We start from the raw sequence: 288,358 nt of genomic DNA, 5'->3' as shown, positions 1-288,358 counted from the left end.
GTTCAATAAACATGACTTCCTGTCCTCAGTCAATGGTGAAAGCTTTAGAGTCAGTTGTTACAGAAGAAAGAGAATTCTTTCAACATTCTGATTCTGTCTTTTGTATAAAGGTTTTGTGTATGTAGCAGGAAGAACAACAGGTCAAGAGTTGCAGCTTAAAATGGGTCCTTCCTCTTAGAGCCCTACAGCTCAGCCTTGCAAGTCTTTAGGTTATTGATCTGATAATAAATAATTTTACTTTCATGGATCTTCTTGTGCTATTTTTTAATTCTGCCTGACTGGAACCTAGGTGCGGAGTCCATAAAGTCAAGAACAGGGAGACAACCTGACATTCTTTCTAACATCAGAAAATTTATTTTTCAGATTCACTCATATAAAGTCTATGGAATTTCATTTTGCAGAAAATATTAGCAGCTCAAGTATTTGTTCTGATGAAAATAAAAACATTCTGTCAATAACTTTCATTTCAAGCATGAAATGAATGAAGCTAAGTTTGCAAATACATTATCTATTTACTGCTGGGCACAAATCACAGGAATAGGTGTAAGGAGTTAATCATGGTATTAATCACATTTAGATCCATTTGCTATACAGTTCTTGAGAAAGACCATGAGAAAGAGATCAGGTCTTTGTTGTCTGGAGTTACTCAAATCTCAAACTAATGAATACCTGTTAGGACTGTTTGAATTAAAGGTTACGATGTTCAGCTGCTGGGTTTTAATCATGTTGTTGTTTGTGGAGAAATCACATAAAATTATCTAAAGAGAATAAAGTAATTTTGCAGAAAGATGATCTCCTGTAAACTTAAGTGTATCTAGGATTATTAATTAGTAGACCCTTACATGAAAAACTGAGATCTAATCTGTTTTGCCTTTTTGGTTTTTTTTGCATGCTTTTTTAGAGCTAAGTGAGTATCAACTGGGTCCTCTACAGAGCAACAGACTACATATATTGCAGTTCTCCATACATCTGTTGACCTGCAGCAGCTACTCATGAACTTCTAAAGGTAAAGACTTCTATTTACTACAGAAATAGGCAGTGTATGTTTTCAGCACAAATGCAAAAGACACATTGACCTAATACAACTGAAGACCAGCCTCTCAAAATGAGGTCGTTATTCCAGATAATTATTTGTTTAATCATAATTATAAAACTCAGCTTCTCAAAAATATTGGAGATCCATTCATTTGTTATTAAAACAAACTGTAAAAACCAGCATTCCATCTTTGATATTGACATTGACTATCAAGGCAAAATAAAGTTAGCAAATATAGTTCTGAAATAAGGCTTTATAATGCTTTTCAAGTTATCCATTACTTATTTATTTGTTTTATTTGGATTCTTCCTTCTACTTCTGTTACTTATTACAAATTATAACAAAATGTATAAGAATTTAACCAATAAATTTTAAGCAAACAATGTTTTCCAAGCCAATCCTGTCAGTCATAAGGAAGCTCTGTTAACTGGGTAATACTGTGCTTAGGATTGAGAATTTTGTATTCTCCACTGAACATTTACATGAAGATCGCTGGCACATAACATGGATTCAATAAATTATATATGTTCACAGCTATCTTTACATACATGATTACTTCTGTTGAAATAAAGAGATGAATCCCTTTAATGTTAAGTGTGCGTTTTATTATCTTTCTGAATGAGGAAATCTGAAGAAAGAAAATTAAGAAAATGAAGAAGAAAAAGTCCCTGAATTGTAAAATATATTGTTGTTACAAATGAGTGAGAAATCTTTGTTATGGTTGATATAAACAGGCACAGCAAACTTTGTTTTTTCAAAATCAACCATCATTTCAGTTTACATAAGATGTTTCAATTAACATGTTTTTTTTGTTTATTTTCATAACTATTTATAGAAAACATTTTTACAAACATATTTTGAGCTATTGATTATTCATTACTGTTTCTTTTAGTAATTAACTATTCTGTTATATATTTTACCTCTTGTAAAGTACAATTCCTTTCACCATAAATGGGAAAGGAAAAATCCACATAAACTTCAAGACAGCTGACAAATACTTCCAAAATAAACTCATAAAAGCATTATTTCCATTACTACATGTAATAAATTGTCTATGAAATCTACAAGCAAAATTAAAAAACAAGCAAATTTAATAACATGGGAAATAATTTCTTATTTCAGGCAAGGGCTTCAATTATATAAATAAATTATATTTACTATATACATAGTGATATGTGTACATGTGTTTACAAACAATAAAGTTCTCTACCTTTTCTTTTTGTTGGATTGAACAACTGTAATTTGGCTAAAAACGGAATTTTTATGGAATATCTGATTACACTGGAATCCTTCCCATGAGTGTAAGGCTGCTACACCTGTGCTGTTGTTCATTTGAAGATGCCATTCAAAATACTGCCTTTGGCTCTGTAAAACACCATTTGGTTTTAGGTCTATCTCCTTCAGTTCTACTATGATTCTCTCTCTAAATCTTTATTCTCTAGGACTATAAAATAACAGGTATAATCAAAAGCGTTTTAGACTGCGTTCTAACAAACATAATGATTTTACATATTCATTACTGTTCAAAATGCTGCTTTTAGACTTTGCCAACTTTGAAAATATGTTTGAAACAAACACTTTTTAAAACAGGTATAGTGTAATAGTTGTGTATACAGTGTTAATAGATTTCATATAAATATCCAGTAATTTTAGCTTATTTTCCATAGTCCTTTTGCAGTCTGCTTTTAAACCTGATACATTCTTAATAAGCAATATTATGGACTGACGATAAGCAAAACCCAGGATGTCAAATAGACAGAGCCTACTGTTAGTTTGTACTGTAAAGTAATATAAGTATACCTTAGACAATTTCCTCAACATTACTTACTCAGTATATGCTATATTATAATATGTAGCTTCAAAAAAGATTAAATCTGGTTTGAGTATCTTTTTGTTTGGCCCTGTCAAGTAACTAATAATGCCATTTACCATTATTGCATTTATAAACCATTATCAATATATTTTAATACATGGTATGTACAGAATTCATAGAAGTGTATAGGAAGTCATAATCCCAATAGAATAATATGTTTTCTATATTGAATATAATATAAAATAAGCAGATAACTGTACAGATATCATTAAATAAAATGCTTGCAAATGTATTTATTTCTTAAAAAATATAATTACTTAATTACCAGATAAGAAATCAAAATTCTAAGCTAAGAAATATATGAAACAAAACAATATTAGGATAACATGTATGTTCTACTGAAATTAATTTTCTAATGAAAAAACAACTTAGTATGGTGATAATTATGTGTATTGATTTGGAAAAGACTCACCCTTTGCTATTATTTAATTGTATTAATGTAAATAGAAAAAAAATCTTGGTGGAGTCAACGGCATTAGAGACTGTTTTGTTAGAGAAAAAAATATTATAAATAATTATTGCAGTGCATTACAAATATACTTAGCCTTAAAGATAATAACTTTCCTGTGGCAATAATCTCTCCCCATTCCCGTATGTTTTGCCATTTCACCACTGAGGAAAGCTTCTTATTTATTATAGCTGAAAGCATTTTTAAATGGACAGAAAATAAGTTGGTCAGAACTCCTTGGAGGAAGAATACAGCAATATCTTGAGCTTACGGTTGTTTGTGGCAAAGTGCCTATAAACTACTGTGAAATCTCCAAGTCACTAATCTGCAAAAAACTAGAGCCAGTGGCTCCATTTTATTTACTTAGAAATTATATTAGGCAAATAAGAGAAATTTTATAAGGCAAAAGTTTAATTTGTAATTTATTTTCTCCCTAATAGAATATTCATTGACTTTTTTACCAATTTCCTGAAGAATTTTCATATAAACATCTCTGTTGAAAAAATAAATTAGTGATGGCACATCCCCTCAACCATAGGTTGATAACCTTAGGAGAGGCAGATGTTTGGGTGTTTCCAACTGGGACTCATGCTCTCAGCAAAAACATATGCTGTTCATTCATGATCTTTTGGTTTCTACACTCTCAACCATCTGCTAAAATGGCACCTTGCCTGTTAACAAGCTAGTTATATTGTTCTAAAAAGATATGGAAGTCAAGTAAATATAGGGTGAGAATACCTGAATAAACATCAAATATGGCTGTTTCCACTAAAAGTCTCTCTGTTTAAACCATATTGTGTCATATTCTTCTTTAACTCTCTAAAATCCTTGAAAAAAATAGTAATTGAGTAAAACAACCCTCTTTGTAGTCTTTATTTTATTGAAAAACTATGCTATCATGTTTGTTATTTTATTTATATATTGCATTTTCAAACAGCATTTATAATGTATAATCTCTTCAGCCAATATCAGTAGCTTTCTGGTATAAATCACTGTCTTCAGTGGAGCTTGTGCATTTCATACCAGCTAAGTACTATATTTAAAATATTGTTTGTATTTCAACTTATGGAATCTTATGAAGCTTTACATTTCAAAATTCAAATCACATTATTCTCTAGCTTTTTTAATTTTAAAGAAAGAAAGAAAAAAATTAATAATAGCCTTTTCAGCCAATTTCTGATAAGACAGTACTTCCTCTCTGTGAGATTCAGATTTAACAATGTTAAAATGCACATACAGATTATTAAATTACCAAAATATTTTTTCCTTTGTTTGTTTAGTTGCTGTTTGGTTGGGGTTTTTTAAATTATTATTTTATTATTATATATATGCAGGAAACCCAGCTGATACATTCATTTATCCATTCCTGGCAGGATTCCTTTTGCTGATTTGATTCTACAGAAAATGGATTCCTGAGAATGATAAGAATTATGTGTGCCTTTAGTCCTTGAGATCCAGATTATTGCACTTACATTTTCTTTCTTGTCTTATCCCTCTCCCTATCACTTGCTAGGGAATTTATCCTATTGCTCTAGATGTGTCTGGTTAATGTCAGTGAGAAAGTCGAAGTCCATTACTTTGTATTAAATTGATATAATTGCCCTGTTGGCCTGTACTAATCTGTAATGAGTGTCTTGTCTCCCCCAATCCCAGGCACCACAGTTTTAGACTGATAATCTAAGAGAAAACACATTGTGCCTTAGCTTTCCACACAGTCTTTCTGTCTGTTTCCCTGTCTTATGAGGGTTGATAGAACCTGAGAAGGTGGCTCTATGGCTTCAGTCTTTTTGCAAAATGGAGTTGTAGCAGATAAAATAAATGTTGGTCATGCTGAGGAAAATGAGGAGAGAGAACCGTGCAGAGAAGAAAGGGCAGAAGGAAGGGCTTATAGGAATGTAAGGCTGAACAGGTCAGGCCAGAAGTGCAATGAAGACCTATATACTCAAAATATAGTTTATCTGGTGCAAAAGGAAACTGGTTAAATAACAAGGGAAAGTGTAATCACAACTATAGAGCAGTTGGTCCACATGAAATATTTGTTTATCTAGAGAGCAGGCTTACCTGTCTTCAAAGGAACTAGTCTAGAGAAGAACTACCTGTGGATATCCTCATCAGTCATGGGAAAATCAGAAAACAATAACTGTTGATTTTCACAGAATCACAGAATCGCAGGTTGGAAGGGACCTCAGGGATCATCTAGTCCAACCTTTCTAGGAAGAGCAGAGTCTAAACAAGATGGCCCAGCACCCTGTCCAGCTGCATCTTAAAAGTGTCCAATGTGGCGGAGTCAACCACTTCCCTGGGGAGATTATTCCAAGGGTTGACTGTTCGCACTGCAAAAAATTTCAGGGAAATTTTTGAGGAGTTCTGTTCAAGGTTACAGCTTATCTCTATGGTAAGATGAACAAAATTATTTTCCAAAGATTGTGACAGCATTCTCTGGATCTAACAAAACCTGTAGCCAAACAGCTGTTCACACATCCTTCTTTTGTTATTTTTTTTGACATTTACACTCTCGTTACAAAGACTGAAGGTAATACTAATACTGCTATCATCACTCAAGTAGCTACTGTACAGGATTTGTTCAGCTCCTGGTGTTTTCTTCTCTTACTGTGGTGGGTAAAAGCCATGATACCCCTCATAAATTACTGTGCTTCCTAAAGGCAGAAATCAGCCAGAAGCAGGCAACAGTTTGCCAGTCTTGGGCAAAAGAAGTAGTTAGACATGGAAGAAGGAGTAATTTTGTGAAGCGTGACAAAAAGACAGGGTATCTGACCTATAACCTACTGAGTTCCAACACAGCCCCTTACGATGAGGATTGAATTAGTCATCCACTATACTGGAAAGAAACATTCTGTGTAGCATTTAAGTAGGTTTTTAACACTAAATTTTTCTTTGGTTAGGGATTGACTTAAATGAATGCTAAGTGTTTTCCGGAATTGTGTCCCTAGACCTACAAACAAAACTATGCAGGATATGTTAGGAAAACAAGCATGTTAGAATATATTCAAATAATGTATAATATTTTTCATCACCTTTTCAGATGGATATCTTTTGAATAGAGTTCTAATATAAATCACTGTCTCTGTTAATAAAACATAAATACATACCTCATATTTAAAAGATAGAGTGAAGGACTGACCTGCTGGAAAGAATTATCATAACTGTATGTTTGAGTATGTGCCACCAGTAAAAAACCTAGAAAAATTAATGTACATATTATATACCACCTTAAAATAAGTGATTGACAACCTTTTATGTTGTTTGCTTTTTCAAGTTTCTGACAAAGTCATTACGTTATTTCTTCTGTATGGTACGCACATCTCCCACCTCAGTGAAAGCTTGTTATACACATACAGTGACTACCTATTGAAACCCTTCTACTCTAAAATACATGTTTATAAAACTTCTATTTTTCTTGTGTTTTAACAAGATAAATTAGAAAAAATACAAATAATATATGTCAGTATCACTCAATTAACTGTTTGTTTTCTCAAATTTTTCAAAATTTTTCAATCCTTTTCAAAATAGTAAGAGAGGATTTACAATTGGGTTTTTTTTCCAATTTTTCTTTTTAGGCAATGCATAAGAAAGGGTAATGATGTGACTGACTAATCCACTGGAATAACTTCCGAATTCTTTACTCCACTCTATTTCAGTAGTAATTCTCACTGCAAAGGGTAAGCAAAATACACTCTGTCATGCATTTTGCACTCCATAAACCTCCTCAAATCACAGAACAACTAATCAGTGAAAACCTTCCAGAGGCTTTATGAGTTCCACTCTTGAGAAATTTAGATGTTCATCCACTTTTCTTATTTGAAAATGGGGTTTTTTTGAGGGGAGGGGATCAACCTGTATTTTGAAAGCTGTTTGCATCATAATAACAGTTTCTCAACAGTAATCTCATATTCTCTTATTGCTTTCTAATTACTACTTAGCAAGCAGATTAAGTTCCATTGTGTTCCAAAGTAGCTTTAACTTGCTGTATTGCTTATCAATATAACCAGCTGTTCAGTGGTAGATTCAGTGATGACGGCATTTTCAATGGCTTTTTTCGTTTGGCTAAGTAAGTTCAGATGGTCACTAATTAGTTCTGTCATGCTGAGGTAGTTTTGTTATGAACAATGCAATCAGTGTTTCATTGAAAAGACAACTTTCCCGAGATCAACACTGCTTAATTATCCCTAGGAATTCGTCCTCAGTTTTGTTATTTGTTATTGCTGTCATGAGTAAGGTGACATGAATTAAACTGAACTGCCACTTAAAAGAAAGCTTCTACTAGTGCACATAATGATTTCTCATTTTCCTCTACTCAAAAGCAATAATTGAAACAGTCATAAAGACTTATTCTTTATTAAGGTCTATGTCTTGCTTTAGGGCAGCCCAAGTTACTTCAAAATTATAAGGCATTGAAACAATTTATGATATTCACACTTGTGTCTGTGTTTCTCTCACATAAAACATCACGAGATGACTAGCTTTTTCTCAGGTATTTTAATCTCATTCTATGGAAGGAAATAGTCTTCCTTAAATACCAGAAAGAAGCAGTAATAACACTTTCCTTCCAGATGGATAGAAAGAAATAAAAAATGAGAAAATGCCACTAAAATTAATTATTATTAGTTATTTTTTCAGGGTTTGCTTTTATTAAAAATCCATTGCTAATTTTCTTTTTCAAAAAGCTCATTCGTAGTTGGGGACAAAAGCATCAAAAGAACTCCTTACAGAAGTTTTCCTTAGGGTTTTTTAAATAACTGGGTTTTTTATCTCTTCATTAGAGATCATCTTTGCCAGATATAATGCCTATTGATTATAAAAGCAAATGCATATTGATTGAATCATTACTAAAGAGACACTAGTGAAATATGGCAGTGGCACAGATATGTAAAACTTTCTGGGAATCACCTCTGGAACACTAAGAAACTATATAAAACTGACACTATAAAACTCAGCATTTGTGTAGTAAGGAATTTTTTAGTTAATTTCTTCATTCCTTGCCTTTTGTGTAGCTTTTAGTGTGGAATAGTATCTCCTGACATTCTCACAAACCCATATCTGTTTCAGTTCTATGTTTTTAGCGTAAATATGTGAGAATACCAAATGGTATTTTGATGAGACAGTTTATGCTCTTGGGCTACCAATGACTGTTTCAGCTGGCTGTGGGATCAAATCTCTAGAGGATTTTTGAAGGCAGATGTGAAATAAAAAAATCAAGCTAGAAATTATATCTTGCAGGAATATAGGTTGTAAGGAAGGCTGGGAAAAATATGTTATCTTGATCTGCCTGGGGAATATTCAGCTGCAGATATTCATTTGGGGTTCATCATGTCATGGAAACTCCTTAACAGTAATTTCCATCTGAAGAGCCAGATGTGGAGGTAGAACAGAAAACAAAGTAATGATTATGCAGCACTAAAGAGTGACTCCTCAGGTAGCCCACAAAACTAGGTTTATAGCAACTTGGTGAGAAGAAGGTAGTGACTCCATCAGGTCCAAAGCATTATTAAAATGTCAGTCAATGACGGAGAATTTCTCACTTTCTATGAACTTCAGTTTATAGCCAAAAACTATTGAAATCCATTTTATAATTAAATATATAATGCATTTTTGCTTGTGGAAGTGATCAAAAAGGTCTTAACATTTGTTCCATATAAATATTTGATCACCCAACGTTTTTATGATTGTACAATAATTGTTCCCGGTGGACAAAAAATGATGGAAGTATAAATCAGGCGTATCAATAAAAAATAGAGGTAGCAGGAGTAGAAATATGGTAAACATATTCTGAACTCAGTTCTTGTCAAAATACTATTTTATATACATGAAAAGAAATAGAGAAAGTGAGTTTCACATAAAGTATTTATATATTCAGACCAGGAAATAAGTGAAAATTAAATTACCCTGATACTTCAGAATCAGTAAGGATTTACTCTGACCTAGTAGAATGCTAAAACTCAGAATACATCTTTAAGTACTATGAGACTGGGATGCTTTGCCTTTGTGAGGATGGTCAAATGGCAAAATGCCGAATAGTCCTCTGAATAATCTTCTGAATAATGTTAAATTTTAGGTTTACCTTAGTTAGTATACAGCTTCTTTGTGATCTGAGTTTGTTATAGGTTGAGTGAACTGTGATTTTTCTAAAATAATAACCCAGACATTATTTTTACTTTGAAAAAAGATATATAATCTAACAATAGAAATCTTACATTCCTACATTACAGTTTAAGATCACAATACCAGCCTTATAAGTGTTCTTATTTCATGTTACTCTGTTACACACAAAAATCATTATGGGCAAAAAAGAAAGCACACCTTTGCGAAGCCAAGAGTTTATTTTTAATGTGATGGAAATCGTAACAGTCTAATAAAAAATATTTATTAGTCAACATCAAATTATTGGAAAAAAAAAAAGAAAAAAAGGGAAAACAGAAAGGAAAAAAGGGAAAAGAGAAAAAAAGGCTGCTATTAAACAGAAAGAAAATCTTAAAACCAATAATATAGTTCAAATTTTTATATACAGGCTTCTTACTATCTAATCCTTTTTCCTGGAACTATGCTCACCTTTTCACAGCTGCTTGGAGTCCTAACATGGATAGCTTCAGTACATGTGTTGTGGGAGTTGGGAGGAAGGTGGTACCATGAGTCCTCAGTATACCAAGTACGTCACCAGAAGGAGTATGATGCTGATGGATTCTTCTCCTCACAGTGGGATATGCTTGGAGTCTTTTTTATGTTTGCTAACCTGCATTTACACTTTGTTATTTCTCCATTGATCTGCAAGTCCGCATTACATTTGATTTTACCACGTACTGTATGTTTTACATACATTTGATCATATTACTTTATGCTCTGTGTTAGCTGTAAAACATTTTTGTCCAGCTCTTTTGTCTTCAGCTGATGTCTGGGGAGCTATTTTTACCCATGGTGTCTCTGGGGTCTGCTTGAGCCCCATCTCTTACCATCCCATGCCTGTAGTCCTGCACACTGTATCCTCTGTCCCCACTTCTAGAGGTCCCTACTGTCATACCAGGGCTGCATCATTGTACTTGCATCATTAGTGTAGAGTAACGTACTTGTACTGTATCATTACTGTAGAGTCAAAACCATCTTATTCTACACATAACAACTATTTGTTGCTACTAACTATATAAAAATAGATGGTTTTACCATACTAAAGTAAGTAAAAGTAAAACAAATTAGCCAAACCTAGGAAAAATGCAGTTGCAGATGAACCAAGTGAAAATAAAGCTCCAGGCAGGTCAAGACAAGTTCAGACTGAGCAAATCTAATATGTCTCCGTCCTAAGACCTTGCAAACTCAGTGCAAAGCCTGGGGCTTCTTACTAGCTATGGCAGAAATGTATTACTGGGCTACAGGGCTATATTTATGTGATGTAAAGGCATGGGGTCAATGGCAGCCCAGTATCATCAGATGAATTTGTATCATTGTAGGGAAAATAATGCAAGATGCACTGTGACAGTAGGAATAGGATTCTTGGCTGCTTTATAGCAAGAAAAATATCTGCAGGATAATTAAATCTCAGTTCCTGTCCCCAGAGTTATTTACTCTGGTTTTCTTTCTTCTAGGATGAGTAGTTACAGCATCTTCTCAAGAGGTAGGAGGTATAGGATTGAAATCCTTGCCTATGTTCAGTAGTACCTTGATGGCTCTAGGACTTCTAATGATAATAATAATGCCTTTAGAATTCAAGCTTTCAAATGAATGTTTAGGTGGGAATCTTAAGTATCAAAATTTTAAAATCTGCATCAGCCCTACTTTAAGCACCTTTCTTTTGAGAAAGACATGAAAATAAGGCAGTATTTTCTGTACATTTCACTACATAAATCCAACATTCCAGGATAATTTCAGATGCTAGAAGCTATATCTACATAACTGTAATTTATCTTTGACAGTGATTTGGTCACATGATGGAAGTGACAGAAGTGGCCAAATTATCATTATATATCCTGCTATGATCCAGGTTGTTAGCTATTTATTAAAAGAAACATCAGGAAAAACTTTATGTTCATTGTGTCTGGATGTCAACACTTAAGTGATTTGTAAAATGTATTGATTTTTTAAAACACTATTTTCACAGTATATTAAACAATAATGTAAAATATTTTAAAATGTTAAAAGCTTTTTACATCAATCTTCATGATGCTCCAGCCTACAAATTTTTCTGAGCTGTAACTGAATGTATAGAACAGTATAGAAGCTGAGAACTGACACCATCCACTGGGAAAAAATGCACAGACTACTATGAGGATGTTAGAGATGGATATAAAAATGGTTACTCAATATCAAAATCTTCCAAATATATTTAATCAGCTTATATCACCTTCCCTACAAAAAAGACTTGACATTTCAATAACAATTGTGACAGTGTAAGAAAATGGTTTTATTGTATTGCATTGATGAAATATCTTTTGAACTGTGTGAGAAAATATGCTAGTGATGAACCCCCAAGCTGTAGATGGAAATACAACTTATTTTCTGCACTACCCACTGCAAGCTTGACAGTACTGCTTTTTAATGTGTACTACTTTTTGGGTACTTCAGAGCAAAAGCACATGACAAACCACGATAAATTAATATCTTTTAAAACGCTTCTTGAACCCCAAGAACCGATTGTTCCCATAAATGGAACTGAATTATTGCTGCTGTAGGAACTGAATGTAATAGTCACCCTAGAGGCTTATTCCATATTTACCTCCATGAACACTGAATCCGCAAATTTTGACGCCTTAAGTACATTTTCCATTCATTTGTTACACTTTCACTTTCTATAATGATTACTTTCTGAACATAAAGCAAGGTGCTTTGGACAGACACCACACTGTTTTCACATTTTGATATTTCAGACAGGCTGGGGGATAGCCAGACAAGGCACCCCCAAGATCAGGCCTGGTGAGGTGAACCAGAGTCAGACACAGCCCTGAGGCGGCTAGGCATTGCCTTGGGGATGGGCTTAGGCTAGGCTGGGACTAGGCCCACAGGTGGGGCCTGGCTTGGCAGGGCTCATGGCCAGTCTGGGCAGGGCTGTGGTGTTGCTGGGACAGGGACTGATGACCATGTGTGGTGAGGGAAGGGCTGAATTGGGGTCCTGAGCTGTGGGCAGGGTGGGGGAGGCCCTAGGGTGGTGCACAGGGACGGTCAGGCCTGGTGGTGCCCTCAGAGCCCTGTCAACCATTTTACCTCACCTACCTCATCTGCTTCAGCCAAAACTGTGTGAACCCCTCCTGTGGTAAAGGTCTGATCAGAAGAGGAGGTCACTGTGCAACAGGTGCCCTTCTGTCAGCTGAAACTGGGGGAGGATCTTGTGTAACTTCTGAACTTTAGCTGTGAACCAGTGCGAAGGAAGCATTTTATACATTAGAAAATGTATTAAAAAAACCCCAAGCAAACCTCCAGACTGAAGAGAAAGACATGAGGGATACTGGTGACTTATCAGAAAGCCCTTTCTCCCTCCTTCCATGAAGAATGAAGGACGCAGGAAGACTTTGGAAGGGGGAGTAAAATGCCAGAAAAGAGAGAGCTATACTAAAAAGTTTTGTAGACTAGTTTTAACTCGTTTATAAAAGGGCTTTTCTTTATTGATTGGGTAGTTTGGACAATAGTGTTAGTATTATAACTAGGCTAATAAAAGGGGTTTTTAAAATATTTTTATTTGATAATATATTAGATTATTATTTGATTGCTAAAATTATATTATCATTTGGTTGATAAAATAAAAGATTTTGAGTATAACACTGCCCAAGAATTTTACAAGCTCAGGATAGGTCTTTCCAGGTAACGTTATATCCAGATAAATTAGGAAATACTAAAGAATATGTTAAAAGCTAACAAAACGTATAATTTTTGCTAACAAAAATAAAATAGGATGACCTAGCTAGTTTTAAGAGCTTAGTATAATTAAAGAAAATCAATGAAAAAAAGATGGGAAAAATTATTCTGAATTCAATTATTTAAATTTAAAATCAGTATTATTTTCTACTGGCATGGTTTATGAAGACAGAAAGAAAAAATCCCCAGGTTTTGGCAAGAAATCATATTTATTTGATTGTTAAGATTACTCTCCAAGTGTAATTTACATGGATTTTGCTAGGCGTTTGGTTCTACATTTTCTGCTTAAAGGTGGCATAGTATTATAAGATATTTGGTTATATGGCAGGTTTTCTAAACAGCAGGTTCTAGAGGTTAGATAAAGGAAGTAGTTATTGCATAAAAATGTATTTAATATGTGTCCAATGGGATTAATGTTAAATTAATTGAAATAAATCCATAATAGTTGCTGTTAAAATCTACCAATGATACAAAGATAAACTGAAACCCCATAAATAAGAGTAAGAACAGAAACAACATATAAAGCAGTCTGTCTGTGTAAACTGGATCTATACAGGCAAAGGTTTGAGTGAAACTTTAACTGAAGTTAATAGGAAAGGTGTATGCATAGAAACAAGGAACATAGTTTAATTGTCTTGATTTATTATATTGCTTGATTATTGCCACTACTGCATCTTAGAATGAGTAGTGCACATAGCATAACACAGTCCTGCCCAAGAGTCTCATAGAACTCTTCAACTTCCTCTTGTTCACAGAAGCTTTCATTGTATTTTTATTAGAAATGAATAGTAAAGCAATCATTAGAACATAATTTTCTGCCAATATTCTGCCTTATAATACTACATATATGAACATTCACCCTTATACTTGAAATTTTGAACATTTTAATGATTTTAAACTCACATTGCACAAGTTTCCATTTAATTTTCTAGTAAAAAAATAATCTTCTCTGTGACTTATTTTAATATATTTTTATTTTTTTATTAGTTTCTCTTGCAAACAATGCAAGATAGTCCCTTCACTGTGCCTATATTAGGAAAACAACAAGTTGATAACATTAAAATGAATGTAAAAAAAGCATAAGAGAATTATTGATAGGATATAATATAACAAATTACATTAAAAACAATTTTATAAATCACTTGTTCCTAGAGCTATGCATCAAAATGTATTTCTTAGAGAACTAGTTAAGCTGCTTGTGTAAAGTCCTGTTTCCAAAGGGAAATCTGATTTCAAGGCTACAAACATTCTACATTGAAATGTTTGCTTTGTGTCTTAATACCAACTAAATGCATTCTAGATCTTTTTTTATTTAAGATAAACATGCCATAAATGAGCATTTCTACTTAAAGAAAGAAAGAAAATAGTAATAGTGATTAGTGATTAGAAAATTGCTAAAACCCCTTTTCAAAGGAAGTCCTCCAAAAAGAAAACCTCTCAAACAGAATACCTGTAAATGTAAGTAAAGTATTTTTGAAGGATGATTCTTATGACAAAAGCTGACTAAGTAAAACGCCTCTTGGTAAAATGCTTGAGAGAAGCTCTTTAGACTATCCCCTGCTAGTTCTGTCTCTTTAAGACATCAGGCAGAATCTAAAGAGCTAAAGTACTCCCACATATAGCGTCATCCAAACGAGGTCAAACACATTTCCATATTAAATTGCACACAGCTGCTCCCTCATTTCCTTCATCTTATGAGTGGCTGCTCTTCCACACTGCAATGGATAATTTCCTAGTGTAGGCAAAGCATCATTCTGAGGCCTGGCTGAAAACTGATGGTTTGCATTCAATTTACCTGTAGTAAATGGCTTCGTATTTTCTGTGAAGTACTCTTATGCAGTGACATTATTAATTCTATCACACACTAAGTTCTGTTGTTGAAGCCATCAGTAATTTCGTGGTGTTAAAATGAAGCCTCTTATCCAGTGGAAGGAGAATATACAAAGAGCAAAGTCCGTGCCTTTCTTTTTCACATAGAGCTGAAAGCTGCCACAAACCCAATACATTTTGTCTAGCAGAAGATTCTCATGGTGCAGCCTTAGTTACATTGCTCATTATTTAGCTTTGCAGGTATGTGTAATAAACACTGTTCTGCAGAAGGAAATAAGAGAGGATCCTTTCCACAACATTTTATTAACAAGTTTATTAATGACACACAGAGAATGAACTTGGGCTAAGGAAAGAACAAATTTAACAGCAGTGTTTGAGTAAGGTTTTTCTTCTTACAGTTCACCTTACTGGAGGTTCTTTACATGCGTGATAATTTTTTTAGGTTATACACTAAGGAAGTGTTTGAAGAACTGTAATTATCATTATCAGCTGTGCATGGACATACATAGGAGGCTAGTGTAATATCATGAGTGGAATATGTTAAACTAGGAATAGGCACACAAGATATTCCTCCTGACATGCAAAATAGGGCTACTTCACCATTGGTTATGCATATGTCATCATGTACTGTGGTGATCTGGTTTATTCCGAGATTCCATTTCAGTGAAAATCAGATATACCACAGAGTGCTGGATCTGCAAGCCATTTCATACTAGAATACAAGATTTCCTCCAAAAGTGAACATCCTACATACACAGATAAATCTGCCTTTACACACACATATATGTGCATATAGTTAGCATGTATGTGAATGTGTCTTCACTGAATTTGCTTCTAGCCATTTGGTTTAATGAGATTGCGGATGAAAATAGTAAAGCTCCTCAAATACCCCAACACAAAATCAAAGTAGACATGGTTGATAATACCTGTTTCATTACATAAACCTGCTTTCCCTTCTTTTTGTATTTGAGATTAGTGAAATTTAAGTGTTGACATTTAGACTGTCAACGCTCAGTACTCTGTGCTGCACATCATCAGCTGTTGAGACTACCCTAGCAATTAAAACTTTCTAATTACTATGGGGTGGGGTGGGGTTAAAAAGATAGAGATAATTGTACCACCATGGGAGAAAGGAATCCCTCAGTAACTGAACTTTATTACATCTAAACCACTCTGACTTCTGTCTTCAGCTTGCCATTCCTTGAAGATCTCTGTAGCACAGCTAGGAAAAGTCTTTCTGCTCTGGTGGAGAGGGTGAGGTGAGAAAGGGAGAGGTGGCGCAGGGCTCCTCCTGGATCTCAATAAGAAAAGCTTGACAACAAATAGCTTAGTAGAATCTCTTTTTTAATAGGACAGAACAAGAAGAAGAATACAGATAATGAGTAAATCTTAGGTCCCTTCAGATGCTGGGAACTCCTCTATTTTATAGCATCAGATTGACCTGAGACAGATTTTTCCCATGACACGCTGCACAGATCCCATCCATGGAGAGGTTCCTCCTTCCTTGCATTCCATGGTGCCCTTTATTTTGTGTAACAAACAGAATCATATAGCTTCTCCTGACAGGCTGGAACATTATCTCTGTCATAATGTCCACCAGTGCACAGCACAGGCTGGCACAGGGAACTTTCAACAGGTTCCCATGTAGCGGCTATTCATGCAAGCCTCTCCTAACATAGAGGCCTCCCAAGCTCAAAGTACAAAGCCCAACAGAGCAGACAAGGCTTTGTCAAGATCACTAACTCCATGAATACAATGTCTTCTGCAAGGCTCCCAATAGAGTGTCCTAACTTTTCCTGGGCTGATAGCATTCTTATAGACATAGGTGCCAAGAAAATCTTGATTAGCTATAACCTAAACAATGCTAGAATGTTCCTCACCAAGGTCTTACGCTCAAAATGTACTAGTTACAAAAATGACAGATTTCTCACTGATATATTTTGGGGCCCAGCATTACCTGTGTACATGAAGTTGAATGGTGTTAAGAAAGAAAAAACAAGAACAACCAATCCTTCATGCATTCCAGTTTAAGTTAAGCGCTAGTCTCCATTACAACTGCTTAGTTATAGAGTGAACACATGGATTTCTAAATCTGGATAACTGTAGTCACACAAATTACTATTGTCTATTATAAGCAGTAGATTATTCTGTAACTGACACTCTCAAAGGTTGTCATTGGAAGAAGGGCAGGATGTATATTATATTTTCTTGAAGTACTTATTAAACTTAAATATGATTTTAAAAAGAAAAAACATCTTGGGAAATCTATCCATTGAGAAAAAAAATCCATGCAGTGACTGACCAGTATCAGGAACTATAGTTAATGAATTACAGTATACCTTTTATTACCTTCAAAACACACTACATAGCCTGAAAAAGTAATTCATTCTTGCTACTCTTTGCATGTCACTGTCTGAATTGTGTTTGAATAACTTCTATAATGTATTTTAGCTTGTATTTTATTTAGTTTGAGAATATGAAAAAAACTGTCCTTACAACATTACCACTTACCAATTCTTCTGCTTTTTAAGAACATTTTGAGAAGGTAAAACTTTGTTGATTTAACAGAGATAGGTGTTTTGTAGTACTATATTTTGATTTGTCTGCTCTCTATTGAAATACCAAATAATTGTAATATGTACAGATTATGAAACAGCAGTTGAAATAACTGTGATATAATGAGTGCTCAACAAAATTTTCAGTACCAATTCTTTTTGCAGTCTTTCTCTATTTTTGTTATATATCTATTTTTAAAGCTACTGACAAATTTGTTTACAAGAATTTCTCCCATGAGATAAGACTTGGGTGCAGTGAACTGATATTGTATAAACATGAGGTAATGCTTATTATGAGCTTGATACCAAATCATAAATCAAAAGTAGATGGTAGGATCTTTTGATCTCTCAGCATTATTCATCATATTGTTTTGGTAAGCAAATGAAAAAGAGTAACTTAATTGAAGTAAAAATTATTTCAATGCCATCAGAGTGTGAACAGGTGAGAAGTTTGACTGATATGCTTGAAAGTGTTTTTTTGCTGTGTTTGTAATGCTCTATTCATTTTTTTATAGGTATAGTTAATTGCCTGTCCAAGCAAATTACTTTCTCCAGAGACATAAATCCAGGCACTGTAATGTTTTCTGTATTGAGAGAATGCGTGTATCTTTAATATAGATATATCTGGTACAGAATTAAGATAGAAAGCACGAAAATAATATCGGCAACAATGACAAAACCTTCATTGATTCTGCTGGTTCTAGCCAATTTCCCTGTTTTCTGAAGACACCATCTGATCTTATTGCTACAGTGGCTACAATTGTTACAGTTGTTATAATAGTTTCTTCAAAATTTTCATGGACTTGTTTCTATTTATTCCCACTTGACTGGCAGTATATAGTTGGCAGCAAATATCCTGATTTCACAGACAAATTAAAAATGTTATTGGTATGGATTGGAATGATATGAAATGGTCACACAACATTAAAATCTCACTATCTTTGCCTTGAACGATATTCTTAAATTCCATAAGTCAACAAAACTATTAATTCATATTTATTTATGCATACATTTTAATTTAAATATCAATTCTTTGATTTCTTGTCAGAATATTGTCAAGGCAGAGAAGAAGCTAGGCTGCCTGTCTATTCAGAAAAGCAGTCTCCTATGACCAAATCTTCAGCATGAAAGATAAAAAATTTACCTATTTAAGTTATTTTGTTTTAGGTTGTTAAGAGGACAAATTCAGTCTAAGATAATTTTAATCATTGACATGATTTTCAGAATTCTGACAATAAAAAGACAAAATATGTAGTCTTAATTTCAGCCTTCTTTTCCAAAAGCCTAATCTCCATACTTTGTATTAAAACCATTCAAAGTGTTAAATCCATTGAAGACTTTTAAATAAAAGATAATGCCAGTGGCTTAAGAAATCCCTGAACTGTTAACCACTGGAGAGTGAAGAGTTTTCTGAGGAAATGCCATAATATGCTTATTCTCTTTTTCTAGTTTTACCTAAGCTTTCCTTGATTATTCGGGAAATAATTATCAAAACACTGTGGAGCTACAGATTGATGCACGCATTCATTTTGTTGAACGTATATTTAAATTTGAAGGTCATATAAAGGAGGAAGAAAAATCTATTCTGCAAAAGAGAAATACCATATTCCACTTGTGAAGATTTTAATGACATGATGTCACACTTGTACTAGGTGATTACAGGCAACGACTATGTTCTGTTCCTCAAAGCAGATGGTAGATAGAAGCTATACTAAATCATTAATTAGTCATGTGGCATCAGAGCCATCCAAGTATGAAAGCTTATAGTTTCAGATATCTGTCAATAGTGAGCTAGCATAACATGTTCATATGATGAAACGATAGAATCATAGAATTGTTAAGGTTGGAAAAGACCCTTAAGGTCATCGAGTCCAACCACTAACCTGTCACTGCCAAGTCCACCACTAAACCTTATCCTCAGGCATGACATCTACCCTTCTTTTAAATACCTCCAGGGATGGAGACTCAACCACCTCCCTGGGCAGCCTGTTCCAATGCCTGACAACCCTTTCGGTGAAGAATTTTTTCCTAATATCCAACCTAAACTTCCCCTGGCGCAGCTTGAGGCCATTTCCTCTCGTCCTATCACTTGTTACTAGGGAGAAGAGACCGACCCTCACCTCATTATAACCTCCTTTCAGGTAGTTGTAGATAGCGATAAGGTCTCCCCTCAGTTTCCTCTTCTCCAGGCTAAACAACCCCAGCTCCCTCAGCTGCTCTTCGTAAGACTTGTTCTCTAAAATCAAACTGTTAAAATTTAAATTAATGATCAAACCATTACTGAGGTTAAGCAATGGATCTTTTACAATTGAATGCACAGGAGGGAGGTTCATTGTTATTAAAATAAGGGCCAGAAGCTGAGCACTTCCTTACAAAGAATGTAAACCTCTCCATGCTCCAGCAAGAGAAACTCTTGCTCTAATAGAATACATTTCTCCTATATATGTTTCCCCTTTTCTCTAACATATGTCATGATTTACCTGCTATGACTTCTGTGCTGAGATAAAGGAGGAGACAAAGTTGTATAAAAGCAGCTATAAGAAAATTAAAGCCATTTCAAAGAAATTGTATTAAAGAAACTTATTGGATTAATTGCAACCTTTTTTGTAGGCCTCTCAGTCCTCAAAATTGTTTGCTTTCCATGTGTTCTTTGTTTTGTAGTTTATTTTTAATTCTCTGTCTTTTCAGTGATTTCTCATTTGTTCTCCTTGTTGTGTTTCAGCATATACAATCCTTAACGAAAGTAAAATAATCACTTATTGTTTCCATAGCCTCTATTGTTTCTTCTAGGTCTTTTTGCAATATTGTCTCTGTTGTAGAGCTTTTATTTTGGTTATTTCTAGTCATTTACACTCTCAGGTAAAAAAGGAATAGAAATTCAAATGCAATCCATATATCCTATTGCCCCAAAGTAAAACATACTTTACCATTATTTGTTTCTAGAAATAAAGCTTAAAACAAACAAAAAAATGAAAACATAAAGTTGAGACCTGTTAGGACTTACCAAAGCAGTTAGTAAACCAGTTTAGGTACAACAGCTAAATGAATTAAATATCCAAACATTTAACTATTTGCAGTAAGAAGCAGCTATCCCATATCAATCTTTTTTTCTTTCAGACACCCTATACAACTTTGGCATGTATAATTTTTAGCCTTTTTATTGTTTTCAAAATCTTTTAAATATATGCAGCAAAATATCCCCTTACTTTTCTTAAATATACTGTTTGTATTTTCAGAAATTGTCACTTTCCCTAAGGAAGAGCAAATCTTCAGCTGCTGAGGAACTCAGTAACTCACAAGTCAATATGTTGGAATGGATTATCAAGGGTCTTTTAGGTAAAACTAACTCTTGTGAGTTTCCAACCAAAGAGGTAATGGATGCAAGTTATTCAGAGAACCTGATGGGAAAGCTACTCTCTCTGGCCTGGGCAGAAGTCATGATACTAGTGCACTGACAAACCAAGTTTTGACGGCTCCAGGTTTTCTTCCCTATTACTAATTTTCATGCTTCTTTTATTCTTTTTTTCAAGCTTCTTTGTTTCAAAGTCTCTTTATAATTCCCAATTACTGTTTAATCTGACCAACACGATCAGTTTTAAGCAAATGTTCCCCAGGCTGTTCTGTGTAGTTTATATACATTCTCATAATTTGCACTCTCATGTTTGTTTTCACAGGTATTTTTATCGGGGCCATTCACAAAAGGTAGGCTGTGCAGGTGTCCCCACAATAAGCCAAAAGGTCTACATTTCTTTTTACTTCTTAGAAGCTCTCTCTCTGGGTGGCAGGAGGTGTTAATAGACAGGAAGCTGAGTATGAGTCTAGTTTTAAGCCCCCAGTTCAAGAAAAAAAAAATTATAAAGTGGAGCAAGTTCCTGAGGGCCATCAAGCTGGCCAGCAGATAGAGCACTTGTTTTATACAGAGCAGATGAGGGAGCTGGACTTGTTCAGGCCAGAAAAGTGAAAGCTTTGAGGGTCCTACCAGCAGCCCACCAACATCCATGAGAAGTGAAATGCCATTGAGAAGACAGAGCCAGGCTCTTCCCAGTGGTACATTGTGGGAGGACGAGAGACAATGGACATAAGCTGAAACAAGAGAGGATCCAAAGAAAAACTTATTCCCCATGAAGATGGTCAGGTGGTGGAATAGGCTGCACAGAGAAACTGTACAGTGTACATCCTCGGGGATTTTCAAGACCTGACTGAATCAAGTCCTGAGCAAACTGGTTTGACCTCGTAGCTGGGCCTATTTTGAGCAGTATGATAGATAAGAGACCTCCTAAGGTACTCTACTATCTCAATTTTCCTGTTATCCTATAAAGGAAATGCTTTGATATGCAGAGATTTTGTGTGTACATGTTCAGAAGTACTGTCCTTTTTCTATATAGCTACTGGGAAAAATAGTATTTAATTTCATTTGTCATCCATACAGTAAATCCCACTGGTATTAATTTCACCCAGTATACATCTATTTTGAAATTGAAAACCCTAATTTTATTGTACTTTTCTTTGGCCTGTGCCAGCACCTACACTTTAAAGACTCATGTTTTCATGATAGGTCCAGAAATTTACACCTACAAAATTTCTATTTTGTCAGAAATGAATGGACAGTTTCTACCTGTAAATAGTATGCTCACAAGCATATTCCTGCAATGAAATAACAAACCTTATAAGTGCACAAACCAAGATATCCTAGCTTATTTGCAAGAAATAGGTTTCCCATCCTTTTGTTTAAGTGTAACTTGAAAAATACTGTATTTGCTTTCATGATACATAAAATACATTTTTGTTCAGACTTCCTACTTTCTATAACATCTGTGTTCCAGCATTCCTGCAAAGCTGCAAACTGATAGTCAGTCAAAAGACTATGAGCCACAAAATCTCTCCAAGCAATAAGGAATATCACTTTAAATAAATTAAGTTATAATTGTATAATTTTGCTGTCATATGCAGGAGGAAACAACACGGAAATGCTTGCTTCTTGGGAAAAAAAGACAAATTACTCATAAACGTATAATTGCTTTCCCAGCACCAAGAGCAGATACAAACAACTATTAACTGTATTTGCATTGTAGGTGGTTACTCTTTTTTCTGTTTGCAAATCAAGAGAGTTTTCAAGCAAACTGTTCTGTTGTTATTAGTAGTTCCCAGTACACTGTGAAATTGAGTTGGAAATGGTCATGAGGCTAAAACACAGAAATTCTGCACTTCTGGTCTTATAGGAGTCATGACATTTTTTTTTTTTCTCTTTTCCTAGTACCTATCCTGCATAACTTTCTTTACGAGCCTGCTGCTTTGTAATACTCTGAAAGCAGGGCTATTTAAGATTTAGGCATGACAACAATATTCAGTGCAATCAGAGAGTCACTAAGTTTGAGCACATCAATAGGTATACTGAGCAAGACACATCTTTCAGCCCTAATAATAACATAGAACAAATGAGAGCTAAGCTTGTAGGCTATCACTCAAGTCTGATGCAGCCAAACTTCTTCACTTAACAGAGCTTGTTTGTCCAGCAATGGTAATGGAGGGAACCAAAATCACTACCAGTATATTATCTCTTCCAGAAACACTGGAGATATTAATATATAAATATTAACACATACCTATCATACCTGATATCTATATATATGTGAACTCATATGCATATGTATCCATACATATATTATACATACGTTTAAACACACATTCTTACACATGCCATGGTTTAAGCCTAGCGAGCAGCTAAACACAACACTTGTTTACTCTGTCCCCGCAGTGGGATGGGGGAAAGAATTAGAAGAGTAAAAGAGACAAAACTTGTGGGCTGAGTTAAAGACAGTTTAATAAGTTTAAAAATAAACAAACAAAAACATAAAAGGAAGATAAACCCAAGAAAAACAGGTAATGCAAAACCCCACGATTACTCACCACCAGCCAACCAATGCCCAGCTAGTCCCCAAGCAATGGCAACCCCAGCAAAATCCATGCCACCACTTTTTTTACTGCTGAGGCAACATGATATGGTATAGCATATCCCTTTGGTCAGTTGAGGCCAGCTGTCCCGCCTGTGTTCCTGCCCAAATTCTAGCCCACCCCTAGTCTACTTGCTGCAGGGCAGTGTGAGAAACAGAGAAGACATTGACACTGTTCAAGAACTCTTCAGCAATAGCTAAAACATCAGTGTGTTATCAACACCATTTTCATCACAAATCAAAACTGTAACATCCTACAAGCTACTATGAAGAAAATTAGCTCTATCCTAGCCAAAACCAGTACAAAATACTTTTTAAAAAAATCTTTATACACAATTATATCAGTATTTTGTTGTTCAGTTACCTAAAGAGTAACTTTGATTATTTTGCTGTTAAAACAGCTGGTGCTCTACTCATTTGAACCAGTGAGCCTTTCACAGAGGAAATTAATAAAGCAAAGGGAGTAATACCTACAAACTAGGTTACCTTAGGAATTTGGGGAAAAAGCGTTAAGTGCATCAGGCATGATAATTGTTATGTATGTTTTCCAGTATCCAGGAACTAGCATTTGCAATGTGATGGGGAAGGGAACACAATGATACAGGCTTTATATATAAGATAGGTATTACAAATGGCAAAAAAACAAAAGGAGGCTGACAGTCATTACAGAGGTCTTATCTTTATCGTAATAATGCTAAATAATGCTGATAGGGTAATGAAACAAAAAGGGATCTGTTGTTTAAGGGGATTGAACTAGTCCTGTAGATAACCTTGTTTATACTCTGAGTTCAAAATGGCTTTCAAGTCAGGCTACTCCTAGGCAGAGAAAGAATGTATTGGCCAAACCTTCAATCAAGATACTACATAAGGGATTTCTGTAACTATGCAAATATAAGTGCAAGAGATAACTTTGTAGCAAAGAATAAACATATAATATAAAGTATTGGAGTGAATTTTGGATTTTTCTTAAAAAGGTAGAGTGTAAAACTAGAGATTTTATTTTCTGCACAGTTAAATCCCACATGGGTTTACCTCATTGTCAACATTCCAGTGTTGTGCCACTTTCTGCCTGCTACATTTCTTGAATAAAGGAAATTTGAATGACAGTTCTGTTATTGAGTTCCTGAGTACAGACTACCAGATTTCTTGGCTGACAGAGGTGCAATGTATGTGTTGAGCTCGGATTTCCTTATGTCCATTGTTCAGCCAGGCCAAATCTGCTGAAACCTGCAGTATTTTCAGTGACAATTTGGGACAGCATTTTAATAACTCTATTCACAGAAGTAACTACAGCACCACTGCAGATATTTTATTTAGACAGTAAAGACATATTGGACATGTCTGTACAGAACCATTTTAGACCTTCCAAATAACATCTATAATATGGCAAAAGGTGTTATTCAGAGGCACCATCTTGGATCGTAAAAGCATAACAGCATGGTTCTGAGTTTGGGATAATTAGCACTAGCTCTTAGCAAGGCTAATTAACTCAGGTTGAGCACCACGCTAAAACATCTGTACTAGTCATTCTGGTACTGGTCTGGGTTCTCTACATGGCATTGTACTCTGAGGAATAAATACATCCTTATATTTCTTTGCCATCTCAAAAGGTCCTAGGAGTTGAGGTTATACTCTTCTTTCTATTTATTTGACAAATAAACACTTTTAAAACTCACTTTTTAGGATTTTGCCTCTGGAATTTGAACACCCTCCCATCTCCCACCCCACACCTCCCCCGAGTAAGCCAAACTGAGCCAAGCAACATCAATATGAAGCAAAAAAATGCATTCTTGCAGTGTCTATACTTGTTCAGCATTTTAAAAAATCTATTATGTTTGCTTTTTTGGGCAATAACCAAGACCAGGACAACACTGTAATAAATAACAGGAAAAAATAATTATGTGCAGAACTTGACTGCCCACAATCTAAAGAGAATTGTTCCTAGTTTCAGATGAGTATACAGAAGCAGAAGACTGGAAAGACCTCAGGCTCCACAGATGATAACCTTATAATGCAGTGGTCACTCACAGGAAAAATTCTCAGCATTCTATGACAAATGTATAATATTTGGTTCAAAAAGCCCAGAGCTAGTTATTACTTTTAGCCTGCTTTCTTCAGATCCTAGAGGTAGTTGGAGAAAAAAGAGTATATAGCATAGCCTTCCCTATGACACTTCCCTTCCTCTATGGCAAATAGAGAACTACTGAATTTACTGCAGGTACAGAAGAGCTATTTTTGTGTCCACAGTTGATGTGCTTTTTATTACAAATACCAGCTTTAGATGTGCCAACCAGGAAGGAGGCACTGCTGGACTTGCTGTTCACAAACCGAGAAAGCCTGCTTTGTAATATCTCGGTTAGTGATAGCCTTGGCTGCAGTGACCACAATATAGTGGAGTTCGGGTTCCTGCTGAGTGTGCTGAAGGTCAGCTCTAAGACAAGGGTTCTGGATTTTAGAAGAGCAAACTTCAGTGCACTCAGGGCTCATTTGGGAGGGATTCCATGGGATGCATCCATGAAAGACAAAGGAGCTAGTGAGTGCTGAGAGTTCTTCAAGAACTCTCTATTGGAAGCACAAAGCCAATTTATCCCCTACAAAGGAAAGGGAAGTAAGCGGAGCAAAAGGCCCCCATGGCTCAACCATGACATCCTGGGTCTACTCAAATCCAAAAGGGAAGCATACCAGAGATGGAGAAGTGGAAGATTACCCATTGAGAACTACAAGGGCATAGCCAGAGAGTGCAGAGACGCAGTTAGAAAAGCAAAAGCCCAGCTCGAATTGAAACAGGCTGGAGACATGAAAAATAACAAGAAAGGGTTCTTCAGACATGTCAACCACAAGCAGAAAAAGAAGGGAAACATAGGCCCACTGTTAAACGGAAAAGGAGAGTCAAACACCAATGATGCAGAAAAGGGAGAGGTCCTCAACACCTTCTTCACCTCTGTCTTTACCAGTACCGTTGGGTCCCAGGCTTTGGGAACAAAATTGCCGGTTGATCCAAACACCGACCCACCATCAGCGAAGGAAGAGTTAGTACATGAATTATTGACCCCTACAAATCAATGGGCCCTGTCGACATCCATTCGAGGGTGTTGAGAGAGCTGGCTGATGTCATCGTGAGGCCACTCTCCATAATCTTTGACAAGTCGTGGAGGACGGGGGATGTCCTAGAGGACTGGAGGAAGGCAAATGTTACCCCTATCTACAAGAAAGGCTCGAGGGAGGATCCGGGTAACTATAGGCCCATCAGCCTTACTTCAATCCCTGGGAAAGTTATTGAACGAATCCTCCTGGGGACCATCACAAGTCAATTAAAGCATGTGATTGGGAAAAGCCAACATGGCTTCACTAAGGGCAGATCGTGCTTGACAAACCTGGCTACCTTCTATGACAAAGTGACTTGCCTGGTTGACATAGCAGTGGACATTGTTTACCTGGACTTCTCCAAGGCCTATGATATGGTCCCCCATAGTCTCCTCCTGGAGAAATTAATGCGTTATGGCCTAGACAAGTGGTCTGTGCAGTGGGTGGGGAACTGGCTGACAGGCTGCGCCCAAAAGGTGGTGGTAAGTAGCTCTTTCTCAAACTGGCAACCTGTCACTAGTGGAGTCCCCCAGGGATCAATATTGGGCCCAATGTTATTCAACATCTTTATAAGTGATCTGGATAACAGGATCAAGTGTAGCCTGATGATGTTTGCTGATGACACCAAGTTGAGTGGGGAAGTAGATACTCCAGAAGGGAGAGCTACTCTGCAGGGAGATCTGGATAGGCTGGACGAGTGGGCCAGCAAGAACCTTATGAAGTTCAACAAGGACAAGTGTAAGGTCATGCACCTGGGAAAACATAATCCAGGAGTGCAACACAGACTGGGATGCACCTGGCTGGAGAGCAGCTCTGTGCAAAGGGACCTGGGGGTCCTGGTGGACAGGGAGCTCAACATGAGCGAACAGTGTGCTGCTGTGGCCAAGGCGGCCAACAGGATGCTGTGTTGCATCAAAAAGGGCATCACCAGCAGAGAGAAAGAAGTCATTATCCCACTCTACTCAGCGCTTGTCAGGCCACACCTGGAGTACTGTGTACAGTTCTGGTCCCCGCTCTACAAAAAGGATGTGGACAGGCTGGAAGGGGTCCAGAGAAGGGCCACAAAGATGATCAAAGGACTGGGAAGCCTGTCATACGAGGACCGGCTGGGAGAGCTGGGTTTGTTCAGCCTTGAGAAAAGGAGGCTCAGAGGGGATCTCATCACTGTGTACCAGTACTTAAGGGATGGCTACAAAGAAGACGGAGACTCCCTTTTTTCATGGAGTCCCATGGAGAGGACAAGGGGGAATGGACACAAGTTGCTCTTGGGGAGATTCCGGTTGGACAGGAGACGAAAATTTTTCACACTGAGGACAGTCAACCCTTGGAATAATCTCCCCAGGGAAGTGGTTGACTCGGCCACGTTGGACACTTTTAAGATTCAGCTGGACAGGGTGCTGGGCCACCTTGTCTAGCCTGTGCTCTTCCTAGAAAGGTTGGACTAGATGATCCCTGAGGTCCCTTCCAACCTGCGATTCTGTGATTCTGTGATTCTTGAAAAAAACATTGGAGTAATTCCTATACATTAATTGGGAACCATGGTAAATCACCAGGTTTCATTATATATAAATGAATCCTGGTAGGTTCCAGAGAGAGGATTTTAAATAAAGCCACAGCAATATGGATTGTACTGGGCCACATCACCACCTTATGCTCTAAAGAAGTGAAATTAAGACAGTCCCTTGGCAACTGAAGATCCTGGTAATTTGCTAGATAAATGTATCTAGAGAACTCAAACTGGAATGTACTCAGCATTCCATAATTTCATCAGATAAAATATGTAGCTGAATTTCTTAGCCAGATTCCTTATACTCCACTCCTCCTTTAGAAGGTATTTTATGTCATGGCCAAAATTGTGAAGTAGCTTCACAGCATTACAAACTGTTTTGGCTGTTGGTACTTGATTCTTAATAAAGTTGGTATATTTTGATGAATTATTCAACTTATTAAATGCCATAACATGTAATTCTGAAAAAAAAGTGTACATCATAAAAGTTTATATAGAGATTTCCACATTATTGTGCTGGGTTTTGTTTAGAGTATTTTTCAATATTTTAGACCAGATTTTGCAACAATTACCTACAAATATTTAGTAAGATTTTGAAAACTGCCTGAGCAGACCAAACATTCGATATTCCTAGTTATGTCCATATTGTTAGCAAGTTAGTGTTGCTAAGTGGCAATGGATTAACCACTAAAAAGAAGTAAGAATTGGAAAGTTTATTTTCCATATGAAAAGGAAAAAAAATCAATATATATTCGGATTCTATTTGTGAAGCAAAGTGCTTTGTCTGATAAATAGATCTTGTTTCAAGTCATGTATCAATATATAATCAACCTCTCAAGACAGCCCTAGGACTGAACTAAGATGCCAACAAGCATTAGCAAAGTCAATGAAAAACAGAATAACAGTTCTCCATAAGAAAAATTATGCATTAGTAATAAAATCCAAGATGATTAATATACACATTGCTCACTCTTAATAAGAGTGGTGTAATAAAGTAACAATACTTTTAATTAGAAAAAATTATCAAAATTGTCAAGTAAGAGTAGGTTTACATTAAAATTAAATGAGAACAAAATTGTCAATCTAATTTTCCCCTGGTGTTTAACTGCACATTAAATTTTATTATCTGCCTCTAATTAGTTTCTGTTTTCATAAATTGATAATTTATATTAGTTTTCTTCTTCTTTATTGGACAAATTCTGAAAACTTAAAAGTAATTAAGACAACTTGGATATTTATTATTTTGTTAGAGTGCAAATTTCTTTACCTAATACTCAACTAAGCACCAAAAAGATATTATACAGGCCAGATTAAACCTCACTAAAACTTGGAAGATTTTTATATTCGGGGAAAAAAAAGGGTAAGAAAATTAAGAGTAAATTTTACAACTTTAACGGAACAATAAAGTGTATATTTCGTAGTTACGTTTTTAAAATCAAATTCTATCTAATCAGCTGGGACTTCAGAATTCTTTAAAGAGGTACTTTGCCTGTTTGGCAAAAATGTTTTTCTTCCTATTCCCAATCTGGAAATCTGGCCATAATTAGATGTATTCATGGAATTTTGTTAAGGTTAGTGTGCTTAGGCTCTTTTTGGTAGCAAAAGTTACAGCATTTGAGCTACAGTATTTGCATGATCACAAAAGTACTAGCATTTTCTTTATGTAATGAAAAAATGCTATTCTTTCTATGAAAGAACACTGCTTCCTCACACTTTCTTAATAGTTATTTTTTCTGTCTTGACTGTTTATAAGCACTTTCTACATGCTACTTATATTTGAGATACTCTGCTCATATGTGGGGAATGGGACATGCTGGGTAATTATATGCATAAAGTGATATAAATAATTCAAAAATTGGCCTAAAACCAATAACTAGATAAGTACTTCATTTTCTGAATTATAATGTGTGGTTTAGATAAATTTTGCAAGATAGTGGTGTCAACAATGTTTTGAACATGATCCTATGACAATATTAAGTCAAGGTGAGGCCAGAAAACTCTTAATACGTAAGGAAGGTGCTCTGTGGGAGGGCTTAAGCAAACAAATTCAAGAAGAAAATCCAGAAAAAAGCTAGCTTTTTTATTTGAGATGTTATGGTACCCTTGCAAGAATCTTTCCATAACATAAAGAGCCAAGCTGCTCTTTGACTGAAAAAAAATTAGCTTTGTTAAGTTGAACCTTGATGAAGACAAGAATTAAATTGTACCTCTAAAAAGAGGAACAGCGAAGGAAGAAGCTTCATCACTCTCAGCTAAAACAAAGCAGACCTCAGACCTTAGGTGCTGCAGTGCAGATGATTCCTTTAGTAGGTCTGATTTATGACACATATCCAGTGCTTTAAAAAAATAATAAACAAGCTTCAAAGTATGATTCTGAATAGATGTGTACTACTAATAGTGGTATTTCCTAGAAATTACTTCAGTCTGAACAGTTGAATGTCTTCTACTGATTATTCAGAATCAATATATATAATTACTAGTAAGATACAAAGATGACAAAAAGTTTAGGGGGATAACATACTGAGAAGACAAGATACAGGTGCAGGTTCATCTGGTCGTTGATACATGTCTGCAAGTTAATAATATGCCTTGCAATAAGAGTAAAATCAGGACTTGTACACATAAACATATTATTGCAAGATAATACATTGCCACATTGTCAGGTTCTCACTGGCAGTTTGTATGCATGCTTTTCCAGTGTGGTACTCTCTGTGTAATTAAAAAGTAATTTGAAATAGTATGTTCTTCTATCTTTGAAAGTATAAACTTTACATTTATAAATATGTGTCAATACTGTTCAATGGAGTTATCATAGGCAGATGAACACATGGTAACTTCTAATACATGGCAATTTTCTGTTTTACATTCCTTAGATACTAGTGAGTAAGAGTACAGGCCATACTTGGAAAACGGTTTTATGTTTTGATGAACTAGGAGATTTTCTTCTATACAGTGGATAAAATACTAAAGATGAAACTACAGATAGTTACTGTGAGTGAACAGAAACCAATACACAAAAGTTGCAATAGAGTAATTGCATTATTTACACCAGACTGTTAGCTCCTATGACACTTTCTCCTGTTATTCAGTCAACAGTTGAAGAGCAGAGGGTTGAGAACTATAACAAACTGAATGAATTAAGGTCTTACCTTTCATTAAGAAACATAATGAGCTCCACCTGTACAGTTTATTTAAGAAATTCTTACACAGATCATAGCTATCCACCTGCATATTCATGTGGACAAACAGGAATTCAACAGTATACAAGAAAGCTTGGTAGTGCTTGGTATTGGAGAAATTCTGACTTTGTACAAGATATTTGTCCTGTGACGAGCATGGAGTTGGACTTGATGATTCTTATGGGTCCCTTCCAATCTGAGATATTCTATGATTCTATGAGATACTTTTTTAGCATTGAAGTTAGTTAATGAGTGAAAGAAATAATCCAAAATGTGTAATTTTATTGTAAAAGCTGGAAGGTTCAGAGATGAATTTTTTTTTCTTTACAAAATCTCGTTGATTTAATAGGAATTAGGAATTATAAATTCATTAACTTCTAAGAAACTTGTGATTTTTGCAGGAGGTCAGGCTATATCATCACAAAGATGCTTTGTGGGCCTGTAATTTGCATATATAAAAGGAATAAATATTAATATGTATAATATTAAAATCATGCTTCATGAGCTTTAATGCTCTTACAAATCATAAAACATTTATCAATCTAGCTATGAAAGTAGCTGTCAATTCCCGAAGCATGAGTAAACCCTAGATTTGTCCTCCTTAAATCATGAGAAAATCTTGGTATTAGGGTTGTGTTACCTGTCCAATGAGGAACAGGATTGTTTCAAATGTCTGTCTTTCACACTTTCCAATATTTAGCTGCTTCAACATTCCATTAGAATGACAGGAAAAGACCCACAGCAGTACGTAATACAGACTTTGTATGTGAAATTCACTGCAGATTGATTCTGGAAAGAGCTATGTAGACAAATATATTGGGCAGAGAGGCAATTTACTCTTGCCCTAAAATCTAAATTTAAGAATCCTGTGGTTCAAAGGGCTGATATGCTACTTTGTCCTACATTTAATCTTGGTATGACACCAAATATCAATGATGCTGCTTCTAAATGTCTGTTGGCAGTGTACCACAATATCTGAATAAAAAATTCCAGCCCCCTGCTACATTTCCTGACATACATCTTGGCATGTTTCTGCTAATTAGGCTGCAATGGCATTTGAACAAAATCACTTCAAACCAAATTAAGTTATGGATAAGCATTTGCTTATTTTGCAAAGAAAGTGAATTCAAGAGAGAATGGGAGGTGTATTTATTTATTATGCATGATCTAGTTCTCAAAATTAAAAATCATACCCTTTGAGAATTTGAAACTTACAAACTACTAACTGTAAATGTGCGATGAACTGTTACTGTATATACCTAGCAACAGAAATGGACTTTTAAGGTCCAGAAAACATAGTCATATTTAATGCACCAGTTGTCAGCAATAATTAAGAATTATTGCACAAGGAACTGTGAAATACTTTGTATGAAAAATTGCTGAAATGTAGGAGGTTAACTTTGTGGCATAAAATATTTTACAGCATACATAGTTACTGTATGTTAGTAGTATACGGCACTTATCTTTTACAATAGTATATTCATTCTTACCTGGACATAGTACAGGATGCTGCTGATAGTCTATTCATGTTTTCTTTCCAGACTCATATATAAATTTTCCATTTTGTATCTAAAATTATTGAAATACATACATTAGTAATAGGACTGTGGTGGGTTGACCTTGGCTGGCATCCAGGTGCCCACTAAGCTGCTCTCCCCCTCCCCCTCCTCAACAGGACAGGAGTAGAAAATAAGATTGAAAACTCATGGGTTGAGATAAAGGCAGTTAAATATAGAAGAGTAAAGGCCACACAGAGAAGCAAAAGAAAACAAAAAGATTTATTCTCTACTTCCCATCAGTAGGTGGTGTCCAGCCACTTTCTGGGAAGTAGGGCCTCAGTACGTATAGCGGTTACTTCAGGAGACAAATAGCTTAATAACAAGTACTCTCTTCCTTCTCCTTTCTCTTAGCTATTATTGCTGAGCATAACATCATATGGTATGGAATATCCCTTCGGTCAGTTTCAGTCAACTATGGCTATGTCTTCTCCTAAGTTCTTGCCCACTCCCAGACTACTAGCCTTTGGAGGAGGATCTGCACGGAGCACTGGAGGGACGGCCTTGATGCTGTGCAGACACTGCTCAGCAGTAGCTAAAACACTGGTGTGTTAGCAACACTGTCCTAGCTACAAAGCACAGCAGTATGACGGCTGCTTTTATATATAAATATGGGACATCCTTTAGGAAAGCAAAAGAAATATATTCTTAAATTTTCAATCTTTTTAATAAATTCAACACGATAATCACTGGGTACCTAATATTAACTACTATAGAAGATTACCTTACTTGGGGGAAGAACTATTCAATTTTATTTTTAATTTTCATTATTATTTTGAAATTGAAGCATTGCATTTTGCATAGCTGTAAAGTCACAACTACAAAGAAAACAGATATTTTGTTGTCTTCAGTCGTGCCATTCCTGTGATCGACTATAATTGTCCTCCAACATTCTTTCAATTATCTATCTATCTATCTATCTGCATCATCGTTTATTCTGAGCAGTTCTCTTGACAGGTAAGCTCAGTCTGAAAAGTCACTGCTTGTGGAAATAAATCAGCAATGATAGACAGCTCATTACCATGATATTGATTTCAAATGAGTGTTTGTCTTGTCAGTGTTCTTTTAATTGGAATTAACATCATTACGATCCTAATCAATTTCTGTATTTTGATTTCAAATTCTGTTCTCTCTAATCTGCCCAATTACTGTAAAAGGGTGTTTTGTTTTGTTTTTCTAAATCTTAGAAGCTAAATTGGAACAGATGCTTGGTTTCTAGAAAATAAGCCATCAGACACAGAGGGCCAAATTTTGAATATGTGTTATTTCAAGTATTGAAATCAGTTCTATCATATTGCATCACATTTTGTCATGCCTTGATATTTAGTAGGAATAATTGAAAATAGTTTTTAGATATGTAGAAGTCCAAGATTTATATAGTATGCAATTTATTATTTGTATTTAGTTGCATTCTTGATGGCTACTGCAAGCACTACACAGGATTTGGGATCATTGAAAAAGATTATCAAGAAACAGAACAGGAGGTGTCCTGTAGAATCTCCATCAGTACTTTTATCATTTGAGGAACCATGCATTCAGTAGATCCCCATGAAGCAGTTTATTCTTTAGAGCTCTGAGTCACACTGCATCCAGGATGTTTTCCATACAACAAGAAATGTATATTGTTGAGGAATATACATTTTAATTTATAGGGTTACAGTAGCATCATGACAACTTGACACATTTTCAAGATTTACTTTTCCATTTCTCTCCATTTACATAATTTTAAATATTAATATTTTCTGTGCAAAATCTATAATTTAGGTAAAGTTTGATGAAACTAAGAATAAAATATATCTGGAAAAACATTATTTTACATACCAAATAAATGACTTTCCCCTCAAAAGACACAAATTGTGAAAAAAATGTTACATTGCAAAATATATATACGTTATGACACATACATCAAAAGCATCACTGTTTTTCAGCTGACAGGATTATATTTAACATTATCCAGTTCAAAATGTCAATCAACAAGTGTTTTTGCAAATGTGAAAATATAATAGTTGCGTGTTATGTTCTAGAAGCTGGACATAATTTCTAAGGCTGTTTAATAGAGCATTAATGTTTTAATTTCATTAGTTATAGTAGTATTATTGTGGTCAGGAATCATGAGTGAGGATTATTTGCAAAAAATAGCAAGATAAGTTTTAATCATTGAATTCAATAATCACTAAATTTCTTTGTAAAATATCCTGTCATTCAGGAGACTTTTTAAAAACAAATTCTAACCTATTTAAAATATGCTGGTCCTTCCATGGTTTAAAAAGTAATATTTATGTAAATATATGCATAAATACATAAATAATTTAGTTAAATAGTGTATTAATATAGACTTAATTTTATGAATTTAAGGAGCTAAAGTTTCATCTAAATGAGTAAATTGTTACTATGGAGACAATTCTGCATGTAAGTGGTTGTTTTGAAAGCTACAATTTTCAATTAAAAATTTTATATCTTACCTATTCCATCACAGCTCCATGGCTTGTTATACAGGATTTACCAGAGTGGTTAGTCTTCCAAAAATACCATAATTATCCACTGCAACAACAGCAATCAGATGGTTTTGGTTTTTAACATGGCATACCATTTGACTGGTAGTTCATAGAACAGACACATAAGGATCAGGGTGAGTCGCTCAACACAACAAGTCTTTTCTTTCTCTTCTGACATATTTCACATTTTAAGTTTAGGAGTTTTAGGGAAGACAGTCAGTGGAGGAACAAAATTAAAAATTTTAGAATTCACAGAACCACATTTAAAGCTGTACTTTCAAATTTGTACTGTCTTCTGGAAGGGATTCTGTAACCTGTTTTCATTCCATGAACATTTTTTCTCTACCAGTCAAGGAGATATCAGAGCATTTGAACTGATGCTATAAAACAAGTTCCAATCTATTTTCCTTCCTTTTTGACTTCTCTTCACAACCTGTCATTTGCATTTTGAGTCTACTTCAGATATCCTAGTTTTGGCAAATACAACCTCAGAACTAATGAAACCAACAAAGGTAGTGTATGTATTGTGAACATCTTATGTCCCCTTGAATTCACTTTTGTGAAAGTAAAGGTATTTTTCAAATATGGATCTTGAAGTGAAAACTGGTGATTTCAGACAACTTTCTTAACACAGCAAAGATAAAACATTTGAAGCACATCCAGCTTCAAGAAGAAATTATTAATATACTAGAATTTCCCTTGACACAATTGAAGATCTAGAATGTTGAAGGTTAAACAATTCTCAGTGGAGTTTGGGGGTGTGCGTATTATAATTTCTCTACTTTTTCTAATGATTCTATTCAAGAAGAATAAGCACAGTGGGTTAATACAAAAGAAAAAAAAATATAGCTCAAACAACTTTAAGTTTTGCCAGAAAAAAGACAGATTAACCAATGTGGAAACATGGGGGTTTTTATAAGTTGGTTAGGATGTATGTTGCAAAAATGTGCAGAAAGCATATATACAGCATTATGAAAAAAATTCAGACAGTATAGTTTCTCTTGACAGCTATGCGGATCACAGAAAGCAGATAAAAGTATATGTAGCAGAGCATGGCTTTTGTGTGTGTGTATGTATGCAGATATCAAAAATAAGTGGTACCATTTGCCGTGGTGAAGCTAGGATATTTATGTTTGCAACTTATATACATGGAAATATGTACAGTCTCTAAATGTGTCTTGGTATTATTTACACAATAGTTCAAAGAGGCTCAAACATCAAGTTTTGAGCCTTATGGTATCCTGTATTTGGCATTGCACAGACTTTGGACTGATCTGGAAAGATTTTTAACTCTTTACTTAAGTTTGGTTCAATATTATTTTGAGCACATAGCTACATCCTCTACAGCCAAGGAATAGCCGCTGAGATTTAAGAGGGTTGTTTCGGGGATGCTAAGGCATTAACTATACCAAATAAGCCATACAGTCTCCTCAAGAGAAAATAAATCACCTGCTATGAGGCAGATGGGAGGAAACACTTATATTTGTTTCTTAGTTTGTTTCATTCCATCACTTAAAGATACAGAGAACTTTAAAATGCTACCAGAGCCATTCCATTTGAACTAGACAGTTAATCAAACACTCAGATATCCTGATAAGAAGTGAAGTGCTTTTCTGATTAGAAGTGTTAAGATGCTCTACTTCCAGTGCAGGGAAGAATCACTCACAACTTTAATATGTTTCCACTAAGAAACAAAAATCTTCTATGGTTTGTATCTGTGCTTTTGATATTGTTTGCATACAAGCCCAACAGAATAACTTTTAGTTTCATATTTTGTTAAGATCTCCTTACTTCTCCTTACTGTACACACTGTAAAATGTCATCAAACTTTTTTTAAATCATCCCTTGATTATTGCCATAACAAAGTTAATATCCCAGGGAAAAAAACCCAAAACACTCAGATTTGCTTGGTCAGCATACACAGTTATTCTGGTTGTGGCTAAATGGCAGGATATTTGCATTCTTGTAAACTCAGTGATGGAAGAACATAGCCTGAATGAGTATCAGTACTGCCAAATTTGTAAATTAATTCACAGAATGCTTTTTGCCTATGCCCTGTATTGGATGTTGAATATGTACTATTCAACCTGCCTTAGACATAACTGGGGAGGTGGGGAGAGAAAAGACAATCCATAGTCCAGGGATTATTTCCAGTGAGTTGTATGGGCAAGGTAAAGCCATTTTGGCATTTTGCTTCTGTCGGGGTTCGCTAGTACCGTCTGTGAATACTCGTGATCTGACCTGGTAGTGCCAAGAGTGTCCTTGTGTCTTACTATACAGATTCTGTTCTAGAGGATGGATGGGTAAGGATTTCTACAAGGTAATAATCTTATTACTACCCAGGAGCCACAATCTTAAAGTTTGGGTTCACAGTGAGGAGGAAGTTATGTCACTCATTAAAGGCTGCAATGAGCTGTAGAAGCAAAGGGGTATTATCTCCAGTCAAATCTCCATTGCTACTGTGGTCTATTCTGGTCCCAGAGACCAGTTCTGGTGGTCCAGAACTCCAAAGGGGCTCTCCACAAAGCACTTTATGGTCCTTTAGCTGGAACTAGCATTTTGCTGCCTACATGTTTGGGACCTTTATCCTTCAATCAACAAACATTTTTTGTTAAACAAGAGCTAGGAATTTTCTTGTGGAAAAAAAAAAAAAGAGACCTTAAAATACATTACTTCTTTGAAGGTTTAGGAACTGACTCTAGTTTAGATCCTTCAAATAGAGAAAAAAGTCCTTGTTTTACTTTTTTTAATATGAAAATTTCCTTTCTGCGATCATTTGGTCTGTCAGTTAAACAGTTGTGAAAACATGACTCAAAATTTCAAAATATTATGTGAAATAATGGAAAATAACTTAACATGGATGATATGAAAATAGAAATTAACCTCAGAATGGGTTTCCACAACATTTTCAGGTTAAAGAGCTAGTGAAACTTTCATGATTTCTCTTTTTAATTACTTTTCATTCACCCAGACACTCATGTGCCTGATAGCAAGCACAGAGGGTATACAACCTCAGCCCCTGAGATGTCAACATCTTGAAAAGTGGAGGGACTTTCACATAAAAACAGCTTCAGGCTTTAGAGCAGTAGCACATAACATTTACAAAGAAAGCACTGACTTCTGTGCAAGTTCAAATCTAAGTGTCATAAGATGATGTTTGCTATTTGTATGATCTGTAGGTGTTTTGAAAACTCAAGAAAGGGACCAATATAAAAATACCCATAACTGTAGAATTTTTTTTTTTTTCATCCTTTTAAAAAAGTATGCAGAACATTTTAGGTAGGCAGAGCTAATACTGCTCCAAAGACTGCAGAGGATTCTAAAAAGGATCACTGTGTCCACATTTAAGGTCTCAGTTCCTTTCTATTAAGTTTGCAGTCGGGATAAGTCCATTATCCAAATACCTTTAATAGATATTCTATTTCCAATAAAGAAGCAAGTGTAAAATCTATTTAGTGCAGTAATCAAGGAGCCCGCTAATTATATTAATGAGCTATATACAGTATATTCTTCCTCATGATGTTCCTTTCAACAGTTTACTTTCCTAAATTCTAAAAGTTTAAGATTTTTCTTAAGATTCACGACCAGAAAATATTTAATTCTATTGATAATATGCAGGATGTTTTTACTGTTGAAAAATCTTACAAATCTGTCTTTCTTCTTGAGGAATACATTTCATATTTGAGTCATTAATGTTTCTCTTTTAATCTAATATATGAGTTTTAGGGTCATTCTAGCTGTTTAATGTGTTACATTGTAAACTTTGTACTATGATACAACTTAGTAGAGGCTGTATGTTTTCAAGCAGAAAGAGTGTTCTCTAAGATGTGGTCTTCAAGTGTGGGTACTGTAAAAATCTAATGTAATCTTTAGAAATGGCTGCACGCAGCAGATACAAGAGCATATACCTTCGCATATCTATATATGTATATATTTTGCTAGTCTATTTCCCATTTCTTTTATACTAGTTCACTTTCTGATTACCTTTTCTATTTTCTTTATTTTTATTGAAGTTTATTTATCTTATTTTTCAACAACTTATTTTCTGGTTTATTAATTTCCTGTATACATATTATTTAAGCAAGTATCCATGGCTGAAACAACAGACATATAAGAAGGAACTGTGTCAAGTATTTAGACTAACTGCTAATTTGTAAATTCTGCAGCCAGATCGATATGTATTTTGTTTGTATTTATAAATGAAATTGTAATAGTGAAAATTAAAAAATTACCTGGAATCATCCTATTTTTTCCTTCCATTTTTCTACCAGTGCTCATACACACAGTACTCATTCAGAGAATCAAACTCCTATTATCAAATCTTAGCGAATTCTAAAAGGAAAAAAAAAATCAAAATTATTTCTTAATTAATTTAATACACTTTAAAATTCGATCCTTTAGAATAAATTTTGGAAGGTAATGATAGTTTCTGGAGAGTGTGAAATACTCTTCATAGCCGAAAATTGAGACATGCTAAAGATGATACTATGCAAAGTTCAATGTTCTTCGTTTATCTCTGTGTTTCCTTTGTAATTTTCATTGTCTTATATAAGGTATAAGAACTTAAATATTTAACATACTTTTTTTTTTTGATGGAGGACCCAACTTATGTCCGTGAACTTAAAATTGATATAATTCTGCCAGTATTTGTATTAAGATACAGTATAGTAATTTGAAAAAATGAACTGATTTTAGACAATTAAATGTAGAAATCTTGTTTGCTTTTAAACATACTGAAATAGCAGATTTATTTTGGCTATGTTGCTGACATGCTGAAGTGTTCTCCTACATTTTGCTGCTGAGAGTTTCATGCTTGTCTTACAGAAAAAAATAAAAATGTTTCAGTAACATACACACAAAATAGTTAAGAGAAGGAACTCTTAAAGAATGATACTTCAGAAGACTCTGCATCAGACCTTTGACAAGATAGAGGTAGAAACCTGCATAGACAGTGAAATAGTTCTCAAATGAGAGAATACTGTCTTTATATTATATATGATTAATATTATAGACACATAATATTCAGATTATTTAAGGAAAAAATTAGATATCAGATGTTCTATGGCATGCCTTACATGATCTTGTCCTTGGAAGACAGCACTGTCTACTGGTCATGAAAGCTCATAATGGTTAAATTAGATGACTAGTGGTGAACCCCAGATACCACCTGAAGTAAGTGTACAGATAATTAACATTAGCAATAGCTGATGTAGTAAACGTGAGTACGCCTTGCAAGTGTAGAAAGGAAATTAATCACCCCATCTAACCTCAGACATTTAGCAAAGGTATCCAATTTAGGAGAACAGTTATCAAGACTCTCTACAGATGAGGGAAAACCCTAGGTGTCTCCAAGTGGTGATTCAGCTCAGTTAAGGTCTGAATAGAGTTGATTGCAGAAAGCAGGGATTCTGTAAGGAAACAGCACTTTGTTGTATTATAGACTGAAGGAAATGATGATCAATGAAACACATCTGAAGACATTTTAATAATAGTTGACAAATACAAACAAAACATTGTGTGCATTTTGATAATCATCCCTTCTTATAGCAAAACGCTGTTGCAAGTTGATATTTCCCACAGTAAGTATTACTTAAAGCTAAGAAGTAAACTATGACTGCTCTGAACCTAAGGCAGAATATAAGCTTATTGCTTCTTGGAAAGTAGAGATTTCTTTAACATTTTGTCCGCAGCTCTTAACTTCAAGACTGGCTCTAAGTTATGCTGTGGTCATGTTGCTATTAGAGGTTGCACATATGTTTTGAAAATGTAAAAAGGTCAAAGATATCTCAAGACTAAGTAGGGAAAAAATAAACTTATCATCAGACTGTGAAAATAACATAAAAATCCAAGTAAGAAGAAGGAGTAGTTTGGTTATAATTGTCATAGAAAACCCTCCTATGGTATGCTGTATCTCTGTCAGATACAATGTTTTCTTTTTGTTAAAATGTTTTCTTTATAGTTTTTGACTAATACAAAGATCTGAATTTGGGTTCTGCTGTGTCTGTCCTGAATAAAAACAACTGCAATTATTGTGTTATGTGTTGTGAAAGAAAAGAACTTGTACTTTATTTCTAATCCAGAAGCAATTAAAAAGATAGATAGGGAGAATTATTGCCTGACATGCTGTGGGAAAAAATAGTAATAATTCAGCATTACTGTTATGGATAAAGGACACACAAAAATGTAATGTAAAAAGAAAATGTAAAAAGAAAATGGCTATCACTATGAAAAAACTCGTTAAGTAGTTTTCATTAGTTTGCATGAAAAAATCACAATACAGTAACTCAGTCTCCTCATATTATTTTTCTCACAGAAGATAGCAAGCCTAATACTGTCAGATAATTGTGTTAAAAATATGAACTGGGCAACAAGGCTTCCTTCAAAGAGAGCTAAGGCATAAGGTTACTGAAGCCAGTGACACTCTCCCTCAACAGTTGCATTTTTGTTCAGTAGAAGTAAAAACAGCACGCTATTTTTACACACCTAATATTTTTAGCCTAATACTAATAAATTGGTTTTGGCAACAAAGACTTGCCCCAAGAGCATGAGAGAGTGTAAGTACAGAATGTGTTTATTATTTCTGCATAACAAGTATGTTCATTTCTCTGATTCAAACTCAAAACCAATACCCTATGTACTGTTTAAAATGTATAATTTTTTTAATTAGATATTGGTTGGCATTAGTATTTATTCAAAATCAATTTAGACATAAGCATAGTTTTGTGACTAGAAATACTTGGAGTGGAACATATTTAGTGCTTCACTAACAGTATGCAGGGTTTTTTCTCTTTTCTGTTATAGTACCTTTAAAAGCTGCCAGACTATTTGAAAAGTGTCTATGTCTATAAGTGTTTCATATCCCTACTACTGCAGAAACATCTCTGTAAAAGACATTTCATCCACTTTCATTATTTTCAAATATTTCTTTTATTTCTAAGGAGATTAATATATGCACAAAAATCAGGGCTTAAAAAACAACTATTGTATCCTCTTATCTGGCAGACATCAGGCTTAAGGATATATTTATTTATATAAATGTATTTATTTGTTTTAAGACAACAGAATTTTAGGATAGATTGTGGTCATATATTATTTTAGTACTGTAGCATTTTAAAAAAATTCTTTTATGAGAGTGAGATATCATAAATGATAAATAACCATGTACATTTCCTTAATTATGTTCTATAAGATTTGAACTATAAACAGTAAGTAGAATAATCTGCATATGTTCTTGTGTCATACAGTATCTCAGAGATTACTTTGTAAGAAAAACATCCTGAAACATTAAATTAATTTTAAAGTGTTGGAATGTTGATAGAGATGGAAAAATAATACATTTTTTGGTATTTATAATGTATTGCAATTATGCATGATTTTTGAGAGGGGACCAAAAATGTGAGCAGAGGTCATTATTTTATTCCTATTCATGGGATAGCAGCATTTGGTTTTGCCAGCACTGCCAATAAATCATGAGCTAGTTTTTCCCAAACATATTTTATATACGTTATAAATTGTTTTCCATTATATCATAGCACAACAGTTATTGAAATACTGCACAATAGTAAATGTCAGAGGTAGGAAACAAGATAATTAGAAAAATTTCAAGTCCATATTAGTTTCTTAGCACTGCATTAGTCCTTATTTGTTAATTCCAAAATTCTAAAAATAAAAAAAAATACTTTTTCTAAGAGTACTAAAAAGCTAGTTACAAAAGACTTCAAAAATATACCATCTCTTAAGACTTCGCTGAGTGGAGTACTTTGTGCATACAGACTAACAGCGTTCTGGTGTGTGGTGCCATGCTCAGTCAAGCCAGAAGGAAATAAATTTAATAGGAAAATGGGATTAGATCATAAACATTTGCTGATCTTAACTTAAATCAATAAGAGATATATGTCAACGTCAATGACTATTGGATCACACCTGCTAAGTCATGAAGGTGCTTTTTTTGTACACTGAATGTCTGCTGAAATAACTGGAAGTGTTTAAATTTAGCCAGCTTCATAGGATTTTGAGTCAGGATGTAATTTTCACTAGTAATAATCAGATCTGGGTGTCTGGTGTTGATTTAAGCAAAATCAACACTACCAATATTTTCTGTAGGCACAATTTCTAATTATTAATTTAGGTTTTCTATATAACAACTTGTTCCATGTTATTTTTTATGTTTAAAACAGTTTTGTTTTAGATTTAAATTGTGCTGATTTAAGTTACAAATATGTAACTAAATATACCTGATTTCACATTTTCATCTTCAATTCACAGAAATATGAAAAATAACTGATATGTGAAGCAAAAGTAAAGCACTCTTAGTGTCTATTGTTGCTTTTTTAATAAACTACAGTTTTTTGAAACTTGATAGAAAAAGATGAAGAAGGGAAAAGATAACAAATACATGGTCTTCCAGTGTTTCTTCAGAGAAGTAAAGATTTCTAGTTTTGCTTGTCTACTTTGTGATATACTGACATTAAGTTTTATTACCTTTTTTTTCTTCTCGTAATTTGATGTGTTTCTGTCATTTTAGAGAAGGTTATATTGCTGAAGGTTAAGAAACTGGCATCATGTTTTCTGTTTAACATTTTTTCCCTGACATAATGAACATCTTCTCTCCACTTCTGCTACAGTCAGCACTGACCGGGATCTAATAAAGCAAGGTCTTTAACAGCTTAAAGTCGCCCCTGACATTATCTTGTCAGTTGTATCAGACCTTGAATGATACAGACTATGAAAATCTTTCAAGAACATTTTGATAGAGTGGCAGAGTATTTATAAAACCAGCAAGAATTTTCAATCATTTTCAGAGACATAAAGTAGCATAAAAGTACATGCCCAGAGCCAAATTTTTGGATCATATGTTCTACAATTTTTTTTTCCAAGGTTAAAGCTTGATGACTTTGCAGCATAATGTGCATTGACAGTATAGGTTCATTCCTGTACGTTCAAAAGCTTAAATAATATCCCATAGCATGTTTTAGATCAGCAGCTTTTTGTATGCTTTTTGAGTAATAAAGCGTATGGGATATATTCTTATATTCATGAGCATAGAATTTGTCAGCTAAGTTCTATAAAGCGTAAGGATGTGTATAAATTTAAGAGCACTGAGATGAGAGCAGCTTTTGGAAAGTGCCACAGAAAAAGTGTATGAAATATATTTCTAGTCAGTGTTGGGGGGAAGGATTGTTTTTTCAAGAGTGCAATTAAAACTAAGCATGCACAAAAATTTCAACAGAAATTATTATGATGAAGACCACAGCAGAAAAGGCAGAATTTCCATATTGTTCAAAGAAATATCACTAAATTGTTCATGTTCTAAGGACATAATATCAGTTTGTGTAAATTAAACACTGAAATCAGTAACATCATATCAACTTACATCAGTGGACTTTCATGATTTTACTTCCTCACTTTATGTACATGTTGATTTGAACGTTTGTCAGAGAGAGAAATCCACTCACAGATCTCATTCTGCAATGATAATTTCTTTTGCTATTGGAAACAGAGCCTACAACAAAGGACAGCAGAGAAAATAAGTTGCACACAGAAAGATTTGCGTATACAAAAGTTTGCTAAGTTAAATCGTTTTTATAAAAAGGAAAGCTGAAAAATATGTATCTCAGCTTGCTTTTGAATTTTTGCAGGAATATTATCATGTATGAAGAAGCGAAGAGATACAGTTAACAATAATAATAAAAAAAATTGTTTTAAGAAAACCTAAGGTGACAGTAGCCATAACCACCATCATCCCAATCAAAGTAGGGAAATAAAGGATTCCTGATCCTTCATTCTAGAAGGTTGCTTAGACTTTTATGCAGGCAAATTATTCCCTAAGTTAGTTGAAATCATAGTTTCAAAGGAGCACATATTATCAGAAGTCTAAAGGAAGCAATACAATGTTCAGAATGTGCCCGACACACTCAGGTGCAGGTCTAAACAAAATATTGACACAGGGGATATTACGTCATTTCGTCTCCAATAATAGGATACTTTTAATAGAAGGAAAAGAAGAGGCAAAAATTTTATTCTTTTATTCTAATTGGTCACATTCCTTGTCTCTAACTTCCAATTATACTTGAAAATATAATGGACCCCAGCATCACAACCAGACTCCTGTAGAAAGATATGCTGGATTTTTAAATTTTTTTTTTTTTTGCAAGTTTTATCTGTAGTTGGAACATAAAAGAGCAGAATTTCTTATCCGTTCCCTAAAGGCCACCATCATTTCCTTCAGTTCAATTTAAAATGGAAGTAGACCTGATATAACAAAATTTATTTTGTTAAATTCTATTAAAGATATCCTTTAAATATCCCTTTCCATTGCCTACAAATTGACTTTTCACTTATGTAAAACTGAATTTACTTTTTTTTTAAAGAAAGATTAAATATTTCTTAAAAATAAGTAAAATAAAATAATTTTCTTCATCAGTCATGGAAACATTTTATTAATTTTAGGAATTTTATCTAACCAAAACCAGGATTAAGAATGATACATTCCCATAGCTGTATTCCTATACCCTCAGGACAGACAACCATCTGGTACTTCCTGGCTAAACCTGTGCCCTTCACAAACACATTTTGTGATTATAGATGTTCTCTTAGATATTTGTACTCATGCCCATCTGTTCATATGGCATTATGCCTACATGTAAGTCAGTCTTTTCACTAATTCACTGGTGCTGGACATCAGTGAGTTCAGCTTGGCTGTATGGATGAAATTGCAGTTGTCATATTTTTTAGCTGCACATGCAATTCTGCCTCAGTGACATCAGTTTTATGCTGGACTGACATGCCACTTCACATATAATTGCAGTGACGAAATTACACCTTCAGACCTTCAGATGAGTAGATGAATACTCAGAAAATTCTTCTAAGAGACAGTAACATGTCTCTAAAACAGACATCTGGTGACAAAAAAATATCAGTTTCTCCTATAATTGACTCAACACCATACATATTATTAGCTGCAATCAGGCCTAAGCCTAATAAGAAATATTTTGAAAGAATGCTTCCACTAGGTCTGTCTGGGATGGAGTTATGTTTCTTCACAGCAGCCCATATAGTGCTGCATTTTGCATTTGATGCTGAAACAGCATTGGTAACACACCGGTGTTTTGGCTGCTGCTAAACAGTGCTTGCAGAGTGTTGAAGCTTTGCCTCTCTTTCTCCCCACCCTCCCTCAAAGTGAGTATGTTCGGCAAGAGGTTAGAAGGGGTCACAACTGGGACAGTTGACCCGAACTGACCAAAGGGATGTGCATGAACATATACCATATGACATCATACTCAGCAATAAAAACTCAGGGGAAAAAGGAGGAAGAGGAGGTGTTTGTTGTTATGGTGGTTGTGTTCCCAAGTAACTGTTGTGCCTTGCTTCCTAGAATGTGAGATGAATTCCTGCTGACGGGAAGTAGTGAATGGATTTCTAGTCTTGCTTTGCTTGCACATGCAGTTTTTGCTTTTCTTATTAAACTGCTTTTATCTTGATCCATGAGTCTTTTCACCTTCTATTTTTTCTCCCCATCGCCTGGGAGAAGGGAGGGAGCAAAATTCAGGGTGTTTTTTTCACAGCTGGCCAGGGTCAACCCAACACAATTCTTAAACGGACATTTATAAACATAAATTTTCTTTGGAAGATCTAAACTTGAAGACTGTTAGAATCCACACACGTCAGCTGATCATGTTCAATTCAGAAAAGTTTACATGTCCAATAAAACATTGTATATTTCAGTTAATAACCAATTTTTTATTTGCAAGGACTTTGGTTTTCAGCAGCAGAAAAAAAATAATGAATACAAAGTATGAGAACTGTTAATGCAGAATTGCTGTATTTTTTAACTACCTAACTGAAGAATGAAGATATTTATGTCTTGATGTACAGTGATGGCATTATATAATATATATATTATATATTATATATTATATATTATATATTAATATAATATATAATCTTGGAGGTGTGGTTGAATCAGATATACTTCTAAATTTTAGGAACTGTTCAAACACTTGTTATGAATGCTATACTAGTACCAATTTCTTTCATCCATTTGTAGTAAAATTCTGAAGTGATGCTTTAGAATTTAAGTGAGAAAGAAATTTTTTCATGCTATTCTTGCCTCTGTTTTAATTCAGACACAGAAGTAGTGCTGGCATAACTAGATGCAGCTTTACATATAACAGAAAATTCTTGATCTGAGAAAAAAAAAAAAAAAAAACAAACAAAGAAAAACATCAGAACCACGTATGTAATCACAAAATCTACAAATACATATTGGAATTCATTAACCACTGTGAAAAAGTCTTTATAAGCTTATTATGTGACAGTTCAGTGGGATTAAGTTCAAGTTTTAAGTAAATCCAGTCAATGTAAATATATGCATGTGTAAGAATTGCAAAGATTTGTAGAGAAGAGGTAGTACTCTACATGCAAACATATGTATAAGAGTTATAGTCTGCAACTGGACTTTAGACCTACACAGAACTGCTGAGAAATGTAATAGAATAAACTTCACAACTGTCAAATAAAGAGCTGGAAATATTAATAAGGCTAAATGTGTTATGGAAATACAGTAAATCGGTTATGTCAGCGATGGAGTTGACATATGCAACTATACCTTTGTTGTTTGAGACTAAAGTGATACTGAGCTTAATAATGAGCCAGAAAAAAAAAAAAAAAGAAAAAGAAAGAAAGAAAGAAAGAAAGAAAGAAAGAAAGAAAGAAAGAAAGAAAGAAAGAAAGAAGAAAGAAAGAAAGAAAAGAAAGAAAGAAAGAAAGAAAGAAAGAAAGAAAGAAAGAAAGAAAAGAAAGAAAGAAAGAAAGAAAGAAAGAAAGAAAGAAAGAAGAAGAAAGAAAGAAAGAAAGAAAGAAAAGAAAGAAAGAAAGAAAGAAAGAAAGAAAGAAAGAAAGAAAGAAAGAAAGAAAGAAAGAAAGAAAGAAAGAAAGAAAGAAAGAAAGAAAGAAAGAAAGAAAGAAAGAAAGAAAGCAAAGAAAGAAAGAAAGAAAGAAAGAAGATCATTAGTTGAAAAGGTAGGCTGTCTAATATATTGTCTAACAAAAGAGCTGCGATATATACAATGTATGCAATATGGAAAGTAAAACAATGTATTGTTAACCACTTTTTTTCTTGAAGATTCCTACAGATCGACAGAAGTAAAAAGAAAGAAGAATTTGACTTTATAGTCAATGAACTGCAGTTAATCATTCAGAAAAATGAATCATTTAAGAAAATAATTGAAAGTATTTCAATTTAGAAGAGGGCAATTTTAAAGGTCTTTTAAAAATATTTATCATATTATGGAGTTAATATACACAGTTTTTTCTTTTCAGCATCCCAGGTAACAAGGAAATATTTGATGAGAGACTGTTTAATTGTTGGAACCAGAGGCTGGGATCAAAATCAAGACAAAATAACCATTTATTTACATGTGCATTGTATCATGTTTTTTGCAGAAGAAATGTCATTTACATACTCTTAAGTTGTTTTCTAATGCAGATCTGTTGTCCCATAAATAATGACTCAAAGAAGTTTAAGAACAACATTTTAAAGCTATTAAATAACAAGTTGAATTACCGCATAAAAGTCTCACTTTTAAAGGACTTATAAGGGAAGCTTATTCTGAGAAGAGACTTTTTAGCTGTACATCACTGGAGAGTTGCAGTATTTCAAGTCTTTATATTCTTTCTTAGTAGCATATATTTTAGTAACGAAACATGGCTTACCCCAGCAACAACATACAAAGCTGGCTAAAGCCAGATTTAAGTCACGTTTGTGTGTTTGGATACACAAAGTATCTTTACGCCTTAACACCACTCCTTAGAAAAAGAAGGACCTACAATAACTTTATTTTGTGAATAGAAATGTAATATTTGCAAAGCATCTAACGGGACTTGGTGTAATTCTTCTAAAGGCAAGAATTCTAAGAAAATAGTGTTTAAAACACCCATGAGGGACACTGAGCATAGTTCTTTAAACCTCAGTCTCTTATGTAGTAAGAAATGAGGTCATAGAATAATCCATAAAACATTTGCTATATTTTGTCTCTACTCCACCAGCAGACACAAAGCAGAGATCATCTCCCAAGTCCTGTGATAAATGTACAGGTGTCTGTTCTAAAGCAGGTTATTTGATAAAACAATCAACCAAAGGAGAAAAATGCCTATAGTAATATGGTTTCTTCAGTGTGGAAAATACTTTTGTATCTATGAAGACTGCCCCACTGAATTTTGAAATAGGATTTTTGGTTGCAAACAAGTATAGCTCCATAATCAGAGTTAAAATATCTAATACCTAGCAGCAGCAGTACTACTCAGAAGCCTATTATAATCCATCGCTTTCCGAACAAAATAGTATCAATAGACTAGGTATCCAGCAAGCCCCTTTCAACTCTGCTTTGAACTAAGCTAGGCAGCAGTACTTCAGCAGTTCCATCAACTGGTGATGCAGCACTTCAGTAGCAGTTTGCTCACTTTATCACATTCTAGAAACATTCTTGCAAATCCTAGGAGTGTTTCAGAAGCACATCCTCACTGCCCATAAAAACTTAGTTAATCAGTTTCCAAACTTCAAGCAGTCTAGCTATAACATGGATACATTTGCAGCCATAGTAGGTTTCGGTTGTACCTCATCTGGAAACTATTTGAGAAATATTCAAAGAAAGCAGTGAGTCTATAAAATACAAAACTGCAGTCAGTTTTGAATCTCCTAAACCAATGTAATATTCTCAATGGAATTGGCTTTGTAATTTATTTATTCTTAATGTGCAAGGAACAGATACTTGTTATATACAGAACAAAACACAAACAAAAAACCCCACAAAGAAACAAGCAATGTCCCATAATGTTGCTGGCCATCATTCATCCCTATGTCCAACAGAGAGCATGAACTGCGTAGTATTAGAATTTCTGTATTTCTTGCTTCTCTGATTCCTTACTCATGTTCTCACGAACACTCCTAGCTATACAGGTGGGAGTAGTCAAAGCATATATAAAATTAGAAGAATTAAGAGTAGATTACATGCATCCTATTACCAAGCAATTCAAAATAAGGTGCTGATTCAATAACTGTCCTGTGCAACCTCTGTAAGAAAAACTGTGCTTTACATGACTCAGAGGTTTGACTAGTTCATTCAGTTTAACTTAATAGAAAGCAATTTAAGTTTGGGCTGTAAAACCGGACCTAAGTGGAACAAGTGTTCCCCATTAGTGTGGCACAGTGGTTCATCTTGCTGCATACCAGTTCTCTGAATGAGACTCAGAAGCTGAAAGTAATTGAAACGCAAAATGTAAATATATAAAACCATATGTATATATCAGGGAATATAGAGAAAAATGAGTACTCCTTTTTTGTACATGATAGGGAATTCTGACACTAAATACAAATATTTTAGTTAGCATCTCTTTTCTGCTTCAGTTCTGTAGATAATTTCAATAGAGTTGAAAAAGAGGTATAAACCTGAGTCATTTATAGTTTCATTAGTATTTTAGTGAATGAATTCCATGACTTTGCTGAATTCCATGAGTTTCCATGGAATTAAGTCCTTGCAGTTCTATTCTTTTAGACTCTTTTACAACAAGATTGTTCTTGTTTGAAAGTAATTTTAAGAAATATATTAAAGATGGACATTAAAATATACCAGGAAGAAGTTTGAAACACATGTGAAAGAAAGGAAGAAGGAGGTTATAATAGAGTGTCTGCTACACTGTGAATGGACTTTACAAGACACTCCTGATAGATATTATTCTTCCAATTTTCTTTAAATAAGTAACTTCTAATATATGTTTTTAAAAATAACATTTTATGACAGAGGAAAACATGAATTTACCTAGAGAATAAATGAGTTGTAAGAAGGATTCTGAGGTAAATGGTGGCAGATCTTTATTGAAAATAAATATTCAGTGCAAAAAATGTATTTGGAAAATGGCTTGTTGGATTAAGGGTTAGTAGATATTAGCTTCTATTAAAGTGGGGTAAGACAGAAAACATAAAAGTTTTGTAATGTTCTGAATAAAGAGGTATATCCAGAAGGTTGAAGCATGCTTAATATGTCAGTAGTAGAACATGTCACAGCAGTAATAAACCTTGACTAAGAACATGCATCATGCTGCAAAAAGGATCTGTCTTTTCAAGCATTCAGAGGACTCCATTAACCTTCAAATTTGCAGATGCCTTCAGGTGTCCTTAAATTAATTTATTTTTCTGGCAAAGATGAAAAATGCAAACATATCCAAGGTTTACCTGCATGGAAATTATGTAGTGTTGTCAAGTTATGACTTCAGTGACAGGTGATTTTTTGGCAGAAGATAGTTTGTGCCCAAGAATTCTGCAAGCATATAAATGATTTTCAAAATTTGCTCGATGCCCAGAATGATAGGTCAGCAAATAAACTTTCTAGCTAGAGAAGGAATTTAACATAGGTTCATTAAGGAAGGCAATGCAAGGCCAGAAGTAAGTAAAGAAATGGTGCCAAAGGAGAAAATACACATAAGCGAAGGTTGCAAGGGGATTTTGGCATGCCTACTTAGAAATGTAGGCATTTAAGGACTTACCTTGACTGTCTGTATACTAATGCACAGAACTTGGATGATGAACAAGAACTGAAATTGCAAGGCTATGACATTGTCAGAAAAACAAAGACCTGGTGAGATAACGCACATGAATGAAGCATTGTCATAGGTGATTAAAAGTCCTGTACACTCATGTCCTGTATGCTAAGGAGACCTTTGGCTGCACAGGCTTTCAGTATGAAACCAGAACATGCTTGTCAATCTCTGTGGGTCAAGACCAAAGGGAACTTTGGGGATACTGTCATGAGAGTCTTACCGCATTACAGACTGCTTCACCAAGCAGATGGAAGTGCATAAAGCTTTATAACAAAAATCTCCATGTTACACACCCTGTTCTTCATGAGGGATTTCAACCATCCAAACACCTTCTGGGAGGGCAACACAGTATTATACAAGTTTCTTGACTACATTTGTAGTAATTTCCTGACTCAAAAGATAGACTGGCAAATAGAGACAGTGCTCTACTTGACTTATTGCTCACTAACAGTCAAGAAGTGGTGGCAAAAGTCCTCACTGATGGCGGTTTGTGTTGGAGGGTTAACCGTGAGAAAACTGAGTCCAGCATTTAGAGGAAGTCTGGGAAGGTGAGCAGAAGAGAACTCTGAACTTCAGAACAGAGTAGATTAATAAGTGTGATGCAGGAGTGAAAGAAAATGTCTGAATTATAATTAAGGACTCTAAATTCTTTCAGGTTAAAAGAGAAAAGTATCTGATCTATAAGTCTCTGTCCCAGTAGGATGACCACTACTGAGGAATGAAGATTATGGAGCAGCAGCCTGTTGTCTGAGTGCACCACGGGGTTCAGTCATGTGTCTTGTCTAGGAGATGGAGTTGACCAAGTAGGGGAAAGTACAAGGAGCTGCTGTAGCAGCACCCATTCTCAACTCTCAATTGAAAAACAACCTAAAAAGCCTCTTCCACTCTCCCAGACTGCCTTTCAATACTTAAAGGGGGCTTATAAGAAAGATGGAGAGAGACTTTTACCAAGGCCTGTAGTGAGAACACAAGGGACTGTGGTTTAGATTGGATATAATGAAGAAATGTTTTACAATGAGTGTGGTGAGACGCTGCACTAGGTTGCCCAAAGTAATCATGGATACTTCATCACTGGAAGTGTTTGATGGGACTTTGAGCAACCTGGTCTAGTAGAAGATGGGGGTTGGAACTAGATGATCTTTGAAGGTCCCTTCCAGTCCAAACCATTCTATGATTCTATGATTGTCTTTGTTTCCCCTTTTTTCTCTCCATTCCTTCAGCGCTCTGCTGAACAGATTCAGGTTTGCTTTTGCTCTTGAAGAAAACTGAAGGCATCACTGGACAGCCTTGTGTGATAGATTTAGAGTGTTTCTGGTGCTTCCCTGCCTTGCCTCGGCTTTCCAAAGTACCTCCCTGAAAAGTGGAGAATATCTTTCAAAAGAACAATTAGATTAACATTGTCTATGCTACTGGTTTATATTATGCATTCAGAAGTGCTAGTAGGGTTTCTGTGACTGTTATGTGTTGCATGAATCAGTACAGAACTATCCAGTGTCTACAGCAATATGAACAAATATGCCTTTGTGCTAAATGTGAAGGTATGCATGAACGGTTGTGAATGCCCTGTTTAAACAGAAGTCCAGAACCTTGGGAAGTATTTGAATTGATGGACATCAATTCAATGTCTCTTCTACATCTGTGTCTGACAATCAAACTGAGATTGGCTGGCTGTGAATGAGGGGCTTCTGGAGGGCAGCCAGGACATAACTATCTCCATGGAAAGGGAAAAAAATGCTTGCTATTTTGGGTGTTTTTCTGGCATTAGCTCAGAAGTGTGTTTCAGAGCCATGCAGGTGGGGTGAGAAGTTTCTGGGATATATTTCACTTGATGATTGCTTATTGTTTCCAAAAGTAAACAAACTTTATTGTGTGGTGCTATGACACACAGTGATAGGTTGGTGAAAGTGTTACTCTGTTCTCTGATGACGGCAAGATGTCATTACCTTGTCCACCTGTGGTTGCTTGCCAGGTCCAGCGTGTTCGAGAGCTGAACCTCTATACTGTGCTGGCTGCAAAGTGTTGCAGGGGATGGAGCTAAGCCTTGCTGCCTCTCTGCTGTGCAGATGTACTCTTCAGCTGTTGCCGTTGCTTTGTCTACTGTAGTTGCCACTGACCATCACAGTTTAAAGTGAAAAATTGTATTTGTGTTTTCATGGGTTAACATTGTCCTCAAAACCAGAATTTTCTTGTGATTACCCTATAGAATTCTAAATACTATAAGTCTACTTTGATGATTATGACAACTGTGATAATTATTCTAACTAAAGACTGAAAATATGTTGATAAGATAAAACTGAACAGGGGACTACTTCTGTAAAAGGACACAGGCAGATATGAATGACCTTGAACAAATTAAAATATGTGGAATTAATCATACCTTAGCCAGTAAAACTCTCTTACATTTTCAGTTTCAACATATTTACTGTAAAAAAATTATTTCAGATTTTTCTATTCATAGTTAAAAAGATCTCCGTTTTTGAAAACTGTAATTTAGTATTATGACTATATTTACATGTCTGTATTCCAGAAACATTTTGTCAAATAAAGATTACTCGAAACATTTCATTTTCAGTGTTATAATCAAAAGCATCTAATTCTTAAGGAAGCATCATCTGAAGCAATTCAAAACATTACTATATTGTAAAGCTTGGGCAGGAGAAACTGTAAATTATTTTTATCAGGTCTCAGAAAAATGATGTAATGAATAATAATTTTAAAGAAGTGGCAAAAAATAAACATCACAATTTTAAGGCAAATATAGCTCCTATGAAGCTAAGAAATGCGAGATAAGAAAAAATTACTTTCCTATTCTTCATTAGAATTTCCAGGACTTTTTTTAGGCATTTAAAAGTAATATAAAATTATAGGTGAAATAATGTAATGGCAGACTAAACAATGATACTTTCTCAGTTGAATCACAGCTGTGTCCAATTGTGTTTCATGATGTATGAAATATATAGTAAAAATAAAAAAATTTAGGGCAATGTAAGATTTACGTATCATAAAAGAGTCAGGAACAAAGATTATTTATGCCTGAAAAGGAAAGAGCTGAAGAAAACTGAATGAAACGTTTGAGAGTATATATAATGAAAAATAATGAGATCTTTTCTGCTTTATCCAGTTAAAAGGGTGGGGTATGGCAAATGCTTGTAACACAGTGTTAGTAAAGATAGAATTCAGATAATCAGAGGGTCTATAGAATAGAAGGGGTGGGTTTGTTGTGTAGAGCATTCTTCATGGGGTTCAGAAGAAAGCTTACGGACTTGTACTGATGAGCTGTATGAGGTTATCAGGTAGGTCTTAGATGTTTTTTGTAAATTTAGCTATTATGAGTAAACCAGACAACTTCAAACATAAAAGCCAATATTTTTGACTGAATATAAAATTAAAATATGAAATATATGATGTATCGATGACTTTGGATTGGAGGGGTTCTTTGTTCATTGTTTTGAATTTTAGCAGAAGTTTTAAACAGTAAAGATATAAAATTACTTCAATCGCATTGCTTCTTGAATTATTTCAGAAATTTGCCATTGCACACGTCACAAGCTGATGTCTGGACTGAATTAAGAATACCACTTTTAAGAGCAAAATTATTCCATTGAGTCATTACTAGGTAACAAAAGTCAGCACGGTCTTTAAGAATATGTTCTGACACTGAGAATAATGGAAACCAGGTTAATTCTGATGTGTACTCTTTTCTGTAGATGATAAAGTAGGCTGGATTTCTTGTCTGCACAGTCCTAGAATACAGTGGAGGTCACTGTTATTTATATTTGGTCATTGTTCCATTGAATGGTCACAACAGATTTGAGAAGTATGGGTGGCACAGTGATGTGTTTAGTTTGCAGAAGTCCACCATGTAAAACATGACTTTGAATCATTTCATGCAGTTTTTCATGCATGCACTCTTAGTACTGAGATATTTGCTAGAAAATTATAGTTTAAATCGTGCATATTGACATACAAAGACTCATGAACCTTGCTCTAAGAGATGACTAGTGGAAAAATGCAAATATGATTACTGATAAAAAGCTATGTTTCTTGAATGCTACTGGTAGCAATCATTTTACCTGAAAAGTTTAATTATTTACAAGCTTAACACAAATAGATATTAGCCTGCATTTTTTGCATTTCTGTGAAAATATGCACCCATTGCAAAATTATGTAAGTCCAGAAGACTGATGTCCCAGAAAGGAGGAGGTGTTGAAACATAGAATTAACACAAAAATACATATTAAAAAAAAGGCAAAAAACCCAAACCACAAATAACCTTTTTTTCCTTTATACCAGAACAAGTGTATTAATTTCAACATATTTGATACCTGCATAAAATAACAAAAAGAAGTTATCCTACATTTTTCCTGAATTAATAAAAGGTAACTTAAGGATGATAATGAAAATTCTTGTGTTCTTTTTCTTCTCTCTTCCATTCCAAAACTTCTGTTTGAAGGATAAACTCATACACCATTTTGCAGAAAGTAAGCTTTTACTGATAAAAATCAGTAATCTAAGCAGAACTCCTATTAAAATAATAATTTCCGTAACTATTCTCCTGTGGGGTTCTTATAGACTTTTGTTTTGCTATAGCACATGGCAAAATAAAGTTGGAAATACAATACTTAGCTTCAACTAGAGACACTTTTCTTACATATCCCTTTTGTGCGTATCAAACTTTCTCAGACTCAGTGATATTAATATAGAAGCTGTCAGATCATGGGTTTTGCTTTCCTGTAATCCTCCTTTTCTCAACATATTTGAATGGTAAGGGCAAACCTGTGTGTATGGAGAAAACTCTTCCTAAATACCATGAAGGTGCTACACAGTTACTCCAAGTCAAGGATGAAATTCATATTCCCTAACTTAGTCACAGCCATTTCTAGAAAGCGATTTATTCAGGTTAATCTTCCTTCTAATCATCATGGGAATTTCAAGCTAAATCAGCTTAGTTTAGAATTTTAGATTAGCTGTCAAATATCCATACAGCTAAAACTGAGGGTCATGAATCAAAGTCCAAGGAGGTGTAAAATGCAGAAACAAGACTTTTCTGCCCAGATATGGGCAAAAGGCCCAGATATGTAAAAAGCAGATACTTACAAAAAGTTAGGCAGGCTGCACAGTTAAATATTGTTCACTCTTTTCATCATCCTTTCAATCCATACTTCATCCAAGTGTTGCTTTTCCCAGGATAAAATCTAGTACACTGAAGTAAGTAGAAACTCTCTCGGTAGGGCGGAAATTAATTTGTGATGTTTTATTTCCTTCAAGTATTTAAAACAGATGAAATGATTTCCACTGAATTAAAACATTCCCAGTTAGGTATATTATTTTCCACAGTGCTGCAGCAAAGTCATTGGACAGCTTTCTACTGCTGTGAATAGGTTTTGGAGGTAATACCAAGGACCTGATCATCTAGGACATTTCACACATGAAAGCATATTGTTTTCAAGGAGAGTTCTGCATACAGAAATATTTCAGGATTGAGTTTGGAGATGAAAAATTACTTTGGATTTCTAAAATATTCTTTTTAATACAATGTTTTGCTGCTCCTAATCATACAGGTTTCCCCTAGGACTACTATTCTTTGCAGTAAAAGATAATATACCTGTGTGGTTTCCACAGATATGAAGAGAGCTTTTCATATATACTTACAGCTTATTCATCTAAACTCCCAATGCCTTAGTTACAAATAACTCTATATAGAAAATACTGTTTACCATCTTCTATTCCAAACATAAATAACCTATGTTTTATTTATAACTTTAAAAATATTTTTATATTCATACCAATTTTACTAATTTTTATGCATTTATTGACAAGCAGTTACTTCAGTGAAACAAATAAGATTGGTTAAAAAGTATAACACAGGTTAAAATAATTACTCTGACCCAAAGTTGGCAATTTCTTTTTCAAAGGAATGTTAAGTATCAAACCACTAGGTGATAAAACACTATTTGCCTTATTCATGTTGTCTTCTATGAAAACAGAGAAGTAAGTGTCTAAGAAAAAATTAACTGCAATTTAATTTTTTAAACTGTGATCAATTTTGTCATATTCTGAGTGGGAAGAGGAATCTAAGCAAAGAATTTACTTTTAGTCCAAAGAATAATTTAGTGGTCTAATAGTCCAAACTATTAATATAGAAAATTAATGCCATCAATACAGAAAATCAGCACTAATAATGCAGTTAAAATGGTTATGTAAAAGCTTCCTGGTATCTGTGTTTTTACACTCTTTCAGTGTTCCTCTGGGCAGACACCCGAGCATTCTTCAAGAAGAGTAGGGTGGGGGCAAGTTTCCAATTAGCCATCAGTGTCCTGGGATCTTTGCTAGAAGAAGGATGACGTTCACAGTGGTTGTGATGGTGGAGGGGACCTTCCTGCACAGCCTTGGGTACACCTGGAAACAACTTTTTGTTTTCTCATTCTGCTTCCTTCTCACAGTTTCCAGCTTAAGTTAGAAAGTTACACAAAAGCCAGCTCCAATCTCAGTTGATATAAAGGACTGTTTATTACTACCTCAGTTTTCCATAGGTGGCATTCACAAAGCTTTGGCTAAAACAGGTGAGGCAGTGGTCACCCTTGTGGTGCAATTTATCTTCTGCTGATTAATTAGGGATAGGTCATGCTCATGAGGGAAGAAGATGTGTGTATAATTTCTAATCAAACATTATGAAGAATTGTAATTTTTTAAATAACTGTAAGAATGTGTCTATGAAAGACAAAATTTATAATGGGAGAATTAGGAATACAACATGCAAAGTAGTCTGTGTTCTACTTCTTATTTCAACATCTTAGAAATACCACAGGGGAAAATCTTATCACATCTCAACCAATACTGCTATCCCAGCATTATCAGCAAAACAAAACAAAACAAGAAGCAAATCTGACTTTGCTAAATAAGGCTAATTGTCAGCAGCTCAGCTGACCTACACTGCTAGGACTGACTTTAGACATGATCTGTTCAAAAGGTAGCTTGCTGCAATTGTATGCGATGTTTTTCCAGTCTATTACTTTAATTCAAACTTTTTGTAACCGTAGGTTCTTTATAGACATCTTGGAAGAACTTAATAATCAAACTCTTTCATCTTGGAATTTGGTTTTGAATAATAACCATCTTGAAATTGGTTTGGAATAATAAAAGATTTGGAGAAAATATTCATACTTACAGGTCGTCTTAGAAGAAATGCATAACTTTAAAAGAGACATGAGCTGTGTTTTAGAAGTAATAAAAATATGTTTTCTTGTGAGTGAAAAGGGGTAGTATGTAAGCTTCCAATCTTAAAATGTTTCAGCAAAAACGGAAGATGTTTCATTTTCAGGGGAAATAAAGCAGTAGTGTGCTGATCACTGTATTTACAAATGTCAACCTTCTTGTTTTCTGTCCAGCAAATATTTTTAGAAAATTCTTCTTTGTTTTGTTCATTCTTTATATGTTACACCTTTTTCTATCACAGCATTTGAGTAGAATAAATATTTAAAGATATAATATTCAAAATTCTTCATTACTTCATTTTTACATAAGGCTACACCACAGAGTCTGCAGATGATTTGCAAGACTTTCCATGTTAGGTCCTGCATAAAGTCATCACAGGAGTTTCTTGTCCTTACAATATAAACTAAGAGAAAATAAAAACAGGAGCATGAGAAAACAAGTTTGGTGTTCAAGGTCGCTAAAGCACATACCAGGGTCAATAAAAGAAGCTAGGTTTCCTGCGGCTCAGCTTAATGCTCTGTCATTAAATCATAATGTTTTTGTTTATTACAGTTTTGTTTTTAAATGTTTGCAATACAGTATAAATAATTTTGTTTACAAAAGCAGTATTTTCACCCTGTCACAACATCAACATGAAGACTATTCAGACCCTCTGCACCCTGACATTTCAATGAAACAATAAAAGAAAATGCATAAACCATTGGAAAGAATGTCCCTAATGCAGTTACACAGCTGTCAAACCTTTTCCTTTTCCTGGAGAAAAAGCTCATGTCTTCAAACCTTGGCTGTCTTCAGAGGACTTGAGAATGATGTCAGTGTCCCAGTGGAGTACATGACATCTTTTTCCAATGACTTAAAGCCAACTAGTCACTGAATCAAACATTCCAAGACACTTTATGGATGCTGTCTTCTTGGGACTCAGTTTTGCAAATCTGAGTAGACTGGCCCCAGTGCAGCAAAACTCTTATTCATTTAAGTAGCCTTATTGTTTTCTAAATTTTTTTTATTTTAGTTTGAAGGCTGTTGCAAGCACAGTTGGCAGCATCCTAAAACGACTTTTTTCTAATGTTTTGTTCACATCCTCATCCTGCTTTGCTTTGCAAACCAAAGTTTCTAAGGGACGTTCTGAACCTTTAAAGTGGGTATCCTTGAAAATCTCTTCAAGTTCCTCAGAATTTATTTTTAATTTTCCTTCTTTTTTTTAGACCTATGTTCAGTGATTCATCCTGTATAAACAACTCAATTATCCTTGTTAATTACTTGGAATCAGAGAAATTATTATACATTACAGTTGTCTATTATTGACCTTTCATCAGACTTCAATTTTCAATGTGAATTGTTAGAAATGCAGTAAGTATTTTTGTGAGTGGGACTGTAAAACCACTTTCAAGACTGGAAAACAGTGCCCGGACCCTGATTTGGTAGAAAAGAAACAAGAAGAAGAAGAAAAAAATCCCACAACAACAAAACCAAAATGCCCCCAGTCATTTCAATGGTTTAAAAGCTAGAGTAATCATCAGAGTAACTGGAGCAGGAGCTCTAACACCTACTAAATGTGTTTGAATTTGATTTTTATTTTAGATATTCATGAGCATATTCAGTTATTGATCCAAAGACACCAAAACAAAGTAAAAGAAAAAAGTTTGTTCTTCATAAATACTAATGGCTAGATGTGACTCTTAATGACTGGAAATGCTTTACAGGTCTGCGTTATGAAGGTCTCTACTATTTTATTTCTCTATAGATGTGTGATTAGGAAGAGTGGAAACTCATGGAAGAATGTTAATTAAAATCAATAAAGAAAGAAAATAACAAACTGGAAAAGATGGCAAACAAGAAAATTTAGAAACATTGATAAAGTGTCAACACTAATCAACATCAACATTGAGTCTTCACAAAGTTACAGTGTCCTTATTTTGTTTGATTTAGGTTAAATCCATTTGGGATTAACCCAAAGACATTTTGACTCAATTGACTTAAATTGATTCAAAGGCAAACATTGAATGAGTTTTAGTCTGATATCTTTATCCCCATAAAGAGCTGCAGTATCATTTGAGTAAAAAAGAAAGTTTTCAAAAATATTATGCATACTTTTGGAAAGGATTTTAGAACTATGATTCTAATTCCTACTAGTTTTCTATAGTAGTCAAGAACCTCTCTTTTCAAGTTCTTTAAACAATATCTTTATTACCATTCAATTAGCTGCAGCATTATGATCTTGAATACTGTAAGTTTATTGTCTTAAATATACTATAATTTTAAGTGATTTTGCTACTGATTTTAAGCCACAGTTTGTTCATGCTGTCCCTTGAAATAAGTTAATAAAATTGTTCAAAGAGATAAGGACAGAAAAGATAAAAAAGTCCAACATTATTTTAATTTTAAAAAACCCCCAGTTGGCTAATCAGTGAAAATCCCATAAATATATTTGTGAAACTTTTAACAACTTTATATCTATTCTTCACAGTTGTCCTTGAGCATTATGACAATTATTACAAAAGTGACATTATAATAATCTCTATTACTGCACTGTAATGTATGCACTTATTTCAAATAATCACAAAAAGGTAGACTTAAATATTTAATTCATTGTGCTAAGAAAAGACAGTTCGTAAGTCTGTATAACACACACACACAAAATAACATAACAAATAAAGTAACAGTAACAATGTAACAATTAAGTTTGCACTTAGGACTCTTCTTTTACTGGAATTTACTCTTCTACAATATAACAAAAAAGTTTTGAAACCTTATTTCTCTTGCCCTGTTTCCTGTACTCCCTGACCACAAACCTACAGGATACACTGAGGCTTTGTAAATCTTTCAGGATCTCCTCTAATAGCTACCTTATTTTATGAAATTTAACAGACTTAAGATTTTCAAAGGAATCATAAGCATTTCTTTTTCCCAGCCACTGGGATATAGAATCACACACACTGTAGCTCTGTCTTAGTATCTAAATAAATATAAACCAGAGGATGACAGCAGGAAGGACTAAGAGAACATCAGCTCAGAAAAACTAGAGTCTAAAGGTTAGAAAACTTTTTTGAAAAATAGTAAGCTGAAACTCAAATTTCTGTCCAAAAACAAGAAAGGTTTTTTGAGTACTCCACATTCAAGCAAAAATTTCAGCCAAAAGGGTTAGAGGTGGGCTTATTTGTGGTTTAGCCCAAGTCAGCAACAAAGCACCACGCAGCCGCTCGCTCACTCCCCCTTTAGTGGGTTGGAGGAGAGAAGCAGAAAAGTGAGAAAACTCTTGGCTTGAGATAAAGGCAGTTTAATAAGTAAAGGAAAAACTGCACACACAAGCAAAGCAAAACAAGGAATTTATTCACTACTTCCCACGGGCAGGCAGGTGTTCAGCCATCGCCAGGAAAGCAGGGCTCCATCACATGTAACAGTTACTTGGGAAGACAAACACCATCGCTCTGAATGCCCCTCCATCCCCCTTCTCCTACTTCCGCCAGCTTTATGTGCTGAGCATGATGTCATATGGTATGGAATATGTCTTTGGTCAGTTGGGGTCAGCTGTCCCAGCCGTGTCCTGTCCCAGCTTCTTGTGAACCCAGCAGAGCACGGGGAGCTGAAAAAGTCCTTGACTTGTTTAAGCACTACTTATCAACAACTAAAACATCTCTTCATTTTCAACACTGTTTTTAGCACAAATCCAACACATAGCCCATACTAGCTACTGTGAAGAAAATTAACTCTATCTCAGCTGAAACCAGGACAATACTAAAACAGGGTGAAAAGGGAAAAGCAGAAATATTAAAAAAAATAGTAGAAAAGATGTTTAATATGCAGACCTACTCCAGAAGAGTATAAACCTTAATAAATAAATAGTTTTAACAATTTTCGATGATAAAACCACACATGATATATGCAACACTTACTTTTGGATAATTGTCTCCCTACATGGTTTCTTATTTTCTCAAGAGACACAAAAATATTTGCTTCCTTTCAGTAGCTGTTGAGTATTGGTGGTTTCTGTTAAATTACTGAAACTCTACTTCAGTTGAGCAGTTCATCCTGGCTAATATATTTCACAGAATCACAGGTTGGAAGGGACCTCAGGGATCATCTAGTCCAACCTTTCCAGTAAGAGCACCCGCTAGACAAGGTGGCCCAGCACCCTGTCCAGACAACTCTTAAAGGTGTCCAATGTGGCGGAGTCAACCACTTCCCTGGAGAGATTATTCCAAGGGTTGACTGTCCTCACTGTCAAAAATTTCCCTCTGGTGTCCAATCAGAATCTCCCCAAGAGCAACTTGTGTCCATTCCCCCTTGTCCTCTCCATGTGACTCTGTGTAAAAAGGGAGTCTCCATCTTCTTTGTAGCTACCCCTTAACTATTGGTACACGGTGATGAGGTCCCCTCTAAGCCTGCCTTTCTCAAGGCTGAACAAACCCAGTTCTCCCAGCCTATCCTCATATGGCAGGCTTCCCAGTCCTTTGATCATCTTGGTGGCCCTTCTCTGGACCCCTTCCAGCCTGTCCACATCCTTTTTGTAGAGCGGGGACCAGAACTGTACACAGTCCTCCAGGTGTGGCCTGACAAGCTCTTGTGAGTCACCAGGGTCCACAGTGCCTCATTCTCGGTGGTGTCTGCCACAGGAACATGATTCTGAAGCCACCTGTCTATCTCTGCCTCAGCTCCTCTAATACTGCACAGCCTCTTAACCGTTTCCTGCAGTTCAGCCACCTGACGTAACAGGTCATCAACCTGTGCACACCTCATGCAGGTACTTACCTTTTCATCAGGAGGGGTGTTTGGGCATTTGCCGCAACCCACAGCCTGTACTGATGTGTCCTTTCTTACCAGACCCGTCTGGGTGGATGAGTCTGACATCTCGGGGGCTTTCGCTGAACGAACAGTGGTTTTAGCTCTGAGGCGAGTGCTCACCATTTTGCCCAAGGCCGAAGCACTTGCCTGAGCTGTAGACCTACAACCGGGCTGTGGCGTCCCTCCTGCTCGCCCTGCCAGCGCGAACTGCCGTGCAAACTGCTGCGCCACGCCCTTCTGACATGCCACGCCCTTCTGACACGCCACACCCTTCTGACACACCACGCCCTTCTGACGCGCCACGCCCTGTTTGCCCGTCCTGTTCGCCGCGCTCCCTAGGAGCCGTTTAAATCTCCCGCCGCTGCTTCTGGCAACGCCCCAGCCGCGTCAGCTACATGTCAGCCTGGCTCGCGAGAGCTGCCGGCTCCTGACGGGTCCCTCTGCTCATCCCCGGGTTTCTCGGGTACTGCTTTGCCTGCCCCGATCTAGCGCTGAGCCGCGGGATTCTCCCTTGCCTCCGCTGAGCTCCTCGCTGACTGATTAAAGAAGACAGATTAAAGAAGAGCTAAAACCCCCAAATTAAAGTACTTTGTATTATTTTTTTCCTATAGATAGATGGAAACTGATGGCTAATATGGAACCAGGGTCTCCACGTGACTTAATTAAAAAAAAGTCTCTCTAGACATCAAGGTTCTATCTTCTGAATTTTCATGCTTTGCTGTATTTCAGGGAGACCAGGTGAAGAGTAAAGTCAGGACCCTGAATTTTATGAAGGCCAACTTTCAGTTTAAGAAATTTATGGGTGGCACACCCTGGAAAACCGTCCTCAGGGGATAAAGGAGCAGAAGAGAGCTGACAGCTTTTTAAGGTAATTTTTCTTAGAGAGCAAGAGCTCTTGATTCCCATTTGTAGGAAATCAGGCAAGGACGGCAGGCAACCAGCATGTCAGAGTAATGACCTGGTCTCACTAAAGTGTAAGAAGGAAGTGGACAGGCAGTGGAACCAGGGACAAATATCCTAGGAAGAACATAGGGATGCCGCCTGGATGTGTAGTGATGGAATCAGGAAAGCTAAGGCACAGTTGGTGCTGAAGTTGGCAAGGAATGTGAAGAATAATAGGAAGAGCTTCTAAAGGTATGTTGCTCAGAAAAGGAAGATTAAAGATAATAGATGCACACACACAACCCCTCAACAAGTAAGACAGGAGAACTGGTCACAACCAAAATGGAAAAGGCTGAGGTATACTCAACAGGATTTTTTTTCCTCATTTTTAATTGGTAATCACTTTTCCCACATCTCTCAAGTCCCTGAAACTCATTGAAGTCCCTCCCACTGTAAAAGAAGATTAGGTTCAAAACCGCCCAACGAACTTGAACATAAACAAGTCCATAGGACCTGACAAGATGAATCCCAGGGTCCTGAGGGAATTGCCTGATGTAGTTGCTAAGCCACTCTCCATCATATTTAAAAGATTATGGCAGTAAGGTGAAGTCCCCAGTGACAGGAGAAAAGGCAATATCACACCCCTATGTATATACACCTTAAATCCCACCCAGAAAAATAAATACAATGTCACATGAGGACCCTGGGAACTTCCAACCAGTCAGCCTCACCTCTGCACCTGCTAAGATCATGGAAGAAGACATGCTGAAACCTATGCAGGACAGGGAGATGGCTGGAGACAGCCAGCACCGCTTCACAAAAGGCAAATTGTGCCTGACTAATCTGGTGGCCTTCTACAACTGCGTGACTGCATCAGCAGACAAAGGAAGAGTTATGGATGTCATCTACCTGGACTTTTGTAAGGCCTATGACATGGTCCCCTGCAACATTCTTGCTGCTAAAGTGGAGAGATATGGTTTTGATGGATGGACTACTAGATGGATAAGGAGATGGCTGAATGGCCACATCCAAAGAATTACAATCAATGGCTCAATGTCCAAGTGGAAACCAGTAACAGCTGGTGTCCCTGAAAGATCTGTACCTGGACCAATAGTGTTTAATATCTTGTCGTGGTTTAGCCAGCAGCTCAGCCCCACACAGCCACTTGCTCACTCCCCCACCGGTAGATGGGGGAGAGAATCGGAAGGGTAACGCTCGTGGGTTGAGATAAGAACAGTTTAATAATTAAAATTAAAAAAAAATCAACAACATAAATGCAGTGGAAAGGAAAACAATATCCTTATTGTGACATTTCAATACTTAAAGGGGGCTCATACGAAAGATGGAGAAAGGCTTTTTACCAAGGCCTGTAGTGGTAGGACAAGGGGCAACAGTTTTAAACTGAAAGACGGTAGATTTAGACTGGATATAATGAAGAACTTTTTTATGATGGATTTGGTGAAACACTGGAACAGGTTGCCCAGAGAAGTTGTGGATGTCCTTTCATTGGAAGTGTTCAAGGCCAGGTTGGATGGGGCTTTGAGAAACTTGACCTAGTGGAAGACGGGGTTGAAACTAGATAATCTTTGAAGGTCCCTTCCAATCCAAACAATTCTATTGTTCTATGATTCTATATTTACATGTTTTTAACACAGGGTATACTAGTCCTCACACATCCTACAAAAAATTATTTCCAAGTAAATAAAAATGCCAGTCAGTCTAAACACAGATCTTCTTGTTGTTGGACCCATAGCTTCCTTGCACTATATTTATTTCTTTATACAGGCTATTGAAGCCAATCTACAGCTGTCTGAAGTCCTAAAAGCCTAGTGTTACTTAAAGTGACATAGAAAATGAAAACAATTTGCTGTCCAGGCCTTTAATCCCTAGAGGAACAGAGAGGATTTTTCCTGTTTCTTCTTGATCTGGTAATAGTTTTGCTGGTAAATAAAAGCTGGTGGGTTGTTGTGGGGTTTTGTTTTGTTTTGTTTGGTTGGGTTTTTTAAGCCTATGGGATAATTGTTCCGTGCTGTTAATTTTTAATAGCTGTTCTTTTCTTGGGCTTCTTATAGATTTGTTTGAACCCTAGCTTGATCTTAATTTTTTTTTTGTCTTGAGAGATTTCTCATTTATTTCTTGAAATCATGATGTTTGGATTTAAAAAAAAAAAAAGAAGAAATAGAGTCAGGGATAAGCATTGCAAAATGGCTCAGTTTAATAGAGGCAACTTTCCTATTTATAGACTGAATAATCAGCTTTGTACTTTTTAATCATACTTCATAGGTAGATCAATTACTCCATTACTACTTCTAGAGACAAGAAAGTAAATATATTTAAAGGAAAAACAAAGCACCACAATAAAAATCCCTTCTAAATAACCTCATTTCTATTTGCTAACATAGCATGAAAATGAACATGAAAAGCAAACTAGATTAACTTCAAAGGAAAATAATTCTTTTTTATTCTTTTGAATAAATTAATTTATGTATCTAGTTACTGCAAACCCAACTCACTCAATTCTTACATAAGACAAAAACCATACAGCTCAAGCTTTCTTCATCTCATATGACACTGTATGTTAGGTAGAGTTCTCCACATCAAATGTCAGATTATGTTCATCCCCTCATGCTGTCTTTCTCCTTCTTTTCCTTTAGGCATATAAAGCTGTAGACGCAAGCTGGATCAAGGGGATAATACACCAAACTATTCTGCCCCAAGCGCCAGGCATAGATACGTTACATTTCATACCACTATTGTTCAAAGGCACATCTGAGTCATATAATGATTTTAATATCTGCTCTTTTCAGATCTGAGTATTAATTGCCCTATTTGCAATATTTTCCCCTCATTTTTCTCTGTTGGTTCCTGCTTCTATGTTGGCTGTGTGAGCATGAAGTTCTGACCCTGTTAAAGTGAGTGTGAACTTCTTTAAATACTGCTTAGATTTATATTCAACATATTTCCAAGGATATGTCACGTCCCACCAGAAAAGGGTGGAGGAGTGACTAAGATCCCCTCCGTGTGCAATAAGCTGAAATATCACTCAAGGTCTGTACATAAACATCAACTATAGAACAGGCATTCTGTACACATTGGCTCTCTCTCACAATTATATCTAGCTAAGCTATGTGACTTTATGGGAAATCAAGGTAAGCCCTGTGTTACTTAAATTTGGGAGGGTGGGGGAGCACATCAGTCCTGGATCCAGCGTCATACCTGCCAACAGGGGTGTTCAGTACAGAGAAAGCCCACCAAGAGCAAGCCAGAGCCCCTATTTACGGCCACCACACAGGCACTTCTAGCATTTCCGCTGCTTTGGCTTCTTGGAGTGTTTGAGGCATCAGTCAGGTAAAAGGAATGACACTAGGCCCCTCCCCACGACTTACACTTTCTCTCTGACACTGTTCACAGTACAGCCACTTGGCACTCATTCTTTACAGGATAGCAGCCTTTTTGCTGTGTACTTTTGTGTTAAAAATCAATAGAAAACCAAAGAGGAAAAGTGAAGCAAGTGGTATTGGTGTTCAAAGAGCAGCACTCCCACCTCATGGGTAAAACAGAGGGGCAGAGCAAAAAGGGAAGATTTAAAAAAAACCACAAAACCAAAAAAACAACACAGGAGGCTTGGAGAGGCTAGTATATGGTGAATATTTTTAAAACATCAAAAAGGGTGAAAAGAAAGACAAGAAAGGTTATAAAAAAGAATATGTGGTAATGGGAGAGAAACACATTATTTGTACTACATGCTACTCATTCCACAGTTTGAGATTTCATGTTTCAGCACAGTTTCATGGACATTTCTGAAGTGTACCACTTGAAAGATCCGCTTCCCTGCCTTCTTTTATTTCTGTTTAATGCTGAAGTTCTAGAGGAGCCTTAAGCCCTGAAATGCAGATTATTACCAATGCTACTACTTTTGCAGGTCCAATGTTTATTAGGAAACTAAAAGGTCTTTACTCACCTGCAGTCAGGGGAAAAAATGGATAGAGTGGTATCTATGCTTTCATGCAAGTATAAATAGAATTCAGACATCACACATTAGCACATTTTCCCTCGTTAAAGCATAATGTTCTCTCAGTTTGACCAGAGAGCCATTCTCAGCCTGCCGTCTGAAGGGCAGCTGCTTTAATAATTACTCTTTGAATGTAAGTTCAGAACTTAAAACAAAGTTCATTAGCTAAGTTTGAACTAGATACACAGGCCATTTTTAACATCTCGAAATAGTTTATGCAGATATTGTTTCCTTTCGTGTTTATCTGAGACTCTGAAGTGCTGGTCTCTTTTGTTAAGGGTTAATTGAATAGACCATATGGGAAATGACTGAATTAGAGATCCATTAAAATTGTTAATTGTGCAGAAGTTAATTGTTCAAAGTTATGACTTTGTTTTGACATCAAGTTTTCAACATTTTACATTAGGTCAAATTACTATTACTTGTCTCACGGGACCTGCTATTTATGGTATTCTCCTGTGGCTGAAAACAGAACTGGTGCTAAAAAGAAAACAACTCTGCATTCAGAGTATAAGTTCAGATTATTTTTTTTTATGTGTAACAAGGATAAATTTTATACAACCTGGGAATATACTCAGAGAACTTAAAATTATCTTAGTGGGATAATTTTCCTGTCCTTGGGATATAGAAGATAGGAGGGTATGAGAAAAACCAGAAGATAACAAACGGCTGACAAAACAAAGCTACACATTCCCCTCCCCCCCCCCCCCCCCCCCCAGGTATTTACCCTTAAGGCATGAATTTCATCAAGTACTGAACTCCAAGTGAGTAGCCAGGAGCATTATCCTCAGGGATGAATGTAGTAGGGGAAAAAAAATGTTTAGGATTTTCAGATCTGATATGAATATGCAGCAGATAAATGACAACATAACCATGGAGGAAAAAGCAGTAGAATTTTAAGGGTAAGAACTGAAATTGATCGACACAAACCAGGAGGATATTTCATCCATTAATTGGTAAAGTGAGATTAGAAAAAACTACAATATTCATATACTAGTTTGAGAAGCCTTGGAAATAAAATGGAGAATTAGCAATTCTGATCCAAGACATGAAATTAGACTTTACAGAAAATGCTAACAGCAGCAGTTACACTTGGACCAGAGTTACTGAAAGCTCAACTGTTTAGGAAGAAGAGAAATAGGGGGAAAAGTAGTTGCATAATACCATGCCTAAAAGAAGTGTTTCATCATTAAAGAAAAAAAAAAGTAACAATAATAGAATAGAAACTGTTTGAAGCATCTACTACATGATAGTAAAAATGTATCATTTACAAGTCAGAAAATCTGCTCTAGTTCTCCAGCATTGGCTGCAAATAATAATATCTAGGGGAGAAAGAAACAAAAATAGAAAATACATGACAATAGGATATATCTATTTCCTAGATATAAACTGAAAAACAATTAACAGCTTTTTCTACAAAATAACCCATAGATCAACTGTAAGAGTTACTATTTTAATCTTAGCAGTAAGTATCCTATCAAAGCACAAGTCACATATACCAAAGTTGAAAAAAGTTGTAGTTGTGATCATATTGAACTCCTCATTTTAGTCCAAAATAAATCTATAATATATTGCTTACATTAATAAACTTGTAGAAAGGAAACTTATATTGTCTGAGGAAACATGTAGTAAAACTGATTAATAGGATCCCCTTTGGAAAGGGTAGAACAGGTCAAATTAGGCTTCAAAAATTGTTGCTCTTTCTCAGTTTAAAGGAGTTCTGGTCTTTGAGTATTTGATGCATTACACATTAATCATACTTTTTTTTAATTATTCTGTCAAATTCTTTCAGTTGTTTTTTTCTGTCTTAATCCTTTCAAAATGCATATCTACTTCCTCTGACATATGACATAGTTTAAGCCCAGCCGGCAAGTAAGCCCCACACAGCCACTCACTCACTTCCTCCACCCTCCATGGGATGGGGGAGAAAATCAGAAGAGTAAAAGTGAGAAAACTCACAGGCTGAGATAAAGACAGTTTAATGGGTAAAGCAAAGCCGTGCTCACAAGCAAAGCAAAACAAGGAATTAATTCACTACTTCCCACGGGCAGGCAGGTGTTCAGCCATCGCCAGGAAAGCAGGGCTCCATCACACGTAACAGTTACTTGGGACGACAAAACACCATCTCACCAACTTCCTTCCTCTTCCCCAGCTTTATATGTTGAGCATGATGTCATACAGTATGGAATATCCCTTTGGTTGGTTGGGGTCAGCTGCCCCAGCTGTGTCCCCTCCCAACCCCTTGTGCACCCCCAGCCCACTCGCTGGTGGGGTGGGGTGAGGAGCAGAAAAGGCCTTGACTCTGTGCAAGCCCTGCTAAACAGTAACTAAAACATCTCTGCATTATCAACACTGTTTTTAGCACAAGTACAAAACATAGCCCCACACTAGCTACTATGAAGAAAATTAACTCTATCCCAGACAAAACCAGCACACATATCATGGTATTTCAGTATAAAGGAAAAAGGACAAATTGTTTCTTTGTATCACTAAAAATCTTGTTCAGGAGTTTGGTGATAAATCTTCCTTCAGTTTTCATCAGTTATAAATGTCAGAAAGAACTATAAATTTTCTATACCTTAGATTAGATAAAATTACTATAGTATAAAAATAAAAGTAGAATTAAAAAAAAAAAAAAACGGATAAGAAAAGTAGATTTTTTTACTTTCTAGCATCCTTCAGATACATTTAGGAAATTCCCTATAAATTTAGAATACTAAAACATAATTAGGTTGGGGGTTTTTAAAATCTTTTGTCTTTAAAGAGTCTCCTTGTGGCTTATAGTTATGGATAGTCTGTGATCTTTTATGTTACATAGGTTAAAAACTATTAGCTATTTGCTTGTGATTTCACAAAACTTGGTTTCATAACCCAGATGGCCTCTGTCAATCTCATGTTGTACACTCAAAAAAATGTAATCTGTTGAAAAAAACACACAAACCACAGTTCTCAAAAAATGCACTGTTTTGAAACAAAAGTTACACTTTATGTTTAAAAGTAATTTATTAGTTACACTAAAAATTCCTGACTTTAAGTCATCAGTAGATATAAAAGAAATTAATCTAAGAAAGAATAGCTGGCAATTGAATTCAGGTGTTTACTTTATTGTATCTTGAGGTGTTATTTTAAAATTATTTGACAGAAAGGCCAGGAAAACATCCTGTCTCAGATGAAGTCCAAACGCTGCCAAGTAATTGTTCACCCAATAGCATCAAAATGTAGCTAACATTGAAAGGTGACTTATGAAAATGCAGAGCAATTTTATTTTAGAACTTAAAAAGAGTGCCAGGCATGCATAAACCATGATTCTTATAAAGTATTTAAATATTAAAGAGTCAAAATCCTTCATTTGACAGTGTCTGACCTTTAAGCTTATCTGCTCCTAAAATACATCTTACCTATCAACCAAAACTTTAATCATTTTCTCATTTCAGATATTGAAAGAAAGATTCCATTTAAATCAAGCAAAGGTCATCTTTCTTTGAAATATAGATTACTCACCTCCACTTTTTAAAGAAGTGAAGACTGGAGAACAAACTCAGGAGAAGCAGCTCTCTCTCTGCACAGGCAAAGTACTGAGTCAGCAGTGGAAAGAATTAAAAATAATTATGCATAAATCCCAGAGACTGTAAGGTCCAGCCCAGAAATAATATGCAATTCAGTTCCAAAATGTATGAACTTCATATAGTGAAAAAAAGAGAAAAGTTCTATTCTTCAGTCTTTCTGAACTACTTCTTAAACTTCATTTAGGTTAAAATGGCACCAGAAGCATCAAGAGATAAAAACAAATGGGTCTTATTTGTCTGAGACCACCTGAGATTAAGATGAAGTTTTCCAACCTCTGTCTGATTACTTACATACTAAGTAAATGATCAGCTTTTCTTAACTCTTATATACACATTTGTTTTACTAACATAGTGTATTACATTTTAATGCTTGGCCCCAAATATCAGCAAAATTCCAAGGTTTCAGATATATTCACGATATGATTTCTAGGAATCTCTGAATGACTGAACACTTCATAGAGAAAAAACTGCTTCCGCTATCTAGTCTTCTAACATAAAATGTAGCAGAACAGCTACCTCTAGTATTTACTTGCATCTGAGAATCTAGAGATTTTAGTTTATCTGAACTCATATATGTGAATATGAAGTTATTTTGAATAACACATAAAACTCTCATATTAACCTATTTAGAATTATAATATCTTTGAAACAGTAATCTGCTTTTGCTTTACTTTTGCACTGTAAAAGCTATGGAACACAGCACAAGAAGGCATGGTGGAGGTAATTGACTTATCCAGCTTGAAAGAAGGTTCTCTATACTGCCTATGTTGCCTACAATGAATGTTCTACAGTGATGGGTAGCAAAGAGTCATACCCCACACGTGCTTGATCAATGCAGTATGATTGCAACTCCAACTTGAGGGAATGTTGAACTTTTTAAAGTTGGGTACTGATGCACAAGACAATGTGTTAGTCCAAAATTAGGAACACTAAATAAAAGTGCCTTACACAGCTCTTACAGAAGCATTTTTTTTTTTTCCCCCACTGTATTGCCCCTGTCCTCACTCAGCACCGTGATAAAGACTTGGAATATCACCTCTTTTTACCTGATTCTTATTTATAATTTGTTTCCAGCTTTCTTGAATGTACAATATGGAGTCATAGAAGCCTTTGCTTCTAACAATCCAAGGAAATGGTAAGATATGGCAATGCAAGATCTAAGAAGTTTACAAAATTTACTACGCAACTCAGTTTGGAAATAACTATATCATCTTACTTCAAAATTTGCAAAAAATTAATCCAACAGGAGTTATTGATTTCAAACATTTCATAAACTACTATCTCAATGAGAAGAAACATGAATTAGACAGGATTTTTTAAAGATATTTTTTCTATAGGACAAATTGCAGTCTCCTGTATTTTTCTTAAATATGAATCCTAGAATGTGTTTGTGGCAGTACATCTAATAAGAAATACGTTTTGTAGTTCTAAAGTATAATAACTTTTCTTAGAAAAAGACATATTTCTGACAGAGTTTACAACTGATAACATTCACAATTTTTTAGATTAGATTAGATTATTATAATGTTGAGGCACATAAAAAACCAATCCATCTTCATATGTGTAGGTTTTGGTATTTCCAATAAAAGATTATCTCTTTCCTGAATTCCAGGAGAAGACATGTGTGTTACTACCTTGCACACTGAAAAAAGCTCTAGCATTACATACTGGTTCTGGCAGCATGATTACAACTTCTGTAAAAGATCATATACAAAGTAGAAATTACAATAATAATTTTTTTAAAAAAGTTGAAAGATAGAAACCTTAAATGACATTTTGACATTTTTATTATTTGTTTCCTGATGTTGTTGTCCTCATTTCTATAATTGTTAATGAAAGTATAAATTACATTTTAGGCTTTGAGTCAGCACAGGTAATTCAGTAAAATTCATTAAATAAAATATACCTGTGTACTATGAAACTCTCCAAGTACCACAAGTAAAAAAAAAGATCAGTGCAGAAATATCTTTAAAATTACTAAAGCCATCAGCAATAGATTATTAATACAAGAATGGACATTTTTAACAGCCATTTTTGCATTAGTATGAAAGTTTCCCAAACCATGAGCAATACAAAACAATATTACCTTGGTCTAACTTTCATAGACTAAATCAGTACCAATAAAACCTTTCTCAGTTTTCAAGGGATGGTTTAACTGAAAAAAACTCACCAAAAGCTGTATTTCCAGAGAAAAGTTTCTCTCTTCTATGGTGATTAATATTTAGCTTTGGCTACCATTGCCCTCCACTAAGGTTGACTTGAAATTTATGCTACTTATGAGTTAGAGTCAATCCTTTTCTATCTAAGCGTATTGGCATTATTTTTGTATTGCTATCTAACATTTATCAGATCAAATATCAATTTAGAGTCCATGGCCATAAATTAGTCTCATCACACTTCAGCACTGAGGATGATCTAAGCAGTGAATATATATATCCCTAGTAAATCTGAACACTTTAAAGTTTCCCAGACTCAGTCCAAATTATTTGATCACATGTTAATACAGGATTTTGATCGAGTATGACTCTGCTTTTAGGGATCAGATGCCGTGCATATGAGCACAGGGTTTTAGCAGTAAGGACTGAATATTATATTCCATTATTTGAGTACCAATAGCTTGTCATTTAATTAAGGACTAGTCATGAAGACAATGACTTAAAGTTAGTTTATGTAACCTCAATTTTGCCATTTTATGTCTTCTGAATGTCAAGCTATACAAGCTTATTGCTTTTTTAGTGCATTGCTTTAATAACATATGTAAATAAGGAAAAATGTAAATGTTGGATGCATGTATTATTTTCAGCTTGCAAATTGTCCAATTTTTCATCATCCAAAATGCATAAGAAATATGCAAATATTTAGTAAATAGAACCATTAAATTAAGGGAAAACAGATCTTTATCACACCATGGAGCTCATGAAGTTCGCAGTATGTAGCATTCCTCTGTTAATACTGATACATTTTAGGATACTAATACCTCTGGTACAGGGGGATTTTAGTCAATCACAGCAGGTGAACCAAAAAATATTTTGCAATTATATTGGTGAGGTTTCTTTCTAATGACTTTACCAGCTTATTATCCTTTTCTTTAACTTTAAAGAACAGAATTATTTTAAAATAAGAAATCATAGAATAATAGAATCATAGACTAATAGAATCATAGAATCTTAGAATGGTTTAGGTTGGAAGGGACTTCTGGAGGTCATCTTGTCCAACCTCCCTGCAGTGAGCAGGGACATCTTCAACTAGATCAGGTTGCTCAAAGCCCCATCCAACCTGACCTTGAAAGTTTATAGCGATGGGGCATCGACCACCTCTCTGGGCAATCTGTTCCAGTGTTTGACCACCCTCATTGTAAAAATTTTTTTCCTTAAATCTACCCTCCTTTAGTTTAAAGCCATTACCCTTTGTCCTGTCACAACAGGCCTTGCTAAAGAGATTGTTCCCATCCTTCCCTTTTAAGTAGTGGTAGGCCGCAATAAGGTCTCCCCACAGCCTTCTCTTCTGAAGGCTGAACAACCCCAACTCTCTCAGCCTGTCCTCACAGGAGAGGTGCTCCAGCCTTCTGATAATTGTTGTGGCCCTCCTCTGGACCCACTCCAGCAGGTCCGTGTCTTTCCTGTGCTGAGGGCTCCAGAGCTGGATGCAGCACTCCAAGTGGGGTCTCACCAGAATAGAATAGAGGGGTGGAATCACCTCCCTCGAACTGCTGGCCATGTTTCTTTTGATGCATTTGCCTTTCTCAGCAAGACATGAAACTTCTGAAGAGTTTCCTGTAGTTAAAGTACATAAAGTATTCTGATTTTTAAAAAGTATATGATCTACTCTAAGTAGCTACTTTAAGAAGTTTATAAGAGAAAAACATGTAAGAGAAAATATGAGGGAGGCAAGAAGGCTCATGGATGGAGATAAAGACAGTTTAATAAAAAAAGCAAAAGCTGTATGCACAAGCAATGCAAAAAGAGGAATTCCTTCATTACTTCCCATGAGCAGGCAGATGTGCCACTTCCTGGAAAGCAGGGCCATGGCATGCATAGCAGTTTCTTGGGAAGACAAACGCCGTAACCATGAATGTACTTCCTTCCTCCTTCTTCTCCTGAGTTTTTATTGCTGAGCACAATGTCATGTAGTATGGAATATCCCTTTGGTCAATTTGGATCAGTTCTTCTGGCTGTGTTTCTTCCCAACTTTTTGCCTGCCTCCAGTGGTGGTGGTGGAAAGCCAACACTGGGCAAGCAGTCTTCAGCAATGGCCAAAGCACTGGTTTATTATCAACACTATTTTAGCCACAGATCCAAAGCACAGCACCTTAAGGGCAGCTGTGAAGAAAGTCAACTCCATCCCAGACAGACCCAGTACACTAGTGAGTGAGGTAGGAATGGGCAAAAATATTTTTTCCTGTATGCTTCAAGTTAATGTTCTGTGTCAAGGTTCAAGGGAGTTTAACTAAAAAGGATGGACCTTCAGAACTATCTTTGTCTTTGTTTAGTCTCAGCCTAAGCCTCAGCTAATATACAAATTACTTACACAGGGCTCTAGCTATTTCAATCTGTCAGTCAGCACTGGCTATCAGGTGAGTAATGCTGAGTACATGATGCTCCAGTCATGGCCCAAATGTAAAGAATGGTGAAGTAGCTGGCTTCGTAAGTTCTTTACCAGGCAGAGGTACAGAATGTCAGCAAAATGTATTATATAGGCATCTCAAATAGACTGATCAAAAGTAAACAATCTATTCCCATTACTAATTCGAAACTGTTAGTAATATGCTTAAGAGTCAGGAAATCTGAGTTCTGATTATACTGATGTTAACATTTTAAGACTAATTTTTCTGTATCTTTGGCCAAGGCATTCAGTTCTCTCAGAACCTAAATTCCTGGAATATCTCATGAAGCGTTTAACCTCATAGTAAGAAAGTTATGACTTATGGAAGTAAAAATCATAATTATCCAATGTAGCATTTTTATATTCTACTAATATTTTTGTCATATTAAAATTTGTCTTGCTTGGATAATTTATATAGATAGATAAGAGATACAATATATTATATATTATACATATTAGATATAATATAAAAAATATAAATATATAAATAGTATATATAATATATTTATATAATTTATCATATATAATAAAAAAATATAATTTACTTAATATATAAATTACTTATATTCATTGGGCTATCAGGTATTTTATATATAAGTATAAATCAAATATATATTTGATCTGTGCTTGATAAGATTACCAGTGAATTCAGACACAGTCTTACTTTCTAAGGACTGTTATACTCAACCTAAGGTATCCTATGAAGAAAACGAAAAAGCATCCTTGAATAGTTCTGAAATACACACCCACCTTTCCCTTTTTCCATTTGCACACACGGGCATCTCTAAGTTTTGTTTTATTACAATTTTATATTTGTAATTCCTTTTATATTTTATTTGGTTGCATTTTGGTTTTTCTTTTGTATTATTGTTTATACTAGTATTTAAATGTAAAATTAATATCCTAATGTAATAAAAGATTATATAAAAGTTCCAATAGACAATGTGCTTCCATACTATTCTATTAGTTCATATAATGTTACATCAGTGAAGATGTAAATAGGATAAATTTCTACATCTGTAAAAGAGATTACAAACCACTTAGACTATACGTTCTTATGAAAAAAAAAACTGTAATAAACAAAGAAGTGCATTTGATTCTTTACAAAATTATTGTGAATCCTATAACAGGAATAGAGAGGAAATTATAAGATGGATGAAGCTGTGCTCAGTAATTACATTTATTCAACATGCCCTCTTCCATACTTTTTTCCACCCTGTGAAATACAGTGTGAAAACCAGCCTCAGTTCATGGAGTTTCCATTAATTTAATTTATTGCCAGTTAGCAAATTTTAATTTGAGTATTGTAGGGAAAAAGAAGTCATTTAAACAAAATCTTAGGGAGACGCCTTTCTTCCCCTTCCCCCAGGCTTAGCTCAGTGCAACACATCTCCTCCTCCCTTCATAGTCTGAACTGCCCCAGTTTTCATCACATCTTTGTTCAGTGCCTCCCAGCAATTTGTTGAACAATGGGAGGTGCAGAAGGTTGATATCAGACTCCAGTGGTTTCTTTCTGCTGCTCCCTACTTCTTACTTGTTTTCCTCAACTGCTACTTGCTTCTTACTGCTCCTCGGCTCTGGCTTGGGTCTCCCATGGGCTGCAGTCCCTCATCAGGAAGAAAAAGTATGTGAGACCTTCTTCAAACAACTGGGAAAAACCTCATGTTCACAGGCTCTGGTAATCATAAGGGACTTTAACAACCCTGATTTCTGCTGAAAGGACAACATAGCAGGGTACAAACGATCTCGGAAATTTATGGAGTATATGTCACAGTACTCTGACCATAACATCCTGACAGATATGACTGAGGATCCAACAAGGAAAGGTGTTTTGTTGGACTGAATACTAATAAGGAAAAACTGGATATGGATGTGAAAGTCAGGGACAGCTTTGGATATAGTTAGCATGGAATTCAAGATCTTGAAAGCAGGGCGCAGGGCAAAAAGCTGGACAACAGTGCTGGATTTCACGAGAGCAGAATTTAACCACTTCAAATATCTGTTTGGAAGATTTCCATTGGAAACTTCTCAGAAGCTGAAGGCAGGGAAATTAAAAATCCTGGACCCGGGGAGGAATAATGCCAGGCACTAGTACACATTGGGGCAAACTGGCTGAAAGCAACTTTGCTCAGAAGGACCTGTGCGTCCTGGTGGACACCATATTTAACATGAACAAGCAATTTAGCCTTGTAGAAAAGAAGATTGACCAGATCCTGGGCTTTATTAGGAAAAGCACTGCCAACAATGCAAGGGAGGTGATCCTTCCCCTTTAGTCATCACTGGTGAGGCCACATCTAGAGTACTGTGTCCAGTTCTCAGCTCACCAGTACAGGAAAAATATAGACTTCCTGAAACAAATCCAGTGCAAGGCCACAAAGATCATGAAGGGAATACAGCACCTCACATGTGAGGAAAGGCTGAGAGAGCTGGGATTGTTTAGCCTGGAGAAGAGAAGGCTTAGGAGGGATCTTATCAACGCAAAGAAGATGGAGCCAGGCTCATTTCAGTGGTGCCCAGTGACAGGACAAGAGGCAGTGGGCACCAAAAGAAAGACAGGATTTTCCATCTGAACATCAGGAAACCCTTTTTTACTGTGAGAGTAACTGAGCACTGGCAGAGGTTTATGAGGGCGGTTGTGGAGTCTCTATCCTTGAAGGTATTGGAGCCATCTGGACATGGTCCTGGACAACCTACTATAGCTGACCTTGAGCAGGGACATTGGACCAAATGACCTCTAAAGGTCCCTTTAAGTCTAAACCATTCTGTGATTCTGTGAAATAGTCCCATTTAACATTGTTTATGAGGCTATGTGAAAAATTTCAATAACATTAAATCAATCCACTATTTCACTACACAAAATATTCCTCTTTTCATTTGCTTTATTTCTTATTGAAATAAATATGGTAATAAAAATTTGTTAATGGGAAGTTATTTAGGACGGAGCTTCAGTTAACAAAAAAGATAAAAATATCTTATTCTTTTGTCATTTAAAGTCTGAGTTATTAAGAATGTTAAAATACACATTAAATAATTTTAGACAAAAAATTATTTGCAATTTTGTAGTAAAGTGTAACCTTCAGGAATTAAGTCTCATTCTAAAGGAATGTTTGTAGATTCAAATATGGAGGATCTTACTGTCCTGCTTTTCTTCTTCATTTTTCTGAGATAACAGAGCTTATGAAGTGGCAGTATATTATTACAGCAAGTGGCCTTGAGCCATGAGAAAAATGGGATATATGAAGTGGCTGCTCATTAGATTACCTTTACAAGCAGCTTGTAACAGAGCTTTTGGAAATTAATTACACCAATCCCAATAAAAAGAACAGGAAGAAAAGAATAATAGTACCACATACCGGTAAGCTAGCATCAATTTCAAATAATACAATATATGAAGACTGCAAAAAGTCGTAACAATTATTTTGTCTAGGCAGCAAGTATCTCAGTAGTGTTCTTCCTTCTTGTTTGTAAAAAACAGTCTGTATTTTGCTGTAATATTTATGATTATAATGTAATTTCATAGTAGTTGCTTAGGACACACATGATTTTCCATATTATCAAGCAATAGTGTGAAACTAGCTTTGTAAAAATGCAAAAACATAAATGGGCATCAATGTCAGAGCTCTGCTGAATTGAATGTGCAACTATGGCAATTTACATAAAAGAAAGATTTCTCCTAAGAGCCAAAGGTCCCTAATTCAGCAAAATCATTAAAAACAGCCAGGTGTGAAGTGAATGAAAAGTGTAAGAATTTAGTGAATATGTATCTGAAAGAAGTACAAGCGTTTACAAAATACTGTAAGAAAAACAGAGAATTGTGACAGAACTACTACTGAATGAGGTGGAAATGTTCACCAAATAGACGTATTCTCCAACAGATATTTCCCTCAGAGATGTTTATTTTTTTCCCTACAGATAAGTGTAATCTAAAAATCCAGTATTCATAAATAGATCTTGAAGAATATCTCAAGGTATAGAAAAAATGTACAGAAATTGACAAATAGAAAAACTAATATCACAAGTGAGGTCATCAGTATGTACTGGGCTTATTGATTTGCTTAGGAGAAGTTATTGGTTGTAAAAAAAAATCTGTTATATGATATATATTTTTAACAGTATTAAAATTATACATTACAATGTACAACCATGTAGTTCTCAACACATATTAAAAAAATCAAGAAATGGCATGCAATAGATAACTCTGTATTCAAGCTTCCCGGCAGGATTCTAACAAATTTATTATATACCAGCTATCTTTTTCTTATTGTGAACCTTCCCACCAGGTAAATAAGGTAGCATTTAAATTATAAAATAGATTTCATGAGTCAAAAATACACACTGAAGACTAATTCAAAATTGGGATGGACTTTTCTTTCATGGCCAAATCCTTCATCCTCTGATTCTGTGATCTTGGTTAATATACTAAGAGTTTGTCCTTTTTCTTAAGTCATGTTAAAGGTTTTGTCGACTATCCAACAAAATAGAACCCATTTTAAAGACAGAGCAAAATTATTAGATCTAACTTCTCAGTTCTCAACATTTTGGAAGGTGAAATCTCAATTTCTCATTTAGAAAATTCCATATTCTCATTTAGAATTTTATGTTTCATTTAAAAACACTTCACACAGAATCACAGAACAACAGAGTCACATGTTGGAAGGGACCTCAGGGATCATCCAGTCCAACCTTTCTAGGAAGAGCAGAGTCTAAACAAGATGGCCCAGCACCCTGTCCAGACGACTCCTGAAAGTGTTCAAAGTGGCCGAGTCAACCACTTCCCTGGGGAGATTATTCCAAGGGTTGACTGTCCTCAGTGTGAAAAATTTTCGTCTCCTGTCCAACCGGAATCTCCCCAAGAGCAATTTGTGTCCATTCCCCCTTGTCCGCTCCATGGGACTCCTTGTAAAAAGGGAGTCTCCATCTTCTTTGTAGCTACCCCTTAAGTACTGGTACATGGTGATGAGATCCCCTCTAAGCCTCCTTTTCTCAAGGCTGAACAAACCCAGCTCTCCCAGCCTATCCTCATATGGCAGGCTTCCCAATCCTTTGATCATCTTGGTGGCCCTTCTCTGGACCCCTTCCAGCCTGTCCACATCCTTTTTGTAGAGCGGGGACCAGAACTGTACACAGTACTCCAGGTGTGGCCTGACAAGCGCTGAGTAGAGTGGGATAATGACTTCTTTCCCTCTGCTGGTGGTGCCCTTTTTGATGCAACACAGCATCCTGTTGGCTGCCTTGGCCACAGCAGCACACTGTTCGCTCGTGTTGAGCTCCCTGTCCACCAGGACCCCCAGGTCCCTTTCCACAGAGCTGCTCTCTCCAGCCAGGTGCATCCCAGTCTGTGCTGCACTCCCGGATTATGTTTTCCCAGGTGCAAGACCTTACACTTGTCCTTGTTGAACTTCATAAGGTTCTTGCTGGCCCACTCTTCCAGCCTATCCAGATCTCCCTGCAGAGCAGCTCTCCCTTCTGGAGTGTCTACTTCCCCACTCAACTTGGTGTCATCAGCAAACATCATCAGGCTACACTTGATCCTGTTATCCAGATCTCTTAATGGTATGTTGAATAACATAGGGCCCAATATTGATCCCTGGGGGACTCCACTAGTGACAGGTTGCCAGTTTGAGAAAGAGCTATTTACCACCACCCTTTGGGCGCAGCCTGTCAGCCAGTTCCCCACCCACTGCACAGACCACTTGTCTAGGTCATAACACATCATTTTCTCCAGGAGGACACTATGGGGGACCATATCAAAGGCCTTGGAGAAGTCCAGGTAAGCAATGTCCACCACCTGCCCCATGTCAACCAGGCAAGCCACTTTGTCATAGAAGGCCACCACGTTTTTCAACCACAATCTGCCCTTAGTGAAGCCATGTTGGCTTTTCCCAATCATGGGCTTCATTTGACTTGTGAAGGCCCCCAGGAGGATTCGTTCAATAACTTTCCCAGGGATTGAAGTAAGGCTGATGGGCCTATAGTTACCCAGATCCTCCCTCGAGCCTTTCTTGTAGATAGGAGTAATACTTATGTCACTGTAATCTCTTTTATAGGTGGTCTTTAGCTCCCTATCAAAATATGTTCTTAATAAGTTCCTTAAAAAGATCAGGAACCAAGCAATTAGTTGTATTTTCATGTTTTCATTTGTCAGCAAGTATTGAAATACTACCTTTGTTGAACTTTTCAATACTTTCCATAAGATATTTTTCCTTACTGGATTTCTGACGAAGGGTATAAAATAATGACTGTATTTTTTCTACTCTCTCTGTCAAATAGCATGTTTACTCCAGCAGATAACTGAATATTACAATCTATAGTCATTGAGATAAAAGTCATTCTCAGATATTCCAGGCTTGAATATTTCCATAGCAGAATATTATTTTAAAAGATCAACATATATCTAACAATTTATTGTACACATATAAGACATTCTAAGATTGACCTTCTCAGGGAATCCCATAGAGGTGGTAGGAAAAAACCAATATATTTTCCGTTGGATCATCTTTTTCTTGCTCTGTCCCTTATAGACCCATGCATCTAAACCCATACTTTAGCTCATTTCTCTCTTTCTAGCACACACATCAACTGATTCCCCCGCCCTTCTTCCACCCTGAGAAATAGTATATATAGTATAGTATATAGTATGTAATATAGATATCATATATAGTGTATGTTATATAATACATAAAATATATATATTAGTATATGCTACCCTCTCGAGAGTAGTGTGTTGTTGGTTTCCATATGAAATATGAGGTGAATTACTTTCCTTGCACATTCTAAAGATGGCAGTGTAGCTCCCATTTTGAGATATAACACACACAGATGTTATATATGGTGTGTCTGCATGAGAGAGAGACACCTTGAAGCCAGAGACTGTATTTGGTATTCTGACTCACTCAGTAGCTTTAAGAATGAGCGAGATTAAAACGTGCTGAAATCTTTAGCTATGGAATGAAAAGATTCCCAAGAGCATATCATTACAATGAGCTGTCTTGATTCTTTGATATTAGTTTGATCTTGTGAGAAAACTCAATGTACGTTATTCTAAAACTAGAAACTACAGTATTTATTTTTTGCTGTAAGTTTAGGTGACTATATATAGATATGACTATATCAGTACTTTGTCCACCTTTGCAGGTGGATATTGCACTGTAGTCTTAAAATAGCCTGAAGTATGAACTGCTTGGAATGGAGTCTCTCTGTCTTCCACTTCCATCAGGGTTATTTACCATTATTCCTTTTTTTTTTTTCTTTTTTTTTTAAATTACTTTATGTTAGAATCATAGAATCATAGAATGGTTTGGGCTGGAAGGGACCTTAAAGATCATCTAGTTCCAACCCACATGTTCACAAATATTTAATAGAAATCTGAAAATAATATTAGCGGTACAGTTAATAAGAACATAAAAAAAAATCATCAATTGCTTTTTAATCCGTTATTTCAAAAAGCAGTCCATCCAATATTGTATTTGTCACAGCCATTGCTTTTTTTCCTGTCTTAGCAACTGATGACTGCACAGTCAATGACAGTTTCAGAATACAGACTGAAGAATGGTTCTGCTACAAGTGAAATAATTTACTCTGCTAGCAAATACAGAGGTCTTTATCAATGAGCATGTTCACATTAAAAAATGTTTACCTTTCCAAATTGAATTTGTTGTCTAACATCTGAAAGAAATAGCCAACCTAATTATAAGTTTAGCTACATAACCCTAGTTTTCTTAGGTCAAAATCAAGATAAATAACAAATGAACATAATTGGCAGCTTTGGGTGGGGTGGGGTGGTGGGGTGTCTTTTCTATTTTTTAATATTCCATCTAAACTACTTTTGCTTTCAGGAATACATAACCTTGTTGCGGGACCTTTTCTATTGCCTGTATCTTTTTCACACTGTTTCCAAAATAGAAAGTTTCTCAGTTTCATTATTCAAAGTACTGGGGATACAAATCTCTCTGTTTCACAAGCCACATACTTTAATATTTATTATAAAACCAGCTAAGAGTCTCAGAAAAACATAACTGGAAGCAAATTAAGATCTGCAGACAAGTTTCTAAAGACCTACAAACTGAAGGGCAGACCAGTCAAAACATGTGTGGGCAGAGCTCCCATCCAAAAGCACCTAGGTAGGCTGGAGGAATGAACCACCAGGACTGGAAGCTGGGCATGAGCCAGCATTTGGCCCAGGCAATAAGGAAGGCCGAGAGCAACCCAGGCTGCAGTAATAAGAACATAGGCAGTAAATCAAGGGGAGCGGTCATTCCTCTCTCCTCAGCGCTTGTGAGATCATATTTAGACTCCTGCATCCAGTTCTGTGGGCCCCTCATAGAGAAAAGATGCTGATGAACATGGGTGAATTCAGTGGAGGGCCACTAAGCTGATCAGGGACTGGAGCACTTGGCTGTGAGAGGCCAATGGAGCTTGGTTTGTTCACCCTGGAGGAAAGATAGTTTTAGGTGGATCTAACAGCAGCCCTTCAGCTGGGGAAGACCTTCTAAAGAAGACAGAGAGAGTCTTTCTATGTTGGTGTGTGGTGAGAAGATGAGAAATAACACTCATAAATGGAAATGAGAGAAATTGAGACTGGGTACAAAGAGGAACTTTTTCTCTCGGAGGAGAGTCAGGCTTCCAAAACATTTGTGCACTCTTCATCTTTGGAGCTTTTTGAGACCCAGCCAGATCAAATCCTAAGCAGTCTGATCTGACCTCACAGATAACTGTGTTTTGGGAATCCTGAGGTCCCATCCAACTTGAATGTTCCTGTGAGCCTATGGTTTTTCCAGTATTTTGCCTTAGAATGCATTGAAGGAGCAGACCCTCCTAGTACTATGTTAGCAGGAAAAGGAAGCAGGATTGAAAACGACTGTGTGCTTCCTTTCAGTGAGATGAATTGCATTATCACTGCAGAATAAACTGTGGTAGTTCTTTATGTTCCTGAGGTCCTAGATTGTATGACAGACCTTTCTTCCTTCTGACTGGTTGAAATAAAGTAGAGATGACTCTGAACCACAAAGCCTGGATAAAATTCTAGCACACTGAAAGGTAATGGTATCCCCCCACTGACTTCAGTGGAATAATTTTTTACTTTCCACATTTAAATGGTCATAATTCAGGTGGAGTCCAACTGAGAAACCTAGATAGGAAAACAATTCTAACTGGTATTTCCCCACAGTCTATGTATGCGTAATGCTAGAGTTCATTGCAAATGACCTTATAGGTTAAGAAGATCATATTCTTAATGGAAGCAGAACTTTAGAACAGCAATTACATAAATACAGGTTTGTTGAGTGTGTAAACAGGTCACTTCCTTCACTCATGTCTTCCCATTAAATTACAGAAGTGTTCTCTCTTCTGTTTTTATAAAAAATACCACAAATAACACACAGAGAAAATCTTCTAAGTCTCATTCTTGAAATCAAGTAATCTGAGAAAGTCTGTGTAAGATTTTAGGCATTATATTTGTTGAAGATAACTTAAAATTGTGGGTTTGTAAATTCCCAAATCTCCCAATATTTCCAAGGTATTAAAAAAAAAAATTAGAGTACTTTTATGACTTTGAAGCTTGTACAATGATTTTAGGATATAAATAATATCTTGGATGATTGCTATAGCAAGTGGTTATTTTCAGAAGCTTATCAGTGAGAACATGGATTGTCTGAACTGTCCGGCAACAGTTCCAGATTTCTTTTCACACCTTCAAGCTCCAATTTATCTGCAGTTGTGTTTTTGACAAGTGCATTACTGAATATCTAATATGATATTTAAAAACCTATGCATCTGAATAAATCTAAAAGCTGATAATATTTTTTTTATTCCTGTTTCTGCTTTGTTTTGATTGAGAAGGATAATAGCAGGCATTTTCAAAAAATACCTAAATGCCGTTAAAAAATATTTAGAAACAATAAACAAATAACTAACCCCCAGGTCACCAGTATCTCCAAAGTTGAAACCAGTTAACCCCATTAAAAGGTGCTATATTGTCAAGGACATTATCATCACTGCTTTTTAAAGACAAGAGTATGGTGCCATGGGATAGGATGATTATTTCAGATTACTCTGGACATCAAGGAAAGTTCTTCCTCAAAGCTAAAAGGACATATTTTACCAAATATACATGAATATATAAATACTTTTAATGTAAAAAGATTCAGGGTATACATTAGTTCCATAAATTACAACATGTAATTTCAAAGAATTTCGGAGAACATGCTATAATACTGTTCAAGATGCAAACACTGAAGTTTTCTCTTGACTTTTTCACCCCTTCCCCATTCACCCAGCTGTCTCTACTGCCTTTCTGTCCTTACTCATTCACTCATTCACTTGGGAGATCAAGGAGGGATTTACAAGCCCCCCAGATCAGTTGGGGATGATGGAGAAGAGAGACTGAACATGCTAAGTGTTGCTGGGTATAAGAAAATGAGTGTCTTACTCTCACACTAGTGTTTTCTCAGATGACAATGAGACGTTTAGACCAAAGCATACCTATAAATATTAGTTCAGCAGCATACTCTGGATTTTTGTGACTTTATACTGTTTTTTTTCTAAAGAAGGACTTCACTCCGAAGATGGATCCTTTACCCTCTATTATTTCTCAAGTGTATATCATATTCATAGTCAAATTTTTGTTCAGCAAACCTTTGTTACATGACTGAATATCCTTCTTTGAGCAGCAGGTTAGGCTGCAATACCTCCTGGAGTCCCTCACAAACTGAATTATTTCATGATTCTAAGACTGATTAATTTTTAGTATTTTTAAGGAGATATGGAGCCAGTGCTCCAGAGTGATAACATGGCCAAATTTCCTGCACTGTGTAACTAAGTTATGTTTCTCTATGACTGTTTCTCATGTATGTATACACACACACAGAGTGTGTATGCATTACTATGCATACATATGTGTATGCAGGTATCTAAAATATGTGAATAAGAGTACATACTATACAAAATTACACCTCATAAAAAATGAGTATTATATTGTAAAATTATTATTAATTATGGACTTGTTAAGAAAAATGCCTACAATGCTTTTAAACTCTAGTTATGACAGAGTATATATTTATTTCTGATTTTTGAAAATTATATTTCCTCAACTTGTATACACCATAACTTGAAAATTGTGAATAAAGTCACGCTAAGACAATCCCCAAATTCTTTGTTAAGTAGTTTTGGAAGAAAAAAAAAAAACCAAAACCAACAAACAACAAAAATTTCAGCTATCTCTCCCTTATCCTCTCCTTGCACATGTTTACATTTTTATTTGCTGTCTGATATCATCATCGGAACCCAATGATCCAATTCCTGATACCAGCAAAAAAGGTACAAAAAAGTGTAAGTCTCCTTTTGTGCCCATCAGTAGAGTGAATGTTCCTGTATTAAATGATGCATTTGCTAGCTATGCAGCACCTTCATTCAGATCAATGTTGCATCTGTCCCTAGATGTAGCAGACTGAATTATTTTTGCTTTACATCATTTTGTGACATACACATAATAAAAATCGTTATTTCTGATAGCAGTTCTTCTAGATATTGTGATACTACAAATACCCTGTAATTCAAATACACATCATCACAGTTCACTAAAATCACATCAAAGCTTTCTGTGAATGTACAGTAGAAAGATACCATAAGAGAAAAAAAGATAAATGCACTCCCCTCCACCCCCACCCCCTTCCTAGAAACACAAAATTGAAAACCACACTGGTTGACTTTGGTAGTTCTTACCTTGAAAATCTGCAGGGTATTCTTCATCTCTTTCCTTTTTATGAATCTTTTGCCCAGCACTCTACCAGGTAATTATGACCCAGAGGACTGATGTTATTTTAGGACTCATTCTTAAGAAAGCATTCTAAGGATTTATGGATCTTTAAACAGCAGTAGGGTACAGATAAGATACCTGATTCATAAAGAAGAAAAGCATAAACCTAACCAAATGCTTTTGATCTCCTGGAAGGGCCTTCAGAGATAAAAACTGAGAATAAAAAACCTCCCAAATAATGAAAATATTCTTTATTAGTACAACAGTTTTAGACCATTGCTATTAAGTATTACATATATTTATGTTCTTGTAAAGAATTATAGAAATATGCACCATTCTTATGGATTTTTTAAAAAAATCTGTACTATTTACAAGTCCATAAGCCTTAAACTGATAACAAAAACTGTGTGAACAAAAATAAAGAAAAGCATACACCAAGGTATGATCCACTCTAGCAGTCTAACAGTCCAAGTCAGCCAAGCCTGTGGGCAACCAGCTGTGACCATCCTGTGGTTCAGTTTTTGTCTGTATTTGGTGGGAAAAGGAGTGAAGAAAGGTGAATATGCTCTCAAACAGCTGTCTCAGCTTCCTGAGATATATATCTTAGGATATGATAAATGATGTAAAAATTGTATTTTTTATCCTGATGCAATTCATATCCAACATACATACACAAACACACAGAGTTCAGCGTTCCATTTCTAATGCTAGGAAAGCTTCTGTTTCATAGCTGAAGACTGGCAGCATATGCAGAAATCATATGCTTTCCTTTTCTCTTACATATATGACATACATAGGCTTTTAGCTGTAAAAAGATATTTTCCATAGATGCCCTTACATTGTAATTTCTAGATGTATCAGGTACAAAACCACACATATTCAAACAGATCTCTCCATTGACCCCCAGACCAAGAGTCTGACTTGCACCTCCTGGCCACTCCAGCAGCCAGCTCCCATACTCTGTCCTCTCCAGTATCCAGCCCAGATTTACAGCCACTTCAATACAATGGCTCCTAAGCCTCTTATCCTACTTTCCAGCTACCCCAGCTTGATTTTTGCGAGTGATTACACACTAATATCTACCTATACAGTATGCACGTACTCTGGTGTCTGGCACCACAGACACGCAGGCCCTCTGGCATGCGGTCTGACTCCTGTCACTGGCACTCAGACTTCCATACATGCATGCGCATACACAAAAGAGATCCCCTCATCCAGGAAAACTGTTAATAATGGAGGACAGACTGTGATGAAATGTGCATGCACAGCCTGACAAGCATTCTGATCAGCAACATTTACATGAAACACAGCCCCTTTTATCTGCTAATCTATCCATTTTACCATGCATGTTCTTCCCCAAACCACTTTGATCCCTCCTTTTCCGCGCCTTTGGTTTGTCCTCTAAACATCCCATAGTAAGTCTTGTGCAATCCCAGGAAGCTCTTTCCTTGCATCTCATAAAAATTTCCACACCACCAGGCAGTGACCCCCACTCAGTTTGAAAGGAGATCTTGAGAGCTGCTCCCCTTGATTCACGCTGTGGGTCTCTATCCCAGCCCGTGGGGCTCATAGATCCAGTGTGACACCCCGATTGCTCTCATTAGGTTTTTGGGTTTCTCCCACCTGCTATTGTTCTTTTGCACATTTGGGTTTTTTTTTTTTTTGTGGGTTTGGGGTTTGGGGTTTTTTTGTTCATGTATACAAGTCTTTAATCACATAACCAAACAGAAACATTTTATTTCATAAACTTTTTTTAATAAGCATATTGAGGTAGCTTTCTTTGTAAGCCATTAAGTTTTGATCACAAGTGTCATACATATATGCTTTTCAATGTAAATAAGACAATCTGAGTGAAAGACAAACACCTCTCTGGAGGTGTATTATGGTTTCTTTGTTCTTACTTTTTATTGTTGAAATGAAAAAACAAGCAAATAAACAAATATTTCAGATGCTGAGCCACAGAATAATAGTTACACAAATTACAACATGAAAACACTAACCGTATACAGTAGACATAGGCATATAAATAGTCACATGGATTTCAGTAGTACTTATTAATAAATTTTAATAAAGTGCATGCATCATCTCGTGCATTCTTCTAGTGTATTACTGATTTTTTTTTCCAATGTGTCATATCACATGTAATTTCTGTACTGGTCATATAGATTCATAAATCTCTGAAAGGTTAAACAGCAAGATTGGCTCCCACATATTTTAGATCATTAATATACAAAACATTGTAAGTATTATATGCTATAACTACAGAAGATAATGTCCTTTACAGTCACATCTGATACCCACACAGAACTCGCAAAAAAACTTAATTATGAACAAAGAAGGCCACTTATGTCAAAGACCATTCAAATGATATTTCATCTTCTTTTTTTTAAGGCTTTTATCTGACTTCTTTCATCAATGCAAGAGAAAATTAAAATTTGACCGATATGTTTTCCTCTTTTTCCTAGTCATCTTCAAGGAATCAAAAAACAGCTCTAACAATGCAGAAAAGAAAACAATATTGACAACACACAGGCACAACAGAGGTCACTGTACCCATTGCAATATTAGCTAAATTAAACAGAAACTGACACATCAATTTTAAGACAGTAATGAGTAAACTAGTACATTTCATACTGTTGATTGTGTTTTTTATTCCATATTGAGTCATACTTACTTGAAATCCCTTTTCATTTGCACACTTTGTTCCATGCTCTATATTTTGATCCCTACCTGATCCTGAAGTTAATGTGAAGCGACTGCTCTCTTTGGTGTAAGGCTGGTTCTGGTGTAGCCCAGGGAACCTGATTTTTGCCACTACTGGTAAAAGCCAGAGGCTTTGCAGTGACCTAATAGTGTCTGCAGAAAGACTGAAGGACCAGAGAGACATTCGCAAGAATGATTCCAATACAGAGTGTAAGAATCATAGAATCATAGAATCATAGAACCGTTAAGGTTGGAAAAGACTCTCAAGATCATCAAGTCAAACCACTAACCTATCACTGCCAAGTCCACCACTAAACCATATCCTCAAGCACCATGTCTAGCCTTCATTTAAATACCTCCAGGGATGGAGACTCAACCACCTCCCTGGGCAGCCTGTTCCAATGTTTGACAGCCCTTTCAGTGAAGAAGTTTTTCCTAATATCTTGAGGCCATTTCCTCTCGTCCTATCGCTTGTTACTAGGGATAAGCGACCAACAACCACCTTGTTGCAACCTCCTTTCAAGTAGTTGTAGAGAACGATAAGGTCTCCCCTCAGTTTCCTCTTCTCCAGACTAAACAACCCCAGCTCACTCAGCCGCTCCTCATAAGACTTGTTCTCTAGACCCTTCACCAACTTTGTTGCCCTTCTCTGGACACGCTCCAGCACCTCAATGTCCTTCTTGTAGTGAGGGGCCCAAAACAGAACACAGTACTCAAGGTGCGGCCTCACCAGTGCCGAGTACAGGGGCACGATCACCTCCCTGCTGCTGCTGGCCACACTATTCATGATACAAGCCAGGATACCATTGGCCTTCTTGGCCACCTGAGCACACTGCTGGCTCATGTTCAGCTGGTTGTCAACCAACACCCCCAGGTCCTTTTCCTCCAGGCAGCTCTCCAGCCACTCCTCCCCAAGCCTGAAACATTGCGTGGGGTTGTTGTGACCGAAGTGCAGGACCCGGCACTTGGCCTTGTTGAATCTCATACCGTTGGCTCCAGCCCAACAATCCAGCCTGTCCAGATCCCTCTGTAGGGTCTTCCTGCCCTCCAGCAGATTGACACTTCCACCCAGCTTGGTGTCATTTGCAAACTTACTGAGGGTGCACTCAATTCCCTCATCCATATCATCAGTGAAGGTGTTGAACAGGACCGGCCCCAACACTGAGCCATGGGCAACACCAGTTGTGACCAGCCGCCAGCCGGATTTGACTCCACTCACCACCACTCTCTGGGCTCGGCTGTCCAGCCAGTTTTTAACCCAGCACAGAGTGCACTTTTCTAAGCCGTGAGCAGCCAGCTTGTCCAGGAGAATGCTGTGGAAGGCAGTGTCAAAGCCCTTACTAAATTCCAAGTAGACAACATCCACAGCCTTCCCCTCATCCACTAAGTGGATCTCCTTGTCATAGAAGGAGACCAGGTTAGTGAGGCAGGACCTCCCTTTCATAAACCCATGCTGGCTGAGCCCGATCCCCTGGGTGTCCCACATGTCCTGTGTAATGGCATTCGAGATGATCTGCTCCATGACCTTTCCCAGCACTAAGGTCAGGCTGACAGGCCTGTAGTTCCCCAGATCCTCCTTCTGACCCTTTAGAAGCTTTAGTATAACCATTTTGATGTTAGTATTAATGGTGGCTTTCTGTATTAATGAGATAGGCTCGTAGACTGTTAGAACATTATCTAGACTACCAGTATATTCTTTGCTTTATGTATATGGTGTGTTCTCTTTTGCCTGTAGAATGGTTTTGAATGTAACACAATGTAGTGAGCCTAAACCACATGAGAATTCTCAAGCCTAGGAGACATTAAAAGATTGATGAAATAAAGATGGTGTAAAAAAAAGACAACAATATTTTTTATGTGGAGGGCCAGAGACTACAGGACAGTAAGTTTCAAAGCAAGCTGTGTGACTGCTGAGAGTACTTAGAAGAATCCTTAGCCAATCCAGTCACCTTTAAATAAATTCTACTCTCTTAGTGTGCTTTTTTAATTTCTCATGTATGACAGCACTAGATAAAGTTACTTTCTGTTAATTTAAATAAATTTAAATAATTTAAGTGTTGGGGCATCTATATCTTTCAACAGCAGGTCTGGAATACTGACAGCAGTCAGGAGAAACTTCCATGAATGGACTATGAGAAAATACAGAGAAGATTCCGTGGCTGTGGTCCAGTGTGCACTGTAAATACAAAGTAACACTGAGTCAACAGCAAAGGAGAAAGCAGCTCAGTACCATGGTTTTCTGTTCATTTGTTTTGCATTAGGAGTTAGTGAATGACTTAACAATGTGTTCTACAGAAACACACTTAGAGAGAATAAGTAAGCACAAGAACAGCTTATAAATTTGAGCACAGTCTAGACTGTCGACTGCAAGACAAAGCCACAACGCATCATTGGAACACAGGCATATCTGTCTGAGGCTTTGAGAGTAAAGCCACACAGTCTAGGAAACTATTCTGTGACTAAAAGGTAGTCAGCCAATTTGGAGATCTAGGTGCTCAGGAGAAATAAATAAATATTTTTCCATTAGAAATTTTGGGTGCCACGCACAGAAATTCCAAAACTCCAGAGCATCTATCAAGTGGATGTGTCAAAAATCAAGTTGCAGAATAAATTTCCCTCCTTACTGATTTTAACTAGCAGTTAACTAGCACTTTCCTGATGTTTCTTGCAGGCATGGCTGAGTATCTGTATCCATCTCATTCACCTTTTCTTTCCTCCTTTGGAATTACCACTGCTATTTTTCCATTCTTTTAGTCACAGAACTATAACCAAAGCATTCCTCCACTTTGCAACCTGCACATTAGGGGAGGTTTTGAATCTGAAGACTCATATATGAGTTTATATTTGGGCCATGCTTTTCCATTTTATAGCTATCTCAAAAACAAAACCAAAAACAAAGCACCACAAAACCAAAACCCAGAAAAAATCAAAACAACAACAAAAAAACCCCAAACCAACAAAACAACAGCTTTTTAAAATTTTCTGTTCATTCATTTAATCTTGATGAAAAGCATTAAAAATGGACAATACCCTTCTATGAGATGACTGTTTTTCAACTTCCAGCACAGCAATAAAGTCTTTAATTGGCAGGAGGAAAGTATATCAGCATAAGTATTAGTGCCACTTAAAAATATCAGACCAGTCTGAGAAATGAGCACAGCTGTAGAAATCAGTTTTTTTAATGGTTAGAAAAATGCAGGTTTTAGAGTTGTTTTTACCAAAAGACCCCTTTTTACTCAGAGCTCCAACACAGTTATAGGCTAGTGTGTAAATGGTAAGATAATTGGTAAGGTAAGTGTTAAGATAATTTGGGAAGGCTGCATGAACAAACATCAATATATGTCTAGTAAAATCTTTCTATTCCTTCTCAACTTGTTTTATTTGTTATTTATATTCCAGGAAAAATTAACTGTTTTTAAAAAGGTGTTTTCTTGTTTGCTAGCTCCTGAGTTACAAATTTGCTACCAGCTTTTATCATCTTTGCTATCTTTTTGCAGCAAGGTACTATATATTTTTCCCTCAGCAGACCTACCAACAATGTCTGTGGCAGAGAATTACAAAAATTTACCTATGACCTCACTTTGTAGAAAAAGGCAGTAAGCGGTCAAATGACAGTTGTTGAGGAGGGAACAGCTTAAAAGGTGCACTGAGACAGAATTTTCCTACAGCAGCATGTAGTTCAGAATCTCTTTTATAGAATACTACACAGAACAGAAAATGATTTTCTTTTCCCATTGATCAGAATGCCACATGCAGCATTTCAAATGCAGTGGACCTCAATAGTTCAGGAAACTTCAAGCTGGTATTAAGTGGTTGAATCCGGTCCAAGACTAGGTCTCTTCACTGTTGACCTCAGTCATTGAACTATGCAAAACTGAAGTATTTCATCTGTCCAGTGGGAACATTTGTGAGTGCTTTTCTATCCTGAAGGAACAAATGTAAAATGTAATTGACTCCAAAAGCAAATTGCAAAATAACTCAGCAAACAGTTTTAGAACATAAATGTGATATACAGTTCAAAGGGTAGTTTTATTTTTTTTTCCCGTTGTGGTTTTGTTTTGTTGCTAGTAGAAGACCTAAAAAATTATGGATTTTCTTGGTTGAAGTTCTGTTATTTCTGTGAAACAACAAATGTAGCACAGCACTAATATGTCTTAAAAACTAAAATGTGAAGTAAAATGTATCATTAGCAGATGTTATTCACAGTCTTTATAAAAAACCAACAGCATATACTAGCTTATACCTTAAAAACTATTTACTTAGCAAGGTTATCTGCCAGTAGCTATTATATTCTGAATGATTGAGGTCTATAATAATAGAAGATGACATGTCACAGTTTTGTCAGTACAGCTGTTATTTTGTTTCCTCCATTTGCATAACTACTAGGTTTGTAAGGAAAGAAAAAACCTAACAGAGAAACAGCTAATTGTTTCTAACAGAAAGTTGCTTGTAGACATAGATAATTTCAGAAACAGAAGCAGTCCTTGACCGGAGTCATGTAATGCTTTCTTATAAAAGGTAAAGCATACAGTGAAGACAGATGTGCTATGAAGGGAAAAGCAAAACAAAACCAAAGAAAGAAACAAACAAATCCCAAACAAACAAACAAAAGAAGTAAAGGAAAATAAAGATTTAAGTTCTGAGATGTAAAGTGGCACACTGGAATTGCAGATTTACTCTGCTAATCTTGAAGTACTGTGTTTATCATATCCATATACTATATGAAAAGGATAGTTATTATTCTGTGTATTAATAGTCTACAAAACTTTGGAGAGCATGACTACTGAGAATGCTTAGTGATTGCTGATCACTTTGCAGTAGTTTTTCATTATCTCAGTACAGGTGGCTTGGAAGGACCTGCTTATCAGAAATAATGAGGACACTTTTTGATATTAAACATTAGCCAAAAACTGAGGCACTTTACAATATCAATCATTAGCTATTTACATATATTTACGTATTGATCATATTGATACTTTAGAAGTTACAGTATCAGTTAGTTTTGAAAAAAAAATTCTTTTTATGTCCTAAATATAACCTAGACATAGCTACATTGTTCCAATCCCTAACTCTTTGAAGTATTTTTACATAAACTTTCTTTAATTCTTCCTTGTGTATTGTCCTAAATTAGAGGTCTTTTCTTATCTTTTTTTAAGCACTCTGTTATGCCTATGACTTCTATCCCAGTGTCTCCTTTTTATTCAAAAGAAAATTTCTATGCATTGATGTTTTATTTGCGGTTTTGTTCTGTTTTGTTTTTTAATATTTGTGGGGTAAGTGGATTACACAAAGATAAATAGTCAGATAGGTTTTCCAGTACCTGGATGGAAAATCTTTCAGATTGTTTTTATCGTTACTCATTTGACTCCTGAATACCAGTTTTCCCCTTTCAAAACTTTCTGCAAATTGTCAGACCTATTGACCACACGGCTGGATATGACACCTCTGCAAAACAGAAAACAAATTTGATTCCTGACTTTCAGAGCTTTTCATTGCTTTCTTATTTATATATTCTGTAGCTCCTTCCTTGGAGAAAATAAAAAATATTTTGAAAGTAGTTAAGATAAGTTCAGGAAAGCTTATTGTTTTCAGAGTGATGCATCAGAATAAGTTAAGATGGGTTTTAAACCACTGTAAGTTTAAGCCACTGATTTGAGGGATCATGTGGACCCCATATTTCAGTATATATTAATTGGCTATACGTCTGAAACAATAAGAAAATAAACCTACTCAAATGAAAACTATCTACCTAGGGAGCTGAACTTGATGAACCAAACTTGTTTTAAGCAGATACAAGTTAACATTATGTAATTTCTCAATACAAACAACATTGAAACTGCTTCAACAGCATTAAGAAGTCTTAAGCTGATGCCGCACATTCAGAACTCCTATGACAAGCTGCAACTCAGGTAATTTAGTTATATTGTTTTAAGGCATCCTATCCATTTTCACAGCTCCTGTGCATATTCCACATTATTTCATCATTTGCAGTTGTAATATATAAATGTTTAAGCTGTTGTAGACCGTGACTGGGCTTGTGTCTTATAGGAAATACACTACCAAGATCCACTCAGACCAAATGAGGATGAATCATAGAATCCTAGAATGTCCTGAGTTGGAAGGGACCCACAAGGATCATCAAGTCCAACTCCTGTTCCTACACAGAACAACCCCAAAATCCACACCATGTCTCTGAGGGCATTGTCCAAGTGCTGTTTTAATAGCATCAGGTTGGTGCCATGACTACCTCCCTGGGGAGCCTCTTCCAGTGCTGCACCACCCTCTGGGTGAAGAACCTTTTCCTAAGTACATCTCCTCAGTACATCTTCCTGTCATTCCCTCGGGTCCTATCATTGGTTACCAGATGAGCCTTGCAAGACACCAGGCAACTGTAGCGATGACACAACCTGAGCTGTCTTTGGTACCTAACAGCTCAGCACAGTATGACAGATGGAGCCCAAGTCATGGACTAAGTGAACTCAGTAGACTTGTATAGACATGTGACGGACATTCATTTGATGGGGGTAGCCCACAGACAAGGGGAATACCACATCGAAGGACAGGGATGGAAGTGGTGGTTCATTTATTGGATAGCACAGGACCTGAGAATGACACAAATAGTGTGGAATAAAGGGTGGAGATTGTACTGGCTCTAACTGGGATGGTGTTAGCTTTCTTCTTAGCAGCCCATATGGTGCTGTATTTTGGATTTGCTAGTAAAAGTGGTGACAACAAATCAATGTTCTGTTGATCGTTGAGCAGTGTTTTCATAATGTAAATGCTTTTTCTCACACTTTGCTCCCCAACCTGCCCTCCCCACCAGTAAGTAGGCTGGAGGTGAGCAAGAACTGGGAGGAGAAACAGCCAGGACAGCTGACCTGAACTAACCAAAAGGATATTTCATATAATATCATATGTTTTTCTCAGCAGTAAAAGCTTGAGGAAGCGAGGAGTAAGTAGAGACGTTCACAGTTATCACATTTGTCTTCCAAAGTAACTGTTACACATACTGAGGCCCTGCTTTCCAGGACATGGCTAAGATCTGTCTGCTGATGGGAAATGGTGAATAAATTCCTTTTTTGCTTTGCTAGCACATGTAGCTTTTGCTTCACCTTTTAAACTGCCTTTATGTTGATCCATGAGTTTTCTTGCCTTCTTTCCATTTTCTTTTCAACCCATAGGAGATGGGAGTGAGTGAGTCATTCTGTGGATGCTTGGCTGATGGCTGAAGATGATCCACCACAGCAATTTAGTAGTAAAAGTAGCAATTACTTTAAATATAGGAATATGGGATTTTATAAATTGCATTTTCTAGTATAGAGAGAATTGAACGTGAGAAAGTAAAGGGAGAAATGAGCACTTTTTGCACTTATTCATGCAAAAGTCCCATTTAAATATTGCTGAACACTAGTCTTTGCAAGAACTGAATGAACACCATTGGCTCCTCTAGGCACCTCTGCAGCAATGATATGTCAAATCATTAAAAGAGTTCTAAACTACATCCCTAATAGAGTTCCAGGACAAGGCAGGATAGCAAGCTACTGCAGGCAAAGTTTTTAACAAGTCAGACTCTGTAATTGCTTTCTGTCCTCAAGAAAACAGGACACTTTTTATATTATTACATTCTTTTTAAGGTTGATTAGGTTTTCTATCAGAAAAAAAATAGCTAAGGAAACTTTTTCATGTTTCTAATAATAGTCTAGATAAGATTGGACTGTACTATCCTAGTGAAAGAATAACCTTGTAAAAGTTCTACTGTGGTCATACTGAAAAGCTGTGTGACCCAGGTAATAGGAGACCTTTTCTTCCTGTCTTCAGATTATTTTTCATGTATTAATCTATGTAAGCCATGTGTCATTGTGCTACCAGTAATATTACATGATCCAATTGTATTTTGGTCTTGAAGTACAAAACTGAATGAGAAGTTGAAGCACTTAGCAGAAAGCTAGTCTTTAAGGAAACTTTGGTTATTGTTATGTTTTGAGATTCATGAATCCTTATCTGACTGTAGCTGGTTTTGGAGCAGACCTTGAAAGCTTTCTTTATGATCGCTTTTCTTCAATATAATAAAGTCAGAGAAAATATAATCAAGTTTAAAATACCAAAATAATATCCAGATACTCAATGGTGTTTTTTTTTTAGTGAACACTTAAAACAATTAGTCTAACATAAATCTGTGTTATTTTCTTCTATCAAAGCAGTGTGAGTGAATTGTAAATGTCCAGATATTCAGATTCAAAATGCAGATAAAATTTAGAAAAGTAACTATCTGGATACTTTTTTTTAACTTCACTGCTCATGAACATAGAGGAAAACTAAACAGTTTCTTAATGAAAAAAAAGAAAAGGAGGAAGGGCATTTGTTCTGTTTAGCAGCTCAAATAAAGGAAAGCATATTAGCAAAGCTCAGACATACAAATTAAAAAAATCACGTAAGCCAAAGGTAACTGGTCTGATAGATTTTACATACAGTCTCTGTACTACAATATAAATTTATATTAAATTAATAGATAACTTAAACAATATTGCATAAAATGATTTCTTTTAAATTAGTATTAAATCTAATTGTGAAGTTCCTTTAGAACACATTTTGAAATTACATGAAATTGCTGTTGATTGCTAATTGCAGTAATGCTTATTAATGCTCAGCCATTAGTGACCACTTTCCACAGTAGCAGAACATTTTCAGGCTTTAGGTGAAGATACAAAGTGTCTGATATAGGTTAGTTAGAAGATCAATAGATGAAATATTTTGTTTATGAGGACACAGAACACAAATTATCTTCATGAGGCATGTTCACATGAAAAAACAGGAAGAGAAATATTCAATGTCACTTCTGAGTAGGAAATGAGATGTTAAAAGTACCCTTGTAGAACAAAGAAATTCCTTATTTCAGTTTTGCATTATTTTAACAAGGTAAATTGCAAAGTTCTGTACCTGGAGTGAAATAACCACATGCATCAGTACAACTTGGGACAACCTGATTGAATAATAACCCTGATGAAAATGAGTGAAGGCACCATAAGCCAGCACTGCATTTTCACTGCAAATACATTAAAATGCCCCAACTGCCCCAAACTGAACTACATTAGAAAACATGTACCCAGCAAATGAGGGATATTATTACCCCTTCTGCACTGTAAGGTGAGGCCACACCTGGAAAAGTTTTGAACCTCTACTTTACGAGGAATTTCAAGATGCTTGAGAGTGGCCAGTGGAGGGCTACCGGGGTAGGCAGGGGTGTTGATTCATTCATTCTAATTCAAAGTGTTAAGAGTTCAAGAAATGCTCTGAACCAATGACCCTAATATATATGTGATAAACATTTGTAAGGGCCAAAAAAGGCAAAAAGAAGGAACAAAAAAAAGGTAAAGTTCATATCTGAATGGTCAGCGCCTTTCAGCACATCACTTAAAATCAGAGATTGAGAGTGCTGGCCTTGCTTAATCAGGAGGAGATGAGGTTAATGGGTACAGTGTTAGCAGCCTACAGCTACGTGAGGAGGAATTACAAACACAGCACAGTTTTAGCAAGGAGCAGTGGCCACACGTTGCAGGCTGGGAGGCTCAGGTTACCTCTTAGGAAAAGATGTATTTTTACTGGGATGGTAGTCTGGCCCTGGGAACGGGTTGACACAGGGTAGCATAGAATCTGCACCCTTTGAGGCTTTTAAGACTCAGGTAGCCAAAGTCACAGTGATCAGATCTCATTTTGGCAACAATCCTCTTTCAGGCTGGGCATTGGATCAGGTGACTTCTGAGATTTCTTCCAAACAGTATTGCTGAGAGTTGTATGAAGTGAAGGAAACCAAACCAAACCAAACCAAACCAGCCACATATGGACATCTTAGATGTAAACCAAACAGAGCACACCTCTGTCCTTGTGCTGACCTGACAGTGCAGGGTCTCAGGGCTGGTCTGGGCTTGCCTTGGTCTGAGCTGATTTTACATGTTTGAACATCTGGCTGGTCTGGCCAAGTGACCAGTGAGGCCTCACCTTCTTCAGCTGAAGCTCTGTGAGTGCCATCCACAGCAGAGGTTTGACCAACCTTTATATCAGTCTACCTGAGACATGGTGAGAAGGAAGCAGACTGATGAGAAATCATATAAAATAGCTTCAGGTGGACCCCAGGACTAATGACACAGAAACCTGGTCCATAAACATTATCTTCCTCTTCACATGAATAATGCAGGAGTGTTCATGAAAATTTGTTGTAACTGGAAGAAAGCAGCAAAGGCTGGCTACTCTGCAAGGGAAGGTGAACTGACTGCCAAGAGTCACAGGAAGACAGGACAGAGAAGTGGCCTCACCTGTAAGAATCCAGGATGAAGAGCCAAGAAGTCAGATCAGGTCTGGCAAAAGTATTCATAAATTCCTGATCCTGACCAAACACAAAGATGTCTGCCATTATCTGTACTTTTGTATAAATGTTTTTTTAATTGTTTGGGTTTTAAGTTATTAAACTTACTTTCATTTTAATATGTCATGATAATAATTACAAGTACTAATTATGCGGCTATATACCTATAAATTCGTAACATTTTAATTCAGATGCAGAAGTGTTCCATACTCGGATTTTTATGATAGAGTGCCTAAACACTGCAAACATTGGAATGGATCATTTATCATTTAATTATGCATATATGGTTTGTTCACCTTGGCTGTATGCCAGGTGCCATCTAAAGCCACTCTATCACTCCCCCTCTTCAGCTGGACAGGGAAGAGAAAAATACAATGAAAGGCTCATGGGTTGGGATAAGGACAGGGAGAGATCATTCACCAGTTACCTTCATGGGCAAAATGGACTCAACTTGGGAAAAATTAATCTAATTTATTATCAATCCAATCAGAGTAGGATAATGAGAAATAAACCCAAATGTTAGAACACCTTCCCCCCACCCCTCCTTTCTTCCCAGGCTCAGCGTTACTCCCACTTTCTCTACCTATCCTTCCTGAGTTGCACAGGGGGATGGGGAGAAGCCAATACTCCAAAAGTAGAAAGACAAAGTGATAAGAAACTTATCCAAACATCAGCATTCTGAAAACTCTTTATAATCTTAGTTTTATGGGTCTTTATGGATATTATGGATCCTCAGAATTAACAGTGTGGAATTTATGCACTAATGATGAGTTAACATCACTGTTGTAGTAAGAGTGACCAGATGAACTACATCCAAATCCTAAAATTCTGGATTACAGAAGCACACCTAGTATCAGAATTCTTGTTCTCTTTGTAGGTAACTACATTTTGTTGGTCCTGTGGTTCTGAATAATTCCAAGAACATTTGAAATAAAATTAATTCTGAGATGATATTACTTAACATTTTATTTGATCTTGCAAAATTAAACTTCTTAGGGATATTTTTCTTAGGGAAAGCATGATAAAAGGTATGCAAGTAAAAAAGCAAGTCAAATGACATATGAGAGTTCTGCAGTTTTAATAGTATCTGTGTTGAGAGAGTTTTAATAGATTTCTATAGTTATTAACTACAAGTGACATTAATTTTGGGTTTTTAATTTGAAGGATTTATGTTTGCATATTTATATAATTCCTAAGAACATTTAAGAATATATGCAGCTATTACCTCCAACACTGAAAAGCAGCAGTCCATGAGCCTGAAAGTTTCCTAACATTCACTTTGCAAATACAAAGCTACAATAAAATCTAAAACAAAATCTTTCCTGAGTCCATAGACGCAAGGAGTATCCTCACTGAAAATGAGATTCAGAATATCATGCTCCACTCATTGCTGCAGGAAATTTTTATTTTTAGAAATCCAGGACTTGAAAACATTCATTTTAAAGCAGTTTTTAAGAAAAAAAAATCTCTGACAAATGAACAAATATTTCCCTCTACCTTTTTTCATATGAAATTTTGATACAACTTATTGCTTTTTCTTTTTTTTCCACTGATGTATTCTGCCAACTCCTTACTATTAATCAATAAATACTTTTAGCAGTGCCAACTCTGCAAGGAGTGTAATCAGTCTTGATAACAGTTTCATTTACTGTGCCACTGTAAAATAACAAGCAGACATTACAGTACTGCAATTCAAAACAATATCTAAATAATGTTTTCTTTTTATTTTTGAGGGATTTTAGCAAACATTGATTAATCATTAATCCAGTAGTATGTTGTGTGGCACTTTTGAAATGTCATGTTATTAAACTTTTGTGAACTGCTGCAGAGTACTGTACAAAATCCTGAAGAGCTAAATCTACAGCTATTACATTTTCATTTGACGTACATATATCATATTGCAACACAATAAGGGAATTAAATTAAATTTGCTGCAGAATGTTAGCTTTCATGATATGTTATTCTCATAAGAATGCCAATTGATAACAAATTAGGAACCTGATGACTAAGAATAGGAAAATTCTACAAAATGAAGCCCATATGTAAAGTTTTCTGGAACCTCTTTACAACGTATGATATCTAAGAGTTCCCTACTAATATTTACTGGTTGTAACTTCTCATATAGTCCTCGTGTGATTTGGTATAGCTCCTAATTCTTTAAATGTAACTGTTGTTACAACATTTACTGAATCTTGCATGATACTAATTTCAGTATGTTATAGTCACCATTATAAGAAATCATCTGTGACTTCATGTCCCTAAAATCTTCTATATGTATGCTGGACAGTTTTATCCAAGGAGCAGATTTCTGCTGAGACAACAGCTTTGCCTCTTCCTATTCTTAAAGAGGAAGTCTTTGGGGTTGTTTTTTTTTTTGTTTGGTTGGTTTGGGTTTTATTTTTTGTTTTTATTTTGGATTGGGTTTTTTTTTAATAAAATAAAGGCAGAGGGAGAGGATTCTAGACCCATATTTTTGTGATACAGGGCCTAAATACAGCAACCATTTGGATGAGCCACTTAGAGTTCCCTTACCTATAGTAGCAGTTGGTGAGGAAAATTTCAACCCCTGAAAAATAAGGGAAATGAAAGCTTAAGTATACATCAACATCTGGGCAACTACCAAATACAGTGTTTATTAGTAGTGTTTTGTGTGTTTTGCACTGGAATTGTAAATCAGAAGAAGATAACTACAGGAAGTCAGAGGCAATTTCAATACCATGTATCCACGAGGTATAATTTTTCTGGACTATATACAAACTTCGGTAGTAAAATTAAATTCAGATATTTTCAGGTAATGAGGTTACAATGAAGATTCAAAATTTTATCTGTAGAAGAGATGCTACTTAGTTGTTTTTTATTGGATGGTAAAATATAAAATTTCCTAACACTGCATAAAAATATTCCATAAATTTTAAGCTATGTGATATCATGATTTTATAATGATATCTTGCAGAAAAAAAGAGTACATTTATTGTAAGCATTATGAGCTCATACAAGCAGAGGATAACAATTGTAAATAAGCTTTGTTGTTACAGCTGAAAAACATCTGCTAATTTCTTCAAGGAGAAAAGACACATTCCATGGTTAAAGGTGCGATATATCTGACTTAATTAATGAAAACCAAAAGTTATTAAACATCATAAACTTGCTGAAAATAAACTTCAGAGAAGTAGAAATTTTCTGAGTAAGGAAATTATCAGCAACAGAACCTTACAAAATACTCAGCCAAAAAATGAATACTGTATATTTAAAAAAAATTTTCTCACAGTTGAGCTACTAAAATCTTATTTTACATGGACCTATGAAAATAACAAAAAAAATATTGTGTTATAATTTGAATTTTATAATCGACATCTAGATTACACTTCGTTGGAGATTAAATGGCTACAGACAAATGGCTTCTTTAATGTGTGATCTTGCCCCAAATGCCTGTAAGCATCAGAACAGAAGCTTACAAATGCATTTACTTCATGAACTGTATTCTATGAACCTACTTAGAATCCTTTTGACATTACACTGACTGTTTACATAGCCCATTCATTATATTCTGCTCAGTGGTTCCCAGATTAGAACCTTGATGTTCTCTAGGCAAATAAGTGTGAGTTTTAAAGGGTATTTTTTTTCTGTAATCTACTAAATATTCCTATATGTATATTATCACAATTGAGTAATCTCTAAGAATTTCATTATAAAATATTAATTACAAGGTTCTTTTCATTCTTAGTAATTCACTTACTGGGCTTCCTTTTTCCGCACAAACTGAATTTTTATCTGTGCAAACCCATTACTGAACACACAGAAATTGTATTTTACTTAACTTTAAATTTTGAAGTGTGAGCAGCGGTAGTGACAGAGTGATGTCTGCTACTCAATATAGTATCTGAAGTTTGTACTCCCAGTAAACCACTTTCATGAATAAAAAACAGGAAGAAAACTATCTTCCTTCCTCACTCTCCTGAGTACTTTCTACTGTTTTCAGTAGATAATCAATGCAGATGTCAAAGGTATATGAAAAGCCTTTAATTATTGTCATTTTTCTCCCTTAGATTGCCAATGATTTCACAATTACTTTGGTTTATTGCCACAAAAGGTGACCTTTATCATGTAACCTGTATCTGGTGAAGCATGAAAACTCCATTGTCTCATTTATTCTTCCAATTCAAGATTACTAAATTGACCTTTTGCCTTCATTAAAAATGGACTCTTGAAATAAGCTTTAGAATGAAATTCTAACCATTGAATATCAATTATTTCTAGATTAGGAATGAATTTATTTAGACCACCAGGGAAACTGATCCTGTACATCTGATCCAAATCAGTAAAATCTCAACATTTATCTCATTTAAAGTAGATGAGGATTTGGCTAGACAGCTTGCCTTTATTACTGTATCTCTAGAATTGTTAATTATGTATGATATATTTTATGTGGTGTTTGTTCTAGTATATTCTTTATTGTGATTATTCACTACAGGCATCTAAACAAAGACAGATTCATCATTCTTATTTCTTTCTAACTTTATACAACATATTTAATTCATTTCTTTTTCACTTCTGCCACAAAATACTTTGATCGGTTGAATGATAAGCATTGATGAGGATCTGTAAGTATCACGATATTACTGGAAAATATAACAATAATTATATCCTTTGAAAATATAATTGATTGCAATTCAGTACAGTATGTTCTAATTCAGCTCCTTTCATTTGAGAGTTCGCTACATAAAAATATCCGTTAGGAATTATTGGACTGGAGAAAGGCAGTAGAAGGATCTTGGGAGGAAGAATCCCATGCATGGAGACATGCTGGGTGCTGACTGGCTGGAAAACAGCTTCACTCAGAAGGACCTGTGGGTTGTGGTGGATGCCAAATTGGACATGAGCCACCAATGTGTCCTTGTGGCAAAGGTGGCCAACAGCCTCCCAGGCTTCATTAGGAGGAGTGTTGCCAGCAGGTGAAGGCAGCAGGTGATCCTTCCCCTCTACTCAGTACTGGTGAGGCCACACCTGGAGTACTGTGTCCAGTTCTGGGCTCCCCAGTACAAGTGAGACGTGGCCGTACTGGAGAGAGTCCAGCACAGGGCCACTAAGATGATGAAGGGCCTGGAGCACCTCTTATATGAGGAAAGGCTGAGAAAGCTGGGGCTGTTTAGCCTAGAGAAGAGAAGGCTTGAGGGGGGATCTTATAAATGTGTACAAATACCTGATGGGAGGGAGTAAGGAAGGTGGAGCCAGACCATTCTGAATGGCATTCAGTGGCAGCTCAAGAGGCAACATGCACAAACTGAAACACATTAAATTCCCCTTAAATGTCAAAAAAACCTTTTTCACTTTAAGGTTGATCAAACACTGGCTCAGGTTTCCCAGGAAGGATGTGGAGTCTCCATCTGTGGAGTTATTAAAAACCCAGCTGGACTTGGTCCTCACCAGCCTGTGCTAGATGAACATCCTTTGAGCTGGGGGCTTGTACTATATGATCTCCAGAGGTCCCTTCCTACCTCAGCTATTCTCTGATATTATAATTCTATGATCCAATATGATCTACCATGATCATAATTAATTTTTGATAGTTCCAAGTAATTTTCTACCAAATTAAGTTTACCAAAAATGATTAAAAATATATCTTTTTTATTCTTGATGGCTATAATACTCATTTGAAGTGATAAAACTTTGGGAGGGAATTTTCAAGAATTTAAGGATATTTACTTCATAATTCCTGTTAAACTTATGAAGTAAAAAAAACTTGTGTTAAGCCTTCTTTCTTGGGAAGGAAATCTCAAAATACAAAAATATTTTTAGTAATTCATTATGGTTTTAAATAATAGCATGTCCTGATGGCATGTTTTCTAGAACTGATGTACACTGAAATTGAGTAATCTTGGATCAAACCTTAAGTTTAATTTCCTGAACAGGCATCCTTTTTTTTTTTTTTTGATTTAAGGTAGGCCTCATGTGATCTTAGAAACCCACAGGATACCTGTGTAACCCAGTGAAAAGCCACTAACAACTCCTCTTTCTAGCTCTAAAATCTTTTTCTAATGTCATTGTTGTATATACTTTCCTCCAAGAACATTTCATCCATCTAAGTGAAAACCATGTTTGGGGAGTAAGGATGAACCACCATAGAGGACATAAGAGGAAAGTTCCTATACACTGTACACATGTAGGAAGCTAACCCGATTCTCATGCTTTTACAACAGCTGGTCTGTCATGGTAGCATTGGGTTGACAGCTGGACTTGATGATCCTAGAGGTCTTTTCCAACCTTAATAATTCTATGATTGTGTATCTATATAGTACAATATAGTCACTTTGCTGTCTGATGTTTACTAATGGTGTACGTCTTAAAGTGTAGATATGGTGCAAAAGCTGAATCCAGGTAAGCAAAGAATGCAAAACCTTAGTATTTTCAGCTACTTTGAAAAACCACAAACAAATGTCATTAGCTATTTCCTCCAAGTCATGAAAAGAAACAGTTCCACCAGGAAAATATTCTTTGATATGGCACTTCCACAGTCTTGTAAAATATCATTAAAAAGTGTACAAGGAAGGACTTTCAGGAACATATCCACCTAATTCAAACTTCTAATTGTACCCAAATTTCTATTAAAAGTTCTTTTAAAAATTTTTATTCCTCACTACTTAGGTTAAAAATCTGTTAAAATGAATTTATTTTTGGCTTCGGAGATTAGTTGTTTTCAATACATTTGTACTTATATGTCTTACTCACCAACCTAGCATGCTTATGCAAATAAATGTGCTTCTTTTTGCAGCACTCGTATATATTAATTTCTCATTTACCTCAGGATTCTTCACAGGGCTAATAAATTTTACTTTATAGTTTCCATGTTCAATAACACTGGCAGTCGAGCTCTCAAGCTGATTCATTCTTATCCTAGCAAAAGAAGCTAGTAAGAAGCTTTGAATCTTTTGGTAATGCTGCAGGAAAATTTCTAGCCCAGAATTTGCCCCCTACCTCTTTCTCATCACCCATTATTTTCTGTCATAATGCATCATTACAGACTGATGTTTGCTTCTGTACAAGTCAGCAAAAAAGAAACTGCATAGCCTATATTGGCCTCCTTTCTTTACATTAACTCTGTCAGTTTTGATTTGTTATTTTTCAGAATGTTTCAAGTACTGCCAGATTGAAGGAATTAATCTTTTTAAAAAATATGTTCTTTAATTTGGCGGTGGTATTAAATTTTTATTGTTACTTCCACACAAGTGAAAAAAACAGATTAATATTGCAATATTGATCTTTATCATGAACTTTTTATACAAGATGCTGTGAGCTACCACGTCCTGTGTTTTGACATGAGTCTTTCATGAGTCTATATTCAACTTATTATTACTAGAATAGCTTAAGACAGGAGCGTCTCAGTTTGTTTTCAAATAAATATTGGAATTTACTTACATGGAATGTTAGCTGACTGAAATATATTTAGTAATAAAAAGAACCCCCTGAGATATATAGTACATACATATGAAATATTTTGTTTCAGTTTTATTAATAAATCTGGCTGTGATAGAGTTAAATTTCTTCATAGTAGCTTGTATGGGGCTGTTTTTTGAATTTCTGCTGAAAACAGTGTAGATAACACAGGGATGTTTTAGTTCTGCTGAGCAGGGCTTACACACTGTTAAGGCCTTTTCTGCTTCTCACAATGCCCCACCAGTGAGTAATCTGAGTGTGCACAAGAAGCACAGCCAGGACAGCTGACATGTGATGTGCTCCACAATAAAACCTGGGGAAGAAGGAGAAAGGGGGTAACATTCAGAGTTCACAGAATCACAGAACCACAGAATCACATGTTGGAAGGGACCTCAGGGATCATCCAGTCCAACCTTTCTAGGAAGAGCAGAGTCTAAACAAGATGGCCCAGCACCCTGTCCAGACGACTCCTGAAAGTGTTCAAAGTGGCCGAGTCAACCACTTCCCTGGGGAGATTATTCCAAGGGTTGACTGTTCTCAGTGTGAAAAATCTCCCTCTGGTGTCCAATCGGATTCTCCCCAAGAGCAATTTGTGTCCATTTCCCCTTGTCCTCCCCATGGGACTCCTTGTAAAAAGGGAGTCTCCATCTTCTTTGTAGCTACCCCTTAACTACTGGTACCTGGTGATGAGATCCCCTCTAAGCCTCCTTTTCTCAAGGCTGAACAAACCCAGATCTCCCAGCCTATCCTCATATGACAAGCTTCCCAATCCTTTGATCATCTTGGTGGCCCTTCTCTGGACCCTTCCAGCCTGTCCACATCCTTTTTGTAGAGCGGGGACCAGAACTGTACACAGTACTCCAGGTGTGGCCTGACAAGCGCTGAGTAGAGTGGGATAATGACTTCTTTCTCTCTGCTGGTGATGCCCTTTTTGATGGGACCCAGCATCCTGTTGGCCTTCTTGGCCACAGCAGCACACTGTTCGCTCATGTTGAGCTTTCTGTCCACCAGGACCCCCAGGTCCCTTTCCACAGAGCTGCTCTCCAGACAGGTGGAGCCCAGTCTATGCTGCACTCTCAGATTATGTTTTCCCAGGTGCAAGACCTTATACTTGTCCTTGTTGAACTACATAAGGCTCTTGCTGGCCCACTCGTCCAGCCTATCCAGATCTCCCTGCAGAGTAGCTCTCCCTTCTGGAGTATCTACTTCCCCACTCAACTTGGTGTCATCAACAAACATCATCAGGCTACACTTGATCCTGTTATCCAGATCACTTATAAAGATGTTGAATAACATTGGGCCCAATATTGATCCCTGGGGGACTCCACTAGTGACAGGTTGCCAGTTTGAGAAAGAGCTATTTACCACCACCCTTTGGGCGCAGCCTTTCAGCCAGTTCCCCACCCACTGCACAGACCACTAGTCTAGGCCATAACGCATCAATTTCTCCAGGAGGAGACTATGGGGGACTGTATCAAAGGAGAAGTCCAGGTAAGCAATGTCCACCACCTGCCCCATGTCAACCAGGCGAGCCACTTTGTCACAGAAGCCACCAGGTTTCTCAAGCACGACTCCTAGAATCATAGAATCATTTAGGTTGGAAAAGACTCTTAAGATCATCTTTAATCTAACACTGCCAACTCCACGACTAAACCATGTCCCTAAGCATGTTAGGGCATTTGTGTCCCCAAGTGACTGCTGCATATGATGGAGCCCTGCTTTCCTGGAGATGGCTGAACACCTGCATGCCCATGGGAACTATTGAATGAATTCCTTATTTTGCTTTGCTTCCGTGTGCAGCTTTTGCTTTACCTATTAAACTGTCTTTATCTCAACCCACAAATTTTCTCACTTTTACCCTTCCAATTTTCTCCCCCTGAGAATACTAAAGTTCTCCTTGAAAAGCAATATTCATGTAAGTTCATAGTTAGCTTACAGCTACTCAGACTGTGGAGGTCTTTTCCAGTTTATGCTATGCTTTCTTTCCTCTTAATAGGATCAAACAAGGTCCTGTCTAGAATTCATATTCATCCAGAAAATTTATCTGCATTCTTCACTGTTAGAATCAAAGTTACCATCTTCTGGCAATGAGATTTGATCATAGTGCTTCAATACTCATCTTTTCATAATGAGTAAGGGGAGAACTAAAAAGTGCCTGTCTCTTAATGTCTCCATTTCATGTCAATTCAATTTTAGTCAAAAATCCCAATTTCTCTTATGAACCAGATTTGCAGTGAAAGCTTATAAAGAGGCTTCCCACCCACCTGTTTTTTCCCCTCTAATTATATTGACCATTGTCCCCTATTTCTTGGTTGTGGTTGTGGTTGTGATGACATGATAAATTATTTCAGTAAGAATGCAGCAAAGACAGGTTGGAATTTCAGGGTGACACTCTTTCAAAGAGATATGAAATATGGGGTGGGGGGGAATCCAACTTTGCTGAACTAATCAGACAAGTCATTAGTAGTGCTTTGAAAGACAGAATGAGTTTACAGAGAGAAGTGTCCAACACCTCATGTTCATTAGCACTTTCTTAGCTGTCAGTACTTCCTAACGACTATTGCTTGAGGGGTATGTTAATGGTTATTTTATGAGCACGTATAAAGCTTCTTGTCACTAAACATATACTACCTGAATGTACCTCAATACACTTTCTCAAGTTTTTATCCTTTCCCTATTGAAAATTGTCAAATATGCATAGCATCTTTGCCATGTATTTTGGAGTTGCTAAATGATGAGAAATATTTTGGTGAGAGAAGCATCTTCTAACAGCAAATAAAAGTGATAGAATCTCCTGATTTGATCTGTAAGCTGATTCAGGTGTCTAATCATTCTTTGATTTTGGGGCACCATGACAGTATTTGAGCAAGGTGTTCAATAAACTTGCTCAGCTGAATTTTACTCAGTATTTCTGACAATCCAGACTTTTGCTATAGATAGAAATGGCACCTCTATGACTGTGTAAAGCTTTTCAGTCTTTCAGTTTGGTGGCTCACATCAAAAGATATCTAATCACTTTATTATTCACAGCAGCAGTTGAATGGAAACATTTATTTCTTGATGTCAGTTCCCTCATTTCATGCTTGAAGTACTCTATACTTTTATCTTTGAAATGATGGTGCTATTCTTGGCAGAAACAACACAGGCTGAGTGGATTTAAAGTCACTGATTAAGACTTTTGTTTATGTATATATTTAAAAATTTTAGTTATTGCCTAATGCAGTACAAAGGAAGTCCACCTGGATCTAAATCAGGTATAAGTGCTGTTACAAGGTTCACTTTTTGTTTCTGGCCAGATGGACAGGCTACATAGTCACTTTTTACCAACCACTTCTGCTGAGCTCATTTTGAGACTCTGTTCATTCAAATGAACAATTTTGTCACATAATAGTTTGAACTGAGACTTCATGTTTCCTACCCAAGGCCGTTGACCCATGGTTGAACAGAGAGCAAACAAGATCCTCAGTAAGTAGGAGAGGGAGTAGAAAATGTAATAATAACAATGCTTTTCTTACCTTTGTAATGATTAACCTAGTAGAGCAAGAATCAGGACTGAGGGGATGCAACGATTGGTGTTAAATTGCCAGGAAAATTGAAATTCATTAAAATCCAAAGATAATCCTGGTGGATTTTACAGCAGTTAATAATTTTAATGATAGTGCTAAACCACTATGCATTCTTTAACTGACAGTATAGAAGGGACAGCAGGTGTCTGAAAATCAATGCCTACAGCCCAGCACAAATACAGAATAGATACTTGTCATGGTTTCAGCTGGGATAGAGTTAATATTCTTCACTGTAGCTGGTATAGTGCGGTTACTGCTTTTCTCCATCACCTATTTGGGATTTGAAAGAAATAGTCCAAGGACCTTAGAGATTTACAGATCACATGTAGAAAATGCTGGCCTCACTGATAACTTGGCCACCAGCCGCCTGTTCAAACAATGTAAAACCAGCTCAGACAAAAGCAAGCCCAGACCAGCCCTGAGACCCTGCACTGTCAGGTCAGCACAAGGTCTGTGGACTTTTACTAGTAATGGCCAAAATCATATTTACAGAGCTGCATTCTTATCAATGTTAGTGACATCTAGAATTTGTTCCTGAAATTCCTTCTGGGCCAGGAGCTGTGGAGTGGAAGAGGGCAATGCAGGGAATCAGGTGTCCTTTGTTTTGATTTACATCTAAGATGTCCATAGGTGGCTGGTTTGGTTTGGTTTGGTTTCTTTTATTTTAGTTTCGGTTTCCTTCACTTCATAGACCCTCAGCAATACTGTTTGGAAGAAATCTCAGAAGTCACCTGATCCAATGCCCAGCCTGAAAGAGGATTGTTGCCAAAATGAGATCTGATCACTGTGACTTTGGCTACCTGAGTCTTAAAAGCCTCAAAGGGTGCAGATTCTACGCTACCCTGTGTCAACCCGTTCCCAGGGCCAGACTACCATCCCAGTAAAAATACATCTTTTCCTAAGAGGTAACCTGAGCCTCCCAGCCTGCAACGTGTGGCCACTGCTCCTTGCTAAAACTGTGCTGTGTTTGTAATTCCTCCTCACGTAGCTGTAGGCTGCTAACACTGTACCCATTAACCTCATCTCCTCCTGATTAAGCAAGGCCAGCACTCTCAATCTCTGATTTTAAGTGATGTGCTGAAAGGCGCTGACCATTCAGATATGAACTTTACCTTTTTTTTGTTCCTTCTTTTTGCCTTTTTTGGCCCTTACAAATGTTTATCACATATATATTAGGGTCATTGGTTCAGAGCAGTTCTTGAACTCTAACACTTTGAACTAGGCCTGAGTGCTAGTGAAAAGTTGTTTCTTCCCTCAGGGCCTCTCTAATATTTCTCACTTGAAATTAGGATACCTAGAATTGTAGTCTTTGCATTTTTATCCTCTTTGATAGCTACCCAGTCTGTCAAATTGTCTAACAGCCTATCAGTTTAAAGATTTTAAGCAAAGCAACTAAAAAAAAGAATTTCAAATCCCCTTAAAAATTAAAAATACTCAGAATAGATCTCAGACTACAGGTATTGCTATTCCTGAAGTCCCAAAAGGAATCTAGCACTGAAGCTTTGAATACTGACACTTAATTCCACATTTCAGTGTGGAGAATGGAGTGTAACCTCACAATGGTTGTTCAGATCGTTAAGAATTAATTTGTATGAAGTGTAGGAGATTTTTACATTTTAAAAATTAAAGTCAGCTTGCTTCACAAACATCAGTTTTCTGCCGTTCAGAACCATTTCATATATTTATTTCCTTTGAATATGCTATTTGCACTGCATATCAGTTTTGACCAAATTTAAGAAATTTTATAAATTGAAAAATATGTAATTAACTCTAACCATCTTAAGCTTTTAAGACTGAAAAATTTTAACACTATATTTCAAAATAATGTGAATTGAAAGACAATCCAGTGGAACTGAAAAATTTTAGAAAAATATATGCCCAAGTGTAATACTAATTGTTTTGATATATGATAGAACAAAGTATTTTCAGATTTTTCTTCTTTGTTGTAATACAAATGGAAAAATAATATTTTGTGTATAAATCCTGTTAAAATAGTCTTTCTTACCTTTCTGCTATAATAATATAGTTGTCAAAATAAATTATGTATCAAAGTCTTTCACTTCTCAGCATAGCTTTTGCTTTTTCTTTTTGCTCTCTACACAAAAACTAAAATGGAATAACATACTTTAATGAACTCTATCTTAAATGACTGCCCTAGGCAAAATGCAATTTAAGTACAAAGAATAAAATGAAACCTTAATATGTGTCACTAATCAAGAATGTACAAATGAATACTGATTTTTGACAAGAGCTGGTACAAACAGCCTGTTGCCTCAGGAAGATAGCATTCCAACCTAAATTATTATAGATAATTCTAGTGTCATCAGCATGACAATTTTATATCATATGCATTTTCCTTCTGAACTCTAGAGGCTCAGTTCAGCAAAATGTTATACTGTCGCATTCTCTATATTTTTCCCCCCCCAGATTACTGGAGAAAAAAAAGAAGTGGAAACATTATACTCAAGTATGCTTACACACATGTTTATTATCACTTTTGCCCTCTCAGTGTATTGCAGTTTATTTTCTCTTCTTTTACATGAGAACAATTCAGTTTGGTAGAAGAAATTCCAGGGAAGGAAAAAAAGAGAAAGCTGCTCGCTCCTTCTAATCTGATGATAAAGATAAAAACAGACTAGCTTTGCTTTTCTAATACAGCATTACCAAATTACCCACTATGTGAATTGGTACTTAGCTACTGACCAAATGAGTATCAACTTGCCAGTATCCAGTGGGCCTTCATATCCAGACAGTTAGTGGTAAAACTATATTTTTTTCCTTTTTTTTTTTTTATAAATATCTTGAGTTCCAAGAAGTTCATCCTCTTATGGAAAGCTGAGAATAAAACCATACTGATATTCCATACTTTGTGTAGGTTATCAGAGAAACATAGTAAAATTGTTTATTTTTTCCTCTAAAGATAATATACCTTATACTTTATTGTATTATTAAAATGAGTAAATAGTCAGGTTTTTGTTAAATGACAGACAAATTAACCACTGATATACATTCTTTTCTGTACTCTTTTGCATTCCAAACTCTACTGTTATGAGTTAAAAGGTGTTTTAGTAGTATGAATACCACATTGAATTATTTGCTTTTACAGAATGTCCTGGTTTTGGCTGGGATACAGTTAATTTCCTTCACTGTAGCTGGTATAGTGTGTTTTGGATTTGGTATGAGAACAGTGCTGATGGCACACTGTTTTAGCCGTTGTTAAGCAGGTGCTAAGTGTTGCTAAACAGCACCTACACTAGTCAAGGACTTCTCCAACTTCCCAGGCTCTGCCAGGGGCACAAGAAGTTGGGAGGGGAGGGGGCACAGCCAAGGCAGCTGACTCAAACTGGCTGAAGGGATATTCCATACCATATGAAGTCATGCTCAGTATATAAAGCTGGGGGGGAGAAGAAGGAAGGGGGGGATGTCTGGAGTGATGGTGTTTGTCTTCCCAAGTAACTGCTATGCATGATGGAGCCCTGTTTTCCTGGCGATGGCTGAACACCTGCCTGCCCATGGGAAGTAGTGAATGGATTCCTTGTTTTGCTTTGCCTGTGTGCGCTTTTGCTTTACCTATTAAACTGTCTTTATCTCAACCCAGGAGTTGCCTCACTTTTACTCTTCCAATTCTCTCCCTTATCCCACCGTGGGGGAGTGAGCGAGCGGCTGCGTGGTGCTTGGTTGCTCACTGGGGCTAAACCAGGACACAGAATTAGTCTCTACATGACTTGTTTTTTATATATCAAAATTGATGTATCAGTGATTATACAAGAAATCCAAACATTCTTTCTGTGAAAGGAGGAATCCTTCTGTGAAAGGAAGAATCCTCTTGCTCAAATGTCAGATAATTATCTGCAAATGAGGTTTAGTTGCCTGATTTCATTCTACAGATAGAGTTACTGTTGCTCTTACAGAACTAGATGATGGCCCAGTCTGTTTATCTCTCTATTGTCTTTAGAGTTGCCGTGGAAGGAGAGTGTGTTACAGTGTGCAGATTTTTTATTTCACTTGTTAAGTTTACTAAAAAGTATGAGTGACATACGTGAAAAGCACACGAGACGTACTTACAGACTGACTGGAATGGTGCTGCAGCTGTCTCTACCCGCAAGAGAATTGCTAACGGAAGGGTGTATTTCTGTGAAGGTCCAAGTCACAGACCATACATAGCAAGACTGCATCATCACATATTCAGGGATCATGGCAAATTTACAGTTAAAGTAAAATTCAAAAAAGAACTTTATTTTTGTAAGTTTTAACTCATATTTTTTAAGTTATATTTTACTTTCTTAATTTTAGTGGGTTTGTTTACATTTTCATACTATGGCTTCTATTTGCCTCCAATAAGAAAACAACAATGAAAAACATTTCCAGAAATAAAATTTTATAAAATGTTTATAGACTTTCTTTTATTTTTAACTATAGGTTCATATTCTTTTTAAGCAATTCTACATATTTTTACCCCCCTTACGCTACTTCTAGTAGCCTAAAAGTAATAACCTGGAGTTTAAAGTGGTAAACTTTAACAGAAGCCTTTGAGTTTTATGTGAATCAACAAGAACAAATGTAAAAAGTGACTCCCAACCACACGAATGTGTCCTTTAAGTTAAATGGATCCGGGGGTTTAATTACTCTCAAAGTCTGAGTATTATAGGGGTTTAGGTGTCTTACCCTTATAAACTATAAAATGTAGCCTACATATGGTTAAATATTCAACCTTTTTCTGCTATGCTTATGCCCTACATATGCTATATTGTCATCTATTAAATTAGTTTTTATCAAGTAAAAGAGAAATATCCTGAAGTATGAAACAGGATTAATACTTAGAGAAAGTAGGGGAACTCCAACAACCATAATACACTAAACAAAGAGAAAATAATGTCATGCTGCTCTCCACCAAACAGTAGAAATAGTGTCCTTATTCTTTAACAGGAAAACATTGAAAAAGTATCTGAATGACTGAATGCCCAACAACATGAAATTTCTGAAACTTTGCCATTGGCAGAGTTATTTCAGAACTGTTTGGTATATCTCCCATCTCAACATTTATCATTCACAAAATAGAGTTTACTGAGACTTGAATTATTTCTGTTAGTTAGTGGGTAATGTTTACTCTGTATTATTGACAAAAATACCTAAAGGCATTATAATGATGAAGAATGTAAATGTTGGTCCAATTCATGTAGTCAAATGTGTAGCTTGTTATGCATTTTATGCTAAAACAACTTCTCAGAAAACATGATACTAAACAACGTTCAACAAATATTTAATTATTATCTTCCTTACAGGCTTACAGAAAACATAAGTGAAACATATTGAGCTCTCAAGGAGATTATGTATGAAATATATATTTCACATGTTGAAACACAACAGGTTGAATGTCCTGAACAAAGATGAGATACACTGTATAACTACATACTTAGTTTCAAATATCTATTTGAAGATCTCCTTGGAACTAAATCTCTGTCAAAATACCATGTACCTCCAAAATCAGTCATGGATACAGCTATGGATTCATTGATTGCCTTGAGTTTAGGATAGAGTTATATTTTGAAGTGAGGTAATGGCTCTATATTTTGATTCCCTTTTTTTCTTAATGAGGTATCATTGAATCACAGAATGGTTGCAGTAGGAAGGGACCTCTGGAGATGTCCATCTAACCCATGGCAGGATCAGGTAGAACCGGCTGCTGAAGGCCAAGTCCGATTGGGTTTTGAATATCGCCACAGATGGAGACTTCACATCCTCTCCGGGAAACCTGTTTCAGTGTTTGACGAACCCTACAGTGAAAAAGTTCTTTTATGTTTAAGTGTAATTTCTGTGTTTCAGTTTGCACTTGTTGCCTCTTGTCCTGCCACTGAACATCATTGATAAGTCTGGCTTCATCTTCCTTACTCCCTCCCATCACGGAGTCAACAGTCTGAAATACTTTTACGTTGCTTAGCAGTGTAGCACGAATAGTATAAAATGTGAGTAGCAGAATTTAGCCTTGAGAAAGCTATGTACTTATTTTATGCTTATTTTACTAATTTTTTACTCCTTCAGAAGTTAAATGCCTGTTCATACAGTATATTATATTCTATGTCTTTTTCTTTTTTTCACTTCATTTTCTTGGTATTCTGTGTAGATAGAATAGCTCTTGACATTTTTTATTGTTGTAGAGGACTGCTGCACATTACTGGAGAGTATTAAAGATGTAAATTGCTTAAGGATGCTCAATCACAGACAACAGACTGCTTACCATTTTGGATTATGTGGAGGAGTGCTTGTATTTCGGTTACTGACTTTTACCTAGCTTTATGTATATATTTAGACTTGAAAACATTTCTTAAGACTTTCTCTTATTCACAGTTCTGTAATTTAATAATTATTCTGTAAGAGTACTTACATAGCTTAGCTGCTGGTAAGTCAATAAATGCATTCACCTGACCTAAATGACCTGGCCTAGTTATCATCACTTCTTGCAAAATTTGAACAAAAGTTTTAAATGTACTGTAGCTGGTATTAGAAAAGGAACTAACTTCACCATAAAGTTCAGATTGTTAATTTATCCCAAAAAAAGACTGCTATCTGTTTTCAATCCACACATATAGCTGCATTTGTCAACAAAAGTTCTACTACAGGCTGGAGTTTGATAATATGCCAAAAATGTTTGGAAAATGTTTGGAATCATAACTGAAATATGTGCTAAATGAGCTGTTAGTTTTCTTGAAAAGGATCAATAGAATTAAAACAAAAATATGCAGAAGCCAGTGTCCCTGACATAGTATTTGTCTAAGATTCATGCAGACATCTGAGCATAAGTTTTTGAATAGACTCATTTAAAAATAGATCAAGACTAGAGGGAGATGCCACAGGGCAGGATTAAAAAGCTTGGTGAGGGGAAGAAAAGATCGCTAGTTTTTGTGAAAAAAATGGCTTTGTTCCCTGAAAAAGAAATAGAAGTGAGGCTAGCGAGGCCTGAGAATGTACTGGATTCTTGTTCAAGAGCCCTGTCTCTGCAGAAGAGACTTTAAAGAGTTGAAATCTCAGCTATCATAAGGAAGAAAAAGCCCAGCACCCAGGGTTTGTTTTTTTTCCTGGATTTGGTCTAAAAAAGTGCTATTTGAAGGCACTGATGGATGGCATTTGAGAGCTAATCAGCACTTTGGTTTTGAGAAGCAAAGGAAATATTGTTAATCTCAAAGATTCAACTTTGTTAAAACAGTATTATACAGCTGATAAGAGTTTTGATATAATATCAAGAAAAACAGAAGAGGTTGAAAGAGAAAGAAAGAAAGGAGAAAAAAAGAAAAAGAATATCCAGGAATAATTCTGTCCCTATGAGCATAGCAGAGGGGAAGATGCATTAGAGTACTCAGACATTTTAATTGAAGAGAAATTGCCACTATATTATATTAGCAAAAACAATACTGTTTTGTTATGTTTATAATCTTCTTGTTGCTTTTTAAACAGCTTCTTGACACTACAGAATAATTCTTATCTCAGATAAACACCCAAAAGGTCACACATAATATGAACATTTTATGCTTAATTAAAATATCCAAAGCCCAAGAAAATTGTGTTGACACAGACCGAATACATTGTATAACATGTCAACAAGGTCTACCAGTTAATTTATTCTAAAAATATCTTTCTGCCAGTTCATCTAATGATCATTTCTCATGTCCTAGTTCACAGAGAAAAATAATTTTAAAGTAAGAATGGACGTTATTCCTACAAATAATACTTCTCAATCAGCACTTTTTGTTAATAAGATCATTATGGACAAATTGTTCTCATATCCTTGACTTTGAAAAGGAATATCTTTCAGGAATATCAACAAATTATTATTTGAAATGTGATCTGTGTAAAATACTTGCTTCCACCCTTCAGCTTGATAATTTTAAAGAAACATAAGATAAAATGTTATTAAAAAAAACCACAAAATGTATCTCAGGATTCCATTTCCAGGTAAATGTAAATAATATATATATGTAAATAATATATAGAAGACATTTCCTGAGATATATTTTGATAATGAATATACAGAATTCAACAAAGGTACATGTAAAGTATGTTAATCTGCGATGGACTAATCCTTTGAAACAGTGTAGGCCTGGAGAATAATAGCTAGAAAGCAGCTTTGCAGAAAAAGGTCTGAAGATTGTTGTGAACATGCTGAATATGAATCAGTAGCATACCCCTGCAGCAAGAAAGGCCAATTACATAATGTGTTTTAGAAAGAGTGTATTCATCTATGTTCATCCCTTGTGAAACTGTATGCAGAGTGCTGTGTCCAGTTTTGGCATCCCCAGTAGAGCAAAGACATGAACATACTGGAACAAGTTCAGTGGAGGACCACCAAGGTGGTCAGAGGCCCAGAGCACAGGGTGAACAAGCCTAGAAGCTAGGCTCGGAACATAAGAAAATCTGGAGAAAAAAAAGAAAATCTGCTGTGGTAATGGTCACACATGGGAACAGGTTTCCTGGAGAGGTTTTTATCTCCATCCTTGGAGATTTTCAGAACTGAACTGGGCATTACTCTGAGCAACCTGTTCTAACTGGATGTGTGTTGTGCTGGAGGTAAAACTAAATAACTGCTGGGTTTCCTTTCTAAACTGCATGATTCTATGATTCAATCTGGTAGGAATCAGACCTGGAAGGTCAGATTTACCCCTGGTGCCACTGCATTTACAAAATCATTGAAATGAATTTGAGAAGAGGTATTTAGGTAAATTACAGGCTTACACATATTTAAAGAGCTACCTCGAAGCAAACTCCAAATGTGCTTCATCAGGTAAGCCCCCCCACCATGAGGACTTTAACTTCTGCTGTACTGTAGTTTATTGGATCTGTTGCTTTCTTTAGAAGAGACACAATGTGGCAAATGTGTTTCATAAGTATGGATTGTATTAGTTTGCTTCCCTTTAAAGAAACCCTGTAGAAACTGGAAGAGTTTAATGGTTAATTTACACAATTTGGGATAAGTAAAATGAATGAGAAAATCCTTATACTAAAATGAACTAGTTCTCAGTATGCTGCAGGTAACTTAAAAAAATCTCCCAACAAAATGATGTTTTCTTAGATCTAAAAGGAATAACTTTCAAAGTTTCTATTGGCCTTAGGCTCTGTAGAATTAAATCAGCAGTAAGTCTTCAAATCCATTTTCCTTACTACTTCATGCAATGATTAATATCACTTTTTTTTCCCATCTTTTCATAAAAATATTTGCCTTGCTGCAGGTTAGATCTTACAATGGCCCTATCAGAAGAGTGAAGAAATAGCTTCAGTTCAGTCAGTGAGGTTATGCTGTGGACCAGTGCTCAGGCACAGCAAGCTTCATTAAATAATTTGCACAAGCTCCAAAACTTTAGGTTCCACTCTCCAGCAGTCAAATGCATCTTATGCTAAGGCTTGTTCCTGGGCTTTCCCAGTTGCCATTAGCCAGTATCACCAACACTGACACTTCTAATGTTCCAGAGAAAGTAATTTACCTTGCAATATAATGCATTTGTGATCTTCCTATAATTATATAAAGGAAAAAAAAAAGGAGGGGAGGGAACTCACCTAAAATATTGGGTTGCCTCAACTTACTGAACCTACTCAGAAGTCAATGACACTGTGGGTGATACTGGACAGAGAGTGTTGAAGTTATTGCCTTAAACCTACAAGGTTAATGACCCAAGTGAATAGACTCGATGCATCTGTTTAGGTGAAAACCAATTAAAAGCTTCTAATTAGAACCAGTTAAAATAAGGGCTTTTATTTTTCTTGGGTGCCAGCCAGAAAAAAAATAAATTAACCTCTTTGTAGGGGCACCCAGTATATTTCAGGGTCTTTTTCTTTCTTTTTGGAATTTAGACATTTCTTTATGCTTACTGCAAGTCTTATGATTACTACTGTCCTGGTTTTGGCTGGGATAAAGATAATGTTCTTCCTAGTAACTGGTATAGTGCTGTGTTTTGGATTTACTATAAGAATAATGTTCATAGCACCCCGATGTTTTAGTTGTTGCTAAGTAGTCGGGGACTACTTACTGTTGCTAAGGGAGTCAGAGAAGGAGATTGACTGGTGGAATAGTACTCCACCATTCCTCTCTCAGAGGGACCTGCAGCAGCCAACCACAGCACAAGTGACAAAGGACCCCCTACAACCTGATCACCAGGCAGAAGGGGGTAACCCAGGAGATGGGGATAATGGAAGCAGGTTACTGCTCGGAGCGGTAGGTGAATCCACTCTCAGGCTGCCTCACCTTCTGTGGTGCCTGTACACAATAGGTATGAGACCCTGGAATTGGAAGGGCAGACAATGGATGATGAGGATGAAGGCCTTTCTGGGATGGAGCGGTCATCTAGACAGCCTAGCAGCCTATCCTCTGCGTCACAACCACTCATGTTAAGAAAAAAAGAAGGGTAGTTGTCGTAGGTGACTCCCTTCTGAGGGGAACGGAGGGTCCAGTACACCAACCGGACCCAACCCACAGGGAGGTCTGCTGCCTCCCTGGAGCGAGGGTAAGAGATGCTGCTAGGAAACTACCTAGTCTGGTAAGGTCCTCAGACTAGTACCCACTATTGGTTCCCCATGTTGGCAGAGAAGAGGTAGCAAGGAGAAGCCCAAAGGCTGTCAAAAGTGATTTCAGAGCCTTTCAGCTTGCTACATGAGGCAACTGGCACAAGGACCCACACCTGAAGTGTCTCTACACAAATGTGTGCAGCATGAGGAACCAGCAAGAGGAGCTGGAAGCCTTGGCCCAGTCCCAGAGGTATGACATCAATAGCATAAATGAAACCTGGTGGGACGAGTCCTGAGACTAGTGTGCATGATGGATGGTTACAAGGTCTTTAGGAGAGACAGGCAGGGCAGGAGAGGCAGGGGGGTGACATCGTATATAGCGGAGGAGCTGGAATGCACAGAGCTTGCAGCTGGTGATGGCACAGTTGAGAACCTCTGGGTAAGGATTAAAGGACAGACAAATAAAGCTGATGTTGTTGTGGCAGTCTACTATAGGCCACCCAGCCAAGAGGATGACACCAAGGAGTTATTCTTTAAGGAACTAAGGGATGCCTCTAAGTCATCCTCCCTTGTCCTTATGGGAGACTTCAATTTGCTAGATGACAACTGGGAATATCACATGGCCAGGACAAACAGGTCCAGAGGTTCCTAAACTGTCTGTATGACAACTTCTTGGTACAGGTACTAAAGGAACCAACCAGAAAGGGTGCCTTTCTTGACTTGCTGCTTATTAATAGAGAGGTCCTCTTGGGGGAAGTGGAGATCAGGGGCCGCCTTGGCCACAGTGACCATGAAACAGTCAAGTTTAAAATCTATGATGACAGGAGGAAAGCTGCCTGCAAGACTGCAACTCTGGACACGAGGCGAGCAGACTTCAGGTTGCTCAGGGAATATTTAGTAAGGTCCCCTGGGAAAAAGATTTTGAGGGTGCTGGGGTTCATCAGTGCTGGTCACTGTTTAAGTACCAGCTCCTAAAAGCACAGGAGCAGGCAATCCCAAAGTGTAGGAAGTCAAGCAGTTGAGGCAAAAGGCCAGCTTGGCTGACCAGGGATATTCTTCTTGAAATAAGGAGTAAAAAGAAAGTGTATGGCCAGTGGAAGCAAGGTCAGGCGACATGGGAGCAAACATATGCGGCCAAAGCTCAATTAGTTGAATCTGGCCAGTACCGTGAAGGACAATAAGAAGGGCTTTTTAAAATACATTAATGGCAAAAGGCAGGCTAGAAATAATATTGCCTCGTTGCTTGATGAGAATGGTCACCTCACAAGCAGGGACATAGATCAGGCAGAGAAGGCAGAGAAGTTTAATGCTTTCTTCACCTCGGTCTTCAACACTGATGGTGGGCTCAGGGACCCCAGAGCCCTGGGCTAGAGAACCATGACTGTGGGAAAGAGAAACTAATAAACCCTGAACTTCTGCAGGACTTGCTGCTCCATCTAGATCCCTGTAAGTCAATGAGGCCTGATGGGACTCATCCAATACTTATCCAATACTTAAAAAGCTGGCTTGTGTCATAGGGAGATATGTCTCAATTTTTCAATGCTCTTGGGAATCTGGAGAGGTCCCAGTTGACTGGAAGCTGGCAAACATTGTCCCAGTCTTCAAGAAGGGCAACAGGGATGACCCTGATAACTACAGGCCCGTCAGCCTCACTTCTGTGCCTGGCAAAATTATGGAGAAGATTATTCTGCGATCTAATGAAAAACACCTGAAAGACAATGCAGTCATTGGTCCCAGCCAGCACAGGTTCATGAGGGGAAAGTCCTGCCTAACAAATTTGATTTCCTTCTATGATCATGTTACCCACCTAGCTGACCAAGGAAAGCCAGTCGATGTGACCTTTTTGGATCTCAGTAAAGCTTTCGATGTTCTCTCTCACAGTATCCTCCTGGACAGAATGTCCAACATGCAGTTGGATAAACACCTAATGCAGTGGGTGAGCAATTGGCTGATGGGTCGGGCTAAAAAGGGTCATAGTAAATGGGGTTACACTGGTCTGGCAGCCAGGCACTAGTGGGGTTCCACAGGGTTCTATCTTGGGGCTGGTAGTTTTTAATCTCTTTGTTAATGCTTGGATGCAGGACTTGAAGGAATACTAATTAAGTTTGCTGACGACATAAAATTGGGAGGAGCTGTTGACACTCTTGAGGGAAAAGAGGCCCTGCAGATGGATCAGGACAGGCTGGAGAGGTGGGCAATCACCAACAATATGAACTTTAACAAGAACAAGTGCTGGATTTTACACCTGGGGCACAGCAACCCTGGATGTACACGTAGACTGGGGAACAAGAGGCTGGAGAGCAGCCCTGTGGAGAGGGATCTGGGGGTTCTGGTCGATGGCAAGTTGAACATGAGCCAACAGTGTGCCCTGGCAGCCAAGAGGGCCAACCGTGCCCTGGGGTGCATCAAGCCCTGCATTGCAGCCGGTCAAGGGAGGTGATTGTCCTGCTCTGATCTGTGCTGGTGCGGCATCACCTCGAGTACTGTGTGCAGTTTTGGGTGCCACAGTACATTAAGGATATAAAGCTACTAGAGAGTGTCCAGAGGAGGGCAATGAATTTGGTGAAGGGTTTAGAGGGGAAACTGTATGAGGAGCAGCTAAAGTCACTTGGTTTGTTTAGCCTGGAGAAGAGGAGACTGAGGGGAGACCTCATCGCGGTCTACAGCTTCCTCACAAGGGGAGGAGGAGGGGCAGGCGCTGATCTCTTCTCTCTGGTGGCCAATGATAGGACCCAAGGGAATGGCAGGAAGATGTACCGGGGAGGTTTATGTTGGATATTAGGAAAAGGCTCTTCACCCAGAGGGTGGTGCAGCACTGGAACAGTCTCCCCAGGGAGGTAGTCATGGCACCAACCTGACACTATTCAAGAAGCACTTGGACAACACCCTCAGAGACATGGTGTGGATTTTGGGGTTGTCCTGTGTAGGAACAGAAGTTGGACTTGATGATCCTTGTGGGTCCCTTCCAACTCAGGACATTCTATGATTCTATGATTCTAGTACTTACACTAGTCAAGGACTTTTTCAGCTCCCCATGCTCTGCCAGGTGCTCAACAAGCTGGGAGAGGACACAGCCAAGACAGCTGACCCCAGCTGACCAAAGGGATACCACATAAAATATGACATCATGCTCAGTATATAAAACTGGGGGAAGAATAAGCAAAGGGGGTGATGTTTGTCTTCCCAAGTAACTATTACGCGTGATGGAGCCCCAGTTTCCTGGAGATGGCTGAACACCTGCCTGCTGATGAGTAGTGAATAAATTCCTTGTTTTGCTCTACTTATTAAACTGTCTTTATCATAACCCACGAATTTCCTGACTTTTACTATTCTGCTTCTCTCCCCCAACCCACTGTGGGGGAGTGAGCAAGTAGCTGTGGGTTGCTTGGTTGCTGACTGGGGCTAAACCACAACTACTACAATGGCTGAAGTTCTGCAAATAATTAAAATTCTTGCACTTAAATTTTATTTTCAGTCAACTGAAATTAAGCACATGAAGAGAAAGTACTATGTCACTTTATGAAAAATGTAATTATTTATTTATTAGTATGGATTTTACTATAATGTACCTAGTTCATCATTCTGAAAATATTTTCACTGGCTAAATAATGTTTCTTATAGAAGAACAGCTGTCAGTACCATCACATATTTAAGCTCCAGTTATGGATCTGGAAGTGAAGGAAGGATAAAGCAGATACATGCCAGGAAATACATGAGGAAAAAAGGATGAAGAATACAAGGAATGTAGGACTGCTACATAAAAATAATTTTTAAAAAAGATAAAACATCACTAGAATAATAGTTTACTAATTTAAAGCAATACCACATATTTTCATTTTGAAAAAGCTATTAAGACATACCAGGAAAATAGAGTCTCAAAAGGGTAAAAACATGAGGAAAAGAAAAAGGCTGAGGTCAGACTCTTTTCAGTGGTGCCCAACAACAGGACATGGGCACAAATTGGAACATAGGAAGTTCTACCTCAATATGAGGAAAAACTACTTTCCTGTGAGGGTGCCAGAGCAGTGGAACAGGCTGCCCAGGGAGGCTGTGGAGTCCCTTCCCTGGAGACATTCAAACCCCACCAGATGTGTTCCTGTGCCCCCTGCTCTAGGTGTACCTACTCAAGCAGGGGGTTGGACGAGATGATCTCCAGAGGTCCCTTCCAACCCCTACCATCCTGTGATTCTGTTTTCTCTTGCCACCTATGTGAGTCATTTCTTTCTAGGGAAGCAGACTCAGCTACTTCTCTCCATGAATAAGGACAGAGATAGTTATCTTGGACTCTCATAATACCTAAGAATACTCTTCTGATCTAATTTTATGAAGTTATAAGTGGTTTATAGTGCCTCTTATTTTGAGCTGTATTTATGGAATTACTTTAATTTGCAGAGACTATCCTAGATAGAGGTTAGCCAAAATCACCAGTCACCTTCTGTACTCCATATGGAAAAGGTATAGGTCAGTGACAAAACTCAGCTTAAGACTCTAGTTTCTCAGCACAGGCAGAATTAATGTATTGTTTTAATTCTGGAGATTGCCACATCTAGTTCTAAAGATCTTAGCCACCAGTAGGGTAACTGAAACATTTAACAGATTTAATTTCTCTGAATATTAATTGGCAATAAATGAAGTTATTTTTCTCCAAGTCAAGTCTGTTTTGCCCACCACAGTAACTGGTAAACGATCTCCCTGTCTTTATCTCAGTCCTCAAGCTTTCTCAAGGTCAGGGGAACGAGCAAGCGGCGGGGTGAGTGCTTGGCTGCCAGACAGGATCAATCCACTGTGGTACTGTTCTGCACGTTCAGCTCCCTCCAAAGAGGGGATAATGTGGAAAGCTATGAAATTCACAATGCCACTAGTAAGTAAAAAATGCTTATAGGAAAAGTCACTAAATTATGAGAAGTGGTAGTTTACAAAGGAAGAAATGCTAATCATAACTACTTCAGCAGCTGTTCATCTATGATTTCAATACTATGCATCGAGAAAGGTTTATCACAAGACTCTGAAGAATGACAACTTAGAACCATAGTTATCAAATATGCTTAACAAAAACAATTTTTAAAAACATTTCTTTCCTGGAGCTAATAGGTTTTTACTACACATAAAGTAGTCAGTACTTAGGGCAGCACTTGAAAATTAATTTTGTTGCCCATGGACACAATTTAGCCATGAATTTGTTTTCATATAAAGCAAACTCACTGACTTCAATGAAATTACTCCCAGTTTACAGTCATGTGAAAATCAGACCCTTACTATTTTTTTTAAGTCACATCCATCAGTAGTATATTGAGGGTCATTTAGCACATCAACATTATTGATGTAAGTATAGTCATGTGCTTTGAAAATGACAGAATGTGGTCTTGGCTGAACATGAGCCAGCAGTGTGCCCAGGTGGCCAAGAAGGCCAACAGCATCCTGGCTTGTATCAGCAATAGTGTGGCCAGCATAAGAAGGGAAGTGATGGTGTCCCCTGTACTTGGCACTCGTGAGGATGCACCTCGAATACTGTGTTCAGTTTTGGGACCCTCAGTACAAGAAATGCATTGAGGTGCTGGATTGTGTCCAGAGAAGGGCAACAAAGCCAGTGAAGGGTCTAGAGAACAAGTCTTATGAGGAGAGGTTGAGGGAACTGGGGATGTTTAGCCTGGAGAAAAGGAGGGTGAGGGGAGACCTTATCACTCTCTACAGCTACCTGAAAGGAGGTTGCAACAAGGTGGGTGTTGGTCTCTTTTTCCAAGTAACAAGTGATAGGCCAAGAGGAAATGGCCTCAAGCTGCACCAGGTGAGGTTTAGATTGGATATTTGGAAAAATTTCTTCACTGAAAGGGTTATCAAGCATTGGAACAGGCTTCCCAGGGAAGTGATTGACTCACCATCCTTGGAGGTATTTAAAAGACATGAGGATGTGCTGCTTAGGGACATGGTTTAGTGGTGGACTTGGCAGTGCTCGGTTTGACTTGATGATCTTAAAGGTCTTTTCCAACCAAAACTACTCTATGATTCTATCATTTATCCCTAGTAAGTGACTTTTTGAGACTGTAACTGTAAGCGTGGGGCAGAAAAATACATTTGATACTCTTTTAAGGTACAATTCTCTTGATGGTCAGAGACTGAATTAATAGATGCATTCCTTTATCAGGAAGATAGTTAAAACTAGAGAACATATCTGGGTAGAAATATAGTGCATTCTTTGCTGTTGCTGGAAAGACAATATATTTACTGCAAAGAGGAATCCATTTTTTTCAATAAGCAATGCATCTAATCTCAGAGTCATATATAAAATAGCGAATATGTCTATATCAAAGAAGTGAAGCACCTGTTTCAACAAGCAATGCTTCTAATTTGGTAAGAAATTACTTTGGTTTTCTAGTTGATACATGGTATCTGTCTCAAGATAAAATCTTTCTTATTTGCAAGCTTGAGCAGATGATGTCTGTAATATATGTTCTGATAGTCAGCACATGTGTTTCAATAAGAAATGTAAGTGATTCAAGTACAATGTATCTGATTCAAGAGGAAGACCGCGTCATGTGATGGATAATTTATTAATGTCTTTCAAAAGGTGATATATCTATGTCCTACATCAAGTTTACTGAACATTGCATTCTTTCATTACGTATTGTGTAAGATTTTCTTGATCTCAGTAATTCAGGTTTTATGTTCCTGCTAGTGTTCTTACATATCCATATCACTTGTACTTTTGCAAGTGAACAAAAATTAGATGTTATAAGAAATGAAACCCAATACATCTGCAATAAATTCTATCTCAGTTCCATTTCCAAAGTAACTGTGATACTCCAATCTCTCAATTAACACCACAGCGTTGTACTACCTGAGTAAAAGCACACTTAGTATTTTTTCACCTTAAATACTTTATAAACATTTTACTATATTTTTAAGGTACAGATCACATTAACAAATTATTTAGAAAAATAAGGAAAATAGTGTTCCTAAAAATATACATACTTGCATTAAAACTACTCAATCCAAAATACTTTTGTTCAAGTTTTCAAAGGAGCCTTAGGCAGGTAAAGGTCTTTCTACATTAAACTTGACATTTCACAAGGTTATCATTGATTTGATTATTTTTTGAATTTGCAAAATTCAAATTAATTAAGTTTGATCTTATTCCCACTGTTGTGCATATCTACATATGTATTTTTTCCCCTCTCTTTTCTGATATATCCTGTATGTTTCTCAGGAAAACTTATCTAAGGAGCAGCTGAGTGAGCTGGGGTTGTTTAGTCTGGAGAAGAGGAGCCTGAGGGGAGACCTTATCGCTCTCTACAACTACCTGAAAGGAGATTGTAGCGAGGCGGGGGTTGGTCTCTTCTCCCTAGTAACAAGTGATAGGATGAGAGGAAATGGCCTCAAGCTGTGCCAGGGGAAGTTTAGGTTGGATATTAGGAAAAAACTCTTCACCGAAAGGGTTGTCAGGCATTGGAACAGGCTGCCCAGGGAGGTGTTTGAGTCTCCATCCCTGGAGGTATTTAAAAGAAGGGTAGATGTCATGCCTGAGGATAAGGTTTAGTGGCAGACTTGGCAGTGATAGGTTAGAGGTTGGACTCGATGATCTTAAGGGTCTTTTCCAAACTTAATGATTCTATGATTCTATGATACTAAGTTTGTGGTGCTTAGTACAGTAAATAAACCCTCATTTTTATTTCAGTTTTAACTGATGTATTGCAGCAAATTAAACAGTACTTATTTTTGGTAGAAAGTTGAATTTTCTTTTTCTACATGTAACAGTGATAGAAACACATTAGGAATTCTGGTAAATTGTACTTCTGTAATATTCTAACTTCAGTTTGGAAAAAAAAAAAAGAGTAACGTTATGTAAAAGTGAGAAACTTCCCACTGTAATTCAAGTAACTATATGTGTTATTTCCTATTCATATTGTGAGGAGCATTTCAACTATTGCCGTGGAGATAAATATTTTAAAGTATGCTTTTATGTTTATGTAAGAAATGGCTTACTGTTTAATGAGACCTGAAATAATTTGGCCAATTTAGTCAACAGGTCAACTCATTGATCGCGTTACAGTCTGCACGATTATCATTTGTAGTTATGTGGCATAGGAAGAACCATGCAAAAAACTAGAGAAGATGTTACATAGTGTCAAATACATCATATTTCTTGCCTGTTATTCTGCCTGCGATGGTGGCAGATGCTCTTTAGGAAGAATGTACAATCCTGTCCACCAACTGAGGTCTGTTCCCCTCATCACCACTCCCTCTCCACTCCCTCCCAGACAGTGCACAATAGCTGAATTAGAGCAATTTCCCTTTCTTATCTTCTTCTAGATCTTTTGTCTATAAAATTGTATTTTTGTGCCTGCAGATATTATCTGCTTCCAGTCTCCTGCAGCAATGGATTAAAAAAAAATATGAACTGCTATGTAAAAATGTGTTATCTTGACTATTTTAAACTGATCTTGTGTTACTTTAATGACTGCCTCCTAGCTCCAGTATTGTGGGATTGTCTTCTAAACTCCGGTTGTCTATCACTTGTTTGATTCTGTTGACCTCAGCCATATCCTCACCTTATCTTTCTCCTCCTTGCACTGAATAGTTACAAGCCTGTTAGTGGCTCCGTATAGAGCAGCTATTGCATTCACTTTTTCAATTGCCTTTCTCTGTATAGTCTTGAATTCTACTTCTTTCTTCAGATGCAGGGACCAGAACATTTTATAATAATTGAGGATGTGAGTGCACCAAGCTTTTCTACAGAAAAATGTGTTTTTCCTTGTTCTGAATTTCCTTCCCAATGATGCTCAATATTTTGCTGGCTTTTTTTTTTTGGCGCATGCTAGGTACAGAACTGACATTTTTAGGTATATGTAAACAATGACACGGAGTTTTATTTCCTGATGTGTTCCCACCAGTTCCCCGTTCATCATCACACGTAAATGGTTTCTATTATTTTTCTGGATGCATTAATTTACATTTAGCTACTTTGAAGCTTGCTTGCCACAGTTTTGCCCACTGATTGAAGACTGGCAGGTCTTGTGAGAACTCCTTATCATTGGCATCATATTTGACCATACAAAAAAGCTTAGTTTCATCATAAACTTAGAAATTTCAGTGTACGCTCCCTTCCCCAGGTAATCAAGTGTTCTCCAACTTCTGTACAAACACGTTTGTCTATCCAGAAAGATGCATGGGCCTGGTTTAGCACCGTACAGAGTCAGGGAAAATGTTACAATGCAATTTAAAAGGGGGTTTCAGAGGAAACCAGATACTAGGCTGTTATCAAACTCTTTGGAACCCATTAACTGAACCGTGAAAGCAACTGAAGAAACACATTCCAAATTTGAAATTCTTAAACTGTCTTGTATCCGAACAATGTCTTAAAAGTGGTTCAGCACATTACAGGAAATTTAAGATTAAACTTATAAGAAAGATGGTTTTGGTTCTTCTTCTTTTTTTTTTTTTTTTTTTTTTTTTTTAATTTCATTTTTGGGTTTTGGGTTTTGGGTTTTGGTTTGGTTTTGTTTTGTTTTTTATTGCCAGAATTAGAGAACTCAGCATACTGTGAGATTTTTGGCAGCCTGCGATGGACCTTTTACAGTTTTGGAGTACTTATTGCTCAGAGCCAAATCTGAAATTTAGGAGTCTAATGTTTCTGTTTATACAATCTAAAGCAGATTTCATTTAAGTTTTTCAGATGGTTTGTGATATAGATATTACCTTAAGGAAAGCCATGGATCATTTCTATAAGGAAACTTTTTTCTATATATTAAATTAAAAAAATTATATATATAACATGTAATACTGATACTTTATGGTTCATGAAGATTATTTATTTCAGTAATACTGTTATTTTTAAATAAATTGTCAACAATGTGTAAAAGAGTAGACAGTAAAGCTTTAAATTCTTAATGAGCATTCTCCTTCTTTAAAAGAGTACCAATACTTTCTGATTTACTACCGTCTAAGGGAATTGAAATAAAATGCAGAGAACCATTATCATTTTGCATTGAAACTAAGCCTTATCTTTCTAGAAAGAGATGAACCACTTTCTATCACATCTCCTTTACATAAATGTACACAAATTGAAAACAATTTGTCCACTCAAGGAGGGGAGGTGTATCGCCAAACTAAACTTCGATTCAGAGCAAAGCTTTTTTAATAATTCATGTAACAGATTTTATGATCCCACATATTAGAACAATGGTATTAATCAGTAATTTTAAACTTTGTCTTGGATAATATTAACTTGATATTTATAGGAATATTTTAACTCTAAAGTTAAAGAAGATGATCTCCAACCCTTGGGTGTTTTTCACCTCACTTACATTGAACTGAAATAACAGTTTTACTCCCACTGAGGTTGGGTGCAATGACAGGAAGTTCTGGTACTGCATTTGACTGACAGATAATTTCTGGTGATGTTTGAGAAGATCCTTAGCATGTAGATTCAGTCTGCACAAACACTGTGTTATCAGAAACTGTCAGGGCACTATTCACAGTTTTACACTTAGAGCAAAAGGCAGACACGGATTTTCACAGTCACAGTTTGCATAGAACAGCCCCAATTTTAAGGAAAACTGATCAGTCACAGAGGGTACAGATATCATATGACCTGAAAGGAAGTAAAAGATGGAAGCTTTTAAAGTAACACCTGAGTCTTCTTCCTCTTTTCAATTATTTTTTTTTACTTGTTTCGCTTAGGAAGCAGAAGTAATCAAGTTTCAAAAGAAACACTAAACTCACATGATACACACAGTATCACAGTAACTTCGCAGGCTCTTCTGAGTATCTGTTCCAGATGCCTGAATGTATTTTGAGTGAGAGGTCTTGTCACTAGCTCTGTTCATGATGGGACCTTATTGTTCAGCCAACTATTCCAGACCAGGCATCTGGATTACCTGTGCAGTTTTTAGCAGTCTCAACAGGTTAAACAGATCTTGGAGTTTCCTTGAAGTATCTAAAGAAACAGGACACATGTGGTGTCATTAAGAAACCACCATGGATAAGCAGGTGAAGAGCAGGAAAAAAATCCTAGCCATTTGTTATAAATAATAATAATCCTTCTAATAGTAAGGAAAAAAACAGGTAGCTGGACCTCAAGGAAAACAAGTCTTAACCAGGAAAAAACCCAGGAAGAGAGACAAATGCTTTAGAAAAAGACAGAAACTTGATTTTCTTGGAAATGCTGACTTGCTTGAGAAATAAGATAATTTATTGGGAAACATAAAACTAAAAAGTACTGATGATTATGGTAGAAATGCTACTGTAAAATCATAGTTTTTCTTAATGGTTTCTTCCCTTTCCTACTTGTCTTACGATGTTTGTATTTCAGCTCCCCAGACAAGAGGCTGGTTATAGGAATGACAGAATTTCCTCCGGTTTAACACTAGAGACCTATGAAATCTTCCATGAATTAACACTTATGTTGTTAATCTACTGCTGTTCCATCTTAGGCAGTGATTTGCCTTATTTCTGAGTATCAGACATCGTTACTGCTCAATTTCTGGAAACCCTGACTGACTAGATGCTGAAGTAAAGACTCCCTGTTGACAGGTTTCTGTTTATCAGTACATGTGCAAAAGCTGAAGGAAGGAATATAAGTAGCAAGCTGCCTATGTATCTTATGTTTTATCTATACTTTAAATTCATTTTTTAGTGGTGACATTTCTGGTTATAATACAGAGTGCTGACATGGGGCTAGTGAGGTTTTCTAAAGTGTCTAGAAAATTTAAAACTGAACAGCATTAAAAGGTTATCTTTTTAATATTTTTTATTCATTGATCTACTTTGAAAACATCATCTGACTTTACTAAGACAGGGGGAATTCTTGGGAATAATTTTTCTTCAAAGGGCAGTTTATTGTAAAAATGCTTATTATTAGGTATTTTTAGTAGTACTTGAGAAGAAAGGTTGAAAGCAAACATCCAAGCAGACTCCATTTTTAAAGGTTTGTCATGTATTTCAGTCCCTAAAAGACAGCGATGAGACATAATATGACACGTTCTTACCAAAGTAATAAGAAAATGACAACAAATTTAAAAAATGTTTTTAAATCTAAAATTTAAAATAAATAGACTCTTATTCGGAAGATAATGAAGATAATTAGTTCAAAACCAGAATACAGATGTTTAAGAATGTGTGTTAGGCTGTCTCACTTAATGCAGGAGTCTCTGCCATTACAGTTTAACTATATGAATTTTATGATTTACCTCATCAAGGTTTCCTTAAAGAGCTGTATCTACTTTTGTTTTCTGGATAATAGCTTGGATGGTGAAAGATGAAAAGACTCCAGAAAGGAAAAGAAAAGTTGACTGCCAGAATTTTAAACAGTCTCATATACAGGAATAAAAATCAAAAGCAAGGTGCAATTCCTTATTGCCCCAAAACTATAATAAACTTTGTAGAAGGACAATTACCTAATGAAAAAATAAAAATAAAAAAGTAATTCAGAGAGTCAACCAAAGCCAGTATTAAAACAGAAATAAGTTATAACAATATCTTAAAGTACGTTATATAAAATTTTGTTTGTTTGTTTGTTTGTTTCCATTAGGATAACATTAATTTCTGTAAAAACAAGTAATAAGCATATAATTCACTTAGGTTTTGACTCCTGTGTATAATTCAGACTTGAATTCCATTGTCTCAATATGTAAAACAACTAACAAAATTTGAAGCATAGAAGAAATCCCTTCAGTTTCTCTTGAGTATCAGCTGAGTGACAAAATGTCAGGGGTCTGAAGGCATACCAGCCCTGACTGTCCCTGCCCAGCCCCCAGGGCTCCCCACACCCTACCTATGGCCCCGGACCCCATTTCAGCCCTACCAGGATCTTCAGCCCCTGCCTCAGTGACGCCACAGCAGGGCTGGTCTCCAGTTCCCCACAGCCCTGACCTGCCCCGTCCATGGGTCCTGCTGAGCCAGGCCCACCCACAAGCCAAAACCCCCAGCCCAACTGTGGCCCTGCCCGGCCATCCTGGGGCTGTTTCTGACCCTGGTTCCCCTCACCAGGCCTGATCCTGACCCCCACCTGTGGTCTGATATCCCACCTAGACTTGGCCCAGCCCCGTCATGATCTTTTGAGGATGCCACAATAAGGCTGCTTCTCTCTCAGTGCTTTCCCATTCAGTACTAGGTATTAAGAGGTGTCTCTGACCAGGTCCTTAAACCTCCCCTGCTTATCTCATCTTTGTCTTCACCTTTGGTTTTCCCTTGCATTTTATCAAGTGTTTACTAAGATTCTGAGACATAATTGACTCTTTTCTAGAAAATCATTCACCACTTTTCTTGGGCATGGTCAAGCCTTGGCAAATGCCTACTATATTTTATCACTTTTCCTTTTAGTTATACAGATTTCATTGGGCAACCCATATTCTGTTTTCTTGTAGCCCTTATATTGCTATTGCTAGTAACAGTTCATAAGCTTTACACTGAATTTGCAAGACCTCAGGACTGAGGCTTGTTTGGCTTCCTCTGTCTGAGCTTTTCTTGACCTGCCTGCAGTTTGATTTTACTTGATAAGCTGTATCGGTACTTTTTTTAATTGATCGATTTTCTATGGCTAATTTCACCACCTCAGTACTTATTTAATTATGTCATGCTATAGGTCATAGAATCTTTTGGGATAAACACCTAATATTATTTTAGAGGAAAAAATGTGTATATTTCATGTGGAATGAATTCATATTATTGATCTTCCTGGGGATTTAGTCATTAAAAGTCTTAAAGACAATAATTTTAAAGGAATAAGGCAATCTTCATCTAACTTCACAAAATAAATCTGTTTGCAAATTAAGTTTGAAACATAATGAAAACACCTTATCTGCTATTACTTTACAATAAAATATTAAAAATTTTGAAGTTAAATGAAAAATCTCTTCTGTTTCTTTCATCTTTAAGGTCTTCAAACCCTTCTCTTTTTGCATTTCCCTTTCTCCTCTCTGAAGACACACTGCCCATGTTCACCATAATCTAAACTTTGTATTTTTGAGGCTTCTTTTAATATCAAACCCAGATTTGTTGAAAATCCAACTCCTGTTTCAATCTCCATGAGCACTTCAGAAGTCATATGTCTACTCAAACTTATGTGTGCTTATAGTACTTTTCAATCTAACCTTTCCTCTCTTCATCATTATTCACTTTCTACGTCCATGTGCAAATAGCACAAAACTGCTATGGTGCTGTCTATGGTTTAACTACATAAGAAGTGAGCACTGAAGCCAAATTTATATCTCTTTTGTGATCACTGAGTATTGAAAGATGAATGGTTTAAGATGTAGTTTTTGATGGTTAATGAAATGAGTATTTAAAGAAAATCATTTTGTAACTATAGCTAAAAGGAAATTATTTGTGTCCAGGGTACAAATACAAAATTGCAAGAGCAATTTCCTGGAAATATAGAGAAAAGAAACCCAAACAAAACAAACTAACAATAAAAAACAGATAACAATAAGAGATGAGTGGTCTTATAAACTACTGTACAAGATCTTATATGTAAATTAATATCAAATCATTAGCAATGAGGAAATAAATCACATCCTCCCCAGCCCTTCTTCAACAATAGCCATTTACACAGTCTTGCAGCTATCTCAAAAATGTGCTAGAAATAGCGCATCGTAACATAAGTTGTCAATTACAACCGCTGGTACATTGGACAAAGCAATGTCACTATATCTGAACGTAATATATAATCAGCCTCATTGAGATATGAATTCTGATCAATTATAATCAAGAATAATTAGATTATTTTTGTAGAGGTGAAAGCATTAAATGAGGTGACAGGAACGAGGTGAAAACTACTGAAAGAAGAAAACAGAAAATAATTTATTAGCTGAAAGTTCATGCATACACACGCGCACGCACCCACACTTCTGCAGCAAGTAGATCTTGCTGGAGATCATGGTAAATAACTGCAAAATCATCTGCAATTCCCCAAATACTTGGTGTTCTTGAAGGAATCTCTTTTGGAATATTTAAATTATACTGATACACATAAAGAAACTGGATGAAGTAGAGAAAGAAAGAATGTACACCTTTTCCTCTTACTGGCTAAAGGATTTATCACGAAGAGGATTCATGACTCTTGGTTTGACCTTACTCCACTTTTTAGAAGATCTTACTGAATAGTGCAGCACATCGTGCTAGCATGGTTATAAAAAACATTGGTGATGTCTTCCTACTCCTGAACTCATATCTCTTTATGTTCATTTGTGCAGTAATGTCCACTTTAAAATTTTATTGCTGTGCAAATAATTTACATGAAGGTGACACATGGAGAACTTTCTGTGGTGTATTGAGGGGAGAAACATAAGAGGAGCTAAATTAGGTCGGACCAAAGATCTGCTTAGTTGAGTATGCTCATCCATTGTCTGGAAGTGGCCTTGGAAAAATGCCAAGGCGACTATGGAATAATGAAAAACCATGCTGGATTCTTTCCCAGAGTGCTTTCCCAGTCCCTAATAGGTTGCAGTTCAGATATTTTCCAAGTCAGATGTCGTATGCTTGCATTTAATAGTCCCTGAGAGAGTTTTATTTTGTTAATTTATCCAGTAGATTTCTGAATACATGCAAACTTTTGCATTCACAGTATCCTATGGTATATTACAGGTAAGTCTATGGTAATAACACTTTATGTGATGGATCATGGATTTTTGTTTTTTTCTGAACCTGCCTCCTTATAATTTCATTTTATGCTTCAAAATTCTTTATTAGAAGAGACTGTGAATAAAGCCTTCTTGTAGTTTCGTTCTTGTAGTTATTCCTTTTAGCGTATCTGTAATGAGAAATGGTATTTTTACATTGTTCCCCTTTTTAAGATTAAACAACACAATAGTGGAGAGAAGCATATCTTTCCTAGTTTAGGTAAATAAGAACATTAAGAGTCATGATGTATCTCAGTGGCTATGTCCACTTCACAGAATATAGCCGCAGCAGGTGCCCTGAGGAGTTCATACTGTGTTTGCAATTTACCATTTTTATCTGCACATCTGGAAGGAGTTACGGGTACACATCCTCCACTTCATGTAGTTGCATTTACTTAGGAAAGACAACTGGATGTGCAGACAGACAGGGAGTCAAGTATCTCCCAACAGAACAACTAGGGGATTGGGACAATTTTACACATAGTACTTGCTCTGCAGTATATAAAAGGACTGGTGGTGAGTTGAACTTATCCTGCTTCCAGATGCCCACCCATCTGTGCTCTCACTCCCCCACAGGGGAACAGCACAGGGAATAAGATGGAAAGGCAAAGATAAAGACAGGGAGATGACTTACGGATTACCATCATGGGCAAAACAGACTCAACTTGGGGAAAATAAGTTTAATTTATTGCCAATTAAAAACAGACTAGAATGTTGAGAAACAAAAGCAAAACTCCAATGCCTTTCCCATACCTACCCTTCATCCTAGGCCCAACTTCATTTCTTCATTCCAAACCTTCTGCCTCCTCCCCGTGCCCCAAGCAGTGCAGGGGGAATGAGAATGATGGGTTGCCGTCAATCCATAGCAGTGGAAGTAGAATATTTCTCTGCTGGTCTACTAAGGCTGGAAAATGGGTGAGGCAGATAACAATATGCCTTAGCACTTTGACGGTACACTGACATCTGACTCTTGTCATGGACTGCAATAGCTACCTATTGCCCTACGTGACACTGTTCCTGAGATTGCTTGTAGATCACGAAACTCTAGATGCTTCATAAGCAGCTACAGCTTGATATGAGTGATGTAACCTGTGGCATATAAAAAAAAAACCAACAAACCATACAGTATCTCATATTGGGAATTCTGGGGGAAAGAAGCAGTCATAATTATAAAACAAAACACAAAGGACTCATGCTTGAGAACTGCTCATTTCTCTCTGTAACTTCTCTGAATGCATTCTCTAAATAACAGCCTGGCCTGCTTGAGGGTTGTTTTTGTTTGTCTGGTTTTACAAAATTCTCACATGGGCATTTCCATTACCAAGGAAAGGATGTCTATCTAGGAGGTAAACTGAAGATTAAATACAGACTCTGACACAAAATACAAAAGATAATTTTGATACAGAAAAATAAAGAAGAGGAATCAAATATTTTGTGTAAAATAGCCACTAGCTAAATAGACATTCTGCTATAATGACTACATAAGGAATCCTATTTATGGACAACCTGAGGTCATAAATCTGATTTCATAATTATTCTTGTGCTGGCAAAGGCTTACCAGCCAGGGAGAAAAAAAGAATGAATTCAAGATGTGAGGGCTTTCCTACAACGTCACCTTCATAAAGCAAAACAGAAAAATAGATGAACATGCAGCCTTTGTTCATCTAGGCTACTTTTTCCTTTGTGACTGTGTTGTTTCATTTTGCTTGAACAGAACTGTTGATTCTGAGATTTTGCCTATCCTGTAACTTAACTTGTTCCATGAAAAAGTTTTGTGTTTTTAAGTCAAGTAGTTTGTCTCATGTCCCCCAAATCACTTTTTATACACCCTCTCTAGATTAACTGCATTTACATAAGATGTTTCTGCCAGCACTGCTATATCAGTGAAAGATGTAAGTATTTAAAATCATGATTACCAGAGCTATGCTGCAGAACAGAGCTGGGTGTATGTTCATTGTATCACCTCTGATGAATGGGAATGCAATTGTTTTGATAGATTGAACTAACTACTTGTTTATGCATACACACAAAAACCTGTCTTGCACCTTTTCTCATAAATTATGCAGGATTATCATCTTGACTTTCCCTGTCTGACACACCTAACTTTTAATCTTTCTCCAGTGCATGACATTGACTCACATTTCATAGGTCTGAAATAAAAAGCTCACTCTACTTTGTGAATTAGGATTCCAATTTCTTATATTAGTCAACAGTGTATCACTGCTCAAAAAAAACCCCATAAATGGAAATGGAATGCATGACACCAGGCACCAGGATCTGTACTTGGCTGAAAACACTGGAAATGACTGTAAATCCTCAATTTTGGACTGTAAAGGCTGAAAAAGCACGTACAAAATATTTTTAATTGACACAACAGGAATCTGTTAAATTCTTGATTATATAGCTAAAGTGAGGGTGTGCTATTGTAGAAAAAGTAATAGGGCTTGCAATCTATTTTGAGTTTCAGTAAGAGAGAGTAAAAAACAAAGATAGTAAAAGAGAGCTTAAACACCTTTTACTTCTGGTAAAAATAGAAAAAATTACTCAAAGTAGTTATTTAGATAACTTTTTTCAAAATTAATTACACAGTCTATAATCTCCATAAATACCAAGTTGCATGACAGAAACAAGGCATAGTCTTTTAGTCCATATCTACATAAGAAATTTGGAAAACCAAAAAACCTATAAAATTCTGCAAAAAAACTTGATTTTAAATAGACACACATCACTAATGATGTTTCAGTGTGCAGCCTGAAAATATGCTGCAAGGGAAGAATAGTGATACATTTTACTTTGAAGCCTTTTAGGGTGGGCAATCCAAATTAAAGACAGAGGACTGCAACATATCTGGCTGTCTTTTATACTTCCTTTGGAAGGAAATCCGTTGCTATTTTAATAGTGCAGCATGCAATTTAAATGTACCTTTTTAACAGGCAATAATGCAATTTGGTATTAAATCTATTTTAGTGGCAATACCTTTCCTAAAATAATATTTTAAATCTTTGGTAAAGTTATTTTAGAGGAAGGAGAGGTGGAAAACTAATTAAAGTATTATATAAAATAGAGTATAGATTGAGATAAAGACAGTTTCATCATTAAAGGCAGTTAATGACCATCTCCCACAAGCAGACTGATGCCCAGACAGTATTCGAACTATGGCTATTTAGGAAAGGCTACCCCCAGTTCTATTGCTGAGTGTGATGCTATATGGTATGGAATAATCTTTGGTCAACTTGGCTCTGCTGTCCCAGCTACATCCGCTCCCAACCTCTTGCTGACTCCTAGCCTACTCACTGAGGAGGGAGAGTGAAAAAAAGAGAAGACCCTGATGCTGTGCAGGCACTGCTCAGGAACTGCCAAAACATTGCTGTGTTATTAACACCGTTTTGGTCACAAATCCAAAACATAGTATCATACAGGCTACTATGAAGAAAACTAGCTCAATCCCAGGCAGACCTTGTACACTTATGTAATAAAATCTTTATTTAAATTGGCAGTTCTAATACCATTTAATAAATAAACGTGAAAAACAAATCAAAATGATTAACCTATTTGCCTTCTGATCCAGTATCTCTAGCATTTTGAATTGATATATTCTTTTCATCATTTCTAATGATCTTCTAACTATGACATGTATGAAAAATAAATAGAAGTGTCACAAAACCATTTAGTCTGAGAAAGGTCTTTTTGTTTGTCTTCCCACCAATAAATGTATCCTAAAAGATCTGTATTGTGAAGCACATTCACTGAACTGTGTTTCCCACATCACAGCCTGTGTCTACTCTGATTATATCCTTTAGAGCTCTTTGGATAATTTGCTGCCAAAACCTTCCTTGTTCCTGCTTCTGACAATCATCATGATAGCATATGAGATTTGGTTTTTCCACTGACGACACCTACAATAGCCCTTAAAGAATAACTATTAAAAAGAACCCCAAACCCCTACAAAACTATATGTTTAAGTGGTGGCGTGGTTTAACCCCAGCCGGCAACCAAGTACCACACAGCTGCTTACTAAGTCTGCCCCCCAGTGGGACGGAGGAGAGAATTAGAAGAGTAAAAGTGAGAAAACTCACAGGCTGAGATAAAGACAATTTAAAGCAGCAAAAGCTGCACATACAAGAAAAGCAAAATTAGGAATTCATTCACTCCTTCCCATGGGCAGGCAGGTGTTCAGCCATCTCCAGGAAAGCAGGGCTCCATCACGCGTAACAGTTACTTGGGAAGACAAAAATGTCATAAGTCCAAATGTCCCCTCTTCCTTCTTTTTTCCCCCACCTTTATACGCTGAGCATGATGTCATATGGTGTGGAATATCCCATTTGGTCAGTTGGGGTCAGCTGTCCCAGCTGTGTCCCCTCCCACATTCTTTTACACCCCCAGCCTACTCACAGGTGGGGTGGTATGAGAAGCTGAAAAGGCCTTGACTCTGTGTAAGCCCTGCTCAGCAGTAATGAAAACAACCCTGTGTTATCAACACTGCTTCCAGCACAAATCCGAAACACAGCCCCATACTAGCTACTAGGAAGAAAATTAATTCAGTCCCAGCCAAAACCAGCACAAGTGGAAATCACAGCTAAATCTCTTAAGTTCCTTTTGCTAGATGCAGATGTTTTAACAGTCCATAAGAGACTTCTGCTTTTGTTGTGGAAAGCTCTTGTGGAAGAGGAAGGCACTGTCTTGGATAAGACCTAGGTGACCAAATTCTGCTGTCCTAGTTTAGTCAACCCAGGATAGATGAGGATAGCTCTTTGTTTTCAAAGTATGAATGTCCTAATGGCAGTAGTGGAATGAATTGAGCTACTTTAAAGTTTCCAAGTAGAGAACGATATGGAGGTGGATTTTCTACATTCTGACTCTAAATAGCATCCAGGAAACTGAATTTTCAACCAGCTGAACAGGGTCTGTCCTTTAAATAGCAAGAAAAAGTCTGTGAGAAAACTCATAGAAAATATGATGTACCTTGTATTTTGGCCTTGGGTACAGTGAAGCTCTCTTACTGGTTTTAGAATTGTACATTGTGGAAACTGTTTTCCACACATAGGATACAGACCATCTGCACTTCATGCTCTGACAAGACAATATCCTGAGACAGGGATGAGATCCAAAATAAATACCAAAAAAAAACCCCAAACCCCCAAAACCACAAAGGTCGTGGAAGTATGGGGGTTTTTTGTGTTTTTTTTTTGTGGGGTGGTGGTGTTTTGGGGTGTTTGGGGCAGGGCGGTTTTAGTAAAAAGAGTGCAGTGTTGACTCATAGCAGCCTGCAGAGCTTTTTGGTGCCTGACTTCTCCTTTTCTTCTCTTTCACTCCCCTTTCATGGCTGTAATTGCCATTTGGATAGTTTTAGAAGAGCAGGTAAGTTACTTGCCTATGTCAATGTGCTGGTAATACCAGCAAGGTAAATGCTTGAACCAGTAGCAAATAACTCAAGCAGAATTTCTGAAGGAAGAATGAAAACAGGAAGAAAATAGCAAGTTAACAAACAATTTGTGTGTGTCAAACACATCAAAGTTTTATTACCAAATGTTGTTTGGCAATGTGTTCCAACTGGCTATTTTTGGGAAACATGAATTTTCAGGAAATTCAGGATTGCATGTGGCAAAATGTGTCCCTCTATTTATGTGTCAAGCTACACAAATGGCCAGTGGCAGGGCTCTTGTTCTCTTCTCTCAGTATTGCCACAGTAGTGCTGTGATATTTAGATCTAACAGATGGGTTGAGGAATGGAAGGAGAATGCCTGTGTTCTGCAAGGGCTATGAATGCTGACCCTTTTCTCTGTCTGCTACTTTCCTGTGCACACAACGAAGCTGTTTTATTTTTCTCCCTTGTTCCTGGTTTAAATATTTCTGAAGCTGTTGTTGCTGTGGGTTTGCAACTTGTGTTACTATGTTTCTGTGGAATTCTAGTTATGGATCACTTCTACATTTCTTCTATCACTTGGCCAAGTGCAAAGATACGGTTTTCAGTTTAAAGCTTCGGAAACTGCATCCACTGAAATCAGTGCAGGTGAAACTGATGTTGTGCCTGCAGCTGTGCTAGCAGGAATGCTCAGTGGATCCTCATCAAAACAGCAAGGTGTGTGTGGACATCCATCTGGTTGTGCTCTGGGTCTGAAACTGGGCTGAATTTTTGCTGTTGGGAAATGGAATAGAGCATTTGCCTGTTAAATGTAAGGCCAGTCAAAAGCTGGGAGGGACCCTAAGCAGGCTTGGTGGCACAACTGCAGTTTTAAAAGATCTTGATTTTTTGGAGAACTGGCCTGGAAGAAATCATTCCTTTTTTTGCAAGGAGGCAGTTCACAAGGACAAATTGTTGCTGTACACTTTAACAAAAGTATTCAGCTTGGGATGTATAGGGTGAGGAAGTTTTAGCTAGACATAGGCTTGAGAAAATATATGTAGGTATCTGTATCTGTCGCCTGCGTGTATCTATGAAAGTGGCTCTAGCAAAACTAAAGTGAGTCAAAAAAAGGCACAGTCTTCTAAAAAATGCAAAAGCTCTAGTGGCCTGTAGCAACAACTGTAGCAAGGATGATGCAAAATACTTTTTCCTCCATTCAACTGTAGTCTTCACAAAGCTTTGCAAAAAAGGGAGGTTTTAGATTCCTACCCAACTTTATGGTGAGGGGTTTTCTCCTCTCTGAGCAGAAGGTCAGCTGCCACCATTTCACTGTGGTCATCCTTTCTTCTGCCATGGAAGTACAAGACAGGTGGAAAGGATCCATAGTGGTCTGCAAGTACGAGGTATGTCTATGATGCATGTCTGCATTTTTCATAAGACACTTGTAGTATGGACCTTAAAGTTAACATTAAGAATGTGCCAACATAGCGTGAATTCTGGGGTTGTCCTATACAGGGACAGGAGTTAGGCTCGATGATCCTTGTGGGTCCCTTCCAACTCAGGACATTCAATGATTCTATGTTCCCATGCGTAGAACACTGGTTTCGCAAAAGACAGAATTCAGTTCTTTTTTAAGATTTTTACTCAACCAAAACTCTGCTTGCTGAACAGCAATGATACTCTTCTTGGTCATGAACAAATCAAAATTCAGTCTCAGTCCATTTTTCCTTATATTCAAAATATTTTAAGGACAGAATGTCCCAAATCATAAGCAGAGGTGATTAAATACTGTGTTGCATTTTTGCTCACTCAGCATGGATGAACTGATTAAAGGAATTTATTGCATAGCCTGCCTTCAGAGAATTGTGAGGTTACAGAGACAGTGATTGACAAAACTATCGCTAGCAATTTACAATAAATAAAGTGGACATCTGTAATAATTTATTGTGGAACTTCGCACCACAGCAATCCAATGGCCATTTTGTAGCTGCCAGATAATATTAGTTTTTAATTAAAAATTCAGATATTGTTAGCTAAAAAACCCCCAAACAAATGAAGTATCTAATGATAGACTATAGGTATTGAGGTTGGGCAGATATTCTTAAGAAGTCAAATCAATTTATAAAAAAATTTTGTAAATATAATGGGTTTCTCTATAAACCACTAAGTATTTTCTCTAAAGTTCAAGTTCCTGATGAGCCACAGACAAACTCTTCCACTTTTCCCAGCTCATTTAGACATGATTTCAATCATAGGTTGTGGACATAGGAATCTTCTCTTTTAGCTTAGTTATGTGTATTCACATGTTAAATTCTGGATGAGTTCCATACATAAATGTGTGAGAAAAAAGTTTCAGAACACAAAGTCTCCCTAAATCTGCTGGGGTTTTTTTTTTTGTTGTTGTTATGTTTTTTTCTTAAAGGAAATTAAATATAAAAAACCTCAAAGACAACAAAAATCACATGAAAAGACCTTTCAATATATTTTTTCTGGCAACTTTCTTACATCTACTACTCAGAAGAAGATAATGAACTTATTTCTGTTTCCACTCAGGATTATAATTAAGACAGCACACAGAGTTAATATGCTTTCATGCTGCAGGCTATACACATTTTAATGCAGATCAGTAGGGAAAGAAGAAAATAAACAAGAAACAAACAAACAAACTGCACCTTCAGGTTTTTTTGGGGGAGGGTGAGGGAGTGTTGATAGGGGTTTTTTTGCTTAGAAAGTTTACTCTACTAACATGCTGTTAAAAACAGTACATGTTAGAAAGTGATATCTTTTAAAAATGGAAGGTTTGCTAGCACTGATTTAAAGAAATGCTTAAAAGGTACAGCTCTAAGCAATGGCTTTCAGATACAAGCTCTCAGTTTTCACTTGCTGTACATCCAGGATTTGTGAGGAAAATTAGACTTTGTTTTCTCATCACTTCAATAAATCAAATTCTAAATTATAGCCTAACAAACGAACAAGAAAATGAAGACTGCACAATTAAAAATGCTTTGAGTGACTTGACTAACATCAGTGAGGTTTTGTAACAGTTTCCAGGATAAAATGCAATCCTTCAGGTACAAGGAGAATAAAATAGCCCAATAAAGACAATTAGAGCAAGGCTGAAAATTACTTTCACTGGACAATACTAGCTTTTTTCCATGACATTGTGATCCTGATTATGATGCATTTGTGATGAATTTGAGACTATTTTGTAGAAAATGAGTCTGTAACACTTAACTTAGTCTTGTTTCACTTTCCACAGAGCTAATTCCATGGATTTAATTAACAATAAGCTTAGATGAAAATTAAAAATATTTCTTTTCTGGTGAATAATACCACAATCAGGCATTTGTCATTCAAGTGAATCAGAGCTAAAGTTACATAGCTGAGGATCAAATCCTTGGCCATAGTGGTTTTCACAACAAAATAAAATTTGAAAGTCACATTGTTCAGACAACATACAATCTCTATCCTAATATGCCTTATTATACATTGTGTGAAAATATTTTGAAGTCATAAAGCAGTAAAGTTTGGATACAGTACATTTCTAGAACTACTCACTCTATAGAAGTAAATCCTTTCCCCCTAGTATGCAATACTGTAAGGTTTTCTTGTTTTGTTTTTTTTTTTCTTAGAAGAAAACACCACATATGTTACAACTACAAAAGAGGTATCAATGACAGAAATTTTCACCAGTACCAATATCGGAAGACTAAAAGAATCCAAGTCTTTCACTATACAGTCAGTAAAATTATCCATGTGATTATGTCAGGAGTCTCATTTACAGCAATAAATTAGATCACAGTGTTAGATATTAATAATCCTATCCTTCCCAATCTTATTTTACACTGCTTTTAGTCTTGAACTCCAGGTTTTGCAGTGTAGAATGCCATCAAGATCTGTTACAGAGATATTGTAAAAACTGTCCACGGCCATTGAAAACAGTTCTGCCTCTGTATTCACTGAACCTCTCACAGAAAAACAATGCTTATGGGAAATACTTTAAGTGAAGTTTTGCTCTATACATTTCAACAATTTTGCTAGTGTCAGTAAAGTTTCACATAGATATGTGTCTGAAAACTTTCAGCTCTTCCAGTTTGTGCAGTTTGCATTTTCCTGAAAAATCAGCAAATAAAAAATGAATAGGACATCTTCATGTTTGACTCTTTTGTTTGGCTTTTCTTTGCATCATATATTTTTTGCATCTGTACTACAGATATCTATTGACTGCAACAGCTTTCTGATATTACACTAAAGCTATTGGGAAGTAAATTGAAATTAGCAGAATATATAGCTTTATACATCATTTTCCTATTGTCAGTTGCTAACATTCTTTTAACTTTTCCTCACAGTAGAATCTCCTGTGCATTTCAACTTTTGCAACAACAAAGAAAAACCAAACAAAACCAGTGTAGTTTGCTTTTATGAGGCTAGCAGCACACACTGAATCTTTTTTCTGGCTTTCATATGAATGTTTTCCTGAATAAATAAGAAACCCTACCAGAAGCCTGGAATACCCAGAAATCTGCAAAAGTCCTATGTTTAGCTCCAAGGACAATAAATGCAGCTTATTGTTCTTAAATGTCCCCTTCCATATAGCCTACAAGAAGAGATGACTGATTATTTATTAAGGGTGAAACTGACCCTTTTGAAAAGGATCCTAATAATGCTTAAATGGAAGGGATTTTTAAATAAGTCTCAAGCTGATCTCTTGTCAGGTTTATTTACACTTCTTGCAAGACAGAGTGTGTTATACTTGCATTAAATGCATAATATTTTCAAGGGTAGGGGAATAGACATGCTTTAGATGGTTTTAGTTGAGGTAGTTTTTTTCAAAAGTAGAACATATATTAAATAGTATTTAACATGTGATTATATTTTTTGAAAACCTGTTACAGGTTTTTTTGAGTGAGAATGGAAAGCAGAAATTTGAGAGGAACTCTATGTAAGGGTGAAGGGAGTCAATGCATTCCAATGCTAAACAGTTGCTTTTCTCTCATATAGATAGATACTGTGAATTAACTAAAAAAAAATTTTTCTCACCTGAGGCTAGACAAGTGTTTTTGGGGGGTGGGAATGGGGAGGTGTGAATTTTTGTTTGTTTTAAAACAGTTTGGGGTTTTTTTAAAGTCCTGTCCAATCTCTTACAATTAATCTTGTCATTTTCATTGATACATCTTCTAAGTTATTTGTACTGGTTCATTTACTAAAAAAAAACAAAAAACAAACAAAAAAAAAAAAACAAAAAAAAAAACAAAAACAAAAAAAAACCAAAAAAACACCACTAGCAGTAACTAGCTAATCTGGTTATTTATTTGTAAACCTGCTAGATGATCTGAAAATTGCATTTGTTTAATTTCAGGCAGCTTTTTTGTTTCCATCAGCTATAGGTAATCTAGATGTTTTCAGAGATCTTCCATGCTTTCTCATTTGCTTCTGCTTGAAGTCCAAGGAGCTTCCAAAGTGCTTAATTAGTAGCACCCTTCAGATCCCCAGACCAGGTCTGGTATCCCATGGCTATTGTTGAATCAGAGCTCAACTTGTCAGTATTCCTGTTAGTTGATTATAGGTGCCATCATCAGGCAACTGAACTATTGAATAGTTAAAGAACAACCCATCAATTATTATTATTTTGGGACCACATTTTCATTTCTTATTGTAATCCTTTACTGTGTCTGCTCTGAAGTTTCTTTTTAAAGATTGTCAGAGATTTATTCTGATGGTTGGCTTTTGGTCAGCAGTTCTGAAGAAGAAATTTGTATGCATTTAAGCCAAATACATTATTAAGTGTAGGAAAGACCATGCTTATTTAAAGTCTGTCCCTTCAAGTTATCCCAGAGCTGACCATTTTGACTATGAAATGCTAATTTGTTTGTTTTGCTAGGGCTTTCACAGGGTGATCCAGCATAGCGTAGGTCAGTGATGTCTTGGCTTTCAGCCTGCGTATTTTATAAGGCTCTAAATCTGCCTGTCAAGAGGAAGAACAGAAAGGTAACAACTGCTAGTTAAATCAAATCACTTCCACTAAATTGGACAAATTTGGTTAGCCTCTGATGCACCCTGGCCCAGGTCCATGTCAGCAAGAATGATTGTGTTCAATCAAGGCTAAGCTCGTGGGTGAACAAAACACAGTCCAAGAATAACACAGAACATGCTGTCTGCAAGCACATCTTTATATGGACAAAAGAATGTTACTCAGACTTGATGTACACATATGGCTGGAAACAAGCACTAGCATTTTTTCATTATAATAAATGTTAGAGTCTAAACCTAATAAATGAAAAGAAATTTCTGGTTATACTAGGCATGAATTTCAGATTTTCAATGTATTCAGCTTAAATTTATATCTCCAAGATTTTTTAATTTTCTTTGAAAGAAAGATGTAATAGTACAAGGAACACCCAACACAGCAGGATCTAGGAATCACAGATATATTGATTTTAATACAGACTTTCAGTAAATAACATTGTATTTATCAGTACTTCTAATCTTACAAGTTTTTACCAGTATTATAATTCCCGTAAATAGCTGGTATATTGTGCACACTGAAAGCAGGATTTCCCACTCTGAGACATGATCTGTTTAATAGAGCAGTTATATTTCACAATGTTTTACTATAGGTATAGGAATTAATTAAATGTACTAAATTTAGCTGACAGTGAGGGAAAAGGAGAAATTTAACTTGAACTGGTTCAACAATTTCAATAGAAATTTAATTCAGACATAGGATTTTTTTAAACTCAGTTTTTAAAAGATTTTTAAAAAGTTTCTATATAAATTGCATTATAGTACTTTATTTTACTTTAAACAGAAATCTGACACTTTAAAACAATCATCCATGATTAATAATCTCATTTTTGTTATCCTCTTTCTTTCAGGCTAGGCCTTAACCTAGCTCTGTTGAGTCTTTCCTTGCTGTATTGAGTATATATAATCTTATGACAAGACTCATTTGTTATGTTTGCTGAGCCACAAGTCTCCCTGCTCCATGTATAAATAACAATGTTAGAAGTCAGAAATACAGTTTTAATGTTAAAAAGGTAACATTTTCAGCTATGGATTGATATGATTAGCATGGCAGGCATTACAGCCTAGCATCAACTCATACAGAAATATATTGCCCACTGAATGTTAGAAGACCAAGCCTCTCATACATTGAACCACTCCATCATCTTCATCTATGGGAACATGCATGGAGTAACATTACAACATAAAATTTAAAAAACCTCATGTTTCTAAATTAGCAAATGATCACGCATTTTCCATAGCAAAAGAAGTGTGTTAATGAGTAGGTTGTAGTGAGGCTACTCTCCACACTTAAGAAGGCCTGAGGAGTTAATACTCTTGTGAGAAACCAGAAATGAATATATAATCTTCAGCAGATCATTCACCTTTCCTAAGATCCTAAAGCATTTCTAACACCGTCAACCTTTTGCCTTACTTTCTAATGGGGAAGCTTCTCACATGTATTAGTGATGGCTTTAAGTGTCTTTTCTCCAGGACTGCAGTTCAGCTACCATCTGGGTTATGGGTCTGACAGAAAGGCAGCAGTGACTGAGCCCCAAAACTGCAAGTCTGTCCTTAAAATGTTGGTAAGACCACAATTTTGGTATTCCATGTTCATTAGGGAGAATCTAATCTCTTCCTGTGACCTCAGTAACTTAATAAATGTTTTGGAAAACCCAGTAACATTTGGGGTAAATGTGTAGAAGACAGACTACTGGTTACTTAAACCAGCAGTTAATAATAGATGTGAAAGTCAAATATGACACGAACTAAAAATCTTATAAAATGTCACTGAAAACTGCTGTAGCAATTATCGAAAAACAGCCTAATTTTAATATAGACAGATGATACATAAAGATCACATGCAAGACAGTATGAAGTGGTGTACCGTGTGTCCACGGTGGCAGGGGGCTACGGGGGCGGCCTCTGTGAGGAGAAGCCAGGGCTGCGCTGCCACACGGCCCGTTCCAGCCCATTCCAGCCAGCTCCAATGGACCCACCATGGGACACAGCTGAGGCCCTCCACTAAGCTGGTGGTGCCTCTGGGAAAACATATTACTAATCAATCAAATATTTATTAATAAATCAAAATCCATTAAAAAGGAAGGTTTAAGAATGGCCTGATTTAGCTATTCTTGAGCATTAATTGAAGAGTAAATGTGTTTTCCTTTTAACTGCTGTCCTGTTTTGGAATTTTCATCATATGACCAGCAGAGGTATTCCTCAGATGACCTCAGAGAACCTGGCTTATATAAAACTAAGTCCATGACATGCTGGTTTTTTTCCTATGAGCTGCTTGAGGAAGTCAGTTACTTCGGTGAACGGCTTGTCTCTCTAGTTATAATTCCTTCTCCTCTTCCTTTCTCTTGAAGAAATTAGATGTGGGAAACGCATGTAGTGTTCAGTTCACTTGATATTTTAGTTGATGTTTTGATCATAAATAGGATATCTGTGCTGCAAAAAAAGCACTGGTAAGTTGGAGGAAAAGGAACAAGAACTGGCCCTTAAGTGAACAAACACGCAGACACTTGGTATACAAAAAGAACAAACATGACATGCTGACCTTTGGAGAGATGTTTATGATATTTTTAGGAGATCAGCAACAATGCTCCAACCTTTCAAAGAAACCAAACATGAACATAAATATTTAAAGAATATAAATATATTAGAATGTTTCCAATATTTAAAAAAGTACTTCCTGAATTGACAGTGGGCCAGCTAGTACATATATCACTGTATTAATTATATTTTCACCAGTTCCTAAACACTGAAGACTCTGTGCATCTAGTAGATCTTATTGCAAATTAAGTTTCTATATGCAGATTCAGGTGTTCAAAATAAGAGCAGTCCATAATGATTAGTATTTGTTCACCGATTTTAATCTTTGGGAGCCTGTCTGTTGGTTTGTTTGTTGTTTTTTTTCCCTTTGGTATAAACTATGGATGAACTTAATAGGACAGGTGATAAAATACTTCTATGTAAAGACAGTACATCCTGGTGCACCCAGAGGGTTTAGAACTGAAATAATCTGAAACTTAATACTTGCTTCCTGTATAATTTTCTCCAAGGTGCAAGGAGAATATCTTGTCAGATATCATCCAAAAGACTGAAAGGAGCTAAAAAGCAATTTGACCTCCCCAAAAGAAAACAGGTAAACTACTATTTCCATGTGACATTTTGCAAATAATTTATTTCTCAAATAAAATTTGTATGTCTTTTAAAAGCAATCATTTTAGTTTTAAAAGTTACATAACTATTCTGATAATGAGCTAATCTGCTGGTGTTTTAGAATCATAGAACCATAGAATCATTAAGGTTTGAAAAGACCTTTAAGTCCATCAAGCCAAACTGTCAACCCAACAACACCATGCCTCCAAAACCATGTCCTGAAGTGCCATGTCTACATGTTTTCTGAACACACCCAGGGATGGTGACTCCTCCACTTCCCTGAGAAGCCTGTTCCGATGCCTGACCGCTCTTGCAGAAAATGAAATTTTTCCAAATATCCAATCTAAACCTCACCTGGTGCAACCTGAGGGAATTTCCTCTTCTCCTATCACTCGTTACTTGGTTAAAGAGACCGATACCCACCTCACTACAACCTCCTTTCAGGTAGCTGTAGAGAGTGATAAAGTCTCCCCTCAGCCTCCTCTTTTCTCCCGGCTAAACATCCCCAGTTCCCTCAGTCACCCCTAATAAGACCTGCTCTCCAGACCCTTCACTAGCTTTGTTGCCCTTCTCTGGACATGCTCCAGCACCTAAATGTGTTTCTTGTAGTGAGGGGCCCCAAACTGAACAGAGTATTTGAGGTGCGGCCTCACCAGTGCTGAGTACAGGGCCACCATCACGTCCCTGCTCCTGCTGGCCACACTATTCCTGATACAAGCCAGGATGCTGTTGGCCTTCTTGGCCGCCTGGGCACACTGCTGGCTCATGTTCAGCAGCTGTCAACCAGCACCCCCAGGTCCTTCTCTGCTGGGCAGCTCTCCAGCCACTCTTCCCCAAGCCTGTAGCATTGCATGGGGGTGTTGTGACCCAAGTGCAGGACCTGGCACTTGGCCTTGCTAAACCTCATGCAATTGGCCTTGGCCCAATGATCCAGCCTGTCCAGGTCCCTCTGTAGGGCCTTCCTACCCTCAAGCAGATCGAAACTCCCACCCAATTTGGTGTCACCTGCAAACTTACTGAGGGTGCACTTGATCCCTTCATCCAGATCATTGATAAAGATATTAAAGAAGACTGGCCCCAAAACTGAGCCTTTGGGAACACTGCTTGTGACTGGCCACCAACTGGATTTAGTTCCGTTCACCACAACTCTCTGGGCCCGGCCATCCAGACAGTTTTTTACCCAGTGAAGAGTACACCTGTCCAAGCCATGTGCCACCAGCTTCTCTAGGAGAACGCTGTGGGAGACAGGGTCCAGGCAGACAACATCCACAGCCTTTCCCTCATCCACTAGGTGGGTCACCTGGTCATAGAAAAAGATCAGATTGTTCAGGCATGACCTGCCTTTCATGAAGCCGTGCCGGTTGGGCCTGATCCCCTGGTTGTCCTGCACATGCCTGGTGAGCTGACTCATGAGGATTCCATAATCTTCACTGGTACTAAGGTCAGCCTGACAGGACAGTAGTTCCCCAGATCCTCCTTCTGTCCCTTCTTGTAGATGGGCATCATATCAGCAAGCCTCCAGTCATCTGGGTCCTCCCCTCTTAACCAGGAGTTCTGGTAAATGATGGAGAGTGGCTTGGCAAGCTCCTTGACCAGCTCCCTCAGTACTTTATGGTGAAACCCATCCAGCCCCATAGACTTGTGAGTGTCCAGGTGCAGCAGCAGTTGTAAACTGTTTCCTCCTGGATTATGGGGGTTTTATTCTGCTCCCCATCCCTGTCTTCCATCTCAGGGGGCTGAATACCCTGGGCACAACTGGTCTGACTGTCGAAGACTGAGGCAAAGAAGGACAAAGGGAAAGAAAACATGTTATTAAAAAGATATATAAGCAATACTTGTTATTTCTTATTATTAATTCCAACAACATTCATAAATTGTTTATTACATCTTACGAGATGAAAAAGGAGAGAGAATAATTCCTTGCTGATGTCATGCTATGAACAGAGCGCAAACATAAAAACCATTTAGAAGTACGGTTGAAAGAAGGAAAAAACCAAAGACATTCTGTTATGCTTTACACATCAAATAAACCCTGTGTTTTATGTCAATGTACAAAGGGTAAGAATACAGCTATCTGTCTCTACATAAAGTATTACAGTTACCAATTAGGCTTGAATAAACTTACAAACCAAACAGGCTCATAAAACTCCCACAAAATTTATGTCAAGAGTATCCCAGGGATAACGTGTACTATCCAGTACAGAAGCTGAATGAGCCAGTATTTAAGGATGTTTTACAAAGATATCCACTTCATCTTCCAAAAACTGTAATTCGGGGATTGTTGAAAAATGTACTAACAAAACATATATAAGGTTTTATCTTTCATTGAAAATCTAACTAATTTTGTTTGCTTTGCTCCAGAATTGAGATTTTGTGTTTTCCAGATATACTAACATTTGCCTTGAACAATACTAGCTAACTAAAGGACTTCTAATTAATATGAAAAATGAATTATCAAGATCTATTTCAGGTTAACAAAGCAAATCTAAGAGGAACCGTTCCCTTTCTGTGACTCCTGTTTTATTTAATTGTTTTTCCTTAAGTTTCTCTTATAATTTTACTCATTGAAATAGCTCTGATTGCCATATCTATAACTGTTTCTCTTCTCTGTTTAGCAACAACATTGTACTATAAAAAGCAGGGTATTTTTCACATAAAGACACATTCTCATCTGGCAAAAAACTAGTCAGCCTTGTCCTTTTTAAGAATATCTGAAGGCAAATTGATCAAAACAACCTGATATATGCTAACAATTACTTTGGAGATATCCTCAGGAGACCATTCTATGCTATGAATTCTAAATGGACAGGAGTTTGCTACCTTGGAGCTTCAGGGTACATCAGCACAATATAACTGCAGTCGGTGCAACTCTAAGCTTACAATAACAAGCCCTACTGAGAGACAGAATATAATTGCACAGACGTACTACCAACTTTACATGCAGACACAGCTTGCTGTGTAAGTCTAGACCCAGCTTTCTTCTGTCAGCAAAATAACACATAGATCTACCTTAAACAGAAGATCCCCAGTCTTCAGGAGTTGGCTTTACTTCACCCACCTTATTGTGTAAGCACAGGCAGCCCACTACCACATGTGTTGGATGCTGTGTGTTTCCATCATGAGTTTCTTAAGCTTTCCCAAATCTAGTCCAAAAACTCCAGACACTTTTCCCACTCTCTTAGATTCCAGTCCAGGCGTGTTGAACACCAAAATGGGAGGACTGGGGAGGGAGGGTGCAGAGAGGAGCCTCCTCCATATGACTGAGGGTGAAAACAAAGGCATTCAAAAGAAATTAAGTACATTATGAAAATAAATAAGTGCTGTAGTTTTAAAACATCACAAAGTAGATCTGCCTTTAAAAATTGTAATTAAAAATTAGTCTTATTATTTTATTTTCTTCTTACCATTCCACCTTAATGAAGAGATTTTTAATAGAAAATTATCCACCACACCCTGTGTGGCAATGATTACCTGCATGGACAAATTGAAGACAGCATAGCTGTCTGGTGCCTATTCTTAGTCAATGACAAGGAAGAGGTTAAAAGATTCAAGAGCTTGTGAGTTGCATAGAAAGATATTGACAGCAAGGTATTATAGGGTTTTTTACGTAAACATCTAATTAATAATGTATTACTATACTATACAATAAAGCAGTATAATATAATACCTCCAAACCTAGTGTAACATGAAAATACATTAGTACATTATTTTGCTTTTGCATTGAATTATGGCTCATGTTAATGCCATAAACATATAAAACATTAAACTAAAAATATTTTTAAATAAGATTTATCTGTCAATATAACTCTTTATGATATATTGTTAATGATACCAGATTTCTCACCTGAAATATTCAGCTAATGTGCTAATAGCTTCTCAGCACAGTATTGATTACAGCAAGAAGACAGAAATGTGTATAAATTCAAATGTGTGTTTCTTGTACAAGGAAGTATAGGATCTCTCTTACATTTTGTATTGTCAGAACTCACTGCCTTTTCTCCATATTTTTTTCTCTCCTCCACAGCCACCTCTGCATCATCACTTTATGAATACTGAAACACAACACTGAAGGAAGCAAACACAGTTTAGCAAATGTTCCCTAACCACTAAGCCTGTCAAACATTTCTGATCACAGTTGTTGCTGGCAGTCTTCAGCTGTTTAAAAGTGTGACACACAATTTTCCATTCTTCTCTGTAAAATCACATCACTCTTTAAAGCTAAGTTTGTAACAGAATTATAGAAGTGATTTGAAGATGATCCTGCCAGTTTTTTTCATGTGAGTAGCCCCCCACTGGCTTGCAAGACCAAAGCCTAAGAACAGTGTTCTTGCAAGATTAAATAACTGCTATATGTGTTCCCAAGGAAATTTCAGAAGCAGCCATCTCTTTTTAAGTAGATGTGGTCACAGTTCGTTCTGAAGAATAAATTAGTCAGATTCTTCTCTTCAGTATAAGGTTTAAATTACAGACTTTTTCTTTGGTAGAGAAATAAGAGACCTTCAGATCACATTTGATAATATTTTTCAATATCTTTATTTAATTACATCTCAAAAGTAGGTAAAAATAACTATGTTAAGACACACCATTTAGCTTTTTCAGCTATTATTTTAAAGTTTGCTTAAGTTAATAAATATTATAAACCTTCAGAAGATCAGTTAGCATTCAATGAATATTTCCAAAAATGTAAACTCATTTTAAAAACACCCCTTTTAATTTTAAACATTTTTAAAACTGTGTTTATTGCCCTTTTATGTGTCCTCTGTGACTATTGTAGCATTAAATTTTATTAAAATGGTCTGAGGTATTTTTCTTATTTCCAGTTTGTCTAGGCCGAGGAAAAAATTATTTAATACTTTCAGTTTTGTAACTAAATTTTTTGAAGTAACCATGTTGAAAAATGAAAATGCAGTGACCATGAATAGTTAAGCTAGTTTTTGTTGTTTGTTGTTTTGCTTTTTTCCCACCAAAATAGCTTTGCTTAAAACAAGGGACATCTAATTACAGTCAAGTTTGAATTAGCATTTCTTATTTGTAATGTTTTATTTGCTGCTGAATAATTTTAATATTGAACCTGTTTACTCTGTTTTTAAAACTTACTGAAAATTATAAACCAGAAAATTCCTGTTGGTAACATTAATATTTGCTCATTTGATAATATTTTCTCCCCATAGTAATGTAGAAGTGTATTAAAAAATTGCCAAAAGGTTTGCATCCATAGGAAGAAAGAAATGCAGAAATTTGTGCAGTATGTCTATATTCCATTCTTTATGTACAACCATGATTTTGTCCTTTTTGTCCATAGACCCTTAGCCAAACACCTGTTGTGACGTTTCTTTCTTTTTTTCTTAGCCATATTAGCAGATATGGTTATTGAAGAGGAACTTTAAGGGCAGGAAAGCAAATTTGATAAGCTAGTAGGTTTTCATGTAGGAGCTGAGAGGGAATGTTTAATGTCTAAGGCCAGAGTGAAACTAGGTATTCAGAGATACAGAAAAACTGATGGTGGCAGGGAAGGTTTCCAATGAACATGAATGCCATATTTATTACTTGTAAAAATGCATAAATACAATGAGTATACACTTTACCCCAGAAATTTCCTAAAATACAGTTTAAAAGCTCATAAGTAACTACTGTTAATTTAAAATGGGAAAAACTCGACTTTACTTTAAACAGTATACATGTATAATTTTGCAGTGAGATGAGTTACCCATGTATCTACAGAACTCACATGCAGTTTCAGGGGAAAAAGAAAGTGAAATACTACGGTTATTTTTCTGTCCCAATAGAAAATAAATTTTACATATTTATTCTGAATACTTTGTAAACAGCCTAAAGTGTTGTTCACTGAAGATACATTGCTAAGTCCTAATCATAAATATTCTGAATCTTTACAGATAATTTATGTGCTGTTAGAAGAACAATAAGTCAAATTAAATATGAATAATAAACAAGAAGCTGACATAGGTATTGGTGAAGAATAAGAAAATAAATAAATACAGACACTAACCAAAACACAATGAGTATTTTTCCCATTGTGAATGGTAACTGTAAGATTTTTCCTTCCAGTTGTCACAAAACTAAAAAGAAAAAAATCAGCAAAACCACCTGCAGACAGTGAGGTAGACCAGGCCAGGGCCAGAGGGTGGTAATCAGTGATACGGTGTCATGGTTTAGCCCCAGCCAGCAACCAAGCCCCACACAGCTGCTCGCTCACTCCTCTCTGGGAGATGGGGGAGAGCATCAGGAGGGTAAAAGTGAGAAAACTTGAGATAAAGACAGTTTAATAGGTAAAGCAGAACAGTAACAGTAATAATAATAATAACAATAATAAGATAATGAAAAGGTAAAGCAACAGCTGTGCACACAAGCAAAGCAAAACAAGGAATTCACTCACTGCTCCCCATGGGCAGGCAGGTGTTCAGCCATACCCAGGAAAGCAGGGCTCCATCACACATAACAGTTACTTGGGAAGACAAACACCACCACTCCAAACATCCCCCCCCCTTCCTTCTTCTTCCTCCAGCTTTATATACTGAGCAAGACATCATATGGTATGGAATATCCCTTCAGCCAGTTTGGATCAGCTGCCTTGGCTGTGCCCCCTCCCCTCCCAACTTCTTGTGCCCCTGGCAGAGCATGGGAAGCTGGAAAAGTCCTTGACTAGTGTAGGTACTGTTTAGCAACACTTAGCACCTACTTAACAACAACTGAAGCATAGCAGAAGGCCAGCTTGGCTAAATGGGGAAGTCCTCCCTGCACTTAAACACAAAAATGATCCATATGGGAGGTAGTAGCAGGGACAGACTATCAAGGGTAAGTACAGATGCAATCTCAAGCATGTAGAATGAAATTACAGCCAAAGCTCTGCTGAAGCTGAAACTGGAGAGTTATGTTAAGTGTAACAACAAAGGCTTCTACAGGTATGTCACCAGCAGAAGGAAGACCAAGGAAAATGTTACCCCCTTGCTGGATAAAGCAAGGAATCTAAAGACAAAGAAAGTGGAAAAGTTGGAGGTTCTCAGTGCCTGGTCTTTACTGGCAAAGTCTACTTTCAGACCTCCCAAGTCTCTCTAGCTAGTCACAAAGTTTGAGGGATGAGAATACTAATTATGAGAGGAAAGGGTTGGATTAGGGATGACATGGAAATTGAACATACACCAGTCCACAGGATGAAAGGGATGCATCTAAAAGAGCTGAAGCAGACGGCCAGTGTCATTGCAAGACCCCTGTATATAATCTCTGAAAGGTGATGTGAATGGCAGAGGTCTCCAAAGTCCAGAGAAAGACAAGTGCATCAGCCATCTTTAGGGAAGGAGGATCCAGAGAACTTCAGGCAGGTCAGTCTTATCTCAGAACCTGGGAAGGACATGGAGGTGATTATTTTACAATTCATGGTGTACTGGGAACCTTTCAAAAGACACAGTATATGAGGAGTCAGTGTTTTGGGCAAGTCACATCTGCTCTACTGGGCCCTGAACAAGGCTTGAGAAGCCCGTATGTTATAATGAATAACTGCTGTTTAACTCCATGTATGCAACACTGAGGGAACGTGCTGGAATGTCCCATACTGGTCTGTGCTGCGCTCTAGTAGAGAGCATTAAAGTGATAGCATTCCTACCTGTCAGGAGAAGATACATGGTTTGGTTTGTTACATAAGATAAAAGGCATCACAGCACAGGAGAGGGAGAGAACCTCTCCATAGGTGGGATTTGCACAGTGTGCCATGGAAATTCATTTGGATTCTGTCTGATGCTGTGCAACAGTGGAGCTCCCAGCAACTGATGGCACATGATTTACTCACTATCTATATTTTTCTTCCTATTTGCATCTTATTATTAAAGGAATTGTGATTTGCTATTTGCTCTTAAGCTTTTCTTATTGAGGTCTGAAAGGAACCCTGCACCCCTCCCATCCCCTGGTGCAGAACACATAATCAGAAATTGTTTCACCCGTTTATTAAATCAGTTGTTAAAATTAGAACTGCCTTCCATCCAACTACACTGAGTTTTTAAACATTTAAGGTGCCCAAGACTATCAGAAATAAAGTAATAGGGTAGTACACTGTTGCTAAAATTGTTAATTGCTAACACAGCTGCTTAACAACTGAAGTAGAAGAAGTAAAAGAATAAGAAAATCGGAATTTTAACTTCAGCTTTGAGTAGGAATTTCAAATACAGCTTTTTAATCTGCGTCATCCAGAGAAAAATGGAATATTCCTAAAATATGGCCTAAACTCTGGCAATATAGACTGGTATAAAAATAAGATCTTGTATCCCCTGCATCAAATGTGTAATGTTACCTACCTCTTATTATTGCTAGAAATGGGTATTTGAATAAAAGTGTGTGTGGAATATCTAATATTGATACAAATAACATTGTCTTCCTCAAAATAAAAAAATAGCTCAGTATGGGTATATTTATCTGTATTCTTATTTTAAAATGTTAAATGAATCTTGTTGATTAAAAGTGGCTGATGATAAATTTAATAAGTTTAGTGTTTGAAGAATTTCTCAATCTAGGATACTGTTATCTTACATCAGTATCAAATGCTCAGTATTACAGCAACGTTCCTGCAGGCTCAGCTCTGTTGCTCTGGACATCTGGCACATATGATGAACAACACGAATGCCTTAAGACATTTTTTTGTGCCCATTAAAAGCATAGTGAATGGCTGACAGGTAGGCCATTGAAGTCTTGTAAGGACATGCTCAAGGCAAATCCTCAACCGTGCGGTACCAGCTCCATGAAGTGGGAAACTACAGCTCAAGACCATCTGTTATAGCAAAGATTGCGCACCATTGCCTTGAGAGCCTTTGAACAAACCTGGAATGACAGAATGACTCTGTGCTGTACTACTGCTCTACAGAAATGCAGGCATAATGTGTTTCAGAAGAAACATCTGTGGCATTTGCGACTGCTAACATGCTGTGACAATCTGACAGATTTTTCATCAACCAAGCTATAAAACAAGGAATCTTCAGTTATTAAAAGAAAAACATACTTATTACATACTTTTTACAAAGATTAGCCCATTCTACGCAGACTAAATTACCATCCACTGTGTTTAAATATAGCCCTATCTAGCAATCCTTTGCAAGACTGTCTCTCAGGATTTCAACTGAGTTCTACTGATCAAGCACCCAGAACACAAACTGAAAGAGCTGAAGTTTTGAAAACAGTTGGAAACACAAGTATAAGGCTGAATATCTTCAGCTAGTCAGGATGTGCACTGGCTTATGTTTACACTAGATTCTATGCCATAAGAGCGTTTATTTTAAAGTGTAGTCTCAGATGGCATTATTATTTTTACTGTTAATTTCACTTATATAAGTTGTCTTCAAAGAACTGAATATCCATTGACACTATTTTAAAAAAAAAAGAGATTAAGATTTTGAAGATTTTAAAACTAGATTTTATCTAGGGGAAGAGGGGTTGATTTATTTCATAGTATGATTTTTGTCTCTCTTTTCTATATTGAATATTTTTCAGCAAAACCCAGAAGAATAAGCATGGTAAGAACAATAGTTTCTCTACATTTAGGTTTAAATTTTCAGTCTCTTAGATCCCAATGATCAAAGTGGATGAAATTTCCCCCTTATGGAGCAAATAATTAATAATATGAATACAGTAGAGATAAAAAGTGAAGATGATAGTTGCTAGCAATCAGAAGGCGAGGTAAGTATATGGTGGAAAACAAATCCTTGAGCATTGACTTTAAAGTGATGCTATTTGAGAAAAGAATGTGATGCTATTTGAGAAAGGACTGCATATGTTAGTGTGTCATTCCAGCAATCCTAATTTATGCTGCAGTATTGTGCAGTCAGAAAGGCTCAGAAAAATATCTATAATTTTTCTTTCATGTCTCATACTTACAAATGGTCAAGATTCTCCTTTAATATTGAAATTTGGCAGCGAAGTCTGTAGGCTGAGTTCCTGGATTTTATTAGATTACTAAAACTAATGCTCAGCATTGAATGCTTGGATCTGGTTGAAGTGTTGTACTGCAATCAGATACTACCAGTTAGAAAGGTACGATACTTACAAGCAACAATTTTCTGGGGCATCTTGGCAGCTGAGGGAATATATATTATTTTTGAAAGAAGCATGGATAGAATTAAATTACTTGTTCAAGTAATTAAAATGTAGCACTTATATTTAGGAAAGTCCTGTGAAAAGTGACATGTTTCAGCATATGAGTTTGAAAGGCATGGGTGCTTTCCAATTAAAAAAAAAAAAAAACTTCAACTTTTCTTCCTGATCCAAAATGGATTTTTTTAAAAGAATTAATTTTATTGGAAATTTATGCATTGAATAAGATACCTCTAGTAGTCAAAGAATAGTTATAAATCACATTATTCTGTTTGTATACATTCAGAGGCATAAAGGAGAAGAGATTAAATGTATTATATGTATATGTTAATCCAAACTCTTTATGCAATTTATTATTACCAACCCCTTACCCCCAAAGAAAGAATTAAGCTTTACCTCACTAATTAGTAATGAGCTTGCAGTAGGTGAGGACCTAAGAGGCAACAAGTAAGAGTTTAAATGAAAATATCTACTGAGTGCAGCACCCTTTCACATCTGTGATATGTCATGGAACAGTTCACCAAGGAGTATAATTCTGAGCTGCTTTTTTTTTTTTTTTTTTTTAATTTCCCCTGTGATTTTTATAGCTTAAAGAAGGAAGCTTACTACTGTTTACAAAACCACAGCTACTCTGGGTATGCCTATTTATTCCAAGTCAGTGCTAGACCAGGTAATTTCCACTGAGCCTGATTTATTTCAGCTTGTTTGTCACTATTCTCAAATTAGATTGATTCTCCTTTTAGAAAGCAAAGCTTTTTAACCTTGCAGATCTCATCCCCTGAGTTAAAGCTCAACTGTTTTCTATAAAAGTAACAGGCTTTCGTAGGTTTCTTCCCCATAGAGAATCAGCCGGCTCCAAGAGCAGCACTCCAGACAAGTAATTTACTTTTATAAATAGTATAAATAAAGCAGAAATAGAAGAAAATATCTCAGAAAAAACCCTACAACATATCTTTCTTTAGAGCACCCTGATTGGTTTATTTTATTTCTTGCAGAAGGTCTACAAGCTGTTGCAGTTGGCTATCTGTGGGAGGTCCTCAAGCTGTTCACGAAGAATTTAGGCAAGTAAAATTACAAGCTTTTTTCCCCTTCTCACTGGTAGGGGTACAAGTTAACATGCTACCACATAGAGTTACTTAACCACCTGCATATTTTTAAAATATTTGTTAGTGATTTTACACCTCTATAAAGGTGGTCTTCCCCACAAGAATGCAAGAAAAAAAAGTTTGTGATCTGAATGCACCTGTCTTATGCACATTCATGCATAAATGTGTGTTGTGGTTTAGGCCCCATCAGCAACTAAATACCACACAGTCGCTTGCTTACTCCCCCCACCCTGGGATGGGGGAGAGAATCGGAAGGGCCAAAGTGAGAGAACAGTAATAACAATAATAATAGTAATATAATGAAAAAGAAAATTATGAGAGAGAGACAGAGAGAAAGAGAGAGAGATGAACCCTCAGGAGGAGGAAAAAACAAAAATCCAAACAACAAGTGATGTAACCGCTCACCACCCGCCAACTGACGCTTTTGGTCTCTGAGCTGCGATTGCTCCCCCCGGCCAGCTCCCCTCAATTAATATACTGGGCATGACATCACATGATGTGGAATATCCCTTTGGCCAGTCTGAATGAGCTGCCTTGGCTGTGCCCCCTCCCCTCCCGGCTTCTTGTGCACCCGGCAGAGCATGGGAAGCTAAAAAAGTCCTTGGCTAGTACAAGCACTACCCAGGAACATTATGTGTTATCAACATTATTTTCACACTAAGTCCAAAGCACAGCACTGTGCCAGCTGCAGTGATGAAAATTAATTCTATCCTAGCTAAAACAATGACAATGTGTCCCAGTAAGAATAACATAATAGTATTTATCAAGAATAAATGAAATTACCTTAACTGTGTAGTCAGTTTTGCTAACAGAATCTATTTCATACTATATGGTTCGTGTCAAATATACATCCTGATCCCATACAGAAGAAGAGGTGCTTTTTTTATTATTTCAAGTTAAGCTCATGAGGAATAAGACAAAAGGGAAAAAAAAAAAACCCATAAATCATTATGATTATTTGGATAACAAGAGGGGTGAAGAAAACAAATCTGATCAAAGCTTACAGTCATTTTACAGGCTAGGTTGGTAACAGTTAAGTATAGATATCCTAAAAGATGCACATGTAATAAACCTTGACAGATTCATTAAAATATATGCTATCTAATGTTAAAAAACATATTAAACAGATTAATAGCAGGTTGACAGACTTATCTTTAAGAGAGTGATTAACAGGGAGCCACATGTAAATAGGATGCTTTAAGTACAGTACTGAGGGAATCAGTAGTTAGGAAGTAGCTAGGAAAGAAGTTTTTTATCTTATCCTAATTGATCGTATTTTGAAAGTCAGACCCCTGAAAGACACACAGAAATTTCTTTATACAGTAAAAGAAACACATTGGATATGAACAGGGTCTTTAAATACCTTTTGCTCCAGAAAAAACCCCAAAACATACCAACCATTGTATGGAAGGAGAACCCAAACTAATTTTCATATAAAATGTGTTACACATTTGAAGTATTGAAGAATGAAAATAAAGTGAAATAAAAGAGTAATAGAGTTCATTTTTCCATATATTCAAGTAAAAATTGAGCATTTTTCTGGAAGCTGCACTATAGCAAAATGTACCTTATTGAGTTCAGTACCAGTGATAGCTGGAGAAAGGCAATAACTTGTGATATAAAGTTTTTCATATTGTGTGACTCAGTGCGATGTTGTAGCTTTAAATTCTTTATAAAAATAATGGCTTGGATTTAGAAGAACAGTGTGATGCGTGATATTTAAAAAACAAAACATAACACAACAGAAAACAAACAAAACTTCTAAGGAAGAAGAATAGTAGATTTTGACCATTAAAATGTATGGTAGTCACCATGCATGTAGTGACAGTATTTCTCAGTTGTTGGTTTTCATGACTCTTAGATGTTCAGATCTATCCAAGATAGGTAAATACCATTAATTAATGTACTTTCCTCTGAGTAAAAAGAATGGGAATACATATCTCCATAAGTATACAAAATAATGAAATATAAAATCTTTTTTCTTCAAAGTAGAACAGTAAAATCCTTTACTTTTCAAGAAAATGAGAAAATTCATCAGCTCAATTTATACATGACCCTTAAACCTCAGCAACGTGCAAATAATCCTAGTGGACAAAGAATCTAATATAAAAAAAACTCTCTCTCTAAAAAATCCAGTACAAAATAAATGTTTATCAATGTGCTAATGAACAGTTTATGTTGCTAACAGATTCAGTACTGAAAGTTCTTGCTGTAGAATTTGTTTTTTAATTTGCAAGAACATCTTCTTTATAGAAAATCTGTAAAGCATTTCTGAATTTTTAAATGGCTGAGGATTGAATGTTGATATATTAGGCAAGTGTTATTTTTTTATAATTAAAAGAATAATACAAAGCTTATATTTTTTGTTTTCAATGGCTTATTCTAACAGTTTTGTATAGCAGTGTTACTGACTACAAAAATTTAGACATATTTTGGTCCATGCTCTCTATAACACTAGTTCCCATGAGGCTACTTTCAAGGTAAAGGCTGTTGATTGAAATCTTGTTATATAACTCCAGTCATGCGTTTATGAAGTCCATGTAGAGACCATAAGGGCAAAGTTTCACCTGCAGCATCCTGATATTTTTGAGACTGAGGAAAAAAAAAACAATTCTTGTATACAGCTGTGCTGGTTTTGGCTGAGAAGGGGTTAATTCTCTTCACTGTGGTGCCTGTGGTGGTCAGGGACCTTTCCAGCCTCCCGCGCTCTGCCACGTGGGCAAGAGGCCAGGAGGGGCAGGGCCATGGCCGGGGCAGCTGACCCCGACTGGCCAATGGGATGGTCATTCCATGCCATGTGACGCCGCGACCAGTACATTAACGGGGGCAGTTGCAGCTCAGGGACTGGTGGTGTTGGGTTGGTGGGCAGTTTGTTTTGGTGTTTCATTCCCCTTCCTGGGTTTTGTGCCTCTCATTGTTTTCCTTTCCATTGCGTTGTTGTTGTTTTATTTTAATTATTAAACTGTTCTTATCTCAACACACAAGCATTACCCTTCTGATTCTCTTCCCCCGTCCCACCAGTGCGGGAGTGAGTGAGCAGCTGTGTGGGGTTGAGTTGCCGGCTAAACTAAATTTTCCAGAAATTATTGATCTACAGCAAAATTATTGCTGATTTGCAGTTTGGCTGTCTTGTTCTGTTCAGTATTTCAGCTACAATAATATTTACTTGTTTAGGAACCAGGCCAAACTGTTAATCAGACTATAGAAAACAACTTTTTCTTTTTGTTTTTTTTTTTTACTGGAATACCCAAAGATTATTCTGAGCAGGATAATCACTTGCCAAGTGATTCAGAGATTACCATAGTTATGCTAACTGCATGTGGTGGGTTAACCTCGGCTGGATGCCAGGTGCCCACCAAAGCCACTTTATCACTCCCCTCCTCAGGTGGACAGGGGAGAGAAAATATAATGAAAGGCTCATGAGTCAAGATAAGGACAGGGAGAGATCACTCACCAATCACCATCACAGGCAAAACAGACTCATCTTGGAGAAATTAATTTAATTTACTGCTAATGAAAATCAGAGTAGCATAAAAAAAAGTAAATGCAAACCTTAAAACACCTTCCCCGCACTGCTCTCTCCTTCCCAGGTTTAACTTTACTCCTGGTATCTCTACCTCTCCTACAGCAGTGCAAGTGGACAGGGAATGGGGGTTGCAGTCAGTTCATCACACATTGTTTCTGCCACACCTTCCTTCTCATACTCTTCCCCTGCTCAATCATTGGGTCCCTCCCACAGGACACAGTCCTCCATGAACTTCTCCAATGTAAGTCCTTCCCACAGGCTGCAGTTCTTCATGAATGCTCCAATCATGGGTCCTTTTCACAGGCTGCAGATGGATAGCTGCTCCACTGTGGACCTCCATGGGCTGCAGGGGGACAGCCTGCCTCACCATGGTCTCCACCATGGGCTGCAGGGGAATCTCTGCTCCAGTGCCTGGAGCACTTCATCCCCCTCCTTCTTCACTGACCTTGGTGTCTGCAGGGTTGTTTCTCTCACATATTCTCAGTCCTCTCCTCTGGCTGCTGTTACACATTTCTCTCGTCTTAGACATTTCATTGCAGAGATGCTACCACCATCGTTGATGGGCTCAGCCTTGGCCAGTGGCGGGTCTGTCTTGGAGCTGTCTGGCACTGGCTCTATCAGACATGAGGGAAACTTCTAGCAGCTTTTCACAGAAGCCACCCCTGTAGCTCCGCCACTATCAAAACCTTGCCACACAAACCCAATACACTGTAAGAAATAATATTCAATATTTGGAGCGGGTTTCATTCTCTCTCCTGATCAGTGAGTCATGCCACAACCTAATTCAAAATTTCCCAGGTACAAATATCAATGATAAAATTGTTTTGACTTCAAAATGTACACTGTTTAATGGTTACCAAGTTGTCTAAAGCTAGGAACACCTCATAGTCACAGAGGTTTTAGACTGGTTTCAGCAAGGGACCTACAATATCAGGTCAATGACTATCATTCACACAGTAATTTGTTTTCATTCTCCATTTCCCCTTCTCCCAAGTTCGCCTTTGACTTTTATTTCTACTTATTTCCCCAGACAACCTTCTGTTGCTGAAACAGCAATACATATGCAACCAAGGGACTAAAAAAATAGATCAATTTCTTAAGAAAGTGAATCCCTCATATTATCCATTATGTCAAGGAGAAAAACAGTACAGAACACAAGCGCTTGAACTGAATAGGTTTATGTTAGAAAGCACCATCTTTAGCAAAATGCAGTAGATAATTCCAGGATTAACTGGGCTAGACCTTCCTTGACATATTTCTGAGATAACCTTGCAATAACAGCTTGCTATCTGACTACCTACTATTTGTAAAATTAAACAAACACAAAAGTAAAAATAAACAGTAGTCAAAAGATCACACAAAAACATGCTGAAATAGTTTAACTTTAACCCAAAATGTGACATTTTCTCTACAAAAGGCACTCATAATCTCTATTATGAACTCTAAAAAATAGTCAGTTCCAAGAGAGCCATGCCTTTCTGACCAAGATTTATCAGGTTTATAAACACATATTTCAAGCCACAGAGGTTTAGAAATATTAGAAACTTAAAAATATTTTTTGAAAGTTCATTCTCAGTATTTGAGAGGAGGGTTGTTTTGGGTTATTTCCATGTACTGTGATAGTTATCAAAGACTGCTCTCAAGCTAAGATCTCCAAAGATAAATGTATAGGCTGATAAGTCTAGAAACTCTGTAAGTACCCCATGAATAAGAATTCCCTTGGATTTTTATTTTCATGTGGGAGTAACACCAAAAAGAAAAAAATAGCTGTAGGATGACCATACTCTTTACTAGGCTATCTTAACATTTTGTGGGGGCAAGAGAGATCAAGAAGAATCAGGCTATGCATTTCTGAGTCAGGATTATTTTAAGACGATTTCTTTACTAGTCTGGCTTTAAGAGAATCCATTTGGAAAATTACAGAAAGAAAAGCCCTTAAATGAAGCAGCAACAATTTACACAAAGATATATTTCCACATCAGCAAAGAAAATATATAAAAAATAACCTAATTTCTAACTTTACAGTTCATCTATGAAAAAAATCAATGTTTTTGAAAGAAAAGGTAAAGCTTATACTTGTGCCTTCATGTCCTGCTTAACTGGAATCTATGACTACACTATGAGTAATAAACTGAAATATGCAGAAGGTGGAAGCAGGGACAAGTAACCTGGGAGAAATATAGAGACACTCTCCAAGCGTGCAGAGGTGCAGCTGAAAAAGACAAAGCTTGCTTACACTTTAATCTGGTGACAGATATCCAAGGCAACAATAATGGCTTCTGGAAGAATATAAATAGCAAAAAGAAGACTAGGGAAAATGTGGTCCTGGTGATAAATATGGCAGGGAAACAGCTGATAAAATGACACAGCAAAAAGCCAAGCTACTCAATGACTTCTTTCCCTAAGTCTTTACTACTAGCCTTCAGAAATCTCAGGTCCAGGAGACCAGGAGGAAATTCTGGAGCAAGGAAGACTTACCCTTGGTGGAAGAGGATCAGATCAGAGAATACTTAAGGAAAGTGAATCTACACAAGTCCATGGGCCCTGATGGGATGCATCCATGAGTGCTGAGGGAGCTGACTGATGTAGTTGTGAGGCCACTCTTAATAATCTTTGAAAGATCATGTCAATTAAGCAATGTGCCTGAGGACTGGAGAAAAGCAAAAGTCACTCCTATATTCAAGAAGGGCAAGAAGGAGCACCCAGGGAACCACAGGCCAGTCAGCCTCACCTCAATCCCTGTGAAGGTGACAGAGTATCTAATCCTGGAAACCAATTCCAGGCACATGAAGGACAAGAAGGTGATAGTAAGTATGGAGTAGTAAGCATGGATTCAAAAAAGGAAATCACGCTTGACCGACCTGATAACCTTCTACAATTAAATCATTTGCTTGGTGTGTGAGGGGAGAGCAGTGGATATTGCCTACCTTGATTTCAGTAAAGCTTTCAACACATCCAGAGGGACCTCAACAGGTTGGAGAAATGGGCTGACAGGAAACCCATGAAGCTCAGCTAGCACAGTCCTGCACCTGGCGAGGAATAACCCCATGCACCAGTACACACTGAGGGCCAAGCAGCTGGAAAGCAGCTTTGCAGAAAAGGACATGGGGATTCTAGTGAACACAGGCCAGCAATGTGGCCTTGCTGCAAAGGTGGTTAAGGGTGTCCTGGGCTGCATTAGGAGGATTGTTGGCAGAAGGTGGAGGCAGGTAATCCTTCCCCTCTGCTCAGCACTAGTAAGGCCACAGCCGGAGTGCTGTGTCGAGTTCTGTGCTCCCCAGGACAAGAGAGACATGGACATACTGGAAAAAGTCCAGCAAAGGACCACTAAGATGATGAAGGGCCTGAAACATCTATTGTGTGAAGAGGGGCTGAAAGAGCCAGGACTGTTTAGCCTAGAGAAGAGAAGGCTCAAGGGAGATCTCATCAATGTATGCAAACACCTGATGGAGGGTGTAAAGAAGATGCAGCCATGCTCTTTTCAGTAGTGCCCAGTGACAAAGCAAGAGGCAATGGCTTCACATGGAAACACAGGATGATCCATCAGAACATCAGGAGATGCTCTTTTACTATGAGGGTTACTGAGCACAGCACAGGCTTCTGAGGGAGGTTGTGGAGTCTTCCATGGCCAGTATAAGAGTGCAAGGACTTCATTATATTCAAGAGTTACTCATTTCTACTTCTGCTTTTTCTACTGGAAATATTAAAAAGCTTTCTGACCTTTAGTATTTTGGTTTGTCTGCTAAAGATAAAGGCTACTGCCTTGTATAATAGTGCAATGCTTCAAGGTGCTGCTATGGACTATTTCATCAATGATTCACAAATTAAGGACTCACTAAGAAATCTTTGACATGATAAGATATAACAGGTACAACAGAGACATTATGGGCAATCATGTCAGCTAACAGCAGTGCTCCACTGAGATTCCACCAGAAAAAAACCAGAAGTGAATAAAAGTAAATCATATATCTGATTAAAAGCAAAAAAATCCCAAAACCTGGATCTCATTCCTAGCTTTATAGAGAGGATATGCTTGTCCTGATATCCTACAAATAAACATAAAATATTTTAACTCCCTTCATATGACTGTAATTTCTGCTAGACATGTGGATAGGTTCTGGGACTGGCTACTCAAACTCTCACTGAGAAAAGTAACTGCAGCTAGTACTGAATACTCTGGAAAATCTGGCTCCCAAATTCTTTATTTATAAACCTGAACTTTTGCCCTTTGTTTATGTGGTTTGACAGATAATCAGTTCACTGCAAACTGAATTCTTTCCTCAGTGAAGAAGAGAGCAGGCAGACAAAACTAAAGCAGAACTTTCTTCACTTCTATAAACTAAATGCGTAGCTCTTTTATGCATGGGTCAGCAGCTTTCACTGAAGGATGTAAGCCTTGGCTTGTTAGAAGGACTTGACCATACAACTGTCCTCTGCAACCTAGCCTAGGAAATACAAGTTAGTATGTAAGCAGCACCTTTCTCCTTGCTTTTGTTATATGCCACTCGGTCATCAACACGTTCTAACAAAGTGGACACATGTGCAGCCCATCTTCCAAGTACTAAATATTTGATCAATCTTCTAAGGGATTTTTATGTGACACACACACACAAATATCTCTTTCTATATACGGATACAGAGGTTTGTGTTTATATACACACACTCATCACAACATAGTCCATAATGCTTGCCTCAGATGTGCAGGAATTTTGACAGCATTGTGTTTTCTTAACTTTGTGGTAGGGAGGATGAAAAAAGGTTGGGGAGGAAGGGAGAAGAGGTCCTGGAATAAACATTTTTTCAACATATGTTGATCAGATTAAATAATTGATTTTTAAAAATCAACTGTTGGTCCCAACAGCAGCCAGGAATCAGGTGTGAAGACTGAGGATATTAAAAGGAATAGCTTCTAAAGAAAAGCTTGTGAATTCTGTAATTTTCCCAAACTTTTCTGCTGTTTCATGGGATAAGTTCATGCTATCCAACCCCTTTTTATTCTACATTAAATATTGGCTGTTCCGAGAAAAAAAGAATTCAGTGTATTTCTCCTAACACTGTTCTATGTATTTCTTATTTTAAAATAATTCCATGGAAAATTTTTTTAAAAAGGTCTTTTTCAAGGCAATGGAATTTCATGTTTGTCTTTGGAACAAAACCGTGGAACTTAGTGTTGTACTGTTTCAGGTTCCAAAAAAAAGCATCACTTTATAAATTAAATAACTTTTTTATTTTTACTATGAAAATATACATCCAAATATGAAGTGTTTATTCCCCAAACAAGTCTATCTCTGTGATTTATTGGCTTCAAATTTTTCAGTATTTCCTTGGTTAAAATGTTATACAAACTTAAAAGTTCCTATGAATTATCTTAAATTCCTGTTCCTCAACCAAGATAAAAAATTCTTCCATTTTTTTTTAACACCTATGAAATAAAAAGCAGTATATCCCATGCCATTATTGCCTGTTTGATACTTGTTTCAAATTGTACTCATTGCTTAGGTAAACACCTTAAGTACCTTTTTTCACAGCTGTAACAATTTTTAGTTTTATCAATCAAGTCCATGAGACACCTGGCAGTCCCTTAGGTTTCATTACTCTCTCCCCTCTCTATTGAGGTAAAGGGATTCCAGGGCTTTTTGAAAATAATTCTAATGACATACATATAGATGAAAAATGAAAACTGCTTAATATTTTTTCATTTGTACACTGAAAGAAGGCATCCTGCAACTGTTAATGTTTTCTCTGAAGATAATGGGAAAAAAAAAAAAAAAAGAAATGCTGTTAATCCTATGAATTCAGCAAAGAAATAATTTGGTTACTCTCATGGTTTAGCCCCAGTCAGCAAGTAAGCCCCACACAGCCGCTCGCCCACTCTCCCTACCCCTGGTGGGACAAGGGAGAGAATCAGAATAGTAAAAGTGAGGAAAGTCGTGGGTTGAGACAAAGACAGTTTAACAGGTAAAGCAAAAGCCGCACACACAAGCAAAGCAAAACAAGGAATTCACTCACTCCTTCCCACGGGCAGGCAGGTGTTCAGCCATTGCCAGGAAAGCAGGGCTCCATCACACGTAACAGTTACTTGGGAAGACAAACACCATCACTCCAAACATCTCCTCTTCCTTCTTCTTCCTCCAGCTTTACATGATGTCATATAGTATGGAATATCCCTTCGGCCAGTTTGGGTCAGCTGCGCTGGCTGTGCCCCCTCCCCTTCCAGCTTCTTGTGCCCCTGGCAGAGCATGAGAGGCTGGAAAAGTCCTTGACTAGTGTAAGCACTACTTGGCAACAACTAAAACGCTTCCACATTATCAACACTGTTTTTAGCACAAATCCAAAACGTAGTCCCATACTAGCCACCATGAAGAAAATTAACTCTATCCCAGCTGAAACCAGGACAGTTACATAAATTAATTATGTAACATAAGGAAATAATTTAAACGAAAATAACTTAGGGGAACGTTTAACCTGCTAAAAAGAACAGATAGTGCAGGACTGGTAACTGCGACTACAATGCTTTTCTGCAGGCACGTAAGTATGGAATCCCAGAATGATATCTCCAAGGATTAAATATTTGAATTCTGTTTTGCTATATAAAATTTTCAACTGGGTAGTCACAAAAGTGATGTCGTGAAGGAGACCTTGTTTTTCACTAATACTATGTATTCTGAAGATATGTACCTTAACACGGGAGGTGATAATGAAAAGACTGACTCTGGATGAGTACAAGTTTCATGCTGCTGGATAATTTTGGTAGAATAGATGATGGGGGTTTTTCTTTTTATTTTTGTATACTCTTACCATTAATATTAACAGAGCTTCCTAGGATAAACAAAAAATTAATAACATTTTTCACCAGTCTATCCAAAGGAATAATTACTGAAATGTACCCGCCCAGTTTATTCAATCTACTTTAATTCCAGAAACCACTTAGATGAAAGTAAATCAACTTCCAGTGTTTTACAGCTTCAATGTACAATATATTGAATCCTGAATGTAAAGTGTATATGTGTATCTTTGCACAAATTTATGTGTGGGATATATTTACCTTTTTAAAAAAAATCTGTATTATATCCTTCCACAGCTATGAAGAACTAATGGAATAACTGAATTGGCTTCTGAAATAAATGAGGGTTCAAATTAAAGCCTAAGTCTATGGCTTCATATGCTCAAACATGTTAAGAAACACAGCAAAGAGCAAAGCTGTTGTATATTTCTCAGCATTCAAAAGCAATGACAACGAGTCCTTCTGCTTTACTCATTTTTTGTTTAATGTGCACCTTAACATCATGCAGTAAGAAGGTTCTTTGAGATTAAATCTTTCAAATAATACACACAAGTGAACATCTGTGTGTAATTGCCTTCTACAAAAACATCAGGTTGCGTATGGTACAAAATACTAATTACAGCCCAGAGGAATAATTCTTTAAAAATTGACCTCATAAATTTTGCTTAAGGGTTCAAAACTAACAATCCTTTGTAGTTTATGATTAACGGTATGCATAAATGAATAATAATAAAATGATTACATATTTTCTGAGGCTTACTAACATTACTATACATGAAGAATAACGTGTTATTCATCACTTGTATTCTGCTAACATAGGCTAACTCAGGATACAGTACCAATATTTTCAAGGAATAACATGTATTGTTTAGAGTTAAATTCTTCTACAATGCACATCCAAAACTTTTGGGGTTTTATATTCCTGTTTGTGTAAATATATATTAGGAGGAAGAAGAACAAGAAGATTATGTGACCATTACATCTAAATTTTAAATACTCTCGTTACAACTTCCTACTTTTTAAAGAAATGTAGATTCATAGCAATAAAGTTTGTTATAGCATTTATAGTAAAAAAAAAACCCAACCCATGAAGAAAAGAACTTTCTAGTGTCAAACATTTTTTACTAACATATATAATTTCTGGCGCCAGGAGGAAACTCTGCTTAGAAAATTCTTCACTTTCCATAAAACTTAAAAGAAGCAATGATGTTATACAGAAACAGAAACAGAATTGGTTTACCTTAATCCACAAAGAGCAAAACTGAATCCACATGAAGTGTGTGCTTGAATCATAGCTGGCCAGTTTTGAAAATAATTTTTTTTCCTATGGTACTCTATGAATCAAAAACTGCTCTTCTCAGCAATAAGAAAATTTAACTTTTATTATATTTAACTAATATAATAAAATTCCATTTTTTTAGTTTTGACCAGACAGTATTATTATATAAGAAATGTAATTCAAAATTATGTTTATTTTTAAACTTTTATTATATTGATTAGGGGATACTTAAAGGAGGTAGTAGAACTTTAATATGGGCAGACAAAGTTGCAAAGTAACATGCAAAATTACATTTGATATTGTCTCCATTGGCAATACAGCAATCTAAAATGTCTATTTGCAGCAGTAAAAACAGTGTCAGGAAAATAACTTTAAAATATGAAAAACATTTTACATTTCATTCTACAATAAGATTCTGACACCATATGCATGCAAGCAGACCCTGTGTAGTTGGATTCTATATACTTTATAAGAAAAGAAAAAATTCCCCAGTATGCAAGTGCTTATGAAAGTGAAATCAGGTAATATTGGCAGAGGTACTGTTTTATTATATTTGTTAAACTTCGAGTATGTCAAATTCAAAACAGTAAGAGTGTGGTTATAGAAGTGCTGAATCTCTTTATTTAGAGATCTTACTTCTAGACACTAATAAATATTAGACATTTTAGTTCTTGTTTTGGTTATGCCAAATATCATAGAAAAAAAATCACTTTATCTTTGTCTGATCTCCAAGTGCCTGAAACTCATAGCTGTCCACTCAGACCAAGTTTGGTGTCACAATTTTAGAACAAGAAATGTCACAATCAACTAAAGGAATGCAAAAGTAGTTTATAACAACATGTGTATGTGATGGAAAATAATCTAAACATAGGTTCTATAGTTTCAAAGATCTTGAAGAGAAAGGAGATATTAAGTCAAGGTTGACATAAATATCCCAGATCATAATATCGTTGTTATATTATAGCTGTGGGGTTTCATCCAGGTAACGAAACTCATTTTCCCTTCTGTCCTGCCTCTGATAATTTGAAACAGGTGTAATACTCTTTCTAACTTTAACTATTTGATAACAATTTTCTCTTTTCTTGCCTTCCATTAACTGGAAGCTTCTGACAGCCATGTATTTAAAAATTTAGCTAATTCTGTTTTGTCCTCCAGACAATATGGATTCCACATTCTCCATAGAAACCTGTTTTGTTGTGAAATTGTTTTAGGGGCCAGAAATTACCTGATACTAAAGCTGAAATATTGAATTTCACTTTCCAGTCTTTGGATTTTGTTATGCTTTTGTCATAAATGCTTGGATGCTTCTACGCCATCTGATCTGCAATATCAAATGCTTTTCAAAATAAAAATAATAATTATCAATTCACCCCCTACCTTTGTTTCAAGGAACTTCTTTTAACACTGACTTCTCTTTTTCTTTTTTAACCATCTCTGTTTTTTCTTTTTAATTTACTCACTTTAACACAGACACACAGAAAAGTAGAGAAAGTGCTTTATTATGGATCCACAATGATAACTTAGAGCCTAAATATATCAGCCTCTAGTAGTCTTTTCTCAGTCTATTCCTATTAGATAATTATTTTAGTGCTCATGTTGATGTGATTATCCACTACATATTCCTATAAATTAGTTCAAAGAAAGAAGAGAAGAGGAAGTAGTCACTATTTCAGTTCCCGAAAGTGATGTTTCCTATGATGTTATTAAACACACGCCTTTGGATTATGACCATTTTAACAGGCAATTTAGAATACTCTTTAATGGTAATTTTTCTTCATTATTAGTGTTCTAGGATCCATCTTGCTATGTGTAAATCTCTTAAGGTAGTATTATTAGCCTTGCAGGGAAGTGTTGTTAAAACAGGTAAATTGAGACCATTAATAAGACTGTTTTCTTTCCTTCAATGTCTATTTTGGATGCGTGAGTTACATAAATAGCACTGAGCGGGTTTAATTAACACTGTATTGTTGAGATCGTCTAAAAAAATTCTCCCTTGTGTGTCACGGTCTGTTACCATTGAATTTCATAGGTCTTATTCTGCTCTAAAAATATATTTTAAAAAGGAACAGAAAAGGCTTTTTAAGCATGTCGTAACTCTAAAATATATCAGAACAGTCACTACAGTATAAACTTAATAGCCATAGCTATAATAGCTGCATTATAACCCAAATTAGAAATAGCATGTTTATAAACCAAGAGGTTGTGTTTTTCCCCTTTCCTAATGCCATTGTTTGCTTGCTTGCTTTTTTTTGCGATCAAATTTAGTGAAAAGTAGTTCTGGCTAAATAGATTAACATTATTATTTGAGAGATCTCCTGTGTTGTACTAACGATTTTTCATTATTCACTTTATTTTTCAGGATTTTATTAACAGAATCTTGAAGTATAGTAAATAAGATTTTTCTGTGCTTATGGTGTTGGAAAAAATCGATAAAACAATAATAATTTTATTTGTCACTAGTGTTTGTATTTAAGATAAAAGTAATATTTATAGAAATACAGTTAAGGAAAAAGTGAGGGCATGAATGATTAAGACTGATAACTTCAACATTGCAATTTGGTGTAGGAAGCTAGTTTATTTAGAGTACTTAGCTACAAAACAGTGAGGGAGAAGGGGAGGGAGAGAGAGAGATGTAGAGGTTATTAAGAACACTTATGTTAAGGTCCTGCTCTGCTCATCTGATTAAAAAGGACTTGTCTGGGAACTTTTCTCCTAACTCAGGCACATAACTTAGATGTCTCGAATTTTGTGATATAAATATTCATGAACACATTTCTCCTATAAATATGTCATCCTGCATCATTGTATTTTTAGAACAAATTATTTATAAACATTAAAGAAAACAAAACAGGTAATGTCTTAAAAAAACCTGTGAACATTTTAAGTTAGAGATCTAACATACCCACTTACCTGTTTGAAAATGCTACCAGAGATTAGTGGCTTAATATGACATCTAGGGATAAAAATACAGCAAAAACCTCTTTCTTCAAGAAGGAATGAAAACCAGAGTAAAGAAAGAAATTAGGCAGCAAGCTACAAAACAGCGGTATAGAATGGTGGCAAAGAATGAATGCTCCTTCCTCCTCATTCGGAACCTAAAACAGAAAAAAATGCCCTTCCTTTTACTGCTTATTGGCAGAGGGAAGATCTTTCTTTTGGCATGTATTTTAAAGGAAGGGGGAATGAACTGTTTGTGTCACTATATGTGTGTTTGACTCTCTTTCTGTTTCACTAAAATTGTGTAATTCAACCAGTTTTGACTAGTCTTGTCACTGCCAATGCAAGTGTGAAAAGTTTCCTATGATAAAACTTGAGAGAACTATCTTTTTTCTTGTACTGGTCCTTCTTGTCCTCCTCACACATGCTGTCAATGAAACTTCTTTCATCATCTCTTTTTTATATCATAAATGCATTTTTAATATATGCAAGAAAACTTTTTACAGTGAATGAAGCGCTTAGTGTTTTAGATTAAAACATCAAAAAAGTTATGCTGATAAACGTATTTCTTTCCTCCAGGAAATTAGCTTTTATACTTGACCTAGCAACAGGACACCAAATTAATTGTTTTCCATAAGGGCTATTAATCACAATTGTGACAATTTCCCATAATACACTACTACAGTAATTGAATATTGCCATTCATTTTGAATACAATTTAAATCACAGAGCAAAGTTAAATGCCGTAGACAGAAAAGAGTGTAAGTTTTTGAAGATGATCCATGCACTAATTGCTAAGCCGTGATGGCATTTTCATTTATTATAGGCTGCTCAAACATTAATTGTGTGTGGTGATACAGTTCACTGGAGTTTCTCATTGAACAAGTTACAAAGGTTAACTGCATCTGAGTTGAAAAAAAAATCAACCGAAAAATAAATAAATTGCACAATAATATGATTTTAACTTATTGACAAACTGTATATATAATAAAAATACAGAGATTATCCAGTACTCCGTAAAATTGGCTCAGGTTTTTTAAAATAAAGTTTTAATATATCAGCTCACAAACATCAAATAAATAAAGCTGGTCGTTCATGTCTGATATACTTAAGCATTCTGGAGAGAAATAGGATTTCTTTTGCAAGTTAGTGCTCAGAGCTAAGTCACAGCTAGCCTGAGTATAAGTCTTAAGATGTCTTTTAGCGTGCTACTGAACTCAAATGTACTACCTTGCCTTGATATACGCTAAATAATTTCTTGGTTAATATATATTATTAAACATAATATATTAAACCCAGTCTTTCTCCAGCTCCTGAACATAAGATACTTGAGGTACACCAAGACCATTTGTACACTCTGAAATACTGGGCATTCATTCTGTGAGAGCTTCAGCATTCTAGTTTTAAGAATGATTACAGATAGCTGCTTTTCAGATCATTTAATCTGTTTAGTATAAGACAAGTTTTAATGTCAACATAATGCTAATGTTTGAAATTCACCATGTAGTAGTCTATTTGTAACAGTAGAAAAAAAATTTAAAAGCATAACCACTGCTTTTATTTATGAAGAGCTGAATAAAGACAACTCTGAGACAATTAAATTGCATATCTGAACAGAAGTACTGGAATATTAATGTTTTACTTAATGCAGTGATATACAGACTTCTTAAAAAAACCTCTGAACTCTAGGGGCTTCTTAAAACAAGATCTGGGATCTTGAATCTATTTCACTCTGAAAGAAAATATGTTCAGTTTTTAAAACTTTAAGGTGGTCATATATCTTCAAACCTATCAATTTAAAAAATGCACAGAGCTAGAGTATTCATCAATACAGACAAGTAAAACTGAAAAGAAATGATAGGCTGAAGTGAATGTCTGACTGCAATTTAGATCAGAAGTAACAATGTCAAGGCAATCATGACTAAAGCATTAAAAATAATTCGAAATATATTTCAGCTTCAGGCCCAGCTTTGCAAATATTTGTTTAATCTATTGAATTCACAAGTTTTGTACTTCCTTCTCTCATTTATATAGTCCGAATCATGCAGTCAAGTTGATTGATTTTTTTTTTAAATCATTTAATAGTAAACAACATCTTTCGATTTTAATATGTGATACATGTCTACATCATCTATATTGTCTATTTGTTCCTGTTTACCACAGTGGTCCACTATATTGAACCTGTCTCATGAAACCACTGACCTGACCCATCATGTCTTTTCTGTCTTGTCATTGAAGCTGATATCCTGCTCTCTGCTTGCCTTCATTTCAGTCCTAAGGGTTGTTATCTTAAAGCTCCTTGTAAAGCCTGCAGTGTACAACTGTATACTAGCTCATTCCACCAACTGAAGCAAAAATCACAGAATGCCAGAAGTCATGGGTATGAAAAGAAAATATCAGGAAAATCACAAAACTCAGGACTGGTGACAGCTGCTGTGACAAGTATTCATCCTTCTTGATGAGCAAGGTTTTTCTTACCTTTTTTTTTTAAATGCCATTTACACATAGATAGCACTGAGTTTGTTATGTACAGTTTCTGTCATGAGCTTTTGTGTGATGCGAATAAAATTAATTCTTGTCACCCTTTATGTAGTGCTGTGCTTGATATTCAAATCTAATGTGTTCTTCACCAGTTGATTATGGACTGTTTATAATATCTAGCAGTCACTTGTAGAAGATGCCTGGTAAATACTTTAGCCCTGCCTGTCCTAGCAATCTTAAATCTTTGATTACCTGCTTGCTGAGTAAAACGTTTCACGGATGTTTCCATTACAACAAGGCTTTCAGAATGAGGCCTTAACTGCAGTACAAAATTTATCATCACAATAATGTCAGGTGCTAGGTATGTGAACAAATGGGTATACATCTAGAAAATCTGTATTCAAAAAAGGAATAATACCTGTTTTCTAATTCAACTTTGTTTTAATTACCTAGAATCATTGGTTACTGTAAACGTCACCCGTGATATGTAGAAGGTCAGATTAGTAAATCATAACATGTCTTCTGGTTTTATCTAATAAGCTATAAAACATATATATTCTAGACACACCATTGTGAGGAATGTTTTCATTGGGGAAGAATCAAATAACAGCTGAAGGAAAGAATAAATTGACTGTAACCTGTGGGCACATAACATTTATTATCGGTTTGCTCCCACCCCCACATAAGTAATTTTACTTCATAACCTTGAATGTATGCTTTGTAGGTTGTCATACAGTCAAGCCCTTTTACTGTTACAATAAAGCAAGAGGCCTTTGTATCTCCAATAAACCAATGCATATACTGTTTGAAAAAGCTATTGACTTAGGTGTCTATTCCTAATAAAATTTGCCTTTTCTCTATGCAATCATTATTTTTTTTTTCATTTTTGGTACATTGTTCCATAAGGTCGACTTTTGTCAGAACAAGTATTTATGTAATAACGCATGGTATGGGGCTGTGTGTCAGTTGCTCCTTTTAAAGAAATGCTACGTATTGAAACAAAATAAAACCATTCCAGCATTTTGCCCAGTGAAATCAAAGGAAGACCTCCAATTAACTTCAACATGAATAATATTTCTTTACAAAATCCTTGGCAATATTGGATTCTATGATCATAGAATAATTCAGGTTGGAAGGGAGTTGAGGCTGGAAGAGGTGTCTCTTGTCCAGCCTCCAGCATTAAAGCAGGACCAGCTCTGAGAACATACAAGGTTATTGAGGGCTTGGTCCAGATGGATCTCAAAACCACCCAAGGATGGAGACTGGACAACCTCTTTGAGCAGCCTGTTCAAATGCTTGCCTGTTCTCTGGAGAAAAATGTTCTTCCTTGTATCTAGTTCAACCGTTTCCTTGTTTCAGTTTATGCCAATGCCTCACATCCTTCTGGCATCACTGTGAAGGAGCCTGGTCCTGTCTTTCTGGTGGCCCCTCCATACATGCAGTTAGGTCCCCTCAAAGTTGTCTCTTTTCCAGGCTAAACAAGCCCACCTCTCTCAGCCTTTCCTAATAATCCCCCTGCTACGTTCACCCAGTCTGTCAATATAATTCTTGACTGAGGTGCCCCAAAACTGGCCTAGGACTCTAGATGCAGCCTAAGGAGCAATGAGGAAAGTGGGGTCATCACTCCTCTCGACCTCCTGCCTGTGCTTCTGTTAGCACTGCCCAGAAGCCTCTCAGCCTTTGCTGCCAGAGCACGCTGCTCCCTCATGGCCAGTATCACCAGGTCCTTCTCAACAGAGCCGCTCCCCGGCCAGTCAGGCCCCAGCTCGTGACATCGTAGGGGAATTTCTGCCCACTCAGGAGAAGGAGTTACTATCAGTCTGTGCTGAATTTCATGAGGTTCCTGTCAGCCCACTCCTTCAGCCTGTCTAGGTCCCCCTACGTGACAGCCCTGCCATAGGGAATATTGACTGGTTCTCCTCCTTCTTCCCCTTTCCCCTGCCAGTTTGGTGTCATCTGCAAATGATGAGAGTGCACACTGTTGCTTCTTCCACATGATTGATAAAAACAGACCCCTCAGATTTTTGATGGCCTCTAGGTAGAATAAGGCCCATTAAACATTATTATCTGAGCCAGGTCTTCTAAACAAAATTTACCTACTTAGCAGTTTGCCCATACAGACCATAACATTCTAACTTGGACACAAAATTATCTGGGATATAAGAACAATAACTTCTTTAAGCCAAGCACATATTAACTGAAGCTAACTGGAACTGCAGAAAAGATTAGCATTAACATAATAATGACAGGGAAAGATTGCTAGAAAAAAAAATTTTCATCTTCTATCTGAAAATATGGAAATGTTTAATCATAATGACTACCTAAAATAAAAAACTAAAGGCTCTGAAGTATTGCAGGCTATTAGTACAATTATATATACTGCATAATTAAACATATATATTCCATAGAGAAAATTATTTGCAAAAAATCATGGATTATAAGAAGTTTATTAAACTCGAATGTTTGTCAGACCAAGGAAAGTGTTCATTAATGGGGTGTAGAATAAGATGGTCGCTGCCCTGAAACAAACACAGAACAAAAAAATCCTAATGTCTATCTAAACCATGTTGGGCTTCAGAGTTCAGCAGAAAATTATTTAAGAACCTGAACCACCTTTTCCCATGTTATTTGGCCAAAACAGAATATTTCAAAGCAGTCACTGATTTAAGATCAGTGGTACGTTAAGATCTCCTCTTTCCCCTGGCATTGGGTATACAACTGACACCTTATTGATTAGATGCTGACTTTTTCTTTGCAGATATTTGACTAAAAAAACCTCCTTGCTGAATGTTTATCACATATTCCCTGAATCTGTGTTATTCTTAAAGAGTTATTTTTGAAGGGGGGCCTTTAAGGTGCCATTGCAAACATTTGGAAACAGAATCTTAGATCAGAGTTTGCAGTATTAAATGTAGTCTGGGTTTATTTACTATGGGAGTTATTAAGTTTCATTAGTATTTCATGTGCTGTTATTTCCAGTTTTGAGATTGAGTTGATATGTGCTTGTAAGAAAACATCATGCAAACTTCATAGTTTTGCCATGCAAGCAGATGAAACTCAGTGATTTTTTTCTGATTTTAATTTTGCATTTTTACTTTTCTCTGAACCAGAAACTCAAAATGAACCTTGAAGAAAGGGTGGGATAGAAGGTGCCAACCTACATGAATCAAACCCTAAGAAGATATTCACACCAACATCTGTGGAACAAAACCGTGAAGTTTCACACACAGCTGTCTGCAGGATATATTTTGTCAAGGCACTGAAGCATCAAACTTTTTTTTCCCTTGGATTGCATTTACTATCTGTGTTGTCTTTGTACACTTCCTGTTATCGAATAGAGAAAGTTAGGCAGAGTGAAAGGAAACTTGATGTAGTTTTGAGAATACTCTTTTATGAAAAGCAAAATAATTAGATCTGATCAAGTTCACTCTGAACCTTTTGAAGAAAACTTGGACAAAAGTTTGCTAAAATGTAATAATTTGAAAAAGATTTATGAAATTCAGATGTCATTAATTTTATTTTTCCTTCACAGAATTCTTTCCCTAATACAGGAAAGATTTTAAACTCTTAAGTAATTAATCTATAGCACTATCATATCAATAAATTGTGTCAAACAGACACACGCACTTTTGCAGACTGTTGTACTGTTGCATGCAAGTGTATCATATATTGCTTAAACAAGAGCATTGTCATATTCAAGCAAGTAAAGGTACTGCAGATAAAGCCAACCATGGGAGCCTGGTGGGGAAAGCAGAAAAAAACATTTACAGATTGAGTTCAGATCTAATAAAAAAAGAAAGGATGTGATCTAGAAACCACACAGCTTTGGTAATTAAGTGGCAACAGGATTCTTAAATGCAAAAAAAATCTTGTCATCTTAAAAAATGCTTTTGTTAAAAAAAAATCAGAGAAAACTAGTTTTGTGGAACAATGACTGAGATAATAGAAAATAAACTCATTGCCTACTTTCTGATAACTACAAGCTTTAATTGATTCCTGAACAAAGGCTCCAGTGGGTCATTTCTTACTTTTTGTGACTTACTATTTGATTTGAACTATTTAATAAAATTTTAATTAGATAATATGTGATTAAAGAAAAAGCAAGATTTAAGAGGTGATAAGTCTTTGGTATTCTGTAAGTGACTAAAACATACAAAGATTTCTGTTTAGCAGTACATTAACTCAGATTGTTTTTATTCCTTGTCCTTACTAATGTACGATCTCTGTGTTTTCAGTTTCATTATATTGTTGCTATTTTATTTATCAAAATAACAGAATTTAGAGTCACTTAGAATAATGAAAAAGTAATTTAAAATGTAGCTTTGTCCTTATGTTACTGTACTTCAAGTATGACAAAAACGTTATTTTCATCACAGTTGATGCACCTCATGGCAGGTATTGAGAACAAATATCCTTATAGTCTGTGTTTGGTTCTATTTCCTATATTAGCAGCTCATTACATGTAACTTAACAAATACTACATGCAGAAAACTTCATAAGGTCATGATATACTCTCCTGGGTTTCTGTCATTTGCTAACTACACACTTAGATGTCTGCAAGTCTAGAACACCTCCGTACAGAAACCAGACTTCCTATAATAGCTTAATTCACCTCTGGTTAGATTTTGTTCTAATTGCTCCAACCCAGGCCAAAATGGGATTTTTGTGCCACGATCCTGAGCCCTGAAATGCTTCTCTTTTAGCAGAGCTCACAGACCTGAGTAAAGCCTGTATCAAAACCTTATCCAATGTTTGGAATTGCCAAAAAAATCAAAATAAAAACAAACACCAAGAAAAGAGTCTTGCAAGCCATTATGTAACTAGTGAGTTGTCTAAGTCTTGACTAGTGTGGCAGGTACACTCCGTCCCCCCTCCGCCACCCCCCGGAGATCGGGGCCTTCGGCCCGGTGACCGCGGGCTTTTGGCGCCTCGTTTTCGCGCCGTTTGCGCGTCGCCGTGGCCCCGGCACGGGCACGTACCCCCTCGGTAGGGGAGGGGGGAGAGGCGGGGCCCCTCGGCCCACAGAGGGTCCGCCGCCAGCGCAGCACCGGGGCCAGAGAAGCTTCTGGACCATGGCCAGATATGGCACGGCTCAGGCCCGACCCGGGGTATAAATGGGGCGCTGCCCGAGCCCCCCTCGGGGCGGGCTGCTTGGGGCGGCGGGGCTGTGCTCGAGGCCTCTCCCTTGGGCTGGGACGGCGCCTGAGGAAACCTCCCGGGACTGAGTGCCCTCGCCTTCCTTCGGGTGAGTGGTTCCTTCTGGGTGTGTCCTTCAGCGAGCCCTCGGCCCCCGCCCCGGCGAGCGATGGTACCTTCTGGGTGCCAGGGCGGGAGGGAGGGAGGCAGCTCCCCTTTGCCTGCGTGTGCGGTGCGTGTGCGCACGGTGGGCCGTCGTTCCTGTGTGTAAACGTGTAGTAATAACACCCCGACTGACCACTCGGGCCTGTTTTGTGTTAGATATTATTGGAGGGTTGACTGATTTCAGTTTACCCCTGTTTCTCTTTGGTTTTTGTTGTGGTTTTGGCTGTTTCTTGGAACAAAGCTGTTTAAGCTTGTTCTTCGTCTGGGTTAGTTCTAGTGTACCTCTGTGACAGAAAGGAAATGTGAAGTATTGTGTTTCAGATCCTTCTTCTAACCTTGTTTTAACCTGGCCGGCAGGTTGCCCTTCACTCATCAGAAGTTAAAGAGTCTACAAGAAGACCAGAGATCTGTGTCCTGTTTCTTTTGGAAAATATTATTTCCACTATTTGACACTTAACAACATTTATCATAAAAAGAAGTCATGGTTAATTTGTTGAGACAAGCAAGCTTGTGACCAAAGATCAACGTCAGGCTTAGTCACTGGGTCTTTAGTCTGCTGCATGAGGACAATAGTACTCTGATCTGAAGACTATTTGTGCATTTACTTTAAAGCAGAAATAAATTAATTGAACACAGGTCTTCAGACCTGGAGATACCATCATTACTTTCTCTCCCAGAGTCATTACAGAAGAACTTGACAGCTGACATTGCATTTTTCATGGGGTCTAACTCATTAAGCTTGCTTGAACACTTCACGTCAAAATGTTCTAGAAAATACAGATAGAGGAATACTTATTGCAATAATCCAGCTAATATTTGGCATGAGTAAAGCATTATGTTGCTGAAGGGTGTTAATACTTATGTTCACAAGCAGAATCTTCTGTGACTAGAGTCTTTCTGAATGTGAACAGCCTGGTGTAATACCGAAACTCCCCAGGTAAATGTGATTGATAGAGCTGTTGTGACTAAAACTTTTTGCTCTGGGGAAGTCAGACCTCCAAAGTAAATTGGAAATCTGGGGGATCATAATTTTGAATTTAGGTATCCATGTCTCTTTTTGAAATGCATTGGCTTGCTCCTCTAAAATAAAATCTGTTTAACACAGCATAGATTTATTTTAAAAGACCTTCCACCTATATCTCCTCCCTAATTTAGTAATATTTTCAAAAAGAGAGGCTCAGTGAAATTGTAGTTAGCCTAACCAGTAGCTAACTTGAATTTTTCAACAACAGTATCTTTTTTAACACTTTGTCCTATACTTACGCTTACATTGTAAGAGGAGCACAACAGAGCCCCAAGGCTTACGTCTGTTGCTGTGAATAAGGCAATCACCATTTACAAGTGGTAGTTCCTGCCTGAAGTCTACCAAGGACTGAAATGAAAGAAAATCATTCAAGTCTGAAATCTACAAAGGTCACTAAATAAATTAAATTTAGTTTTTTCATTTTGAGTAAACTAAGGGAGCAGCATTCAGATCACAGCTCCCTCCTAAAGCTAATGCTAATTTAGGTGAATTATCCCTGAGAGATTCAGAGGAAACTGATTTCACAAACTTTAGAACTAATGGGATGCATTCTTAATGCTGATATAAATGCACCATCTTCCTAGTTCAGCTTTGTCCTTTTGCAATTGAAAGGTCCTTTTATCACCTTTTGGTCTCATAATCCCAAATCATGCTGAACACTTAAACCATTCCATTAATTCTTGCTGTCCTTTAAAAAACCTGAAATTGCTGATCGCTTGTGTCCTTCAAATTCTATATTAAAAAAGCAAAAGGGAAGTAGGCTGATTTGCCATTTTAAGTGGGGTTGCTTTGCTTACTTTGTCTGGCTCATGAAGTGGTTGACTTCCCCTCATCTTGTCAATTGAAAAGCTAAAATCTCCAGAAATATTGTTGCCTATACAACCAATAAAAAGTATCAATTAAATATTTAAGACATTTTCACTGCAGAACATGAATTAATAAAAATTAGGACGTACTGAATTGCTTAGTAAAAAAACCACTTGTTTAAAAAGAAAAGGATTTGCCTGCTTGATGAGAAAGAAAGCAGACTCAGGTTCTGTATCAACCTTAGTTAATTCAACACTGACATTAAATATGTGGTTGATTTAAACTACTCTTATACAAACTTTGTAATTTATCACAAAATTGGTTTATTTGAAATGGAAATTTTTCATTATTAATCCCCAACAAAGGGATTATGATTTTTAAAAAATTCTGAATTATTTCTTTTAAATTACTGAAATTTTAACAAACTCAGTGAGTACGTATTCATACTCAGGCTAAAACGTTCTGTGGTAAATTTCAGCAAGATGGAAATTTTATGGAAGTATTAAAATCCTCTTGTAATAGAGGTTTTATAATGGCAGTACTGCCAGATCCTGAATTATTGTTGTGCTGTTGGGTACATAATAAATGTTGTATTCTGGAAACTAATTAACGACAAATATACTAGGTAATGGATGTTTCTGTGGAGACTATGATGTACATATGTGCACCAAATAGCTGTTAGTACAATGAAACTTAGATTACAGAATATAGTTAATCATCTTTTATTAAAATGAAATCTAGCTGACCTTTGACCTCCTAGAACAAAGCCAATAACAAATCCATGATAAAAATTCCAATTAAGTATGGAAGTAATGCAAGTTTTGGAGCTTTCCAAACTATTAGCTGTTAATTTCAAGCATCCTGTAACCTGGTTTTAGGCTCAGGGCAGCAGGGTTAGAAAAGTTGTTTTTTACCAATCTCTCTGATGCTGTTCAGCTACACAAAGAAGAGAAAGAACTGTAGAAGTTCACCATAAAGAAAATAAAGGTTTGAAAAAAGTGTTTCAAACCGAGATTCTTCACTTGCTGTCCTGGTTTTGGCTGGGATAGAGTTAATTTTTTTCACTGTAGCTGGTATAGTGTGTTTTGAATTTGGTATGAGAACAGTGCTGATGGCACTCTGATGCTTTAGTTGTTGTTAAGTAGGTGCTAAGTGTTGCTAAACAGTACCTACACTAGTCAAGGACTTTTCCAACTTCCCATGCTCTGCCAGGGGCACAAGAAGTTGGGAGGGGAGGGGGCACAGCCAAGGCAGCTGACCCGACCCGTACCATATGTCACGCTCAGTATATAAAGCTGAGGGAAGAAGGAGGAAGGTGGGTGGGATGTTCAACCTGTGAGTTTTCTCACTTTCATTCTTCCAGTTATCTCCCCTCTCCCACTGGGAGTGGGAGGAGTGAGTGAGTGAGCAGCTGTGTGGAGCTTAGTTGTTGACTGGAGCTAATCCATGGCACTTGTTCACTCACCATCCTTTTATTGTGCCTATAGCATGGTGACAGACCAGGTCAGATATCCTTCCAGCAGTTCAGGGGTGAACACTTGAAATCATCTCTGAATTTGTCTTGAATTTTTGCCCTTAGAGGCTGTGAAAATGAAGGCACTTTAATCAAACTAAAAATGTTTCTCTCTGTGCATTCAGCGAGTTAACAGGAAGCATGAAGTTCTCTACACCAGACTGATGAATTGCTGAAACTTGGTCATAAAATTTAATAACAGATTTTTAAATGAATTATTTTTTTAATTAAGAGAAACATTTAAGTACATGCTTACCATTAATTTTATCCTAAACTTTTAAAAGAAAAATGAAAGGAACACTTGTTTAAAATGGAACTGGTATTTCATGCACCTGTGTAAAACTGGGAGAACATTCAACAGACTGTATATGGTTTGACATCACAGGTACATAATCTAAGAAATTTTATTCAGAAGTATAGGGCTCATAGGGTAGTCTTTGTGATAACACAACTTTACTTAAGTTCCAAGTGGAAAGAACAGAGTGGAGTTTCAAATAAATTTAAACAACCAACCACAGAACTGAACACATGAAATATATGACATGTTTAGGCAAAACATTTAAGATGTGTTTCAGTGTGAGCCAGAAATTTACTACTTCAGGCACATAGATTTTCTTTAGCTGAACTTGTCTTCTCAAGGTTTAAGTATATTCTGTTAATGTTTGAGCTCAGTGAGGTTATATTTTCACAGAATCACAGAATGATTGAGGTTGGAAGGCACCTTTGGAGGCCATCTTGTGCAACGTCCTGCTCAAGCAGAGCCACCTAGAGGTAATTGTGCAGGGCCACGTAGAGATGGCTTTTAAGTATCTCCAAGGTGGGAGCTTCCACAACCTCTCTGGACAGCCTATTCTGAATCAGCACATAATCATAACTATTGTTTATTGACTTAACAATTTGAACAATGTATACATGGTAATGTGTTTTCAACATCCTAATTGGAATTCTGTGCCAATACTTAGTTTTCCCTGAGTATAATCTTTTATTTTCTGCTGGATATTCTGTGATTTCAAAAAAAAACACTAAAAAAATAATAAAAATTGCTGTCTTCTTTCTAAATGTGGAAGATAGAGTTATTTCTTGTGCATAGAAGTATAAGCTGCTTATGTAATATAAAAAAGTTCAGAATAACTTTAACTTTCAAAAAGTAATTTTGCAATTGGGAGACAGATTTCAAGCACAGTTAACCTCATATACAATTAGTATTTGGTATAACTTCTGAATATTACTCCTTTTGAATTACATTAAAATCCACATTTCTAGGTTTTTTTAGTTTCTTATTACGTATGCCTTTTATTTCATTAAAACAAAGAACTGTATCAATTTACTTTTAGGAATGTTCCAATTGAAACTGTTTTAAATATGCCATTATCCTCATGAACTTTGCAAACACTTTATAAAAATGAATTATGGGTCAAAATTGTTTGTCTTCAGAGAACTTCTCTGTTTGCATTATTCTTACTTTGCTAGATTCCTATACTGTTTTTATATATGTGTTTTGCAATGCCAATTACTTGACCATCAAATAATATTTTTGTGGATAATGAAAAAATGTATTCACATACTCTTACATGTCTATGTTGAGAATTGGTATTGCTAGATTGAAAAAAAATGGGTTTAAGAGCCACAGTCTTCTCAATCTGTACTTTTTAGGCTGCTAACTACCTAAAAGAATCTCCCCCCTTAATATAAGCATAAATAGAAACATCTTAAATCGAGTCGCTTTTTGAGACTTAACGGCATTTCTCTAGGCTTTGAGTAAACATCAAACTTTATCAGGGCTCTGAGTTCTTATAATGTTAGTCACATTTAGCTTTCTCTCACAAATGAAAGCCTGACAAGATGCTGTCTACTTTCTAAACAGTATGCCACAGGCTATTATTTTCCCATGAGGAAGTAGCTCCACCTTGCATTCTTTCTTCTGTGTGAAGGATCTGAGCATATCCTGGTTATCTGTCAGTGAATTCTGGAGGATGATCTATTGCATGAGCATGCTTGTGTATACCTGTATATACCTTCAGTTCTCCTATGTGAGTTATTTCCTTTCTCATTGAGTATCTGCATGTTAGCTGAGCTGAGAAGTATTGATTGCTAGTCAAATTATTAAGGTACTTGACTTTGTTAATAATTTAAAATATTAAACAACAGTTCAACATGGGTGCTGAAATCAGGGAAAAACTGTACACCTTTGTACCCAGTCTGCAGACTCATATTCACTCTCTTCAGTTTAATGTTTCTATGGACACTACTTAAAAGATCACTTAACCTAGTGTCTCTTGACAGGGACCAGTAGCAAAAGCTTAGAGGAGGAGAATAAAAAAAGGGTATGAATAGGACTATACTTTTCCCAAACATCCCAGAATACAGTAGCTAGTGGCGTAGGGATTTCCTGAGGTAAAGGCTTCATCAGACTATTGTGTTTCACAGTTGCTAAATGAGGTATTCTCAAAGATTTCTTAAAATTATCTATGGCAAACAGTTTGTAGCTAAGAATATTTTTTTAACTTTTATTTCTAACCTACTGTCTGATAATTTCACTGGACAGAAATGTTCTTTAACTATGTCTTGAAAACTAGTTTTTATTTACCTCCTTTCCTGTTCAGTTTTATGCACTTCTGGTATATCTGGTCTTGATTTATCGTTTTCAGAAGGTGAAGAGTTTTAATCTACTTAGTTTCTCTTCATCTCAAAGCCATTCCTCTGGAACTACTTAAAAAAACCCATGTATTTTTAGTTGTATTGTTATCTATTACTATTCTTTCAGAGTTTGACTAAATGACACATAATTATAAATCGATGATAGCTTTTATTTTTGTTTCCTCCACTTTCATAATGTTTTGTGTTTTTCAGATAATTATTTAAAATTATTCAATTTTTGATCAATAGTTTCCTCTTTGCCCTTCAGAGAAATGATTTATACCTTTTTTATTTTTTCTGCAAGTTGTTAATTGATATACAAACACCATTCATAAATATACAGCAGAGTTTTTGGTTTTTTTGCAGATTGACTTATTTAGAGAAAGTGGTTTCTTTTTTGCATATCTCTTACAATGTCAGTGAGGATACGATGTGCCCCATTTCCACACCTCATTCCCTCACACGTTTCAGAATGCGAATTCAAAAAGACGAGAAAGTATCCAATTTATTGAGTACATTAAATTGGAACTGAAATTTCATTTGTAATTAGAGTCTTCCTGAGATGACCAGAAATATGAAAAAGGTAGTTGTGTTGTATTAAAAGCATCAGTACATTAAACAAATGAAAACAATGCTGGAAAGATCATGCGAGCTGTTCAAATGCAAATAAAAAAAAGAGACAGAAAAGCTAAATATACTATACTGCTTTTTTTTTATTATTCTCCTTTGTATGGGTAGTTTTCAATGATGTAGTCATAATGCAAAAGTATAATTTAAAAGTTTAAATATACCAACTGAAACCAAGATTTTTTAAAAAAGAGTAAACTTAAATTCAAATGGAACAGATGCCAGAATGTTGCAATTAAAAGAATAACTTTAAATTATGTTCATTAATCCACAGCCTTGATTTAGACTGGGATAATCCCAGGTTTTGGACTTAAACGCAAAGAGGCTTTGGAGATTCATAATAACCTTCTGAAGGGCATTTCACAAGGTCAGAGCCATGTCACAAAATGAACATTAGTGTAAGTGGAAGCTGTGGAATGAATCATTGCTGCCACCAATTTCTTGAGAACACCACTTAAAGGAGGACTTATGGGAGAAGATATAGCAAATAGTTGTCAGTGCACAGCAGTAGCTAGGGGCTTCCTGGGGGCCAGGAAGCCATGGGGGATGCTCCTGGGGGAATAGTAGATCAGGGCCTCGGCAGCCAGGGCCAGCCCTATTGGCAGGGGCTCAGCCCTGGCCACAGCTTAACCCTCAGGGCACCTTGCAGCCTCTCAGCAGTTAGCAGGACAGGGCTGCCCATGGTTGTGCTGGTGCTGAGCTGGCCCTCGGCCCTGGCACACAGACCCCCAGCAGGAGGCTTCTCAGGAGCCTTACGATAAGAAATACAAAGTTTTACGTAGACAAACTGCCTCATGCTACATAATGTAGATGATACACAGGAAAACTTGTGATAGGGACTGAGCAAGAGCTTGCTGTCCTCTCCATGGCTTCATGGGCATTAGTAGTTCTTTGACAGAATGACATCATATACATCAGAAGTAGGAAAATAGCAAAAGTTGAAATCTCTGGCATATGTGAAAGCCAATCATGTAATTATTATCCCAGCATTATTCTCATATATGCAACATCCCCTTAGAAGATACTGCTATTATTCTAGCACTGGAAGTTTCCAATTATCAAGAACTTGTTAAAAATTTGTTATATAGGTATTTAAGTGAATACTAAAATATTCAGAGAAACTTGGGTTGTGAGTATTAAAAACTCATATTTAAAGATCTACAGAGAACCTCTGTACAGTCTTTGAGTCATCAGGTCCCTTAGTTATCAGCCACCCATTTGATGAAATACTTTCAAATATCTTGAAATCTGCTGAAAACAATTGTGGAAATTCACAAAGTTTGACAGTCGTCTTTAACTTCACATCTGCCCTCAAGTTTAACATATTCAAAAGTTAAATCCTGAGAATGCATGTATCTTAAGACAAGTTGCTGGGCTAGATTTCTTACAGGGAAAAAAAGTATTGAGCATAAGTAAAACAACAACCATATGGGCTATATGAATGCAAGTGCATTTCTCTTTTAGGAGCCTGTTAAACTTTGATAATTTCAAATGGGCTGGTCACCTCAGTACTTTTCAAGATTTTGCCCTTAACTTATTTTCCAGTTTCTATCATTAAATTTTATTTTACCTAAAATAAAAGGGAGTACCAGGGGGCATGAACTGGCTCTATCAGCCCTTTGCTTTAATTTTGCACTGCAGTAGAAAAATGAATTGCATAAACTGTTACACTGTACTCTCAGTTCCATCCATTTCCTTTCACCTGTGAGGGGGTGACTTATCTTTCCATATCCTTCCTATTCATCTGCATCCCAAAGGAAAACGGCTCAGTTTAGGTAGTTTGAATTAAATCAGAATCAAAGCATTTTATATGTTTATTAACAATCCATAAGAACCTATCGATCAGTGAACCACATGAGAAGGATCAGTATCAGCAATGAAACAGATATACCAGAACACCAGCCACCTACAAAATGTTAATAAGCACCTACAAACTTCTAAACAGCCTTCTGTAAACAATTCCAGTGAATTCTAATCCTATACAAGTATTCTGATACAGTTAGAGCTGTTGTGATTAAAACGTGTTGCTTTGGGGGAGTCAGAAAGGCTTCAAGACAAGAAGCTCCTAAATAAATTTATGATAATGACATTTGACCTTAGAAAAGCAGATGTGCAGAACCATAAAGATAAGGAACTGCAGGGCAAACACTAAACCAGAACAGACTGTCTCTCAAGGACAGTATATACGTGATCTCAGAAATGGGTTTGCGCGAAACCAAAAGTTAACTAGCAGACACAGTGAGGAAGAGTATATTCTTCATCCAGAGACCCTTGACGGCCACCTGGAGACACCAACAGGCATGCGCAAAGGACATTTGCATATGATAATGAATTCATGGAAAATTAATGACTATGTATGTCTTTTCTCAGAAAACTAATGAATATATATGTAAAGCTTGTATAAGTTATACAACTAACCCTGTGCAGTCACGCACATTAGGAGGAGTGATCCCCTGTGTGTCCAGCGTTGCAGTAAAGAATACCTGCTTAATAGTCATTCAGACTATTGAGGCCTGATTTTGGTTTTTCACGGCATCAGTTCATTGCCAGTTACATGGCCATATGTAGGCTCTCACAGGACATATCGGCTATAGGCTGAAATCCCTTTCCTAGCACTGCAGGGTCCCCTACTAGCACACACCTGTGGTGGAGATGGGGGTGGTCCAGTTTTATATGTACCTGTGCCACTCCTTATAACTTGGTAACATGCATGCCAGTGACAAAGCCCCCCACAAGGCCACATATGCCTTCCCAGGCTGTCAGTCTCTGCATGCTGCACCCAGTACTGTCAGGCCAGGAACAGGTGCAGGCTGCTGTATCCATCCATATACATAACAGATGAACCATCTTACTTCTGATGTGACTATGATTATGTTAGTAATTTTAGTCTTCCATGAATGTATCTGCTGTTGCTCTCTCTAATCCACAGTAGCTGTTGACATTAATATTGGTGACTCCAGTGCTGGCTGCCCCTTAGTATAAAGTGCACTGCTTAGCAACACATCTTTCATGTGCAAGCCAAGAAAATACTGAATCTAGATCCATTAAAGATCTCATGAATTTACCAAATTTACTAAAGGAAGTTATTGTTTCACAGTATTAATCACATAGAAATAATTTAAAAATACATTTTGAAGGAACCCGCCTGCGTGCAAGGGTATATAGGCTCTGTCCCTTAAAGAAAATCAGTGGCTTTTTCCTTTAAACAGCAATTTCACACAGCAGCATCAAAACCAACAAAAGTATTTTGCTGCATCATTAGCTTGGAACACATGCTGAGTGATGACAGAGGTGCACAACTAAGCACTCCTAGCTACAAAAAAAGCATAGTTACCATGTCATATAAAGGTCAAACTTCTTCAACAGGTTATTGGTATGATATGTTAACCCAGAGAATAGCATTTGCATTTCGTTACTTTCCTCTACCAGCAGATAGTGTATACTGAAGTGCTACCAGTTATGCACTGAAGAAAAATACTTCTTACAGAACTTACTTGTTTACTGGAAGTAATCTTTACTACATTAATAAATGTAAAGTAGGAGGCAAAGAACACTGAAAAAAAAAATAACATGGCAAAATGGTTTCAGTCTTCCAGTTCTCAAATATTTTTATTAATTATTTTTGAATATTCTTGCTAATGCTAGGGGAAAATACATGTTGCCATAATAAATGATAACAATAGATCAATGTTTCTATATTACATTAAACCTGGTTTGGAAACTGAGACCTACATTTATAATAAGTATATTCAAGATTAATTGCGACACACTTGGGAAAAACTTCAGTTTGAGTAATTTATTGCACCTTTGCCCGTGAATTTTTTGTATTATTGTTTATCTTTTAGTCTGTATCATAAATAAACTCCAAAATGGCCGGGGGGAATCCTTGATTATCACTAAATTTCTAGGGTCTGCACTGTTAAAAATGCCCAAATATGATAGCTTTACATATTTAATAACAAGGTGGGTTTACTGGTTGCTATCTTCTACTTTATTAGATGGTTCCCTCCCCCGGGGCAAACAAACTGTGTGTTTCAGTGAGGGAAGAAATGCTCAGTTTAAAAATTAATCATATAGATTGTTTGCCTTAATTTTGTGTATAATATTTCTTTCTTTTGTTATTCACTTTTATTCTTTCTTATTCTTTTATTCTATTTTTTTATCTTGAGGAGGGTGGAGTGAAAGGCATTATTGTCTTTTTTTCCACTTCACAAGTAAATGACCTTGTTTTATGGGCTTATTTTCTTCCCCCATTGAGTGCTCAGCTAAGTCTGTGAGCCAGATGAAAAGGGGCACTTCAGAATTTTCGGTGTGGTTGCAATTTAAGTCCCATTTCAAAATCAGCAACAATGCTGCATATGCCTGCATACCTGAGAGTCTATAAGCATGAGAGTTTTGGCTGTAAAGTTACTTCAGCATTGAAATTGCTGTTGTTTTTTGAAGTAATTTTGTCAGAGTTGGGCAGCTCTAGATCTATATTTCATCTAAAGCCAACTAAGATTCATTGGTTTAAATAAAAACGTGGTCATGCCATGCCAAATGCCTCCTGCAAAACATATATCTCTTTGCCTCCAAGACGTCAGTGAAAAAGGATAAAAACTATCTTACTATGCTAAATCAATAACTATTTACTCAGCAGTATGAACTTCGAGTTTCTTTTTGGTCTGAAATTATATCAGTGCACATCTAAAAAAGCAGTTAATCATAAATAGGCGAGGCTTAAGAAGAAAGTGTCCTTCATCATTCTTGTTGAAGTTGCTTCACTGTGCAGGAAAATTATGTAAGGTTTCTGTGACAGTTGGAAACCTAAGTGTCCATAATTGGCTTTGAGAATTCACAGAACCAGGCAGAAGATTAATCATTATGAGAGTGATCATCTTCATGCCTGAGAGTCTTTATGAACCTTGTCTTGTAGCCTTTCACAAAATCACCTACCTATCTTTATGTATCTGATCCTGTCTTTTTGAAGAAAAAGAAGGAAAGATTGTACGCTACATAACTGAAGATTTGGAAGAAAAAGCACAAAACTAGGTGAGCGTTCTGTACTGAGGCTGCTTCAAATATTATAGTTAAAGTGTCAGATAAAGACTTGATTCAACCCATATGCTAGATGGGGCTTATTCTCTGTTTTGGGAAGTTTGGTTTTTCAGTGTTTTAATTTCCAATTTTTGTGGGCATTGATTAAAATGTTTTGTTGGGAGTTGTCTTTCAACACTGCCTTTGTTGACTCATCCCTTAAATACTGTTACGTTTGAACTTTTGTCTTCCAGTAGAGACTACAGGCATCTTAAGGAAACTTATTCCAAAAGTCCTTGGTAGGCACACATATATAACTTCTTCAGCTCTGTGCTGTCATAGTCACAACATTTCATTGGAGGAAGCTCACTGGTCATTTCAGGTATGTCCATAGAGCCCTTTGTAGAACAGTCCTCCAAACTGTCCTTGGGGAGAAAGAAAATATATTTTCACAGTGTCATTATCTTTACAGTTTGTTTAAAATTACTACAGCCATAGTTCTGTTACTACTGATACTACTAGTACAAGCATAATATACCACAGCAGAGTGTGACATTTCCTAGGCTATTGTAAATCCTCTAGAAGCCATCAAGGATTTGCTTAGTGTACTACAGAACATGTCTGAGCAATTAATTTTCTGAGGCAAGGCACCACTGTGAATAAAACCACCTCTAGCTTTCAAAGTGAATGCTTTGTACCCAGTGTGATAAAGCAAGAATTTAGTTTAAGCTAAAAGAATATCTGGAACACTTTCTTTTCCCACATACCGTATTTTATTACAATAGACAAGGACAAACCACGTAAACTGAGAATAAAAATTACCAGTGTGCATTATGGGTATGCCAGGCTTTTGTGTCTGGAGAGTAGATTTCAGGTAGGAAAAGAAACTCTGTTGTGTGGTCCAGTTTTGCACCCGAATCTACAGAAATTCCATTGGATTGAAACTTGGATTTATAGTTTGTTAGTACTTGGTTCACATTTCTTTTAGAAGAATTTCTGCAAAAAATATGTATTAAAATGGACGGAGAAAACATTAGGTGAAAACTGATCAAAAAATAGAGAAACAGAAGGGAAGAGGAAGAAAAATTTCAAACTGAGGAAAGGACAGAGAAATAGTGAGGTAATCAATCTAATTCAAGCCTAGGCATACCTGCAGTTCTCTACATAATTTCTAGGTACATTTATACTGGTGTGTTTAGGTGAAGATTGCAGCAGTACATGAACATTAGAAAATTATAGCCTTATTCCTTTTTTCTTTCTTTTTTTCTGTATTTATAGATTTTATAACGTAAAAAGTTTGTTAGGACATTTTGGTCTGATTTCCTGTATTATGTCAGATAAGGAATCTCATGCTGGTTAAAGAAATATGACTTTGTTCAGTATGGATTAATATTTAGAAATAAGGAAGAAAGCTCTAAAAAAAATTCCAATAAAATTTTTATTTTCCATTTCCCACTTTAAACTTCGCAAGAAATGTCATGTCTGAAAGCCCGTTTCCGTCCCATGCATTATAAAGCAGAACATAGTTAGTTAGAATTACATTCTAATTTTCTTGAGGAAAAGTAGCCTTTGCCCCTTAATAGAAAGTATTATAAATTCCTTTGTATACAGAGATTCTGGAGAAGGAAAATAATGTCTCTTATCATCCATGGAAAGGAGATTCACAATGAAAGAGTACCACTTCTTCCCTATGAAAAAGTTGAAAATCATCTGAATGCATCATAATTAATCCGTCAAAAAACTTGGGATTGTTAAGAACAAGTACAATCAGCCTTTCCATGTAGCACGCTCACACCAAAATGTGGTGCAAATTCTATAATTTTGCAAGGAAGTTACTGTAGCTAGAAAAAAACACTTTCTTATTTTTCTTTCCCCCCTCCCCTCCCCCTCTATGTTGTGTGGTTCAGCATCTGTGCAAAGGGACAGCCAGTCTGGTCTACTAATAGACCCTGCTTTCAGGGACATTCAAACAGAAGCAGTGGTCTTGAAGAGGTAGCCTGAAAGAAAATTTTCATGTAACAATAAAAATTTAAGGTCCACACATCTTCAGTCTCTTAAACTGTCATTCCTGTAAAGTGTTAAGAGTCAAACGTAAAAAGTATCTCCCAATATATATAAAAAAATTTGGTTTTGGATAGAGAACATTTCCCTTTACTGCAGTAGGAGGTATACTTAAGTGAGATGTATTTAAATATACATCTTTAAAAAGAAACGACATGTGAATATGGAACTGTACTCCTCACAAATTTCTTGCTGTAAACACTGAATAGACAGTCATTGCATATTATGTATTTTCTCAAAGTGATTTCTTTTTTTCAATGCTATCGGTAAATACATGGTAAGAGAAATATCTCAGAAGTGTTTCAGGTGAAATTAGTGTTTACTATTCTTAGCTGCTATTAAGAATAAAGTTGGTTTTCCACATTATTACTTCTAAGCCATCTGATACTCGGAATCCATTGCCCCATAACCAGTTTACCCAGGAATGTGTCTAATATCCAGGAAAGGGCACCAGATACATGACTGGAAATTCAGATCAACAATACCCTCTAACTAGTGTACCAAGCCCTCTTGGTTATGAAACACTGCCTCAGGACTTTCCTGTCTGCACCAGGTAGCAGTTCAGCTTCCCTTCTTAGAAGTTAAAAAAGAGATCTTTACTGTTCTTACGCACCAAAAAAGCACAAGATACCTTGTAATATGTAGGCATTTCTTCTTCAAATAAGCCTATTTATTAGCTAACACTGTTGGTATTACTGTGGATGATACTCTCAAATAGCCCTGAAAATAGCATCTGCATTGAACAATGCAAGTGTTTCTTCCTGATCTTTGCAACCTGCACGTAAAAAAGTGGTTTCATAACCCCTGTGTGGTGGAGTCAAAAGCTCTAGAGAGCAGCATTGGGAAGTCTAGCATAACACACTGCTTTTGTGCTATTGGTTTACAGCCAAAATGAAGATATAACTGCAGTGGTGATTCCAATCAAAGAAATGCAACAATTATTTCTTAGTAGTATCTTTAGAAAAATGAATGTAGTTATAACACATTCCAAAGAATATGAGAGAAGTGGCTAAATAGGTATCACACTTTTATTTATTGATGAATCATAAGTATCCAAAGCAAGTCATTAAAATACATTAACATTTGATTTTTCTAAGTCTTGCCTTTAAGAAAGAAATGAATGATATTCTGCACAAATACACATTAACAGCAGAAAATGCATTAATACAGTCCTCATTAATATTAATTTCTATTTCTGTCATTTGTATCTAAGCTATGAAAATTTCAGACTGTTTTGGCCCATATCCTCCTAACAGACCAATCCTTTAAAACCTTTTCTGCAATAACTGTTAGTACTTTGATCACACTGTGCAAAATGTCAGAATCGCTGTATTTCTATTACGGTACTTGGTAGCTGTCCTACATTATTATAACTACAGGCATTTATAGCTATGCAGTTATTTTACTAGCATTAGTGCATAGATAAAGTATTTAAATTGCATAAATAATAAATAGTAATTTACAACCATTGTAGAAATTGCTAGTTAAAAACTATAGTCTATAACATGCAGAAGTTTGAGATATAATAGTACATGAATTTGTGCTTCTCTGTTAGCTCTCAGATTAATTATTCTGAAACAATCCTTGACATAAGGATTGAAAATGCCAGAGGGAACATATTGCTGGTCACAGTGCTGATCTGAGAAACAGAAAGATACTTTGGTGTAACTGTCACAATTAGGTTCAACATACCTTGAAGAAAGGAAAATGGATGAGATTTCACTATGCCAAAGGATAAAAACAAGGTCAAAATGTTCATGAATCAACTTAAAATTTTATGGCTGGGAATATAGCTGGAAAACATAGAAAACACTAAATGGTAAGAAATAATAACAGAAGAGACCAACAGAATCCTAAGACTTACAAATCAATCTGAATTTGAGGGTAAGTACTTATGGAAAAACAAACTAGTAATATAAATATATTTTTGTTTATACAGTGATGGATATGAAACTAAGTGGATAAATGAATGCCATTGGGCTGCAAAGAATGAAATACATATTTGTGTATAAGAGAAAGATGAAAAAATTGAAGAATCCAGAAAGTTTTCCATAACTCTTAAGTTCATAATAATTTCAGGCTAATGGTCTACACACTAAAATTACTTAAGAAGCAACTTGACCAAGCAACTTATCCCACAAATTAGCCAGGGTATCATCAGTTATTACTTGGTGGCCACACAGAAAGATACAAAAACCTTTACAATTATCAAGCTTAATCAACTTTATGAGCTTCTCAAGTAGTTAAATCTCTAGCTGCAGGGTCAGCAGCTACCTTAATTTTGTATCTTGTACAGTATAAGTCTTTTGACAGAATCAGTGCTGGTACCTGATAATAATCATCACCAGGTTCATTAAAACAAAGACCTCTTACAAAATTCTATGATATTAATTTAAACAAACACTGAAACACCAAGATGAAATGCTTATTAAACTTACGCAATGCCTTCTAATTTGTTGATAAATACCAGAACTGTTACAACAGCAATCTAAAAAAGTGCAGTCAGGATTCTGGACTAAAAAACCAGTGAACTGTGCATATCAACTTTATTCCTACAAGCTGTCTTATAAGAAAGAAAAAGTGCTAAAATGTTATTACTGTATGTTTTTGGAGGTTTTTTTTTTGTTTCCTTGAGAAAATAGAAAAAAAAAAAGATTGAGTCTCATCCTGATAAAATTATATTCCTAAACATCCTCTGACTATGATTTTATTTCTAGATGGGTACTAGCTCAAGATGAGTATTGCTGAGAAAAGAATGGTTTTTTCCATAATTTGGTCATGTGAACTTATTATTTTTACGTGTTGAGGCAATTCTTTCATGCTTTCTTTATCAGTGTTTTTAAAAATTCTATCTCTCACTGACCTTTGATACTTCGCCTTTTTTATCTTCTACTGGAAATACTTAATTTTTGAGCTTTGATATAGTGAAATCATAAAAAATTTTGGGCAACTATGTAACAGATCTATGTACTGTTTTGCCTTTTTACAGACTTTTACTCCGTGTCACCACAAGGGAATTATGTTTTGATCAGATATCAGACACTACCAATAGTAAAGTCAAGAAATAAAAGACTACAAAATAGTTAATCTCCTTTTTGAAAAAGTCGATCATCCAGAATATTATTTTGTAACGCCCCATTTATAAAGAAAAATGACTACTCTCAAAGGCAAAAAAGTCAAGTAAAATAAGAAATTATAATGAGTAAAGTAAAATAAAAAGTCTTTCTCTGAATTTTCAGAAAAAAATCTATATCATTCTTTTGGTGGGTGAAAATAAGTGTTTCTTAAATGAAAGATATAGTATATAAAACTGCTCTTTTGGTGCACTTTTGATTCTGACTCTCTAATTTTGTGTTTAGCTAGCTTCATACATAATGACCATTACAGTGATATCAGGTCTGAAAGCAGAAAAATCATGCTGCTTTTTCAGCTGTCTTTTCTTCAATATAAAACCTAATGTAATTAAAGTATGGTATGCCAGTGGAGCTTGTTAATAATCTTCTTACTAGTTAAAGTTTAAAATATTTCTGTCTGGTTTATAGCTGTGTCACAGCTGACTCTCCTACTGCAAAGGGACCAAAGGGTTATGAAAGAAAATGAAAAAGAGTCAAGCAGCTGTAATCAGAAGAAATGTTTGCTTCTGTGTTCCCTGTGAGATCTTTTGTCAGCGTCAAAGATTGCGATTACACTGCAGATAAATACATCTGTGAAGAACGCTGATTTTTATACTAAGATTTTGTGATAAATTGCAACAATGAGGAAACTACACCTAACTGGATGAATAATCACTTTATGTAATTTCCAGAAGCAAGATAAGTATTATAGCAGCAATTAGTCTGGAAAGGCAAGACAGCCAGCTGTATTTGAGTCTGTTTTATTTTTCTTTTTGAAATTATTACAGGTTTTCACCATGAGTAGATAACAATAAAGCTCTATTAATATATAGCAAAAGACTCTAACCTTTTTCCTATCCAGCTTTGCAACAAGAAAGAAAACAACAAACTAACAAAAATGAACCTTTTTAGAGCTCAGACATATAAGTAAATGAGATATTGCACTTGCATTGAAATGTTAAGTGTGATCCAGTGAAAAATGAAATGGTTTCATCAGAGTGCAATCTTCTGGTAGCATTTAATGATACTGTTTCAGATGGAAGTGTAACTTAGTGCATCTGAATGTGTTTCAAACAAGAGGTCCAGGTAATGCACTGAGGAAAACAGAGAGAAAGTTTGCTTTCAAATGCATGATTTCTGAATTATATATATGAAAGCTACAAAAGAAATACCCTCTTTGTCTTTTTTTTGGTGGGGTGGGTGGGAGCAATTCTTTACAGTAGTTAAGAATATGACTAAAACTAGTTACGGGTTTTTTTTAAAGGTCTGTGAAAAATGTATTAGAAACTAGAAGTCAATAGAACTGATTTGAAGGAATGCAGACTATAATAAGAACAACAGAGTGTATTACAGAGCATTAATAATATTAGAACATTTCCCTTATGTTGCAACACTTTAATTTTAAAAGAAGTAGAGAAACTGACTCTCAACTGGTTCATTACAAGTAGGGGGGGGTGTTGGGTTTTTTGTTGTTGTTTTTTTTTCCAAAGTACACAACATAGATGCACAGAAAAACAAGTATTTCTTACTAATGCAGCAGAAAATTCTTTAATCCCTTACTTCAGCAATATAAAACATATGAAAAGCTTTTAGAAAGGATGGCCTGCTAAAGGGAAATACTTGCTGGCACAACTTTTACAGAGGAAATTCTGTATTTCCTATCGGCACAGCCTCTGCAGTAAGATGGGGAGGAGGAGATGAGAGGATGTTATTCAAGTGTAGTGTAGCATCTTTATCAGATCTTCAGCTTGCAAAGAAGCTGAATACAATCTCTGAACTCCCCAATTTCTTTAACATAGTGATGTTTGTACAATATATAGCATGTTTAGATCTATTTTAGATCCTGAATAGTAAATAGTATTCTTCCTAAACTACATATTGACCTGCATAAGTAAAATGTTAGGTAAAAATTTCATTCATTCATTCATTCATTCATTCATTCATATTATCATTTCTGTACGTGGTCCTTACCCAGAAGAAGAGCATACAACTGATCAGACTACTCTATGCCAGGAACAAATGACTAGAGGGGGTGGTAGAGGAGCTGGGAATGAAGGAGTGAAGTTGAGACTGGGGAAAGACAGTGTTGAGGAAAGGTTAAAGTTGGTTTTGTCTCTTACTATCCAAATCTGCCTTAATTGCCATAGATTTCCCAAGTTTTCTGTTTTGTCTGTGGCAGTAAACGGTAAGCCATCATCTTACCTTTATCTTGAGCCATGAGCTTTTGCATTCTTGTGCTGCTGAGGAGGGGGAGTGAGAGAGTGGCTGATGGGTGTCTGGCAGCTGGCCAGGGTCATTCTGCCACAAGTGATGCACATTAATCGATGGCAGAGAGAAGATTAAGATATTAAAAATTGGAAGTGTCAGGAAGATACAATATTTGAGGGGTGGGGGTGGATAGAAGTAATAGTAAATAAACGGCTGAAAGAGCTGGCATTCTTCAGCTAGGAGAAGAGGAGACTCTGTGGAGACCTTGTGGCCTTTCATTATATGAAGGGAGCTTATAAGAAAGATTGAGAGAGACAAATTTTGACTAGGGACTGTAGTAATAGGACAAGGGGCAACAGGGTAAGTTTAGATTAGACACAGGAAGAAATTTATTACAATGAGAGTGTGGAGACATTGGAACATGTTGCCCAGAGAAGCTGTGGGTGCCCCATCCCTGGAAGTGTTCAAGGTCAGGTTGGATGGGGCTTTGAGCAACCAGATCTAGTGGAAGATGTTCCTGCCTATGGCAGGGTAGTTGGAGTAGATGATTTTTAAAGGTCCCTTCCAACTCAAACCATTCTATGACTCCATGAATTACTTTAAAAAAAAGCAGTTATGTTTACCAGGCAAGACAGAGGGGAAAAGGATGAGTGTATATATATGTATATATAAAATATATGTTCATATTCATATTTATATACACACACTTGTGCTTCTGTAAATCTGTGTTTCACAAACATATTCCAGATTTAAAATTTTTCAAACAAACACATGTTGAATAAAAATGCACAGTTCCTGCAACTTCTAATAGCCAAGTTCAATATTTGTTTTCTCAGAATGATTGAAATAGACTGTCCTGGGAAGCAATGCAGAAGTTGACAAAAACCTCATGGAAGAAAGCAATTTAATGACATGGCTGGTATTTTTTTGAAGTTTGATACATGCTAAATATTTTCTTTATTAAAAACTCCATCAGTTTAGTGTGAGAATCTTCCGTTTGTAAAAATCAACACAACTCCATTGACCATATTGCTTTCGGAACACAGAGCTCTTCTGTTTTAGAGTAAATGAGAGTTCAATACTTCTAATGTTGTGCTCACATTTTTCACATCCGAGTTTTCCTCGGGTATCTATATATAGTTAGACTAGCTCTGTAGATTCGTACACATGAAAATTAAACCACAGAAAACTGAGACAGAATAAAAGAGTCAGTTATCTCAAACGTTGATTGGAAATTTTGACTTTGAAGGGAAATGTTTTCCCCACAGCTGCAGACCTCAAGCATGGGAAAGGGAATTTGCATTTCCACTCACCTTAAAAAGTTTTGTCTTCCTATATTTTCCATCAAGAAGACTATAAATGTTGATATCTTTCCTGACATTTTACCATTTGAGACATATAATTAGTGAACTATCAAAATGAGAAACAAATTCAAGTTTTGAGGCAGGCAGTATCAGAAAGGACCAAAATAATGATAATGATGGGACATAACAACAATAACAGTGTTGTTACTGTAACATGTTAACAAGTAGTCTCACAAAGCCATCTTGCAACAACAACAAAACATATAAAAACCCAAAGGCATTGACAATAATTCTGAAGGGGGCTGCCTGCTTTGAACATGGTTATCCTGCATTTTCAGCCAAGAAAAAAAAACCAAAAAACTTTTTAAACAGCCTCTTGTAAATGTTTCTCCTTCCTTACCCTAAATCAACAATACAATATATCCATTACTGTATGAAAATTAACAGAATATTGACTAAAGTTTACTCATCTTCCCTTTAGACACAGCGCATATTTTGTTACTGAACTTAATACCATATGATTTGTTCAGAAATTCACAGGCATTTTGTGATGTATAAGAAAAATAATAAAAAATTAAAAATTTTGTTACACTTTTAAGTAAATACTTTCTAACTCTCATTCATTATTTAAGTAATATCATACTTTGCCAAAGTAGGAAATGTATCAAAAATAATGAATAACAGGAATCAAAACATAAATGGTTCATTGAAACATGCTTTTGGCTTAGAGATAGATGAGTATTTTTAGAATTATCTTTTACTTTCATTATGCAATGAATGTGCTCTGAAGGCAAACTGTTAATGCACTCGCTGAACAGTACTGATGGAAGTGAAAGTTTTCCTCATGTAAGACAGAACAAAATAACTGTTAATTAGAAACTGTAAATACAGTAGAAACCAGAGAAATAAGTGCACAAAGACTTGGAAAAGGTGTTACATAATGTATTGAAAGTTAACATATGCTTACAGTAAAGTCTTATTAATCATATATAATTTCTATAGACCATGTGGATAAACATGGACTGTTAGAATCATTTCATTAGCAGCTACAAAAGGGTGCCTAGAGGCTCTCCAGCAAAGATACAATTAGATTGAAGCTTCATTATTCTTCAACGTGTTATGTTTCCCATTAGACAGTGATCAAAGAAAAAATACTAAAGGAGATCTGTAGGATGCAAGATTGATTACAGACTGATTCAGCAGTGCAATTACTGTTTGGTGCAATCTCAGCGTGAATGGAGTCCCCAGAGAGCCGGTTGCTATCTGATAGTACTACAGTAAGGGAAAAATCAAACTATTTTTAGAAAGTAAATTGATTTGGGTTGCATTACACAGGAAAGGATTATATCTCAGATTGTCATGCTTCCTGGGATCCAAAAGTCAGGGTTCTAAAAACATTTCAGTTTCAGCTGTACATAAAACCTAAACCCAGAACTGTTCAGTTACTCTAGTAGAGCTGGCAGAAACAATACATTTCTACTTCTGTGTTATTGTGATAGATTCAGCTAATAGTTCTTAATTCACTATGCATCTTAAAATATCTTTATTCTATTTTTTTGATGTATCTTAATTTTCCTTTTATGTAGTTATTTCCTCTTTTCCTCTTAATTCTCTATTACCCAATAGAATTTCACATCTGGAAAATTTACTTGGACATAAACTATTTGTTCCAAGCACAAAAGTGACAGACATTGTAAGGCTGAACAGTCTAAGACTGACAGTGTAAATACCTGCTGTTGTGAATTAGCAAACATCCACTGAATCACATTCTATAGCATCTGCTAACATCAGCCATGCATTTTTCATTTAAAGCAATGATATGCAAATTTCCTCCAGGAATAGGACTCCTCAGTAACAGCTCCTATATTTTGAAGAATAGATGTCCAAAGGTTAAAATTACAGAGGAGCCTTGAAGCCCGTTACCAGTAGTATGCTGGCAAATACATTACCTAGCAATTGATCTCTTAGAAAACTTAGGTTTTCTTCAGAAAGTTACAGACACTTGGAAAGAGAGGGAAGAAGAAACTGCTCTTAGAAGTTTGCTTTTTTTATATACCAAGGTTTGTGGTTGAATGCTGTACTGTACTTTTCACTGGATTATGCTTGCTACAAGTTCTGTGTTTAATTCTCCAGGTCATTACACATAATTCTCTTAAATGTTTTACAAAACTAACTGAGTTGATTTCTGTACATTTTGGTTGTTTTGAATGAAGCTATTTAAAAATCAGTGCTATAGCACTATACCCTCTGTTTCTGTATTCTTAACACTGACTCAGTAACCCCCATTTTGAGAGGAATGAAGGAGAATGAAAGAGAAATGAAGGCTGCCATAGACAGATCTTCAGGCAGCGGAGACTCCTCAGCATGTGCACTATTGATAGAAGGTCACAGGAGATGTATCTTCCATTTTTACTTCTTTAGTAAGAGAGCAAATGAATGGCAAATGGTGAACATAACTTATGAATAAAATGCAACATCCATTTGCTACCACCCCTTATCAGGAATGCATAAAATGTACCTACTTAAAAAACGATATCATGACTAGAATTGAAAAATTAATTTAAAAATTCCATTGAATAGACAAGAGTATTTTATTTCCAAAGTCAATAGCCCTTTATTTTCAAAATGACATTTAATCTCAATAAACAGTTTACCTTTTAGATGAATGCAGTATCACTTACAAAAGCACTTTAGAATATTTTGCAGCATCCACAATAACGCAATGACTTTGCAGTTTATGCCCTTTTTTGATAAACCTTAGCATGTCATTGCGAAGAGCTCATAATTACTGTTGATCTTACTTTTAATTAATAATGAAATAATGCAGTTTACAGAATATTTTCTCTTATTGATGTTAGTTTAATGTATTGCTTGACAAGGCATCCTTTTTATCTTACCATATTAATACTGATAAAAGATTAGCTTTTCTTTTTATTATTTTTTCATAATTTATGTATGTATATCACATGACAGATATCTGGAAGAAAAGTTTATAACTTGCATCTATGTTATAGGAAATTCTAGATGACAGTGCTTCATTTCATTCTTCGGGAGAGAAAAATGTCAACGTTTACAGGATCGCCGGTGAACAATCTGTCTCAGTGCTTACCAGCCAACCTTTGCCCACCTAGATACCTGAAGAGTGAGTCTACCAACAGGCCAGGTACTCAACCAGACATAAGTATACCTGTCCAGCTTGTGAGAGAGCAGAGACACTTCTGAGGTGGACGAGAAACAGAGGGCTTTCCTTAATCAGCAAGATAGCTGGGTGACTAACTAGGAGGTCAGACAGCTAGGGATCCTGAGTAGGACAACTTAAGGAATGCTTTGGACTTCTCAGAAAAGCCAACTGGGCAGGCGGCAATTTGAGGGGTTAGCTAGGTCTCACACCAGCCGAGGAGGACAGCTGGGTAGTAGGCAAGCTGAGAAGCCAAGCATTCCGCCTGATTTCTAGCCAGCCCACCAGCTTGGGGTCCAATTGGCAAGACAGCTGGTGAGCATATTGGCAGAAAATCAGATAAACTAGCAGCTGGCTGCTTGGTCTGCCTATCAGCCTCTCTGATTTTCATCAGTATTTTTGACACAATCTACATGTTCCCAAACAATAATTCAGTTCTATTGATTCTTTTTTTTTTTTTTTTCTGATAAAACCTGTTGAAAAATAACCTCACCAGCTCTAGCATTTAGTATACAGGGCAAATATATGGTGAACAATATTTTTGTACCTCCACACAGTCACATGTAAGTAGTTTATTGGAAACCTCCATGAATTTCTTTATAAGGTTTCCAGGTACCAAGGATGGGTGAATTCCTCATCTGTCAGAAAATGTCTGGTTTAGGCCTATTCTTCTGTAGTAGCTTATATTTCAAAAATAGTTGCAATGTTCTGTCTGCTTTCAGTCTTCCTGACTTCCTTAATGCTCAGTCTTTCTTTAACATAATTTGAAAATCCACGTCTACTTCCTTTTCTTCAATGAAAACATTACTGAGAGATGGATGTACCACATATCCCTCCAGTACCTTGGTATAAGCTTCCACCAACTCTTTATTTTTCATATATTGTTGCACCTTTAATTGCCTCACCGAGATACTTCACTTAGTCATTTAACAATTCATACATATGCCAATAAGATTTAAATTTTTAAATATAATTTTAGGATGTATTTTCGCAGCCGTCTCAAAGTGCTTTCCTTTCAGCTATTACTCTGAAATTTTATAAAAACTAATAAGGTTCATGTCACATTTTGCTATTCTGCTAATGTCAATTTAAAAGACTGACTACACTCAAACCTATGTTTTGTAGTCAAAGCAAATTTTTGCTGTTATGTAAACTATTAAAGTGGACATTAGCTAGATTTAAAGGATTCTTATTTAATACCAAATTATTACTTACTTCTGCAAATATTAATGGTTTATTGGTAGGGAAGACTTTAAACCTTTAAGAGCTATTTTGTCTTCATTGATATTCCCAGTTTCTTATATTCTGGAATGTCATTCCATGACTGTATATTAGTGATGGATCTTATTCACATTGTAGGTAACTTAATAGTCACTTAGCATACGCAACACTGACAAAGTAGACTGTGTATGCCCAAATACCACATGTATAGTTCCTTACTTCTTCCAGTAAGTAGGAAAATTATATTCCTAAATATTACATTTAATGTTTTTGTGAGGTATTTGGTAAATAATATATTACAAGTGTGTTTTTATTATTTAGGTGATCTGATGCAGCAGTTGTGATAGAAGTTCCCGCATGGCTGAAGAATACTTTGACTGTAAAAGCCTCTCAAAATTTTGTGAGGTGTGCTCATGTACAGAACTGCCTAGCAATAACTAATGGCTGTCAGCCTGGGATTTGACTTCCTTAACCAGAACTGTACTCGTGCAGTCAGATGGGTGTAACAAATCCATGATAAAGCACCATGATACAGTCCAACTAAATGAACAGTACCCAGGTATGCCAGGATATTTCTTTCATTCAGAACAAGAGATACCGCATCAAAGAAGATGAAATAGCCTACTCTTAAACTGATTAAATGAGTCATAGCTGTATGTGTATTTTGTCAAAGTATTATCAAATTAGATGGCTGTCAGGAAAATGAGAACTAGAAGAACTATATGTGTGGCTTATTTGAATTCAGGATTGTGACCAAACTTTGGTATTATTGTAACTCATTAAGAAGGGCAACACTGAAATAATATTAATCCAATGCATTCATGGAATAAAAAAGGTTACTATACCCGTCAGAGTCAGTTGAGTTCGCTTTCTCTGATGTAATTGAGAAAATTTGCACCACACCTTTCTACATTCTACATTCAGAGCCATTTCTACAATGTGAGAGAGGTGGACTAGGGAGGGACAATGTTGTACACATCAGGCTAAAAAATTCTGCAGACAGTGAAATAGATTTGGAGGCAAGCATGAGAACAGAGTAGACTGTATATACTTTGGAGACATAAATTTGTGATCAAAGAAAAGAATAGGAAATTACTTTGAAACCCTTAAATAGCATCTGTAATCCCAAACAAAATTTTATGTGAGAACTCCAAGGCAATCCTCTTTTAAAAAGGTAAGGACATGCATGCAACTTGTCACAGATTATAATCAGATAGGAAAATCTTAGAAGCTTGTTCAATGTCTGTAGACTACCCTCCAAATTATGTGGGAGAAAAAGATCGAAATGTTGGTATTTGCTTATTTAATCAAAAGACTTCACAACTAAGGGAAGACTTGAAGGTGGACCAATTTTACCTGCTGAGGTTATGCTGGTGAGTGGCGATTAAGTGACAATTTGGAAAGGAAGCAAAACTCAAACTATCAAGTCTTCTTGCTAATATCCCAACTATAAGTAAAAAGCCATAGAAAAGGCCAGCACCTGATAGTAATATGCCTTAGGTTGATATTGGAAGAAATTTGTGAATTACAATTCACAATTTACGATAAATTTAATTTGGATAAATGGAGGTAATTCTTCCTGATGCAAATATTGTCTCTTCTTCTGTCTCCTTTCCCTCGAGCTTCCTGTTTCTCCATCACTCCCAGAGAAAGGGGAAACAGAACCTCAGAGAACTAAACCATATTATTGGCTTTCTGGAAAGATGTAAAACCTTCATGTCAGACATGGTAGAGTAAACTTGATTGCTGCAGAAGTGAAATAAACAAGTGTATGATAATATAAGTGTCCTCTCCTCATCTTTGTCTTCTGGCAGATGGTGACACGTTACAAAAAAAAATTTCTCCTATAAAGAAACTATAGTTTTTCTTTCACAATTAGTTTACCTCATTAGTTTATTTTCTTTAAATTAAAACCCAACTCAGCAAAGGTATTTAGGTTAGATGCCTACTTCTAACTTCATGAATTGTCCTACTGACTTTATACTGACAGACATACCCCCTTAAGCATACATGAACTGCAGCTGTAGCTAAGATTTTTCTCCATCCTGTTTGTCCAAGAATGTATTTATATAAAATTTGTATGCTTTTCTTTTCATTGGTTGGCATTGATTCCTTCTGACTTTTAGGTTTGGAAGTGTGTTCCCTTGCCTGCTTTTTATTTGATGATCAGAATATTTTCCTTTAGTTACAAGATTCATCAGTCTATGAATGATACGCTCATTATTTACTGTTGTTGATTTTGTCTCTTTTCTCCATGTTGAACTGATTTTTTGCATTTGGCTCCCTCCTTATTTTTAATTGCTATAGTATAAACCATCTAAAATTGTGTGCAGCATACTACTAACAGAAGCAAGCTGCCGATTTCACAACAAAACAAAACCCTGCAAAACACGCCCATCTTACTTGAAAGCTACCATTAAATGAAAAGCTCTAACTTTAAATCAGAACTTAGTTTTCTCTTATTCGCAATCTGTTAGCAGTTCTAAACCACACCCACTGCATTTCAATACATTGAAACTTCCACATGGCTAAAACAAATTAAACTTGTCTACCAAGATAAAATGGTCATGTTGTATGTGCAAAAATGTCTGTCTTCATTACCTGAACCACCTTCTTTGAAGCTCTACAAATTTTTAAAACGGATTTAATGGATGAGATTATCAGTTTGCTTGGAACATTGTGGTTTGGTTTGTTTTAACCAGAAATGTACAAACATCTCTTAACAGAACAAAAATATGGATTTTTAAAGACTACAAAATGCATGTAAAGCAGAAAGTGCTAGATAGGTAAGTATGCAGAGAATAAGACAAGGTAAAAGAGGCAACTATTCATACAGCTTCCTGGAATTCAGTACCTTTCTGTTTGTATATGTCATGCTACACTGTTTATTCAGAAGAATTTTTTTACCTATGCAACCTATAGTATACTTTTATTGTTAATCTTAACATCCCAAGTAACACAGATAAATGTTCAATAGAAGTAGGAAATCCTCAATGACAGAAATTTTTTGTTAAGCCAGGGTAAATACTAGAACCCTAGTAAAACAGCTCCAGGTATAAGGGTCCATGTCAGCATAATATGAAGAATTTTTTTTTTCCTTTTAAAGAAAAGAACTGTTTTGTGTAAGGCCATTAAAAATGTAAAGGTGAGGTGATAGAAGATAAACAGCTGTCCATCATGTATGTGATGTATTGAAGGTGAAAGAATGTTTTCTTAATCAGTCCTGCAACGTCATAAAGGAAACATTTGAGAACTAGAGCATTTTTTTCAGTTCTATTTACATTTTAAAATAATTGTAAATAAAGTAACCATCCCACCTGTATTTTGTAAGTCTTCAAAAAATGATGAAATGTGCTCAATATTAAGAAATGTATTCTTTTTTTTGTTGTCCCACTCACTTTTAGGGAGGTAAGTAGTCCTTGATACCGTCAGAATTCTAGAATAGAGAAAGAAAAAAAAAAGAGAAAAAGGGAAAGGGAAGGAAAGGGGGAAGGAAAGGGGAAAGGAAAGGAAAGGAAAGGAAAGGAAAGGAAAGGAAAGGAAAGGAAAGGAAAGGAAAGGAAAGGAAAGGAAAGGAAAGGAAAGGAAAGGAAAGGAAAGGAAAGGAAAGGAAAGGAAAGGAAAGGGGAGGGGAGGGGAGGGGAGGGGAGGGGAGGGGAGGGGAGGGGAGGGGAGGGGAGGGGGAGGGGAGGGGAGAGGGGAGGGGAGGGGAGGGGAGGGAGAGGAGAGGAGAGGAGAGGAGAGGAGAGGAGAGGAGAGGAGAGGAGAGGAGAGGAGAGGAGAGGAGAGGAGAGGAGAGGAGAGGAGAGGAGAGGAGAGGAGAGGAGAGGAGAGGGAAGGGAAGGGAAGGGAAGGGAAGGGAAGGGAAGGAGAAAGGGAAGGGAAGGGAAGGGAAGGGAAGGGAAGGGAAGGGAAGGGAAGGGAAGGGAAGGGAAGGGAAGGGAAGGGAAGGGAAGGGAAGGGAAGGGAAGGGAAGGGAAGGGAAGGGGGAAGGGAAGGAAAGGGGAGGGGAAAGGGAAAGGAGAGAAAATAGAATAATTTCAGTTGGAAGGGACCTACAAGATCATCTAGTTCAAAAGCCTGACCATTTCAGGGCTACATCAGGAGTGTTTGCTTTAAATGTGCTCTAATTATAAAACTCTGACTTTAAAAAAATCCCATTATTTTGTCTGACCATGTGTGTTGCTACTGTTCAACTCTTCACAGCAGAAGAAACTTCAATTTTTCAATGTTGGTTTCATTGTAAATATTCTTATGCCAAGGTGAAATGTTACACAGAACCAGACTAAATTTACCTGCAATGAACAACAAACAAAAGCCATTCAAATGCGCCTGGGGCAAAACTTGGTGCAGCTTTTTTAACTTTTAGAACTACTGATTCTAGTTTGTGACAGCATTAAAAAATAACCGAAGGCTATCTCCCTCCCTCTGGCTTTGTGGAGAAAGCGTAGCCAAACCTGCTAGAATTGTTAAAATGGACAGAAAAGGGGGAGAACAGTCAATTAACAGCATGTTCCTACATTCCTCGGGTCTCACTGAGAGCTTCTCTAACAGAGTTTCACTGGGTCATTTCTCTATTGGATTAAGAGGCAGATGGGGGAAAAAAGATAGAGGTAAGAAACAGATGCTCTCCACAGCTTGATCCCCTGCTGATCTCACAGATAGAGCAGCAGGTGCTTGTGCTGCTGAAAACAGCTATAAAGAACACATGGATCATCTTGGGCTACCTCTGTACTATTCTAGTGAAATTTTAACACTGACTTTATCTCCCACAAAACTTACCAAAATATTGCATGAGACATTACAGTTTAGTAAGTTCTCTCTGTTTTTCTTAATGGGGACAACTATTTTAATGTGGGAAATCTCCAGATCTTTGCTCTGTCATAACGCGAATGTTTGGGCTGTTGCACTATTCACCTTTCTTATATTATAAGGCTATCTCATGGAAAACTCAGTCTTGTACCTGAGATGCCTTTCCCGGTGAAAAATTTATCAAAATGCATTCCTGTGGAAGACTCTGTTTTTGATTAAATTGTATTTTTTGACCAAAAACCAACTCTCTGAAAATTCTTGGTCATCTCTGGTAGTAACACTAAAGAATTTGTACAGCCTCTTGAAAATATAGTTTTTGAATATATAGTTATTCAATATTTGACTGAGCTAGAGACTTGTTTTATAGTAAATCACTTATTTTTGTATTATTTAATTCCAAGATGCTGAATGGAAGCAATAACTTATTTTTCCTTTATTCAACCCTATGGTGATAAACTTCATATAAATATAAGCATAAGTATTTAAATACTGATAATACATTTGTATGTGTTTTTCTTCCTGAAGCTGCTGAGGTTATAATTCTCCCAGCTGTTAATCTTTTACTTTCTTTCACTGAATAGAAATTACTATTCCCTCAGAGTTGCTAACTTTTGAGTAAAACCTCCTGAGTTTTAGTAAAAAAAAAGAGCCACATGAGCTGAAATAGTTTAAATAATGAGTGTTTGCTAACCTTTGGAAGTGTTTGACTGAAATAAGTTAGATTATCCATGTAGCTGACCTAGCAAATTAGAAAGGTAATGTAAGTGTGAAAGGTGTTACGGCCTCCTTCTCTGATACTTTCACTGCACAGCAGTATTATAGCAGTGCTTAAAGCTGAATATTTATTAATGTGGGTCCAAACCAGAACCTGAAGTTTTTATGAGGAAAAGTTAGAATATCTTATTAGGTAGAGGAATCATTTGAAATTGTGAGATTAAAGATAATCTTTAAATGTATTTTATTATTTATGTGAATAAATAAGCATATATTGTTATTGCTGAAAAGTTACAGTTAGCAAGAGGACTGCTGAGTGTTCTCATGCTCAAATTCTTCTGTGAGATCTTGGTCGCACTGAAAACTCTGGAGCCAGAATCTCTGTTTCTACTGATATTGTTGTCTCCTACTCCTTGTAAGAGACTTGTTATGTTTCTCTTGTGGGGAGCAGGATTAATAAAAATAATGACAAAAATTATGATATGGACATATTTTTCACCCTGAAAGATATTTGCTATAGGAAGATGTTGCCAGCAACACTTAATTCAGATGGATTTGAAGATGGCGTTTTAGCAAATTCCTGTAGAGTAGCAGTATGTATCTTCTAAGTGTTAACACATTAAGAGTTTATCACAGGGAAATTTGGCGGTTCAGAAGTTATAAGGACAGAACCACAGTAATTAGCCCTATAAAGTCTAGAATTTATTTATTAAGTGGTATGTATATAACGTGTGGATATAAAGTTTTATTTTAAGGTGCCTATTCAACAACATAGAGGTGCTGCACAGAACACACACCAGTCAGGACGTCCAGTCCGGTTGTGACCAGCACCAGGAGTTCAAGGGAACAAGACACTAACACTGACAGGTCACAGTATCCACATACATACATAGAATCATAGAATCTTACAATAGTTTGGGTTGGAAGGGACCTTTAAAGGTCATCCAGTCCAAACCCCCCTTCAGTGAGCGGGGACATCTTCAACTACATCAGGTCAAGGTCTCATTTTATCTCAGAAATACTGTTGGGCCAGCTTCATCTGTGACAAAGTTTGAGGTCTTATTTGGTCAAAATAACAGAGTTCAGACTAGTGTCACTCACTCCAGCAGTATTTTGAACAGACAGAGGAGATGAGATCAAGACAGCGAGTGTCAAATCACAGCTTATCTCAGACTGTAGAAAAGTGATTAAAAGGTGTCTTAGGATTTTTTTTTAAATGTTATCAGTGTGTTGACAACTCATAAGGAAGGGATCAGTACGTACAAAAAAATAGAAGCCACATCACTACTTTATTGTTCTCTGTGAGTAAAATAGCACAGAAGGACGAGAACTCATTTCATTGACGCACTGTGTTATTTTCCTTGAAACAATAGGGGTGTATGGGTAAGTTTCCCACACAGACTAAGAAATAATACATTATCTCTTGTCGGTGATAGTCAGCAAAGTCAATATATACTTCTATCCTAGAGTACATGAAATATGTACTTCTCTAACTTACCTGTGTGGTTTCAGATCTGAATAGGTCTACAAGGACAAAGTATGCATGATTTGGCATTACCATCTATACCTTTGCGTATACACCTTTAATGCTTCTAGGTAGAAGCTCCTTGCTTTTTTGTGATGTGGGCAATGGAAAACTCCTGTGGGCCAGGGAAGTTTATTAATGTCTGTATTAAACCATTTTTGTGTGAATGCACTGCAGGTGACTGTTGTCAAAAATTAAGAATGACTGTGTGGGGTCTGGAGCAAAGGGTTATAATATATTAAGTAATAACAAAGTTCCTTATCAAACAGTAAGCAAAGAACTTTGACAGAAACAAGACTGAGTGAATTCCGGCTGTGCTGAACTGATGTGTGTGCATACTTGTGTATCTACATAATCCATATAAACTAGAAACATTTTCCTTTCCTTTGATGAAAATTTATTTATGTTTCACCTATTTGTAGAGGAACTTAATATATTGATTAAAATGTTGCAATAGATTTTCTTTGCTGAACTCTTGTGTTCTGATACCAGTTTTAGCAGCAACTTAACCATCTTCCCTATTGTATATATAATAGTCTAGGAAATAAAGTGTTATTTACACTATTTGTCGTTAGTAACAGAAAACCATAATACTCATATTCTCTCATGCATATTCTCTTCATGCATCAATTCCAAACCAGGTATTCTTTTTTTGTCATCATCAATTCTGACACTATCACAGCATTTCCAAAGTTTAGTATAACATTTAAAAATTGAAGCAGCAAAGACGTAAATAAAAGTATGTTGCAGTCATAAGATAATTGTGTGTAATTTTTTTTTTTTTTGCACTGGTGTCATTATTCCTCTAGCTACTTATTGCTGTGACAGTTGCTGACACATGGCCTGACAGAAATGGAATTTTCTAGACAGCATGACTGAGCAGTTGAGCACTCAGCAGTTACTGAACTGAAAGTTTCTTCTCCAGGATAAAACCATGGGGAAAATAGTCATCATCCCTGTCAAGATCCAGCCCAAACAGTTTACATAAACAGCACATTATTGGCACATAAGCCTTTCATCTTGGATACTAGTTTGAGTAAAACCGTTGTGTTAACCTTTGAGCCAATTAATTGTCCCTTATAACTTTGTGTCACTTTTTTTTTAGGTAATACATCTCATTAATTAAAGTTTCTTTATAACATTTTATAAACACTTTTAAAAAATCCATGCTTGTTAGTTCTTCACATTATTCAGAATTTAGGTGGTGAACTGTGGGAATTGGTGCAGGGGACCAGAGGTAAGTTTAGTGCTGCACAGTTGTGGCATCCTCTTTCTTAACCGGCTTTGTTTAGAAAATCAAACATTATCTTGGACTTCTGTATATTCCATATCTATTAGGGCTATTCAGATAGTCTGGGAAACCAAATAAAACTTGGTGACTTGCAGTTCTGTGGCCAATCAACCCCCACATGGAAGAAAGCCTGGAGCAGATGGACACAGACAATGTACTTATGAAGCCCAACCGCAGCTGCTGTAAAGAAAGCTGAACATATCATGACACAAAGGAGACCAGGAGAGTAGAGAATGGGATTTGTTTTAGATAATTGGCTGTATAAGTTGAGTGGATCAACTAGCTGTATCTGATGGGTGGATGAACTGGTTGGGTGAACAACCTTCCCTGAATTAATTAAAAAAAAAAAGTGTGAAAGTGTTTCGGACCCAGCCAGACCAGCATGGGGGGTATGTATACATCACTCAGCCCAACACAGAGTCTAAAGACTGAGCAACCAACAAAATGAATTTTGAAGAGAGCAATGGTCTTCAGCTAGCTTCAACCCATGTATTCCTTCCCAAGTGACTGGGGACACCCAGTGTCATGATGGTGAGCATATTTTAGGCTGGTAATGGGAAACAGGTTTGTATTGTGATCCAACTGCATATTGCACTGGTGGTGTGATTTTAGTACATCGCTGTGTCACACTGACAAATCGAAATCCTGTGTAATGTCAAATGACATTAAATAAGTAAATTTGCTATTAAGATATTAAATCCCCCTTGTGTGGAATATCTAAAAGAATCTTCAGAAAGTTTTGGGCACTGGCAAGTTGTTAAGAAATGGTTGTTCTGAAAATTGGTGACCTAAATACTGTTGCATGTATTCTTAACGCAGCTGTCAAAATTTTGACGGACCAGGAATGATAATCGATTGTTAAAACTAATGAGACTAGTGGAATGGCCCAGACTTATGTTAATGACCTTACAAAGTGAATCCAGAAATTTTTTTTTTCTGAAGTTTGGAAAAGCAATTCTTGGAAATAGTGAATTATAGCTATTACAGAAACCTCACAACAGGCAAAAAATAAACTGTATTTTGTATCAGCAAGGACCTAGTAAAGTTAGAAGACTTAATAAATTAGAAGACAAGCCATGAATGACCTGATGTCTTAAAAGTAAGCAGATACCCAAAAACTTCAATGAAAATGGAAACCTTAAAGGGACATGTATCTATTGGACTGTAATTTTTGTGCATCATCTCTTAAATGAAAGGTTAAAAGTTTTATTCTGATGTCTTCAGGGGGAACTGAAATTTATGCATCTGCATTCAGGAAAGCACTTGAAAACATCAGTGCTCTATTGGTGTTTCATAGCTGGATGAGTATTGACTCAGTCATAATCCAAAACCACATCTAGTTTATAAAGAATGTAGAATCATAGAATCATTTAGGTTGGAAAAATCTTTAAGATCATCAAGTCCAACCATTAAACTAACACTGCCAAGTCCACCACTAACCCATGTCCCTAAGCTCAACATTGACAGGTCTTTTAAATTCCTCCAGGGGTGGTGACTCAACCGCTTCCCTGGGCAGCCTGTTCCAGTGCTCGATAACCTGTTCAGTGAAGAAATTTTTCCAAATATCCAGCCTAAGCCCCCCCTGATACAAATCGAGGGTATTTCCTCTTCTCCTATCACTTGTTACTTGGGAGAAGAGACCAACCCCCACCTCACTACAACCTCCTTTCAGGTAGTTAGAGAGCAATAAAGTCTCCCTTTAGCCTCCTCCAGCCTAAACAACCCCAGTTTCCTCAGCTCCTCCTCATAATACTTGCTCTCTAGACCCTTAGCAGGTTAGCTGATCTTCTTTGGACACACTCCAGCACCTCAATGTGTTTCTTGCAGTGAGGGGCCCCAAACTGAACAGAGTATTTGAAGTGCGGCCTCACCAGTGCCGAGTACAGGGGCACCATTCACTGCCCTGCTCCTGCTGGCCACACTATTCCTTATACTAGCCAGGATGCTGTTGGCCTCCTTGGCCGCCTGGGCACACTGCTGGCTCATGTTCAGCAGCTGTCAACCAACATGCCTTGGTCCTTCACCAGGCAGCTTTCCAGCCACTCTTCCCCAAGTCTGTAGCATTGCATGGGGTTGTTGTGACCCAAGTGCACGACCCGGCACTTGGCCTTGTTAAACCTCGTACAATTGGCCTCGGCCTATTGATCCAGCCTGTCCAGCCATCAGTATAGGTGTTCCTAGTCACCTTTTGTATATTACCTAAAAATTATTACATTGATGCAGGAAATGGAAGATAGATGAGACTTATTTTACCACATAGTAGCTAGATACCAAAGAATATTCGGTTAGAGCCATGCTGTCTGCTAGATTGAATCAACAAGCTGATGGGAATGCAAGAGCTGCAGAGCCATAATGAAGACAAGGTTGGGGAACATGTCAGTAAACTAATTCAGCACTTTTCAGCTATGCTGAAATTCCTCCTCAGTGAGGTACTGTGAATGTCAAAGGAAGCATGAACATCTCCAGTTCGGACTCTATCGGACACATAAGGGTGCTTAAACAATTGAAATCCATATACATTCTTAACATTTTTTGTCTCTGTTTAGCTAATTGCTCTCTAGTATTGCCTACTTCACCTATCCCTGGTGAATGTATTATGGAACAAGAGTCACTTTTAAATCAGTATATCATATTATATTTGAAAACTTTGCATATTTTCCCTTCTTCTGTTTCTGATTCTGCTTTTGTTTAGCTATGATATAGTAACTACAGACTAGAGCTTCTTTTATGCAGTATTCTGTACTCTAATTCTGATGGGCAGAGCTTCATCTCAACTATCATTAGCAATCTAAAAGCTACTCACATTCTTCTAATTAATCATCCTGGCTTCCTGTGTTCACTGGTGAATGACACTGAGAAGGTGATACATTCCATCTACTAAAGTCATCAGTCTTACGATGGGATGACTTGTCTTCTGAAAATGCTTTCTCCATGTCCTTCTTTCTCACTCTCTGCTAACTAGAGATGAGTTAGGTTTTTAGGCTCTACTCAGAATTTGGCTTCTAAATAACTAATTTCAGGTGAACTGAATTGGTTCTTGGACACTAGGGCCATGAATATAGTTTAAGATTCCAAAACCCAAGTCCCTTTTTTGAAGCAATTCTTATTAATGCTGAATAACTAACTTTTCTAATCAACATGCATTAACTAATTAACTGGTTGATTTTTACCCCATGATGCATTATTAATATTTATAAGTTATTCTAAATGAATACTATACAAACAAATTCCCTTTCCTAAAGAACTGTGGGGTTTTTTTTCTGTAGCTGCAATACACATGATCGTACAATAGCATGCAGTTGTTAAGACTGAAATGCTTGACTGAATCAGTGACTATCAGAGGATGTTTTTAAAAGAAGAATGAGTAGATTTGATGGCATTACATGGAAGGATGTTTCAGGAAATAAGATGAAAGATGTCAAGTCAGGAATGGGCTAAGAAGCAAATAACATATTCATATTAGACCCCAAACATCATTAAAAAAAAAAAAGACAAAACAGGGCTAGGTGTAGAAAATCCTCTTAATTGCAACTTCACTCTTGGGATAAGTCACATATTCTGCTTTTGGGTATTTTCTGGTGATCTTTATTTGTTTGGGAGGGTTACTATTTTTTCCCTTAAATCAAATGGATAATTTTCATTCAGCTTAGCACTGATAGGTTAGGCAGAGTGTTCTGTATGTTTGCAGTGCAGTGCCCCACAGAAAAAAAGGCATAGACTGGTGGTTCTCAGGTAGTGTTCTACTAATTTCAGTTTTGTGCCATTTTATATTAAAAGTTCCACTTCACCTTTGCAATCTCCCTTTCCCTCACTGCAGAAGTATTGATAGAAGTGCCATGCCAAACTTTCTTCCTGTGCAGAGAGTACAGACACTGCCAAACTCCTCAGTGGAACCTGTGCTCTATTCCCTGTTTCTACCCTAGTTCTATTCAGGCTACCCAGGGTCTTCCTTCTGTAGGGAGGGGGGTCCTGAAAGGATAGTGGGGTCAATGGCAATTTTTTATAGGGATCAGAAAAAAATATTTATATATAACAGGAGTTTCTAATGTTATCATGGACCTATTTTCTTTGTTACTGTATTTTATCTCTTTCTGACTTTTTAAAGGAACAACAATAACAACAACAATAATGATCACTTACTACTTTTTTTCCCAAAGTTTAATTAATAAGAATTGAGAACAGTAATACTCTGAGACTTTACTAATTATTATATGTTTAATGAGACTGATACAGATGACTCTTCAAACGGCATTACTTCTTAGAGAAAGTAGTAGCACAAATACGCTCATTCCCTTGATGTTTTATCTGCTTTTTTTCTATATAACCAGGAAAAAATAGATAAACTATTTAAAGATACAGAAAAATGTTTCAATGGTTATTTTGATATGACATACATCCTGGTGGCTATTTGTAGAAACCATAGCAATACTAAAAATCATAGAAATGCAGAATGCTAAATTAAGACCAAATGAAGCATGATAGGAAGCATGGTATTTTGTTTGTGATCACTGAGTGATATATTCTGTGATACAGCAGTGTTTACAGTTATGACATTAGTATGCCGTACCTGTTTCACTGATGAGTTGCAAAATATATATATTCTCCCTCTCTGTTTGTTTCTTTAGGAAAAAGAAACAAACAACAAATGAATGCTTTTAGAAGACCTCTCACCGTTTCATAATGGTGACACCTTAACTGTATTATTTAATAAATTTAACTTTATTTGATGCCATAATTGTATTTAGATTTAAAAAACAACCAACAATCCCACCAACTCACAAATGATATTATAAGATGACAGAAGAGGACTTCTCTACTCTTAAATCTTAGGTCCATCATTCTAAGCATATTTTCATTTATGGTTGTCAGGAATAACTAGTTTGTTTTGGAAATGTACAGAGAACAGATTTCTTATACTACCACATTCAGCTATTTTAAATTCCATCTGACTCTAAGCATAGGCATGAAGTGTAAGAGTGGATATTTTAATTAGCTTTTTAGGGTAAATTTTGCTGAAAAATAATCCAGGCTATCAAAGCTGTAATGAAATGTTTCAGAACAATGACTTTTTATGCATTAGGTGATAGAATCCTGTGTTGTCTCATGCTCATTAGACAAAGCATTTAAGAAAAAAAAAAAGAAGAAAAAAGTAGCGTGTCCTTAACATCTTCACAATGATGTATCTTTTCACCATTAGAGAAATACATCCACTGATTACTCAATAGCTATTCTAATATGAAGGTAAACAAAAGCCAATTAAAATTTTTAGCTGCACTTCTTAACATCAAAATATTCTTGCTTTGGTATAAAGCGTGCAACATAAATTTTTTCTTAAGGAAGTACGGAAACTTTGTGACCCACTTCTGTAAATGCATCTGCTTTTCATTCACTGGATGCTCAAAACAGTCAGTGCCTTGGAGACCTCTAAACCATATTGATGGAACACTCTCCTGAAGTCTAATGTAAGATGCTGCGTGTTAGACCATACAACAGAAACAGAACAGAAACAAACAAAAAATAGAAACTGCTGTGGAATTCTGTTTCAGATTTTTAAGCAGTTGCTTATTACACAGTACTTATTTATAGTATATATTCGTAGCATAGCACTAAATTACTGAATAAATATTGAAAGTATTTTGATACAACATTAATAATTATTGTTAATTATTTTCTGGCAAATATGGAAAATAAAACATAGAAGAAAGAGAATTTGATAGTATAGCCATCACTTGCACATATGCAGAAAAAGTAATTGCTAACCCAGTTCTCCCTAGAACTTGACTGCGGGTATGGAACATAGTGTTTCAAGCAGCCTACTCTACCTGTTTTAAGTTCAGCTCTTTCCAGGAGAGTGATTTTAAATTATTCAAGAACATGATATTTCTTAAAAGCTTTAGTAAGCACATCCTGCTCATTTTATCTTTACATTCCACCTTTATGAAAATTATTCAATCACCTGTGGTTCTATGTCAATATCAAACAAAAGCTAAGGCTTGCAATACAGCTTCTAGTAAGTTCACATTGGCTGAAGACTGTAAACATTGAGGGTCACAATGTTTCCAATACCCAGACAAAATGCCCTCTTTTCTATAGTCGAGAGAATATGAAATTAAACCTTAATTTGTTTTCTAAGTAGGTTTTTAGCATTATTATTGTTGAAGGTACACTTGAAAAATATGGACAGAGTGCCCCAAAAGTGCTTATCAAAGCCCTAAAGCCAAAGTTTATAACATCACTGGCAATAATATTATCACTGGCTTCCAGGTCTATTAGAGTACAGCATTATACTTGCCTCATTCACAGCTAACTCATCCAAACCAACCTATTGATTATTCCATACCATTGAAACTCATGTATTCTACAAAAAGTTTCACTGGCTTTTTCCCATGAGAAAAAAAAGTGACTTACTGAATAATTTCTGAGCATCTCTAATTACTTATTTGGTAAGTAAATGTCTTATCTTGAAACTGTGGCACTTTAAATCTTGATATGGGCAAAAGGAAACACACCATATATGGAGTTAAGAACATATTTTTAAAAACTTCAGCCTAGTAGTCTGAATTATTGAATTCAGGTGGAAAGCCCTATTCACAGTAAGATGAAATTATCATACAACACCCTCTCCTTCCTAGGATTTATACCTGTCCTGTAGTATAATTCTTACTCATGTGGCGTTCCTCTGGCTCTCAGGGCTGACACTTCAGTCTTTCTCAAGCAGACTGGCAAGGGGAGATTATGACATGGCAACAGCATCCTGATATCTTCACTGACAAATTATGATGTTTGTGGTAGGGGGTTACTTTATCCTCTTTCCTGAAGAGACTATTTGCTTCTTCCTCAGTCTAGCAGCCTGCTTATGCTTTCATTTTCCTAATACATTTTCCTTCATTCTCACCATTGTCCAATTTAAAAGTTGCATGAGGTCCGCAGCCTCAGTTGACAGGAAGAACAACTGTTGTGCTACCTGAGGTGGTCAGACCTTTACCACAGATGGTATTCACAGAACTTCAGCTAAAACAGGTGTGACCATAGTCACTTGACCTGGATGAAGTTTTGGATAAGGCTCTTTTTCCTTATATAGGATATTTAAATAATTAAAGGAAGTGAATGCTGTCTCAGAGAACTAGATACTACTCATGATACTAACCAGAAATTTTGATCTAGAAAGGGCTCGCTGAAAAAACTAAAGAGGACAAGAATCTGATACAGACTAAGAAAATCTAAAAGTTGTGAGTAGGACGTAGAAGCAAAGTGAGTTGTATTATTCTCAGCAGGTGGAATTCCATTTGCCCTTTTTGCAGTTCCATAAGGAGTCAAGAAAGAATTCATGATCTGATGGACCAAAAGAGAAGCCAAAAGGAGAATGACTATGTAAATTGGCTCGGCTGAGTTTTGTCTGCTATAATGATGTCCTTTTTGTATACTCTGCAAAGGATGTGTAAATCTACAATATGAAAAATAGCGATCCAGAATCAACCACATAAATCCTCTAGAGTAACATTCCTTGGTACTTCCTCCTTTCTGATCAAATCAATTTTGATTTTTTTGTGCATGGTTTTGTTTAATTGTAACAAGACCTGAGTAATTCCCATACACTTCTCTTAATTGATTTTTAATCCAAAAGAGCCCTGGATCTTTTAAGAGGTAGAAAATTAGGATTTCAAACATCTTAAGTTGCCGTTCCCTTTTACTCAGGAGAGATATAAAATGACAAACACGATTTATAAAACACTTGACACAATCCCCTCTTCTAGTTTTGTCATAGAAGGAGTTGTTATTACTGCCCTCAAAAGTAAAAGAATGGAAGTTGTAATTCTATGAAGGTATGTTAGTTTCCAAAATGCTTACCAATTTGAAATCCCAGAATACTTAAAATAAAAATCTTCTTGTTTCTAGATATCACCTACACATGGATTAGTGGTAGATGTTTGCTACTCGGTCTGAAGCAGTATTACACAAAAAAAAAAAGGAATCCTAGGTAGCTCATACACTTAAGATTGATTCAGTAAACAACTTACAGTGTTAAATATCATCGCTGAATGTGACGTGGTCTTTTGTGTGTGTGTTCATGCAATCTCTTTTTGTTTGGTTTGCCTTTGTCTTTATAAACACAATTTAGAGCTTTGATCTTAATTTTTTAGTCATTAACATCTTTTAATGGGTCTACCTCTAATTAAAACATTTGAAAAGAACTATTAGCACACATTCCTCATTTTATAAGTGTCCTTTCTGAGCCCTGGATCAAAAGATTTTCATCTATAGCTCTACTTTGAATACTTAATATCTCTACTTAATGGTAAGTATTGTTCTGGAAAATTATTTTCTACACTTTTTTGCTGGTTTTGGCTGAGAAGGGGTTAATTCTCCTCACTGTGGGGGGCGGCTACCTTTCCAGCTTCCCGCGCTCTGCCGCGTGGCGGGCGGGGGGGGCTAGGAGGGGCGGGGCCATGGCGGGGGTGGCTGACCCCGACTGGCCAATGGCAGGTTCATTCCATACCACGTGACGCCATGACCAGTATATGAAGGGGGGGGGACGGGGACGACAGGTGGCGGCTCGGGAGCGGCGCGGCGCCGGGTCGGCGGGCGGCTGCGGCGCGGGCAGTTTGTTTCGGCGGTTCGTTCCCCCTCTCCCCTCCCTTCCCCCCTCCCCCGGGGCTTTGCGCCCCTCGTTGTTCTCCTTTCCATTGCATTTCTGCTGTTGTTTCTTTTAATTTTAATTATTAAACTGTTCTTATCCCAACCCACGAGCGTTACCCTTCTGGTTCCCTTCCCCATCTACCGGTGGGGAGTGAGCGAGCGGCTGTGTGGGGCTGAGCTGCCGGCTGAACCACGACAACTTTTCAAACTAGGCATTTAAAATTAAGAGCTATCTATAAATTGGAGGTGAAAACACACACTAAAAAAGTGTAGTAGAAATTAAATCCTTCATATTTGTGAGGTATGTTAGCAATAAGTTCTACAGAAAAGCCCAGGAAGAATATGAACTTTTTAATAGTGATTCTAGTTTTTAAATATGTAACTCTTAAACTATGCTTATCCACAAATAATAAATCAGACAGCAACAGGACTGCATTGAGGAGTTCACATTTTACTTGTTCATTTTATATTTCTCATAAGTGTTTCAGATTCTATTCCTAAGCTTTTTTTCTTCAAATATTTCAGTATTGTAGGCAACCTGACATACAGGGTTCTCGTTATTAAGGCAAAATTCTTCAGTTTTTGAAACTAATGCTGCATTTTTCGGCTCATTGTTTCAGAATGTGATTAATTTCCATAGCTTTCTTCAGCTTTCCACGTGTTCCAGTTGTATATTGCACACTCCAGGGTGCCCGGTTCGCTCATAGAATTGTCACTTTCCATATGTATGCTGATGACATTCTGCTCTGTTTTTCTTTAGAAGCTTCCATCCTTAAAGTACCCTTAACATTGCCTGTCTGTTTTTAAAACAACCATATTTGGATGTCTTCCAATATTCTGCAAATAATGTGTAAACATGGTAAAAAAGAGGGTGGGGTTTTTTCTTGTTGTTCTTTAAAAAGATGTTGTGGCTATATCATCTTTGTTTAAAATACATTCTTTATTCAGAACAGTAAATGTGCTGCGTCTCCGTGACTATTTGACTGCTGAAAGTTCTCTTTCAAAGTCAGTTTCATTCTACAGGAGATCTTGAGCTCAGCAAGGTTTCTGATACTTGTTTCTGTCCCATCAAATGAGATGTCTGCCTTTGTAAGGAGTAAAACTATCATTTTTAGTTCAGTGTATTTAAACTCAAATCTTAGCTCTTCCTTTTTGTTATTACAAGTAGGCTGTGATAGTGCCATTCTTTGAATAGTTAAATATTAAGTATATTATTAAACTGCTTAAAGATTGATAGTTTTTTTCATAAGAGGGGAAAAAAAGATTTCATGGAAGCGTACAAGCAACAAATTCCATCTTCACAAGGTTTTGCTATGAATTAATCCTGAGGATGATCAAAGTCTATGATTCTCATGTGTAAAATATCTTTTCTTTTCTGGCTTTGTGGATCTTACTGTTCCATCCGTAGAATAGCATTAGACATCCTTAAGAGTAGAGAGAATGGTAGCAACTAACCTGAGCAATATTTCAGTGTTAAACTGTACGTTTACCCCTCATTCCTTAGTGTTTCATTTTAATAACATGAAGCATTTTCTGATTATGAAAGGGCAATCAGAAGATACTGAGAGCACAAGATGGGTGATTTTCTTTCAAGGTCACACAACAAAAAAGGACTGAGTGTCCAATGAATCCTTTTTCACAAAATTTGTTCAAGGCTTTGTTGTTACTTCTGAAAGTGATAGTAAGATACCTTTGGAACTGAAGTTCTGGAACCTGAGTGGACTAGTGAGTGGAAAACTTCAAAGAATCAGTTTTGGATAGGGAGTTGGACTATCAAATGCTGATCTCTTTAGGGAATGGAATGATTCAGCCTTCCCACAAGAATTTCAATGATGTGTAAATGTTCTGGGGAAGATTTCATTTGAAAGGTCTACTCACCAAGGGATAAAAAAAGTAAAGCTACTGAGAATATGGGGATGGCAGTCAGAGGAGTTGTCTCACAGTTTTGTCTCAGCTGCAAACATTAACATTTGTGATTTGGCTTTTGGGGTTTGTTTTTTTTGGTTTTGAGTGTTGTTTCTTTTAATTGTAATAAAATGCATTTCTCTTTTGCTTATATAAAGACTAACAAACCTAGGTCATCCATCTGTATTCTTGTAAGTACTGTAGAAATAGTTAATGTTGATTTGGTGGGTGGCAGGTAACTGTAAATGGAATTGAAATAGCATAAACTATCATAATTAATTGTTCAATATATCTTCCGTATGAAATAAGAAAATAAGAATTGTCTATGAAAATTGATTATAATGGATGCATTCTACTCACTGTAGTAAAGACAGTGTATAAGCTGTGAATGTCCAGACTTAAATCTAGGTAGGCTAATGGTGAAGATTCCTAAGAATGTGTTATGATAACATAAGAGACATCTCTGACAATGATATCACTGTAACTGAACTATTCAGAAGCTCATGGAAGTGTTGTATGTTTGTTTGTTTTTCCATTTTTTAATGGAGAGATTGCAAAGAAAAGCAATGATCAAGGTCACCATTCTCTATGAGAAATGAATGAGACTATAAAAATATTTTATCACAAAGAGAAAACAATTACTTGAGAGACATGCACATCATTACAGAGAAAATATCAAAGGGCTTGACTGAAAATTGCTGGTAAAGCATATTTTGATCATCCCATACTTCATTTTTACTCTGCAGAAGAAGCAGAATTAATCATACACACCAAAATGCAATAATTGCTTTCAGAACTAGTTATCCATATTTATTTTTTCATGCCACTCTTCCATAAAAGTATATCTGTTAATTTCTGTGTCACATCTCTCTGAATTATTAGCATGTACTGCAGGCTGCAACCTGAAGGCTAACAAAGATGTATTAATAACATATGGCATCTCACAGAGGCAAATTACAAGTGGAAGTACTAATGAGAGAGATGCTAGGCACTGCATTGACCAATATCTTACCTAGATATAAGCTGAGAAAAGGTGAATTAGGGTGAAACCTGAACACTTATGATGTTAGTTACATTGATAGATATGATTACATGATTTGAATGGTATTGGTTAGCAGGGGATTACACTGAGACAAGGGGCACTTTAGAGGCCTATATTTCTGTCCACAGAAATGATTTTTCCATTAAATGATCCATTGTACAAAAAGATTCCCTTCCTCCTTCTGTTGGAGGCAATAATCTAGAGTTCAGTCTTCCTGGTGTCAGTCCATCATATTTGTACAGCTATGAAGGAGGTACAAATACATCTGAGAAGCTCTGAGAGACCTATAGCTTTTTCTGAATTCAGTTTTTCAACAAAATATTTAATCTGTGGATAAAGGACATTAAAAGTTTATAAACAATACTTCTGTACTTTAAAGTACATTCAAGTTACTATACTGTTGCTGCAAGGTTTTAATAGAGATCTTTAAATCAGGATATATGATAAGCAGAGACTAATGCTGTACCGCATAATGTTAGGGGAAGAGAAAATGAGATTCCTGGTATCCAGCCAAAACTCACATAACCAGCATCTAAATAGTTAAAGATTGAATTCCCCAGAGGACTGAAAACTTCAAGTTCATGGTTGTTTGCGCAGTCAGCACATGCTGTTGTACAAATGATAAATAATAGCCCCTTTTTTTCTGATCATACATGCAGGTCCATTAGTATTATTTACTAGTAGATGTGCTGGAAATAATGGATAAAGAGGACTGTAACATATTCTTAAAAAAACCCACAACATAAGTACATTCAGAAACTTTATAGATCATCACAAAATATTTTATTCTTTAATAAAACACTGAAAAATTATCAACAAAAAAAATGCAGATTAAAATTAGGAATAAGTCTTAGAGATCATTTAAAACTCTCAAGGATAATATAAAAGGTAGGGATTTTTTTCTAAATATTTAAATATTCTACTGGGATACGGAGGAAAAAAGTTTACTTCTGAAGTCCAAAAGCAGACAAAGATCAAGGAGAAAGACAATATACAAGAAAACACAAAAATAGCAACAACCCCTGCAGTGACGGGGATCAGGCATTGACTTGTTAGTTCCTTTTCCATTCAGTCTTTCATTTATTTGTTCATGATATACCAAAATGAAATATCAGGAACTGTTTCCTGCCACCATGTTATTGCTGCTTTTTGCTTTACTGAAATCCAGGCCTCTGTACACAAAAATACCTGATTCTGCCGTCTGCTGCCTTGAGCAACTGACAACACTGCTTTGCTTAAAACTGCTCTGTTCCTTCCTATTGTGGCAGAAATCTCTCTATTGCAAGATCTTCAAGAAAGCTTGTCCAGACTTCTTGACTTTTAATAAATAAAGGAGAATAGAGTTCTGTCTTTGTATCACAGACAATTGATAAATAATCTTTAACTTCCAAATAAACTAGTTGTTTTCCATATTGCAGATGCTACTGTAGAGTCATGAATTGCAGCACTGGCATGGCAAGAAACTGCTCCAACTTAAGCTGCTCCAACTGTTCAGAGTCCAACATTGCTAAGATCCAATATTCTTTTCCTCTGTGCTTATTGACAGCTCTGAAGAAATTATGAGAATAGGATTAAAATCTGACAAACTGTTAGCTTTCTTCTACAAATTTTTTGACTTTAATTCCTTCAAGGCTTTTCTTCATGATAAGTTCTCTTGTAAACGACTGCAAAATCATACAAAGTTTTTTTGTTAATTTTTGTTTGTGGTTTTTTAATGATATTTTCTTTAAAATTCATTTGGGGCTTTAAGTAGGAAAAAAGAGCAATACAATATGCTGTCTTCCCCCCTACCTAGCCACAGGGGTCACACTATGCCTGTCCTCATGTTCAGAACTTCCCGGTGTTGTCAGATATAACTTGCTTCACCAGTTATTCAAATTACTTACAGATAGTTTGTTACATCTCTAGCGTCATAAGAACATCTGTCACTTTATGCTGCACGGAAGTCAACACTGACTTTGCTTCTAAAACTTACAGTTCTCTGGCAAATTTTGTAGCAATTATAGGCTGATTATACCTCCCAAATATTTGTAAAACCCAAATTTTAATTTAATTCTGTTAAAGAAGTGTTAGAAAGAGGATGTATTTAGATGCTAACAATGTGATGTACTCATGATTCTAATTAAATGTGAAAAAAAGAATCCCTATCTGTTAAATCTGGAAAAATTGCAAATAAACATTACATTATAAAATTCCATCACTACCACACAATTTTGTATAGATTATTTCAGCTATCATGTTCAGTCATCTGAAGGTGCCAGATAACCTCTTAATAGAAGAGATGAATGTTTAATACACTAGTTGTGTATACTTTACCAGTGTATGTTTGGAAAAAAGTGGAGGACAGAGGGACAGAGAATTATCCGTTTCTATAGTCAGTTATAAAATGCCCTCTAACATATGGTAGCTGCAGTGTGCTTTCATAGTCTGCAGAGTTTGTTAGCATGATAGTAAGCATATGCCAGTTCTCTCAACCTTTGAAGAAGAAATGGCTTTAATTTGAAATACATAAATAAATAAAACTCAGGTCAGTGTTTACCACTATCTTCTCTCATAGTTTTAACTTTTTAAATATTTTATATTGTTTGACGGGGAGGCAGGAAAAGCTCAGATAATTTTAGAATCATGTTAATTGGTGGGGAAAGAAAGAATGAAAAAGCTTTCATAATACATATCAGAGTCAGAAAACTGTCATGTTGATATGTAAGATGTACTCCCATCTGTATCCAGCCCACTTTCTGTGTAAATTTCTTAAGTATTAAACCAAGTGGTCGGTCACTAGGGGGCATCAGATCTGTGCCCTAAGAAATAAAAAAGAAAACCTGCAGCTGTTTTAATAAAACAAAGATAATTCACATCTCTGTAGCGCAAGTGCTGTGCTGCAAATCATAAACCAAATCATATATATTTTTAAAGCCACTTCATCATAGGTGTTACCCACATCATAAAACTGTACAATAGGAAGCCTTTAAGAAAGAAAAGACAAAGGAGGGGTGGGGGGAAGAGAAAGAAAGAAAATTAAAGGTCTGGCTCACAGTCTCCAGACTGTAGAGCCAGAAGGTGGAAAAGCAAGAAGACATAGAGTATCTTCTGTTGATGTTTACCTTCAAGTCAAGCTAATTTCAGAAAGACAAAAAAGTGGGCAGAGAAACACATACCTTGCATATTTCTCATGCCCTTTGTTTGGTGTCTTCTAAATATAGGTTTCACTTTAAGGCCACTAAACCTACTTTTACAGTACTCTCTAACTCTGGACTCCCCTCTCTCTCACATGTATCTTTGTGTCCATTCTTTATTCACTGTCAGATGCCTTCTGCATTTTAAAATGTACTTCTCTCTTCTGGAACTGGGCATCCTTTCATGTGCTACTTCTGTGTATTTGCAGGGGCCTTAGAGCCTAGAAAAAAACTCTGCAGAAGAGGTCATAACATTTTATTGTCTACAGGGAATAAAGAAAAGGTCTCAGTTCTGGAATAACTGTTGGTTTGAATGTAATAACGTTTCCATAGGGGATATAGATCAAAGAAATTAATATTGCAGGTAAACTGGGTAAATTTAGATGCTTTGCTTTCTATAGAATTAATGTTTGTCAGATTTTTAATAAGCAAACCTTACTTACATAACCAATAAACTGAGCGATTCCAGTATTTTAAAAATGTTTTTAGCTAAATTTAAGGTAACATCAATCATATTGACTTGATATTGTTTGTTACTGCACTAGATCTAGAGGTAAATACACAACTACTAATTTATTAAAAAAAAAAAAAAGTTTTGTGTCCTGTTCATTGTTTACCTGGCATATAGGATTGTAACCCTGTAGGAGTTCACCACACAAATAATGACTAGTATTATTTGAAGTTCCAAGACATAAAAGTATCCATAGGTTTTCTGCATCCAGAATAGTTCAAGAATCTCAAAACCTTCCAGGAAATGGTTAACATCAAAACAGAACTGAAGGAAATAGTAATAAAAACTCCCAGGCAATATAAGATTCTTGAGAAGAAAAAATATCAAAGATGATTGTACAACTCTCTTCTTTTCTGAATTATTTGGGAAGAGACAGTAGATACGGTACACATGGGATACAATTATAGAGGACTCTGAGGTAGTAAAAGGTGACTTTGATAAATATGAAGCATAACCCACCTCTCAAGGTTTCATTTTTGTCCTATATCTCTAACTGTCAATAGAATACAAGTATTTCAGAAAATCTTAAGGGAGGCTGTTATTCCTTGAAGTTGTAAAAATTATTATCCAGAAGAGAAGAGAGCTGATAAAGGCACGCTCTTTCTCCCACATTACTGCAATGGCTGTATTTCTTTCTCACTTACTAGGACACCTACAAGGGTACTAACCCTATCACCTTTTCAATAAACTTTCATTCCCAGCTTTTTACCTTGCTCTGTAAAGGTTAGAAGTCAATACTTTAAATCAAGCAATACCCTAAGGGTTTGATTTTTTTCCCTTACTGCTGTTCTAAATGTGGATATGAGAGTATATAGAACTGCATTCTTACGTGTTATTTTTATAGCTTTTGTTGTAGTTTTTACCTACCAATGGCCTCCTCATCAAATAGATCACAGGTGCTGATGACAAAAAACCCCATACTCATTCTCCTTTTCTTATTAGATAAATTTAGGCTAAAAAGTTCTCCAAAAGTCTATAAACAAAGCACAAGTGTTTTACTATTTAACACCAATAAGAGTAAACTGAAGATTTATTGTAAATATTGAATGCTTTATTTAAAACTTTAAAAAGGAGATGCAAGTTCATCTTAGAAAGTTCCATAAGATTCTGCTTGTTATATATATAGTAATAAGACAACATCATGTAACACTAAAAGCTGTTAGAAAGTATTGCTGTTCTCTAATCTAATGCAAATTCTCTTGATAGACTGCTTTAACACTTCTATTTCTGACTTTTCCATTTGAGCAGATGCCATTTTCCATCTGAACAGCAGAATAGCATACGTAATACCTTCCAAAGAAAAGAAATTAAGGGCAAAACAGACATTTCAATGTCAGCATTTATTTAAGTGTGTGGGTGCAATTTGTATATTTTTCCAAAGACGAGAACTCTTTTATACTCTTGCACAGAAAAATGCTTTAGTTCTGTAAGTACAGTAAGCTCAACAAATACTTCATTGATCATCAGGTTGAAATTCCACACATTTTGAGTTCTCAAATATGTATTTTGGCTTTAAATTATTTTCTTCTATCTTCATTTGCAAGCAGTAGCATATAAGCTATCTGGCTAATACTATCCATCATTCTCATAATTTTAATATAAGTAAGAAGAAAAGCAGAAAAACTCTCAAAGACAGCCAGCCAGAATGAATTATTAAAATATACTAGCTGATATCCAGAGTTAAAGTTTCTTCTATTTTCTTCTCTAAATACCTGAATTTAGATAGAGAATTTCTAGGTTACTGCCCCGCATAAATGAGACCTATCCTTGAGTCTAACAGATGAAGGCACAGCTGAAAGTGTAGTCACCCCAACTAAACAGTCACTCACATTCTGCTGAGTTTATCTAGCTCTGCCAATTATTTTGTAGGCATTTGCACCCTTCTGCTGAAAGTACGAGTTCATTTTGCAAACATCAACACCAGTCAGTTAATAATCACTTTTGGCCAATACTGACCTCAGGTGTGGACAGACAAGTTTGTGCAACGTCAAAAAATTTGAGCCTCTGGCTGGAGAAAATTCCTAAATATTTCTTCACAAAACTGGATTGGTTCTGTGCCACTAATTACTAAAATATGTCAGCGGGGCTGCATGATTTAATAATTACTAATGAAGGAAATAATGGAAAAAGGTTATTACTTTAAACAGGTGATGACAATCTGCATTTGTGTTGTCTTCTAACTTGATTCTACCATTAGTACCATAAAAATAGCAAAAAACCCACCCCAAAATCAGAAAATAAGTAAACAAATCAGTGCAGAACAGCTCTTGAAGTACAGCATTTATTTAGGAAAACACAGTGTTTATAGTTCTCTGCCTACAAATTAAATCCCATCAAAACTTACTGTACACAGGCATCTTGACTCCTCGCTGAGAAGGAGTGAGATTGTTAAAGGAAACATGAAAAAGGCAGCTGAGTCTGCTCTGAAATGCCCTGTTTAAATTAAGGTTTAATGCTGAGGAGTTTGCTCTCTTAAGTTCTAAAAGGCTGCAGGATCACAGTTGGTTGATATAAATTTGCCTGATAAGAATCAAAGATTGCAGAATGTGTTTTCTAACTACTTCAGTCAACTTGTTAAAGGACTCCTTGACCACCAACCTTAAAATTTTTAAAAAGTTTTAAAAGAATGATTTATTTTATTTGTATGAAATGAAAGCCTCATGCACAATAGTGGTAAGAAGATACTCAAAGCACTTCGAAACAACGTTCCTGGGTAACGTCCTGCACAGGGAAGGACTTCTGGCCAACCTTTCCATCCCTTGCCATTTCTAGTGCAGTGATTGTGCAAAAAAATGCAGAAAAAAACACTCAGTGATAAAACTATAGAATCACATAAATGTTGATTGAAGAGATCTCTGGAGGTCTCTGGTCCCAGTGGCTGAAAACAGGATGATAGCTACACTGACTCAAGTCAGCTGTGCTGTTATCTACCTGAATCTTGAGTCTTCCCTAAGTAGAATCTGACTAACTGAAGCCTACAAGAATGTAAATTCCCCAGCCTCTCTGGAAAACCTGTTCTGGTGCTCCACTAACTTCCTGGTGAAAAAGCTTTCCTTAACTTCCCAAGATGCCATTCCTTCTTACTTGCCCTTCGTGTACACTGTTGGCTCATATTGTACTTCGTGCCTACAGTTGCCTCTGGAACAAACAAGGTGATGAACACACTACTTATTTCCAGTCCTTTCTTATATTCAGGAGGAGCAAAATCTTACCTTACCTTAGAAGATGCTGCATGTTGGATGGATCATTCTCTGTAATCCACTGTCACTGGCTCATTATGGCTAATTATCATTCTGTTTTCTTTCAGACAGTAGCTCAAAATGAGCTTTATGGTTTTATCTGATGCATCTGTATCGTGTATACTTCAATAAAGTATAAGGCTTAGTACTGGAAACACTTCCAACTGAGAGAAGATGCTGTGTTTCGATTTGCAATAACATAACCTGATAGTTCACACCACCAGAAGTAAAGTGAAAGATGAAATTTCCTCTCCTCTCTCTGTCACCTCCAGAACTGCTTCCCTTGTACCATCCTACTTTTTGATGTTTTACTTACCGTGTTCTGGCTCTGGTTTCTTCGATCCCTTATATGAACGAATTCAAAGTACTCATCCAAGACAAAATTACGCATCTTTTTGGCATTTTTTTCTGTGTTGATTTTCTGCTAAGGAAGTAAGTTAAATCATTTCAGGGAGCAGTCCAATAAGTAAATGAACAAGACACAAGACAAATGCAAGGCCTATGACATTAGAAATGGAAAAGTAGGTTAGAGAGGGATACGATGCAGAAGTATGTCTTTCTGATAGTGGCAACTGTTAGATTATCTCCTTACCTAGTGAGGCATGATCTGTATCTTAAAAAGTAGAAATTATTTCAACAACTATCACTTAACTTCACAGTGACTTCAACAACAGTCACTTCAACAGCTTACTTGTTGAAATAGAAAATTTCCAGTAAGTCAGTAAGTACAGGAAATACAAAAAACGCATTTGAATCTAAGCAAAAGAATCTAAGTAAAGTATATACCAAAATTATCTTTTAAATAAGAATGAATGAGTAAAACTGAGTACAGCTAAGTACAGGTGTTTGGTTCCTCTAGAGGACTTGAGAAGAGTTCACATAAACTAGCATTATATGCAAAAAAACGTTTTCTTTACTAGAAGCTGTCTCCAGAAGCAATCAGACAGGGCAGGTGAACTGATCTATCAAGGCACTGCCATTAAATCAGCAGTCCTCCTTCCTCCTCCCCTTCTCTCAGTGAAAGTTATGCCTCATTTCTTGTGCAGGCTCTGGCATTCATTTGACCTCTTGATGAGTGGTTCCAGCTCATTGCATCAACAATAAATGACTACTTTAGTTTTTGCTGGATTAGTTTCTGTTGTTTTAGTGAGTGGAATTAGTTCACTGGGGATCAAAGAAGTGCAAGGGATGAAGCCAGGACTGCAGAGATGAAAGAGTAGCCACTTCTTTCAGTAGCAATGAAATATCAAATCAGCTCAACTTATCTCATTGAACTCTACCCTGAAGTGACTTTGGCAGGTTAGAAAAGTCTATAGCAAGTCTGCTGGATAAAAAGGAATATCTTTTCCCATATAATCAATGTGTAAGTAGATAAAGTCTTCATTCCTTCAACAATGCCTTTATAAACATTGTGAACTATTTTGCCTATACAGTAATTATCTAATTGTAATTTTTTCTGAAGACACCTTAAGTATTCACAGCAAAAACTGCATAGTAAGACATTTTTTAATTCCAAAGAGTGTGGCAAGTCAGGACATTGCAACATAAGGAAAAGAGTAAATATCTTATTTTATGGAATATCTTAAGAGGAAACAAAAGGCCTCCATTAAAAAGTGAGGTTTTAGATTTGGTTGCAAGGATAAAGAAATAAGTGTTTTCCAAAGACTTGTAATAATAAGAAGGCCTCTCTGACTTGCTGAAAAATAATGGGGAGTTGAATTTAATATTAAGAATTTTGACAGAGTTTCCTTGTATCTTCTGGAGGGAAAGAACAGGTAAAGTAAAATACTGTATTACTCCAGACTGGAATACTCTCAGATATTTTACTAATAGCAGGAAATGTGACAGAACGACCACTGAACATCTAACACTTTAATAAGAACATTCAAGACAATGGATGTTTATAATCTGTATTTAGTTGTTATTAATAAGCTGATTTACAGCTGACATTGAATTACTGTGTTTTCAGTCTTTTTTGTAGCCTTAGAAGTAGTGAAAGGTTTTCTCTTAGGGACTGCATTGCTTGCATCAAGTAATGAAAATATGTCATAAGCATAAGACATAAAATATGACATAATTACCTCAAAAATAATTTGTATATTTTATTCCTATCATAGAATCATTAAGGTTGGAAAAGACGCTTAAGATCATCGAGTCCAACCGTCAGCCCAACACTGCCATGCTTCCTAAACCATGCCCTGAAGTGCTGCATCTACACGTCTTTTAAATACCTCCAGGGATGGTGACTCTACCACCTTTTTGGGCAGCCTGTTCCAATGCCTGACCACTCCTTCAATAAAGACATTTTTCGTAATATCCAATCTACATCTCCCCTGGTGCAGCTTGAAGCCATTTCCTCTCATTCTGTCACTAGTTACTAGGGAGAAGAGACCGACTCCCACCTCGTTACAACCTCCTTTCAGGTAGTTGTAGAGAGCGATAAGGTCTCCCCTCAGCCTCCTCTTCTCCAGACTGAACAACCCCAGCTCCCTCAACCTCTCCTCATAAGACCTGCTCTCCAGACCCTTCACCAGATTTGTTGCCCTTCTCTGGACATGCTCCAGCACCTCAATGTCCTTCTTGTACTGAGGGTCCCAAAACTGAACACAATATCCATGGTACGGCCTCACCAGTGCCGAGTACAGGGGACACCATCACTTCCCTACTCCTGCTGGCCACACTATTCCTGATACAATTTATGCTCTCACAAAGTAATATTAGATAAGTTTTTATTAAGTATAGATAAAAATTTGTTACATTATTAATCCATGCAGATTATATCATGCTTTTTGAGGTGTTGTCATAGTGCTGACCACAATGATTAGAATTAGCACTGGTAGGACTTACAGGTCAAGGATCTTCAACCACTGTCATACTGTCTGTTTACAATGAAAGAGCAGTTGACTGGTCTTTTGTCACTGATATCACCCATCGCTAATTTCAAACTGTTTCCACTGATTAACAACAAATAGAGTGGTTGGCAGGTAAAAGTTCACTGTTGAAGAAATGTTTTCCATTACATCAGAATAAATATACATGACATAGCTCACAAGACCGGTCAAAAAATAAGCTTGGAATTGAGACAGATTTTAGAAACTTTTCTTGCAATAGATTTCTTTCCATAAATGGTGAATTTATCAAATTTTTTTAACTGGAAATCATCACCTTCTGATCTTTTAATGTTTACATTTGTGAGTTTTTGTAGCATGTTTTGCACCATTTCTTCATTTATCATGTATTTGTATAGTAATGGTTTCCTAAAGATTTTTTGCATAACATATGCAACTGCACTCATGAACTCCCAGAGCCTTTAAATGAAGTTCCTTATATAAGCTATTAAAGGCATCAGGTACCTGTGAAATTCAAAGTTTGAAATTGTGTGGTAGATAGAAAATAAACTGCAAGTGTTTTTCCTTAGTCAAAGATTATCAAAAGAGCAGCTCAGGAGCTGTAATGGTACTGAATTATTTAGTTCAGACTAATTATAATACCAGCTAGCAGGCTGTGGACAGGAAGGTGTAAAAAACATCAGATGAAGAATAGTTTTTAGGCAAAAAAAAATAAATTTGGGATTAATTCAAACAATATAGAAGAAAATTTCAAATAAAATAAATGATCATGCTAGTGGGCCAGCCAGTTGGCAATAAAGTTCAGAACAGAGTTTTCACTTTAGGCTGCTCTATTACCATCCAAAGCAGGAAATCTCCCTATGTGCCTTATGCCACCATAACAGGTAACACAACCACAACAAATGATAGCACCTAACTACCAAGCATGAACATTTGATGGTTTAATTACCGTTTAAGTATTACAGTTAAATTATATTGTCAGGCTGGTAATAAAATTTGATGAAGAATTTATATCATTGCGAATAGAATAACAAACTTGACTGATTTTGATCTGTTAAATTCTGTTCGCAGCTTTAAAATGTGCAATCTCCCCATCCGTGTTTATGATTTACATTGCTCATGTTTAGAATTAATTATAATTTTCATTTGTTAGATAAAAGTGTTAGGGGAAAAAACAAACAAAACCAAACCAACAGCATTCCTTGTTGTTATTTTAACATATACATGTTTTATACAGTTTTGATTACTCTGAGAGTGTGGCTCACCTCTTAAGTCTTTTAAACAACGTAAATTCTTGGTTGTTCTTTGTCATAAATTCAGTTTTCAGTCTTTACTAATTCTGACAATAATTGACTTTCTGTTCCATCCTACCTCAACCCTCAGATAGACTTTCCCTGCAGTGCTTGGCATATGGTCGTGATGATCTAACTCAGTTATGAACATACTGCATTGCAGAACATGAACACAGTGATTTATAATAAAACGTGTTATAATAACTGGAAAAGAGCTGGCAGAATTATTAAAAATTACTATTGATGTCTAGTAAAAAGTGAAGAGATTAGAAAAGCAATATTTTAAAATATTAATTTGTTTCTCAATGTGTTGAATCATAAGACTAAACTGTGTTCTATTACATCATGACGTTGTAAGAAGACTCATAAAAAGAAAAGAAATTGTAGTAGTATATATATGCAAATAGCAAAATATAGGGATTATAGCTTTATTATTTGCATTCAGTCTCATGCCTGGATTTGAAGCAATACTTTTAAGCTGACCGGGAATTTTGAACTGACATTAGATTTTATCAAAATCAGAGAGAGACAATTTTCTTTGACTTTAAAATTTCAAGTAAAAAAACTAAAATGAAAATGCATTGGCTGTGCTTGATTTCACTTAGATTGAAATATTAAAAAAAACCAAACAAAACCCAACATCTTTGTGTGTAGAAAAAATAAGAAACATTTCAAGTCAGTTTCATTTTGTATTTCATCTCACAAGCACACTGGACTCTTTTTGCCATTTGTCTCATTTTCCTCTTTTGGGGAAAAAAATAGTGCAGTCGATTGGGCAATGTATCTCATCATAGAAGGTGGCTCCCATACATGGCATTTTTTTTCTCAAGCTTTCAAAGCAGCCATATATCAGCAGGTATTTAAACTTTAGTTCTTTAGTCTAAATCCAAAGTCCCTTACACATTGTTGTGACACTGACAGTTCAGGATAAAATAGTTTGGACAAACTGCTTGTCACCTCTACCATTTGTACCATTGATATATATGGTTTCTATGAAGAGCAAATAACACACTAAGATTGTGTGCTTGATAACATACAATTTTTACAGTGTTGTAAAACTCTTTAATATTTAGTTATCAAGTAAGTCCATTTCAGTGAGAAGGAATGTACTGAAGCATCAGCAATATAAACTCCAGAGGAGTAATGCCAAAGGGAAACGAAACCCCACATAGCAAAACTGGAAGGGACTGTAGTCATCTCAGATTTCTCTGATGGAAGTGATCTGTCATTGAATCTTCACCTGTAGCAGTAACAAAATAAAACTATCACTACACATTTTGAAGACTGAGAAGATGAGAATGTGGGAATTGTTAATGAAGGAAATGCAGTCTAAGAGAAAGCTCAACAGACAAAATTAAGACATGCTAATTTCTAAGGTGGCATGTAGTAAGATTAACGTTGGTAGATTCAATAAGACTGTGTTTTCATGTCAGCTTTTATATGCTAAAATTCTTGAGTGATAGTCACAGTAGTTTTCTTTTCAGTATACCTAAAAAAATAAGGTTCTGTTTATGGCAGCCATACTAATATGTGTATCCAAAATTGACTCCACTGCTCACTCCTATACTTTCTCAGCAGTCCCCTACCTCCTAAATAGTGCAGGTATAATAGATATAGTATATTAATAGATACATAAATAATGACATATATTAATATATATACATTCATACCTACATTTATATATCACAACCTCAATAGTATAACAGGATTTATTCATTCATGCAATTAATTAGTTTATGAAACTGATTTACTAGGAGTGGAGAATCCATAAACACACTCCCCTCAAAGAGAAAAAAAAAATAAAAATTAACAAGGTCAGATCCATAATCAAACTCACAGTGTAGTGTCACAAATGGATATTACAGCAAAGTGAAGTGGTGATACAGGAGAGGGGAAAAATGAGTTGTGAGGAAGGAAAAGGTTGAGAGTTTGATTTGGTACTGCTATTCAAAAATGCATGAAGACCCATAGCACTGGCCTGTACTTTTCTTGCATTGTTCTTATATTTTTTAGCTTTTAGTTTTTTAATAAACCTGCCCTTCCTTTTTTTTCTTTCTTTTTTGTTTTTTTTTTAAATATGTATTGTTCCCATTGCTACACTTGTCTACAATTTACATAGCTGGATAAACTTGATAAATTTACCTAGCTCTTACTTCCTGGGAACAAATAAATCAAATAAAGTGACTAGCATTATAATAAACAAAATGCAGAGGACTCTTGAATAACTGGAATGTATTAGGCTCTGGTTAACAACAAATTTTTGCAGTCAGTTTAAAGGCTAATATTGTCAATGACTATGACTTAAGGAGACATCTTCTCTGAATGTTGAACATGAAGACAAAATATCTTATTCCTACAGCAGATTAAGTGATGAGAGAGGAAGCCCAGCCATGATGCAAGAAAAGCTAGTCCATAAATAAACATATACATAATAATTAATTCAAACTTTTCTAGAGATTCCTGCGACTTATGCAAACTTCAACAGTAGATTTTTGCTAAGAAACTGGAGTTCTATTATGAATCTCATCTAATTCGCTTGCTTTTGTTCTTCAATGTCCGACTTTTTGAATTGTATGATCATCAATAATCTCTTCCTTGCTTTGAAAAGTAGGGTCCTGGGCACTTCTCAAAGCAGATACACAGATATATGTAAAGAATGACAAAATGAAAAGTTGTTTCACTGTTTTTCAATTATGGAAATACCTTGTAAGCCAAGACTCAGAAGATTCAGGTGATCCTGAATCTGCATACCCACAGGCTCCTGTTAAATTCCTGTTGATCCGTAACTGGCCTCCAGGCCATTTTTGGGATCTATTCATGTTCTCCTGCATGGGAGTCAAAGTCAAGGGGAAAAATATCTCCTTCCATGATTACATATAAGACTATTTTCACCTTCTTCGGAGTTTATCTTGCCCTTAGTAACTTTCCAATTCTAATTTCTCAAGGAAATAGACAAGTATCATCTTTAGAGAGTTGTTGCAGTAAGTTTTCATTAGTTTAATGGTACTAATCAATTTCAGTTTCTTTTATGGTCTATAAGGTTATGTATAAATGTATATATATTTCTATAATAGGACATATTTCATTGGCAGCGAGTGGGTATGTGTATAGACAGACATATAGATATCCCTGATTATGTCCTTTAGCAAAAATATGTTATGTAGTGTGTAAATGCGAATTTCTTCACATATGTTTCTTCACATATGTTGACTACCCTGCTATCTGGATGTTTACATCAAGACATTTGGAACTAGTTCTAATCTTACAACGATTTATTGTCTTGAAATGATAGGTTACGTTTTATCAAGAATAATTCTTAAATTTATTAAAAAAATCTTTCTGACTTGCTGATTAAACTGGAACTTTTAAGAAATTTTGATCTTTTTTTCACCCTATTTTACATCAATCTCAAGAGGATTGATTCCTTAATTTTTATCTTGCCATTCAACTGAGGTTCACTTTGCCAAACCCTGGCTCAGAACAACCAGCCATTTGCTCAAAATAGCTAAACCCAACTCTGCAAGGCAAGCCCAGGCTATACCTGAGGTCTTGCTCTTTCCGGTCTATATAAAGCCTGTGGCCTTGTACTAATAATGGCAAAAATTGTGTTCACTTGCCTACATTGGAGACCTTCCTGATTGTCCTAAGGATATTCTCTGTCTTGGTAGTTTGCTAAAAGCAAGCAGACATTTCTCTGAGCCTCGAGAGAAGCCAGAGTTATGTAGGAAAATACCTGCTTCATTTGGTAACAGACTTTCTAACCTATTTATCACGTGTTTATGTATTATGTTAAGCTCTACTGACCCTGAAGTAAAAAAAAATAAATAAATTTGGTAATCTACGTGAAACATTTGTTTTAAGCAGGCGCCAACTCCTCAATTTATTAACCTAGTTTTGGGTTACTTGCTCCATGTTACCACAAATCCTGGAAATATAACATGGCCTCATCTTATTCTAATCAGAAGCAGGCAAACCTTTTCCACATGAGCTCAAAGGCTGATCTTTCTTGAGCTGTTCATAATTCATGCTTGCCATCTGTTTCTACTAAAACAAACCAACCAATTTGCTATTTGAAGATACATTTCTGGGCAGAATAGTTATTAGAAAAAGATTGAAAATATGATCCTTAAAGGCTAAAGATTTAAAATATTAAAAATAAAATATTATAAGTGATTGAAAAAGCAATAAAGACCTTAATGTCATGTTGATTTTATTATATATCCTGATTCTTGTATATTATTAATTGTTCTATATACACAGAATATTTATACAATTATGTTTTACTTCTCCCATTATACCACCACTCTTCATCTAGGCAATTTTTCTCATAGACTTTAATGGATTTTGATGGGATTATGGAGAATCCCATAGCATTTAATAGCAATGAGCAGGTCAGATAACCAGGCTATTGGGTGGGTGAATGGATCCTATCTTCTATTTCTCAGAGAGGGGACAAGCTTAGAAAGAGTTGAGTTTTTACACTAGAACACACAGGAACAGGCCAGGAAAAAATAATCTCTAAATATTTGGCAGAGCAAATGACTACTAATTGTTGAAAAAAGGGGTTGTTTTTGACTTCTTTAGAGTTACATGATAAAAGGTTGTTCCAAGAAAGTATTGTTTTCACTGAAAGCCATTTTTGCTTCAAATTCCAATTTTGCTTCCATTCATATAGCAAATTATTCTAAATAAAAATATATGTTAAATCGTACCTGTCATGCTGGCTAAAACTTGATTTAATTTTCTATTTTATCCTTGAGAGATAACCCCAAAATAATGGCAAGAATGCAAACAATGATCACCTTGATCACCAAATATCCTTCCTTTTCCTGTTAGATGTTGATATTGAAATCTGTGATTGCACATTCCCAAAGCAATTGTATTGCTACCATGAAGGACATTTCAAACATTACCTTATGATGTTTTTCAGGAGTGGAACATACTTATCTTAATGGCTTGGATTTTTATATAGAAATGACTGTGAAAAGCCAGAACTAGAAAACAGTGTATAGAGGATATTAAAGGACAGGAAAAAGATTTATATTAGTCTTTGTTTTTACAATTCTGTATTTCAATCCTATCTATTTCTCAAGATTGGAAGTAAAAAACTAAATAAAAATAATTTTTTCCAAAAAAATAAATAATTTATTTCCTCATAGCTCTAACATCAGCTTAAGAATTTACATTCCTTCCACTGTAAACAGTTCCTATTAAACTTTTTAGAAGGTAAGAAATGGTAAATTAAAAATAAAAGAAATTATTGTCTTAGATGGTAGTGCTGTTTCAAAGATTGAAAACTAGAGTAGATGTGATAACGGTAAACTCCAGCTTTGAACTGGATGTAGTTGTCTTGAGCAGAACAGAAAAAATACAGAGTAACAGAGGCAATCAGACATGTCAGTAGAAAACAGCACAAATGTGATGTGTTATTTTCTCAATACTGACCATTTTCTAGTTGACATAGCAGTAAATCATACAGGCTACACTTCCTACCTCACCTACAGTCTTTTAGCAGAATTATCTTTTAACAGAATAATCTAAAAAAATGAACCATGCTTACAAGTATCACATGTGCATTAGTCACAGTCTTCTCATGTAAATTCTCTTCTATCCCAGCTTATGCAAATTATGACCCTGGGCATAGGAATTGAAGATTTCTACCCAAAATAACCTAGTAAAAGCTAAGAAAACTTTATTCAAATGCTTTCATTACGCTTTTCTAGCTCAACTTCTTGCCTGGATTAAGTTTTTCAGCTGATCTTTCTGAAAGCACCAAGTTCAATATTACTGTCTTCATATACAGAACTCCTCCATGTTTACTTTCTATTGCACAGCTCTAACCCTTTGTCCCAAAATAAGAATGTTTAGAATTAGGTATCATTTTTTTTATTTATATGAATTCTTTTTATGAATAATGAAATTTAATAGCTCTGTGCTGTATCTGTTACCATTGTAACTAATGAAAGTTTTACTGACTACTCAAAAGTTTAATGCAGAAATTTGGATAATGCATATTTTTATTGTTAAACAAAATGTAACAGCCAAAATAACTTCTAATAACAGTATGAGGAGATGTACAGATGTACAGATTAGTAGTTTCAAATATTGTACTTTGAATCTGGATGTCTGATAGATATCTATGAAGATGACCATAAATACAGTTAAATTTTTCTTATTCTCAGATTATTTGGATTTAAACAAATATGATGACCTAGATCTGTTCAAAAGACTTAAGATATTAGATTCAGCATCTGAATTTTTGAAAATAACAATAAAGCCATATTTACCGGACCATTTAAACAGAGGTTCAGTTTCTATGATTTTGTAAGAGGATCTTATTTTCTGTATTTTTACTCCACCCACAAAAAGTTATTTTTAAATACATTTGTTTCTTTATCCCCTTTTTCATTGATTATATAGGCAGAAGAAATAGAGTTTTTCTTATAAAAACACATAAATACAATGTGATAGAAGAATCAGAGTAGCATAGTCAGAGGAAAATAAGACTTGAACAGGTGACTGTTATCTAGACAAGTTATAAGGTCTTCATTCAACCTCCAGTGAAGGGTCTGACTGTCCTGAGGTATGATGGTCTCTGTAAAAAATCATGCGAAGCACTGTTTAGTAGATGACATTTCAAGAATGAGCAAAAAAACCAAGTTTGCCAATTTCCTTTTTGTATTGTACTGGGTATAGTTCTCACCTAGAATAAGACCCTGACATAGAACTCTTCAAAATACTACTTTATATTTCCAAATCTTTGCTGAAATTCCCTACAGGCTCAGTTGTGCAATTTTTGTGTGTTTTCCCTTGTCTTGTTCTTCATTGTGAGCCTAGTAGTATATTCAGCCTTTTGATAAAAGGAAGCTAGCAGACAACTGTTATTGAGCTTGGGTGTTTTGACTCAGTTGTTTGCTGAAAAAGAACATTTTGCTATACCTCTATTTGGCAGTCATTTACTGACCAGTTTCCTAACTCCATAATTTGAGTTCGTAGGAAATTGCATCCCTTTCCACATGCTGCCCCTTTTCAAGGTCAAGGTTTCAGAAGGCTGGGTTGCTAAGAAACTGCAGGGGTAGTACACAAAAAACTATACATAAGAAATAAGCTATTTCATTTCTAAAGTAGAAAAATATTGCTTTCCTTTTTATTACTATTTGCCCTCTCATTTATGTTATGGCTATTTCTATACACTGTGTATGCTATACATGACATAGTTCTGTAGTTTCTTGACTTGGGACATACTATTCCAGTAAAGAAAACATCTACCTGATGCTTGCACACTATTCTTGTGTTCATACTAATTCATTGCAGATATATCAGTAATCCTGCTATTAGTAAGCCTTTAATAATTGCTTCCATGCTAATCCTTGTTTTCAGTGATTTGTAACCACTTCCCATCTTGATATTCTTGGATAATTTTTCTCAGCTTGATGCTACTTGAAGGTAGATATATTTTGATAAAAGTTGTATTAGGAAAAATACTTTGCCATTTAAATTGTTTCTAGAACATCACTTTAAACATCCCAAACCAGAAATGATTGATAGCTAATGTAGTAAGCTTAAATTCTAACAAGGAACTAACTATCACTGAGGAGACCTCTGTTTTCTACAAAGAAATCTGTATTTGTTTTTCTTTATGCATCTTTGAAGTTAGGTGACTGATTTCTTTCTTCTTATTGCCTGTAGAAAATGCACGATAAAGGATTGCAAATCCTCTTACTTGAACTCTGTAACACAATTGCTTGAAGTACAGCTGTGAGCCTTTGAAGACTCTGAATCATCTGCTGCTTTTGTCAGGGAAGTCATCCGGTAACCCTGGCACAATTTGCACACATAGCACCAGGGTGGTGTGTGTACTGATCTGTGTGTCATGGAAATACACTATGAATATAATTTCTATGCAGTGCATATAGTTAATACTTTATATAGATTAAACATAACAGCACAGACTATTAATATATACAGGCAATACATGTGAGGGTAAAGAAAAATACTGATACCTTTACCTGGAAGATACAAGTTTAAAAACAGGCTCTGCAACTGTATTCTACTTGGGTTTGAATGGGGTGCTCCACCTCCGTTCACACATTGCTTGTTTGCTTGTTTTACCCCCATGTACTGTATTTTTAGATTGCCTGAGAAGACCCTAACTCTCAAAGACATTAGATATGCAAAAGAAGAAGCCTCATTGTTTTTATTCAAAAAATGGTGTAGAAGGGGGAAACCCAATTATAGCTCGCCCACCTTCTTTTTCGTACTTATTTAGTTCCGAGAGCATTTAAAAAAGAAAATTGGTTCTCTCACTAGGTTTTACAGTAGACTAAATATGAAGTGTTCTTCATCTGTTAGAGCTGTTAGAACTGTTCCCATAAAGGAAAACCAAATTCATAGCAATAAATGCAGACAAACAGAAGGTAAGATGAAGCATGACTTCAAGACAACAGGAGATTCCCCCAAGAAAAAAGGTTTACCTGTATTCTTCTTTTGGTTTCCTAGATATTTGCAATCCAAAAGCAAAATAAATGTTTTCTCTTTACAAATGATTTGGCTGAAAAGTTAGATCCTTTTTTTCAGTAGAGCATGCTGAAAACAAAGAAGTGCATTTCATAAACTTTCAGGTTTTGGAATCTGGATTTAGTCTGGAAAAGAGCAAAAAGAAATACTTTAATCATGTTATGTTTCACTTGTGTACAGTAAAAACTACAATGTAAAGGTGAGAGAGAGAGAGAGAAAGGAAAAAAGTAAGCTCCAGTACTGTTTGTCTTAGTGACTTCCATCAGAACTGTGACAAGTCAACAAAATTGTCTGAACTGGGCAAAGCAGATACTTAGATCCCATACAAATCTCTAAAACACATCTACTGTCCATCTTTGAACTCTCTTTCTTAATTTCTTCACTCTAGATGAACAGTTATGTAAGGACATGAGGCTATTTTTGTTTCATTTTGGTTTTCACAGAACCATGTATTATCCAGGAACCTTTTGTTTTTAACAAATCAACACTTTATAATGTTGCATAGACACATTCCTGATTTGTTCTTTTAAAGATGTATTATCTATAATATATATATGAGTGGCAATGATATATTTTTTTCCCAATTTTGGTAAAAACTTTGTCTTAAAAATCAAATAAAACAAATATATAAAAATTTCCTGGCAATAGCATTTCCCCTTTTCTCCAGCTAATTGTAAATGATGTCATCAATATCAATTCTTGTTGATATTATTATGACTCCTGCTTCCCTGTGGTCTCTTCTACATTTCAATGTAAATTGTTGTCCTTCCTATTAAGCATGAGAAGTACTAGAATCCACTTTAGAGAGAAAGCACTTTCAAATACTCTCTTGGGATTTCTGGAAGTGCAAAAATCATGACCGCTCACTTCACTTTCTGCTACACCCATCCAATTCACTATCTTTATGAAGTGCACTGGCTGTAAAGCCTGTCTAAGTTTCCATCTAGCCTATTCGCTTCAGCACACACCTGGTAGGTTTTAATTTTGTGTTTCCTTTTCTGTAAATACTGTCCTAGATACCAATGACCAAATGCTGCCTATAGCTGCAGTTCTATGCACTGCTCAGCTTGAATGGAGAGTGCACAGAGTACAGCCATGATGGCTTAGTCCTTGCATAGGTAATGGTCTTATTTTTCTCAAAAAGTGAGAAATTCACTAGTGACCACCTATTCCTCACTCTTCTGGAAGAGTTTTGGTAGAGAGAGTATTTGGATTTTTTTAATTTTCTTTTTTTTTTCCTGTGTGGACAATATATTAGGATATTATTATTTATTTCTACAAAGTAGCCACTCCATCCTAACCCTGCTTATACATTTATGTGAACATACATAAATACAGAAATGACACACTACATTTCACAGGGTGTAGAAGCCAAAACCTTCACTAATATAAGTGTTCTGCTAAGCTAAAGATATTTCATCCTGGTAGACTAGCTAGATCAAGTTCAAATTTATATTTCTTTTTAATGTGTTACTTACAGTAAACTGTGACCTCTAAAGCCTCAATTTCAAAAAGAATACATTTAGTTCAAAACCAGACTGTTTAATATTGGTGAACACTGAGTTGTAGGTATAAATACAGCATTTAACTTCCAACGGCCTAATTTGAAAGTACAATAGCAAGGCATTTGATCATAAGAGAAACCAGTCTTCCAGGGACAAAAATTAAAATGGAAGCTGTTGGCCCTATGTTCCCTAACTTTTCCCTTTATTTCTTTGTTGTCCCCCCTGCCTTTTTTTTTTTTAATAATTAATTTGGTTTAAAGAAATCTTTCAAATACTTAATTAGCTTCTGTAGAATGACATACTTATCACCAAACATTAAAAGCTGCCCACTCAAATCCCCAGTTAAAATAATAACTTAAAAAGGAGTTTAAAGCAGCCTACTAATTTGTTGAAAAACTAAACACATATCAAAGCTGCAAAGAGGCTTATACTGTAAGTATGTTAATTAAACAAAATAGAAAATGATCTAATTACCAGTATTACTGATCCTAACTTTTTAATACTGTCTGTTCAGGAGCGTCAGGCATCCAGTGTGGTGTTCCTCAGTCACTTCTTCCATTGACTCCATCTCATAAACACTTATGGGCTACCTATATGTAGCCAAGATACAAATTCCCTTTATATTTGTGACCTACATCATATTTATCTGTGTAATGTCCTCTCATCAAGAATTTATAGGGTCACCATTTTGAATGAATTTGCTGGTGGAACAGCAAGCATAAAAAAGTGTAATCACATGCACTCTCAGTTAATGTCGTCCTTCAGTAAGACCTATATTATCCATTAGCATCAACTGAGCATCTCATTCCCTAATATACTTGAACCTCCATTAGTCTGTAAAAGTAGAGGGATCAATGTTCTAGAAATAACAACTCAGTACTATGTTCAAAACACTTGAGATTGTTTTCATTTTTTTAAAAAGGAGCAAAAGTCAAGGACTTCTTAGTTCTAAGTATGTCTTAGGCTGGGAAACAAAATAGTAAAAAGAAATAGGATGCAATGTAAACTCAGGTTTTGCAACACTTATTGAGTCTTTTTCAAAAAGCATCAGTCCAAGGAAAAAAAAATCCCAAGGCAGTTTTTTCTCCTAAACCACTTTTTCACATCCATGCTAAAATGTGTGCATAATTAAAAAAAAGTAAAGTCTATGCTTTTTATTCATCATCATAATCAGATAACGTAAGAAAAAACATAACTACGTAGTCACTAATTTGTTAAATTACACGACTGGCAACTCAAAAATATTCGTGTGTGGTGTTATACATGTAAGGAGAGTGACAGGCATTGCATGACAAGGTGTATCTCCCTGGAGGAAGAAAAATAGTTTCTCTATTGTTTCTGTCCATGAAGAAAACAATATTGGTGTATTTGGCATATTCTGACTGTGTACAGTAGAGTATGGTACAGAGATCCCTCAGAGTCCCTGCTGAACTGACAACACAGTCCCGAGTGGTCTTACCAACTGAGATCCATGTATAACACCGCCCATATGTATAGCATCGAACTCCTGCTAATCAGCTACTACAATGTGGGTGCATTTGGCTTTGGATTGTTCCTACCTTTCCCCGTTCCCCCCCGCCACAGTTTTTATAACAGCAACTCTCTTGCTGTTGACAACAAGGCCAAGTGAAAAGTGGATGACATTCTTATTTACTTTGTTTGCATGGCCTTTTACCGCAGTGCTGAGGATTTTTTTTTCAACTGAGCAATTTTTATTATCTCATGGGAAATATTGTATTCGCCAGCTAATATTTCTATTATTTGAATACCTTCCTAAATACTACTACACCTACTATCTTGGCACATACAGCTTTCTATTTGAGAAACAGGTTAATTAACAGGTTTGATATCAACACAGGAGGGGAAGAAGGGGAAAAAGGTCTCCTTTGAGTATAACCTTGCTCAGTTATGCCTGAGCAGATGGGATCATCCTTCACCTTTTTATTGTGAGCTTTCAAAAAACTTTCAGTAAAGTTTCTAAAAATTTCTGCATACATGGTACTGCCAAAATTAGTTTGGTCACTTGCAACAAGGCAATTCACAGCTTTGAAGAAATAATTTCACAGTAAATTCTCAAGGAGAAAAAAAAAAACCCTCAACAACAACTGCTCCACCCCACCAGAAAAAAAACATACCCAAAACACTCAAACCCACACCAAAGCAAAAACAACACTTACTGTTTGAAAATAAAAAGCCCTTTAAAAGTCTATTTTTATCAAATCTATTTTAAGGAGACTGTAGAAGGAAAACTGACCTGCTAAAGGGACAACAGAATCTGCTTTTCAGACTGCCCATTCTATAAAACATTATCCATTATTCTGCAACTGAGTTTCAGCTTAATTTATGCCTGTCATGGAAAAAGCTTCCTGATGTCAGGTCTGGCTGTGTGTAGGGCTGTGCAGGGGGATCAAGCTGTGCTACTGTTTAGGATCCCTGCCAAACAAGTGACATTTCCCAAGAACATAAGCAGAATTTTAAGAAGTTGTCTTTGTCCTTCTTAAACAGTAGGGCTAAAGAGGACCTAAGGAGGAGAAGAAGGAAAGAGAAAGAAGACTTAACCTGATAGGGGTGCATGGATGGTAAGAAGTTCCAAAAGCTATTCTGAGCAGGAAACAATGCTTCCTTTAAGAATAAACTATGGAAATTAATAGTTTGTCCTTTGTAAATGGCTTTATATCCTATTGTAAAGTGTAAGGTAATTCGAATATTTTTGAAGACAAGTATTTAAATATTTAGCAGCACCATTAAAACTGATTAAAAGAGCAAGCCTAGATTTAGAGTTTGCCCTATCTACAGCAAGGAGGCAAGGTCCAGTGCCTAACCAGGGAGAAGAGCAACAAGAATAACACCATAACAAAAGACTGGTTGAATATTCATTGCATAATTTAAGTTTCTGAATGTGTCTTTTTTATTAAAGAGCACCAATAAAGGTGTTTGGATTGAGACAGACATTAACTGATTCCTTTGTATTTTGGGGTTCGAAGTAAATATAGCTCAAATAAAATAGTACCTAAGAAAGGACAGGACATTCATGCTCCAGGGCATGATCTAATCTTTGACTGGAAGAAAAAAATAAGGAAAGGAAATACCTATAAGGGGTTATTCCAAATTTGCTAACTTCAGCAGTTTATAGAAGATTCCTCACCTCATGCTAACCTCTCTGGTTTCCCATACTGAAAGCCAAAACTGATCATTAACCTATCTAACCTCCGATTTTGCATAGTGCAGAATAGCACCATTGTGCTTCAGTCCTGCATGAAACTTAAGGAATAAAGCATTTCAATTCATAGAAGTCTAAACTGTGTGTCACTGGCAAAAAAAAATGGAAGAGATAAAGGTTAAAAATGAAGATTTCCATTTGACAGGAGTCAGAAATGGTGAAGGGGAATATTAATTCCATTCCACAATGAAGAGATTACTCCTCTCCCCAACTAGGAAATGAAATTACAGAAGATAAGTTTAAGAATAACCAAGATATTTAATCTCAAAACTTTCAAAATGTGATTAAAAACTGAGTTTCTGAGTTCTGACTATTCAGCTTTGGTTCCCACAGTTTTTGGAGGATATTTAGTATTGCTGCTGGAACAATGTTTTTTATGAGACAGTTTTGAAAGCTGAGACCTTGTTAGACAGAGTTTTCATCCTCTAAGAGAGGAGTCTGGAGACTTAGTCTGGAGACTAAAAGCGCTGCTTAGATTCTAAAGGCTTTTAGAGTCCTTAAAAGGGAGCTGAAATCTGGTGTCAGATGAGTCTCTGGATCATCAGAAGAGCCAGGCTCCTGCCTCCCAAGCATAGATCTCAGTCTGTTTCTCAAGCCGCAGTTTTCATGATTTCTAGATTGTCCTTCTAATCTTTTACGTCATACATGAAATCTAGAATCCCTCTCAGAATTTAGGGACATGAGCTTATGCTGAAGCCAGGACTTCTAATTTAATAGCTTGGAAAAGGCCAACTTGGAAGATTGGCCTTTTAGTAGAAAGAAGACTTTCACGTTATTCAGTGTCACATCATAATGTATTCATTCACCATCTGCACATCTTTTTAAATGGCACATTCTGAGGTGAAGATGAGACAAAGTATATTATGCTTGGAAACTACTGATCTGTACAAAGACCTTTACTCCTTGCCTGTCCTGGGTAGATACTGGGATCACTCTCCTACACCTTGCTAGGTGTGAAGTCCAAATCCTACCTAGAAGGAAACATTCAGCACGTGGCTCACCCCCACTGAGCTGGGATTGCTAGAGTCTTTCATGTTGAGCCTCAACCACAGGGGCAGGCTGGGCACACAGATAAGAGTGCAGTTGTTCAGAGCATGGATCTTCTGCTTTCTGCAGAAAGACAAGCTCTCCATGATAAAGAAAGCAGGATCTTTCTGCACAAGAGAGCTCTCAGAAAACAAATGCACAAAAGAGCAAAATAACTAAACACCTCTCTGTCTTCCAGTAGGAAAAGAACTATTAAACCTAAGAATGGTATCAAGATGCTGAATTGTTGTAATTAAATAATATTTTCAGAGATCTGTTTATTATGTTATTATATGTAACAGCATTACAGAATATGTAATATGCCATGTATATTTTAATTTATTTATTATTATTCTTTTTAAAGGTTTAAATTATTTACATTTAAATTATTAAAATAAAAATTAACAAATTACTATTATTAGAAACATATTTCTAATGTTTCAGATAAAAATATGAATAAGAAAATGTTCTATAAATTAAAGATTATGGAAAGAGACGGGAAGGAACAAGTAAATATCCCGAAAATAATGGAGATCCTATTTCAGGCTATTGAGAGTCCAGGTCTTGATTGTTTTGGGTTTTAGTGACAGTTTATAGTTATAAGTCCTGCAAGGTTAGTCACCTGGGCTCTTTCATAATCCCTCAGAGGATGTAATTACAAGCAAAATAATCAAGACAAGCAAAACAATTACTGTTATGGTCTATGGAAAAAAAATGCAACTCCCAAAAATAGTATGTGAGAGTTATTTCTGTTATTATCTATTTTATCAGTGTGTATTTTTGGGGAAGTTGTTTAACAGATCTCAGGTTATGAAAGAGTACTGATTATGAAACACGTTTTATGTGAGGGTCTTCTAGATATGTCAAGACCAGGGCTAAAATATTAAGTGACTCATATTTTCATGTATAATTTATAATCAAGTAGATTGTAAATTTAAAAAGTAATTCACTAGCTTATTCAATATTAATTGAGAAGGAATTAAAGGTTTTGTAAGCAGACAATGTGAGAAATTTTCACTGAGTTGTATCAAAGAAAACAGATTTTAAAGAGCTGTATTAAAAAGGAGAATTTAATGTATATTTATATATTAATGTCAGATTATTAAAGACCTCTCTAGATCTTTCTGTTTAATTTGTTTCTTTCCTGAGCACTCTTTCTAGTGTGTGACAGAAGAGCTTCTTTTACTTTAAAGCACAATAATATTTCCCTTTCAAATAATTGAGGAATATGAACAACCAAAATATATAATTCTTACAGTGGTAAACTTTGGTAAACTTCCTGTCACCATGCCTTGATAAAGATTTGAGGCTACAGAAGCAGTTCTGTACAAAAGGGTTGTTCTTTTGAGAGCTCTGTAGTGAATTCTTTGTTCCCTGTCTTCTTTACTTGCTCAAAAGAAAATAGATGAAACAGGATGAAAGTGTTTGAAAGGACATCCTTTGAAATTAAGAGGTGAGAACAGAATGTTCCTGCTTGCTTCACTAAGAACAATTTACAATATTTTTTTTCCATAGCATTACTAGACATGTAGGAAAACCTTTTTGGGTGCTCTGGATGGATTTTTGCTGCATGGATTTAATTAGTTGTTATCATCCCTTCATTGGTTCCATACTTTCACGGATGATATCAGGACATCTTAAGTTCATGAATTTTAATAGTTCTAATAAATATGCAATGAAGTGACAGCAGTCTATTCTACTATGGATTAAAGACTCAGGCTATCCTTCAAGTTCAGGTTTAACTCTTAAGTTGTTTGCCTTTCTGAGATGTTCCTCTCTTCATAAAAGAAATACAACAGAGGTGTTTTTTACTTAGATATCACTTCTTATTTTGACCACATCCCTGAATATTTAGTTTTCATTTTAAGTCATTAGTCTCAGGCAATTCTTAAAGTTACCTCTTTCTTTTTTTACGATAGAAACTTTTGCTATCACAGACCCCAAAGAAAGCATGAAGCATGATTTTTGTTAGTTGTTGTCCAACCACGTTGTGAACACTTGTCTCTGGACTCGTGCTAATCAGGAGAAATGAAATGGAAATAGGCAAAGTTTTCACAGGAGTTGTTTCCTGTTTTGGCGGGGGGTATGCATTCACACAGATATTTTTATTTGTATTAAGATTAAAAATAAAAAAAAGTTTAAAGCAGAGTCTGACAAATCAGCATTTTGGCAGGAAAGAAAAAAACACTTTGCCATTAGAAAATTTCCAACACTTTAATTAAGGTGACATATGTCCAGGTGATCCCACAAGTGGATGATACAGTTTTAGGAGAAAGAAAAAAACAATTAAACAAGAACAGCCAACCCCCCGCCACCAACCAATGGTCTCTAATTATGCGACTCCTTTCCATCCCCAATGCTTTCTTTCCATTTGACCCTGGGTGTGTAACATGGCAGCCAGAACTGCTGTGAAATATTGTACTTCTTAAAAAGATCACCCTGAGAGCTGAGAGACAAAATTGTAGATAATTCTTATAAAACATAAGTATTCAAAGTAGTAGTACATGTTTTCTGTTGTTCTACTAAAGTGGAACAAGATTTTAAAAGGAAAAATCAGATATAAAATAACTCTTCTTGACTGTTAGCCTCTCTTCAGATACTCATACCAAGGAATACTCTATGGAATAAATATGGAAATAGTTAAATGTATATATAAATATGAAACAAATAGAAACAAAGGAAAATAAAAAAGGCAATGAATTAAATACCTAGACTACTGAAATATTTGACACCTTGGATTATAAAAATAGCTCTGTAATCGAATAATCTTTGAAGAATGTGGCCCATAATATTAAAAGTGACACTGAGAAAAGAAAGTTTGGTCAACTACACAGTTTGTTGATGAACTCAAAACCAGAAATGAGTTCTTGATTCTTCCAGTCTCATTGCAAATTAAAAATAAGTTAGAGACAAGATAGAAATCTTTTTATTTTACTTATTTTGAGATGTAGGTTCAAAGACCCCACATAAATTTCAAAAAAGTGGTTAGCTTCTTTTTACAATTGCTACCACAGTAAATGAATTAGTCACGTACTTGTCATGGAAACTTTTGTTACTTAAGATGTTCTTGAATATGTGGGAGTCCTTGCTTTTGAAAAATACACTGTCTGTATGTTACCCATAAAACCTCAAGTTTGATGAGCTTTGAAAAATATCATGCTATGTATTTTAGCTTTGGATTTTTTATTACTCTGATAAAAGTGATAGGCTCTTTTTATAAGCAAAATCCTGCTATTTTACTTTAAAAAAAGAAATCCACAGACAGTTACAAGACTTCAAACTTGTTACTTAAATGTCATTCCTAATGTTCAGAATCATATGTAACAAAATTATGGATTTGCTTTTTCAGCAAATGTAACGCATGCATTTTTGTAAACTGAGGTGAACCTCAAAATTTACATTTAATAAAGAAAAAAACCTGCACCGTCTAAGTCTGATATTGGGTTTCATCTAGCAGAACAGGGCTAGTAGAAACCACATATTGTATATGTACATCATCTTCACTTTATTGTGCTTCATACTTTATAAACAATGGGCAGCATACAAAACTAGACATCAATCCTATCGAGTTTTGTACGTTATCCTGCTTGTTTCTTTTTGTTTTCTCTTTGCAAAAAGTAAAAGGTTTAACAGAGAATTAGAGCAAAAAGAATAAAACCTCTAAAAAATAGAAAATTAAAATAAGGCATAATTAAAATTGCAAATAGAAAGGACACTGTTGAGAAGCATGTTAGAAAATGCAGAAGTGGCAGGTTTCACAGCCATGAGGTTCTCTTACAAATGTGATAAAACCACAAATCTTTCGGTGCTGATACAGACCCACAAGAAATAACAGGTTTTACTCCATTTAACAGATAAAACACGTTTTCTAGTTTAATTTTAGGAGTAATCATACCTAATTGTCACTTAGACATTTTAATAAGGAATACTTCCGGGAATCTGTAAACAACTGAGAATCAAATACATCTTTGTTTTATTATTTTTACAAACTGTGCTGGAAGGGCAAAGTAATTTTTATACATGGCTGAATCCAGTCATTCTAATTTAGATGAACCTCCATTTTAAGTGTTTGACCTTAGAAGAGAAAAACAGTGGTATTTACTGTGGTATTTACTCAGGTAAAAATACTTCCCTTAATTCTCTCTCAAGGGAATGGAGCAAGTATCAGTTTGTATAATTTATGTTCTTTCCTCTCTATGTTTTCCAAAATATCTCTCTAACTATCAAATATCAAGTATCAAAACATCTATCTCAGAAAATATTTCTCTCTAAACTGGGGAGATACAGATTTGATGGGTGGACTGTTCAGTGGATAAGGAATTGGTTGGACGGTTGCATCCAGAGGGTAGTGGTCAACTGCTTGATGTCCAGATGGAGATCGATGACAAGTGGTGTCCCTCAGAGGTCCATACTGGGACCAGTATTGTTTAATAACAATAAACAAAAAGTTTGTCATTGAGAACAACCCATGAAAAAAACTGTATTACAGTAAGTTAGTGTGCTGGTTTTGGCTGGGATAGAGTTAACTTTCTTCACAGTAGCTACTATGGGGCTATGTTTTGGATCTGTGCTAAAAACTGTGTTGATAATGTGGAGACTTTTTAGTTGTTGCTAAAAGTTGTGCACAAGAAGCCAGGAGGGACACAGCCGGGACAGCTGACCCCAACTGACCCAAGGGATATTCCATACCATATGACGTCATGCCCAGCATGATGGGGTGGGGGGAGTGAGCGAGCAGCTGTGTGGTGCTTCGTTGCTGACTGGGGATAAACCACGACAGTTAGTGACAGTATAACAGTAACTTAATATCTAGTAAACTTAATATCTAGTAAAAAATAAATTTACTAATACCATACTCTCCCTTACTCTTCTGGAATTTAATCTTTTTGCTCCTTCTTCCTTTGCTGCTCCCTATGAAGTTTAACAAATAAAGCAGAAAACTGTATTTAATGGATAAAGTAGACATAAATTTTGAGGCCCTTTGCTGTGTTAACTTACTAGTATATTTCTACATGTATTTTTTTGCCTTTGTACTCAGTCTTCTTGAATACATTATTTTCCACTGTTGATGACTCCTCTGAAGCATCTGATTCTGTCTAGTGGGAGAGGAAGGGTTTAGAGGTCGGCAGCAAGCAATCTAACCCTTCATGGCAAATCTTGCATTCTTCCACTGTTACAAGATATCCTCATTAAAATTAAAAGAAATACCTTTGTCTCACTTCCTGCCCAAAAATTCCTGAAAATTTTCACCACAGGAGAAGATTAGAACATCCATGTGAATGGAAGTGAATGCAGCCATGCTACCTGAGAAGGAAATCCATATCCAGAGTGGAAGGAAATAGGCTGCAGCCCCACAGCTTGGAGGAAGTTGTCTCGGTATCCTCTGGAATCTCAAGGCAACTGTTTTTTAATGCTGATTCTGGAGTGGGAAATGAGTAGCTGAAAAACTGCTACTGATTTAGTGTAAATTTTTTTTTTCATGGACTACAGTTGGGGGGGTGTTGGGTTTTTTTTACCAACTTTTTCCTTTCCTTCTGCATGTCTTCAGTTTGGGATTGCAGTGCCACACTTCACAGATTCTAGTAGTGATTGGAAAGTGGAACTGCACTGGTCACAGATTGCTTGATTTAATTCAGGGAAGAATCAGAAAAGTGAATTCCATGTTACTCAGTTTTAACAGCAGGAGTAAGATTAGTTCTGGGATTATGTTTTAGTAATATAATGCCATGAAAGTACCTTGCTTTTCCAAAGACACCTAAGATTCCCAACCATAGTGTAGAGGTCCACTATATTCCCTCCTGTACAAACAAGAATATTTCACATAACTTTGAAAGCACTATTTTGAAAATACCTTTGTCATTGATCAGAGCTACTGCAGTTGATGTCAATTAAAGAGGCAGAAAGAGGTCAACAAGGAGAAAAAAATTAATATCTCATTTAACCTGCATTTTGAAGTACGTTATTTCTGTGATCATCTCTATTGTTCCTTTAAAGCAACTGTCAAAATACAGCCATGAATTTACTTCTCGGTGCTCTAAGGAAATATTTATTCTTATTAACTGTAGGTTATTTAAAATGGGAGGTAAAGTGATGGGTATTTTATAAGCACAACTGTGAGATATTATTCCTCTGGAAATTTTCAGTCCTCCTCCATTTAGTGAGAGGGGTTTATAATGAAACACCTACATTTATAAACTATAATAGGAATTAGTTAGGTGCTTCTAATCTGTATCTGATAAAATCCCTGCTAAACTCAGCCATTCTCTCTTTTAGTTTCTTTTCATTTATATTTTTCCCTTCCATGTTTCCTTCCTTTCCTTCATTATTACCAGAACATTGTCCTGCAGTGAAAGAGAAACTTCAGTATGATTCAGAAAGAATTACTTAGATATTGAAATTCAAACAATATTCTAGCTGTTAAACTCATTCTTTAGAAGACAGTAAAAATTTAAGATACACTTTATTACACTAGCTTTTCTTACTTGTTTATATTAATCTAGAGAAGTCACAGATTGTATGGATTCTTTCTTCAGGTTCCTAAGCTGCCTTTTGTCCACAAAATGAGGAATTCAAAACTCAGAGGGGGAAGGACTGACTTTTATACATTAAAGAGCCAAGAATGATAGCAACAAGGCTGTTTGATGAGTTAGGGCCTTTTTTTTTTTTTCTTATGACCGTTTGCTTTAAGAAATACTTCTTTCATTTCCATATAAGTAAGCATCAATGCCCCCAGATAGCATGGTATTTGAGTATCTCCCAAACATGAATTTACGAGATTCCTGTGAGTTACTTTCATTTTACATCTGCAGAAACTGAGAAACCTACAAGAAGATTAAGTCCTGTGAAAGTCTAGGTTAGAATGTTGATATTCTGAACGTTAGACCCTTGACTTATACAGTATATCAGCATCTCACATGCCATTCTATTTAACTCTTTTAAATAAATTAATAAGGTTAGAATATGGTGTGGAATATTCCATCTTCTCAGAAGGTAGGGTTACTGTTGTTCAAAAAGAGGATTTATAGGAACCTCAGGGTCAAACTTCAAGTGTTGTTAAGAACAGAGTTTTTCAAAGTTTCCTTAGCTCTACAGGTGAATTCCCAGTTGTTCTAGCTTTGTAGAAGAAGGAAAAGGGCAAGAGATAACTTCCTTTGCTACACACTGTTTTTCTGTATTTCACATCAAAGAATCATTCTGTATATTACATTCTGTATATTACAGAATGATTCCATTACTGATTTCACTTTGACTTGGTATTTTGCATTGATGTTAGAACTGTATGACCTTTTTGAACAAGATATTCTGGTTTAGCCTTACTTTTGAACTGGAATATTTTCTTTCTTCCTTGTTTTATTTTAAATCCCAAATTTCATACAATCAAATTTTAAGTTGAGGAATGTAAAATTACATCTATACAGACCAATAGGGAAAATCCAAAAACAATGTTACAGACTCAAAAATAAATCATGTTTGAATACAAAACCAGTGAAACTGGCTGTCCTACAGTCATAGAAAATATAAATAGTTTTATATATAAAAGTGTCATTATTAATTGGCAACATCCATATCCTGATTATATCAAGTTCACATTCCTTTTAAAACAATATGCTTCCAGAATGACTTCATATCCGTTGGGAAATTATTTTAAAAGTAATAATTAAAGTAAAAATTAAATTGATGAAAAGCAATTATTTTAAATGCTAAAATATATATTCGTATGTTCAACAGTTTATATCTTTAGCTAGTGCAAATTATCACATAACTGCATTTGATGTTAGTATCTACGTGCTGACAGTATGGCTCTATATATTTACATTTTGTAAGAATGTGGTTATTTGCTTTCTAATAACACATTGTCCCTCTGGGAATCTCTTTCATGATCACAAATATTCACTGAGTTCACACATTTTCAACAGAAGTGCTCATCTTCTAAAATGAAAGATGCATACAAGAGTTTTCAGATCAGACAGTAAGCAAAAAATAATTGCATTACTGGCTGATCAGCACCTCAGGTCAAGTGTTACATGGATACAGGATATTTGTTAAAATAACTAATTTATTTGAATCTTTTTCATAAGTTGATGCTCACATGAAGAATCAAATCTCCCAGACGGGAGTGTCAGTGGCTGTCTGGGTGGTGACATGAGTCTGTGTTACAAAGGTCCTTACAACTGCATCATTAACTGGACTGGATGAAACTTCCTGAGCTGTTCTGCTGACTTCTTAGTCACCCAGCCAAGCTCCTACATGACCACCCCAGCACATGTGTGATCCATTAGTATTGGTTGTCCTTAACTACATAAAAAACACCTCCTAACTATGTACAAATAGACTGTCCTAGGCGACCAGTTCTGTATCTGCAGGTACATTTTCTGTTGATTATTTACAGGCATCTTACTGATGTACTGATTGGTCAGTTCTACAGTGAGAACTGCCTCCGACACTCACTGGGATGGACAGATTCTCCAAACAGCTCATTAATCTATACGTTTAAGCGTACAAATGGTGGCAATGAATCAGTACAGCAGTGGCTGCCTGTGGGAAATCTCATGGACTGTCTTAAATGCCCTACGGGAGAACTCCTGCAACAGTTACTCAAATGCTTTGTGGTGAAGCTGGCTATAACTTCACTCTGTCTCCTCTCAAGTTAAATGAGTCCATTGTTTCACCTACGCAGAAATCTAGTGAATTCCTGGACCATGGAGGGAATTAATGACTGGGTGTGCTGGGTACCCACGTGCACTGCGCTGGTACCCAGCTACATCACAACTGTAACTACAGGTCAAATCTTCACCCTAAATTATAACTTGAATTTCATATCACTTGCCACATCAGTAGTAAGCTCATAGTGTTCAGCCAGCATTATGCAGAAATGTTACATGAACTGGTGTTAGTAGATACAGTCACAGCAGGAAGTTCAAAATGCTAGCGAGGGGATCAAGGTTTGTATCCTGCTCTTTACAAAGGCAGATTTGAATATTGTAGAATTCATACGTTGCACGATCTTCCTCAAAGCCTTCTCTTTGTGCAACATAATTCTTTCCCACTTAGTGAAATTTTAACCAGAGAGGCTTAAAAGATGTAAGCTAGAGTATTGCATTACTTCCTTTCATTTTTCTTCCTCTATATATTAATATTCAAAGTGAGTTACTGTTTTTCATGCAATGCAGAGTGATAATCTTAAAGCTTAGTAGTTGTGTTCACACTCTTCTCTGACTGAGGCAGAAAATCTAGGAATGGCATAGCAAAACTGAGAGTTGCAGATGGATGTGATGAGAGGGGAAACTCGTAACATGTGTACAGACCAAACAATTGTAAATATGTTTGAGTGCATGACTGTTACTGCTTCTGGCTCTGGCTTCACTCTGGTAATTCGTGAAGAGGATTACGAGACCACAGCAACATCTGTAGCTGGAAGACGTCAGTAGTGGTCAAAGAATAACTGATCAGCCAACCATCAAATTTCTACTTGTAGATTTTGGGTCCTTGAAATGTAAAGAGGATCTTTATGATGAACATTCACACTGAAAATGTAATTTTGTCTTTGGAACCAATAAATACTTAACCTTGATTATGCAATGAAGATGGGATTTTCTAAGGGTAATTCACATTTGTACGGCAACCCACTACAGCACCTGGTATAACAGTATCAATAACTTATTTTCCTTCCATTTCCCAACCAATGAAATCAGCAAGGTATTGCAAGCATGATCACCACTGACAGAATTAGGAAAGCTGAAATGTGGTCTTTATGACTCTTAACAAGATGCAGGAAGATGGTGAATAATTCTGATGTTGCTGGTTCCTACCTTCTACATGCACATCTGTCCGTGCAGTTTGTCACCAAGGCTGAAACCTTCTGTACCCTACCTCTGTGATGGTTTTCTTAAAATCATTCTTATTTCCCCTGGTCCCCCCTCCCCCCTCCCCCCCCCCCAGCATACTTGCTAAACATTGATATTCCGTTTTGATTGAGATGTCAGAATCAATATTTTGGAACCGAAATCTGAATTTCTTATATATGAAACCATGAGGTAGCTTTAAATGAAGTCGATGTACATATACCTATACTTCTCTGAAAAAGAAAATGTAGTTAAAGCAATTTTCACTATTGAGAGAACTTACAGAGATGTAACACTTTTTAAAACAGTGTACTGGCTCTTGCTGAGATGGAGTTAATTTTCCTCATATGGTACTATATTTTAGATTTCTGACTAAAACTGCATTGGTAACACACCAGTGTTTTCTCTACTGCTGAGCAGTGCTTGCACAACATCAAGACCTTTCCTGTTTCTCACTCTGCCCCCCAGCAGGTAGCCTGGGGATGTGCAAGAATTTGGGAATGTATACAACCAGGACAGCTGACCCAAATGGACTAAATTCACCATTATATGCCACATAACGTCATACTCAGCAATAAAACTGTGCAGGTAGTCTCTCAGAAGTAGCTATTGTTTGGAGACTGGCTGGCCACTACTTGGTTTATTGATCTTTTGTTTTTCCTTCACTTATTAAACTGTCTTTAGCTTGACCCTTGAGTTTTTCTTCGTTTTGCTGTTTGAATTATATCCCCCATCCAGCTTATTCATGGGTGTTTAGTTGCTCGCTGGGCTCAACCAACCACGAGCAGTTTTTAAAATATGCAAAACATTTACCTAATTTTTATTTTTCCTTTTATTTTAATTTAATTAGTTTCTGCAGCATAAAAAACCAACTGTTTCAGTGAATCAGAAATAAGATGTGATTTTACTGAAGAAATACATTAAATCTGTTGCTAGACCTATCATTTTCTTGAATAATTTCATTTGAAAAATTAAAGAGCTTAACACAACCAATATTATAATAATGTTCTGGAAGATAAATATTTTGAAAGATTTAGATTTGATCATCACAAACACAACACATTCATGCCATCAGGTTGTGTGAGAGATTAGCTACTATATAGCAAGGTTTAAATAGACAATAGTTATTTCTCTTCCCTACCTAAAGATGATGGGCATGCCACAGATTTTTTTTTCCAAACCTTTTCTATAATTCCAACTGAAATAACACAGTATTACATACACCACACTTACTAACTTTCATGTTACCTGGAATAAACAAATCAGTTTTTCCAAGTATCATAAAGCACTTTACCAACAAGAGTGAATGGAGCCTACAAGAATTCATCTAGTTTTACACAGACAGTGAAGGGAAGAGGTTCATGCATTGCCTTAAAAGAAACATTAGGAACAATGAATGCAAACAGAAGACCATCACTTCAGAGAGTACAATTATTCATAAATGAATGCTCAGGAAGAGAGCTGAGATAATGCAGGAAAAAATGATTTAAACTATTATGTGAATAAATGACATTGGTTAACTTTGAGATTTGCTTCTGAAAGTTTGTCTATTTATCCATAATTAAAATAAATGACAAATCAAAATAGAATCATGTATAAGGTAAATATTTGTGAGAAGACATTTATTTAATAAATTATTTTTGAATAATAATTTATTTGATAAATTACTTTGCAAGCATTTTCAAAATTTTCTTTTTTTTTTTTTTTTTTCAAAGAGCTGTCAAACTGTTTCATATCTTTGTACAACATCTCCTACCCAGCAAGTACTTTTATGTACTTTTATGTGTAAAATTTTATCTAACAAGGGACACTAAGAGTTCAAAACTCTTGTGTGATCTTTAACACATTGTCTAGCCCAAGCGATGTTAGCCTTTCTGAAACTGCTGTATTGACCAGTTCTGGTCAACCTCTTCCACAATTGCAACAGCTATAACCACAATACTACCAAAATCTATGAAAGTTAATTTAAATAAGCACTATCAAGAAAACTTAAAGCACTTTAGAGATTTAAACAGGAGATTTAAATGCAGGGTAACTGCCACTAGCAGTGACTTGCAGAGGCCATCAGCTCAGGCTGCCGCGTTCCACAGCAGAGAGGAGGATGGCAGTGTACAAGGCAGTTTCCTGAACTGGGGAAACTTTCACTGCTGGCTGCTGTTGGGAGAGGAGCTGCCAAGGCTTGGCCAGGGCCAGGAGCAGTTGCGGTCAACCTCTGCACCGTCGGGAGCACTAGTGAGCAGGCCGTAGCACAGCAGCCAAGATGCAGCACAGCACTTTGTGTGACGTAGCATTCAGGGAGGGTGGCCTTTGGAAAGTGGGCTGTTTTCTTCTGGGAGCCAAATGGAGGCAGCCTCCTGCTGAAACAAAATGGTGTCTACCTGCCACAACTGCATATCTGTGGCTGCAAGCCAGGCAGAAGTGATAAAACCTCCCTAGGTGGTCATCTACATCCAGACTGACCTTGCAAGAACAGAAAGAGCTGCCCAGACATGAAGTGAACTCCAGAACCTGGAAGCCCCCCTAGGTTCTGAAGGCAAAGGTGAATGTCATGGGTACAAGTGTGCCGAGCTGGAGGAACTCTTAAAGCAAGTAGCCATGTAGGAAACATAACCCCCATTTTTTAAAAAAGGAAAGAAGACCTGGGGAACTACAGGCTGGTAAATCTCACGCCTGCGCCCATCAAGATCATGGAGCAGATCCTCCTGGAAACTATGCTAAGAGACATGGAAGACAGAACTGATTGGTGACAGCCACCATGGCTTCACAAAAGGCAAATCATACCTGAAAAGTTTGGTGGCCTTCTACGACGGCATTACAGCATTGGTGGATAAGTGAAGAGCAACTGACGTCACCTACCTGGACTTGTGCAAAGCATTTGACACTGCCCTGCAGAACATCTTGTCTCTGAAATGGAAAGGCATGGATTTGATGGGTGGAACATTCAGTGGATAAAGAATTGGCTGGATGGTCGTGCTCGAGTTGTGGTCAACAGCTCAATGTCCAGGTGGAGACCAGTGACAAGTGGTGTCCCTCAGGGGTCCATATTGGGACCAGTATTATTTAACATCTTTTTCAGGGGCACAGACAGTGGGATTGAGTGCACCCTTAGCAAGTTTGTGAATGACACCAAGGTGAGTGGTGTGGTTCATTGGGAGGGATACTTTATCAGGGAATGTAGTGATAGGACGAGGGGTAATGGTTTTAAACTGAAAGAGGGTAGACTTAGATGAGGTATTAGGAAGAAATTCTTTAGGTTGAGAGAGGCTAGTGAGACACTGGAACAGGTTGTCCAGAGAAGTTCTGGATGCCCCATCCCTGGAATTGTTCAAGGCCAGGCTGGATGGGGCTTTGAACAACTTGATCTAGTGGAAGGCATCCCTGCCTGTGGTAAGTGGGTTGGAACTAGATGATCTTGAAGGTCCCTTTCAACCCAAATCATTCTATGATTCAATGTTTCTAATAATTCCTAAACTAGAACTAATCTTTTAAGGCTGATTTCCTTTCTTATTAGAAGTAAGTTTAGGATATCCCACCCTATAAATTACATGAACAAAGAGACAGTATGAACAATGAATAATACAAAGCAAATGTCCATAACAATAATTCACACCATGTGTGGGGTAATATATATGTATGCACAAGTAACTTGGTTCACAGTCAGAGTCTGAACAGTATGAAGATAGAATATATTTCAAAATATTATTTTAATTTTGCATTTATTTTAATAATTGATCCTAAAACATGCACTTCTCACTTCTTTTTCTAGGAACAATTACTTCTTTCAGTCCTTTGCCCTTAGCTGGTTTTTTTTGGTCTTTGATTTCTATGTCAGAAAGTTGAGGGGATGGACATGATGATTAATATAGGCTAGATTCTAATTGCTTCTGGACATCATTGCTTCTGCCTGGTTATATAATTCTTTTCAGGAATATACAGGTAATTATTTTCTTTTACTTGTTAAGTTCAATGTCAATAATAGGTTAAATTGCTTCTGACTGCTGTATAGATTTAATTTATCTGAAATTACTCCACGACTGCAAATGATTAAGCCTGTGTTTCTTTCTTTGTATAAAGCATTCACTGATACTTTTATGAGTGCAATATAAAAATAGTTTTTTCTATGTATCGAAGGGCTGGTTATCATATCAGGTAAAAATATCAAAAATGAAAAGTCTTCTTCATGAAGTGATAATAGATATATTGTATAAAATTATTTATGAAATGTAAAGCAGGTTTTTCTTAATGTTTAGCAGAACTGACTCATGAAAATTGATTTTTCAAAGTATTAAAAAACTACTGTTAATATTTGCTTGCTGTTTTATAGCATAGTTAATGTTAATTGAACAGCTACAACCCTTGTTAAATAATTTAATTTCAGAGATTGTGCCAGGATCACATATGCTAAAGTGAAAGATCTTTACTATTTCAACTAAAAAAGCTAAGCTTTGCAACCAGAAGCTTTAACACAATTACATTATTTAGAGCTAAAAAATGAAGGAAACTGTCACCCTGGTTATGGTTTCTGTGATACAGATAAAACCTACAGATATCATTTGTCTCCTCTGAAATATAAAGTAATAAATACTTGAGATAACTGGATAGTTAAAGTGACCACAGGAATACTTTCTTAGGAAACACATTCTTATCCAGCATTTTTAAACACTGATACATTCCAAAGGCAGAAAATTAACCCTTCAGATCCTTTTAAACTAGTGAATGCAAATATTATTCCCTTTAAAGGGATAAAACAGTTTACAACAGTATCCAAAGGTACAGCTGAACTACACTAGAGTGCTTTATACCAATATACCTAAATCCCTACATAAACATACTAATTTACAATATTTCTAAGCTCCTGAAAGTTTCTTTCGGTTCAGTAGATCTGTAGATGTTGAAAAAACTGAAAACTAAATCACTGCAATCTTTCTGCATGTGTAACCTGACTGTAGGCACAAAGATTGAAAGTGTTAACTTATATGTTTAATTAGAGGCACATACACATCTCAGCAGAACTTTTCACAAAAAATATGTTAGAAGACTATGAGGGACTGAATTAATTATTCAAAGTTGTGTTCTCTACTAGTTATCTTTTAAAAAATGTCAGTTAATATCTGTCTACAGAGACATCCAGCTAAGTTCATTGTGTAGGCAAATCTCATATTTTCCATTACATTCATCAAGCTGCTCAGACATATGGAAGCTTAGAAAACATACAAAAAAGTACATAAAACAAGCAAGTAAACAGTAAGTCCTACAGGACTTAGTAGTTCAGGCCCAACAACACACTGATAAGACTCTGTGATTCCTTGACATGAACAGTTAGCCAGCAATAGGCAGAGGGCTATTGGTTTTAATTTGCCGGTAACAGGCCTTAAAAAAAGCTTCTGTCTTCATAAATCCATCCAGGTATATTACCATTTAAAAAACCCCACCAAAACCAAAGCAAACCAAAATAATAATTAAAAAAAAAAAACAACCAAAACACCACATCAAACCAAACCCAACAAAGAAAAGAACCCACAGAAAAAACTGATTTACTGTCAGAACTCCAATATCCTAATGGAAAATGAAAATCTAAAAAATACCAATGAACAACTAACTAAGCACTTACTATCAATATACTGTTGTGCACAATTATAGCAGACAGTTACAGGAATTCCAAACACACTTAAATATTAAACTGACTGAAAAACTAATATCACTTTGATTTTGTTGGTGCCACCTATGGACACAACCAACTAAAAAAACTTTAGACACTAAGGATGTTTGCTAGGAACCTATGGATTCTTGGGTATTAGACCCAGACCCTTAGATCATGTTTGAAAATAATTTAAAACTGCAGGCAGTTTGGAGATGAGCTGGCAATGTGCACTTGCAACCCAGAAAGCTAATTGTATCCTGGGCTGCATAGAATCATAGAAGCATAGAATAGTTTAGGTTTGAAAAGAACTTTAAGATCAAGTCCAACCACTAACCTAACACTGCCAAGTCCACCACTAAACCATGTCCCTAAGCAACACATCTACACGTCTTTTAAATACCTCCAAGAATGGTGACTTAACCACTTCCCCAGGCAGCCTGTTCCAGTGCTCGATAACCTGTTCAGTGAAGAAATTTTTCCTAATATCCAATCTAAACCTCCCCTGGTGCAACTTGAAACCATTTCCTCTCATCCAATCACTTGGTAATTGGGAAAAGAGACCAACCCCCACCGCATTACAACCTCCTTTCAGGTAGCTGTAGAGAGTGATAAGGTCTCCCCTCAGCCTCCTCCAGCCTAAACAACCCTAGTTCCCTCAGTCACCCTTCATAAGACTTGCTCTCCAGACCCTTCACCAGCTTTGTTGCCCTTTGAACATGCTCCAGCACCTCAATGTGTTTCTTGTAGTGAGGGGCCCAAAACTGAACAGAGTATTTGAGATGTGGCCTCACCAATGCCAAGTACAGGGCACAATCACTGCCCTGCTGCTGCTGGCCACACTATGGCTGATAGAAGTCAGGATGCCATTGGCCTTCTTGGACACCTGGGCACACTGCTGGCTCATGTTCAGCTGGCTGTCAACCAACACCCCCAGGTCCTTCTCTGCCAGGCAGTTTTCCAGCCATACTTCCCCAAGCCTGTAAGTTGTTGTGACCCAAGTGCAGGACCCAGCACTTGACCTTTTTAAACCTCATACAATTGGCCTTGGCCCATTGATCTAGCCTGTCCAGAACCCTCTGCACAGCCTTCCTACCCTTGAGCAGATAGATGCTCCCTCCCAATTTCGTGTCATCTGCAAACTTACTGAGGGTGCACTCAGTACCCTCATCAAGATCGTTGATAAAGACATTAAATGAAAGTGGCATATACCCCAGATGTCCAGCAGGTTGAGGGAGGTGATTCTATCCCTCTACTTCACTCTCGTGAGACCCTACCTGGAGCACTGCATCCAGCTCTGAGACACGCAGCACAATAAAGACATGGACCTGTTGGAGCAGTTCCAGAGGAGGACCACAAAAATGGTCAGAGGGCTGGAGCACCTCTCCTGTGAGGACAGGCTGAGAGAGTTGGGGTTGTTCAGCCTGGAGAAGAGAAGGCTCCAAGGAGACCTTATTGCAGCCTTTCAGTACTTAAAGGGGTCTTGTAAGAATGACCAAGAAAGGCTCTTTACCATGGCCTGTAGTGACAGGATAAGGGACAACAGTTTTAAACTGAAAAAGGGTAGATTTAGATTGGATATAAGAAGAAATTTTTTACAGTGAGTGTGGTGAGTTACTGGAATAGGTTGCCCAGGGAAGTTGTGAATGCTCCATCCCTGGAAGTGTTCAAGGTCAGGTTAGATGGGGCTTTGAGCAACCTGATCTAGTGAAAGATGGATCTAGGGAAAGATAGGGGCTGGACTAGGTGGTCTTTGAAGGTCCCATCCAACCGAAATCATTCTATGATTCTTCAGGCTCCCCAGGTCTCCTATGGAGGTTGCCCTTTGTCTTTCTGTGCATTTGTAAAGAATCATAGAATCATAGAATGGTTTAGATGGTTTAGGCTGGAAGGGACCTTTACAGGTCATCTAGTCCAACCCCTCTGCAGTGAGCAGGGACATCTTCAACTAGTTCAGGCTGCTCAGAGCCCCATCTAACCTCTCTGTAGCAGAGACAGTATTGTTTTATAGAACTGTTGTTAAGATAAGCACAATGAAACATCAAGGCATCATGAAGATTGCTTACACATAACCAAGAGAAACAAGATGAAAATAAAGATTTACAGAATAAAGACTTATTTTTGAAAGAAGTATGATTTATTCTTTGTACAATCCTTTCTTAGCAAGTAGGAGAAAGAGAAGAAATACTGCCTAATAAAACAAAAAGGTTGTATCTTTTTTTTTTTTCTATCACTAGCAGTATCTTCTTTTTTAAGGTTGCCGACCTAACTATATTAAGGATAGTAAAGAGACAGCAGAAAAAAATCATTTTCATACCATAGGGTAAAAAATTTCAACATATGTACTCTTCTGGCAACACTGACAGCATTTTTTGCTCCAGTAAGAAAGAAAGTGTGACCTTGTAACAATTATTTCCTTCATTGTCAGAGTTTGAAACTGTGCACAAGGTATTTCTTTAATAATTGTGTTTGATCATAGCTAGAATACTAGCCAAGCACTCTTTTGTTAGTGCAGAATGCATTGGGAGAATTGAAGGACAGAAAAGGAAGAACTAGATGTTCTGTAAGTATTCCCATTATTCATTCTAGTATAGATTGCAGCTATAATTTTGAAAATTATATATTGTTTTCAATTATTTGAAAGTTATTTGAAATATTATGGTTATTTAGTGGTGAACAGACAAAAAGGCCCCTAGACTATGAGTGAACTAGTAGCTCTGACCACTGTTTTAGAGGTCATAGAATTTCATCAGTGAAAGAATTACAAACAGCTCTTTTAGGAGTGACTACTATTTACAAAGTACAATGATGATATTCTTATGAGTTCTGTAAAGTTTTAAAGAATATGTAGTGGACACTAAATCCCCAAAAGTGCCTTGATTGTCTTGCTAGTGCTAATCTGGTTATGTACCTCTTTAGAAAGAATGTACATGTCACAACAATACTGCCTGGCAATGAAGAAGTGCCTAAGTTATCTCAGGCGTAGATACCTAACTAATACTGGCATTAGATGTCAGCAAGAATAAAAGTAAATGAACCTGCACTAAGAGCTGTGTATCTGAGATTAGATCCTACTTGTAGCTAACAGATGTTGTTTAGATCTAGTTTGGGTTGGTCTACGTAGCACTACATTACTGTAATTGTTGTGCAGATAAATACTAAATGAGAAACTAATCGACTACAATGTGTTACTTGTGTTTCCTCAATGGAGCATGTTTCAGTCTCTGAGCAAGATCTTGACCACAAAGAAGCAGGAGTTGAGGTAGAGCAGATAACATTTCAAGCATTATCACAGCAGTGGATGGGAAGAGAAACAGGCATAATACATTAGGTTGGAATCACACTGAGCAATATTCCGACCTAGACTGAAAAAATTCCTGGAGAAGGCCTCTTTTCCTACTCCTTTAATCTGTCTGGCATGCAATGAACCCATATCAAACTTCAAAATGTGTTCTGCTTGACCTCTGAGTATTCAGTTACTGTCTTGGCAGTGAATCACATCAGTTCCTGAAGAAAGCTTTCCTTCTTTGTATTTTGAAAGTGAGGTGTGAAAACATGAACTACCATTCAATTAAATTTCAAAGCCTACATTTTATTTAAAAAAAAAAATCATGAGGAAAATAAATCAAGACCTTTGAAGCATATAAGTCCAAATATTTGACACTAGAAGAAAGGAATAAAAGCGCCTTACGATTAAATTAGTTTTACACAAAAGCTAATATCAATAATAATTAATGGATCTAACACACAAATACAGAAGGACAGAAGAAATAATTAACTATAGAATAACATGATGAATGACAACCCTCAAGCGGTAACTGAGTGTATAGAATCAACTACTAATTGTAAAAGAGTGGACCCTAACCACAGAGCTTTCTCGTACATCTTCAGTTACAACATTTATCTCTAGTGTTACAGTTAGGAAAAAAAAAAGAGAGATATGACCTGGTACATTTATAGTCATCCTCAGATATTTTTGTCATTATTTTTTTTTTATGTTGACCATATAGTACATTTTAATATTCTAATGCCTTTATCTGCGAATCAGCAATTTTTTATCTTAAAATTTGGATCAGCTAAACCTCGGATTCTTAGAGATGCAGAGAAAGCAAAGTACTGTTGTTTTACAGAGTGTGTCTTCAAAGAAATAATTTGGAGATTCTAGAAGTGAGTAGAAATATGCAGGCACATACAATAAAAAGCACCACCACTCATGATAGTGACACAGTCCCCCAAGAAAGCATTCTCTATGTACATGTGGTAACAGCTATAGATTTTCCTTTCCATGTTCTTTCTAATTCCACTCTCGTGTATTCTGAGGGGACTTTTGGTTTTTAATTTTAATTTTTTTAGATTTAATTTCTAAAAATCTAATTAATTTCCAGCCAATCTAATCTTGACTAGTAGAATAATGATAATTCAGGGAATTAAAAAAGTATGGCTTTGTCACAAAATCACAGAATGGTAGGGGTTGGAAGGGACCTCTGGAGATCATCTTGTCCAACCCCCCTGTTTGAGCAGGGACACCCAGAGCAGGGGGCACAGGAACACGTCCAAGTGGGTTGTGAATGTCTCCAGGGAAGGAGACTCCACACCCTCCCTGGGCAGCCTGTGCCACTGCTCTGGCACCCTCACAGGAGAGAAGTTTTTTCTCATATTGAGGTGGAACTTCCTGTGTTCCAACTTGTGCCCATTGCCCCTTGGCCTGTCATTGGGCACTATTGAAAAGAGCCTAGTCCCACCGTCCTGACACCCACCCTTTAGATATTTATAGGTATTGATGAGATCCCCCTCAGCCTTCTCTAGGCTGAACAAACCCAAGTCTTTCAGCTGTCCTTGCCCTATAAAGCTTCTAAAACCAAGACGGATTTCCTGGCTTCCTTCATTGAATATGTTATTATTGTTATTTTTTCACTTAAGACCATGTAGCTTGATTAATAATTTTTAGATTCTTTTTTCTATTTTCATGATTTTGTTATTATGATAACAAAAAATCTGCTTCTGAAACCGTATGAGTAAGAATACTCTTTGTTTTCTTACATTCACCAGTATATCTTGGTATTAACTGAATCAGAAAATCTAAGAAACATAGTGGTTAAGGTAGAAAGGCCCTATTGAGGTAATTCTGTCTTACACACACACATGCTGGGTAACCTAGAGCAGACTGCCCAGGACCCTAAATATGCATATATGTATGCCACAAAAGTGGTAATTGCTACTGTGCTCTAGAATCTCAAGAGCTTAGGAAGGGACAAGTAGGCTGCATCTATATGAATATATCAAAGAGCAACCAAGAGTGTTCCTTGGCATGATGGTATTGCTATATCATCATTTAATATCATCACTCCAAGGAACACTCTTGGTCACTCTTTAGAAACTTCTGTAGCGTGAGTTTGGCCAGTTTCAGTTTGTACTTGTCTTATTCAGTTCTTCAGCATGTGGTAACAGACAAAACAGTCCAGGGTTAATTTCCAATAGTTGAGTTGTGTGTAGCCACCATATTTTTGAGTTTAAGACAGGATATTAGCATGCAAACATGTCTGAGGCCACTAGGCCTCAGTCTGTGGAAGCATTTACATTTCACAGAATCACAGAACGGTTGAGGTTGGAAGGGACCTCTGGGAGTCATCTGGTCCAACTCCCCTGCTGAGGCAGGGCCACCTAGAGGAGCCAGTTGCTCAGGACCATGTCCAGATGGCTTTTGATTATCTTCAAGGAGGGAGACTCTACAACCAATCTGGGCAACCTGTGCCAGTGCTCAGTCACCCTCACTGTGAAAAAGTGTTTCCTGATGTTCAGACAGAATGTCTCATCCCTGTTTGAGCAGGTGCACCTAGAGCAGGGTGCACAGGACAACGTCCAGGAAGGTTTTGAATATTTCCAGAAAAGAAGTCTGAGTCCTATGCAGCCTGGTCTAGGTGGCTGTGCTTGAGAAGGGGATTGCACCCAACAGACTTGGGGCACGCCAATCCCTGGGAGCCCAACAATATTGTCCAGGGTGACACCTGGGGAGGTGGACAGCACAGTCTCCAGGGAGTGAGCCCTCTGCATAGGGAACAAGCACCATGACTGTGGAGCGGGGCTCTGGCTGTCCTGGTTGCTGCAGTGGTGGGAGGCCTGGGCGCAAGCCAATGCAGAGAAGCAACTTGAGGCACAGCTGGAGGCACAGCTAGAGCAGGTGCAGGAGGAAGGAGTGTCCTGCAGCACCAGGCACCTCCCCTTATCCTGTACCCCCTCATCACCCTTCAGAAATGTCACTTTTGAAACACTGATCTCTCACCAGCACAGCAAGAACAGAGACCCTGCCATGGAGAGGACCTATCCTGCCACAATGGTAGACACCATTACCGCCACCACCATCAGTGTCATTAAGGACTCCAAGGGCACCATCTTGTCTGCAAGCACGAAGGCCAGCACCTGGGAGCTGATCTATCTCAGAGGATAGCACAGTAGGAATAAACTATCCACAGGCCATGACCCCTTCTTTCACACATGCACACCTTGAATTCCTTTGGGTGGCCTGCCTATGGTCACAAACAGATAGAGCTAAGATATGTTCCTTCCATTTAGGACCTCAGTTCTCCTCCACCTCTACAAGAGACACTTAACACAGAAAGGGACTTCAGGGAATGCTCCCACTTACCAGCATCCCCTCTTTTTGCCTCCAGAGGCTTTGGACAGGAGGCACATCAGATGTATGGTTCTGCACATCCTGGACTGACAGAAATATGGAACCTGTGTTGGTGTTGGCAAATAGGCAGCAACATTAAAGAAAGTTTTTGAGGTGTGTCAGTCTCAAGGCATGCACTCATGCTGTACATGCCATGTTTCTGGGAGGCAGGATCTGCAGCAGAGCGCTCTATCATGGTGTACAGGGGTGTCTTCTGAAGCGGGGAAACCTCGGGGGACCAGAAGATGTGGGCCCCAGCAAGGCCTCTCCAGCCCTCTCACTTGCCCTTACAGGGGACAAGTTGGTAGCTAGATACAGGAGCCTCAGGATCTTTTCCACTGGCACCAGGGACACAATTTGGATTTGGCTTGGTCGTCAGGGCTAAGTCCTGCCCCAGCAGAAGGTATCCAAGAGGAGAAGAGGGAGGGAGGAGGCTTGTGAAGGTCAAAAGAAGCAAACACCTAATGGACACAGGAGCATGACTTGCTCTTTTTTATTTCTCCCCAAGGGCTCATAGCTGTTCATTTCAAGACAACTCGGAGGCAGACCACCTGGCCCAGAAGACTTTGCACCTCTCTGCATAAGTCAGGGACATCCACCTACAGTCCCCATTTTAATTTCAGTTATGGATTTGGAAGATGTCTGCCTGCTTTGCCAGGAGACACCCTGGGAGCTTGGTCCTGCTGGGCTTGTACTTGGTGTGATGGCCAGGACCCAGCAGGAAAACTGTGATTGCTATATGGAACCTAAGATCACTAGCTGCTTGATCAGAACATAGCCTTGACATGTGACTTGCTTGAATTACTGTTATATCTGATGTAATTATTATTGGATCTGTTTTATAACACAATAGCCTTTAGAAGCATGAATCCATCAGTATTGAGCCCCTATTTTATTTTGTTCATAGCCACGATAGCACTGTAAAATAAATCACAGTATTCCTTTTAGTGCATATCCCCTCTTGTACTCTATATTTTATTGTAATTGCTATAATTTCATTATCAGTGTTATCATTGGAACCCAATTCCTCCATTTTGCTTTGGTTAAGCAGCAAGTTTCAGGTAAAAGAAAAAGAAAATATATAACACATGACCTTTATCAATAAAAACAGATAAAACTTCTTGTATATGCCAATCTTCCAAACATTCACTTTCTCCTCTTTTCAAATCTGTATTGTTATATACAAAGTTTCTGCCACTACTTGTTCTGTGGAGATAAAAAATACTTTTATTTGTTTATTTGTCTGCATTTATAAAAAAAGAAGTTATGTAGTGGATGGGTCTGAGAACAAGATGTTTCTCTTTAATAATATCAGAGCCTTTTGTTTTGAAAATACTAGAAAGGAGTAGCACAGGTCTTTCCATAAAAATAATTTATTAAAAATATTATCAATTAATTAACAAAATGATAAATATTTTAGATATAGTTGTTAAAGGGAAGCTGAATTTGGTGGGCTCCAGGTGGAAGGGTCTGATAGACCAGGACACCATGTTCAGTCAGTAGTGAGGTTGAGCCTGCATCCCCAAAACACACGCTCTGTGTACACACAGTCAACCACCAGCATTTCAACACAAATGAAATAACAGTCCCTTTGCAGGCACCCTCTACACGTGTTTCAACACAGACACAAGAATGGTGCCTTTGCAGGCACCCCCTACACACGAATGGCAGTCACACAAACATGGGCAATGCAAACGGCCCATTCCTGCGCTGCCTTGCTGGCTAATCAGGTTCGCTGCTTGCTAGCAGGTCTTACAACACTCCAATACACGAACACAAATGTGTGTCTCCGGTAGCTTGTCCAAGTGTATTGGTCACTCTAGTAGCTGATTCTTTTCTCTCTGGTCTCTGCAATACCTGACCTCCAGACCTGTAGTGTCTCTGGTCTCCCAGGCCTCTTATCTTATTCTCAAGCTGCTTCAGCTTGAAGTTCACCAGTATCACACACATCTAGAACAGAGGTCACCCTCAGCCTCAGAAACAGTTCAGAATAGAGTTTAATAAGAAGTCTGTGGCAATCAGGCACAAGCCTTGTGCAGCTAAATGTGCTGGCTTGTTTGCACGTGTTCACAGGGAATTTGACTATATAGCAATGTACATCTATGTAAGGCCACATAGTCACTGCTGTCATAAATTCCCCGCTGAGTTATCATGAAATGTCACTTAAAGTCACATTCCTCACTGAAATGTTTTATTTTTATAATCAGCTTGTAGAATTCCTTGACGAATCTTACAGTTTCTTTATTTACCAAATTCCATCATGGAAACATGAATCTTAGGTCAGCTCACTTCTTCAGAAAAAGGGAACTGTACTTATCTGACAGTTGCTGGCAAGATGTAATTAGAGTACATCTTTTTACAGAGAGTGAGCCTGACATGGCAGACCTGAGTGTTTTTTGTGGTTTAGCCCCAGTCAGCAACTAAGCAGCACACAGCCACTTGCTCACTCCCCCCACCCTTGTGGGATGGGGGAGAGAATTGGAAGGGCCAAAGTAAGAAAACTCATGGATTTAGATAAGAACAGTTTAATAATTAAAATAAAACAGTAATAGTAGTAATAATAACAACAATAATAATATAATGAAAGGGAGAATAACAAGATAGAGAGAAAGAGAGGCGAAACCTCAGGAGGGGGAAAAAACGAAATAAGTGATGCAACTGCTCACCACCCACCGACCGAGTCACCAGTCCCCAAGCTGTGATCGCTGCTGCTCCTGGCCAGCTCCCCCAGTTAATATGCTGGGCATGACATCACATGATATAGAATATCTCTTTGGTCAGTTTGGGTCTGAATCCATGAGTTTTCACACATTTACCCTTCTGATTCTCTCCCCCATCCCACTGGGGGAATGAGTGAACAGCTGTATGGTACTTAGGTGCTAGCTAGGGTTAAACCACAACGTTTGTTATTTTTCTGCTTCTGTGCCATGTCTTGATATTTTCAGCATTTATTTGCACTTCTGACTGTCTCAACTACAAAACCCTTTTTGGATAGTTTTCTGCATTTTCACATCAGTCTTTTGCGATCTATATTGGATATATCATGAGACTTATTTTTCATTAATCATTCCTCTTCCTTTACTTATCTTATTCTTATTGCTTTCCCTTTTATCACATTTTATCATGTTTGTGATTATTTCCTGTGATTGACATCCTGCGGTGTCCTACAGTTTGTTTCTGTTTGTTTATTTTTTAACACAAATGCAAAAATAATGTATTAGATACAGGAAGAAATCAAATACAGCATAATAGTCTGGATAATGAAAAATATTAATTACAGGAATTGCAAGCATTGTAAAGGCAAGAAGGTAGTCAGGAACACTCAACAGGATGCACAAAAAGCCCAACATATTTAACCATCTTAAAGCATTCTGTGATGATGGTGGTGATGTAGTCTGCATTCCTTGTGTTTTTTCAAGATTTGGTTAGATAAAACCATGGCTTAACTATTTTAGTCCTGGTCACAATTGTGCTTTAAATAGACAGTTGTTCTAGTAGAATGGAATGGACCTTTGGAGGTCTTAATTTCTATGGTTCTGTGACTATTGATTTATTTTTTATGGCTAAAATTGATACTACTTATATAATAGATAATACCTTCTAGTTCAGCTTTCTGCAAATTTTTCACATATTACTGTAACAGAAGTACTGAACTAGTTTATTATTATTTTATTCTTGTCTTCTATATCTTAACAGTTTCTGCAAGCAGATTAATGACTAGATTCAGTTGAAACATGGTGGGACAACTCAAACGACTGGGGGATCGCAATGGACGATTATAGGCACTTTTGTAAAGACAGGCAGGGTAGAAGAGGTGGAGGAGTCACACTCTACATTAAGGAAAACCTCAAATGTATCGAAGTCAACTATGGTGATTGCAGCTGCTCTATCAAATGCCTCTGGGTTAAAGTCAAAGGGGTCATCTCCAAGCAGGACCTCACAGTGGGCATCTGCTACCGACCTAACCACGATTATGATGCTGATGAAGCGATACTTGGGGCACTAAAGCAAGCTTCTGGCCAACAGAACCTGGTCCTTATGGGTGACTTCAACTACCCAGACATCTGCTGGAAGAACAATACAGCAGCTCACATGTCATCCACCAAGTTCCTGGAATGTGTAGAGGACTGCTTCCTCATCCAAATGTTAGATGTGCCAACCAGGCACTGCTGGACTTGCTATTCACAAACTGAGAAAACCTGCTTTGTAATATCTCAGTTAGTGATAGCCTTGGCTGCAGTGATCATAATATTGTGGAGTTCGGGATCCTGCTGAGTGTGCTGAAGGTCAGCTCTAAGACAAGGGTTCTGGATTTTAGAAAAGCAAACTTCAGTTCACTCAGGGCTCATTTGGGAGGGATTCCATGGAATGTTTCCATGGAAGAAAAAAGAGCTAGCAAGTGCTGGGAGTTCTTCAAGAACTCTCTATTGGAAGCACAAAACCAGTTTATCTCCTATAAAGGAAAGGGAAGTAAGCGGAGCAAGAGGCCCCCTTGGCTCAACCATGACCTCCTGGGACTACCCAAATCCAAAAGGGAAGCACACCAGACATGGAGAAGTGGAGGATTACCCGTCGAGAGTTACAAGGGCATTGCCAGAGCATGCAGAGATGCAGTTTGAAAAGCAAAAGCCTAGCTTGAATTGAAACTGGTCATAGATGTCAAAAATAACAAGAAAGGTTTCTTCAGGTACGTCAACCACATGCAGAAACAGAAGGAAAACATAGGCCCACTGTTAAACAGGATAGGAGAGTCCATCACCAACGATGCTGAAAAGGCAGAGGTCCTTGACACTTTCTTCACCTCTGTCTTTATGAACTCTGTTGGGTCCCAGGCTTTGGGAATGAAACTGCCAGTTGATCCAAACACCGACCCACCATCAGTGAAGGAAGAGTTAGTACATGAATTATTACAGGAGCTTGACCCCTGCAAATCAATGGGCCCTGACTCCATCCAACCAAGGGCATTGAGAGAGCCGGCTGATGTCATTGCAAGGCCACTCTCCGTAATCTTTGACAAGTCATGGAGCACAGGGGGTGTCCCAGAGGACTGTAGGAAGGCAAATGTTACCCCTATCTACAAGAAAGGCTCGAGGGAGGATCCGGGTAACTATAGGACCATCAGCCTCACTTCAATCCCTGGGATCAAGTGTAGCCTGATGAAGTTTGCTGATGACACCAAGTTGAGTGGGGAAGTAGACACTCCCCACTGCTCTGCAGGAAGATCTGGATAGGCTGGAAGAGTGGGCCAACAAGAAACTTACGAAGTTCAACAAGGACAAGTGTGAGGTCTTGCACCTGGGAAAACATAATCTGGGAGTGCAGCACAGACTGGGATGTACCTGACTGGAGACCAGCTCTGTAGAAAGGGACCTGGGGGTCCTGGTGGACAGGAAGCTCAACATGAGCAAACAGCGTGCTGCTGTGGCCAAGGCGGCCAACAGGATGCTGGGTCCCATCAAAAAGGGCATCACCAGCAGAGAGAAAGAAGTCATTATCCCGCTCTACTCAGCACTTGTCAGGCCACACCTGGAGGACTGTGTACAGTTCTGGTCTCCGCTCTACAAAAAGGATGTGGACAGGCTGGAAGGGGTCCAGAGAAGGGCCACCAGGATGATCAAAGGCCTGGGAAGCCTGTCATATGAGGCTAGGCTGGGAGAATTGGGTTTGTTCAGCCTTGAGAAAAGGAGGCTCAGAGGGGATCTCATCACCATGTACCAGTACTTATGGGGTAGCTACGAAGAAGATGGAGACCCCCTTTTTACAAGGAGTCACATGGAGAGGACAAGGGGGAATGGACACAAGTTGCTCTTGGGGAGAATCCGGTTGGACACCAGAGGGAAATTTTTCACAGTGAGAACAGTCAACCCTTGGAATAATCTCCCCAGGGAAGTGGTTGACCCGGTCACTTTGAACACTTTCAAGAGTCATCTGGACAGGGTGCTGGGCCATCTTGTTTAGACTCTGCTCTTCCTAGAAAGGTTGGACTAGATGATCCCTGAGGTCCCTTCCAACCTGTGATTCTGTGATTCTGTGAAGTGATTCATTTTCTTCTTTATCTTAGATTAATTTGAGTCAATTCCACAAAAGAAATAAAAAAATTTTCTTGTCATCCACCAAATAATTCTCACCATTTTTTTAATGTGTTAGAGTGTATGAATTCCAAGTCTTCTTAAATGTTCTTAAATTTTGCTTCCTAGCCAGTAGCATTGTGTCTCTTTTAGCTATTAACTTGCTATGTGAAACCATCATACCATGATTCTCCACTGGTATTCTATCTATCAGTGAATTTGTACTGCTCCATAGTGGTTGGTATTATAACCTGCTTGGCCTCTTGAGAGATTCATTGATTAATTTTCTTTTTCCAGCCTGTTCTCAGATTGTCAGTATTGTTTCTTAATCTAGTTTATATGGACAGTGAAAATCTCTGTGGTTTACCTTACTCACTCAAAGATATGTGCAGCCAGCCACATAGGAATCCAAGGAGAATTATCTGCTCAGACCTATAAATCCTCAAATGTAACCTGGTATAATGGAGACACTGAAACAACCTTTATCTACTTTATTGCTTTATAGCCATTGACACTGGAGTTCCTTTTGTTTTTCCATGTCTAAAACAGTGCTCCCATATCTAAGAAAGATAATTTAAAAATGCATTTTCACCTCAAGACAACAATTCAAATCACCTATTACATTTGATAAGAATAATTAGAGCTCTCTGTGGCAAGATGTACAATGTAAGTAGATATTCTGGCTGTGGCTGCATCCGCTTTAGCAGGTAGCACAATAAAATAGGTGGGGAACTGTAGAGCAAAAGGTTACAAGGATCTGACATCTATGATGCATACATTTTGGAGAGGCTTTACTTAGTATTATGTGTTATAGCCCCAGTGAAGTTCCCTGAAACAAATCTTTCAGATTATTCTCATCTAAAAAAAATACAATTTGATTTCCCCCAATTTAAATTGTTGTTTGAAATTTAAATTGATCTGAAAAAACAAAAAGTTCTTGTTAGATTCCTTCTAAAAACAAACAGGCAAAGGAATACTCACTTATGTGAGGGTGGGGGTGGGGCGGGGAGAGAGAGATATCTTCTCTCTATGTATGAGACGCATATATATGATCTCAAAGAGTTTAAAGCCAAGTTTGGAACTAGTAATATGAAGTATCAAAATTAAACATAAAATCAAATACATTCCACTCAAAACTTTTCACTGAAACTCCTGAAAGTACCAGACTTCTCAATTAGATAATAATCAATACTTATGACAAAATATTTTAACTTATAAATCCAAGAAAATACAATATTAAATATCTTGCCATGAACTATAGGGCACATGAGAACAGAGCAAATGCTTATTTGTACTCTGATTTGAAGAAATGGAAAATATTGCACACGTGAAATTATTTTCTTAGTAAACAACCTTCTAATTTTAATTATTCAGTTGCAGTTTTAGAGTTAGGTAAATAAGAAAAAATGTTACTGCAGATAATAATTCTAAACTATGTCAGTGCTGGAAGCTGTATGTGCTGTGTGATTACCAAGTTACAGAATCCCCTTCTTCAGAATAAGGAGATTCATTTGAGAACACCAAAACATTTTCCCTGACCTCATGCTAGAGACCCAAATAAAACAAGGATAAGTATGGTGATTGTGCCTCACCCCAAATACAATCAAGAGTATTATGACAGTGTTCACCCAGAGACCAGCTCCTGTGAACACAGCAGTGTAGCTACTCAGACGTTAAGTTCTAACCATAAGAAGTTTACAGCAGATGTAAACAGATGTTTTGCAGACACTAACACATACAAGTTCAGTGTTCTTCTTGGGGCTTAGCAACATCCAGAAAAGTTTTAAGTAACAGCAACTGTTACTTAAAGGTCAGGCTGGACGGGGCTCTGAGCAACGTGACCTAGTTGAAGATGTCTCTGCTCGCTGCAGTGGGGTTGGACTAGATGGCCTCTAAAGGTCCCTTCCAATCTAAACCATTCCATGATTCTAATTGTTGACCACAGAATTCACAGGACCCTGATTACCCCTGGTAGTACCCAATTACTGTTTTAGTTCAGCCATCTCATCATGTACCTATAGGCAATCATCAAGTAAACGGCAAGAAAAAGAAAAGATTTAAATAACAAATCTTGCTTCAGAAATATGATTGGTATTTTAATCCAGTAAATAATACAGCTGCATGCTGATGACACTAAAATAACCGATCTGATGATAAGGAAACAAGAAAGGATACAACTCATAACCAAACATCACATTACAATGCATACACAGAGTTAACCTTAGCTTCATATTTCCTCACTCTTTAGTCTGGTAATTTTAACATATTTCCGTTATATCAAGACTCAGGAGAAATAGAAGGCACAGGTTTTTTTTTTCTTTTTTAACATAAGAGTTATTCAGGGGACAGCTATTTACTTGTTCACTCTTCTACACACTAACTGACCTCATTCTGGTACAAACTGATGATGAAGTGCTACAAAGGCTATCCCTCTGAAAAAAAAAAACAACAAACAAACCAAAACCAACTGACCAAACAAAAAAAATCCCCCAAACCCAAAAAAGTCATTTGTATATCAGCTGCACTAAATGTCTGATTATTGAGAAAAATACTTTGTGGAAGATCATCACTATTAACAGCAGGGATGTAGAGAGATAATTCAAAGATATTAAGCCTATACTGAGTCCATCAGTGTCCCTGAAATTCGATACATTGTTATATCTAAAGAAATCCTATAATATTTGCTGTAACTATTATTTTAAACAATGTGGATATATAATATATGGTTCTTTACATATGAAACCAATAGTAGGAGATAACGCAGTTTATCAGATTTTGTAGATTTCTGTTCTTCTCAGATGTTAAAAAAAATACCAACAAAGCATCTCTCAGTCAGGTCAATATTTGATAACACTAGCAATTATCCTACTTTATTCCCTAGAAGCAGGCCAGCTAAAACCCATCTGTCCATCTTTGGATTGACATTGTGCTCATCCAGTATAATTATAATTGCAATTTAAGAACAGATTACTCAAATCACAAGCCACATGTCGGACTAGCAGTATGCACCTTTTGTATAGCATGCTGAAAGCTCTGGGTCTTTCTCTCCTTTGGATAGCTGGGACACCATAACATGTATAATTGCCAAAAATGAAAGAAGCTTTTGTCATGCTATTATCAGCTTTTCTCACAGCACTGCAGGATCACATATGCCATTGTTTTTTGTACAATATGTTACACTATACAGTTATATCCTATCATGTAATAACATAATTCTGTA

This window comes from Phalacrocorax carbo, chromosome 4, assembly GCF_963921805.1.
Source record: "Phalacrocorax carbo chromosome 4, bPhaCar2.1, whole genome shotgun sequence".
Classification (NCBI taxonomy): domain Eukaryota; kingdom Metazoa; phylum Chordata; class Aves; order Suliformes; family Phalacrocoracidae; genus Phalacrocorax; species Phalacrocorax carbo.
The sequence above is the reverse complement of the archived record's forward strand: the minus strand, read 5'-3'. Positions refer to the sequence as shown.